General features: G+C 37.0%; 21 protein-coding genes, 2 long non-coding RNA genes, 1 other non-coding gene and 4 pseudogenes across 45 annotated transcripts; 12 read left to right on the top strand and 16 right to left on the bottom strand.

The window, feature by feature from the left end:
* Positions 1 to 8,013: 8,013 nt before the first annotated feature.
* Positions 8,014 to 10,526, bottom strand: LOC121803633. Its single transcript, XR_006051088.1, has 2 exons — positions 10,336 to 10,526; positions 8,014 to 8,378 (listed from the first exon to the last, which is right to left on the bottom strand). It is a non-coding gene; the product is annotated as an uncharacterized LOC121803633 (long non-coding RNA).
* A 4,770-nt stretch (positions 10,527 to 15,296) lies between these two features.
* LOC121802769 (nuclear transcription factor Y subunit B-3-like) lies at positions 15,297 to 16,032 on the top strand. The gene has a single exon (XM_042202461.1). It carries the CDS (start codon positions 15,384 to 15,386, stop codon positions 15,894 to 15,896), a length of 513 nt encoding a protein of 170 aa, XP_042058395.1. The 5' UTR covers positions 15,297 to 15,383; the 3' UTR covers positions 15,897 to 16,032.
* Positions 16,033 to 19,093: 3,061 nt separating this feature from the next.
* Positions 19,094 to 24,557, bottom strand: LOC121804646 (protein DEK-like). Its single transcript, XM_042204275.1, has 12 exons — positions 24,420 to 24,557; positions 23,183 to 24,084; positions 23,033 to 23,066; positions 22,583 to 22,662; positions 22,074 to 22,133; positions 21,864 to 21,974; positions 21,277 to 21,357; positions 21,105 to 21,173; positions 20,223 to 20,661; positions 19,978 to 20,090; positions 19,629 to 19,659; positions 19,094 to 19,521 (listed from the first exon to the last, which is right to left on the bottom strand). Exons 2-12 carry the CDS (start codon positions 24,047 to 24,049, stop codon positions 19,355 to 19,357), a joined length of 2,052 nt encoding a protein of 683 aa, XP_042060209.1. The 5' UTR covers positions 24,050 to 24,084; positions 24,420 to 24,557; the 3' UTR covers positions 19,094 to 19,354.
* A 3,980-nt stretch (positions 24,558 to 28,537) lies between these two features.
* On the bottom strand, positions 28,538 to 29,985 carry LOC121803495. Its single transcript, XR_006051026.1, has 3 exons — positions 29,324 to 29,985; positions 29,035 to 29,237; positions 28,538 to 28,937 (listed from the first exon to the last, which is right to left on the bottom strand). It is a non-coding gene; the product is annotated as an uncharacterized LOC121803495 (long non-coding RNA).
* Positions 29,986 to 33,268: 3,283 nt separating this feature from the next.
* On the top strand, positions 33,269 to 33,937 carry LOC121803805. Its single transcript, XM_042203406.1, has one exon. The coding sequence runs from the start codon at positions 33,269 to 33,271 to the stop codon at positions 33,935 to 33,937; it is 669 nt and encodes a 222-aa protein (XP_042059340.1).
* Positions 33,938 to 41,374: 7,437 nt separating this feature from the next.
* On the top strand, positions 41,375 to 43,517 carry LOC121805492 (two-pore potassium channel 1). Its single transcript, XM_042205367.1, has 3 exons — positions 41,375 to 41,537; positions 41,857 to 42,811; positions 43,164 to 43,517. The coding sequence occupies exons 2-3, from the start codon at positions 41,907 to 41,909 to the stop codon at positions 43,324 to 43,326; spliced, it is 1,068 nt and encodes a 355-aa protein (XP_042061301.1). The 5' UTR covers positions 41,375 to 41,537; positions 41,857 to 41,906; the 3' UTR covers positions 43,327 to 43,517.
* A 5,466-nt stretch (positions 43,518 to 48,983) lies between these two features.
* On the bottom strand, positions 48,984 to 49,427 carry LOC121803804. The gene has a single exon (XM_042203405.1). The coding sequence runs from the start codon at positions 49,425 to 49,427 to the stop codon at positions 48,984 to 48,986; it is 444 nt and encodes a 147-aa protein (XP_042059339.1).
* Positions 49,428 to 63,315: 13,888 nt separating this feature from the next.
* Positions 63,316 to 67,883, top strand: LOC121803313 (mitochondrial import inner membrane translocase subunit TIM50-like). Of its 2 annotated transcripts, none has more exons than XM_042202995.1 (10): positions 63,316 to 63,624; positions 63,790 to 63,878; positions 64,690 to 64,726; positions 64,890 to 64,951; positions 65,055 to 65,168; positions 65,787 to 65,891; positions 66,009 to 66,107; positions 66,720 to 66,876; positions 66,995 to 67,055; positions 67,512 to 67,883. In XM_042202995.1, exons 1-10 carry the CDS (start codon positions 63,360 to 63,362, stop codon positions 67,555 to 67,557), a joined length of 1,035 nt encoding a protein of 344 aa, XP_042058929.1. In that variant the 5' UTR covers positions 63,316 to 63,359; the 3' UTR covers positions 67,558 to 67,883. The 2 variants fall into 2 exon arrangements, with proteins under 2 accessions (XP_042058929.1, XP_042058928.1); XM_042202994.1 differs by having other exon boundaries at positions 63,318 to 63,624; positions 66,953 to 67,055.
* Positions 67,884 to 75,769: 7,886 nt separating this feature from the next.
* Positions 75,770 to 80,953, top strand: LOC121802370. 3 transcript variants are annotated; one of them, XR_006050766.1, is made up of 7 exons: positions 75,770 to 76,141; positions 76,522 to 76,717; positions 77,633 to 78,298; positions 78,402 to 78,443; positions 79,101 to 79,293; positions 79,370 to 79,423; positions 80,393 to 80,953. XR_006050766.1 is itself a non-coding variant. In XM_042202037.1 (6 exons), exons 1-5 carry the CDS (start codon positions 75,984 to 75,986, stop codon positions 79,290 to 79,292), a joined length of 1,254 nt encoding a protein of 417 aa, XP_042057971.1. In that variant the 5' UTR covers positions 75,771 to 75,983; the 3' UTR covers position 79,293; positions 80,393 to 80,953. The 3 variants fall into 3 exon arrangements, 2 of the variants coding, with proteins under 2 accessions (XP_042057971.1, XP_042057972.1); XM_042202037.1 differs by lacking the exon at positions 79,370 to 79,423 and having other exon boundaries at positions 75,771 to 76,141; XM_042202038.1 differs by lacking the exons at positions 78,402 to 78,443; positions 79,370 to 79,423 and having other exon boundaries at positions 75,776 to 76,141.
* Positions 80,954 to 83,504: 2,551 nt separating this feature from the next.
* LOC121803803 lies at positions 83,505 to 86,774 on the top strand (annotated as a pseudogene).
* Positions 86,775 to 89,237: 2,463 nt separating this feature from the next.
* On the top strand, positions 89,238 to 90,549 carry LOC121804641 (serine acetyltransferase 1, chloroplastic-like). The gene has a single exon (XM_042204271.1). The coding sequence runs from the start codon at positions 89,380 to 89,382 to the stop codon at positions 90,349 to 90,351; it is 972 nt and encodes a 323-aa protein (XP_042060205.1). The 5' UTR covers positions 89,238 to 89,379; the 3' UTR covers positions 90,352 to 90,549.
* A 142-nt stretch (positions 90,550 to 90,691) lies between these two features.
* On the bottom strand, positions 90,692 to 92,654 carry LOC121804642 (annotated as a pseudogene).
* Positions 92,655 to 92,772: 118 nt separating this feature from the next.
* On the bottom strand, positions 92,773 to 98,492 carry LOC121804640 (kinesin-like protein KIN-12F). The gene is made up of 15 exons (XM_042204270.1): positions 98,048 to 98,492; positions 97,837 to 97,956; positions 97,614 to 97,697; positions 97,399 to 97,524; positions 97,261 to 97,320; positions 97,116 to 97,169; positions 96,907 to 96,999; positions 96,729 to 96,824; positions 96,412 to 96,560; positions 95,934 to 96,080; positions 95,580 to 95,709; positions 94,547 to 95,482; positions 94,376 to 94,459; positions 94,153 to 94,296; positions 92,773 to 94,084 (listed from the first exon to the last, which is right to left on the bottom strand). Exons 1-15 carry the CDS (start codon positions 98,354 to 98,356, stop codon positions 93,035 to 93,037), a joined length of 3,582 nt encoding a protein of 1,193 aa, XP_042060204.1. The 5' UTR covers positions 98,357 to 98,492; the 3' UTR covers positions 92,773 to 93,034.
* Positions 98,493 to 103,151: 4,659 nt separating this feature from the next.
* Positions 103,152 to 108,143, bottom strand: LOC121804910 (heterogeneous nuclear ribonucleoprotein 1-like). 3 transcript variants are annotated; one of them, XR_006051226.1, is made up of 6 exons: positions 107,841 to 108,143; positions 107,608 to 107,689; positions 107,046 to 107,313; positions 105,529 to 106,720; positions 104,060 to 104,124; positions 103,152 to 103,852 (listed from the first exon to the last, which is right to left on the bottom strand). XR_006051226.1 is itself a non-coding variant. In XM_042204617.1 (5 exons), exons 3-5 carry the CDS (start codon positions 107,265 to 107,267, stop codon positions 103,839 to 103,841), a joined length of 1,428 nt encoding a protein of 475 aa, XP_042060551.1. In that variant the 5' UTR covers positions 107,268 to 107,317; positions 107,608 to 107,689; positions 107,841 to 108,143; the 3' UTR covers positions 103,152 to 103,838. The 3 variants fall into 3 exon arrangements, 2 of the variants coding, with proteins under 2 accessions (XP_042060551.1, XP_042060550.1); XM_042204617.1 differs by lacking the exon at positions 104,060 to 104,124 and having other exon boundaries at positions 107,046 to 107,317; XM_042204616.1 differs by lacking the exon at positions 104,060 to 104,124.
* Positions 108,144 to 111,163: 3,020 nt separating this feature from the next.
* On the bottom strand, positions 111,164 to 113,721 carry LOC121805594 (scarecrow-like protein 21). The gene is made up of 3 exons (XM_042205511.1): positions 113,548 to 113,721; positions 111,652 to 113,443; positions 111,164 to 111,535 (listed from the first exon to the last, which is right to left on the bottom strand). The coding sequence occupies exon 2, from the start codon at positions 113,265 to 113,267 to the stop codon at positions 111,684 to 111,686; it is 1,584 nt and encodes a 527-aa protein (XP_042061445.1). The 5' UTR covers positions 113,268 to 113,443; positions 113,548 to 113,721; the 3' UTR covers positions 111,164 to 111,535; positions 111,652 to 111,683.
* A 1,635-nt stretch (positions 113,722 to 115,356) lies between these two features.
* LOC121803802 lies at positions 115,357 to 115,934 on the top strand. The gene is made up of 2 exons (XM_042203404.1): positions 115,357 to 115,633; positions 115,753 to 115,934. Exons 1-2 carry the CDS (start codon positions 115,357 to 115,359, stop codon positions 115,932 to 115,934), a joined length of 459 nt encoding a protein of 152 aa, XP_042059338.1.
* Positions 115,935 to 119,059: 3,125 nt separating this feature from the next.
* On the top strand, positions 119,060 to 121,766 carry LOC121805123 (mitochondrial import inner membrane translocase subunit TIM22-3-like). Of its 2 annotated transcripts, none has more exons than XM_042204914.1 (5): positions 119,060 to 119,311; positions 120,623 to 120,687; positions 120,798 to 120,870; positions 120,934 to 120,987; positions 121,293 to 121,766. In XM_042204914.1, exons 1-5 carry the CDS (start codon positions 119,155 to 119,157, stop codon positions 121,529 to 121,531), a joined length of 588 nt encoding a protein of 195 aa, XP_042060848.1. In that variant the 5' UTR covers positions 119,060 to 119,154; the 3' UTR covers positions 121,532 to 121,766. The 2 variants fall into 2 exon arrangements, with proteins under 2 accessions (XP_042060848.1, XP_042060849.1); XM_042204915.1 differs by lacking the exon at positions 119,060 to 119,311 and adding an exon at positions 119,341 to 119,997.
* Positions 121,767 to 125,264: 3,498 nt separating this feature from the next.
* LOC121804639 lies at positions 125,265 to 137,967 on the bottom strand. 3 transcript variants are annotated; one of them, XM_042204269.1, is made up of 9 exons: positions 137,707 to 137,967; positions 137,245 to 137,341; positions 130,391 to 130,578; positions 129,804 to 129,922; positions 128,134 to 128,179; positions 126,451 to 126,523; positions 126,226 to 126,283; positions 125,760 to 125,845; positions 125,265 to 125,643 (listed from the first exon to the last, which is right to left on the bottom strand). In XM_042204269.1, exons 3-8 carry the CDS (start codon positions 130,484 to 130,486, stop codon positions 125,782 to 125,784), a joined length of 456 nt encoding a protein of 151 aa, XP_042060203.1. In that variant the 5' UTR covers positions 130,487 to 130,578; positions 137,245 to 137,341; positions 137,707 to 137,967; the 3' UTR covers positions 125,265 to 125,643; positions 125,760 to 125,781. The 3 variants fall into 3 exon arrangements, with proteins under 3 accessions (XP_042060203.1, XP_042060201.1, XP_042060200.1); XM_042204267.1 differs by lacking the exon at positions 137,245 to 137,341; XM_042204266.1 differs by lacking the exons at positions 137,245 to 137,341; positions 137,707 to 137,967 and adding an exon at positions 135,385 to 135,522.
* On the top strand, positions 131,836 to 134,748 carry LOC121804638 (serine/threonine-protein phosphatase 7 long form homolog). The gene is made up of 4 exons (XM_042204265.1): positions 131,836 to 131,952; positions 132,396 to 133,412; positions 133,487 to 133,933; positions 134,014 to 134,748. The coding sequence occupies exons 2-4, from the start codon at positions 133,317 to 133,319 to the stop codon at positions 134,095 to 134,097; spliced, it is 627 nt and encodes a 208-aa protein (XP_042060199.1). The 5' UTR covers positions 131,836 to 131,952; positions 132,396 to 133,316; the 3' UTR covers positions 134,098 to 134,748.
* Positions 137,968 to 141,899: 3,932 nt separating the features above from the next.
* Positions 141,900 to 148,828, top strand: LOC121804635 (putative pentatricopeptide repeat-containing protein At3g28640). Of its 6 annotated transcripts, XM_042204262.1 has the most exons (7): positions 141,900 to 142,176; positions 142,892 to 142,988; positions 144,452 to 146,160; positions 146,727 to 146,893; positions 147,844 to 148,260; positions 148,507 to 148,586; positions 148,689 to 148,828. In XM_042204262.1, exons 3-4 carry the CDS (start codon positions 144,542 to 144,544, stop codon positions 146,734 to 146,736), a joined length of 1,629 nt encoding a protein of 542 aa, XP_042060196.1. In that variant the 5' UTR covers positions 141,900 to 142,176; positions 142,892 to 142,988; positions 144,452 to 144,541; the 3' UTR covers positions 146,737 to 146,893; positions 147,844 to 148,260; positions 148,507 to 148,586; positions 148,689 to 148,828. The 6 variants fall into 6 exon arrangements, with proteins under 6 accessions (XP_042060196.1, XP_042060193.1, XP_042060191.1 ...); XM_042204259.1 differs by lacking the exons at positions 142,892 to 142,988; positions 148,689 to 148,828 and adding an exon at positions 143,507 to 143,545 and having other exon boundaries at positions 148,507 to 148,645; XM_042204257.1 differs by lacking the exon at positions 148,689 to 148,828 and having other exon boundaries at positions 148,507 to 148,645.
* Positions 148,347 to 150,423, bottom strand: LOC121804637 (annotated as a pseudogene).
* Positions 150,424 to 152,959: 2,536 nt separating this feature from the next.
* LOC121804634 (beta-1,2-xylosyltransferase-like) lies at positions 152,960 to 163,967 on the bottom strand. 5 transcript variants are annotated; one of them, XM_042204256.1, is made up of 3 exons: positions 163,827 to 163,953; positions 163,225 to 163,371; positions 152,960 to 153,331 (listed from the first exon to the last, which is right to left on the bottom strand). In XM_042204256.1, the coding sequence occupies exons 1-3, from the start codon at positions 163,884 to 163,886 to the stop codon at positions 153,254 to 153,256; spliced, it is 285 nt and encodes a 94-aa protein (XP_042060190.1). In that variant the 5' UTR covers positions 163,887 to 163,953; the 3' UTR covers positions 152,960 to 153,253. The 5 variants fall into 5 exon arrangements, 1 of the variants encoding a protein (XP_042060190.1); XR_006051183.1 differs by lacking the exon at positions 152,960 to 153,331 and adding an exon at positions 156,768 to 156,896; XR_006051184.1 differs by lacking the exon at positions 152,960 to 153,331 and adding an exon at positions 160,117 to 162,585 and having other exon boundaries at positions 163,225 to 163,374; positions 163,861 to 163,967.
* LOC121804633 lies at positions 153,201 to 157,138 on the top strand. 3 transcript variants are annotated; one of them, XM_042204252.1, is made up of 9 exons: positions 153,201 to 153,340; positions 153,424 to 153,672; positions 153,987 to 154,020; positions 154,190 to 154,367; positions 154,510 to 154,585; positions 154,680 to 154,728; positions 154,802 to 154,927; positions 156,680 to 156,784; positions 156,896 to 157,138. In XM_042204252.1, the coding sequence occupies exons 2-9, from the start codon at positions 153,602 to 153,604 to the stop codon at positions 157,121 to 157,123; spliced, it is 867 nt and encodes a 288-aa protein (XP_042060186.1). In that variant the 5' UTR covers positions 153,201 to 153,340; positions 153,424 to 153,601; the 3' UTR covers positions 157,124 to 157,138. The 3 variants fall into 3 exon arrangements, with proteins under 3 accessions (XP_042060186.1, XP_042060188.1, XP_042060187.1); XM_042204254.1 differs by having other exon boundaries at positions 154,802 to 154,943; positions 156,896 to 157,063; XM_042204253.1 differs by having other exon boundaries at positions 156,680 to 157,063.
* Positions 158,231 to 160,014, bottom strand: LOC121804632 (annotated as a pseudogene).
* A 776-nt stretch (positions 163,968 to 164,743) lies between the features above and the next one.
* On the bottom strand, positions 164,744 to 169,077 carry LOC121802283 (glycerophosphodiester phosphodiesterase GDPDL4-like). Its single transcript, XM_042201916.1, has 9 exons — positions 168,748 to 169,077; positions 168,001 to 168,294; positions 167,638 to 167,753; positions 167,052 to 167,547; positions 166,838 to 166,876; positions 166,424 to 166,708; positions 165,975 to 166,114; positions 165,225 to 165,696; positions 164,744 to 165,141 (listed from the first exon to the last, which is right to left on the bottom strand). Exons 1-9 carry the CDS (start codon positions 168,842 to 168,844, stop codon positions 164,852 to 164,854), a joined length of 2,229 nt encoding a protein of 742 aa, XP_042057850.1. The 5' UTR covers positions 168,845 to 169,077; the 3' UTR covers positions 164,744 to 164,851.
* Positions 169,078 to 182,782: 13,705 nt separating this feature from the next.
* Positions 182,783 to 182,854, bottom strand: TRNAG-UCC. Its single transcript has one exon. It is a non-coding gene; the product is annotated as a tRNA-Gly (tRNA).
* Positions 182,855 to 191,120: 8,266 nt separating this feature from the next.
* Positions 191,121 to 195,777, bottom strand: LOC121801885 (glycerophosphodiester phosphodiesterase GDPDL4-like). Its single transcript, XM_042201338.1, has 9 exons — positions 195,459 to 195,777; positions 194,593 to 194,886; positions 194,065 to 194,180; positions 193,476 to 193,977; positions 193,305 to 193,343; positions 192,904 to 193,188; positions 192,509 to 192,648; positions 191,803 to 192,286; positions 191,121 to 191,542 (listed from the first exon to the last, which is right to left on the bottom strand). The coding sequence occupies exons 1-9, from the start codon at positions 195,559 to 195,561 to the stop codon at positions 191,244 to 191,246; spliced, it is 2,262 nt and encodes a 753-aa protein (XP_042057272.1). The 5' UTR covers positions 195,562 to 195,777; the 3' UTR covers positions 191,121 to 191,243.
* A 1,387-nt stretch (positions 195,778 to 197,164) lies between these two features.
* On the bottom strand, positions 197,165 to 201,314 carry LOC121802962 (formin-like protein 18). Of its 3 annotated transcripts, none has more exons than XM_042202659.1 (6): positions 200,731 to 201,312; positions 199,206 to 199,317; positions 198,961 to 199,132; positions 198,683 to 198,864; positions 197,931 to 198,071; positions 197,165 to 197,435 (listed from the first exon to the last, which is right to left on the bottom strand). In XM_042202659.1, the coding sequence occupies exons 1-5, from the start codon at positions 201,156 to 201,158 to the stop codon at positions 197,934 to 197,936; spliced, it is 1,032 nt and encodes a 343-aa protein (XP_042058593.1). In that variant the 5' UTR covers positions 201,159 to 201,312; the 3' UTR covers positions 197,165 to 197,435; positions 197,931 to 197,933. The 3 variants fall into 3 exon arrangements, 2 of the variants coding, with proteins under 2 accessions (XP_042058593.1, XP_042058594.1); XR_006050881.1 differs by lacking the exon at positions 197,165 to 197,435 and adding an exon at positions 198,177 to 198,346 and having other exon boundaries at positions 197,942 to 198,071; positions 200,731 to 201,314; XM_042202660.1 differs by lacking the exons at positions 197,165 to 197,435; positions 197,931 to 198,071 and adding an exon at positions 198,078 to 198,346 and having other exon boundaries at positions 200,731 to 201,314.
* Between the last annotated feature and the right edge of the window lie 2,324 nt (positions 201,315 to 203,638).

Here is a 203,638-nt window from a genome sequence, read left to right as displayed (position 1 = left end):
TAATGCACACCGACTAATAATGCACCATTATAGTGTAATAATGCAGATTTTCAGTTGAATAATGCACACCGACTAATAATGCATCATTATAGTGTTATAATATATATATATATATATATATATATATATATATATATATATATATATATATATGGGCGCGTTATAATGACAACTCCGATTTGTGTGATAATCCTATAACTAAATCTCCACCACACATTTTAAAAATATGTGGTCTGGATTTAATCTAACAAAACTATCATTTTAGCAAATAAAACTATCATATTTCGGATATATTAAGGGCAAAATTGTCATTTCGTTATAAAATTGGGCGCGTAAGAAGAAAACGTGAATCAAACGCTGCATTCAAATGATAAAATGATAGTTTTGCCGGATAGAATGATACTCTCAGTTGATAAAATGATAGTTTCAGGGGATAAAATGATACCAGGGATATCATTTTATCAACTCAGAGTATCATTCTATTCGGCAAAACTATCATTTTATCAACTCAGAGTATCATTCTATCCGGCAAAACTATCATTTTATCAACTCAGAGTATCATTCTATCCGGCAAAACTATCATTTTATCAACTCAGAATATCATTCTATCCGGCAAAAATATCATTTTATCAACTCAGAGTATCATTCTATCCGGCAAAACTATCATTTTATCAACTCACAGTATCATTCTATCCGGCAAAACTATCATTTTATCAACTCAGAGAATCGAACTGTGAGAGAGTGAAAGAATGGAGCGAAATTCAGAAATTAAATGAGGGAAATGACATATTTACCCTCTGCGCCTTTTTTATGAAGTAAATCTAAGTTTGAATCTCAGCCCCACGATTTTGTCATCCGACGGTTAGATTGGTGCACGTGTCATTTAATAATGCAGATTTTTAGTTGAATAATGCACACCGACTAATAATGCACCATTATAGTGTAATAATGCAGATTTTCAGTTGAATAATGCACACCGACTAATAATGCACCATTATAGTATAATAATACAGATCATCTGGACCGTTGATGAATGAGATCTAACGGCCCATATTAAGAAGAATAAATGATCTAATGGATGAATAGGAGAATAATGTTCCCCCATACATATATATATATATATAGAGTTGTGATCATATGATAACCCTAAATCACGTAATAACCCTATAACTAAATCTGGACCACACGTTTTTAAAATCACGCGGTCTAGATTCAAACTTAGATTTACTTCATAAAAAAAAGGGGTGGGGGTAAATATGTCATTTCGCTCATTTAAATTTCTGAATTTCGCTCCATTCTTTCTCTCTTTCTCAGTTCGATTCTTTCTTATTCTCCGCGATTTGGTTTCAGATTTCCATAATCTCCAGATTTCCATAATCTCCAGATTTCCTTCCGATTATTTCCATAGATTCCAGATTTCCTTCCGATTATTTCAATAGAGATTTCCTTCCGATTATTTCAATAGAGATTTCCTTCCGATTTGGTTCATTATTCAATAATCTCCAGATTTTTATTCATTATCTGTTCAATAGCTGTCAGAATTTGCTTCGATGGAGAACGTAGCAAATAACGAAGGTAACAATCATTTTATTTTATTGATTGTTTTGATTCATGTATTGAATTTGATTTTTGATGAATATTATCTGTCGATTGGTTTATGTTTCTGATGTACTGAAATTCTTATTTAATTAAATTATATTTTACCTTTTTTGTGTTAAGATGATAGTTTTGGCTTATCAATTTTAGGTTTGCATCATAAAATGATAGTTTTGCCGGATACAATGATATTCTGAGTTGATAGTTTTTGGTGTATAAAATGATACTTTCAGCCGATAGAATGATACTTTCAGACTATAGAATGATAGTTTTGACAGTTAGAATGATACTTTCACCCAATAGAATGATAGGTATTTTTGGTGTATAAAATGACATTTTTGTTTAATAAAATGATACTTTTTCCTTAAAAAATGATAAACTAAGCGGATAAAATGACAGTTAGCTTATAAAAATGATAGTTTAGCTGGAGAAATTGCATATAAGCTGATAAAATGATACTTTAACGTGACAAAATGACATAAAACTGATAAAATGATACTTTTGCCCGATAGAATGATACTTTCAGCCTATAGAATGATACTTTTGCCGGGTAGAATGATAGGTATTTTTGGTGTATAAAATGATATTTTTGTTCAATAAAATGATACTTTTACCTTATAAAATGATAATCTAAGCGGATAAAATGACAGTTAGCTTATAAAAATGATAGTTTAGCTGGAGAAATTGCATATAAGCTGATAAAATGATACATTAACGTGACAAAATGACATAAAACTGATAAAATGATACTTTTGCCCGATAAAATGATACTTTCAGCCGATAGAATGATAGTTTTGCTGGGTAGAATTATATGTATATTTGGTGTATAAAATGACATTTTTGTTTAATAAAATGATACTTTTACCTTATAAAATGATAATCTAAGCGGATAAAATGACAGTTAGCTTATAAAAATGATAGTTTAGCTGGAGAAATTGCATAAAAGCTGATAAAATGATACTTTTACGTGACAAAATGACATAAAACTGATAAAATGATACTTTTGCCCGATAGAATGATACTTTCAGCCTATAGAATGATACTTTTAGTCGATAGAATGATAGAATGACAAAATTAACACCACCCCTACGGTACAGTAAACGGGTAAATAAGTAATAGCGTTACATTAAAAGTTAAATTTATTTACAAAAATGTAAACATGACAGGTATACAATGTTGCTGCAAGGAAACCTGATTGGACTCAACCCGAGGTAGAGGAAAAATTCAGCACAGCATTAAATGAATTTGTGTCAAAGATTGAAGATTTCAAATGGGAAAATTATGACATGGTAAGTCATAATGAGATATACATTATAGAACAACGTACTTATATTTTTGAAAATGACATTTGTATATAATGTTTTGAAAATTAGATATTCTTTCCAATATGGGCGCACGATCATTTTTATATCATGTGCTTCAATCTCAAAACTCAAATGCTGGATGTGATTGACAATGCTCTGGTTACGGAAGAGATTGTAAAGCAGAAATATGGAGGTGCACCAACTATTCTGGTATGTTTAGTTAAATGCATTCAATATCATTTAGTACCAAATCATAATATCATTTTTAATCAACCTCGTGTATGTTTTGTGTTATTTGAATAGAAAAATTTCTTCCGAAATTATGTTGGAAATGGTGTTAATCCTACAATCGAGAGTATTGTTAAAACCTCAAAAATCAGACACATGACTCTACCATGGCAGAACGATACAAATAAAGTTGATTGTGAAGTTTATGTGATGCGCCACATGGAGACTTACATGGGTGGTCCAGTTCGTAACTGGAATTCAGGTTTAACAAAGAACGGGACAGAGGCGTTCATAAAACTTCGTGCCAAATATACTGAAGCATTGCTTGTTGGAGAGACTAACAAGAAGGCTTTTCAGACATTTTCAATGATACAACACAAGTTTCAGAATGATAGGAAAAAGGGGGAAATCAATGTTGAAAAGATGATTACAGAATTTGAACCCCGTAAAGATGGGTTGTAGTTGTAATAGTAACTTGTAAGACATTTTGTCACGTTAAAGTATCATTTTATCAGCTTTTATGTCATTTCTTCAGCTTATATATCATTTTATAAAGTTACTATCATTTTATCCGCTTAGAATATCATTTTATCAAGTTAAAGTGTCAGCTTATATAGTTGCAGGGGCTGAAATAATAGTTGCACTTGATAAAATATCATTTTCAGGGGATAAAATGATAGTTTCAGGGTATAAAATGATAGTTTGAGAGGATAAAATGATAGTTTAATCAGGTAAAATGATAGTTAGAATTGATAAAATTATAGTTGCACTTGATAAAATGATAATTTTAGCTTATACATTTTAGGTTTACTGCTTAAAATGATGGTTTTGCTTCGTAGAATGATATTCTGAGTTGATAAAATGATACTTTTGCAGATAGAATGATACTTTAAGTAGATAAAATGATACTTTTGGCTTATAAATGTTAGGTTTGATGCATAAAATGATAGTTTTGCGGCATAGAATGATACTATAAGTTGATAAAATGATACTTTTGCCGATAAAATGATAGTCTGAGTTGATAAAATGATAGTTTTGCTTGATAGAATGATACTCTGAGTAGATAAAATGATACTTTTGGCGATATAATGATAGTTTTGCCGTATAGAATGATACTTTCAGCCGATAGAATGATAGGTATTTTTGGTGTATAAAATGACATTTTTGTTTAATAAAATCATACTTTTACTTGATAAAATGACAATAACCTTATAAAAATGATACTCTGAGTTGATAAAATTATACGTTTACTGCTTTGTAGGTTTGTATATTATGTATTGTGCGGATTATATTACGTTTATTGCATAGAATGATAGTTTTGCCGATAGAATGATACTCTAGGTAGATAAAATGATACTTTTGGCTTATAAATGTTAGGTTTAATGCATAAAATGATAGTTTTGACGAATAGAATGATACTCTGAGTTGATAAAATGATAGTTTTTTTTCCGATAAAATGATAGTCTGAGTTGATAAAATGATAGTTTTGCTTGATAGAATGATACTCTGAGTAGATAAAATGATACTTTTGGCGATAGAATGATAGTTTTGCCGTATAGAATGATATTTTCAGACGATAGAATGGTACTTTCAGCCGATAGGTATTTTTGGTGTATAAAATGACATTTTTGTTTAATAAAATGATACTTTTACCTTATAAAATGATATTCTAAGCTGATAAAATGACAGTAAGCTTATAAAAATGATAGTTTAGCTGGAGAAATTGCATATAAGCTGATAAAATGATACTTTAACGTGGCAAAATGACATAAAAGTGATAAAATGATAGTTTTGTCGTATAGAATGATACTTTCAGACGATAGAATGATACTTTCAGCCGATAGAATGATAGGTATTTTTTGTGTATAAAATGACATTTTTGTTTAATAAAATGATACTTTTACCTTATAAAATGATAATCTAAGCGGATAAAATGACAGTTAGCTTATAAAAATGATAGTTTAGCTGGAGAAATTGCATATAAGCTGAAAAATGATACTTTAACGTGACAAAATGACATAAAACTGATAAAATGATACTTTTGCCCTATAGAATGATACTTTCAGCCTATAGAATGATACTTTTAGCCTATAGAATGATAGTTTTGCCATGTAGAATGATACTTTCAGCCGATAGAATGATAGGTATTTTTGGTGTATAAAATGACATTTTTGTTTAATAAAATGATACTTTTACCTTATAAAATGATAATCTAAGCGGATAAAATGACAGTAAGCTTATAAAAATGATATTTTAGCTGGAGAAATTGCATATAAGCTGATAAAATGATACTTTAACGTGACAAAATGACATAAAACTGATAAAATGATACCTTTTCCCGATAGAATGATACTTCCAGCCTATAGAATGATAGTTTTTCCTGGTAGAATGATACTTTCAGCCGATAGAATGATCGGTATTTTTGGTGTATAAAATGATATTATTGTTTAATAAAATGATACTTTTACCTTATAAAATGATAATCTAAGCGTATAAAATGACAGTTAGCTTATAAAAATGATAGTTTAGCTGGAGAAATTGCATATAAGCTGATAAAATGATACTTTAACGTGACAAAATGACATAAAACTGATAAAATGATACCTTTGTCCGATAGAATGATACTTTCAGTCTATAGAATGATAGTTTTGCCCGGTAGAATGCTAGCTATTTTTTGTGTATAAAATGACATTTTTGTTTAATAAAATGATATTTTTACCTTATAAAATGATAATGTAAGCGGATAAAATAACAGTAAGCTTATAAAAATGATAGTTTAGCTGGAGAAATTGCATATAAGCTGATAAAATTATTCTTTAACGTGACAAAATGACATAAAACTGATAAAATGATAGTTTTGCCGTATAGAATGATACATCAGACGATAGAATGATACTTTCAGCCGATAGAATGATAGGTATTTTTGGTGTATAAAATGACATTTTTGTTTAATAAAATGATACTTTTACCTTATAAAATGATAATCTAAGCGGATAAAATGACAGTTAGCTTATAAAAATGATAGTTTAGCTGGAGAATTTGCATATAAGCTGAAAAATGATACTTTAATTTGACAAAATGACATAAAACTGATAAAATGATACTTTTGCCCGATAGAATGATACTTTCAGCTTATAGAATGATACTTTGAGCCGATAGAATGATACTTTCAGCCGATAGAATTATAGGTATTTTTGGTGTATAAAATGACATTTTTTTTAATAAAATGATACTTTTACCTTATAAAATGATAATCTAAGCGGATAAAATGACAATTAGCTTATAAAAATGATACTCTGAGTTGATAAAATGATATGTTTACTGCTTTGTGATAAAATGATGGGTTTATTTCATAGAATAATAGTTTTGACTGATAAAATGATAAAATTAGCGAAATTCAGAAATTAAATGAGGGAAATTTGTATACCCAAATTTTATAATGAGCGAAATGACATATTTACCCCCGCACTTTTTTTTATGAAGTAAATCTAAGTTTGAATCAAGACCGCGTGATTTTAAAAACGTGTGTTCCAGATTTAGTTATAGGGTTATTACGGAAATTGGGGTTATCATTATAACGCACCCATATAGAGGGGTGCATTATAATGATAACCCCAATTTCCGTAATAACCTTATAACTAAATCTGGACCACACATTTTTAAAATCACGTGGTCTAGATTCAAACTTAGATTTACTTCATAAAAAAAAGCGCGGGGGTAAATATGTCATTTCGCTCATGATAAAATTTACGTATCCAAATTTCGCTCATTTAATTTCTGAATTTCGCTTATTTTATCATTTATCAGTCAGTCAAAAGTATCATTTTATCAACTCAGAGTATCATTCTATCCGGCAAAACTATCATTCTATGCAATAAACCTAACATATATCATTTTATCAGTCAGTCAAAAGTATCATTTTATCAACTCAGAGTATCATTCTATCCGGCAAAACTATCATTCTATAAAATAAACCTATCATTTTATCACAAAGCAGTAAACGTATCATTTTATCAACTCAGAGTATCATTTTTATAAGGTTACTGTCATTTTATCCGCTTAGATTATCATTTTTATAAGGTTACTGTCATTTTATCCGCTTAGATTATCATTTTATTAAACAAAAATGTCATTTTATACACCAAAAATACCTATCATTCTATCGGCTGAAAGTATCATTCTACCCGGCAAAACTATCATTCTATCGGCTGAAAGTATCATTCTATCCGGCAAAACTATCATTTTATCAGTTTTATGTCATTTTGTCACGTTAAAGTATCATTTTATCAGTCAGTCAAAAGTATCATTTTATCAACTCAGAGTATCATTCTATCCGGCAAAACTATCATTCTATGCAATAAACCTAACATATATCATTTTATCATTTTATCAGTCAGTCAAAAGTATCATTTTATCAACTCAGAGTATCATTCTATGCAATAAACCTAACATATATCATTTTATCATTTTATCAGTCAGTCAAAAGTATCATTTTATCAACTCAGAGTATCATTCTATCCGGCAAAACTATCATTCTATGCAATAAACCTAACATATACTCCCTCCGTCCCAGAGTATTAGACTCACTTCTTTTGGGCACAGGAATTTAGGAGGTGGTGTTTAGTGGTGTAAATGAAGTTGGTAATAAAGTAGATTAGGTGATATGTTGTATTTTATTTTTAAATTTAAAATAAATGGAATAATTAATTTTTTGTATGCATGCATTTAGCTTACTGATATTTCAAAGCATATTTCTAATTAACTTTACTCATATTAAAAGTATCCATATTTAATGAATGCTAAATACGACGTCAAGTTCAAATTGAGCATATTTCAAACAATATGTATTGCAAACATTAAAATAATCAATGACTAGGAAAAGATCAAAACAAAATTGAAATTTTGATTCACTTTAATTCACATTTAGCGCCTGATGACATTTTCAAGTTAAAAAAAGTGGCGCCACTTCTGCCACATATGCTACCTGTTCAATTTTTTCAAATTTTCAGTGAAATCACTACAAGTGGCGCCATAGACTAACATAAATACTCCAGTGTGCCATAAATATTCTTACACCTACTTTACATTCACACAACACAAAAGATCCAGAATGCAGCGATCTGCCACAAGTATATGTACAAAGCTTCAGCAACAAATTGTGCAGTTCATCAATGAGAGATGCATAAACGGCAAGCCACCGCGAGGCACGATGAAAGAAGCTAGGGAGAAGTTTAACGTATCAGCTTCTACCTGCACAAGATATTGGTCATCAGCTAAAAAACAAAGAGCAAGAGGAGAAACAATGCAGGTAATCAATCATAGGAAGAACAAACCATGTAGCAGACGTATTCATGTTGATCTTATTTTACTTCAAAGTTTGCACTTCACTAAAAGAGGAAGTATCAGAACATTGGCTGTTGGATTAGGATGCTCTAAGAGTACAGTAGGAAGATGGGTGCAAGCAGGGCTGATTAGAGCTCATACATCAGCCATTAAGCCTGATCTAACAGCCCCCAACAAATTGTTGAGGATGAGATTCACACTAGAGGCTTTAGAATTGGATAGGATTTTAAGGAAACTCAAGTTCAAAGATATGCACAACACAATCCACATTGATGAAAAATGGTTCTATATCACGAAAGGTACACGTAGGTTCTATATGGCACCGGAAGAGGAAGAACCACACAGATCATGCAAAAATAAGCAGTTCATTTCTAAAATCATGTTTATGTGCGCTGTTGCAAGACCATTATTTGGAGGAAACGGAGAGGTTCTGTTTGATGGTAAGATAGGTATTTTTCCATTCATAGAAAGGGTTCCAGCAAAGAGGAATAGCAAAAACAGAAGGGCAGGAACAATAGAAACCAAACCAATCGAAAGCATCACAAAGCAAGTGACAAAGGACTGTGTAATAAATAAGGTATGACCTTCTAAACGGAGTAACTTTGATGTTGCTGTAGTTACATGTTACAGTGATAACGAGTGTTTTTAATGCTTCTAAACTAACTTTATTGCATGCATTGAATGAAGAATTTACAATTCATTTTTTGTATGCATGCATTTAATGTATGCATTCTAGTTACACATTCAACTTATGATGAAAATTTAGTGGATGCAATGCAATTAATGCAAGAATTGAATGCAAAAACAGATTATTCCAGCCATCATGGCAAAATGGCCGGAGGGAGCAAGTAAGCAAATCAATATCCAGCAAGATAATGCAAAGCCACATATTAAGAATGAAGATGTGGATTTTATTGATGCTGCAAATCAGAACGGGTTCAACATGAAGCTGGTGCAACAACCCCCTAACTCCCCAGATACTAATGTGAATGACTTAGGGTGGTTTCGAGCAATACAATCACTTCAGCAACAAACTGCATGCAACACATTGGATGATTTATTGAATGCTGTGGAAAAATCATTTCATGAACTATCTCCTATAAGCCTAGACAATGTTTTCATGTCTCTTCAAGGATGCATGATTGAGATCATGAAGTGTAAGGGGCAGAACAGGTACAAGATTCCCCATATGGGGAAAAATGCTCTAAGAAGATCTGACCAACTGCCTCAGAACTTAGAAGTTCCTACACAGCTAGTTGCAGATTGCATTGCTTATTTAGAAGAACATGGGCATGGGCATAATGAAGGAATAGGAAGGATTGTGCAAGATTTGGGATTGGAACATACTCAGCAATGAGCAGCAACTGCAGTAGCAACTATGCATCTTTTGGGAAGGTAAGGAACTTTGTAAAAAATATTTTGGACATTAATATTTTGGAGATGTGAATCTTATTATGGAGAGATGTTGTAGCAACATGTGAACTTTGTAAACATGTTGTAGGAGCATGTCAATATTTTGTTATTGTAGGTGTAACAAATCTTTTGTGCACAAAGCTTTTGATGAAAAATGATGGTTGTAATACATCCATAAAAAATTCACACACCAACAATTTACACAACCATCACAATTCACACCAACAATAAAAGCATCTTAGTCAGACATTTCAAGGCATATAAACAATACACATAGATATAACAAACACAAACAATTCAACAAATTCAGCAAATTTAACAAAAAATTTCAACAAAATCAGCAAACAAATTCAGCAAATTTAACCAAAAATTTCAGCAAATTTAACAAAAAAATCCAGCAAATTCAGATAGAGAGAAACCAAAACAGAGGAAAGATCTCATCAATTTTAACCTTATTTGAAGCCATAAAAATGCACGGGTGCATATATATCACGTTCGCAAGGATCTTCGCCGGCGGCAGCAGCATCATGGTCAGATATTTGTTGGAACACAGCTTTCAGATCTTTTAATTTCAGCTGACCGCTCTTGAACTTCTTTACGGCAGGGGTGGTGGCGTCGGCAACCGGAGCTTTCTCGGCGGACTCAACAGACGGCACAACGGGGGGGCGGGAGGTTGAAAAACTTTGAGCTTTCCTCTTTCCTTGCACCACGACGAGTGATTTTCCTCCGCCACCGCCACTGCCAGCAGACCACCACGGCGAGCGAGTAAGGGGGCGTCGGGGGTTAACCCACCCATCATCGCTTGGATTAGGCTCACATATTTCGTCGTTGGAAGCCATGGATGCGTGAGTTTGAGAGAAAATTTAGATCTAGGGTCTTTTTTTTGGAAGAGGCGTGGAGAGAGAATGGGGGTTTGAGTCTGGAAGAGAGAGAAGACATAAAAATGAAATGATGTTGGTGGGTTGGGTACCGATTTCCATTCAATTAACATTGGATTAATTAACATTATTTTAATCCTAATTGTAATAAGGGAGTTACTTAAATTCTTTAATTTTTACCATAAATAGAAAGTGGTCAAGTATGTTGGGACACCCCAAAATGGTATACGAGTCTAATACCCTGGGACGGAGGGAGTATCATTTTATCAGTCAGTCAAAAGTATCATTTTATCAACTCAAAGTATCATTCTATCTGGCAAAACTATCATTCTATGCAATAAACCTAACATATATCATTTTATCAGTCAGTCAAAAGTATCATTTTATCAACTCAGAGTATCATTCTATCTGGCAAAACTATCATTCTATGCAATAAACCTAACATATATCATTTTATCATTTTATCAGTCAGTAAAAAAGTATCATTTTATCAACTCAGAGTATCATTCTATCCGGCAAAACTATCATTCTATGCAATAAACCTAACATATATCATTTTATCATTTTACGTGATATTTGGCGAAATTCAGAAATTAAATGAGGGAAATGACATATTATCACTTTATCAACTCAGAGTATCATTCTATCCGGTAAAACTATCATTCTATGCAATAAACCTAACATATATCATTTTATTATTTTACGTGATATTTGGTGAAATTCAGAAATTAAATGAGGGAAATGACATATTTACCCCATGTGCCTTTTTTATGAAGTAAATCTAGGTCTGAATCTCAACCACACGATTAGAAAATATGTGTGGTTCAGATTTGGTTATAGGGTTATTACGTGATTTAGGGGTTATCATATGATCACAACTCTCTTTCTCTCTCTATATATATATATATAGGGGTGCATTATAATGATAACTCCAATTTGTGTGATAACCCTATAACTAAATCTCCACCACACATTTTAAAAATATGTGGTTTGAATTTAATCTAACAAAACTATCATTTTATAAAATAAAACTATCATATTTTGGATATATTAAGGGCAAAATTGTCATTTCGTTATAAAATTAGGCAGGTAAGAAGAAAACGTGAATTAAACACTGTATTCAATTTCTCTCACACTCAAACCCTCCGAATCGCATTTCAAACTCTTGCTTCTTCAGTTTCGAAGGAAAAATCATCCAAATTCTGGAATATGTCGAAGGAAAACGCTCAAGCATCATCGAAGGAAGGCTGGATGAAGTTTATTACTTATTTCACTATTGTTTTTTGCCCGATTTTATCATTTTGCCAGAGATTCTCGTTTTTTAGATTCTATAGTTTTTTAGTGTAGATTTAGAGTTACATATGATAGCATGATGAATTTACTTTGAATTTACTCCATACTTGGTTTTGTATCATCAATTCATACCTTATTCCATGATGAATTATTGTTTTAAATTATAAAATGATAGTTTCAGAGGATAAAATGATAGTTTCAAATGATAAAATGATACCAGGGATAGAAATCAGCTGCTTCTACTAATGTATTGAATTTCATACCAATCATTGGCTTCAAAGCATCATCACAAACAGGAATGTACATACCTACAAATCAGTAAAACTATCATTTTATCAACTCAGAGTATCATTCTCTCCGGCAAAACTATCATTTTATCAACTCAGAGTACCTGCAAAACTATCATTTTATCAACTCAGAGTATCATTCTATCCGGCAAAACAATCATTTTATCAACTCAGAGTATCATTCTATCCGACAAAACTATCATTGTATGCAGTAAACCTAACATTTATACGCCAAAAGTATCATGTTAACACATAATCGGCAATGCATAATATAATTACATAATATCATGAACTGATTTGTTGCCCAGTTTACGAATGCCAAAACCAACTGAACGAGCATAATGTTCATAGAAATCAGCTGCTTCTACTAATATATTGAATTTCATACCAATCATTGGCTTCAAAGCATCATCACAAACATGAATATACATACCTACAAATCAATAAAACTATCATTTTATCAACTCAGAGTATCATTCTATCCTGCAAAACTATCATTTTATCAACTCAGAGTATCATTCTATCCGGTAAAACTATCATTTTATCAACTCAGAGTATCATTCTATCCGGCAAAACTATCATTTTGTCAACTCAGAGTATCATTCTATCCGACAAAACTATCATTTTATCAACTCAGAGTATCATTCTATCAGGCAAAACTATCATTTTATCAACTCAGAGTATCATTGTATGCAGGAATGTACATACCTACAAATCAATAAAACTATCATTTTATCAGCTCAGAGTATAATTCTATCCGGCAAAACTATCATTTTATCAACTCAGAGTATCATTCTATCCGGCAAAACTATCATTTTATCAACTCAGAGTATCATTCTATTCGGCAAAACTATCATTGTATGCAGTAAACCTAACATTTATGTGAGAAATATGGAAGCAAAATCTGGAGATTATGGAATAATGAACCAAATCGGAAGAAAATCTGGAAACAAAATCGATGAGAAGAGGAATATGGAAACAAAATCGCTGAGAAGATGAGAGAATCGAACTGAGAGAGAATGAAAGAATGGAGCGAAATTCAAAAATTAAATGAGAGAAATGACATATTTACCCCATGCGCCTTTTTTATGAAGTAAATCTAGGTCTGAATCTCAACCACAAGATTAGAAAATATGTGTGGTTCATATTTAGTTATAGGGTTATTATCTGATTTGGGGGTTATCATATGATCACAACTATATATATATATATATATATATATATATATATATATATATATATAATTTTTTCTGTTTTTTCATGTAATTTTGGTTTTTTTGGTTTAGTTCGGTTTTTCAGGTTGGTTCGGTTTAGGCAAAAACTGAACCGAAACCCGAATGCTCACCCCTAACTGTTGGTATTGAGTTTGGTTCTTTTCGGGCCGCCAGACTTAGAATCCGGCGTGAACTTTGGGGAATCCTTGATGATTGTCTTACATATCGTAATATTTGAATTCTTAGTTTTCTTTGTCAAAGAACTGTTGGGTTACAAACCTATCCCACATCGGATGAGTGAGGGAAGTTGGAAGGTGTATATAATTCATGTCCAACCCCAATTAGTTCGAGGCCTTTTGGGAGTGATACAAAAACAAATCCGTGCGGGCTTGACCCAAAGCGGACAATATCAAACTAATGTTGCAGTCGACGATCCTAACAAGTGGTATTATATCCCAGGTGGCTATGGGTTGTGCCTGGATGAGCCCCGGTTAGGGTCGGGCCCTGAAGGACTCAGGTTAGAGTCGGGTCCAGGATGACCCAGGGGCCAGGGTTGGAACGACCCATGTTTGTGTCGACTGCGTTCCCGATGTGGTCTCGGTACCTATCCCACATCGGATGAGTGAGGGAAGTTGGAAGGTGTATATAATTCCTGTCCAACCCCAATTAGTAGGAGGCCTTTTGGGAGTGACCCAAAAATAAATTCGTGTGGGCTTGACCCAAAGCGGACAATATCAAACTAATGTTGCAGTCGACGATCCTAACAAGTGGTATCAGAGCTCAGGTGGCTATGGGTTGTGCCTGGATGAGCCCCGGTTAGGGTCGGGCCCTGAAGGACTCGGGTTAGAGTCTGGCCCAGGATGACCCAGGGGCCAGGGTTGGAACGACCCATGTTTGTGTCGACTGCGTTCCCGATGTGGTCTCAGTTTGAGGGGAGGTTTATTGGGTTACAAACCTATCACACATCGGATGAGTGAGGGAAGTTGGAAGGTGTATATAATTCCTGTCCAACCCCAATTAGTTCGAGGTCTTTTGGGAGTGACCCAAAAACAAATCCATGCGGGCTTGACCCAAAACGGACAATATCAAACTAATGTTGCAGTCGACGATTCTAACAAGAACGTCTTGAATGCCTTCTGGTTAATGTCGTCCTAATCATGGTCGCTACCACATGTCTTTAAGACATTTTAGAGCCCACCTACAAATTCGGACACATTTGTGGCAACCAGGGCCCAATGTTTGCGTAGATTATCGCATTCACGTTCCCATACCCATTCGATCCCGATCTTGTTGAATATATGTGTTGGCGACCGGCATCCAGAACCGTCGCACTTTTTGCTAGTTCCATACCACCGGATCCTCAAATATGTCAACGTAGCACCTAACCACCACGACAGTCTCTTCCATAGTTAACTTTTTCCCCAACCATGGGAGACTTTTCAATAATAACTCCAATAAGGTGGTGGTGGTGCATAGAGAAGAGGAACTTAAGAGGGAGAAAGGCCGAGTAGGAAGAGAAATTGACCGACTAAACTAATTACAACAAATTGGTGAGATGAAAGAACACGTTTGTAATTGAACAGTTAAAATCCACATTATATTCCGATCCAAGATTGAATAAAAAAAGGCATGACAGTTTCCTATGAGTTTCTTTATTGTTTTTTTGTATTAATGGTCACAGTATTAATAATAATAAAAAAAAAAAGGAATAAGTTAACAACTTTCTACGTGTTTTTATCATCAAATTTATGCATATTATTCTCCTACTACTCTTGACAAGTTTCGCACAAGCACTTCAAAAACATCTCTCTCAGTCTCACAAAATTAATGGCGGAGTCGGATAACGAATCGGGCGAACAGCGGGATCAGAGCTCGCCACGAGAGCATGACCGGTTCCTCCCGATCGCGAACGTGAGCAGAATCATGAAAAGAGCGCTGCCGGCAAACGCCAAGATATCGAAAGACGCCAAGGAGACCGTGCAGGAGTGCGTGTCGGAGTTCATCAGCTTCATCACGGGAGAAGCCTCGGACAAGTGCCAGCGCGAGAAGCGAAAGACCATCAACGGCGACGATCTGCTCTGGGGCATGACGACCCTGGGATTCGAGAACTACGTGGACCCGCTCAAGGTGTACCTGCACAAGTTCAGAGACGTGGAGGAGGAGAAGAGCTCCATGGCCGGAATTAGAAGAGACAAGGATGCCAGCGAAGCCGACAATATGTTGAATACCTACCACGGGCTGTATGGATTGAAACATCAAGGGCCTGCCTATGGGTATGGCTCCGGTTACCATGTCGGAGCTGGCTCCGGTGGCAGCGGTGGCTCATTGATTAAGGATTAATCAGTTTATTTAAGTATTGATGATTAAGCTAGCTAGGTGCTGTTGGTGATTGGGACTTTGTTATAATTTAGAAATGTTCGAGTCGTGTTTATGTGAAAGTTTAACTTGGAAAAATATTTGTGAGTTGTTTAATTTAGTCGGTCAAATTATTTAGAGATAAATTATGCCACCATGTATATTTTCATTCTAGGCTCCGTTTGATATACGGAATTGGAAGAAATTGAATTCTAATTCAATTTCAAATCCTATGTTTGGTAAAGTGAAGTAATTGATATGAAATTGAATTTAAATAATTTGTGCACACACACTATACACAAAATACACACACTGTACACACACTATACACACTCACACACACTTCACAAAAAAATACACATACTATACACACATAAAACACACACTTCACACACACCGCACACACTACACACATTTCACACACTACACACACTTCTCCTACTACTCAAATTTCATATACTTTCACACTTTACACACATTTTACACATTTCAAGCATCTGATTTTTGGATTTATTTTTTTCAGTTTTAGATTTTATTTTCCGATCTATATCAAAAAACTGAAATATTCTAAAAGTTTAAATTGAACCAAATTGAAATTTTGGTTTGTGAATAGTGTGTGTATTTTGGGTATAGTGTGCATAGTGTGTGTATTTTGTGTTAAATTTGTGTCGTGTGTGTATTTTGTGTGTAGTATGTGTATTTTGTGTATAGTGTATGTAGTGTGTGTGTTTTGTGTAGTGTGTGTATAGTGTGAAATTTGTGTAGTGTGTGTAGTGTGTGAAATGTGTGGAATTTGTTTAGTGTGTGTAGAGTGTGAAATGTGTTTAGTATGTGAAATTTGTGTAGTGTGTGAAATGTGTGTAGTGTGTGAAATTTGTTTAGTGTGTGTAGTGCATGAAATTTGTTTAGTGTGTGTAGTGTGTGTAATGTGGGAAATGTGTGAAATGTTGTAGTGTGTCAAATGTGTGTAATGTGTGAAATTTGTGTAGTATGTGAAATGTGTGTAATGCGGGAAATGTTTGAAATTTGTGTGGTGTGTGTAGTGTGTGAAATGTGTGTAGTGTGTGTAGAGTGTGAAATGTGTGTAGTATGTGATATGTGTGTATAGTGTGTGAAATGTGTGTAGTGTGTGAAATTTGTGTAATGTGTGAAATGTGTGTAATGGTGAAATGTTTGTAGTGTGTGAAATGTGTGTAATGTGTGAAATTTGTGTAGTGTGTGAAATATGTGAAATTTGTGTAGTGTGTGAAATGTGTGTAGTGTGTGTAGTTGTGAAATTTGTGAAATGTGTGTGTGTAGTGTGTGTGAAATTTGTGAAATGTGTGCGTGTGTAGTGTGTGTGAAATTTGTGAAATGTGTGTAGTGGGTAGTGAAGCTATCTAATTTTATGACTATTTGGAATTCCAATTTTCTTCTTTTCATATGGAATTCAAATCATGGAATTGAAAATTTTGGAACTATAATGCAATTCTAGTTCTATACATTTTTTTGTGAAACCAAACAATGGAATAGGAATTGGAGCCTCCAATTCCAATTCCATAGCTCCAATTCCATAGCTCCAATTCACACCCTTTAATGTTTTTTTCTCTTGCCGTAATCTCTATTGTCCTTGTTCGACTATATTGATTAATATGGCCATAGTGACTGCGAATTTTTAATAGCGTAATTCAGTTAATTTTTATTTACATTTCTTCAAAGTAACTAAGTAAACTTGCGACTGTTAATTTGTTATGAGCAATAGAGAGTAATTTAAGGATATAAGCCTGAAAAAATATATTAAAAGCCGTAGTAAGTAAAAAAGTGCTTTAAGCTTGGATTATAAAGTATAATTAACCTAAAATTTCATCATTACTCAAATACATGAGTTGAATATATGTGCATTATATTTGTTTAACGTATAAATTAACAAACAACTCAAAGATTAAACATTAATTAAAATTAGTTAATTACTGGAGTACTACTAGTATATCTTATAGATTGAACTTTGACCATTTGGATACATTTTTACCAAAGATTTTTAAAAAATTATAAAAATAAAATAAATTAATACTGAGAAGATCGATGTTCATGAGTTTAGAGCTGTCGTGGACTGGGAAAGAGGTGAATTTTTATCTAATACTGCAATGAACTTACGTGATACTTTTTTTTTTGGTTAATTATACTATGTTGTTGGTGATTTTATGACCTAAAGTTATGGATTATTTTCAAATATTACTGACCTGTGAAAGAATCTTAAATCTTTCCGATTTTGGTGATCATAGCTCATGTTAAAGTTTAAATCTTTCATAAGTTGACAGTTTAAATATAAATATCCAGGTACGATCTCTTTCCTATTCTAATAGGAGCACTTCTTTCCACTGAAAACCATTCAGAAATCTTGAATGAATCTGGCCATAAAATTTTCAGTTTGTGATGGCCAAGAGGTTACTAGATTTTAGATGCATTTCTTTATTTCCATAAAATAAAGTTTTTCTTTCAAACTCGAATAGTTATTGTCGGCTAGACTTAGTTCATTCCACGCTAAATATGTGATAGGAATCAACCGATTTGCCCGTTGGAGCGTAGTGCAGTTGGCAACGGAGGGACAGATCTTGCTGCAAAGGGATCAACCGATTTTCTTTAGTTAATTATATTAGTATTTAACAACATTTTTGGACGGCGCAATTTGATTAATGGAGTGGGTTGATGAGTGAGAGAATTATTGGTCCACTTGGGTTTGGAGAATCGATGGAGCACCAATGTTGGTGGAAGATATGAATTTATAAAACTAATAAATATAGGTGCAAATGCAATATAGTTCAGTGTTTTAACTGTTGTTGAAAGCAACCAATCCAAAATCAACATCTATCTTAGTGCGTCTCACCAGATGTTCATTCGTCCGACTCCGTTACTATAGCTTCAAACCCGAGGTCTTTGATCTTAGGCATTATCAATTCTACTATTAGGTCAATACATGAACACAACTTAATGGAAATATTCCAAAATTATCCTATTTCTTCTAGCTTAGGTTATTTGAAATCCACACATTATTGTTGAATTTGTAAATCCTGATTTGCAACTCATTGTCTCAGTCTTTTGAAATGATTTTGCCAGAAGAGATGTCCAATGTTTTTGGTGCGGTTGGGTTAGGTTAGGTTAGGTTAACAACAATGAACTAAATAGTAAGAATATAATTAGCTAAGTAGTAGGAATATGATACTAGTATAAATAATCTGAAAAAAAAAAGCTGGCCATCTTTCTGTCCTACTGAATTCGAAAGGGGGAGAATTTATCAATGTTTACATGACAAACTTGACAAGTTAACTCTGAACAACTAAGGAACCTGAGTAAGCAATTAAAAATGCTAGCTAACGTTGATAAATTACAGCTGCCTTTCTTGATAAACAGTAACACTCATACATTACAACAGTACTACAGAAAAAAGGATATTCAGTTAGTGTACACTACGTTGCCTTGACACCTTTACCAGAAGGAGCTTTTTCATCCTTCTCTGCATTTCCTTCATCCTTTTCATCGGCGGCATCCGCATCTGCTAGTTTTGTTAGCTCTTCCTGAATCATCAGCTTTACTGTCGATTTCCTTGCTGCCAGATTGGTATCGAACTCCGTTGCTGAATTGGTCAAAATTTTGTTAGGGATCCTACCATCAACAAATACTTGACAAACCAAAACAATACTGTAATAGTTGGGGAAGGGCTGGGAGGACAGGATAGCTTACCAAGCAACTTCAAAATGTCAGTGAATGTAGCCTGCAAAATAGAGTATATCAGGCACATAAACAAAAAGAAGACTAACCCAACAATAAAGAAAAAAATAGACCGCAATGAACATGTTGACTCAGTAGTGACATTAAAGTGCATTATGCATGCCCAGAGAGAACAGAATAAACTAGAATATGAGACAACTACTTAATCCAAGAGAGAACAGTTGTTGGACATGCACGAGAACAGTTGTTGGACATGCACACGTTTTTAGACTGAACCATGATGCAGATCATGAAAGTGTGGAAACATGTATGCATTTCTAACTTCTTTCATAAGAAAAGGGGGGAAATTTTCAGAACTAACCTTATTGAAATCAACCTTCTGGAGGATCTTACAGATCGAGTTTCTAAGATCATCATCACTTGGCTCTAGTGTCTCCTCCTTGGGTTTCTGTTTTATTTTCAGAACTTTCTTCCCTGTGTTTGAACAAAACAAAATAAGCTTCTGAAAACTGATGCATGTAAAAGGTTTGTGACCATTGTTACAAGGACTCTCAACCTGTGCAACATCAGCACACAACAGATGGAAGGAGAATACTCTAGCCTTACCAGGGCTGTCATTTGATGGCAACTTCTTTGGAATTGATGATATCTTCACTGTTTCATCCTTCTTCTTAACTGAAGACTTCTTTGAACTTGAATCACTATTGCTTTTAGAGCGGTCTGGTGATTTTGCTGGTAATTTCTTGGGTGGTGGGCTGGTCTTCTTAGAGATTGTCACTTTCTTTGTTTCGGGTTTCTCAGAAGAGCCTTTTTTAATAGAAGACTTTGCCGAACCTGCTTTCTTCTTCCCTTTGTCCTCAACTGATTCCTCTTCAGATTCACTTCCTATCTCCTCGCTTGCAGCTTGATCAGACATCTCTTTTGATCCGTCCTGATCACCATTCAAATCTTCACCTTTATCTTGTTCAGATTCATCTTCTGATTCGAGAGAAGCACTCTTTGCCTCCCCACGATTTTTAGAATCACTCTCAACTTTCTTTCGACTCTGAAAATCATATGCACAGAAATTGGTAAGAGGGTAGGTTTATTGAGCATGTACTACCATGATTCCACACATCATGCCCAGCATCATTTTTAACTTGTTTTCCTTCCTCAGTCAATTTAACAGCCTAGTTCAACAGATAAACTAACGTTGGTATTTTTAGTCAGTGTATCATATTTTCTGACTTGAGTCATCAATTCATTAATGAGGTACAGAAACCTAAAACACTATCATGCTGTTACTGCAAAAGAAAAGTAGCCTTGGCCACACACAACCTGATTAACTTCCCACAGTTTGACTTGGCTATAGAAAAAGAGAACTATATGTACAAGACAAAAGTCAGAACCTAGTTTAATCAATATCTACTTTTAAGTTTTGAGGTGCTTAAATTGGGCTAATCAAAGACAAAACCTTTGACAACAAAATTACAATGAGAAAAAAAGTACCTTAACTGAACCTTTAGATGGCGTAGTACTCCTTGAGGCAGGTTTGCTACTCCTCTTTCTCTTTGCTCCCTTAGTTGTAGAAAGCACAACAATGATTTACATATTTAAGTCAGGTTGGGGAAGAAAATAGCATTGACAAAGTAAATTTATGAAAGTTAATAAAGTGACAGACCTGCTCTTTTTCAGCAAGCAAATCAGAGGTTGTAGCATGAGGTTCCATAAAAAAATCCGTCAGCTTTACAATGATATCCTCCTAGAACAATAAACAGTTGAAGATAATCAGGAAAGATTCAGCATGGCCAAATAAATTAGTAATAATTCAACTCAAGGCAGATTGTAAATATGAATTTTATAAAGGTTACTTTCTGCAAAATCACCAACTACAATAATTTGCCAGTTTTGTACAAGTTTTCAATTTTCACATTAATACTTTGATTTTCATGCAATGATCAGATACAATGATAATCTTCTCACAAGATTTGTTGTTGTAATAGCATTATGGCAATGAACTGAAGGTACGTGCATTATTGCAAAAATCAAAAGGACATTGCAAAATTTACAAAGAAATTAAAGCTGGCAGTTTATATGCAATTAACCCAAATAACTGTTCATAGCAAAAACTTAATTCATGTTTCTATTATCTAACAACCAAAATATTTGGATCAAGATACTTTACAAGTTAAAATCAAGCATTCCTGTTAAGAACATTGACATTAGCACTCAAAATGCAAGCAAATAAATTAATATTTACATGCGTACCTTCTTTGCACTAGCCTTTGAAATTGGAACGTCAAGGACATCACAGAACTCTAGAAGTTTCTCCTTGACATACTTGTCAAGTTTTTCTTTGAGTCTGTTCATTTGCTTTTCCTACAAAGTTTTCATTACAAAGTCTAAATGTTTAACCATTAGGAAGTGGAGACAAAAGAGAACTTGCAAATTCAACACTAAGTCAAGAGTTTGTCTGACCTCATTATCATGCCAAACAAATCCTGAAAATCTCGAAATGTTGTTTTTCACTTGAGCAGCCTGGACAAGTCAATTATATGTATAAAGTAAGAATAAGACAAACACTTCCAATGGCAGGAAGAAGAGCTCAGAGTGATGAAAACTGTGGTTGCAGTAAAAACCTACTGCACCTTTATTAGTATTTACCATGGTTTAGGATGTCTTATTCCATCAATAATTTGGAAATTGGTAGAAAACCAAAATCTCATGGTGGTGATGCAGAGGTGTTAATTCATCTCAAATAGTGCTACGGATGAAAAGGCATGCTACCATGGAACATCTAGATAGACTTTGAAATTTATTAAACATGAGTTCTACATTCTAACGGAATTTATGTCCTGGATAAAGCTCATATGATGCCTTAATGTAGTTAGTCTGTAGATATAAAGCATTAGAAGTTTCGTGAGATAAGCACCAGCAAATTAACTAATGCAGAGACCATCTGGAAATAAATAGATAAAATACCTTACCTTTCCTCTCCTACCAAAAAGTATCATATGCAGCATTTTGAAAGTCTCTTCAGTCTTCTTTCTTGACAACTTATACGCCACTGAATGAACATACAAGTCAAGAATATTAACAAATTCATTCATGAAGGTAGAAAGGACGGCCTTTTACGACATATCCTCTAAATATCAAACAGAAATTTACAGGTATGTAATACACATGAGCTTTCAGGAAAAATAAAATTGAACAGCAATATAGCATAGAGAACTTCAAACATTTCGAAGAACAGAAGAAACATAAACACCAAAACCCATACACTCAATAGAAAGCCAGAAAACACATCATATGAGGTCGAATATGGTGTACATTGTACAAAGGAGACAAGTTTAGCAGCGCAGAATTGCAATATATGCACATCATATGAGGTTGAACATGGTGTATGATGAGGCAAAGAAGTCAGTAAAACACCATACCATTTGGAATATCTTTCAGCGCAGTTCCACGACCCTTAAACAAAACAAAAAGGCACACCAAGTTAATACTTAAATTCCAAATAACTAAACTAGAAGCCAAAAAGGAGCTATACCCACAACAAAATAAAAAAACTAAGACTTAGGTTTCACCTTTACAATACGAAAATCCCTAGAGGTGTCCTTCTCAATAGTAGCAACCAACCTTTCTACAGATTTCCTTTCGCGTACAGGACGTTCACTAGAAAAAGCCGAGGGCGTTTTGGGCTCAATTTCCCTTTTCCCTACTGAGGACTTAGGTTCTTTTGTCTTCTTCCGAGCTGGGGTTATCTGCTCCTCCGCCTTTTCAGGTTCCTTTTCCACCTCTGCAAGTTCCTTTTTCGTAGTCTTGTCCCCTCTCCGACCACCAGTTTTCGATCTAGGGCGCTTCCTCGAGCCTTTCGCTTCCTTTACCTCCTCTGTCACTTTTCCCGTATCCTCCTCAGCTTCTTCCTCCATTTTTTCATCCCTAACTTCTTCCTTTCCTCCATCATCTTTAACAGTTTCATGCTTTTCCTCATCAGCTTCAGTCTCTTCTTGCTTATCTTCCTCTTCTTTAGATACATCCTCCTTCTCAACCTTTTCCTCAGTCACTTTTCCCTTATCCTCCTCAGCTTCTTCCTCCATTTTTTCATCCTTAAATTCTTCCCTTCCTCCATCATCTTTGACAGCTTCATGCTTTTCTTCATCCGCTTGAGTCTCTTCTTGCTTCTCCTTTTTTTCAATTCCTTCTTCTTTTGTTACCTTTTCACTCTCTGCCTTCTCCCTGTTGGCCTCTTCTTTATCTACATCCATTTTCTGAGCCTCGGTTTTCTCTTCCTCCTGTTTATCTTCTTCCATTTCTGTCACCCCATCAGGCTGCTCCCATTTCGTATCTTTTCCAGCCTCAGTCTTTCCCCCAACATCGTCCTTTTCATCGACCTCCACTTTCCCATTACCCACAGGCTCGAGCTTTTCCGACACCGCACCTTCCTCACCCATTGCAGCTGGAGTCCCAGCTCCGCAACTTTCCGAACCTTATTGTTTGTCAATCCAATATACAGCCCACCATCAAAATAATGACCAAGCCAATCGAAGTAAAGCAATTTACAAAATTTTGAATTAGCAAAACCGCTTATGAATCAAAGCTTCATGATTATAAAGGCCCTCACAAAGATCTAACTAATAAAAACTCATAAGCAGAAAATCGTAAGATATAGTAATTCACAATTCTCATACAAGAAGACGAAACCCTAAGCTGCGAAGGAATCAAATTCAACTCAATGAAATGTAGCAAAAAAACAACAAACTCAAATTAAGTTCCGCAATTCATTAATTAGATGAGAAGATGAAAAGCTAAAGCATAACTTACAGAAAATGGGAAGTTCAATTTGAAGATGTAGAAGGGAAAAATTAAGTCTTGCAGTTGCAGCTCACTCCCCCCACTGATATTTTTAGAAGAAAAAAATACCTTTGCACACATCCATCCACGCCGCGAATTTATACTGCGGACTTCAAATCCGGATTTTAAACCCAGTTTAACGCCACGATGGATGTGGGATTCAGACACTAGGCGGGATTCTGAAACGGAATGACAGTGGACGGACAAGATCGAACTTCAAGGACGGCTGAGATTTCATATTCTCTTGAAATGATTAAAATGCTGAAATCATTGACTTAACAGAATTAGTTGGGCGCGAATGAGAAAATCATTTGCGTCATCACTTACTCATTTATTATTGTTCATTTCTTATTTTTTATTTAAGGAAAATAATTTTAAGATCAATTTGTCCGCATGCATTTTTAATAAATCCTTATACTTTTATCGAGTATTTAATTTATTTTATTTTATTTTATTGAGTCCTTGTATTTTTAATTTTTATGTCATTGAATTCTTACTAAGTTGTTTTCCTTAATTTTTCAACATTAGGGCATCAGTAGTGGGGCGCCCTAAGGCGCGCCACGTCATCAGTTTTATCCTCCTACCTCCCCACCTGCAGTGGGGCGCCCTAAGGCGCGCCACATCATCATTTTATTGTTTTGTTTAATTAATTTAAATGTTTTCAAATAACAAGTAACGAGTAATTTCCGGGAGGCGGCAACTTCTGCGCCCGCTGCCGGTTCCGCTTCTTTTTGGCTGGGGCGGAAGCGGTCGCGACGAGTTCGGGATAGGCCGCTGCGGCGTCACGGCGGGAGGGAGCGCTTGGTCGGTTTGGAGACGGCTCCATGTCAGACAACCCGTACGATTCTGTACTGAAATCGGGATCGTAATGGGTGTCGGCGTCGAACGAACGATATTAGTCGGGTTCTGTACCCAGCCAACGCGCCTCTCCGCTAAACATAGGACTATTGGGACTTGAATCCATTTCGTAGTAATTATGTAAATGTAATAAGTTTCGAAAGTGAAATCGTGAAATGAAATTACAAATGAACTCTATTTATAAAAAAACGAAACTGCGTGCCATAGTCCGCGCAGCCCACAGTGGGCCGGACGATGGCCTATCGTCCGCGTAGGCAGCAATGGGGCGGACGATGGCGCGGACGATGGGCATCGTCCGCGCTATACTCCGCGCCCTATGACGATCGTCTGCGGCCTATGTCACGCACCCGCAATGGGGCGGACGATGGCGGGCGCGGACGATGCGCGCCATCGGGCGTGCCATCGTCCGCCCCATTGCGGATGGCCTTAGTAAAATTCTATGGTAAAAGTTTTTGCTAAAAAGACTTGGACTCGATTGTTGAAAATCGAGTAAAAGAAGAAAATTTATCATTACAATAAAGAATTAAAGTTAAGCGAAATCCATGAAATACATGTTTATTAACATTAGACTTTGGCATACCAAATGAGCATAAATCGTTGTAGTAATTTCAAATGGAAATTAATCAAAATAAACCAAGTGAAATCGGATTCATTCATTACGTTGAAATCATTCTATGAGATCATCGAGTGCTTGATTGACCTTAAGTAAAGTGTTTCATTTACCAAACCATGAAACCATGGTCAACTAGTGATTCACTCAATGATTACTTTTCATAAATAATGGCTATTCTTGTACATATAACTTTAATTTACGCATTAATTATTCTCACAGCCATTTTACTCGCTCCATCCTTTTATGGTCGTAAAATGCTCAAAACCAAGAATTGATTATTATATTCTATGAAAAATAACAATATAAACTAATACATTATCAAATGAGCACTAAATACTATGTACGTTGATTTTTAAGTGAAAACGTGAATCTTGCCATTACTGTAAGTTTACCACGCGTGATTCATATTAATCAAGAAAACTATATAAATGTATAGAGTATATTAAAATTGCATGTTTTCTGTTTAATTAAAACTCAAGTGTGATCCTCCAATTCCTCTCTTTTAAATACATAATTCCATATATATAATGCAAGTAGCTTTGAGGTAAAGAAATTAAGTTGCAAGCATAAGAAATAAGAAAAGAAAAAAAATAGTGTAGCTATGTAGAATAAATAATCACCACTACAAAAAAATTGCAAAAGTGACGGCGGCCAAAAACTCAATATCTAGTGTCGGATAAATGACAGAAATGCGTCAGTCACTAATTAATGACATATTATTCCGTCATTCATACGAACTTACCACTTGTGTTTTCCATCATTGAGTGGGTTAGTAACCTTAGACGGACAAATCCATCACTACCATTTTTTAGTGACAAGCTAATTATTGACGGCACTACCAATAATTAATCTGTCACTAACCATGTTATATGAAGAAATTTCGCTGATTAGCGACGGATAATTAGCGAATTTTTTGTTGTGCACACGGTACTAAAATAACTCGATCAAGAACATAAAATGAATATATAGTACTCCTATAATAGAATTCATATCATAAATAAGCTCATTCTCAACCCTCTTGCACAACTCACTCACATTATACCTTTCTTTATTGTGGCCTCACACGATTCTCTATAATTAACTGAAGGTAAATTAAAAAAAAAAACCACTTATGACACGTTCATTGAGAGAATCATCTCAATTGAATTAATGTAGCACGTGACCTTCAGGGAGCTTCAACTTTTCAATAACGAGATCGACACCATTTCCGTTCTTGAGATGTAGATTTATAGTTGGGTCATGGACATAATTTGGGGAGAGAGAAAAGGAGAAATTCGATAGTATGTGAGCAAAAAGCAGCTTGAGTTCAACCATGGCTAGGTTTTGTCCTAAGCATATTCTCGAACCAACGCCAAAGGGAGTGAACAGATGTGGAAGTTTGCACGCACTACTTGTGCCATTGGCGAACCTCTATGTCTGGATCTGTGTGTAAACTTGTTGTCATATCCCATATAATAACACCCTTTGGAATACGAATGCTGGCAAATTCAAGGTCGTTTATGGCGTATCTTGACTCTATATGCGCGGAAGTATAGAGCCTTAATGATTCGTAGATCACCATCGTCAACTGTTAATAAAATATCAATTAAAATTTAGTTAACACATGTAAATGTGCATTTCGAATTAGTTTTACGAGAATCTAATCAAACCCTAGTTTTTCACCATGTCTGACTTTCCATTTTTCTAGTTTTGCTTTCATTTTTTTTTTCAATTTTGATTTCTTAAGCTTTACTTCACTTTTATAATTTTAACTAGTGTTGGTTATGGGAGAGTGTTATATTGCTAACTACAATACTTAATTGCTAACTATAATTAAATAATAGCTATTAGATATTCAAATTAAAGGCCTAGATCATCAGTCTCGGAATGTCTATACGATCAACAAAAAACGTCAATAAGGGTATTAAAGTCAATTTACAACAAATTAGTTGTAACTAACTTTTGAAAAATATCACATAACTTTAAAATGCATATAACTTTCTCGATTTAAATTATTTTTTCGCACAACATATATCAAATTAAAGATAATTTTATAAGGATTCTAATGAGATCTCACTTGCATATGTTCCGATGTCAAAATTTAAAAATAAAATTCAAAAATTTTCAATTTTTTCGTATAGCAACAAATGTCAACATAGTATATAAAATATGTCAATATAATACATGAAGAATGTCATTCTTAAAGCGTGTTGACATTTTTAAAACACTATATTGACATTTTCATCCAAAACCCTAATTTGATAGTTTTTTATTATCTTTTTCGATTTAATTAATAAAAGCGAAAATTATACGCGAAAAATTTTGGACCACTAGATTTCTAAAATCTTATGATCTTAAATTAGTTGTAGTTTGCAACTAGAGAGTGAGTTAGCAATTGATCACTCCCCTATACCCAATTAATTAATACTATACATTATCATTATCTTTTAGCATTTAATTAATTTCCTATTTCATGCTAAGAATTGATTGTGGGGATGTATTATTTAATAGTTAGGCTTTATTTTTTTAACATATAAATTTCTAATAATTAATATCAATTGTTTATTACTCATTAATAATATTTATTGTAAGTATTACCGGTGAATTTAATGGTCAAGACTAATAATTGTTCGGACAAAAGATCATAATTACCCAAAGTGAGTATTTGAAAAATGAAGATCGGCATGAATTTTACGTGTTTCAAGTGCCTGATAGAATCGAAATCTGGAACTTTTCCTTTGCAAACTTCAAAAACCTCTTCTCTTACACGATCTTGCCATTCTTTATTCGAAGCTAAGAGCATGAGAATCCAAGAAGCTGCAATCGAAACCGGCTCATATCCAGCTAATAATATGCTTTTGCAATTATCAATAATAAAATCCTCCATTTCGTTTGGGCTGAAACTGCTTTGAAGGATAAATTTCAGCATATTTTCCTCATTCCCAGCTTTATTTTTTTGATCTAGTAATTTCGAGATCAATTCTTTCACATCTTTCCGCAGCTTCCACTCCCTCCTGTTCTGCTTGGTCGGGACATATCTACATCAGCATCAAATTAATAAAAAAAAATACTAGTATGACATTCATTATTAATTCGAAAATATGATAAGTATGATATATATAATATGATATGCACCTCATGCCGGGAATGCCTATGAGGAAACCTTTGTTTAGCGGTGACTTGCACAAGAGCTTGTAGCTTTTCGAAAAGCTGTTCTCCTTCCGCATAGTTGCTTCCAAAACAAACTCTTGCGAATTTTATTAGGTAATTATCAACTTTGATATCTGCTTTACCACCTTCAACATTAGTGCTGATTGTTGAATCGAATTTCTCATTCCCTACAATTAAATTATAATATCATCAATTTTTATGCAACCTTCAAAAAGTAATGTTATTTAAACTATACTAGTAGTAGTATATGTACCTGGATTTTGTTCATGTTGAGCCCAGGAGCCATAACCTTCCTTTCATATGCCCATAATTCTCCAGTTGATGCCGAAACGCCGTTGCCGAGCAATGACTCAAAGGTCTCCCCAGATCAGAGATTTGGAAGCACCCTACTCTTTTATCACATCACATTCATTCACCACTAACACCGGTTTAGTACCCAGTGAAAACGTATACATCTCACCTGCATAAAACAAAATGAATTAGTGGAATATAAGCTTCAATTACTGAAAATAGTAAAAAGTGAAATTACAATAATTAATAAAATAAAAATGACAAAATGAAAAAATTAATGGGAGTGGGAGTAATATTGTCGCCTCCATTTATGGAAAACAGCATGCAACTCAGTTGCAAAGTAGTGAGGATCTTCCACCAGCGTTTTTGGTGTCCGTGTCGGCGGCGTCTTCATCTCCAAGACATTACCGAGCAAGAAATTAGCCGGGGGGCGGCCCTCCTATGCCTTGCTCTCTCAGCAGCCGTCGCGGCGTCGCTACTAAGGCGGTATACAGCCTCAGAAACAGACCAAGGATCACCACTGCAGTAAGAGATACTATGATTTGTAGCATAATGTGTTTTTCCATCGATAGATAGATTGTAAGTATTTGATTTTGAGAGATCGATGTAATATGTATAGCAACATTAAGCTAGCTGGATAGATAGTATGGTAATGTTGTTCCCAATTAAGCAATCTATTTATACACATTGATCTGTCAATCACTGAGGTGTAACAAGTTGGTGGTGGAGCCCATTTGACTCGCCATGCATGGGCTTAAATTTTTTTTTGGAGCAGAATTATGGCTTTGATTGCCCTCTCTTTTTGACAATGAATATATATGTAAAGTAGGGTTAACATGAATGAAAATCATTACATATAAGCAGTTTTAATTTTTTATTCAAGGCTTAAAATGGCAATTTCGTGGATTTACTAGATTACACCTTGTCTAATTACATTACCACCACACAATTTAGAATGTGTGGCTTTTCGGTAACTTGAAAAAATTAAAAGGTACTAATTGGTTTTGGATTCAATTAGCATGTACAATCCCATCAGAAGACAAATATATCACAGTAACATGCATTAATGAAAATACACAATGTATAAAGCCCGTCGAGATTTGCAGAGAAAATATGCAAATAATTACAAGATAAATGTTAAATAAAACTACCTTAATTAATATTCAAGGAAAATCTTATAATTAAGAGTTTAACTTCTGCAATTTTTGTTTGTCTGATATAACTCAAGTGGCAAAATTAGGGAATCTCTAAGAACATCTCCAATCATTTACATTGAACTCAAACTCATTTTAGTATATATGTCACATGAAATAGTGATTTCACTGACTATTTACACTAAATTCAAATTTAAAATAATATAGCTAACCTCCCCATACTAGTAAAATTTAAAGAGAGGACAGGGTATCCAAAATATCTCCAATTATTCGCGTTTGTTTTAAAATGGCCTACACATATAATAATACTAGTATATCTTAATAATAGTATTACATTCCTAAATAATTTATCATAGTCTAAGTGTCTAACATCTGTTAAACATTAACGAACATAACTACGATTATAGCTTGTACATAAGATTAATATATTTAAAAATTAAATTAAAACAACTAAATAATTGGTTGAATACAAACAAAATTTAATACTAGTAAAAAAGAAACTAGCCAAAAAAGGCAACTATAAATCTATAATGCATATTATAATATTCAATTTTAATGACTGAAGTTGAAGTATCCTTTATTTAGAAAGAAGTGGCCAAAATAGATAAGGTATTAGTTGTTACCCGGCCGCTAAAAACTTCCCATAGTAGTCATTCATAGTTAATAATTGTGCGTAGTAATGGCCATTATAGTCGATCGTCAAAAGGAAATGGATGATAAGGGGCCGAATAATAGAGCCGAGGTAGTTGTGACCAATACTAACGAGGCCCAAGATTACGAGTCTGCGGAAGAGAAGATAATGCACTAAGAGCACGCAACGAATTATGGCATGAGTTTTAGAGCATCCACATCCGTGCTCTTGCCAGCGAGCACGGACGTGGGCCCGGCCTCACTTTTTCTGCCTGCTCTTAGGCACGATCACAACTGTGATATCCCTAACCCGAAACATGCATTATTTTGCATATTAGCATATTATATTGTCATTACATATTATATTGTCATTAAATATTATAGAGAAATCAAGCATGCAGCAAAAAGAAAATAATTACCATTGTGAGTAACTCAATTAGTAGAATATATGTACAATTTTGATTCATGGGAGTTCTCAAAATTTAATATGCGTAGATTATGTACAATACAAAATATTCTAAATATTAAAATTGTATATGTTGGTGAAACAAAAGAACGATAATATTGTGTAAAAGTGTGTGCATTAATACGTGTAAGTATAATATACAATTATATTCGTACTGAAACAATAAAGAAACACGTATGGAAGCTATAGTTAGATTTGTGAGTCAGCCTTTTAGATTAAATAATTTTGAATAGTAAAAATATGGGGGCTTTACAAAAAAAATGATACGAAAAAAAGAAGTTTCTATATAGAGGAACAACAAGAAGAAGATGAAACTTAGCTCGTAAGGATTAAGAGGTGTGGATCAAGAATGAAATTTGGGTGTTCAATTTGATTACATGTTATCATCAGACAGGTGTGTATAAATCACACTTTTAGTTTTACATGTGTTATGTGGTTGATTGTTATATGTTGAATTGAAGTGAATTATTGGATTATATACTGTGAAATTGATATGATTATGAATTATTTGATATAGATGGTGGAAAATGATATGGATATGCGATTGGTGCGATGAATATGATGTTGTAAATGAATTATATGATAGAAATATGTAATTGATGTTTTACATATGGCACTGAAAGTACATGAATCATGTGATTAAAGAGGATCTGTGACAGCCTTGTACTGGATCTGAAATATAGAGGGACCTATGAGTCCAGTTACAGAGAGGCCTTCGGGTCAAATACAGAGGACCTATGAGTCCAATTACAGAGGGACCTTCGGGTCAAATACAGAGGGACCTATGAGTCCAAATACAGAGAGACCTCCGAGTCATAGAGGAATCCCGGGCAGATGCCAGGCTTGACTGTTACAGAATAATAAACTGAATAGAGTGGCATATGCATATGAATATGAAATGGCTTGTTTTTAAATTATGTTATATATTGTTTCTGATTATATATATTGATAAAAGAATGTGTTTGATGTTTGTATCATGTGAGATTAAATGTGGAATTTATATATACTGAGCTGTGGCTCATATAAACCACTAAATTTTTCAGGAATAAGATACCAGTAAAGTTTTGACTGACGTGGGTCATAGAAACTCCACATGTTATCAGGTTCGGCGGCTGACGCATATTGGCAATCTTCTCCTCCTCATCATTTTGCATGTAGATAAATGTAAAGTATATAGAGTGGTGAAAGAGTTCCACTACTGTGTAGAATGTTTTAAATATGTACTTGATAAATGTTGAATTTTAAAATTATATAATATGTGTGTTCTATGAATTAGACACGTGTATTGATTACTTTTATGATAAGGGATTTATTTATAGTAAGTGCATACGTCAGAGAGGTTGAGGTCATGACAGTTTAGGTGGTATAAGAGCAGGGATAAGGATCCCGCTGGGACATTGCATCCATGCATTGCATATGATACGTATTGGTTATAAGTTGCATTTGCATTTGAATTATCAGGAATATGGATATTCCTGAACATATGTCGTCGAGGAGAGAAGGGTCAGCCGCCCCGCATAATTCATTAACTGCAGAAACATCTCATACACATGTTGCATCATCTGGGGGTAGCCAGCCAATACATAGGCATGTTGAACAAGAAGTACATGGGCTAGAAATGTGACCAATGGGTAGAAATTTTAAAGAACTACGAAAGATGGGAGCCGTTGACTTTGTTGGGACTACTGATCCTGACGAGGCTGAGATATGGTTGAAGAGAACAGAGCGTGTGTTTAATCAGATGTGTTGCATTGCAGAAGAACGTTTTGATTACGCAGTGTCTCTTCTTCAGGGCGATGCTTACTGTTGGTGGGAGACTGTCCCACGAGCTATGATACATCCTCCAGTACTCAGTTGGGATGACTTTTTGAGAGAGTTTAGTGATAAGTATATGCCACCAGTGTATCGTGATGAGAAGCAAAGAGAGTTTTTGTCCCTTAAACAAGGATCTATGTCAGTTGCAGATTATGAAGTGAAGTTTACTCAGCTTTCTCGTTATGCATCGGCATTGCTACCTACAGAACAAGATAAGTGCAGACGTTTCGAAGAAGGATTGATATATGAGATAAGAAGCAAAATCACACCTTCAGACCTTCGTACTTATAATGATCTACGTGCAGCGGCTATACGAGCAGAGAGACTAGTGAAAGAAAGACATGTGTATATTCAAAGACAAAAGAGGGGACCACAAGAGTATAGGGGTGAATCAAGCTCGAGCATTTCAAAAAGGCCTAGTTCTTTTTCTTCGGCATCGAGTTTCAGTAGAGGAGGTCCATTGGGTCAAAGAGGCGGACGTGCACCACCTTTCAGTTATGAGTGGGAATGAGGATCTGGTATGACAGCACGTGCACGACCTTTATCCGTGCACTGTGGACGACCACATACATGGGAATGTCGAACAATTACAGGAGGTTGTTTTCACTGCGGACAGCAAGGACACTATTATAGGGAATGCCCACTTGGGTCTAATATAATATCAAGTGGAAGAGCAGTGACGGAACCCACAGTACAGAATGTGCGACCTGCAGCATCGAGTGCAAGTATTAATCGAGGTCGTGGAAGAGGACAAACTATGAGTGCACCTATGGGTCGAGGGCGAGGACAGTCAGAGGCACATGGATCTACACCCCAGGGACATGCTCGTGTGTTTGCTATGACACAGGAGGAGGCATCTAGAGCACCAGAGGTCATTACTGGTACACTTTATTTAGTTAATGCTATGATATATACATTGATAGATCCAGGATCTACTCATTCATTTATATCACCTGTCATCACACCACGTATGCATAAAGAACCTGAACCTCTAGATCACAGACTAGGTGTACACACACCCTTGGGTGAAGTTATTTCAGTATATACAGTATATCGAGATTGTGCAGTGAGAATCAATTCAGTAAAACTATTGGCAGATTTGATTCCCTTGTTCATACATGAGTTTGATATTATCTTGGGTATGGATTGGTTGTCACGTCACCGGGCTAAGATAGATTGTTATGCTAAAGAAGTGGTAATAGAGTCACCAGGACGAGATCGAGTGATATTCTACGGCAATCGACAGATTGTTCTCTCTTGTCATATATCTGCTACAACAGCCTTTCAACTGATTCAAAGTGGATGTGAAGCATATCTTGCCCATGTTGTAGATTGTGCTACGGTTGATGATCAAGTTAAAGACATTTCCGTTGTTAAAGAATTTCCTGACGTTTTTCCTGAAGATTTACCTGGATTGCCACCTGATCGAGAAACAGAGTTCACTATTGAGTTGTTACCAGGTACTACACCTATTTCAATTCCTCCTTATCGAATATCGCCGATGGAGTTTCAGGAGTTGAAGAAACAGTTACAAGAGTTGTTAGATAAGGGATTTGTACGACCCAGTGTTTCACCTTGGGGAGCGCCAGTATTGTTTGTGAAAAAGAAAGACGGTACATTGCGACTTTGTATAGACTATCGGAAACTGAATCAAGCAACGGTGAAGAATAAATATCCATTGCCGAGAATAGAAGATTTGTTTGATCAACTTCAGGGTGCACAAGTTTTTTCAAAAATAGATCTCCGATCAGGGTACCATCAGTTGAAGATTGCTAAAGATGATATTCCGAAAACAGCCTTTCAAACTCGATACGGCCATTATGAGTTTTTGGTTATGCCTTTCGGACTGACGAATGCACCTGAAGCTTTTATGGCACTGATGAATAAAGTATTTCAACCATTTCTGGATCAGTTTGTGATTGTTTTTATCGACGACATATTGGTCTACTCGCGAAGCACCGAGGATCATGTTAATCACTTGCAGTCAGTATTACAAGTTCTACGAGATAAACAACTTTATGCAAAGTTGAGTAAATATGAGTTTTGGTTAGATCATGTGGTATGTTTAGGACACGTGGTGTCAGGTCGAGGAATAGAAGTGGATCCACAGAAAGTTGAAGCAATTGTCAACTGGAAAATGCCAACTACAGTCACAGAGGTTCGAAGCTTTCTGGGTATGGCTGGATACTATAGACGTTTTGTGGAATGATTCTCGATTATTGCGGGATCAATGACAAAATTGTTACGAAAGAATACCCCTTTCATATGGAGTGAAGAATGTCAGAAGAGTTTTGATGAGTTGAAGCATCGATTGACTACAACACCCATATTGACTATTCCGACAGGTATAGGAGGATTCGTTGTGTACAGTGATGCTTCTCGGCAGGGACTTGGTTGTGTTTTGATGCAAAATGGAAAGGTTGTTGCTTATGCGTCATGACAGCTAAGAGTACATGAAGTTTCATATCCTGTTCATGATCTAGAATTGGCAACTGTTGTTTTTGCTTTGAAGATTTGGCGTCATCATTTATATGGAGAAACTTTTCGAATCTTGACAGATCACAAGAGTTTAAAATATTTAATGAGTCAGAAGGAGTTGAATATGAGTCAAAGACGGTGGAAGGAGTTGCTTAAAGATTATGATTGTACCATTGAATACCATCCGGGAAAGGCAAACGTTGTTGCAGACGCGTTAAGTCGGAAGTCAAGCAATATGGTAGCACACATGCAGATGACCCCATTATCAGAGTTGATTGATCTTCGAAGTTAGAATGTAAAATTACAGCTAGATACGAGTGAAGGGTTAATAGCGACTCTTGAAATCCGACCAGTGTTGAGACAACGAATTCAAGATGCTCAAATGAAAGATGAAAAGTTTGCAGAGTTTATTAATGAGATACGAAAAGGTAAAGACACACCGTTCATTCTACAAGATGATACATTGATTTAAAGCACTAGACTGTGTATACCAGGTGTCGATAATCAACGACGAGAGATTCTAGATGAGACACATAATGCTTCTTATGCAATGCACCCAGGAACAACAAAGATGTATCATACTATGAGGCAACATTATTGGTGGCCAAAGATGAAGAAAGAAGTGGCAGAATTTGTTTCAAAGTGTTTGACGTGTCAACAGGTAAAAGCAGAACATCAAGCACCTGCCGGTTTATTGAAACCTTTATCTATTCCAGTTTGGAAATGGGAGCGTATCACGATGGATTTTGTAACGAGTTTACCGAGGACACAGAAAGAGAATGATGCTAGTTGGATTATTGTAGACAGATTAACTAAACCAGTACATTTCTTACCTATACGATGGGGTTGTTCGTTAGACCAATTGGCTGAGATGTACGTGAGGGAAGTAGTACGCTTGCATGGTATTCCGATATCCATTGTATCAGACAGAGATCCGCGATTCACATCCCGATTTTGGGAAAGTTTTCAGACAGCCATGGGAACCCGACTACATTTTAGTACTGCTTTTCATCCCCAGACAGATGGTCAGTCAGAAAGAACTATTCAGACATTAGAAGAAATGCTTCGTGCTTGTGTTATTGACTTTCAAGGTTCATGGGATAAGTATATTCCGCTAATGGAGTTTGCTTACAACAACCAATATCACAGCAGTATTGGAATGGCACCGTATGAAGCATTGTATGGCAGAAAATGCAGAAGTTCGGTATATTGGGACAAAGAAGGCTTGGAGATTCTAGAAGGACCGGAAATTATCCAGGAAACTGTTTCTAAGATTGATATCATTAAAAGCAGACTGAAGGCGACACAAGACAGACAGAAGAGTTATTATGATCAGCATCGGAAAGAGATGGAATATGAGGTTGGAGATAAAGTTTTCTTGCGATTCTCACCTTCGAAAGGAGTAATGCGATTTGGACATAAAGGTAAGCTAAGTCCTCGTTATATTGGGTCATATGATATTGTCGAAAGAGTTGGACCGTTAGCGTACAAGTTAGCATTACCTCCAGAGTTAGAGCAGATTCATAATGTTTTTCACGTCAGCATGCTTTGACGTTATCGGTCTGATCCGTCTCATGTTCTGAGAGATCCTGATATACAGATTTCTGGGAATCTGAGTTACATAGAGGAACCAGTTAATATTGTAGACCGACGGGTTAAACAATTACAAAGAAAAGAGATTCCAATGGTAAAAGTTATTTGGCAAAATCACGGAGTCGAAGAAGCGACTTGGGAAACTGAAGAAAAAATGAAAAAGAAATATCCACATCTGTTTACGGGTTAGTGATTTTATTGGATGCATTAACTCATGGGAAAAGCGAATTTTGCGGACAAAATTCTTAAAGAGGGGAAGAATTGTGATATCCCTAACCCGAAACATGCATTATTTTGCATATTAGCATATTATATTGTCATTAAATATTATAGAGAAATCAAGCATGCAGCAAAAAGAAAATAATTACCATTGTGAGTAACTCAATTAGTAGAATATATGTACAATTTTGATTCATGGGAGTTCTCAAAATTTAATATGCGTAGATTATTACAATACAAAATATTCTAAATATTAAAATTGTATATGTTGGTGAAACAAAAGAACGATAATATTGTGTAAAAGTGTGTGCATTAATACGTGTAAGTATAATATACAATTATATTCGTACTGAAACAATAAAGAAACACGTATGGAAGCTATAGTTAGATTTGTGAGTCAGCCTTTTAGATTAAATAATTTTGAATAGTAAAAATATGGGGGCTTTACAAAAAAAAATGATACAAAAAAAAAAGAAGTTTCTATATAGAGGAACAACAAGAAGAAGATGAAACTTAGCTCGTAAGGATTAAGAGGTGTGGATCAAGAATGAAATTTGGGTGTTCAATTTGATTACATGTTATCATCAGACAGGTGTGTATAAATCACACTTTTAGTTTTACATGTGTTATGTGGTTGATTGTTATATGTTGAATTGAAGTGAATTATTGGATTATATACTGTGAAATTGATATGATTATGAATTATTTGATATAGATGGTGGAAAATGATATGGATATGCGATTGGTGCAATGAATATGATGTTGTAAATGAATTATATGATAGAAATATGTAATTGATGTTTTACATATGGCATTGAAAGTACATGAATCATGTGATTAAAGAGGATCTGTGACAGCCTTGTACTGGATCTGAAATATAGAGGGACCTATGAGTCCAGTTACAGAGAGGCCTTCGGGTCAAATACAGAGGACCTATGAGTCCAATTACAGAGGGACCTTCGGGTCAAATACAGAGGGACCTATGAGTCCAAATACAGAGAGACCTCCGGGTCATAGAGGAATCCCGGGCAGATGCCAGGCTTGACTTTTATAGAATAATAAACTGAATAGAGTGGCATATGCATATGAATATGAAATGGCTTGTTTTTAAATTATGTTATATATTGTTTCTGATTATATATATTGATAAAAGAATATGTTTGATGTTTGTATCACGTGAGATTAAATGTGGAATTTATATATACTGAGTTGTGGCTCATATAAACCACTAAATTTTTCAGGAATAAGATAGTAGTAAAGTTTTGACTGACGTGGGTCATAGGAACTCCACATGTTATCAGGTTCGGCGGCTGACGCATATTGGCAACCTTCTCCTCCTCATCATTTTGCATGTAGATAAATGTAAAGTATATAGAGTGGTGAGAGGGTTCCACTACTGTGTAGAATGTTTTTAAATATGTACTTGATAAATGTTGAATTTTAAATTATATAATATGTGTGTTCTATGAATTAGACACGTGTATTGATTACTTTTATGATAAGGGATTTATTTATAGTAAGTGTATACGTCAGAGAGGTTGAGGTCATGACAGTTTAGGTGGTATAAGAGCAGGGATAAGGATCCCGCTGGGACATTGCATCCATGCATTGCATATGATACGTATTGGTTATAAGTTGCATTTGCATTTGAATTATCAGGAACATGGATATTCCTGAACATATGTCGTCGAGGAGAGAAAGGTCAGCCGCCCTGCATAATTCATTAACTGCAGAAACATCTCATACACATGTTGCATCATCTAGGGGTAGCCAGTCAATACATAGGCATGTTGAACAAGAAGTATATGGGCTAGAAATGAGACCAATGGGTAGAAATTTTAAAGAACTACGAAAGAAGTACATGGGCTATGCCGTTGGCCAATCACCGCTTGCCACGTATGTTGCTCGTTGGCACGGACGTGCTCGATGCATCGAGCAGCGCCGTGCCAGTGGCAAGAGCGCATCGGCGGACAGCGGTGCCGCACCGCTGGCACGGACGGACGGACGAGTTGCAGCTCGCCGATGTGGATGCTCTTATACTCTTGTATAAAAAGTGACATTTTTTTCATTTTGGTACACCCATAGAATAATCCATCTCTATTTTTAGTAACTTTATTTTTTAATGAGATGTAACCCATTCTCCACTATATTTCTCATACTTTACCATTTTTGCATTAAAGCTCTCGTCGCCCCCAAAATATCTATTTTTATGAGACAAATGGAGTATTAACTATTAATTCAATACTAGCTACATTAGACATCTGTGGCGATAGATATTTTTGACGATCAATATATGTAGAACGAAAAATATCCTTCAAGCTACTAACCAATACAAGGTTGTGATATATGCGTAACTATTTTCTAGTGTCAAACCGTCTATTCAATAAGGAGTTCATAATTAGATAGTACGAGGTTTATTTTAAGATCATTTATTTCATTAATCTTTTTCTAGAATGAACTAAGATGATCTAAAAATGAACTCCGTGTAAAATAAACTCAAACGGACTAAAAATGAACCTTGTGTTATCTCACAATATTCTAAAATAAACTGAAAAAATACTAAAAAAGTAAAAATGAAGGGTTCCAAGATTCCGCACTAAAAATTAGTTCGACATTGATCATAATCCAACCACTAAAAATTAGTTCGACATTGATCATAATCCAACCAATACGACTAAGCCCTCATAAATTAGGTTCTCGAATCCTTTGGCAGGCCACCTACCTAAAGTTAATTAATTATCTCAATCGATTAACATTGCACACCTCTCGAATCTATTCATACATATATCCAGGGGCGGACCTACATATAAATGGGGTAGGGCTTTAGCCCCTAATGAATCTAATTTTTTTAAAATTTTCTATTATAAAGTTTCAAAATGTATCCATATTTTACACATATTATAGTATAAAAGCCCCTATTGATAATCTAAATTACTTGAAAATTTATTTTTAAATAAAATTTTGAAAATTTAGCCCTTACTCGTATTTATTTCTGCGTCCGCCCCTACATATATCGAGTGATATGAAATCGTAGTCCACCAAAAGCATAGAATAGTTGAAGTAAAATTTGAATTTGAAATAAACAAGAGTATAAATACTTAAAAAATCACAATAGTAATTTATTTTCAAAATATAAAATCCATCAATATTTAGTTCCATAGACTTGGAAACTAAAAACAGCATTCTAAAAGAATAAATAAAAGAAATAATACAATAAAACTCACAAGGTTGAATTGGTTCTTCAATCTTCAATAGCGTTTTTGATTAATCTTCCCAAAAAATCGAGAGCATAAAGGATGGATGAAATATATACTTTTGTCCTATGGTATGGAATTACTGCTCTAATGGGCTGTAAAAGTCAAAAGGAAAAAGTAAAAGGAAATAGTTATTTATATACTCCATATAAAATTAAAGGAAAAATAAAACATCCCACATCAAATTTTCAATCTTATTTTATTTCATTATCGTAACAAATTTTCTAGTATTAAACTGTCAAGAAATGTTTTGGATGAAACCTTATTAGTCAACTCTCAATTTCATAATCTCATTAATTCTTAAACAGACATCAATGTCACATGTGTCATTTAGTATAACTGCCAACGCACGATTTCATTAGATTTCACTAACTAACAACCCTTTGTTTTGACTTTGCCACCACTAACTCCATTATTTATTCAAACGGCAAAAAAAATTAACGAAAAAGAAGAAGATGAAGAACTAACTGTCGGCCGAGGTCGCAGATGTGCATTTCTGAAACAACACAAGATAACAAATTCCACTAATTTCTGGAGACGACGCAACTCAATCACCACACTCTGCTCGTAAGTCGGATTTCCAATTTCTCAAACGCCTCTTCTTTTCTACTTCTTGTTGGCTGCTTGCACTTGAATATAGATCTACTGTTTCTTCCCCTTTGGTTGATTGTTTAGCTAATTTCTTCAATCGGAGTCTATATAAGCCGTAAATTCGTTGAATTGCTCAATTTTAAATTTACTGATCACTAAAGACATCTGAAAATAGCTGATAGATTTGAAATTTGTGATGGGTTCACCAATTTTGGTTGTTGATGGTGAAATATTTTTAAGCTGCTTGATCTTTAATTGATGTTTGAGTTTTGTATCTGACTTTGATTCAACACAGGTTCTCCAGCAATATTTAAACTCTTTAATTCAATAAATTTGATTGTTGGGATGGGCAGTGATGATGAAAAGCCCTTACTAAGAGATCTACTGAGTCCTGCATCTGAAAATGATCAAAAAATTGATCCCAAAAGACGAAGATATCGCCGTTGCAGAAGTGCTCCTTTGGCTGAATTCCTTCCTGGGGAGATCAGCACAACTGCTGATGGGAGTCTTCCAAATTCAGAATCCTCCTTATCTAACATCAATCCCAGTTTCAGAAGGGTGTCTATTTACTTGATTCTGTACCTAGCCATCGGTGCCGTATGCTTTTACCTCGTTCAGGACCAGATCAAGGGAGATAAGGTCGACCGGGTTCTTGATTCTCTTTACTTCTGCATTGTGACCATGACCACTGTTGGATATGGAGACCTTGTTCCCAACAGTGTAGCCTCGAAGCTTCTTGCCTGTGCTTTCGTCTTCTCGGGAATGGTCTTGATTGGCCTGATGGTGAGTAAAGGGGCAGATCACCTTGTCGAAAAGCAGGAGATCTTGCTTATCAAGGCTCTGCATATGAACAGAAAAACTGGCTCGAGTGAGATTCAGAAGGAAATGGAGGACAACAAAGTTCATTATAAGTGTCTTGTGACAATGGCCCTCTTTGTAGTACTCGTTGTAGTTGGCACATTGTTTCTAACTCAAGTTGAGAAACTGGATTGGGTTGATGCATTCTATTGCGTTTGCTCGACTATTACAACTTTGGGTTATGGAGATAAAAGCTTCTCCACCAAGGCAGGACGTGTCTTTGCTATATTTTGGATCTTAACTAGTACTGTTTGTTTGGCACAGTTCTTGTGTTATATTGCTGAGCTTAACACTGAGAGCAGACAGAAAGCACTTGCCAAATTTGTCCTAACCAAGAGGATGACCAATGTTGATTTGGAGGCAGCTGATGTCGATGAAAATGGGATTGTCGGGTCAGTTCTTTACCACTGAGTGATGATTTGTATTATTTCCTTTTCAATTAAAAATATGTATTTGCAGTTGTGTGTTAGGAAGTAGTACAATACTAATTCCTTTTCTGTAAGGAACTCGGAGCATACTAGGTGTAGTTAATGATACTCGGGGATTAACCATCGGCCTTGTAAGTGTAGTTAATGATTCTAAAAAAACATAAAATTTGATAGGCTGATCAGGGGCTTAGCTTAGTCTGTACAAGAAAGGGAATAAGTTTAGTCATTTAATTCGGTAGACAATACACCCGTCTGGAGTTATTCAAGATCCTTATATTGCTCGTTTGATTGAAGTTATGTTGGTGATGCGTTGCAGGGCAGCTGAATTTGTGATATATAAATTAAAAGAGATGGGGAAGATAAATCAAGAAGACATCTCACTTCTGCTGGCTGAGTTCGAATACCTGGATGTTGATCAATCTGGGACTCTCTCCACCTCCGACATAGGTCTTGCCCAATCATGTCAAACCGGACCCTGACTATCCCAATTCTCACTCACATGTACTCCTAAGCTACGGTTCTTCTGCATTTAAGTTTGTATGCTTAAATATATGTTAACACGTTGTTTAGTTCTTTTGCTTGTCGTATACATGTGAATATACAATTTGAACTTCTGCATTTAAGTTTGTATGCTTAAATATATGTTAACACGTCGTTTAGTTCTTTTGCTTGTCGTATACATGTGAATATACAACTTGAAATAGAACTGGATCATAGAACTTGACATTTTTACATCCAAACATATTGAAATAGTTATGGCCTAGTATATTCAATCATCATAAATAAGGGGTGTTGTAATCTTGTGACATCTGACATATTCAAGAAATCACATTTTATTTGTTGATTTTAGTTATATTTTGATTAACTGATCCAGTGATTTGGAACTTTACGATCTAGCATTCAAGGTTGATGAATTGATTGTGATTGGAAACCCCTGTTAACTTTCATTTGAAGTTTTGTTCTCCCCATTTATTTTTTCATTGTGAATGTGGAATGTATTTACACTTCTGTTTTGATTCGAAATACTAATAAGCTATTGTATTGACTCTTAATTACTTCATCGTTTCCTAAAATATAGTTCTAATTTGCTATTTTGGTACACATGAAAATTAGGCATTTTCTAATTTGTTATTTTGGTACATATATGCATACTATCTCCACAACATACTCCCTCCGTTCTACAGTAATAGAGATATTTCATTTTGCGCACTCATTTTGAAAAAATAATTATAAATAGTTAAATTGGAGAAAAAGAAAAGTAAGAGAGAATATTGTAGATAAGACTCTTCTCTACCTTTCTCTTTCTCTTACTTTACTTTCTCTCCACTTTAACTATTTAATAGTATCATTTTTTTAAAACGAGTGCAGAAAATGAAATGCCTCTATTACTGTGGAAGGAATATATATTAGCATGAATCATCAACTTATTTACAATTTATATTAGTATAGTTTACCACTTTATGTTTACTTGAATATTAACCACCAATACAAACCACATATTATGATAATGACGAAACCTAAATTAATAGGTAAGACGTTTTTTCTTTACTGAATTATGTATCATGCTTGGAATTTGAGACGATGGTCGATAAGATTTCCGTTGATCCAATCAAAATATTGACTCTGATTGTATCAACTTTTAATTAATTTTACTAACTTAACTTTTTACTTAAAAACCAAAATTACATATGTTTTCACTGATATTCTGAATAATAATATGAGGATAGTTTTTTTAAAATTTTCACTAAAGTGAGTAGGATTTGCATATCAATCTCATTCGGTAGTGGTGAAACATGTGCATGATCAAGAAGGGGATTTCTTGTCACTTCATAATATAGCTTTGGTCATGTTCTGCATCAGTCACAACATGTTTTATATGTGGCATCTACATTAGAGTCAAATATTTGAAATAAAATGCCATCACCTTGTATTCAACTCATTAGATGTCGTATTGAGTGAATAATATACTTAGGTTTTTTTAGGGGTGTCGAAACGGGTACCCGCGGGTACCCGTACCCGTTTGTAGCCAAAATCTTTGTCCCGTTACCCGACCCGCACAGTGACGGGTACCCGCCTTGTCGGGTACGGGTATCCCGTATCCGACAGGCGGGTACCCGTACCCGACCCGTTTAAAATATATTCATCACGTTGTCCTAAAAATCATTCAGATTCGAATTCGCCCAAACACTTATCCTACCTCATTCAAAACTGAAATTCAAAGTTAGCACCAACAACTTCTCACTAATAATATTACCCAATCAATCAATATATACATAACACCGAGGTTCATAACACATTATAGTTTCCCATGATATATTCTTATATTAACAGAATAGTATCAATTGCGACAACCAACTCACCATGCACCAGCTTGATAAAAAATTAATTTATCAAATACTCATCCAGCACATACGTGTTATAATTCTAAAACTCATCCCCAAATACTTGCCACCTAAATTTATATTTTAATGCATAAAGAGGTTGCATGAAAGAGTATGCAATATTTTGTAAACACAGAACAAAATCTTGTTTCAGTTTTAATAATTTTCAACGCAGTTTCTTAGGAATTGGGGCAGCAATCTGGAAGTTATTGACTTGAGCCCTTACCTTCTTCGCGGCAGGGGTCGGCGGCTGATGTGGGTGGTGGCGGGCGGCGGGTGCGGGTGGCGGCGCGGGTGTGAAGAGTAGACAATTTAGGGTAATGGACGAAAGACTTCAGAATTAATCCTAAAACGTGTATTAATTAAAATTACGGTAATGGACAAAAGACTTAAACGGATATTAATTAAAAATTTTAATACAATATTTATATTTAAATGGGTATATAAGCGGGTATCGGGTATACCCGATACCCGCAAAAACCTGAAACTCAATACCCGTACCCGAACCCGTTCCCGCTTATGTCGGGTAGCGGGTACCCGAAACCCGACGGGTAACGGTCGGGTGTGCGGGTACCCAATACCTGCTACCCATTTCGACACCCCTAGGTTTTTTGTTTATCTTTGTCTGTATTAATTTTCGTATTTATATCTTCACAAGTTAAAATTTAAGTATATGAAAATGATAGGTGGGACCATATTACAAATACATATGTTAGTCCATAAAATAGCATTTTTCCAGCCACGTACCTGCCTGCCTGCCTGCCCTATCAGGATCCTACAACAACCATGTTTATCGGAGCATTCCATATATATTGTGTGTTTATTTTCATACAACCGCACATTGGTTGTTGGTCTCGTTCTTATCTATGAAATGATATACGACTTATAGTCGACATCTTATTTGAACATGTGTTCATCTTGCCTTGATTTTCTCTTACATTACCCATAACCAAAGACAAAATAACTTAGTTTGAATTGATAAGTGATAGAGAAGTTAATGCCTAACACAAATAGTGTCAAGTTCAAGTTGAAGTTCAAATCTAAATAGCATGGGATACTGAATTAAAATTGAGAGTGAAGATTGCAACTATTAGAAAGGGGCACTCATCCCATAAATAATTTTGTAAAAAGAGGATTATTCATACTTATAAAAATAAGATATGATTATTATTAAGTCTATATAGGACAAGATTTAAAGATTTTTAACTCAAACTATACATGACTTTTGCCGCCGTAAAAAGAGGGGTTGTGATTGAAGATACACAATATTTTTTTATTATATGACACAAAATAACGTTAATCATTACTTGATTATGTAGACATATAACATAGTACGGAGTATATACGAGTATACCATTATTATGAATTTGATTTTTAAAACTATTTCATGAGGCTAGTACAGTAACTATAGATATATTAGAAATGAGTCACTCACCCCTTAAACGATCTTATAAGGAGATGGTTATACATACTTATATAGAGGAGCTAGGATCATCACCAAGTCGATGTGAGACAAAATTTAAGATTTTTAACACGCCCCTCTCACGTGTGATAGAAATCCATGGGTTCCATCCTAAAACCAATTGGTGATAGGAGGAGGGGCCCATGAGACTTATATACTAGTTTCAGTTTTATCTTGACACCGATGTGGGACAGTTATATGTTATATTTTTAGTTTCAATTGCCAACACCCTCCCTCAAACCCTTCAAGGTTCACCTTGGAGGGGTTGGACTTTTTTTTCCTAATCGATTGGACAATCAGTCCAATTTTTTTCGATCGGTTGGGACCACTTGACCCAAATTTTCAGCCCAGTTATACTGCTGGGTCAGTCATTTTTTTCAGTTTCAGCCCAGATATACTGCTGGGTCAGTTAAATATGACCCACAATCGGCGACCCGCTCTGATACCATGATAGAAATCCATGGGTTCCATCCTAAAACCAATTGGTGATAGGAGGAGGGGCCCATGAGACTTATATACTAGTTTCAGTTTTCTCTTGACACCGATATGGGACAGTTATATGTTATATTTTTAGTTTCAATTGCCAACACCTGAGCATCTTGAAGATGGTAATCGAGAGGAGCAGATCATATTGGGCGAAAAGGGATTGCACGGTGATGTTGAGAGTAGAAGATGTTCTTATTGATTTCTCTCTTCACAAGGTATTACAGCCCTTTGTTATATAGGGAAAACACATATTCCTAACTATGGAAAAGTATCATAATGTAATCATTCTATTCTAGACTGTTATGTAATTGCATCAATCAATTATCCCATGATTTGCTCTCTTAATGGTAATCAAATATTTGATATTCTTTGACAACGTGTGGGCAGAAATGACACATCGGACTTCCATCACGTGAGTAGGCAAGAGAAGAGATAAAGAAATAAAATCCATCATCGACTTGGGTCCGCTCTGATACCATATTAGAAATGAGTCACTTACCTTTAAAAAGCTTTGTAAGGGAGAGAGTTATCTATAATTATATAGAAAAACTAGGATTATCACCAAGTCGATGTGCGACAAGATTTAAGAGTTTTAATAAGATATTTCACACACCTCATGAACGGTCCAAACGCCAAACCCCTTGCTCTAAATGTCAAACACCATTCTACACAGTACAACTTTAGTTTACATGTGTCCAATTCTGAACTACTCCTCAATCACCACGCCGAATTTAATTTGTTTCTTCTTTTTTCTCATTTTTTATTTCACCTTCAATCTCAATCTCAATCTTAATCTTAATCTTAATCTTAATCTGTATCTGTCCGCATATAAAATAAAAGCATCTCGATCCCTAATCATGGATATATAAACTTTTCCCTTAAAGACAAAAATAAACTTTCAATTACGATAATACATATGGAATCATATACTAATATCTATTTATAATCATTATGTGGACGAACTAATATAGTTATATAGAGATACACGTGTACGCATGATGGTTTCGTTTATCTAATTTCAATTTTATGACACTATTTAGTATTTACGGTACACTTTGCAAGACACGCCATGTGTATTACATATGAAATACAATGATAATAATTAATCCCTTACAATAGGACTTTAGAGAAACAATGTTGTAATTTAAGTGCATTAAAGTAATTGAAATACTACTGGTAGCAAATTGAAAAAAATACGTGTCACTTGTCAGATACTACTACCCTCCTAAATTATTATTCTTCAAGTTCAAGAGTAAATGATATTACTAAGACACATACCTAATTCTTAACACCACATAATGAGAATTGTAGCCACCCTTTTTTGGCTGATTCTAGATTACTAATGTTAGTGTGTCGGTGAATTAATGACTATCATATTTGAATTAATTGGTGTTACTAGTACTTAACTTCATAATTATCTACCGCGACATAAATACAACACAACAAAACACAAATCATTTCATTTTGTATTTGTGTTCCTGCCATGCATCATGTTCAGTAAACACCACAATTTTTGCTGCAAAGGAGTGGTATTAATTTATTTTCTTCTATAATTTTAATTTATTTTCTCACTGTGTCATATTGTGTCACGTCAACACAAACATAATGTCATCGTTGCATTAATTAATTTGGCAAATGGCCATCCCCAATATGTTCCATGGAACAACTAGGATAGAGAAAACATTACATCTGACATTTAGTACTCAAAAATTACAAATTAAATATGCCTCATTTTACAAATATGCACACACCGTATTTCTACTGTTATTCTATTACACTGTACATAAACAAAGAAATACCTTAAAATTTAGTTAACCAAGACTAGTTGTTTTCGTTGATAATCATTAATTTGAAACTCCTCCTTCATCCTCCTAATGAAATCTTCAAATTTCTGGTTCAATTCATCGTTGCTCAGCTTCTCTATTTCATCAACTTCTTCCCCTCCATTACAAACCTCTTGATCTTGATCATCCACATCCTCGAAAAGGCAGCAATCTCGGAGCTCAATCTCATCTAATTCACCATCCACATGTTCTCCTTCATACGGATTAATCGTCTCTTCATCTCCCAAGTTTATATGTTTATCTGAAAGGGTTTCTTCTGCCTCTGTCTCTTCTTCCAGGGCGTTGCCGATTCTCTTGTGCAGCGCGTGCTCGAGATCAGAAGGCGAAGAAGGGCGGACAAAGGCGGAGGTTTTGGCGAGGAAGACGAGGATGCCGTTGCAGATTAGGAAAATGAAGTTCTTGTTCATTGCGATTTTCGTGAGTTGGCAAGTGTTGGTAGAGAAGTAGTGCAAGTTTTGGTAGTAAACTAAAGTTGAGGAGCTCAACAATGAAAGTATCGAAAGAGAGAGTAGTAAGTGTGTGATGGTCTTCTTCCAAGGCAAGAGCCTACTCAAGCGCTTCACCTCTATTTCTTTCATAATATCTCTAGACAACCTTTTCAAATACATGTTGAGAGAGAGAGAGAGAGAGAGAGAGAGAGGTTAGTAAGATTGGAAACCTAATTTGAGAGGTGGTTTCATTTTATAGGAGTTCTGACTAATTAGTAAAAATGTTGATCATCGGCAATTAAGAAACTAGATATGATTAATTTGTGGATAAGGAGTAAACTATGAATTGAATCAGTATTGATCCTTTTAAAAAACACTTCTGGGTAGTAGTAGTACTTTATAAGTTCAATACAACAAGTTTTGTTTCTATATTAATGTATACCACAAAATTTATTAAAATAGAAAATGAAATATGATTGTAGCATTAAGTACAGTAATCATTTATCTGAAGTTTGAACGATTGATATTTATAGGGTATATAAAAGATGGTATATCACATATAAATAAACAATCTGTATATACAAACGTAACTAAGCATGATTTCTAAGTTAAATTATGAAAACTGATTTTTATAAGTACATATATGCTGTAATATAAATTTACAACGTGTGAATTGTGATATCAATAAGATATGGCCACGATTTGATAACACATAGTATTAGATGACGTGGTTAAAACAGTGTGCAATGTACATTTATGATATTGGATGAAGAATTAAGAATTAAGAATTAGTATGATTGAATATTTGAGGTGGAGGACGTGTACAAGTGAAAATGTGGCCGCGTGGATAATTTGTAGGGGCCTCCATTTCAAGTTCCATATACCTTATCACATTTCTAATTTGCATAATTATAACCACTAATAGTATTTTGAAAAAGTAGATAGACCAACACAAGTCCTCAACCATATCACATATCATTTAGCCTAACGAGTCTCATCTTATTAGTAAGATCAAATTTCCATAAATAAAAAAAGTGACAAATTTTTTAAGATAGATCAACATAAAAAAATAAAGTAAGATTATTTATTGTAGATGCAGAGAGTTTTAAGAGCATCCGCAACAGTCATTGTCGGTCACGTCCTGATGGAACAGGAGTCACACGAAGGCACAAAGAGAGGAGGGACATTCTGCCATGCGCTCGGCCCCCGGCCAATCACCGCTCGACGTTACACTCACTTGCGGGCCTGCGAGTGATCGTGATGTTTGGGTATTTTTAGTTATTTGTATACCTGAAAAAATAATTTTAAATTCAAAATTTATAAACTATTCAAATATATACATTATCGAGCGGGATTCTGCCAATTTTTTTTTGTTTTCTTCATTTTTTCAATACTTTTTTATTACTATCTATAAATATCCCATTCAAATCCTAATTTTTTCACACTAAAAAAATCTCTCTTGCACTCAATTTTCTCTATACGTTTATCATATTATTTCTTTATGGCTGATGAAGAAGAATGACTACAATGGTATACCAACCTGTTTCTGGTGGGCTCATTACTTGTGTGCACTTCCGTTTCTGTCGGATTTTCGATGCTCCACCTATCGATACCCCAAGGTATCAACCTTCCATAATTGTCCAACATATCGAATATCACAACGTAGTCGTTATGTGAAGTGTGCTCAATAAAGTCAACACTTAGAAGTTTTTGAGGGAAGGTTTGAAATCAGTGTTTAATCCTGACCATAGATCTTTGAGTGATGGATTAAATTGTAGCCGTTAGATCAACTTTTAGTTGATGAGTGGTTTTCCCCAAATAGCCGAGAAATTAGGGCTCTGTGTAATTGAACATTTTCTCTCTCAGCTCATCAAGCTTCAATAAAAGTTTTTCTCTCAAATTCTCTTCTTGTTTTTGGTTTACTGTTTTTCTTTAACAAATTGGCGCTGTCCGGTGGGAAGCTAGCAATCGGAGAAGAATGTGTTGTGTTTTGGAATCGAATTCACGGAAAATGATGGCTTCAAGATTCGAAGCGAAAAAGTTCACCGGGAAAAACAATTTCGCTCTTTGGCGGATGAAGATGCGCGCGATGCTCATTCAACTAGGGTTATCGGCGGCGCTTGAAGGAGAGAAGGAGTTAGTCGGAGCGGCTGGAGCGACCGGAGTGGCAGGAACATCCGGGGCAGAACTTGATGAGAAAGCACTGGCGAAGCAAGCTGAGATCATGGCTAAAGCTCATAATGTAGTGGTGTTATGCCTTGGTGATAAGGTTCTAAGGGAGGTAGCCAAAGAAACCACGGCGGCCGAAATCCTTACAAAATTGGAAAGTCTGTATCTAACCAAGTCCGTCGCCAATCGATTGTGTATGAAACAACGACTCTACTCATATAAATTATTGGAGGAAAAATGGGTTACTGAGCAGCTGGAGGACTTCAATAAAGCCATAGATGATCTGGAAAATATTGATGTGACGATAGGGGATAAAGATAAGGCAATACTTCTTCTCAATGCTCTACCAAGATCCTATGATCATCTCCGTGATGTGATGATGTATAGGAGAGAAGGAACAATCACTTTCTTGGAAGTACAATCTGCACTCAGAGCCAAGGAGCTGCAAGGTTCTAGTACTAGAAATTCTGATCCTGCATCAGAAAGTTTGAACATAAAGGGATTTAAAGGCAAGAAGGCATTCAAGAAGAAGTTTGATAACCCCAAGTCTGTTGGAAGTGACCAGAAGGAGAGTAGAGTATGTTTTTGGTGCAAGAAACCTGGTCATTTAAAGAAAGACCGTTATGGATGGAAGAAGAAGCAAGCTGCATCTGGAAATCAAGGTGCAAGCACCTCTGATTGCATTGAATTGGCTGATACTGCAGAGGCTCTGAACATAATGGAAACAGTAGATGGGGCCTCTTGGATTATGGATAGTGGTTGCAGTTTTCACATCTGCCCCAACTTGGATTAGTTTGAGGTACTCACTGATTCCTCTGGGACTGTAATTCTGGGAAATAATCAAGTCTGTAATATCAAAGGGGTTGGGTCTATTAGACTAAAATTACAGGATTAGTCTGTGAAAATACTCAATGATATTAGGTATATCCCATAAGTGAAAAGAACTTGATATCATTGGGATCATTGGAGTTGAAGGGTTGCAGCTTTTCTTCCTCTGATGGAAAGATGTTGGTGAAGAAGGGTGGTAATATTGTTATGACAACTGAGAGAAGAGGTAGTCTTTACTATCTTTATGCATCTGTGATCAAGATCCAAAAGGATGAGCTCAACCTAGTGAAATCAGCAAGTATAAAGCTATGGCATGAGAGACTTGGTCATCTAGTAATGGGAAGCATTAGAGAGTTGGTGAAGAAGAAAATTATCTCAGCAAATGATACTCAAGAGGTGCCACCCTGCCAGGATTGCATTCGGGGAAAGGCTAAGAAACTTCCATATCCTACTGGTAAGCACATTTCATCTTCCCACTTAGATTATGTATATAGTGATCTGTGGGGGCCAGCATCAGTAAGTACTATGGGGGAGGGAAGTATTACATGTCACTGTTGATGATTATTCGAGGAAAACTTGGATTTATATCTTGAAAGCGAAGTTAGAGGCTTTTGATAAATTTAGGGAATGGTTTACTGAAGTTGAGTTGGAGAAGGGATGTAAGGTGAAGTGCCTAAGAACTGATAATGGACTTGAGTATTTATCCAGGGAGTTTGATGATTTCTGTAGGAAAAAGAGGATAAAAGGCATAGAACAGTTCCCATGAATCCCCAACAAAATGGAGTGGCTGAGAGAGCCAATAGAACCATTGTTGAGAGGATTAGGTGTATGATCTTCTCTTCAGGGTTGAGTAAAAATTTTGGGGGGAGGCTGCCTCTACTGTTGTGTATCTGTTGAATAAATGCCCCTCATCCAGAATCAATGGTGATACACCTGATTACACGTGGTTCGTAGGACATTCAAACTACTCTGATATTAAAACTTTTGGTTGTAAGGCATTTTCTCATGTGAAGCAAGGAAAGTTAGATCCTAGGGTATTGATGTATATAATGCTAGGATATCAAAAGGGAGTTAAGGGATATAGGCTTTGGTGTATAGAGCCTGGGAACCACAAGATTATAGTTAGCAGGGATGTGATATTTCTGGAAAGTGAAATGTCTTATCTGAATGGGAATGCCTCTGATGGGGTCAGAATCATTGCTGATAATAATAATGATTTTGAGGTGGAGTCAGGGGATAGGGATGATGATGATCAGAGTCCAGATATGCCACAAACTGATACTAGATCTGAGCAATTGGCCCCTGATACAACTGATGATTCTGATGATGGTGCTGGGGAGTCAGAAAATGTAGTTGGGGATCTAAGAAATTGCCAATTGACCAGGGATAGGGCCAGAAGAATATCCAAGCCTCCTAATAGATTTTCTGATTCTGAGATGATCTTCTATGCACTGACTATAGCAGAACAATTAGAGCTTGAGGAGCCACTGACATATAAGGAAGCTATGGAAAACAAAGAGAAAGATAAATGGTTGCAAGCAATGGATGAGGAAATATGCTCTCTGTTAAAGAATAAAACTTAGATCCTTGTTGATAAAGTTGAAGGAAGAAAATTGGTCACTTGCAAGTGGATTTTCAAAAGAAAATTGGAAGTAGATGGTTCTGTCAGATACAAGGCTAGGCTGGTTGCTAGGGGTTTTAGCCAGAAGTATGGGATAGATTACAATGAAGTTTTTCACCTGTTGTGAAGCATAGCACCATTAGAATGCTAATGGCGGTAGTGGCTGAAAGAAACTGGGAGTTGGAACAATTGGGTGTGAAGACAACATTTCTGAATGGGGATTTGGAGGAGATCATCTACATGGCGCAGCCTAAGGGGTTTGTCAAACCTGGAGAGGAGATGAAGGTTTGCAAGCTCACAAAGAGCATTTATGGTCTAAAGCAGGCTAGTAGGCAGTGGCACAAGAAGTTCAATGCTCATATGCTAGCCTGTGGTTTTACAAGGCCGAAATATGATTCTTGTGTGTACTTTAGTTTAAAAAAAAGGTGGAGTTCCTGTGGCTTATCTACTATTATATGTAGATGATATGCTAGTGGCATGATCTTGCATAAAAGAAGTTCAACAAGTCAAGGAAGATATCAAGGCAAGCTTTGACATGAAAGACCTCGGGCCTGCCAAGAGGATACTGGGCATGAGTATAGTCCAAAACAGAAAGCATGTGAGCATATGGTTGGGTCAGTCTGACTATATTGTGAGAATGTTAAATAGGTTCATAGTTGATACTTTGAAAGAAGTTGTTGTTCCAGTGGCACAACATTTTAAGCTATCAGTGGATCAGAAGCCTCAAAATGAAAGGGAAAGAAAGGAAATGGAAGTTATACCATATGCTAACATCATAGGTAGTGTGATGTATGCCATGATTTGTACAAGGTCAGACATTGCACAAGCTGTGAGTTTGACTAGTAGGTTTATGTCTGAACATGGAAAAGAACACTGGTTGGCTCTCAAATGGCTCCTGAGATATTTAAAAGGGGCAGTAAATATGGGGATCTTGTATGGGAGGCAGTAGCTCGAGTGGAGATATGCTGGTAGGTTTTTTCTGATTTAGATTTTGCTGTGAATGTGGATAATAAGAGGTCACAGACAGGCTATGTGTTCACTATGTTTGGCTCAGCAATCAGTTGGAAGTCAAGCCTTCAGAATGTTGTTGCATTGTCAACAACAGAGGCAGAATATCTTGCCTTAGCTGCTGCAGTGAAAGAAAGTTTTTGGCTAAAAGGCCTGACTGGAGAACTTGGGGTGGTGCAGAAGTCTGTGGTTATTGGTTGTGACAGCAGTAGTGCCATATGCCTAGCCAAACACCAAGTCTTCCACGAACGGAGTAAGCAATTGATGTGCGTATGCATTTCATTAGGGAAAAGATAGATGAAGGTGAGGTGGAGGTGTTTAAAGTGGACATTGCAGTTAATCCAGCTGATATGCTCACGAAGGCGCTGCCAAGGGAGAAGCTTGAGTTATGTAGAAAGCCAATCCTCTTACGTGAGATTGTTGTGGACTCTTGAGCAACGTGGAGATTTGTGAAGTGTGCTCAAGAAAGTCAACACTTGGAAGTTTTTGAGGGAAGGTTTTAAATCGGTGTTTAATCCTGACCATAGATCTTTGAGTGATGGATTAAATTGTAGACGTTAGATCAACTTTTAGTTGATGAGTTGTTTTCCCCAAATAGCCAAGAAATTAGGGCTTTGTGTAATTGAAAGTTGTTTTCTCTCTCAGCTCATCAAGCTTCAATAAAAGTTTTTTCTCTCTCAGCTTATCAAGCTTCAATAAAAGTTTTTTCTCTCAAATTCTCTTCTTGTTTTTGGTTTACTGTTTTTCTTGGATCCGATTCATAACACGTTAGACGAAATCTAACTCCCATATGACGTCACGTTTCCTAAGCCTATGAGGAAACAAGGGGATCTCCGATGATTCTTCCTTGGAAACAACCAAAAGGCGAAGGCTTTTTGGGAGAGAGTTGTTGAGTCGTATAACCGGACTCGACGTAATGGGATTCTTATATGCTCCTACACGAAGATTCATGCTCATTTCGATCAAGTGAGCCATGAATCGAGTGAGGTGAATATTTTGAAATCTGCTTCCGAACTTTATCACGCCGACAACAAGAAGCCTTGCAAGTTAGGAAAAAGTTTGTCACTTCGACAAGTGGATGGATGACATAGCTAGAGTGAACATTGAGTTCGGAGCTGAAACACACAAAGCACACCGAAATATTTAACAAACAATGAAGCTATATCCATAGGTGTAAGCGAGTGGGTGAGCCAAGAGCCGTGACACCGTCCGATTGGAAACAAAGGCAGTGAAGAGTAAAGGCAAAGGAACATTTGGTGCCCCTGGAGGTGCGTGGGGGAAAATAGAAGCATCTTGTTTAGAATTTTGCAGAAAGTTATACATACCCCAACAACCACATGTCCATACAACAATTGGAATCACATGGTGGATGATTGTGTTACTCCTATCCAGTTTAATTACGTGATTTGTTATTTTTAGGATTTTAATTATATATATATATTTTTTTTTTAAATTTGCCAAGCTTTTAATTTTGTAATGTTTAATATTTTATTTAGATTTTAATTATATAATATTTTTTAATGAATTGGATATTTTAATTATGTAATTTTCAATTAATTGTGAAATTTTATTAAATGGCATTTTAAGTTAAATAAATTAAACCAAAAATGTGGCTAATGCATTATCAAATGAAGAGATGGTAGATGTAATTGTTTGGTTTGTTAAGTAAGGAATAGTTCACTGAACAAATATGGAAGATTGTTCATTAAAATTATGAATTTGGCCAATATTACTAATGAATTTTAAAATTGATCTTAAATATCATAAACTTATATTTTGTTTTTTTTAAAAAAAATTCATGACAAGTCAATCACTATATCCAACTAATTTAAGTACATTTTTTAAATTTTATGTGGCACTACTAAATTAACGTGCATGGTTTTTACGTTACTTTTTATCCTACTTGTCACGAACTAAACAAGTAGTCCAAAATATCATAAATATTTTACGGGTGTCCACATAGACTAACTTTTTTGCCGAATAATCCCTACATCCCTAATATTTAATTGGTAAAGTAAGAGAGATAAATGAATGAGATCCACTATTTAAATTAGGTTGAAAAATAAATAAAATGTAAAATTTTTGATATTTAAGAATAATTTCGAACTACGTAGAAAATATTAAAATTTGAGAAAAGTTAATGATTTTAGTGCTAATCTATACATATATAAAGGGGGAGTTTTGGGGGTACTTATGGAATTATCTTTAAGCTTAAATATAATTTAAATACTATAATCTAGCCATTTAAGAATAAAAACTATTATATAGATGTTATGAATTTAAATATATATTCATAGTAATAGCCGTTTTAAAAGGCGTCCTATTAATATATATGATTGAAGCTCCTATCAGATTAAATTTAGGGGTTTAATCCTAATGTTAATGCTACAGCCTACAGTTACAAATAATTATTGGTTCCACCATCAACTCAAAATAAAAATTAAAGGAAAGAAACTCCCATTGTCATCACACGATTTAGTATTGCAAAGTGATGAAACATTCATCATCGCTTTAATTTATAATAAATGACAATAACACACACTAAAAATCATTCATTTGAGAAGAATGCCAAACACTACCAAATCTACTATAAATATCAATCCCAAAATGTCATTCTCTAAAAAGGTGCGGATCTATAAATTCCTACAGAAAGAAAAGAAATATTTGATGAGATATTTCGAGTTAATAAATTGCAAAATGGAAAATAGGTAAGAGCATCCGCAATGGGCGGCGATGGCACGCCCGATGGCGCGCATCGTCCGCGCCATCCATCGTCCGCACCCATTACGGGTGCGTGCCATAGGGCGCGGACGATAGTCGCGCCTATACTTCGGTCGCGGAGGATAGCGCGGACGATGGCCATCGTCCGCGCCATCGTCCCCCCCATTGCGGCTGTCGCGGACGATGGCCGCGGACGATGATCATCGTCCGCGCCATCGTCCGCCCCATTGTGGAGGTCGCGGATGATGGCACGCGGTTTTGATTTTCTATTTGAATCTCGTTTCTCATTCAGTTGTGCATACGAACATATCGACTATCTCTTTATATATTCTCTCTACATCCAACCAAAATGAATCTCGGCGACGACACCAATAGTTCTAGTTCGTCTGAATCCGGTGGTTCGCTTGACGAAGCATTAGATGCAGCCGTCGTCGCTGAGTTTGCGTTTTTTTTTTAATTCGCATTGTAATGTATTAATTTTTATTAAATGAAATGAAGTTTTTGAAATTCGTATTTTAATATATTATTTTTTTTTAAATTCGTATGGATTTTGTAAATATTAAAAAAATGATGACGTGGCATGCCTTAGGGCGCCTCACTGCAGGTGGGGAGGTAGGAGGATAAAACTGTTGACGTGGCGCGCCTTAGGGCGCCCCATTGCTAATGCCCTAAAGAAACTTACTCGGCGATGGCATGGCGACGATTCCCCAAAGGCCAAAGCAGACAATGTCAGTACAAGTCAATATAGGAGTGAGACTGTTTGTGGTTGGAGGGTGTGTCTCACGGCTACAGAGAGAGCAAGCGACGTTGGGAGGCAAAGAGAGCGTTGATTGCTAGAACCAATTTTTATGTATTTTGAATGGGTTTTAAATGGATTGATGATAAGCCATCTTATTGTTATTGGCCTTTTGGATAACTACAGCTTGAGCCAGTTTTAGTTGTAATTATTTTTTATTTGTGTTTTTACAATTAATATTGCATCTCTGGTGGGTGTGTTGTGTTTTGTAGGTTTTTATTTTATTTCTCACTTTCTTCTTCTATTTTCAAGTGAAGCTATTTTATTTTGTTGTCTAATTTTTAGGTACATTTATATCCAATATGTTTTATTCACCTAAAAATATTAAACCATTTCATTAACTAATTGCTGAATTAAAAATTAGTCTTATTGACAAATCTAATTTCATGCATTTGAGGATAACGATGACAATTTCGCTTTCACTATAATATGATCAAGAAAATATAATTATATATATGATTCTCTAACGAGAAGAACAATTTAAATGTATGGAAAAATATATTTCTTTAAAATAGAATTATTCACTTTTTATATGCTATTATTATTACAAAATTTAAATTAACTTCATAGATAAAATGTTTTCTTTTATTCAGTTTGTTTAGTGTTTTACTATAGGAAAAAGGGAAACCAATATCGAATTTTTTAAAACAAAAAATAACATAAAATAAGGTAACTTAATTTGAGTATTATGGTAATATTTTAGTAATTAATCATACTCAAATTGTTTTCATACTCATATGATTATTACTTTTATGGTCATAGATATTTTATGCATTTAACGTTATAATTTGTGATTTATTATTCTGTATTGATATTTTGAATATTAGTATAATTTTTTAAAGTTGTAATAGAGACCCAAAAGTATTATAGTCAAAATATATCGGAGTATGTATTTGCGTTATTTAAATGTCAAATTGATTGAGTTTTATGTTTTTTTTTTAATTCTTATACATTTTCTTAATTTTTGATTTTGTACAATGATATCATTTTCCATTTCAATTAATTAATCGATAATTTGAAGTTAGTACCAAAAAAATAAATGAGACCCATATTTCTTATTAACGTTGTTTCACTATTGAAGTACACGTGTTCTTGATTATATATTGTTGTGTTTGTAGTTTTTGCATTAGATATAAAAAATATGTTAATCACTATTTATATAGGTTATATTTAATGAATGATTTTTTTTTATATTCTGACTTTTACGCATAATAATTTCATAATATAATTTTGAAGGAAATACAATGGGTCGTGCATATAATTGCTATAAAATATTGATATGTCTTAGTGAAGAAAGTCAAATGTTTTTCCAATTGTTATGATATATGTTTAGAGTTTAGGGTTTAGGATTTAAATTTTTAAAATGAAAAGGTTTTTAAATCAAATAACATAAATGTTATTGAAATATCAAATGTTAAATATTAGAAGTGATAGTAAATTTATTTAAAAGATTTCTTCAGTTACAATATTATTAGTATTTGATTAAAATGACAAGCCAAAAGCTGAAAATCCCCAATTTAGTAGCATATGAAATGTAAAATTAATTCACACAGATTTTTTTTACATTTAAACGGCATCTTGACCTTCTCAATTCCAATCGTTCTCTTTCATAATTTTCAAAATAAATAATTACACAAGTTATGTAACTGAAGAAATCTTTTAAATAAATTTACTATCACTTCTAATATTTAACGTTTGATATTTCAATAGCCATTTATGTTATTTGATTTAAAAACCTTTTCATTTTAATGCTTGGATGAATGTAAGCAAGATTTTTCTGGTTTACCGTTCACATAGCCCTATTGTAAAGCAATTTCTTGATATGAGCATATAAACAGATTTACAGACAAGATTCAGGTAAAAAACCTCCACTATCAGTAAGGATTATCAAGCAGGCCGACTCAGTGTAAGATATCGAATACAGATCTAAAACCCTCAAAATAGAATAAGTGATCAACAAAGTAAAATTGAACTGAGACGGAGGGAGAATTTTATTGATATTGGGCTCATTTGTTGGTCATGATGAGTATATTTTGAATAAGTGATCAACAATGTAAAATTGAAATGGGGCGGAGGGAGAATTTGTATTGATATTTGGCTCATTTGTTGGTCATGATGAGTATATTTTAAAGTTAAGGGTTTAGGATTTAGGTTTCAAGGTTTGAGTTTTTAGTGTATAGGGTTACTATATTGCAATGAAATAAAGTTCGACTAGAAAGTGTCTCACCAGTGCAATATTAAATTATTGCAACGTAAACTTGCTCTTGCGGTTATAACTCAACGGTTAATTCATATTTTCACATAATTAAAATGCTTTTAATTTTAAGTCTGATATTTAAATGTCAAGACAATTTATTAAAATGTCAACACAAATATGTGTTGAAATTTAAATGTGATCGTATTGACATTTTTAAGAAAAGTTAGCATTTAAACTCACTCTTGTGGCCATGTGGGGTTAATGTGATTGAAAAAGTATAATCCAAAGTAAGAGGATGCCGAATATTCTTTTGTTTATCATTTCACAAATTTTATTTCGCATAATGAAATAAATATTAAGAAATTAAAATGACCCGTGCATTGCACGGGCATGATACTAGTATCCAAATAAATCAACAGAAACGGGATTTTACGCAGTATTTTGTATCCGGCAGACTATTCAGTTTAGCATTCGATTTTCTAAGGCTATCCACAATGGCGCCTAGCGCACCGCCTAGCCGAGCGCCGACGCTAGGCGGTCGCTAGGCGAACCATTGCAGCTTCCGAAAACCACTGAGCGGTTTTTCGGAATTAAAAATCACCTAGCGCTAGGCGGTCGACGGGCGTTGGGCGATGCGCTGGGCGATCCGCTCGGCGCCATTGCAGCGTCGGGATCGCCCAGCGCATCGCCCAGCGTTTTTTTTGTTTTTTTTTTAATTTTCGAGACAGTATATATACGCGATTTGCACTTCATTTTCATTCGCACCACTTGTATTAACGAGTACTCTCTCTATCTTAATTTCTATACAAGATCAACACCGAGAAATGAGTAACGCGGGAGATGGTAGTGGAGGTAGTGGGGGGGACGCTGAGGAGTACGAACGTCGAATGGCCGAAGCGTTTGAGGCATATACCAACCGCGGGATAGACCAATGGATGCAAAGAGCCTTGCAGCCGGCGGTACCTCGACCTCGGCCAGTTGTCCATCGCCGACTAGCGATTGATCGTGATCACGTAGCTGCACATCAGCGCCTATACGAAGACTACTTCGCAGAGGAGCCGCGGTTCAACGCCAACATTTTCAGGCGACGTTTTAGGATGAGCAGAGCCATGTTTATGCGTATTGTTAACACCTTGGAGCAGCGATATCTGTATTTCCGCTTCAGGCACGATGCTGCTGGCAAACCCGGCCACACACCATTCAAAAGTGCACTGCGGCAATCCGGCAGTTGGCTTACGGAGGCGCGGCAGACATGTGGGACGAGTACCTCCACATCGGTGAGACGACTTCCCTGGAATGTTTGAAGTATTTCTGTCAAGCCGTGATTGAAGTATTCGGTGATCAGTATCTCCGAAAGCCTACCCGCGAAGATTGCCGGGATCTGCTGAGGATGCATGGGGAGCAGCATGGGTTCCCGGGAATGTTAGGCAGCATAGATTGTATGCGTTGGGAGTGGAGGAACTGTCCCGCTGCCTGGAAGGGGTTCTACACGACCGGCTACAAGGGAAAGAATCCCACGATGATCCTCGAGGCCGTAGCTGATTACCGGCTGTGGATTTGGCATGCGTATTTTGGGATAGCCGGTTCGAACAACGACCTAAACGTCCTCAACTCGTCGCCCCTATTCAACGAGCAGTGCCAGGGCGTCGGTCCGGCCATCAGTTTTGTCGCCAACGGCAACCGGCATGATATGGGCTACTACTTGGCGGATGGGATATACCCTAGGTGGCCCGTCTTTGTGAAGACGATCCGATGCCCAGGAGATGAGAAGAAGGCCTACTTTGCGGCACGGCAGGAGTCCGCGCGCAAGGACGTGGAGCGCGCATTTGGTGTGCTCCAGGCTCGATGGGCGGCGGTTAGGGGTCCAACGCGTTTGTGGCACGTCGACTGCATTGCTGATATAATGTACGCTTGTATTATCATGCACAACATGATTGTCGAAGATGAAGGTGTACAACTGACGGATTGGGCCAACGACGATAATGAAGCCGGTCCAAGCCACGGCGTGGCCGTCCCCAACGCACGGAGTGGGGTACCTCACGATGAAGCCGGCCTCCTCCAAGCACATGCCGACATGCGCCAAACGGAAGCTCATATTCGACTCCAAAAGGATTTAATTGAAGAGTTATGGGCGCGAAGGACTGCTCGGAGTTAGTTTTTTTTATTTATGTAATTTTGTAAAATGTACTTTTTTTAATGTAATTTTTATTATTAATGTACTTTTTTAAAATTTTAGTACTTTTTAAAATTTATTGTACCTTTTTAATTTATTGTACTTTTTTTTAAAATTAAAATAGTATTATTAATGTTTCCCGTATATATCTCGTAAATTAAATTCCGTATATTGTGTTATTAGTGATGTGGCTATTGATGTGGATGGGCTATTTATGATATGGCTAGGCTATGACTGGGCTATTTCTGATGTTGCAGGAGAATTTTTAGTATTGATGATGTGGCAGGAGGAGTTTGTGGCTGGGCTATCACCACCGTGGATACCCTAAGCAAGGAAAAACCCCACAGCCCGAAACTGCAAAACCCTAGCTGATTCCAACCATCAAATAGTTCTGATCGATGTCTGCAATCTCTCGGAATTGCGCGCGATTAAATCTTATCATTTCGCATTCGCGGAGTAATCGCCCATTTTCCTCCAGCGCCGCCAATGATACCCCAAGAGATTCCCTCATCTCAGCATCGCTCCTCATTGACCAGACGCCGCAGCCTCCGAGCGGTCCGCCGCCGGTAGCCGATGCGCCGAATAGCTCCTGGGCCTTTCTCAAGTACGGTCTTGTTGCTGCCTTGACCGGTGGTGTCGCCACATCTGCCTACGCAACCTATGGTTGGTATCCCTCTTTCGCATTTTAATTGACGATTCAGTTGCTATATTATTGAATTTTGGCTCAGGGTAGGAATTGCATGTCTGCATTTAAAATTTGTATACGAGATACTGTTAAATTGTAGCTCTTACCTTAATTAAATATTACTACTACATGTTTATTTGTAGCCTACACTACCGATGAGATAGATGAGAAGACAAAGAGCTTTCGTGCATCGGCCAAGTACACTGTTGGCGATGATGCAACTTCTCTAGATGTGCGTTTTCTCTCCCCTCTGTGTTTAGCTTTTGCCTATATGTTAGTTCATGTGATTATTGCATTGTAGTTCTTTCTCGCCATCCGGAAAAGCTCTTAAGGAGCATCTGCTCAAATTCATTTTTATTCGCGTATAACTAAAGATATATTTTGTTATTTATGATAAATATAATGGATGGTGATGAGCGTCAATGAGAGTGGAGGAGGCATGTTCTTCCATCAATATTGCCCTATGTGTGTAACATATTCCATTGGTAGTTAGATTATCACATGTTAAGGCGCCAAGGAAGACAAGTCCGGGTCACCTTGTTTCCTGGTTTAATGTTTTCTTGGCACATTGATAATGGCATTCTAAACTACAACATGAGTCTAAACTCTAAAGACTAAAACACGTAGTACTCTTTAAAGTTACTGACTTAATTCTTGTACATATTAGTTTGCATATGTTCTTATAGAAAAAACCTTCTATGATTTATTTAGTTATCAGTAGTATCTAATTAGTGTTGGATATTTTGGAGCCTTGTAATCTATAGTTGCTACTTTATTGTTGATATGCTCTGGTCCAACTACTGATACCCACCCTAGAGCTTGATCAGACAATAAGATATTATGAGATTTGGGGAAATAGCAAGGGTAGCAATTTCCTTGCCCTGAAAACTTACTACTCATGTGCCCATGATATTCTCCTGAGTGCCCTTGGGCTATTTGGATTGTTACTCTTAAAATTGAGATTCACTTTCTTCCTGATATGCTGAAAATCAAGAGGCATGCACTAACAATCTGTCAATCCATGTACCAAATTATTTCTGCAGAAATTTAAAGCTTATCTACATGCTGCAACAATGTCAGGTGAAGTGGTTTTCTTTTGAAGGTCTTCTTTTGTAGTACTATTGTAACTGGATAAGATAGAATAGTTTGTTTCATCTGTTCTTAATCAATTATTTTCGGTACTATTCCTGAAGATTATGTCTTAATTTCACTGGGCGTTTCATTTTGAAATTGTGTATTACAGGTCCTGCTAAATTAGTTGATGTTTACCTTGATTTGAGGAGGTTAGCTGAAGAACACATTAAGGTAATAATTTTAGATTTTCTAGTTTGAGTGCGAGAGATCATTACTTTGTTTGTATCTCTGACCAACTTAAAGATTCTTCGAATGTCTTGTCAATTTGTTTCAGGGTTTCACCGAACCAACATCAGATAAGCTTCTCCCTGATTTGCACCCTTTGGAGCAGCATATTTTTACCCTTGTTCTAGATTTGAATGAGACATTGATATACTCTGATTGGAAGGTAACATCTGTGTGCTTTTTCTTCAACTGTTTTGCTTGATGGTCACATTTATTGCCTCATAGATGAATATGCAGTGATTACATTTTACATTATGTCTAATTATACACTGTTCTTGTCATTAATTTGGTTGCGACGTCACATCCTTAATTTTGTTGTAAGATATGCATATACATGTAGGGAGAGGATCAAATAAACCTTTGTATGATCCACAGTTGTCATAAATAGAATTTTATGTAATGCAAAAACATTAACATCGAATAAGTATTATTGTATTTATAAAAAAAAGCATACATAAAAGAACCATTATTGTATCATTGTATGCATATAGAATCATTAATAAAAGAATCATAATTGTGTGTATAAAGAAATATTGACATAAAAGAAGCAATATTGTATGCATGAAGAAGCATTAATATGCATGTAGAGAAGCATCATTCATAATTCCATTTGGTGGGGGGTGCGGTAGGGAGGGTTTTTACTATAAGTCTATGACCATCCACTATAAGTTTATATAAGCAGACAAAAATATGTCATTGGTTTCAAATTATTTTTCTTGATGAAATTCTGATGGTGTACATATACTAACCACTGCATTTTTTCCTGAATGTGTTTTTGAAGCGTGACCGAGGGTGGAGAACATTTAAGAGGCCTGGTGTTGATGCTTTTCTCGAGTATTTAGCTCAATTTTATGAAATTATAGTATACTCTGACCAACTAAATATGGTAAGCTTTTACTTTTTTTGAGATAAATAAAAGACATTGTTGCTTTCACCTCCTATATATTGCTAACATTTTTTTGTTTTTTTATGGCACTTGTTGCATCTGTCCTCAAAATCACAGTATGTGGATCCTGTTGTTGAAAGATTGGATACAAAGCACTGTATCCGGTATAGGCTTTCAAGGGGTGAAACAAAATATGTTGATGGCAAGCACTATAGGGTACATCTATTCACTTTTACTTTAGATATCTTTTGTAATTTTATTTACACATAATGTTACTGAATAGCCAGACAATTCATTTCCTTCTTGGTTATTATCATGCAACTCTTGGGCAGACTGAGTAACTAGGCAATTCACTTCTTTTTCCTTGTGTCAAATTATTGAGTGTTGGCTTCATTTTTCACCATTTTCCTTCACTCCCTCTTATTCTTGCTGAAAATATTGGCTGCCACTATACATTGTTGAGTTGTTTCTATCAGGCTTGTTGCTAAAGAAGCAAGGAGCATAGAATCAACAATATGATTTGCTGTTTGTAATCCATTAAGATTACATTGTAAGAATACATTATTGATGGGTACTATGTTGCTATATAAGATTTAGAACTGCTACTATTGATTTGTGAAGGCAATTTAGCATCATGAGAACATTGCATCTGAGTTTAATTCTGCTTATGGTGAAGATTTAATGAAAAGAATCCATCTCTCCCTTATTGACAATCTATTTTTTGCTTGCAAGCTTACTTGGTTTTCATTATTTTAGTCGCAATACTCTGGATATTAGTATTTCATAGGTAGAATATTGTTTTTTTTTTCTGACGTAATCTTTCTATAGGACCTATCAATGCTGAATCGGGATCCTGCAAAGGTTATATATATTAGTGGTCATGCACTTGAAAGTAGCCTTCAGCCTGAAAACTCTGTTCAAGTAAAACCGTGGCAAGGAGAACAGGAAGATACTGCACTTGTAGATCTCATTCCATTTCTTGAATGTAAGCATTGAATATACAGTTTTCTATCCATTTTCCACTTCTGTTGGAAAATGTAGTTTAATTTGTTTGAGTTCAGATGTTGCTAAGCACAGACCAGCTGACATCAGAACTGTTCTAGCCTCATACCAAGGGCGTGATGTTGCCAACGAGTTTATTGAGAGATCCAAAGAGCATCAAAGGTCAGTTTTTTTCTTTTTCCCTTCCTTTTTTCCAGAACCAATCAAATTTCCTCCTCTAGTTCTTTTTTCCCCATTTCTTTTTTGGATTGAGGTTGATGTAGGAAGATTGGTAGTCGAGAAATAATAATTTTCCCAAATGAATGTTGCATCCTCTGAAATACTGGTTTATGTTAATATCTCACCACTTTAGGTAGCGATTAGTGAAGTTTAACAGTCATATATGTGTACTGCAGCTTCTATATTCTGCTAATCTCGGTATATATAATGTACAATTACTATTCCTCATTTATTTTCCATTATGACTTTGTTACAAATTACTAGTATATTTTAATTTATTGTATGGGCAAGGTATTTCATGTTGTCATTTCACATTTTGTTGGTGTTCAATGCACTGATGGAAACATGTGCAGTACTACAGTCCTGAATGTCTAATGTGTTTTTATCTTTGAGCTGCAGGCGTATGCAAGGGCAAAAACAACAGGGTCGCTTATGGAAACGATAGATTTTAGCATCTGATTTCTGAGAAATGAAGAGAACGCTCGAATTCTGAATAAGTAAATATTTTTTGAGGTGTTCAACTCTAAACTTGGGTTGACAAAACCAGTTTCTGTCATCGGAATTTTGAAAAATGAAACTAGCGGCATCATATTGTTGAGAAAAGGAAAGATCTTAGAATCAAATTACCATAAATTAGGAGTCAATCACCCAAATCAAGCCTTGTGTAATATTGCTCCTAGAATAGATGATTTGTTTACCATGTACATTGTATTTCTACATCCTATTTAAAGGGAACATTACACCGTGAATAAATCATCAAACACAATACAATTCATTGTCTTCTATTGCTCTTCTCTCCCAATATGCCGTCTGTACCATTAAACATGGTATCAGAGCGGGTTTGGACTCAGATAAGGTTATCATCATCGTCCTTGATACCTTTCTCGGCCCTCTCGTTTTTTGCCTTTCCATTCTCCTTTTTTTCCTGTACCAGTAAAACAACATGTCAGACGAGGATAAAAAATTATTAGAAACTTCAAACCAGTCCATGGCGGACGAATTTGCTCGGCAATTTGCTAATTTCATGCGCAATAGTTTTGCGATGAACCAAAACCAGAACCAAACCAATCCATCAGAACATGTTGATGTGTCATATAAAATAGACACACAGTCACTCCACATTGGCGGAGACAAACTGAACGGAGAGAATTACGCTCTTTGGTCTATACTTATGAAGGCGGCGATAAGCGGTCGGGGAATGGTTTCTCACGTGATCGGAGTGCCTGCTCCCCCACCACGAACAGATCCAGCCTTTGCGCAGTGGCAACAAGCTGACCATTGTGTTTTCACATGGTTAACACAAAATATGGAATCTCGGCTAGTCAGCCGAGTATCACAACATCTGACAGGCAAACATATTTGGGATGCATTGGCTGTCACTTATGGAAGCGGAGGGGATAAAATCCAGGTGTATGATCTCAACTTCAAAGCAAGCATACTGCGACAAGGGAACAAATCATTAGAGGAGACATGGAGCACATTGCAGGAGCTTTGGATCTCAATCGATCAAAAGCAGAACAATCCGATGATATACCCAGAGGACATAGAAATTCATAACAAATTTATACAAGATCAGAGACTCTGCCAATTTGTTTATGCAATTGGCAGTAAGTATGAACCAATCAAGAAGGAAATATTAAAGATGGAGCCACTTCCCTCCTTGGATTATGCATACAACATGGTGATGCGAGAGGCAACAAGATACCAGGTCTTACAAACCAGTAACAATGGCGGCAGTGGGATGCCCACGGAGGGAATCAGTGCTGGACTCGCCGTCTCCGGACAGCAGGGCCACTCCGGCGGCTCTCGGGGCAGTAATCGAGGCGGCGGGAATTGGCGACGAAACAACAACCAACGCGACGATGAAGACAAATATAAACTCGTGTGCTCCTATCGCTAGAGGAAAAAGCACACGAAAGAGTCGTGCTTTGAATTGATTGGCTACCCCGACTGGTGGGAAGAGAAGCATGGGAAGCCGCCGCCGCCTCGAACTCCCTGGAACCGCGGCGGAGGACACGCAGCTGTGGTGACTGGAGAAACCCGAAAAGGAGACCAAAACGTCGCCTCCGAAAACAGCCGAGAGGTCGCAACAAGCCCGATGGTCAACAAACAGGGGCTGCAAATCTCGTCACCGGTGGGAGCGGGAGTATCGTCGGCGATTGGAGTGAGGAACTGATGGTGGAAGAAGCAACTAGGGTTTCAGGTATTGGGGGATTTGGGGGAGGAACCATTGTTAAAGGGCCCCCCAAGTCACAGATTTCCTATAAAATACCCCAAACAAATCCTTTATCACAAAATGTACCCCATCTGCCTGATATTTTTAAAAAAACTCCCCATAACTCTGGAATTTTGCAAAATACACCCCATCCAGTTGGTAAACCTCAATTAGGCCCAAATGTTTCCGCAAATTCTAAATATACCCGTTTTTTTGTGTAAAAATCGTTTTCAGCCACGCGAAAAACTTGGGGGTCACCTGTAAGGTGTCTAGGACTCTCGAGAAAAATGATAAGTGGATATTTGACTGCGGGGCAACCGATACAATTACTTACGATGCCTCATACCTCATTTCACTTGAGAAACCTCATAAGTCTCATATTCAAACTGCCAATGGGGAATTTACAATGGTTGAGGGGGCAGGGACTGTGAATATATCACCTACCCTGCAATTGTCAAACTGTCTTTATATTCGTTCAATGTCTCATAAACTATTGTCCATCAGCCATGTCACAAAGGAGTTAAATTGTACATTACTAATGCAACCACACTTTTGTTTGTTGCAGGATATTCGAACTGGGGAAATAATTGGACGTGGCACTGAACGCGATGGGCTTTATTACGTGGATGAGATAGCTCAAAAAGGGACTGCCATGTTAGCTCATAGGTCAACTGACCGGAAAGCTTGGCTTTGGCATCGGCGCTTGGGTCATCCCTCTATCGGTTACTTAAAATTGTTATTTCCTAGTATTGTTCCTAAACATGAGATGCACTGTGAAACTTGGTTTCTATCCAAAAGTCATCGAAACTCTTATCCTTTGAATAATACCCGTGTTGAATCCTTATTTTCCTTGGTACATTCCGATGTTTGGGGGCCCGCACCAGTTATTGGGGGGCAAGGTCTTCGATATTGCTTAGTTTTTGTAGATGACTGCACCCGCATGACTTGGGTATATTTCATGAAACATAAATCGAAAGTCTTTTCACACTTTACCCATTTTTATAACCTTATCCAAACTCAGTTTCACAAACCCATTCAAGTTCTTCGGTCAGATAATGGTGGGGAGTTCGTTAATTCTAGTATGAAACAATTCTTCCAAAACAAAGGCCTTATACACCAAACCACTTGTGCCCACACTCCTGAACAAAATGGTGTGGCCGAAAGAAAAAACCGATCCCTCCTCGAAATGACTCGTTCCATGCTTATAGAGTCAAAAGCCCCAGAACACTTCTGGCCAGAAGCCATTGCCACCTCAGCTTATCTCTTAAACCGACTGCCCACAAGCATTCTCAACCACAAAACTCCTTTGCAAGTCTTATCCGCCCTCACAAAGATCCCTCCACCCTTGACCCTTGAACCTCGCTTCTTCGGATGCTCTGTTTTCGTCCACATTCCCAAACATGAACGAACTAAATTGTCCCCATGTGCTATTAAATGTGTATTTGTAGGATATGTGGTAAATCAAAAGGGGTATAGGTGTTTTGATCCAAAGTCAAACCGTATGTTTGTCCCAATGAACTGCAACTTTCTTGAATCTGAGTATTTCTTCACTCACCTTAGCGGCCAGGGGGAGAGTAGTACTACTAGGGATAACAATGATACGGGCCCGCTAAGTTGGATCTCAATACCGATGCCAACACCAAACAATCTTCAGGAAAACCCAACAGAGAAAATAATAAGCTTTTCCGCTGAGCAAGTCTCTGGTGTAATAGAGTCTACTGTGGAAGGTGACATCTCCTCGACTGTTTCTCCGCTAAGGATATCCAATGTAAGTACTCTTGTGGATACAGATGATTGTTTGGCTAACACTATGAGTACAGAGGAAATAGAAAATTCAACCGAAGCTGGGGAAGGAGAAATTGATGAGGTCGAGGTCGAAGGAGTTGACCCTGACACTGGGAGATACATACTCCCACCAAGATCAAACAGATGAGTTCCACCAAAAAGGTACACACCGGAGAAAATTGACAGGAAAAAACGCTACTCTATTGTGAACCTAGCAAAAGGCCATTTATCAGAAATGGCACAGGCCTTCGAAAATGCACTGTATGAGGAAGAAGAAATACCACAGACATGGGAAGAAGCTATGAGACACAAACATTGGAAGGAAGGAAGCAATGAAGAAGGAGATAGATGCGCTGATCCGAAACCACACATGGGAGAAGTGTGCTCTGCCAGTAGGGAAGCGACCAGTAGGCTGTCGGTGGGTCTTCACAATCAAAAGAAGACCTGATGGCTCGATAGATAGATACAAGGCACGGCTTGTCGCGAAAGGCTACACTTAGACTTATGGAGTAGACTATTCAGAGACCTTCTCGCCAGTAGCCAAGATGAACATTGTTCGAGTGTTGCTATCTGTTGGTGCTAATAGGGACTGGCCGTTACATCAGTTTGATGTGACGAATGCTTTCCTTCATGGTGAGTTGAAGAAGGAAGAGGAAGTGTATATGGAGGCACCTCCGGGTTTTGCAGGGGAATTCAAGGCAGGTGAAGGTTGTCGATTAAGGAAGACCTTGTACGGATTGAAACAATCCCCAAGGGCGTGGTTTGGAAAATTTGCCGGAGCAATGAGTAGTTATGGATATACACAAAGCAATTCAGACCATACTCTATTTCTGAAGAAGAAGGGTGACAAGATCACATGCTTAATCATTTATGTTGATGACATGATTATTACAGGTGACGACCTAGAAGAGATTGAGGATTTAAAGAAGAATTTATTCCAAGAATTTGAGATGAAGAACTTGGGTGATCTCAAGTATTTTCTGGGGATTGAGGTTCTAAGGTCAACTAAAGGAATCTTTATGCGACAAAGGAAGTATATTTTGGACATCCTCGCGGAAACCGGTCTACTGAAATGTAAACCAGCAGACACTCCTATGGCAGTTAACCATGTCCTACGAATCAGAGAAGAAGTTGAGTTGACTGATCGTAGTCAGTACCATCGACTAGTTGGAAAACTCATATACCTTTCGCACACTAGGCCGGATATAGCTTATGCAGTGGGGATCGTACGTTAGTTCATGCACAAGCCACAGACTGACCACATGGAGGCAGCACTTAGGATTTGTCGATATTTGAAGGGAACCCCGGGACATGGAGTGCTATTCTCCAAGAACGGACATCTTGAGATTCATGGATATACAGATGCTGATTAGGCAAGGAACCCAAATGATAGGAAGTCCACAGCAGGCTACTTTACCTTTGTTGGAGGTAATTTAGTAACGTGGAAGAGTAAGAAGCAGAAGGTGGTGGCTCTCTCGAGTGCTGAAGCAGAATTTCGAGAAATCAAAAGTGGGTTGACTGAGATATTGTGGCTAAGGAGATTGATGAAAGAGATTAATTTCTCTCCTAACAAGTGCCAGTTGTATTGTGATAGCAAGGCCGCCATAAGTATCTCACAAAATCCAGTCCAACATGATCGAACTAAGCATGTAGAGGTAGACAGACATTTCATCAAATAAAACATTGAGAAATGCATTGTTGAGCTACCTTTTGTTCGATCGATCAGAGGATCAACTTGCCGACATTCTAACTAAGGCAGTCAACGTGAGGAACTTCGAAGATGTGCTATCCAAATTGAGTATTGGAGACCCCACCACTCAATTTGAGGGGGAGTGTTGAGAAAAGGAAAGATCTCTTAGAATCAAATCACCATAAATTAGGAGTCAATCACCCAAATCAAGCCCGTGTAAAATTGCTCCTAGAATAGATGATTTGTTTACCATGTACATTGTATTTCTACACCATATTTAAAGGGAACATTACACAGTGAATAAATCATCAAACAAAATACAATTCATTGCCTTCTATTGCTCTTCTCTCCCAATATGCCGTATGTACCATTGAACACATATTTGCTCGCTCATGGGTTTTGTGATGAGGTGGATTATTTCGAAGCCAAATTCTTAGTCCAATTGAAATGGAAGTCATTTAACATTTTAAGCTTACTATTTATTTCATGTACTATTTGCTACTATTTCCTTCCTTGTCTCCTGCTCTAGCTGCAGTTTTTTTGGGTAAATATTTGATTTTGCTCTTCTTGTTCTAGCGTTCTCCTCCCTCCGTCCCACAATAAGAGTTTTGTTTGTCATTTCGGTTCGTCCCACAATAAGAGTCTTATTTCACTTTTAACATAAATTGTAAGGTCTTACATTCCACCAACTTATTCCACTCACATTTTGTTATAAACTAATATATTCCATCCGTCTCCAAAGAATATGCACTTTGGGTTCGACACGGGGTTTAACGCAAAATTGGTAAAGTAAGACAGGGGTAGAGAGCAAAAGTAATTAAAGTATTTTAGTGGGGAATGAGTCTAACCTCATTAAAGAGAAATGAGTTTTCAAAATTGAAAAATGCATATTCTTGTGGGATAGACCGAAAAAGGAAAGAGTGTATATCCTCGAGGGACGGAGGGAGTATATAAGTGGGACTGATATTTTATTAATTTATTCAACTCACTTTTCTTTATATTTCTTAAAACCTGTGCTATAACTAAATAGGACACATGTTCCGTGATAAAGGGAGTAACAAAAATGACTCGGTTTTAGGGTAATAGGGTAGTTGCATAGATGTTAAGGTGGATGGATAATCGTGAGACACTATACAATCCCGATGTTGTATAGAATAGTGACGGTTTGCATACGAAGTTTTTGACAACAAATGTAAAAGATAAGTTGTAACTCTAGTAAAAAAAAAGTGAAAAGGCAAAATATGGTAGGATATGAGATATCTCTATAATAGATGTGTGTCCTAATCTACGATTCCAAACCTAAGTCTTTGGATAAGTAGATTCGTGAAACATATCACAATGTCTTTTTGAGCTATATTATCCATGTAGTATAATTTATTTCGTTCAGTGTCACGTCCAATAATCTCACATGTCTTGATATTCTGCAACAAACAAAAGTGGGGTTGCATCAGCTATGTACAGTTCAATTCTTTAGTGACATGACTATTTGACAAAAGTTTATAAGATAATGATGGTGTTGGGGTTTCGCAGCGGAAAAATGTGACTAAACAAATGGATCCTTTCGGGTCTATTTAGGTGACTATGTGAATTAATTCACTTACGTATAATATTTCAGATTTATGAAGATTCACATAGAATACATAAATTAAATGTGATTTGGTTGAATATATTTTGATTCTCCGAAGGGTAGTAGTGACTAGCAATTTCTCCTTGTGTCGGGTGTGTACTCAACCGCGAATCTTATAACTTATTCCCAATTCACGATTCTCCATGCGTGTGGACAAATTTTAGAGAAAGGCATAGTAGTACTTGACAAATTCGAAGACAAAAGCCCAAATGTTATGAAGAACTTGAAAATTAGATTAAGATCTGCTCAAAAGATAGCTAAACAAAATTCCTCTTCTTCGTCTCCAAGTAGTAGGTGCCGATTTTGGTGGCTAGGGTGAACATTAGAGTGTCCACTATGGGGAGCCCGCGGCTATAGCCGCGGGTTGGGGCGGAGGGCGGGCGGCTATAGTGGGGAAGTTGTCCGGAGGGCGGGCGGACAACATTTGGGGGCGGTAGGGATGGCGGACGCGGGATAGGCGGGGTTGGGGCGAGCCCGCGGCTGGGGAGAATTAGCTGCGCCTATAGGCGCGGCGCCCATAGGGGGCGGACAACCGGCGCGGCGGATTCAATTTCGAATTTTTTTTATTTACCTCTATAAATACCACTCCCCACCACCTATTTTTCACCATTTCACAAAATCCATCCACCCACTATCTACACAACCACTCTCTAAAAATGTACTCATTTTACAGGTTTGCAATACAACGAATATTCGGCCCTAATTACCTCGTTTTCTATTTATTGACACTGCGATTATTTTAATTACAAAATTTGTGGGCTATTGGAGGTGTCCACTATAGTGGCGGAAATATAATTTTGGGGCTGTGGACAACAAAACTGGGGTTATGAACAAAAACTGGAGCGGGGCTATTGGACGTGTCCGCCTTACAGTGGATACCCTTAGAGCCTTAATTTTTCTTTCCAACGGTATTATATATGTCATGATATTTTAGAAAGTAAAGACGGTAGATAGTATTAGTGCTGGGAAATGTAATTCTTTATTTATAGTAATAAGTCAACATCAAATTTTTTACTGCTAATATTTTTTTCTTTATAGATAAGAGGTTTTGATCTATATAAAATTGGATCTAAATATAAAAACGCATAACAATATCATACGTGTGGCATTTTTAGGCCATTGTTAGTTTATTTTTAAGTTAATTTAATAAAGGAGGACCTAAAATGATCTAAAACTAGCATCAATCCTAAATTTTATAAAATGACCTAAAATTGATTAATAGGCCAAGATTCATATGGCTCAAATTTAACTGCATTTCTAGATGTAGATGCATTCGTAGGGGTGAATTTAGACATTTAATCCTAAAGTGGTTACAAAACAACAATGAATTAATTATGGTGTAGTATTGATAGATTGTTGGATACGCTATATAGTAGTAGATCAAATGAGCCACTCGAGAAATTTCGAAATTCGGCCCGCCATTTCCTTTCCTATCGAAATAGAAGGTCACCAGTCACCAAATCGACTGATCGAAACCCTAAAATCAACCTCGTTGCTCGATGAAATTGAGGAAGTCCTATCTGCATTTGAGGTTTGGTTAGAACGTCGACAGCAATGACTTTGGGCGATCTCAACAAAGTATGGGAAATCAAAACCCTAAAGCGGAAACCCAAAGAGGAAGAGGCGCGAAAGATTTTAGACAGAATTGCAAATCAGGTTCAGCCCATCATGCGTAAGCATAATTGGAGGGTCAAAGTGCTCTCTGAATTCTGGTATGGCGGTTTTTGCTGCTTTTCATGCCAACAATTGTCATGATTTTCTCCAATTGTATCGGAAAAGATTGAAATTGATTTCCAAAATTTGATTTTATTTCATGCTCTTTGAGTTCAAAAATGTGTATGTACAAATTAAAGTTGATTTCAAAAAATTTGGTTGATTAGTGCCACTAATGGATTCAAAAACCCTGCTTTACATACTCTTACGAGATATGGATATTCCAAAGTTGGGGCCTTTTGAAATGATATTACATTTTTTTTGAATGAATGTTGGAGGAGCAGTAGGGGATAGAAAGTTATATCAAGATAAATCCTGTCCTTGTTGAGGTACTTTTCTTGAACCATTTAATATTAATGATTGGAAGTGAATTTTTCAGGCCAAAAAATCCGGTACTACTAGGCGTGAATGTAGGACGTGGTATACATGTCAAGCTGAGACTCAGGAGGTCAGACAGAGATGAGGAATTTCTTCCTTACCATGAAGTTCTGGATACAATGCTGCACGAGCTGTGTCACAATGTTCATAGCCCTCATAATGCTAGTTTCTACAAGCTCTGGGATGAGATTAGGAAGGTAAATGGGTTGTACTTAGTTTTATACTTTTATTCTATATCCTGATGCAACTCGCAGAGAGTGTGTATATTAAAGCACAATGTTTGAAGAGCAAGTATGAGCTCTCTATATGGAACTGTGACAATGCTATTTCAATATTCAGGGAAGAGTGTGGCATGGGTTCTTTTGGTCTTCCAATCTAAATATGCAGTTGATAGTCTTATCATTTCTGGTGATTACATAACTGCATTAAATGCAGAAAAAATGAACTGGATTATGATTGATGAGCACATTGAGTCTTATTACTGATATACACCTGGCAACAGTCTCAAGTTCTCTTTGATATTTCAACTATAACCAATAAAACTCAGAAGACCAATGATAACTATGTTGGATAGTGGAAATAGGCTCATATGTCTCTAGTGGGAGCTTAAAGCTAAACTTTTTTTTTATGATTGTGATATGTTGCCACTTTTTATGTTCAGAATCGAATGTATTTCTCCTGCATTAGGTCTTTAAACTTAATCTGCTGAAACATGTATTGAGGCAAAACCCAAAAAGTATATTCACATTTGTTTGTTCAAAGACATTATTGAAACACTCCACAGCTTCAGTAAAAGATAAGATAAGATAATGCTAAGCATTGTAAACTTATGAACCATTGGTGAAGAGTTATGAGTGAGGCATTTTCTTTTCCAAATTCATATTTGATGGTGAATTCATTATAAGACATCAATATAAAGTTCTGAAGCTTTGCCTTATAGTATGTGATTTTCATTCCAGAATCTTCAGTGGTTTTTATGCTTCTTATTTCTTACTTCTATATGTTCTGGCAACTGTTTCTATAAATGATGGTTAATGCTCCCAAACACCTTTTGATTTTATTTGAGTCCCTGGGTTTAAAAGGGTGTTTAATATAATCCTCAATGTCCATAGGAGTGTGAAGACTTAATAAACAACGGGATCAGTGGAACAGGACAAGGATTTGATCTTCCTGGAAGGCGTTTGGGTGGGGCCTCTCATAAACCCCGTCTGTCATCTCTTCGCCAGGTTGCACTTACTGCTGCAGAAAATAGGGTGCGTCTTCAGTCCTTGCTGCCTTCAGGACCTAATAAAATTGGTGGTGATAGCTCTGTTATGTTTGCCCTGAGTCCTGTTCAAGCTGCTGCTATGGCAGCAGAAAGAAGATTGCAGGATAATATATGGTGTGGGTCGGAATTCTATGATTTAACTGGAGATGATGACTGTACTGATTTAATGAAGGATGGTGTTCCAGATAAACCATGCTGTTCTAAAATTTCAAAAACTGCATCTAATGAACATGATATGAATGTAAAATCGCTGAAAAGAAGACGAGAATCGGATGAAGTTTCTTTAGTCCAGTCTGGTGAGGGACAACCAAAGCCCATTTTAATAGACCTGACAAATACAGCTTCAGAAAATCGGTCAACGTGCTATCCAGATAAAATGCATCCTAGTAAAGATTACATTAAATATTCACTTGGAGAAGCTTCAGCGTCATCATCCCTTCCTAGCCATGACCAAATACATGAAACTAGTTCTGGTACATGGCAGTGTACAACATGCACTTTGTTGAATCCAGTGAGTTCAACTTGCTTTTGATATTTTTACTTCCATTTTCATGTTTCTGGTATTGTTCTTCTTATGCTATGTATGTAAGCTAGATAATGGTTTTGATTTGCAGGTTATTCTACTTCTTGCTGATGTTTTCTTTTTAGTTGATTCCGTATGTATTTTCTTCTTTGAACTCTCAGTATTGGACAGACTTGCTGCAGCAGACAACTGGTTAAAAAAATGAATGCTTGTTCTGAACCATGCATATATACATATATTTCTTGATGATACAACAAATACTAGATTTGTGAAATATGCATCAATTATTATATTTGATAAGTTCTTAAGAGGGCATTTATAGTGCTAACTTGAATAGCTTATTCTAATGTTGCATCCTACTTCTACCACATCTTTGTGTTTTTTACTATTGTATTGGAATACTTTGCATAACAAGAGAAAACTTCTGATTAGTATCCCATCTCTTTTAATTCTTATCATGGACAGAGCCAAGCTGTGCTCTCTGCGCCATCCTGGGTACTACTTTAGTGGGTAGCCTTGATGTGATTTGTGCAGCTCATACCGAACAACTATTTAACTATTTCTGGCGGCAGAGAAAACTGCCTGATCTGTCCTTAAGTTCATGGATATTTTTAACTGAAAGGCCTAATATGTCTTCTATAAATGAATTACTTCTAATGCATGCATATATATATCTATCGTTATACTGTATGTGACATGCTTATAAATGTTTTTTTATTAGATTTCAAGTTGACCTCGTTACTTAATGTATTTCTTTCAAGTTCATAATGATTAATGCTTCTAATTGCAGCCGTTGGCCCCAATATGCGGCCTATGCACAGCAGAAAAGCCCAAAAAAGATAAGATGAAAAGTCATAGGTGGTCCTGCAGATTTTGTACTTTGGAAAATGATTTGAATATGGACAAATGTGATGCGTGTGGGTCCTGGAGATATTCTTATGGTCCACCTATTGCTACTTCAGCACCCAATCTTGGAACATGAGGTAGAAATATTACTGCCTAAATATTCTGTTTATTGTTTAATAAATTATGTTTCTTATGCCGTCTTTTCATTTTCAGTGTTTATGTGTCATGTCCCCCTAGTCAGTCATTCTGGTTTCAATTAAAATTAGGGTAAGTTTCTGCATCCTCATATTGTGAGCAGAATCTTACTACATATTACTCATTGCTGGCATAAGCTCTTTAGAACATACTGATGAAGTTTCTCAATTGACTGATACTGTGATGCATAGACATAATGTGATAGAGTGAAGGGATAGAGATTACAAGAAAACAGAGATGATCCAATTGAAATATGTAATGAACTAGGAAAATATAGAAAAATTCCTCCTCTTACAAGTTACAATTACGAGATGCTGCCCCTAAAATTATGATAAGGCTTATAGCGGATGCTATCCAGAATAATACTGCAACTAAAATGATACTAACCCTAACTCACTCATAACCATTTAATGATTTAAAATAAAGTTAAGGTCAAAGTATATAGATTGGAGTACACATGAAAGCCTGATCAATAACAATATTCCAAATTTCCAACCCTAAGTAACTTAACTATATCTAATTAAAGATAACTATAAGTAAACAATAAATAATAGTCTCATAAGCCAGATGGCTTTCAGTTAAAATCTTTCATTCTTATGATACCATGAGAGTCTGCTAATTGTTATTGCTAATACTTTAGATCAATAAATTGCCGTGATATATGCTCCTGTCTATTGCTAATACTTTTTTCTTTTGGTTAGGCATCGGTAATACTTTAGATCAAATTGGGAATACTTGCTAGTTGTTAGTGCATAATTTGACTGCTTTTCCATGTCTAAGATTGGACAAGACTCACATTACATTGAGCCCGATATTGGTTCATTTCTTTTCAAGTCATAAATATATTTCTAAGTATTTATTAAGAATCAGAAAGCCCTGATATTTGGTATTCTTTTTTAGATTTTTCCATTCATTGGAAGTATAATGGGAAACCGAAGCAAAAGTGGGCATTGTTCATATGTTTTTCTTTCAGCATCCTTTTACTATATGTGACTGTCAAGGTTCCATGACAAATTTTGCCTCTGTTTTTGGCCAAACCAGGGATGTAAGTTGTTAACATGCAACCAATCTTGGAAGAACTATGCATCATTATTTATTTCCAGCAATGATATATTGATGCCAAAGTGAATGCGCACTCTATCAGAAAGGGAAAAAAAGTTCAATATAGCTGAGAGTTAAAGAATAGTTGTACATCTGATATTCTAAATTGTGCCTAGTTATGTAAAGTAGAATAATATACTCCATCTAGTTATATAGGCTTTAAATCATTGGAACATGGTCTTGTATGCTCAATCTTAGCCACTGCTTGCCACCGATGAATGTTAAATCAGGATATGAGGTTGTGCTTCCTGGTGAGTGAGTAAGGTCTTTCGACGATGCTGCTCTTCCACATTTCTATCAGCTCCCTTGCCTCGACACATCTACACCCCAAACGACAGAGCCCTTGCCTCGTTACATTGTTGTGTTTCTTTTTCCCTTTGCATTGATAAATGGACAGATGATAATACTTAAATGCAAACCTGGAGCAGGAACTTGTCTGCAGTTGTGCCATTGAAACAATGGAAGTTAATTTAGCAATTTACATATGTTCAGTCTCTTTAATTTGGCGATTCACATATGCTCAGTCCCTTATTGAAAAAATGAATGTGAATGAAGATTCAACGAAGTACGAAATCAAATTCAATTTAATAAGAATGGAATTACAAAGATCAAAATCGAACTAACTTACGGCGGAAGATCAGAACGGCAAAATCAGAATTGAAGAATGAGTCCATTTTACGAAGCCCTAAACTAATCTACGTCATTTACCTCATGAAAAATGACATCGTTTTGTGTAAATCCCGGCGTTTCCATCTTGGAATTTAGACAAGCCACGTCTATTTAATTCTACTGAAAATTTTAGGATCCGACCGGGTCTGTTGGGAAATTAGCACGACCCATAATATAGTTCATGATACTCCCTCCGTCAACTAAATATAGACACAGTTATGAATGACACATGTTTTAATATATAATCGGTAAAGTAATAGAGAGTGGGGGAAAAGATAGTGAAATGTAGACAAAGTTATGAATGACACAGGTTTTAATGTATAATCGGTAAAGTAATAGAGAGTGGGGGGAAAAGATAGTGAAATGAGGCCATCCACAACGCTGTTCCTATACCGTTCCTTAAACCACTATTTGAGGGCCCCACTGTACTTTTTTACTCTATTCCTTAACTAAGGAACGGAACCTACAACCCTCCGTTCCTTAACCGTTCCTTAAATTACTATTCATTCAATTTCATTTTTTTTATTTCCAACCCAATTCAATTTAAATAAACACACTTTAATAAAAAACAAACACACTTTATTAAAAAACACACAACATTAAAAAAAATTCAACTTAAACTTAAAAAAATAAAAAAAGCACACAATTAAAATCCTAAAAAAATAAAAAACAAAAAATTAAACGTGGGAAAATAAAAAAACTACTCCGCCGGCGAATCATCCTCCGGAGGCGGTCGAGGTTTAGGGGGAGGAGGAAGACCAAGTAGTCCTGCCATATGCACAATTCCGTTCCACCAGGCCGTGAATTGGGCATACGAGAAGCGGGAAGTGTCCGCCATTGTGGCGGTTATGTACGCCACCATAAGTGTGTCCGAGCCTCCCCGCGAGCCCGATCCCGAGGCCGACTGGCTTGATTCGCCTCGGCCCTTCCTCGCTCTAGCCGCCTTCGCCGCCTTCGTCCCTTGCGGCCGACGGCGCCCACGGCTGGATCCCCCGTATTCGTCGGGCGTTGGATCCCCCGTACCCCCAAACACCTGCGGTTCACCCTCGCTGGCCTCACCGGTGTCACCAGACGAGTAGTTGCCGCTCGCCGTGTGCTTCGTGCGCTTTGAGGTTGAGCCCGAGCTCGAGCGGACACCGCCGGCCCACCTTTCCTCGTCCTTGACGAGCTGCCAAATATCAACATATTTGAACTGTAGACCGGTGTCCTGGTAGAAGACACGCAAAGCCGCCCTCAGAATGTCGGCGCCCGAAGCTCCGCTTTGCTAGTTCGCCGCTTCGGCCGAGTAGATGCCGCAAAATTTTTTGACCTGTACGTCAACTCGGCCAAAGTGAGCACGGAGCATTGTATATTTGCGCTTCCGGGCCCCTTTCGGCTTAGTCTGGTGGTAGACATCACGGACCTTTTCCCAAAAGCACTTGGCGGCTTGTTGGTTCCCGACGATGGGATCGTACGAGACGGTGAGCCAGGCGGTGTACACCGCCTTAGTTTCTTCGTTGTTGTACGGATGCCGGCCCAGATCCTCCAGTTCCTCCTCCTCCTCCTCGGGTGCCTCAGACGCAGCCCTAGAGCTTCCACCGCCTCGGCCTCCTCCCTGGGTGGGTTCAACGGGGATATCCTCCCGAATCTGGGACAAACCCTGAGAAAGCCGTGAGCCGGGTGGTCGAGCGTAGGCATCCACATCGAAAGTGGGTGGTTGGTACCCACCCGGCGTCGCCGACCCCTGGGTGCCAAGCGTCGACGACCCGGAACCACCAAGTGTGTTGTACATGGTCTCCCAATTGCCGAACGGGTTGAGATCCCACCCACCGGAGCCGCCACCGCCGTAATTCCTGTCGCCGGACATTTTGTGAAGGAGATTGAAATAGAAAATTGGAGAGTAATTGATGTTGATTTAGGAAGAGTAGATGTGTAGTTGTGTGTGAAATGTAATAAATTAGGTGTATTTATAGAATAAGAAAATAAAAATAAAAATTAAAAAAATTAAAAAAAGTTTAAAAAACGGTAATATTACCGTTAAAAATTTTTTTTTAAAAAAAATCAATTTTAAAAAAAAAATTTAATTATTGCGTCATCTGCTGACGTGTCCCACTCGCGGGCCAGCGAGTGGGAAGCACGCACGAAGCGGGGAGCGCCACGTCACCCCAGCGCGTGGCGGCACAAGCCATGCCGCGTTACGTGCCGTCGGCACCCGGCACGGAATGGGAACGGAATGGGAGCGGAATGGTGCGCCGCAACGCGTTCCGCGGCGAAACCGTTCCGGCGGAACGGCACGCGGAACGCCGGCGGCACGCGTTGCGGGTGCTCTGAGTGTTAGTGATTGTGAAATAATTGGTCAATTATTTCTTCGAGACCGCAAGTTTCGTTCTACTGTTCAAAGTTTATGGCGTTGAAGCCTTCTCGAATCACTTCTTCCAGAGTTATGGCTGCTCCTCAAGTGTTGGAATCCAATGCCGCTTCTACTGCTACTGAGGTTTTCTTGTACTGCCGTTTAATCAGCTCAAATTTGTTTTCGTTATCGTGAATGTTGGGATTTACGCACACAAGGCTTTCACACACTCAAGAAGATCACACACACACTCACTGTTGTATGAGATCACACAATGCAGAAACACACACACTCACACTTTGAGTATTGAAGATGATAATCTTGGAGAGAAACTGGAAAACTCTTTATTGATTAAACTACTCTAAACTACATACACGGTGAGCTATTTAAAGCTCTACAATCAAGTAGCAACTGCTACTAACTAACTACAAGAAGAATCAAGAAAGCAAGAAGAATAACCGCTATATCTCAGCTAAATAACTGCTGCTCCAACGGCTAGTTCGGCTAGGTTGCTTCTTCCTTCTCGGTTCAAGACCGAACTCCTTCCTTGGCTCAAGACCGAACTCCTTCCTCGGCTCAAGACCGAACTCCTTCTCGGCTCACAACCGAACTCTTCCTTCTCGGCTAGTTCCAGCTCAAAGCCGAGCTTCCTTCTTCTGCCTTCTTCTTCTCGGCTAGTTCCAGGCTAGTTCCAGCTCGGTAAGCCGAGCTTACCGAACTCTGCCTTCTTCTTCCAACTGAAATGAGCACTCCATTATTACAGTGAATATGTTTTTTTTTTTGGTTCTGTTGTTTGTGGATTTTAGGATGAGTCTCCTTCTGCTTCAGCGTTGGTGCAGATTCGGATAAGGTATTTTCATGTCCTCTTTGTAACTTCACTATTTTTGGTCCTGTTATGAAAATTGTGCCATCTTAAAGAATAGGTAACGCAGATGTAAAGTCTTTTCACATGGTTCAAGTCTTTAACCCAGATTAAAATGAACCCGAGGCATGAGAAGTTGTGAGAATATTGGAAGGAAAGGTTATTACAGTACTGGAGTGTTACTCTTTTACTTTGAGTTATATACTCTGTGAATCAGTTTATGTATTTCAGATTTAATTTTGAGTTTTTGAGCAATTTATTGAGACTCTAGTAATGGCAATAGTGATATCAAGAGGGACATGAAGATAAAGTGTAGGAAGGATGTTTATTACCTGGTATGAATTAAATATAGGGGTTTTTGGAGGAGAAATTTCTATAATGTAATAAGTTCTTCCATCATCACCATGTCCAATTATTGAAGAGGTTCGAAAATTGATAGTTTTGAATCTTTCTTCAAGGATTTTCTAGGATTGAGGCTGGTTGATCATTCAGTTAGATGCTTGAAAATTCGGGAAATTTCAAACAGTTAACCTTAGTATCATTTTCCCTTCTCCTGCAAGTCCAGTACATTAGACTTGAAGCTGACTACAGTTCACGAGTTGTACGGAGTATTAGATTTCCTAGTTGTATATTCGAACAAGAGTATGTATTGTATGGCAATTGTTTGGAGGAATGAAGGTGGTTATTTGACTAAGATCATGTCCCTTATACATACACATGCATTTGAATACTTTTAGCTAGATGGTACTGATTTTTACATATATTTCTGTTGAAGGCGAACAATATTATAAACAGTTTACATTGTGCTGATATTAAAACTAAGCCATCTTTAGGCATATGTATTATTCAGGTTAAAATACTAAGTACTCCGTATAAATTATCCTTCTTCATGGAATTATGGTTATAAATCAAAACTCAAGCTTGGCGTTCAAACACTCTTTTATGTTACTTATCTTGAATATATTAGACCACATTGGATTTTGTAGATATGGTATATATTTCTCCTAACTTTTAGCAGGAATTTGATGTTCTCCTATCTTGTTATATACAGACATTAATTTATACTATGATTATTCTCATGTCCTATCGGCTATCAATCACTTCTGAGAAATAAAAACAAGTTAAATACAAACTCTTCTATATTCCACCAGGGGCTTGGTTTGAAAGATTATCTCATGATTGAATATGTATTATGTTTGGTTCATTAATCTCACAACTTAATCCTAGATGGAAAATTATATGATAATGTGTCATAGCCATCCCCTCCAACTAAAATAATTTCAGAACATAATCATAGATGGATAATCATATGATAATTAGTCATAGCAACCGAACGACACCTAGAAGTATTGGAACAATTGAACTTTATAGTGGTCTTGTCTCTGTTATCAGTCGATATAATTTAACTAATTTATTAATAGAGTTCCTCACAGTTTATTAGAAATGTCTCTAAATCCCAACACACTGTGGACCTTCTTATTAGAATCAAAATTAATGTACCCTGTGTATCAACTTCTGCAGTCCATGCATAAAACACAGGTTTATAGTTTTATATGTAAATTATATCTCCAAAAAGGAGATGTATGAGATGTAAGGCAAAATGGTCACTGCTTTTGCAAGTACAATATAGTCTATCTGACCTCATATGAAAGTCTGGATTCTATGCTTCCTTCAAATTCATTTTTGATGATCCCTTTCCCCATTAGGGATCTTCACTCTGGTCTGAAGATTCTTGGGATTAATGCACTAAGTAGGTTCTTGGTTTTTTTTTTCAGAAACCAGTTTTAGCTGGATAAATATGATTTCTCAAGAATAGCCAAGATTGTTTTGTGAAGGAGACAGCAAGCATGAAAATAACTTTTAATTCTAGGAAATTGGAGAAACACAATGCTAAATTTAATGTAATCTACCTGCCCTGAAATTTTATCTTAGGACTATTTCTTACCCTAACTAATAACATCCTAGCCATAAAAATACGTCCCACACGGGATATGCTCAACTGGTACTTGTTCGAGTGAAGCTTTGGTGGCCTTCAAGTGATGGAGTAGTTGCTAAAAGGGTGTTTTGGTTTCAGGTTGCACCTAAGCAGAAGATTAGAATCAAACTGAGATCATACTGGGTACCCCTGATAGAAGACTCTTGCAAGCAGATAATGGAAGCGGCAAGGACAACGAATGCAAAGACTATGGGTCCAGTGCCTCTACCAACAAAGAGAAGGGTGTACTCTGTTCTCAAATCTCCTCACGTGCACAAAGATGCGAGGTTCCATTTTGAAATTAGAACTCACCAGCGACTCATTGACATCCTTTACCCAACTGCGCAAACAATTGACTCCTTGATGCAGCTCGACTCGACTTGCCTGCCGGTGTTGATGTGGAGGTTAAGCTTTAGATCTCACGGTAATGTAAAATGTGATTTCGTTGTACACATGATATTTATTGGCTTAAGCAGGGAAAGATGAAGACAAAACTACATTTTGTTGTGTGATAGTTGAAATCTATGGCATCTCTTAATGTATATATGTGTGTTCAACCAGTAATTTGAACTTCAAATTTTAGTTATGCATGAACCAACTAGAGTAAGTAATAGTTTCTTGATTATTAATTCTCTCATTTCTATCAGTTGAGCTGCGGATATTTAGAATAAGTCAGAACATGGATTTAATCATGAATCAAATTCAAGAAAGCTAGGATGCATTTAATTCAGACTAAATATCAGTTTATAAGAAAAGCATGTCAGAATATTTAGAATTGAAGCATGGAATATGCAGTAATGAGTGGCAGATTAGCTTCTCATGAAATAAAATAGTGGGAATAATAAACAATGAAAGTGAGAGAATCATGAAAGTAATGTCATGTTGAAGACATGAAATGATTGTTATTATTCAACACAGAATCTGAGCAAAGGTTTTGCAGCTTTGTCCTAGCGGCAAGGAGCTTAGACATTATTACATGAGGTGTCGTGTTCGAGCCCTCTTGACATCAGTTGTAATTTCCTCCTATCTATAGTATAGGAGTTTATTTGTAATTTCCTCCCTTATATAGGAGTTAATTTAAAAAAAACGGTGAAGGTGCGCCGCATGTATTTTAGTGGATCGTAGGTCCCACTCACTTTTAATAATACTATACTCCATTTTTTTACTACTCTTATATTGATATTTTTTATATATCATGCATTATTTAATAGTAGTATGGAGTACTAGAATATAGTAGTATGCGATAAAGTTAAATATGCAATGTAGACTGAGCCTTTCTATTATCATTCGGATATAGGTTTAAAAATGGATTGTCAATTGTGTAGTCAATATAAACCATGTAATATAATTAAATTTAGACTCACCGGTAAATGTGTATTTCAAATGTCAAAAAATGTGTATCGTCTCAACTCTACATAAATGTGTATTTCAAATGTCAAAAAATGTTTATTGTCTCAACTCTACAATTATGTACTCTGCTTCAATTATTTAATTCAACTATGTGCTATCGCAATCAGCCATGTGTAAATCTATCAATTGTGTACCCAATATCAACTGTGCAAATTTTGCCTAATTATTCCAGAATAATAAATACCCTAAAATTAGGTTTCACAATAAAACTAGATAAACCAAAAGTAAATAATTCTGCTGTGATCAATAAATAAATCCAAGAGGTAATAAAAAAACTAGTACTAGCTCATAGGAGGATTTTAATACATTTTCTTTAGATTTGTTAAAATTAGGATTGATTAGTTATCTCAGACAAAAATGTAGCGGAGTACTAAATAAGTAGGGGTAGATAGAATAAAAAAGATGAAGATAGTTAAAGAAGATTGAATCATTGAATATATACCAACATCACGGCCTCATTCCAATCAATTATTTGCCTCTGAATATAATACTCCTACTACTACTCATCTTTTCTAGGCACCTTGAAAGAATATTATATATTCTGTTTTCTTTAATAATACGATCACTGTTTGTATTGTAAAAAAGTAGAAACAAGTCATTTTATTTTTATTTTTATTTTGATCGGTAATTAAATTGTTACTAGTACTAATAAAAATGATACCACTTCACTTAAGCTACAAACTATCAAACAATAATGAAATACTCTCTGCAAAATCAAAATTAATTTTGGACTGATTCCCTTTGTATAGGTTCCACTTTTATATGAAAAGACAAGTGGGTGAAAAAATTATTGGAATATAGAATCCTACTTATATAAATTTATAGTAGTATTGAAATTAAAGTGAAACAAGTTAGCATAATATGTAGTAATCTATTCAGTAAAAATATTAAAAGTTAAATGAGAGCTTTAATAAGAAATGTAATAAAATAGGAAAGTGAGACGTATAATAAGAGTTAACGGGGGTATTTTAATAAGAAATGTCACAAAATAGGAAAGTGAGACGTATAATATTAGTCATTTTTCATTATTTTGATATTATACCCTTCAAATTCAACATATCAATTTATTTATTTTTTCTATCAATAAGAATTCACTTTTGCATTTTAATATGTCTCACGGAGTTCACTTTCATTTTCATTATAAATAGTAAATAGATCTCATATTCTACTAACTATTTCATTCACATTTCATTATAAAACTATATAAAAGCGAGGCTCATACTCCACTAATTTTTTCAACTCACTTTGCTTTACCTTTCTTAAAACTCATGCGAGTCAAATGTGGAGTACTCTCTCCGTCCTTCTATAGCTGAGTCATTTCTTTTTTTGGAAAAAGCAACAAATTTTTTCTCTCTTACTTTATTCTCTCTCTTTGCTATTTTTTTTTAAATCTCATGCCGAAGAGAAACGTCCTTATAGAGGAACGAAGGAGTATTTTCGTTTTAAAATAACTTAACATTGTAATTTTGATATATTAATAATATAAATTCATTTGATTACATTTCACCAGAAATATATAAAAGGAGTAATATACCTTGCTGCCATGAATCTCCATGAACAAAAAGTAGAAGCAAGCTGGTAACCCTAGCATGGCAACATTCCAGACTCACCATATCAATCTTCTTTTTTTTTAACTCCAACTCCAACTATCATTCATTCCCCTGATCCTCTTTAAAGTTTAAATGACTCCCACAAATTACACCTCACAATTACTCCCATCCATGGCTACAAATTTCATTCGACCACCCTTTCTTCTCAAGCAGCCATTACCCTTTAAGTTTAACACCTGCTGCCTCCACTCTTCAACCACCCAAACCCCATCCCGCCCCAATTTACCCATTCCACTCGATTTGTGGCTGCGGATCAAGGACGAGGCCAGGGCCGCCGTCGATCAAGAATCCATTTTGTGCAACTACTACTCCACCTCCATTCTCTCGCATGATTCCATGGACACCGCTCTCGCCAATCACATCTCCATCAAATTGGCCGACTCCACCCTCCCCGTCGCAACCCTCCTCGACCTCTTCATCGGGGTTTTGCGCCAGGATCGCGAAATCATGCGCTCAGTCTGCCACGACTTGCTCGCGGTCAAGGAGAGGGACCCCGCCTGCTTCGCCTACGTCCACTGCTTCTTGAATTTCAAGGGCTTCTTAGCTTGCCAGACTCACAGAATAGGCCACAATCTATGGCGGAACGGCCGCAAAATCTTGGCCCTCTTGATTCAGAACAGAGTCTCCGAGGTTTTCGCGGTGGATATTCATCCCGGGGCGAGAATTGGGCGGGGGATCTTGCTCGATCACGCTACTGGGGTTGTGATTGGGGAAACGGCGGTGATTGGGGATAATGTGTCGATTCTGCATAATGTGACGTTGGGTGGGACCGGGAAGGTCTCGGGCGACCGGCACCCAAAGATTGGGAATGGGGTGCTGATTGGTGCGGGGACTTGTGTTCTTGGCAATGTGAGGATTGAGGATGGGGCTAAGATTGGCGCTGGCTCTGTCGTTCTCAAGCAGGTGCCGGCGAGGACGACGGCCGTTGGGAATCCGGCGAGGTTGATTGGGGGGAAGGAGAATCCGATTATGTTGGATAAGATTCCTAGCTTCACCATGGATCAGACTTCACATATTTCTGATTGGTCTAATTATGTTATTTAGCTTCTTTGTGCTCTCTCTGTGTGTATGTATGTGATTGTGATTGTGATTGTGATTTTGAGATTTGTTTTGTTTATGCTGAAATCATGTGTTTTCCTATTGGCGTAGATGCAAATCTTGAATCCTTTCTTGTTGTTTTGTAACTTTTGTTTTCTTGCTCTGTGATCAATAAGAAAGAAGCAAGTGCCACATATGCTCTGATTTTTTCTTGTGTTGTTAGCTTTTTTGTTTTTTCTCTTATTCTCTTTTGAAGTTGGTTTTTTGGGCTTATGTATCTCTGTATAGTTAGTGAAAAACACTGCATCCCTTTTCCAGCAAACAAGTTCCAATCTTGATTAGTGATTGGTTTGATCTTTATGTTAAATGCATTAACACAAAGGCTGAGTATTGTGTGAAATCATCTTGCCATGGGACATGCCAAGATTTGGATCCAAACTCATTTGTGATATGTGCCATTGAAATATGAATTTTGGATTCTTGACATAAAAATACATTGGGAATCTTGACCTCTATGAGGCTTCCAGCAATCAAGGTTCAATCTTGATTAAATATATATGAACTTGAATTCAAATCTTGATCCATTGCTACATTCAAAGAATTTGGAGGGGTATCTTGACAGTAGGAACGACCATCAAGTCATCTTTCCTTTTAACTGTTACGCCAAATGTCTCTGTCATTGCTAGTTGATGTGGTTTGATTCTGTCGGGCAGATTCCAATCGAAATGATAGAGAAATATCGCCAGTTGAAGCTCGACATTGGTGAGACCAAATGTGATCCCAGGGCATACCCATCTACCTGCGCCGAAAGGAATAAACTCAAAGTTGTTGCCTATAAAGTCGATTGAAGCATCAAGAAACCTCTCCGGTTTAAAGCTATCAGCGTCCTCCCCCCACTGTTTGGGGTCTCTCCCGATCGCCCACGCGTTCACCATGATTCTAGCTTTTAGTGAGATTTGGTATCCGTTGATGTTGCAGATCTGGCTGCACTCTCTGGGGAGTAACAAGGGCAGTGGTGGATGTAACCTAAGTGTCTCCTTAATTACTGTCTTGAGATATTTGAGCTGGTCGAAGTGAGATTCGTCGACACAGCCCTTGTCCTTGAAAACACGTCTCACTTCTTCCTGTGCGTGTTCTAGGACTCGTGTGTCTCTCAGCATCTCAGTCATTGCCCAAACTACTGTTGTCGCTGACGTCTCACTTCCTGCGCTGAAAACGTCCTGTTTCAAACACAATGTTACTAAGCAAGTGGCAATAGAATTCAATAACTGGTTTAGACAATAGAAAGCTTACTAGGGTAACAGCTTTGATGTTGTCAATGGTAAGGGGAAGTTCCTGTCCACTCTCTTGATATCTTAGCAGAACATCAACTAGGTCGTCTTGTCTTGTACTACTACAATTCGTAGTTTTGTCTGCTTTGTGCTGATTAATGATGTTCTCAAGAATCTTGTCTACTTTCGATGCAGCTTCGTCAATCTCCACCTAGTTCTGCTCATCAATTGAAGCAACTTAACACCAGGATACACGTCAGCAAGATCGAAGCCGGATGCCATTTCGATACCTTCTTGAGCTAGCGAAACAAACGCTTCATGCTCCTTGGTTTTCATGCCAAATGCGGCCCTAGAAGTGAGCCCATATGCGGAAGCGTACGCTTTCTCAGTCAGATTAACCGGTGATCCAGTGCACGAAGCTATGGATCGAGCAAGCATCAGAATCTCTTCCTGCCTCAGCGAGTGGAAGGACTGGATGCGCTTAGCACTCAAGAGCTCGAGCGTGCAGATCTTGCGAAGCTCCCTCCAGTAGGGTCCGTATGGCCCGAACGCTATGTCCGTGCAGTCGTACGACATGATCTTGACTGCCAGCAGAGGCGGGCGGGAGGCAAAGATCAGGTCATGCGTTTTCATGACTTGCTTGGCGACATCGGAGGAGGAGACGATGATGGTGGGGACATGGCCTAGCTTGAGATACATGAGTGGACCGAATTTGGTGGATAGGTTTTTGAGAGCAATGTGTGGAAGAGATCCGAAGAGAAGGTGCAAGTTTCCTATAAATGGAAGCTTCCATGGACCTGGAGGGAGAGGAGAGGTAGCAGAATTCTTGTTATGCTTTGATGATTTAGTGAGTGTGAGTAGTAGCAAGATGAAGAGGAAAAAGTAGAGCAAGAATTCAAGCTTCATTGTATTAATTTGGTGATTGCATTTTTTGATTTGGGTGCAATATGTCAATTTATTGCAGTGGAGTTGGTTATGCAGTTGTTCTTCTTGAATAGGCTTGCCTCTTGTTCTAATACAAATTTAAGAATGCAAATTTGATGTATATAATTTTTTTGTTTTTAATATTTACCATTGTACAAACACTCTTTTTTATTTTCAATTTTTTGTCAATTAATGATGACCGATTGACCGGTCTAGTTTTAAAGAGAAATAATAACCAATTAAAAAGTCCACTGAATCCCAAAAAAGGTAATTTAATGAATGAATTACATAAAACTGACCTTTTTTACACTACAAAATTCTGTGGGGTATCATTTTCGCTAACCAATGCCAATTAATTACTTAAAAACATACTGTATATATTTTCAAGCATATGTAACCAACATGGTTCAAATAAGTATGAATCATGTGGCCAAGAACCACACTCAAACAATGACTGCTATAAAAAAAAAGTAAAAAATAAATAAAATAGGGTTTTAAAAGGGCTGTTGATAAATTGGCCCAAACTCAGCCCTCCAAGCCTGATCATCATCACCTGCCATTGTATCATAACAAGGAGTTGGTGCTACCTCATCTGAATCTTGTCTATATATGGGCCCCCTCAAAGCTGCCTCTGGTAGTCTGCTTTCTGCTAGATACTGTTTCATTGTTATCATCTCCATCTTGTGCTTTCTCTTCACCTTCTCCATCTGTTTCCGCAGCTTCTCATTCTCTTCTTCCATCGTCAAGTTCTTCTCCTCTGCTTCAGAAGCTGCTGCTTCTGCTTCTCTCAACCTAACAAGTAGTTCCCCTGCAGCATGCACCGCTTCTGCAGTGTCTTTGAGTTGAATCTTCAGGCTTCGATTCTCCTTCCTCAGCAACTCCCTTTCTCTCTCCCTCTCTACCCTCAGAGCAGAGAGCTCTGCTGAGAGGGCCTTTGCGAAACGAACGCCATGACGACCCTTGCCACCTGCTTTAGTGGCGGCCTTTTTCACCTCCTCTATCCCTTCCATTACTGCCCTATGCTTCTCTGCAACGTCGTTGTACTTTTCTTGCAGGTCGGCATAATGCTCGATCATTCTGGCATGATTGATGACAGATCTTTTGAGGGCGTCATCCAACTCTTCCATGCACTTCTTTTCTGACATTAGTTCCATCTCCGCCTCTTCTGCTCGCTGCCGGTTGGACTCAATTTCGATCCTCAGTTCATCAGTTAGTGAAATCCAATCACTTTCCATTTCCATCCACCTTTGTCTTTCTTTCTCCAGCTCCTCTCCACTGTTAACAAATGCGGAGCTTTTTCTAAGATGGTAGGACTTTGACAAAAGCGATGATCTGAGTATGTCAGATGATCGTCGTGTTGGTGAATCAGTGTAGAGCTGCAGTTTGTTTTTGAGAACTTCGATTTCACTTAGAAGTGCTTCCCTCTCTTCAGAAGTGAATGATTGTTTCGTGCCAAGACTGTAGTTTTCTTGCACTTCTTTAATTTCGCATTTCTCCTTTATGAGTTCTGGTTCTTCATTTTCTTCACTATTCCATGTTAGGAGCTGGAAACCAGAAAAGGTCAGAACAAGTGCAAAAGTAACAGCCACAGAGTGCAGATGAAATTCCTTACCTTATTTGCAGGGTTTCCATGTTCGAATTTATCAGCTTCTTCCTCACTGATTGGTTGGAGATGGTTCTTCAAGTCGGTAAAATTCGTCGAGCTACTGAATATGCTGATAACAGACTGATCGCTTGTGCACTTGCATTGCTCCAACTGCATCATCACACCAGATAATTTACTGGCATTCATGGCTAAATATGTCCAAATTTTGCAACAAATGAAAAATCCTTACCTTCTTGTGTAGAAGCTCAATCTGAGCTGCTTGATCCTTGCAAATAGCACTGAGGTCCTTGTCAGTTAATTCCTTCTCCATATCCTACATCAAGATCACAAATATGGCATTACTTTAAGTACCCATGAAGAAATAGAGTTCGGATATAGATCAAAGCAAGTTCAAACAAACCTTTGAAAAGCAGGCTGCCAGTCCAGTTGAACTTGCTGACTCATCCACCCTCACCAGGCATGTTTTTACGCTATCTCTAGTTCCATTTCCCTCACTTTCGCCTTGACATTTAATGCAAACAAAAGTACCAGATGACTCATCTGTAGGGTGCTTTTCGGGGGAGGCTTGAGCAGCAGAAACATTAGCTAAATGCTCAAATGAGAACGAGACAGATGATCTAGCCGGAGCACAGTTCCTCTGATGAGAGTCTATGATCTGCAAGCCCCTGTGGAGGCTAGCTGCCAGAGACTCCGTAGGGCCTGCAAAGATTCTGCTAGATCTTAAGGAGGATCCAACATTGTCTCCTTGTTGTGACTTCCTCATTACATCCAAATTTTGTCCCACGTCTTCAAGGTGTTTTGATGTGAAGATCAGGCTTTTCTGTTGAGAATTTCTGATCTTAGGTGACTCGGACAAAACAGGATCTTGGAGCAACTGATGACTACTGCTGATTGACAAGTTATTCATTAGTGGAGGAAGATCAATAGCAGCATAATCTTTAGTAATGCTATCATCCTCCACTAATTCAGAGCTGTTTAGGCATTCAACTTCTGTTTGATTTTCACTAGAGTTAATTTCTTCATCTTCACTCTCTTCCGAACAGCTTAGATAATGTTCGCATGTGAATTCGGTCTCACATCCTTCTGCGGAGTATAGGACACTCTCTCCATTCTCAGAGCTACGCAATTTGTCAATGTGAAGCTTTAATTCTTTCACATCTTCCTCGTTGATACATAGATTCTCTTCGGGATCATTCTCTATGCAGGGCAAGATCAGTGAACGATTCAGGCTTTGTCTCAAAAGATTTAAGCTTTGACGTGCATTTCCTCCACTAAAGTAACCAGAATTGCTCTCAAATGATTCAGATGAACTGGACTTGGCTCTCATAAGCTCTTCCTGCATCCAGGAACGACCTTCAGGATTCAGTAGAACAATAAAAGAAAAAAAGCTTATCTAAGCTCTCCTAATTCAGTACAGTATCAACCAACAATACCTTCAACTGACGAATCTGATCGCTCAGGTCATCCACATCATCTTCTGTTATTTCATTCACTATAGGTTCATTCTTCATGAGCCTTGCCCGCAGTCCAAATCTAAGAGTGCGTATACTTTCACTACTACTCCTGTTTTTGTAAGCAGACAATCATAATCGTGATACGGTCAGAGTAAGAATAAGAGACAGCCTAGATTTAGATTATTCTATGTGCTTAAAAGCTGAATAACGTTTCCAGTTAGCTAGAAAGTAAGTAGACTGAAACAATACCACCAACAAGGTATTGTCTATTCTCAAAATCAAAATTTGGAACAAATATTTAATGGATAGAAAATAAATGGACAGAATTATTACTTGTGATCTGGTCTAATGGTGCATATTATAGAAAGTTTGGCATTGCCACCAAATGATTCTTTCAGAAGATGAGTCAGACGAGAACTTCTATATGGAGCTTCATCCAATTTGTCAGGTAGCCTTCCTGCAACTATGTTGACAAGGCGCCTACACCAATTCACAAGAAAGTACCGAATCAGATGCATGCATCAAACACCATTGCAAATGATATTATCCAACCAATAATTAAAATGTTCTCGTTGCTACATAGTATATATCTGTTGCAACTGAAGTTTAGAATAGCTTAGTGATGTTAAATGGCTGGCTCTGTTTATCCAAACTAGAATATACGGAGTATCTTATTTCAACGTCACATCCACAAACATTTAGAAAACCAAATTTAAGTATTTTCAGAAGATCTCAGCTACCGAAAGAAAATGCTTTAACTTGATATAACAATAAACAAAAGTCTAAAACAAGCTCAAAAGATGACGCCTACCCAAGCTGCGACATAGACTTCTTTATGTATTTTCCTTCTTTCACATGCTGCCTACCAGCGTTTTCAGCAACATTTCTCTCAAATCCAGCAAGGTCGACAAGACAGATTCTACTAGTCTTTGAACTACCAAAGCACTTGGATGAGGAATCCTGCATGGTAATTTCTAGCTTACAAGAATGATAAATATAGGAAAAGATTCAGAAAACACGCATAAGGATAACAATCAAGTTTCAACGGCTTGTTTGGATTTGGCTAGAACGTTGACATCGAATATATTGGAGAATGTGTTGTATTGCCGGTTCAATTACTCATTATACCTTGCACCATGATTCAATTATGCATGTGAACATAATGTGGGATCTTGAACTCTTGGAGTTAATTTTTGTTGCTCCAATCTTTCTATTCGATAGGCCCTGCAAGATAAAATATTAGTATTAGAGTAAAACCAGCAGTAAGAAAGTATCTGAGTGATGCAAGGTCAGCCGCCCCTCTTACCTTAATCAGAATCTGAGTGATATCTTCATAGCAGCTAACATACTCTTCAGTCAAATTCTCTACATAAAATCCATTTTTCACATCATCCTTTATCTGCAAATAAGAAAATAAAAACCAGTATGGTGTAAATTGCACGCAAAAAAAGGACATTGGATCAGTAGAACTAATGAAATTTATGCTCTGGTCTGAAAGAAAGAGATAATACTAACCTCCAAATCCCGCTGTGTTGGATCAAGCAGATCACCAATCTTGTTATCATACACCTACAAAAGCAGATAAACTTTAACACTAAGCCATGTAACGAAATAAAAAACTTAGTAGTAGTATTTTTTTTATGCTCTGAGGGAGAACCACCTCAAGGAATGAGCACCGGCACTGATAATTTATCTGTTTGCCATCAACATTCCCTTGTTCCTGAGAAGCATTGACATAGTCAGTCAAATTGTCAAGTTAATATCTCACAATTTAAAAAGATGATGCTGAGTAAACTACCTTTTGAATCTTGGAGAAAAGATCCTGGAAAATGCGAGGGGCGACACCCTGAAGACCACTCACGGATGGGTCATCTACCATCGCACTTTGAGGTCCCCACATTGTGTATGTCTTCCCACTCCCAGTCTAGTATCCAAAAAGCAAAGGACATCTTAAAAGGATATCTCAAAAGTTCAATACTGAAATTCCAATTACAGATTAGGCCAGAAATTTACCTGTCCGTAAGCTATTATTGATGCATTATAACCGCATAATGCATCCTTAACCAAAGGAGCGCCTACTGATTGGTATATGTCCTCCTATAATCACAAATCCACAACTTTATTTAAGCTTAAACTTTTAGAAGCAAGACGAGTTCTTAATCTCCGTTCATGTAATCAGAGTCCAAATGAAAAACGATATAAGCATAGATTTTCCAATGTTATATATATGCCAAACCTGAGTTGCATTTGATTCAAACACCGCATCAAATGTAAATTTCCTTTCATCAACATATAATGAATCCGAAACTTTTCTCAGCATTGCATCTCCAACAGCAGGCATAATTCTCACCGCAACCTATCAAAATACCAAAAATGCAAAAACCTTTAATTTATTAAACCATCTTCGTCTGAAGCAACCAGATAATGATATAGTTGCATCCAAATACCTTGACTGAAGGATCAAAAGCTTTGGGAGCTTTTTGCTCGAGTGTAGATACGGTGAGTTCTTCCTTGCGCGGATTGATTTTGACTTTTGAAGGCGATTTTTTGGGGAACGAAACAGAGGCGGAAAGAGGCGGATCGCGGATGTTGAGGTCCATCGGAGATATGTTTTCGGAGTTGGATCGGAATTTGGAGCGTCGATTCAAAGACGGCTTCTGCTTTGATTTAGTGAGTAAGCTCTTGAACGGAACTGAAGAGGTGATGCTGCCGAAAAATCTGCTGTTCTCGAAGATTTCTGAACTGGACTTCGCCATGATTGGAATCAGTCGAAGGAATAGATAAATTTGAGAAAGATCTGATAAAATTGAAGAAACAAGGGTTGTATATTATCGGCAGCAGTGAGTTGGGGAGGGGGAGAGAGTGAGATGGGTTTTTTATTTGAAATTTAAAATGCTGTGTGAGATAGAGACGTTGTAGCATATATGACCGTTGAACAAGCATCCGAGCGTTTAAAAATTTAAACGAGGTTGTAAAATGACCAATAGAGGCCTGGGATCACATTAAATCATTTCCCATTTACGTACGGCCTCTTTTCATTTGATTATTTTTTATGATTGTAAGTTTGATGTACCTGAAAAAAAAATATACTCTATAGAAAGTCCATCAACTTTACATTTTATATGGAGTATTTTAGATTAGATTTTTATAGTATTTTTTCAATTTTTTTGGACTAAAATGTCATATGAAATGTATTTTGGTATAGCACATTCTAGATAAGTAGTAAATCAGGTATTTAAAGATATAATAAATAGTATCATAATAGATTTATAATTTATAGTATATTTCACCTTAATATAGTTTATAAATTATATCTGGTAAATAATTCCTTTGTGATTAATCATCACATAATTATATTTGTTGAAAGTTAATTTAAATTTATATTTGTTCATTACATCAATTTAATCAATTCGTGAAGTGTTATGAAATATGATTAATTTCTTGAGATGAATAAATATATTATTAATATTTATTACCAACATTTATTTTTTATTTAGCATTGTATATCCACAAGGTGGAGCATCAATTTTTGAAAATATATTTTTCATGCTTTTTTCCCCAATAACTATCAACATAACCTCATAATCTCATTATCATGTGATCATAGTGTCATTATCGTGTCATGTTGTTATTATGTACTTCTCGGTTGATCTGATACAAGGTAATTCTAGATTTGGTTTGATTGGAAATTATTACTATTATTATTTTAATTTCTTACACTTAGAGTTAAAGTTAGATTATTGTTTTCTCACTTTTCATATGTCGATTTCATTCCGGTTTTTTCTTGCCTTCACCCATTGACCTCTTACTACACCGTCGCCGAGTCAATCTCATTCACAATACACCCGAATCATATCGCGTCGTTATTGTGTGGTTGTCGTGTCAGGTTCGTGCCATGTCAATCTGAAAGAATAATGTCGATAACGACTTCATGTCGTGTGGAGGTTATATTCAGGTTTGAATGTAGCACGTTGGATTCGTAATTGGATTGAAAGTTTTCTTAATAGATCGTGTTTGAGTTTGACCTTAATGAGTTGAATCGTTACAAGATTAACAGGATAACAATTCAACCCGCGTAATTTACTAGACTTCAAATTTCATCATGTTTATAAATCAAAATTATATTTTTTTCATTATTAATATCTTGATCTTTCTTGTCATCAATTGACTATTTATTATTATTTTCTTTCACTATATTATTTTCTATTACTTTTTCTTCACTTTAATTATTTAATATTATTTTTTTAAAACAAGGGCAGAAAATGAGACGTCTCAATTAACACGGAACGGAAATATTACTTATTATTTATGTTTGTAATACATTGGATCATTCATCATTGTCATGAATTATCACGATTGTGAAGAACATAAAAAACTACAGTACTACACTACTCGACTTATTTTTGGAAAAGTGGAGCGGAGCTAAATTTATTTTTAGACATAGGACAGAGGTGGGCCACTGAGTTTGATGGCCGTGAAACCGTTTAAGTCCAAATAATCACTGCGGTGGCCCACGTGTCATTAATTGATCCAAGACAGGAATTGTCTGCTTCGATGAATATGCTACTGGTATTTGATACTCCAATAAACATGTCACGCAATAATTTCATAATTTATTGTACCACGTATTTATTACTCCTTTCGTCCTACTCAAGATAACCACATTCTCGGGTAATACAAAATTTTAGAAAATGTTATTAGATGAAATAAAATAAAGAAAAAAAAGGTAGTTGAATACTTTAATAAGAAGAGATGAGAGAGAATGTTATTTCCAATATTGGAAAATGACTATCTTAATTGGGACAAACAAAAAAGAAAATGTGGCCAACTGGCCATCTTGAATGGGATGGGGGAAGAGTATTAATCACTTGCAAAGGAATACATTTATACTAGTAATCAACTTTCTTAGGCGGAGCTCAAAATTATGAAGGTTTTATTATGTTCATTGTTTCCACTAATCTCATATTGCATCTATTTGTATGATGCATACATGACGATAGCGAATATTCTTCTTTTGGCATTAATTTTTTACATCTACAGCATAAATTGTTTATCACAATCAGATTAAATTTGTCCCTTCTATATACCCCACTTGACACTAATTACAAATATAGTAACATTTACTAGTATAAATTAGATAGCCACTTGACACTAATTACAAATATAGTAACATTTACTAGTATAAATTAGATAGGATGACAATATGATACTTCCAACATTCCGCCATCCAACACAATTTGAATTAAGATGTTGATTGATTCATTGTCTTATAGATTAAACATTGAAAGATCAATCACTTCACATTAGATGGATTACAGGATTCGGATTTTTTTTTTTCGAAAGTATCATTATTCAAAATAAATAGATGTACAATTTTATGATCTACTTAAATTTTTAACACCATTATCATTCAAAATATTTCCAAAAAAATACATTGATTTTATTTGATTGAAAATGTTCGCATACACTCCCCTCAAATGAATAGAACATTAAACAAAATCACATACAAAATGTAACTCCCTCCGCTCCAAAAAGTTTGTCACACTTCATTTTTACACTCATTTTGCAAAAATAATAGTAGTAATAATTAGTTAAAGTAGAGAGAGTGATGTGCATTTTTCGAGCTTTTATATCAATGAACTAATAATACACAAGTATATCAAATAGCTCTAAAATTACAACCTTTCTGCAAGAGTACAGAAGTAGTTGTAGTAAAAGAGTGTCGAACCACAGGGAGACATATGATTATTTAACAAGGTTTGACAAGATTAATAAACTAAATTTAAAAACTAAAGTACGAAAATAGAGAAACTCAAGAGATAAAGAACATTGCTCCCAACAACATTCAGATGAATCACTATTGTATTGATTATATATTCAAGTTCATAAGCGCTATTAAGAACGATGATCAATTTTACACTCTAAAAGTACTGAATATACTTAAAGAATTATAGTACTAGTGCTAGCTGAACACATAGCCAAAAGTACGAACTCATTAGACTATTATTCCTGCGGAAGCGCAGTAAGTACTAGACTAACTTCTCAAAGCCAACAAATATTATGGTTAGTTGAACACTTAACACGTAACATCTTCTCATCAAACTAAACTCCCACGGAAGCGGAAGCGTAGTAAGTATTAATTCAACTTTGAAGACTTTTTACACCAATATTCATTTATACATTTTTCTCTGAACAAGGTACAATTCCATAAGTTTTTCATCTATGTTATCATCCAATTTCCAAGTTGAAGAGACATTAGAAAGAGACAAATAATATACTACATTAGATGCATCAAAACATAGCATATATAAAATCCGAACCATAGACGAAAACAAAGCGAATGATTAAATATAGAATCTCTACAATCAATTCATCCAACTAGTGTTAGGAGCAATGAAGAAAAACTAGCCACACATGCTAGAGAAGAAAAACCGTAGAATTAACAGCGTTCTCCAATGGCCGGCGATAGTCCTTCTCCGAGATGTCGGATCCTCCTCCCTTCTCCTTCTTTCCTCAAACTCTCGCCGACTCTCTCACTCAAAAACCGTCACACCACTTTCTCTCAATATTGGTACCTTAAATACTCCCCAAGTGGTACTCACATAACTGCCTTTTCTCTCTCCTTTTCCATGCATGAAACTGCTCCGATAACTGCCCAAAATTGCCGATAGTTGAAGTGCTTCAATTCTATCTCCCTTTTTATCTTTTCTCGCATGAATTGTCTATCAAGAATAAGAGTATTAGTTAGCATAGATAATTTAGCATTAGGCATGCTCACAATTCTTTAATCTTAAAATACATTAGGAACTAAAAATATTAGCTAATCCATATGAATTCATCTTCCTTTTCCGTCTCACATTCCATATATTAGGCTCAAAAATAGGAGAATAAATATCGAACATTTGATTCGCATCAGAGAATAATTAAGAGAGAGAATAGTCAATAGTGTAGTTAAGACTCTTCTTTACATTATTATCTTTTTTACTTTCCTCTCTCCACTTTAACTATTTTATTTGTCCCAATGTAGTTCAATCATTTTTTGTTGCACTCGTTTTTGCAAAAATGATATAATAAATAATTAAAACGGAGAGGGTAATATAACAACTAGAATATTCTAGAAAAGAATTTCTTTATAATTCTCTCTTATTTTACTCTATCACCATTTCAATTATTTATTAGTATCGTTTTTGCAAAACGAGTGCAAAAAGAAACGACCCAACTTCCTTGGGGCGTGTATCATTTTTCTAAAACGAGTTAAAAAAAAGAAATGTGACAAACTTTATAGGACGGAAGTACTTTCTACCTCCGCAAATTCAATTCCACTATCTATTTCGGGACGGGACGGAGCGAGTACTTTCTAGCTTCACAAATTCAATTCCACTATCTATTTCATGACTTTTTTTTCAACAAGAAAAGGAAAAGTAAAGTAAACCCCATTCTTCATTTAAAAGAAATAAATATTAATCCAAGTGCCGCCATTCCTAAATTGCTGTGAAAACTAACTAGCACCAAGCATTAACAAAAACAAGTTCATCAAACCAACTCTCGGAATAAGTAAAATAATGTATAGGTTAACATAAAAGCATTAAGAATACAACATAAGAATTATGAAAAGTAGTGGGAAGTAATACACTAGTTAAACTATTTGATACACAATAAAGTGTGATACAGTAACAGAATCACCTCCACTGAAATGAAATAGTCATACCATTCAATATTTTTTATTGAAGGGAGACCTAAGAGGGTATCCCTGTTATATTTCACGCTAATAAATCAAGCAGAAAAAACTCACATACAGTCTCTCAGTCTGGGCGAGATACAAATCCCAGACGGAGAAGGACAAAAAACTCCGCCAATCTTCAGAGCCGACAAACAGGAAGAAAAATGAATACAAAAATAACTCTCTACCTTTTCAATGGCGTAGCAGTAGAAACCATTTTGTGTTGAAGAGACACACAACAAATAAAACTAGAGGAATGTTCCACAAGTGTATTCTGCAGTCTGATTCACATCTCAACCATCTGATCTTACGAACCTAAGTTATGCTAAAAAACGAACCTCAAACCTTCAGAAATATCCCTTCAGACAGATGCTATGAGCATACACATTCTTTGCTCCAAGACCCTGTTAGCTCCGTATAGTAACATATTTGTCTCTACCAAGCAATGTGAAACCAAATAAACAGTTCACGTGTTCTCTAAGTTTCCTCTCCTATCATCATTTCAGTTTACTCAGTTCCTATGCAGATATTCCTGAAAAGAATCATCAGAGACAAGTTCAGTGATCATATTCAAAGTAATAGGCATTCCATGTAAGAAATATATAAGGTGATGAGTGATGACAGTTTCAAACCATATTTCATGAAATCTTGGATAAAAACAATAGTTCAAACGACCTACACCCCCAAGTTTTAGGAACATATTGCATGAATTTTGACAAGAATAGAGTTTTGTACTAGCCTCTACTTAGAGAAACCACAGCTTAAATCTTGCACAATAATCCTATCCAAACCCCTCCTATAAGCCTGCAAATAACAGAATTATAAGATTAGAAATCTGCTCTTACAACTTCATTCAGGCCGGGCTTGTTAATATTTTGTATGAATACTAAGAAAAGACACTCTAGGTGCATGGTGGACCTTAAGACACATGAAATAACTCATTTATTAGTGTTGCTGCATCTAAAAGTATTCTTTGCCTTATATATCTAAGATAACCAAAACACAAGCATAAATTTTCCATTAGCTGATACTCTTGGGAGGTTGCATTCACTAAATTGATTATGTCAACAATAATTAGTGCAGAAGCAAGTCATTATTTAGATAGATTACTAATGAAAACTTTGCAAAAAATAATTGTCAATAGCGAACAATAGAGTATACACCAAACATGATACGGGAGAGAGAGAGAGAGATGACAGTTTCTTACATTTAGGTAAGTGCCATTATGTAGATCTACATTATTATTTACTAATATGAAAGATTACAGTATTTCAGCTCTAAAGGTACAAAAGTGACATACATTACTGAGTCTTGAGTGAAGGCAAAAGGGATCCTAAGTCGAGGAATCACGGTTAAGTAGGTACAATTCACGTTTGGGAATCCATTAATTTATTCTCCCCATTAATACAGCATGAGCCAAGATAGTTATATATCAACACTTAACAAGAATCTTCTCTAATCACTCTGAACAAGTTCTTCAGACATCAGGATCAGAGGTTTTACAGATGATAAACCAAAAGTAAAAGCCTAATATCCTTCAGCTAAAGAGGCATAACAAAAAAACTAAGATGATGTATGTAGCCAAAATGAATGTAAAAAAGCATCATATCAAAGTGCATCACGTTTATATCAATAAATGTGTCAGTTCCCTTGATTGATAACACCTATAATAGTGACTATTGTACTCAGTAATTATACCATATAATCTAACAACTATTGCTACTGGGTAGTTCGGAAAGCATTTTAATCAGGTCATGTCAGAAGGCCTATGGTGACCTCGAGTAGAAAAATAAAAGTTAGATAATCCACTGAAGCTCATCACATCATTTATTCAGGTGATGGACTAACTTTTACTGGTAAGAACAACCTAGTTCAGTGTCTTACAGCTAAAAATTTGGTAATGCACCACATAATGCATAAACTTTTTCTGCACATAAATTAGGAAGGTTGCTTTTTTTTAGCTTGAAATTTTATTTTCCCCGAATTATGTTAAGCATGAGAAATGACATTAGCTAAACAACAACTTCTTAGCAAGAGTATTATTCTTTGGGACTATGTGACTAATATCTGGAGGATGCATGAAGGGTATATTCCTTACAATCAAATATGTCAGCTTTCCTACAGAAAACCCTAAAACATAGCTATCTGATTTTGCTTCTAAAATAAATTTATTTACTTCTTTGAATGCGATGATGAAACATGTAATACCTCTATTGGATTGTCTATTTGGAATGTCATAGGCCACTCCATAATCCTCAGAATCTTTGTCAGCCACATCTTCAGAATTTCCAAGAGCATAACCAAATGACCCAGAATGATCAAGCTCAGAAGATGTAGTTTGCCAAGTAGGATCACCATAAACAGAGCTACCACGGTAAAAGTCTCCATAGGATCCCTCATAGCCACCACTCGAGACAGAAAATGAAGAAGTGGCTACACCAGTTCCTGTGTTCCTTCCAAACCCTCCTGCTCCAAGAGCATAGCTATTTTCTCCGCCTCTATAACCAACATTACCCCCGCTGAACCCAGAAGAACTTCCCCCAAGTGAGGCAGCATTAGGAGAAGTACCCCAATTTGTTCCATTGTTTCTAAAGACTCCAAAACCACCACCACTTCCAGAACCAAAGTATGAACCAGAGTTGGCATTATTTGCGGCAGCATTAAGGCCACCATTTCCCCAAACATTTCTGGGTGATGAGTTGAGGAAAGAGTCACCACGGCTGCTACTTGCATTGTAACCAATAGGAGTACTATACCTGCTCTGGCTACTTCCAAAGTATGGGTTCAGGACACGGCCAAAACCTACATTGCCGCCAAAGTTAGAGCCCCCACCAAACCCAGCATTCAAACCTTGTTCCATGTTCACTCCCACACCATAAGATGGAGAACCGAAATGAGAAAATCCAGCACGGCCACTAGCCAGAGGACTGTATCTTCCATCCATCCGGACACTATAGCCTCCAAGTGAGCCATATCCTTGTGGGTAGCTATTGAGGAAGTTATTCCCTCTACTAAAACCGTAGTTGTAACCAACTAGTGGGCTCCTGTTGGGCCCAGGAGACAATTCTTTAGGAACTGCTCGCTTGACCTCAACCATCTTTCCATTGAGTTCATGAAAGGTTTTGTGCAACACCCTATCCACTGCATCCTCAGAATCATATGTTATGAAACCAAAACCTCTTGGCCTCTGAGTGTTGTGGTCATACATGACCACAACATCTGTTATGGTCCCAAACTGATCGAAGTAGGTTTTAAAGTCACTCTCAGTGACAGTAGATGCTAATCCTCCTACAAAAATCTTTTTAGTGTGTCCAGGCACTGGTGACCCCTGAATGCTGCTGCTGCTACTTCTATTTATCAAGTGCTGGTCATCCCTTGGAACTGCTTTCTTTGCTTCCACCTGAGTTACAATTACAGAAGGCAATGAATAGACCAAGCAAGAAGACAATGTAGACCAAGTAAAGTAGTGGATTTCCTAGTTAATATGCGGTGTTAAATTTAAAAGTATATTTTGTGGAAGAAGACCCAAGGAAGTCCAGAGAGCATGGCATTTTCTGGTCATCCACTTCTAGCAACTGAAAAGCTTAACAATACAGTTATAATCAGCTGTTTTGACTCAGTTTGCATCACCACAGTTCCTTGTACATAAGAAATAGAATTGACAGTGTGAAATGGAATGTTTTGAATGCATTTTGAACTTTAGAGTATTTATTCATTGAACTTACAGTTCGACCATCAATCATGTGTTTCTCCGCAACCACCCTTTCAGCAACTGCAGGGTCGGCAAAGACTACAAAGCCAAATCCACGAGCACGTCCCGTGGTTCGATCCTTCATGATCACAGCCTCCACCACATTTCCATATGCTCCAAAATACTCTTTAAGACGATCCTCATTAGTGTCCCAAGAAATCCCACCAATAAATAGTTTGCCTTGGTCAGTCTCCATCTTTGCTGCAGATTAACTCACGCTGCTCCTTCACAACCTAGCAAAACTGACTTTCCACAGCATATCAATTTCAAAATCATAAACCAATAAAAAACATCGAGCAAATCTACTAGTATATGCGATCACAAGTTAGTATGAGTAGAATTTCAAACGAATTCTCCGATCCTACCAAATGCACGAATCAACTAAAACATGAGACCGCTAAAGACAAACTGAACAGAACAGATTACAGATTAGAGCCGCATAATCAAGCAAGCACACACACAAAAATCGAAACTTAAATCTTGTAGATCCCAGTGCAAACAAAAACCCAACAATGAAGACACGAAATCATCAATACCTTATTCGAGCAGGAAGCAGTAGCAGTGAGTGATCAAATGCTAAGTGCGAAATGCTGGATTCGATCCAAAATCATCGGATCCCTGATTCATATATTCAGATTCATCACGAAAAGCCTCGAAAATCCATAATTCATGTAGATCGGAGCAGTCCGGCAATCAGAGAAGTAAAAAGAAGCAAAAACACAGAAAAAGATTCAGCAATGTTTATTTATATTTGTCAATAGAGACTCACCAAGTTGAAGGAGGGAAATAGATGGGAAAATTGATGATAACAAGATCTATTGAGAGGAATATACAGAAATGAAAACAGAAGGTATGTTCATCCTCTCCTCTCCAAAGGTTCCTTCTCTTGCTTTATTTCCTTGGTTATTCCACTCCTTTTTAAACAAATTCAAAAGAAATGGAATTCCATTTAACTTACATGGAAGGGGAGATATTCCTTTTATTTATTTATAAAATAATTTTTAGGTAAAGATGAATGAGGATTGTTTAGGCCATCTCTGGTTGAAGAATATCTCAAGGTAGATGACAGCAGACCAGCTCTACCATATCTTTTTTATTTTAAATCTTAATACATACCTCTATTTGCCGTATCTTTTTTTAAATATCTTAATACATACCTCAATTAACATTTTCATTTTAAAAATATTTCTATGATTATCTTATATTCAAACAAGATATTACTAATTTACAGTAATAACTAATAATTTTTTATTACTAATAATTTTCAATTCTGTGTATTAAAATTATGATAAATTTCGGAAAAATGGATTAATTTCGCTGACCTTTTGAAATGAGGGATTAATTTCGATGACGTTCGAAATATGGGTCCGAGGCATGCGCATTTTTCGGAATAAGGGATTTTCGATTTTTTATGCATTTTCTTTTCTTTTTAACGATTATTTCGTTCCTAACAGTTATTAATTGACCAAATTACCCTCCATAAATTTTTAACACAATTTATAAAAAAAATCAGCTTTTCTCCAAACCTTCTTCCGCCCTCCTCCGCTCTCATCCCCAACGTCTTCGTTTTCATCAAAATCAAGCTCATATCTGTGCTCAAATTGTGGCTCGTGATCGTGCTGTTGTTCCCGATATTACTACTACTTGATTGAATGTGATTTTGGGGCTCTATATTTTGATGATCGTGACTTTCCTGATTATGATTACTTCTCAATTCTTTAGAGAAACCCTTGAAATAATTTGACACAATTCCCTTGAAATTCTTTATTAAAGCCCATTTCTTTGATTTGGACTTGTACCTTTGCCGCTGCTGATCTTACTGATTCTCCGAGAGGCTGGGAGGAATCTGCACTCAATTTAGCTGGAGATCGGGCTGGAATTTCTGAGGATCGGGACAGATTTAACGGTGGCGGTTGAGTTTCTGGAGACTGGCTGGAGCGAGATTGAGGAGAAGAAATTGGAGCTCTCAAAGGCAGAAGCTGTCTATTTGAGCTCTCAAAAGTTTGTATATCTATGTATTTTTGGTCCCTCATAGAGACGCTGCCATGGAGGAGAGAACATGGTTATGTCTTTGTATTGATATTTTTAACGTACAAAATTGATATTAGTTATTACTATAAATTAGTTAGTAACGGTATTTTCCATTCATAAGATTCTGCAGTATATGAAAAAATTGGCCTGATATTTTTTATATATATAGAATCAATAATAATTTGTATTTATTCTAACGATGACTAAAATTTGAAAAAGCATAGACAGTAATGCTTAATCAGTAAGACTTTTATGAAATTCAAACTTAAGCAAGATCTTTGAAATATCCAATTCACCACTATACTAGACCATTTCTCTTCAAATTATTTTTAAAAAATTGGAAATTGCAAATGGTGATCCTTTACTATTGCAAATCATCACCTTCTCTATTCAAATTAGTAGTACTAGTATTTTTTTTTTATTTTGTAAAATGCAAATGTTTCTCTTTTACTATTGCAAAGCATCACCTAATTTTTGCTTACACGCTATTGGATACACGGAAAGGTGAAGTAATTAGGAATTTCCAATACCCTCAAATTCATACAACCTTTTAATTGATAAATAAATCTGTTGAAGTATTTTGTCTATAAAGGTTTATGTTAGTACGTATTAATGGTTCTTTTTTCTCTCACTATTGTTTTCCGCAATAAGTTGCATAACACTAGGTTTTTTCTTCTCTACTTACAAGCACACTACGTAAAAAAAATTTTATCATTATATAAAAGAAGTGTTTTAAGAAAATAATACTAGTATGATTGAAATAAAAAATTATGCTATAAGTTATGGAAATCAAAATATAAAGAAAGTCGAATAGAAATTAAAAGAATAATATAAATATAAATTATATATAAAATTAAGTAAAAGATATCAAATTGGTAAATGTCAACGTATCCCATTACATTTTGCTGCTTCTGTTGACTTGGTCAACTTGCTCATGCACTCACATGTAAGCAAGTACCCGGTGCTCATAGTTTTGCAACATTATGCTGAAGTGTTGAGTATTAGCGCTCACATCTAAGAGCACAGCGATGCAAATGCCCTTAGATAATTCACTATGCATATCTCATTGTGGCGTTACATCGGCACCATATAATTATATAGTAATCCGTTCCTGTACTTGTAACTAGTTCTCATTTTTTCACTATTACATGTCTCACTTTTAACTATTGAGCGACTCATCCACCATAAAATTTGATAGCAAGAATAAGCCATGGAGATGGGGATAATCACGCTTCAAGGTTCTTTTGCATCATTTTCAAACTTTTCTTTCTTTCTTTCTTTTTCACTTTTTTATTTGTGACAATACTCACTCTTCTATGACACCAATTTCTATCTGTCCTCTACAACTAGTTGCATCATTTCACACACACACACATGGCTTGTCCTCTATTGCACATACATACATATACAGCCTATTTCTTTCTCTATGGTGTAGTGATTTTTGTGGGTGCGTTTGCTCTTGGTAAACATGGATTTCTCATTAATCGAAACTGAGCTCACAATACAGCTATTATATTTGTGCACCACCCCCAAATTTCACATATCCTTGATTTACATTCACAAAAATGTTACCGCAATTCAATAATTGGAGGATCGTGACTTTAACATATTTCTTTCCAACAATTTTGTCCGAAAATTTAGTTTATTACTGCAAATCAATCACCAAATTTATCATATAAAAATCACAACTTTTTCAAAATTACCATACCCCTAATTTTAAGCTCAATCCTCAAAAACCTATATAGTTAAGCGTAGAAAGTAGAAACACCAAACACTAAACATAAAACACGCAGGTAGATACGATTAGCTCCAACTTTGGAGAGAGATTATAAAAGACAGTTTTTATGCTTCCAAGATTTTGAGATGTCGGAATTAAAGAAACTGAACATCCAACTATGGGGATGAATATCCAAATGAAACATGACTTGGGGAAAAGACTATGCAGATTTTTCCCTAATAAAACTTTACAAAAATGGCATAGAATTTAGAAGATAGACTTTCTTTAAGAAATTATGAAAATAGATAAACACAGAATTTCTTCAGCATCAAGGAAAATCTAAATTCAGCTGAATAATTGATACGGGCTTTGTGAAATATTATACGAAGAAAAATAGCACCTCACTCAGTTTTGTTAATACAGGGAGCTAGCTTAATCCATGATGCTTGCTCTATTAATTCAATTTTTTGTAGACTAAACCCTATTTTATTCACTAGTTTTACTGCACTATTCTCATATCACAACAACATTTCAACATGGATTCTATTCTCAAAAGCCTAAACTAATACAACTATGGGTAGTAAAATTTTCTTTATTGGCATTCACTGAGACATCAAACCGCAATCACCTCCAAACTCGAGGAGCATCCTGGTTGAAGACGACGTCAATCCCATTTCTGTGCGGCTATTGTGCTCTCCATAGCTTCACAGCAACCACTGGGAAAATCAATATCAACATCATTAAAACATATGGAATGCTCTAGACATATGAAAAACCCTTTTTGTCTATTAAAATCAAATTTAAGAAGAAAATATGAGGGTATAGATATTACTTTATATATCAAAATCTTGGCATAATCAAAGACTATATCCAAGCGCTAGAGGCAACTAAATCTCGATTCATCCAGCCAAGGTAGAGACATCCAACTCCCTCTTCAAGAGTATACTTTCTGCTGTAGTTCTCCAACAGATTCTTGATTGTAGCGTTTACAAATGAGCTCAATGGAAACGGGTTGAATCCGGCCATTGAAAGCCGCAGCCTCCACTTTCCAAGAGGCTCGTGACGCTCCACTCTTTCCAGCCCTTCACAAGCTATGATGTTCACAATATCCCGAGCTAGACAATGTTGCTCAACATTGATCCGCTCCTTATGGTCCCTGGATAAGGCCTCATCTATCGACTCGAATATGGCCAGATAGTAGTCGAGTGTCTCAGTGAAACGGAGAAGGAAAGGAGCTGTGTTGGTGTTCGATTCATGCTCAACGAGAGTAACAACCTTGGGGGACAAATTCTTTACCATCCTCAATATCCTATCACGATGATTTTGGACGCCAACACTCTCATCCGGTATGTGGTGCAGCACCATCGCAAAATTCACAGCCAGCGCCTCCCCTGGACGAACCCCAAGGTGCTCACTCTCGATGTCACAACTAGAAATTGCCAAACCACAAAACTCAAATGGGACTCCACATGATTGTGCAAGTCCTGATAGCCTCTGCCCCACAATCTGAAGACCGACCCCTCTTGCATTAGCTGAAAATGAATCATCTATTCCGGTGATGCGGACTTGTGGGGGGCCCCCTGGTCGTGTGGCTAGAGCTTGAATAAGAGTGAACCATTGTGTACCCTGAGTTATCTGAAAATCAACGATATGTATCCGGTTTTCATTCTTCATGGCTTCAGCAATGGCCCCATTTGCTGAAAGATAACCAAACTTAAAATACGGGCAGGCTTCATAAAGTAAGTGCATATACGACAGAAGCTCAGGACTCGAAGGCTCCTTACACCGTAAGGCCTTGTAAATGGAGCTCCCCGAGTTGGCCAATCTGGCAACCAACCCCTCTAACATGTAAGCTCCCAGCCTCTGCAATGGCTCCCCGCTGACCGAAACCATCAACTGCAATTCATACATCAAGAAGTCTCTAGTCACCAGATCATTATCTCCCACAGCTTTTGCACAAGCAACAAGCATCTCCTTCAAGTCCCTCCTACCCACAATCTCCATGGCCGCATGTGATAACACGAACTCAGATGAAAGTTGATTATTATGTGCATCAATGAGAGAATCAGGTGCGAGGCTACGCTGCATAGCAGCTTCTGCTTCTCCTAACTTGTCATTTTTCAGCTCGTCCAAGCAGTCAAGTCCATAAGGGCTGCTCAATGACAAAGGGCAGTTGTTGAAAACATCATTATTTGTGGTATCGGATAGACAATCGGGCTGAGTACCACAGCTTTCATTAGATGAAGAAGCACAGGGTGGGTGGCTGCCACTGGCACTGGCTGAAGATGGTTCAAAGGCACAATTTTGCTCATATGTTTGAACAGAGAATTGTGACAGATGATTGCACACATCAGGATTATTGCAGTTACCAAACTCATAAGATGGATCTAACAAATATGAATCCAGCTCCTCTAGGGCACCAAACTCCTCATAATTCTGAGATGTCATTTTGATTAAAAAAAACAGAACAAATTGATAATTCAATCTTAGATTACACTATTCAGCTCTTTCCTTCTCAAACTCTTTCCATTCTGAACTGTAAAAAAATGAAGCTTTTTTCTCAATCTTCAACAATTTCACCCAATTCTATTCTAGCAAAACAAAGAAGCAGGAGGCACCATGTACTGCTCCAAAAAAACATCAAAAAAAGACAAAGATTAACCTAAGAAGTTCAGAGACAATCCAGCAAACCTAAAAAACATTGATTTGTGTAGATGGTTGGGCGTACCTTTTTTCAATGGGAAACTGTGTGTTTTTGTTTTGTTGTTGCCTGAATTAGCGGCTGAATTTGATTAGTGTGTGAAAAGTGGTGGGTGATGTAGGTAGCTGTGATTCTTGAAATGTGGAATTGTCATCGCCATCCTCATCAATATTCCCATTCTCGGTTACTGTTAAATGCAGCTTCATTGTCGTACCAACGCGTGATATTTTGAATGGTGGGCCCAACCGTTGTCGCACCTATACCAATCAATATATACAGTTTTTCGGTGCTTATCAAATGGTAAACTTGGTTTTTTCATTAAGCCATCCACATAGGACATAGCCTAGCCACAAACTCCTCCTGCCACATCATCAACACTAAAAATCCTCCTGCCACATCATAAATTGCCCAGCCATAGCCTAGCCACATCATAAATAGCCCAGCCACATCAATAGCCACATCACTCAAAATTATATAAAACAAATAATTAACAATCACACAAAATACGCAATTTAATTTACGATACATATACGAGAAAATTCAATAATATTATTAAAATTTAAAAAGTATATTAATTAAAAAAAATTACATAATTAACAAAAAAAACTACTGTCGTGCAGTCCTCAGCTACGTGATCACGATCAATCACCGCTTGGCGGTGTACCACTGGTCGAGGTCGAGGTACCGCCGGCTGCAAGGCCCTCTGCATCCATTGATCAATCTCACGGTTCGTATAGGCCTCTAGCGCTTCGTTCATTATACGCTCCTCCTCAGCATCCCCACCACTCCCACCACTACCATCGGCGTTACTCATTTCTAGGTGTTGATCTTGTACAGAAATTAAGATAGAGAGAGTACTCGTTAATACAAGTGGTGCGAATGAAAATGACGGGCAAGTCGCGTATATATAGTGTTTCGGAAACAAAAAAAATTAAAAATTCATCCGGACGCTGCAATAGCGCCTAGCGGATCGCCTAGCGCCACGGAACCGCCAAGCGCTAGGCGGTTTTTTTTCGCGAAAATCGCTGGGCGGCTGCAATAGACCGCCTAGCGCACCACCTAGCACCGGCGCTCGGCTAGGCGGTGCGCTAGGCGCTATTGTGGATGCTCTTATAAAAACAAAATAATTTATATAATGCCAAACACACACGGATACCACTTTTTGATTTTTATTACAATAAAATCAAACTCACAAGGAGACCGCGCTTACTTTTGTTATCACAATAAAATGATTAAAATCTTAAATCACTGTCATGTTTAGAATGTCTCAATAGCATAGGGACTTGTTAGGGCTTTTTTCTTTCTTTTTTCATTGAAGAAAATTATAATTCGAATTTTATTAGAGAATACTGGCTATGGCACCTAGAGATTAATTATAATTGTTAAAGAAAAAATGCGGAGAACAAATGTAAGTACAACAAAGAATATTGTAAATCGGAAAACCAAGAACATGAAATCCACTTGGTTCAATTATGAGCCTTTGCAAGTAAAATTTCGAGATTTGGCATAAGAGCATCCATAGTGGATGCCTGATCGCATGCCTGATCTCCCGAGATCGGGCTCGGGCGTCCTCGGGCATCCACTGCAAACGCCCGAGCCCGAGTCGCGCGACCGAAAGATCGGTCGTCCCGATCTCGAGCCTGGTCGATCGGGCATCCATTGTAGCGTCGATCCCGATGACGCGTTTTCCCCTTTTTATTTTTATTTTTATTTTCTATCTATAAATATACCTTATTTTCACTCATTTTTCACACATCTCTTAACCCTCACACAACATCTCTTCATTCCAATTTCTCTCTTTCACTCACTTTTTCTCTTTCACCTCACTTTTCCAGTATGGCCGGAGAAGATATAAGTCGGGCTATGGAACGCACAATGTTTGCTTTTGGGAACCAGTTTCTCGCAGGTATTCGTGCAATACAAGGCAAAGAGCTAACCGAAGAGCAGGCCGAAGAGCAGGTCCCGAGGCCCATCCGCCACCGGACATCCGTTCGTCGAGAGCATGGCCTAGCTCATCAACATCTGTTCGAGGACTACTTCGCCGATGAGGACCGACTGTTTTTCGCCGACGGTTTAGGATGTGGCGAGAACTATTTCTTCAGATTGTTCACCCGTTGGAGGCGCGCGACGAGTACTTCCAACATCGGCAAGATGCGGCCCACAGAAGCGGTCTATCCTCGCTCACGAAGTGCACGTTTGCGCTTCGTCAGTTGGCATACGGCACCACGACAGACATGTTCGACGAGTATCTTCACGTCGGGGATACAACTGGCCGGGAGTGTCTGGTAAAATTTTGTGAGGGCGTGATTGACGCCTTCAGCGCCGCATATTTGCTCAAGCCGAATGCCGAAGATTGTCAGTTCCTGATGAGGATGCAGGGTGCACGGCTTTCCTGGAATGTTAGGGAGCATTGACTGTATGCACTAGGAGTGGAAGAATTGTCCGGCAGCGTGGAGAGACCAATTCACCAGTGGGTATAAGGGTACCCACCCGACGATGATCCTTGAAGCCATCGTTGACCACCGTTTTTGGATTTGGCATGCTCACTTTGGCGTGGCGGGGTCAAACAACGACATCAACGTGTTGAACACGTCGAGTCTCTTCACCGAGCAATGCAATGTCAACAGTCCGGTTATCAAGTTCACTGCCAACGAACGACAACATCATATGGGGTACTACTTAGCCGATGGCATATACCCTAGATGGCCAGTTTTCTTGAAGACGATCTCCTGCCCAAGGGATGCGAGGAGAGGCCTTTTTGCACAGCGACAAGAGTCTACACGAAAGGACGTGGAGCGAGGATTCGGTGTGCTTCAAGCACGTTGGGCAATAGTGAAAGACCCGGCTTGGTCCTGGTACATGCATCATATCGCCAATGTCATGTACGGGTGCATCATCTTATACAACATGATTATTCACGATGAAGGCAACAACTGGCGATTGGACCGGCGATGAAGCTGAATCGATCGCAGGTCATGCAACCCCGCCGATCGTTCAAGGTTTACCCTATGGAGTCAGTGAGAGATTACAAGCTCAGGAGACCATGCGCAACCAACAAGCTCATCTTCAACTCATGAACGACATGGTTGAAGAAGTTTGAACATGTAGTGGTCGTTGAAATTGTAAATTTTTTAAAGTTTTTTTGTTGTAATTTTTTTTTAAATTAAGTAATGTATGTTTTTTGCTAGTTCTTTAATTTAGAGTCTAATTTTACTATTTAATAATGTGTAAACATAAAAAAAATATTAAAATTAAAATAAAAAATAAATAATAGATAGGACATCTATTAGGGCTCCACCATTACAGAAAGATAGGGCATACTGATATGTCAACCACTAAGAGGACTGTCGCTAGGGCATCCATAGTTGATGCTCTAATTCTTCCAATTTGACGATGTACTACTACTACATTTCTTTGTTGTAAAGTCAAAAAGAATATAGAAACAGAACTAGTAAGAGCATCTCTAATGGCGGCGTCGGTACCGGCACGCCGGTTTTTCGCGGACGCCGGTGCTGACGCCGAACCATTGCAGCCGGCGTCGGTGAAATCGGCGTCAAAATCGGCGTGCCCACGCCGATTCTTGGGCTGACGCCAATTCTCACGCCGATCCTCACGGCGCCATTGTTGGCCCCGGATCGGCGTCAGACCGGCGTCAAATTTTTTATTTTTTTATTTTTTATTTTTCGAAACACTATATATACGCGCTTTGGACATCATTTTCATTCGCACCACTTGTTTTAACGAGTACTATCTCTATCTTAATTAATTTCTGTACAAGACCAACAACGAGAAATGAGTAATGCCGGTGGTAGTGGTGGTGGCCGTGGTGGGGATGCTGATGAGTATGAGCGTATGATGAACGAAGAGCTAAATACCTATACAAGCCGTGAGGTTGATCGATGGCTGCAGAGTTATATGCAGCCGGCGGTACCTCGCCCACGACCAGTTGTCCACCGTCGAGAAGTGGTTGATCGTGATCATGTAGCTGCACATCAGCGCCTGTTCACAGATTACTTCGCAGAGGAGCCGTGTTTTAACGCCAACCATTTCAGGCGTCATTTTAGGATGAGGCGGGACTTGTTTATGCGTATTGTTAACGCTTTGGAGCATCGATATCTGTATTTCCGCTTCAGGCACGATGCGGCTGGCAGACCCGGCCACACCCCTATTCAAAAGTGCATTGCGGCAATCAGGCAGTTGGCCTACGGGACTTCGGCAGACATGTGGGACGAATACCTCCACATCGGTGAGACGACTGCCATTGAATGTATGAAGTATTTCTGTCAGGGCGTGATTGAAGTATTCGGTGATCAGTATCTCCGAAAGCCTACCCTCGAAGATTGCCGGGATCTGCTGCGGATGCACGGGGATCAGCATAGGTTCCCGGGAATGTTAGACAGCATAGATTGTATGCATTGAGAGTGAAAGAACTGTCCCGCTGCCTGGAAGGGGTTCTACACGACCGGCTACAAGGGAAAGAATCCCACGATGATCCTCGAGGCCGTAGTTGATTACCGGCTGTGGATTTGGCATGCGTATTTTGGGATAACCGGTTCGAACAACGACCTAAACGTCCTCAACTCGTCACCCCTTTTCAACGAGCAGTGCCAGGGCGTCGGTCCAGCCATCAGTTTTGTCGTCAACGGCAACCAGCATGATATGAGCTACTACTTGGCGGATGGGATATACCCTAGGTGGCCCGTCTTTGTGAAGACGATCCGGTGCACATCGGATGCGAAGAAGGCCTACTTTGCGACGCGGCAGGAGTCGGCGCGAAAGGACGTGGAGCGCGCATTTGGTGTGCTTCAGGCTCGATGGGCTACAGTTAAGGGACCAACGCGTTTGTGGAATGTCGACTGCATTGCTGATATAATGTACGCCTGTATTATCATGCACAACATGATTGTCGAAGATGAAGGTGTACAACTGACTAATTGGGCCAACGACGATAATGAAGCAGGTCCAAGCCACGGTGTCGCCACCGCCAACTTACGAGGTGGGGTACCTCACGATGAAGAAGCCCTCCTCCAAGCACATGCCGACATGCGTCAAACGGATGCTCATATTCGACTCAAAAGGATTTAATTGAAGAGTTGTGGGCGCGGATGATTGCAAGACGTTAGTTTTTATTTAAAATTATGTAATTTTTTATTGTACTTTTTAATTTTTGTACTTTTTAAAAAATTAATGTACTTTTTTTTAAATTATTGTACTTTTTAAATTTTAATAGTATTATTCAATTTTCCTGTATTTGTCTCGTAAATTAAATTCTGTATGTTGCTACGATTGTAAATTAAATTATATAATTGTTATTAGTGATGTTGATAGGCTATAAGAGAGCTATTGCATGTTCAGTTGCTTGTCCAGTTGCATGTCCAGATAATGTGACAGGAGGATTTTAGTGCTGATGATGTGGCAGTGACAAGGCTATGGGAGGGCTATTGCATGTCGGAGATGCTTTATGAATAGTCCACATATCAGTTTTTTTTTTCTTTCGTAGGTAAATTGAAAATGTTTTTAAGATTGATTACTCGGGCATGGTAAAAATAAATTAAGTTGGAAATATGAAGCCAACAAACCTGAAAAAATTGGATTAGCCAAATAGGTAGGGTTTTAGTGATTTTCTGGTGAGAGATGTCGACGCCCACCGAGCCTATCAATTCCGATGCCGACCCCAATTCTACCCTCACTCCCGATTCTATTCCCCAACCCAGTCCTCCCGTTGTTTGCCTCCTCAGATTCGCCGGCGACTCCGCCGGCGGTGCTTTCATGGGTTCCATTTTTGGCTATGGTGCTCCCTCTTATCTGCTGTTTTCTGCGTTTTTTTCCCTTTAGTTTCTCTTCATTGCCGACCTGTATGTTTGTTTTGTTTTAGAATTGTTGTTTCGTTTATTGTTTTAGCAATTAATTCGATATCTGTAGTCGCTATTGGCTATGGATTCATGGTTGCTCATAATTCCCTTCGCGATATACATGCTGTTTTTGGTCTGTTAGGTACATACGTATAATTTTGTGGATTTATAATTTAAGACAATTTTGTGAAAGCAGTGTGGTGACGGCTTCGTGTTGGGTTCATTTTGGAATCTTATGGATTTGGTTGTTACCACTATAGCAGTTGGAATTCTCAGTTTGGCAAACAGCCGTGTTAGTATATCATCCTTTAATTTTGTTTTAATCTAGTTTCTTAGATGATTTATAGCATATAGTGATTTAGAATTGTAGATAAGAATCAACTAAGTACTATTGTTAATGTGTACGAAATGATTAGGGAGACTGTGTCTGTCACTTTTGAAAACAAACATCTCAACTCCACCGACTTAGGAATTATCTAGATGGCTTGAATTGCAATACATTAATCAAAGAGGTTTCCAGATTTTGCATCTGCTTGATATTTGATCAAGCAACAAACTATTCCGGAATGCTCCAGCAAGTTTAACACAGTGAGATTTGCCGCCATTGGTTTCCTATGAATGACAGGTTAGCAGTAGTTTTATAAAAAGTATGCCCGAGGCACGGGACTCCACTTAATCAATATTTTAGTTATTCTCTTCTCAAGAAACTTAATTATTCCTTCTTCAGTTCTACCCTTCTCAATTGATTCTTCCTTACTTTTCGATTTCAAATTCTTCGTGAATATTCAATATTGTAGGAAAAAGAAGAACACACATCTGTTAGTGCACCACATTTCACGGGGTACACCCCTTGTACCACTCTCTGGATTTTTACCTAATCGCCTGGTGTGCCCCGCGCTCCTAACAAGTAACAACACTGGTTAGTGCTAGTGCTGTCAGTGAGTGAAGTAAGAGAGGTGGCTGTTAGTGAGAAGTGCAAAAGCACCCTAGTCTAGCTAGTGTGTCTAGGAGCGTGATGTGGGCATATGAGAAAGAAATAAGTAAATGTGTATAGTATAAGATGTTGTATTCTTGATTCTTTGGTGTTTTGTACACCTAATTCAAATTTAAAAGGATCATGTCTTGTTTCTATGGTGCTCTATGGCAACAACTTTAAGTGTTCGTTTGGTGTCTCCGAGAATTTATATTGTTTTGATTTGTAGCTTTGGAAGAGATGAACAAAAAGTTTCATTGAATTATTTGGTTCTCAGGTTCGGGGTTGATTAAGAAGAAGGGTTTAAAAGGATCTCTTGCAGATGCTGGGTCTTCTGCCAAGGTATGGAATAAATAAGTCGAAGACCCTGTCATTTGGTCTCTCTTGTATGGATTATAGTTTTGATATAATCCATTTTTCTGAAATTATTTATTAACACCTCATCCTTTCAGACATTTGCAATTTTATCCGGAGTACACAGTTTGGTCGTCTGCTTTTTGAAGAGATTGCGTGGAAAAGATGACAGTAAGCTCCTAAATTGGTATTGTGTGACACTTTGACTTCGTTATCTCACTTTTTCTTCTACAGTTATAAATGCAGGAGTAGCTGGATGCTGCACTGGTCTTGCTCTAAGCTATCCGGGTAATTTATCACATCTTCCTTATCTTTGGGTGGAGTTTTAAGTTGTGCAGCTTCATATGATGCCTGCCTTGTATGGTAGTACAAACTTTTTTATGCAATGGCTGAACTTTCCACAGACCATTTCTAATGCATTAGAAACTCGAATATGTTTTCCTATGAAATCTGCATTTGAGAACTCACAACTATCTTCCCCTTAATTGGTCAACTCTATATAGATTGTTTTGCAAGTTGTTACATTGACTGTTAGAACCAAGCAGCATATTTTTACAATTGATCATTGATTGATGTTTCTGTTGGATCTTCAGGTGCACCACAGGCTCTCCTTCAAAACTGTCTCACTTTTGGGGCCTTCTCCTTTGTAATTGAAGGTCTCAACCAAAGACAATCAGCAATGGCCATGCCGTTGTCGACTAGCGCAAGGAAGCGACAAGACTATGGGACACTTCCTCCTCTGGCTATTCCCCTGGCCAAGGAACTCAAGGAGTCCTTTTCATCATTTTGCCAGGCTATAGGAAAAGAAGTCGCTGCCCCGCGCCCATGGTAACGCCTTGTAGGGAGTTTTCAAGCAGAAATGTCAATTGCATTCCCATAGTGACCGAGGCTTCAAACTTCACCTTGTCATCTCTAAAGAGCTCAACTAAATGAAGGTTTCGGTTGGTGGTAGATAAAAGCTTTGTTTACTTGCTCAGTAAGACTGCATCACCTACGTTTAAATGCTTGAATATGTACAACAATTTATTTTTACTAGCTAATGAAAATTGTCGCCACGTCTCTGCCAACAGTTTCTTTAATATTGCCCGCGCTTGGTAAAAAACTTTCACACGGTTACACGATTTATCATTTTTTTGAGTTGGAGTGGGTATTTGCTTAAGTGCCCATTCGGTTCCCAAGACAACTCATATCTTCTCCTATAATCTTTCATTTGGTTTACTATTTCAGCCAAATCTCGGCCTGCAACTTTAGATCTCAGCCCTTCTTGGCCCATCTGAGTAGCCGCCTCCTCTTCCTAATCTCATGACTAACCATCAGACCTTACCCCCTCCGACTAATTTGTCGCATCTCACCCCCTTCTCATCCCTCCACTCTAGTCTACAACCGCCGGCTGTGTGGGTTGAGGGAAGCGTTGTGAAGGTGTGGCGACAGCAGCAAAACAGATTATAGATTTCTGAATTATCATCTTTTCCCCACCTATTGACACTTCTTTCTTTAGAGGAGATGGGAAACACACTCAATATCATTTGATTCAATATTTGACCCAACCCATTGTTGTTTGATGTGTTTTGGTAGAGAATGGATAGAGAAAATATGGTGAAAAAACACTAAATATACTCTACCTACGTGATGAAATTATAATTAGATATACTACCTTGGTACTCGAATTGAGATTTGTCCCATTACTTAATAAATAAGATAAGTTATTTAATTTTATGTGAATAAGTTGGCATTATTAATAGGTATTTGGTATGTTAAATTAAGAAAATAAATATTTTAACTCTATATTAGGTTTTGTTTTCAGTTTTGATTGTAATCGTTCGAATGTACCCCTTGTAAATTTCAGGCAATGTGGGAGGGTGAAAAGTTTGAGGCCCATAAAGTAATTTGAGATAACTATCATGATTGGATTTTCAATATAAATGAACTAAACCATCTATTTAGATGGTATATTAACACATCAAAACATGAAATATAAGGCGGGCCAAAAAATACTACCTAAGTGATAATTTATCATTTTAACTCAAACACTAAACAACAAGTAGAACTATAAGAAACGTCATTATTCTAGCGAAACATAAGTACATAACCATCAAATATACCTTTAAATAGGAAAACAATCCATTTCATAGTCAGCAAATGTTGTATAGCATTTTGTGTACTAACATTACTTTTATAATTTTATTAGAACTACATAAATGGTACCCGATCTTTCAGTTTCGCACATAAATGATACCAGCTCTTTATTCTATATCGCTTTTGGTACCTATAAATCATATTTTTGGTACCTGATGCAATTTTCACCCTAAAATACCCTCTAAACAAATTCATTTTTTTCCCTTTGTGTCATAAATGATATTTTAGACATTGACAAAATTAGTACCAAAAGTGATATTATAATATATTCTCTCATTCTCCTCACTCTTTATACTATTATTATTAATCAATATTAATATTATTATTTTAATGTTATAAATTAATTTTTTAATATCATTTAAATATACTTAATCATAATTATAGTTATAATTATATTTAATTATTATAATAATATTATTGTTATGTAGTAAAAACTAGTAATAATTAATAAATAATAATTATTATTTTATATTAAATTAATAACTAATCAATATAGTCTTAATCAAAATTTGAAATTGTGAATTGTATTTGGTAAAAAGTTGAATATTTTTAGTTAGGTGTTTCAACCCTAAAATGAGTATAAATAATTTAATTAAAATATTCAATTAATTTAATTACTTTAAATGATTAATTTAATTAGGTATTTTGTTATTGTTTATATTATGAATGCAGTTATATATATGTGTAAAAAAGAAAAAGAAAAAGAAAAGAAAAAAGAGGAAACTAAATTAAGGAGAAAAAAAGGAAGAAGAAAAGTAAAGCGACGATTTAGGGCAGCGGCTGAAAACCGGCGGGGCGGCGGCGTCTGAAGTCAGGGATGTTCTATTTTGCTCTATTTTTCAGCCGCTGCCGCCCTGCCGGTTTTCAGCCGCTGCCGCCCTGCCGGTTTTCAGCCGCTGCCCTGAATCGTCGCTTTACTCTGTTCGCCTGCGTCCAACACCACACCTCAATTTCAGTGGCTTCAAGCTTGAGGAACCAATTTCTCATATTTGATTTTTTAAAAAAGAAATTGTAAGTTTTCTGCCTCTTTTGTTATTATGTCATCTTCTAAGCACGTGAAATTGATAGGCAGATAAAAGAAATTTCTATATTTGTTTGGAGAGGGGAAGAACCGAACAATGGCCTTTTTATTCTTGTTCTTGATGGATTTTGTCATATTGGTTTGAATTAGCTATAGAATTAGTCCTTGAAGGAAGAACACATTAACAGGTGTGTAAAAACCAATTAAATTGAAATAGGCGTCGGCTGAATAATTTAAGATTATGCTTCAATTGTTTAATTTTTCTTATAGATGAAGCTCGGTCTAAAACCTTGTGATCAAATAGAGAATTTAGTTTCATGTATTTAATTAAGTTTAAAGATACGTGTAAATATGATTTTGGTTAGAACTTAAAAAGTAAGAAGAAATTGAAGCTTGTGTTATGGGATGGAGAAGATGATTGTTGATCTAAATTTTTAAAGTGTGTGAATTAGGAAAAAATGGGGGAATCTGCCTTGCTTGGTTTAAGATTAGACCCAAAATATACACAACTATATTGTGTTTCTGTTGAGCATGAAGTGTTTGAGGGAATTACTCAATGACACAAATATTAACTTGTACTTAGTATTGTTCTTTCCCTATTGTACTGGTCAGATTCAGCCATCCCAATGTGTTGAAAATCCTATTATAAAATATTCTTGACGGCAGAAACTGTCACACAAACTGGCAGGCTGAAATGAAATTGCCATACCTCCCTAATCCCTTAAAAAAAATTAAACTAGACACCAAGAGGTTTCTTGTGGTATAGGGATCGACCCCTAGGTTGCTCTGAGAAAAAGCAGTTTTTTATTTAAAGATAGTGTAATGCAGTGAATTTTAAAAGCTCTAAAAGTTAAAAGAAGAAATAAAGGTATATTAGCTAATAAGAGTAATTTTGGAGAAACTTTTCTATTGTGTAGTTCTAATTTACACATATTTGTAAGTCATGATAAATACCTTAGACGTTTAAAGAATTTACTTATTGCAACACCCTTTGTATTGATAAATTGATATGGGATATGTGGGTGATATTATGAAGGTGAATAAACCACAAAAAGTAGTTGGGGACGAAAATGGTGCGTAACGAAAAGAAATAGTGATTCAAGGCTTTGACTGAAAATGATATTATAAATGGACGGTATGAGATTATGAATATCATGTTTGAAACATGGAGTTAAATATTGATATGAGTAGACGTATCATAATTTGTGTTATTTATGGCAGCATATGGAGGTTGGTCAACAACCGCCGCCATAGGGATATGGCGGTCGACACAGTGGTATTATGGCGGTCGATGCATAGATAAATAAAATAGTAAAATTTACTCCCTCCGTCCCAGTTTAAAAGTCCCATTGAGAATTTAAATACAGATAACAACACCAATAAATTAAACAGCAGTACAATCAAAATGTACCAAACTAAAAAAAGTTTTGAATTAAATATGCAAAACTATTTCAACAGAAATAGCAGTAATAAATCCAATGAGTTTTATACCTATATCAAGAAATTAGAAAAACATTTTAAATTTTCTCTGCACATTAATTACAATAAAACGGATTCGTAATTTAATTTGCAGAAGACCTATATAACAGAACACGAAAAATCAGAAGTAAAGAAAGCAAATTTGAGATATTGAACGAAGAGCAAGATTAAATAGCAGAATAAGCACTGAAATAAGGTAAAAAATCGAATTTCTAAACGATGAAGAAAAAATTACTTTCGCTTCTTCCTCCATGCCTTCTTCTTGCCTCCAGTGGCACGCCTCTTGTGCATAGAATCCCGAGAAATACCTGAACACAAGCAACATCAGTGTCATAAACTCTCGATCGCTTTATTCCAAACAAACAACATCTCCATGAGTTTGTGTGCACAAGCTAGGTATCAGAAGATAAGAAGCAGATTTTACCCATGATTGCTGGTGGATGAGCTCAGATGTGTCCTTCGTAGTACAGGCCGCCGTAGGCAGATATGTAGCTCCGCTCTTCTGAAACCCTAATTATAGATACAAGTTATATATAATAATCCTGGGCCATCGAATTGGGCTTTCTACGCATCACACTCAATTTGATCCAAAGTCCAGTATTCTGGCCTGTGTGCTTGATTATAATACTCCACTACTCTACTCCTAATACCGTAAATAAAAAAGAACTAGTGGTAATAATATGAATAATAATAGTAATAACTAATCCTAATAAATTAATAATAATATTGCCGCTACTATATAGAGGCTTATTATTATTATTATTATTTACTACTGTATATTTGAAGAGCATCAATAAGAACGAACTAGGAAAAGATTGTGTTTGTAATATTTTTTATTTATTTATAAATTGGTAATTTTTCAATCATTTTCTAGATTAAGCCATGGTTACCTGTCTGCATTAATCAACCAGTCAAAGACAAAGTTTTCAAGCCCAATCCAAAGTTTTTCTGTCAAAAGAGGAAGCTCATTAGAAATTTTGAATCTTCTTTTCTCATTAAGGGCGTGGAGGAGGGGAGAGAAGTCCCAGCCAGTGGAAGATAGATTACAAGCATAAATCAGGAATTTTTTTAATGGGTAGCTAAAGATTCAAGGGACCATAACTGCACAAACAAACCTGTAAGTCCTTCTTGTGGACAGCATTCAACAAAGCGAATGCATGCAGAGCAAAGAATACATTCCACTGCAAGCTGTATGATTACACATCATAAGCAAACTAAAGTTATAAGAATTGAGTGTACTATAGAACACTTGAAAATTAAAATCTATCGCTTCAGAAAAAATAAGGTAAAACTAAATTCATTCTCCTGGGACCAGTATATCATTTAAGCCAATCCCACTTAAGCAACAAAACTGTCACGCCCAATCCATATTACTGTCATAGAATGATAGTAATATTTAACTTTTAGTCAATTTGTTCGCATCTTTTAATGGACCCCTGCATGATTTATTTCTTTCTTTCTTTAAGATAATTAATCTATCCAGCATGCATCAAACCAACAATATAATTTGTTAGTAGTTACAACAATAAAAGGTTGCGTTCTCATAATCAACATCATGCGCAGCACACAAGTTTTACAATATGCAGTTACAGGAAAAAATATATACTCTGATGCTTTCTGAAGAGCTCCAAGTTCTTCGCAAGATTATGTTATTTTAGATGTCTTATCAAGATTTTGTTTAGAAGCAACTAAGATATAGAAGCCTAAAAAGACTAGAGCTTGAGAAGTTTAATGCCACATCCTTCACTAAGAAACTTGGTGTGATGATATAGCTAGATACTCGCAAGCTAGGCTATTAAGAAGAGCTCTTTCTACTTTTGTTCTAGTCTAGTAATGGAATTCCATTTTAATGAAGAGGTTTAGATGTATTCCGACTCAGGGAGTGACGCACAACAATTATGCGTCGTTATTAATGAACGACGCACAACCTTTATGCGTCTTTGGTTAATGACGCACAAGGGTTATGCGTCGTTCAAAGACGCATAAGAATTATGCGACCCTAGTGACGCATAACCATTATGCGTCACACTGGTAAGCATTTCTGCCTGTCACCCGAGTGACCCGGGTTCGATCCTCGGCAACGGCGCAATTTTTTAAGTGATTAGTATTTCATAAAAATGAGTTATTCTAAACATTTATTTTTGGCAAATAGATATTACACTTATAAAAGAATTATGTGCCTTTGCCGGGGATCGAACCCAGGTCACCCGGGTGACAGGCGGGAATGTTTACCAGTGTGACACATAAGGGTTATGCGTCATTAGGGTAAGACGCATAATTCTTATGCGTCTTTGAATGACGCATAACCCTTGTGCGTCATTAACCAAAGACGCATAAGGGTTGTGCGTCGTTCATTAATAACGACGCATAACTGTTGTGCGTCACTCCCTGAGTCGGAATACAACTAAACTTCTTCATTAAAATGGAATTCCATTAACATGCATTACCCAAAAAAGAATTGTTCCCTATTAAGAATCAGATGCATGTTCTGGTAGAAATTGTTTGTTCTGTTTCGAGTGCATCACTATGCAATTAATACACTTTCATCACATTGAATCATTCTTTTGTTATTCAGGATCTAATTATTTTTCAAATCCTGCCTTCCACATAGAATCATCTTACCATTTCCTAGAACAGCACCCTGGTATTAGCACAACTCTTCTATAAAAGCTACAAATGAAAGGGAAAAAGGACAAGGAAACAAAAACTAACAAAGATACAAAAACAAGATACAAAAACTACCCTAACAGGGTGTGTAAGAATGTGAAAGTAATTCATAAGAATGAAGAGAGACTAACCTTCCTTTGAAATGTTGAAGCATCATTAGCACCTTTTGGAGATTCACTGCATAATTAACCCAAAAGCCCTTCTTAAATCCAAATGAATATATATTAAGGTCATACGTATATAAAATATATCCCTACTACATAGCACTACTACCTTAGACAATCAAACAATAACCATTCAAAGCCACTATAAGATGGGATTCTTATCATAAATACACCTTTCCAGTCAAGCTTGTGTGTTAATATCTGAAAATGTAATCAAGCCCCTATGATTTCATATCAAATTGAAATTGAGATTTGATCATCAGAAAAAGTGAATATCTATCCTATAATTATGCTGAATAGCTTAGATTATCTAAGGGAAGATTAAAACATTTTTGGTAACCTTAGGGAAGTTACATAATGATCTGGAATATTATCTGGAGAGAAAGCTACAAAGTAATGCAAAGCTGGTACGAGGGAAAGTTTCATCAATCAAGCAATTAAGAGCTTCAGCCAACTCAATAAAGAAGAAAACAAAAGCGGCAATGGCTTATCTAGTTTTTCAACCTAATTGATATCCTTCTCTCACTGCAATAGCTTTACATCCTTCGAGGCTATGGCTGTGATTCCTTATGCCACAGTCTTCTTCTCCCTCCATCCCAAAAAAATAGTCTACTTTTGCCATTTTAGTCTGTCTCCTAAAACTAGACTATTTCTATTTTTAGCAACTTTTTCTTTCTAATGAGGTGGGCCCTTTTTTCCACTAACAATACTCCAATCACTTTTTCTTTCTATCTCCTCCTTAGCCAATTTCGCATTAAAACCTATGTCATTCCCAAATTCTCTATTTTTTATGGGACCGACTCAAAGGGAGTAATTCACAAGGACGGATCAGTTCTTTTATTACATTGAGCAAACTATCAAACACCATTATGCTTGTGTTTGTTAAATTACTATTTTCTAGAGGTGTGCATCTCTCTCTAGTATTTCAAACCTATAGCTTTGGTACTTTCCATATTCACAAAACATATAAATCTTGATTCAAATCAAAGTGCGGAAGGATATTTGGAAGAGTCAATTTTCACGATTGACCATCCAAAACGTCACCCCAAAGAAGCCTTTTGGTGCACAAATCAGTTACTTTGGGTAGCTATCTAACATTGAGCTAAGAATATGTTATTATAGCTGGATAGTATAAATTAGGCAGTACTTGAACACTTCATATCAGCTATAGTAATTCGACAGACATTCAAAAATTCAAATAATAAAAAAACCTTAACTAAAGTACAAGATCACTTATCTAAACTCTAAAGCAGGGGTATTTATAGTCAAGGGCTCATATATTTGCAAGCATACTCTTGTCATAGCCCAACATTGTTCAAGGGCTCCGTTTGCCAGACTGATACAATTTAGAACATCAAGGACAATATTACAACATATTTTAAGTAAGTCCAAATCACAAAGTTGGAGCTTTCTAATGAGTTAGCTCGGAAAGGAAAAAGGTATGTTAACCAGCAAATCAACTACTTATTGATTGACATATTCCTATATCTTATTGATTGTTTGTGGAGTTTATTTGGATTATTATTCAAGAGATAAGATAGCTTAGGACTATGTTACCGATAAATTCATAAAAGGAGTGTTATATGTTGAAGTTGGTTGGCGATTAACAAGAACCAATTTTTCGGAAAAAGAAAAACCTTTCTCTCCATCTTAAAAGAGCCTCGAGTAAAGGTACAGGGTTATGTCGAGCCACCATCGCTAAAGAATCCAATACTTGTTCATAAGCTGGATCTGATGGACGAAGATACTGTCCATCCTGCAAAATTGTTGAGACATAATCATGAGAACTATATAGAGTCAAGAACCGGTGCTATGCACATAAAAGCCTCCCACAATAGTAATTTCATGGATTACTCAACTACCATTAATTTCATACCCAGACAGCCAATAGCCTTTTTAGCTAATTATGTCTTTTTCTCTAGGATTTCTCAACAACTTTTCCTTATGTAAACATAGGTCAGCCTCATCCCTTGCTCTCATGTATTTAGCCAAACAAATATAAGCCTCCGTATACATAGTAAGTATATCATACAAACAATTAATTCTCGATCCTTCATCAATATAAGACATATAGCTAGAACCTAACAGGTTTAAATGGTATCGTGCATCATAATCCAAAATAAACCTTACAACTTGACATAACGAACTACAGAACCATGCTGGAAATTGAAGAGCTCGATCACTATATTATCATAGTATCGTAAACAGACACAGAGAACCTTACCTGAACTTGAGCAGTTTCAATGCGTCGCCTGGCAAGAGGAAGGAACTGCTGCAGCAGCGCATCGACAATCAGCTTTGCCGCACTCCCTGCCTTCATTTCTTCCCTGACTAGAATGCAAAATATAAACAGCTCCCAACTTCACAAATTCATCTTAGCTATATTCATTGTGTTCATCCCCATCAGCGATCCTGATCACATGCAACAGGTCAGAAATCACCGATAAAATATTAAAGCAAGATTCAGCTACAGTATCTAAAAAGGTAAATTTTCTGATTCAAATACTGCTCCTACATTACACAGATTATATGAACGCATATGACAATTTAGTGAAATACTTTACTCTCATAGCTAGAAGCTGCAGTACCCAAGTCTTGTTAATATAGAAGTTTTAGAGTGACATCTAGCAGAGTATAGTAAACATTTGAATAATTTCTTAAATGGGGAAATATTATAAGGTCCAAATGTTGAATTTGATAATCATTTTACAAGTCCATTAAAGTCGACTAAGCTAAAAAAAATATTCCATAAAGCATAAACCAGTTCTTAAGCCCAGTAGCAGTGGTGACAAAACTTATAATAATAATAATGTGTTTCCACCAAATTCCACGTTAAACAACAATGCCAGATTAATGCAAATCTCGGTAAAGGTATTCTCCTAATAGCAAATGAAATTGAGATTAAACTACAAATCAAGATGAAGACCTTAGCATACAAATAAAACATGTGTTAACTGAAATTAAATTAAATTAATATACAAAACAGTTAACGTCATAAATGTCAATAAAGATTTTTCCAAGAAGATCTCCCCCTCTCACCTCACATAAAAAGACCACCTCTCTCACCGCTACTAAACTCTACTATCTTAATTCCAGCATACTTAAACTCACATTCAAAATATTTACAACCAGTATTTTAGTAGTCACTACTAGAAACAAGGAAAATTGAGAATTCGGGTAACTCAATACTTCAATGCCCAGATATGCTCCAGTCTGTGCCGACAATAAACTAAAAATCAAATCTTCATTTACAGCAACTCATTCTGGTGACAGATTGACCGACGCCCCAATTCCCCAAAATCCCAATCTCAAATCCATTACCGGGTAAAGTTCGGGTTATTTCTATTTTTGTTCTAAAATAGAACTTAGCTTCCTCGTTTGTTCTAGCGTTTTTTTTGTTCCGGATTTGGGAGAGACGCATGACCCTCATGCGTCTCTTTTAAATGAGACGCATGACGATTATGCGTCTTTCATAGAGACGCATGAGGGTCATGCGTCTCTATTTTTTTTTTTTGATTTTTTTAACGACGCATGAGGGTCATGCGTCTTAGTGATAGACGCATAACCCTCATGCGTCTCTTTTTTTAAAAAAATATAATAGACGACGCATGAGCGTCATGCGTCTTAGGGAGAGACGCATGAGCCTCATGCGTCTCTATTTCGAATTAAATCAGTTCCGCGAGAGGCAGACAGGCAGAATACACGCGAGAGAGAATTCTGATAGGCGACTTCCGGCGATTCCTTGGCGATTTCTTGGCGAATCCGACGATTTCCTCTCGTTTTCCGGTAAGTTTCATTCAATCCTTCAACATTCCTTATTTGTTGTTTATTTGCATAGTTTGTTTAGATTTCCCCTAATTTTTGTAAATTAGGGTTTATAACAAATTGCTCAATTTTGTCCGATTTTTTGGTGTTTAGTTAATTGTAATGGATTTTAGTGGCTAAATTCATTCTATTGTATAGTTATTCATATATTAGAGATGCTTGGTGTTGTGATTTTGGTTGTTATTGAAGAATAAAGTATAGGTTGAATTGCATATTTTAATTTAACCTTCTAATTTAGTAGCTATATGTAAATTAGGCCTTATAAAGCATGAATGATGTTGAATTGGAGTGAATCAATCATTTGGTTTATGATGTGTTGTTATTTTGAAGATGAATTTGAATGGATATGTAATTTGTGTTGTAAATGTTAGTTTGTAATTGTTGTTTCGTGAATATGTACTTAGATTAGATGGAGACTTCAAGTTCTAGTGGACAATTATTATATGGACCCGAAGACCCGTCCTTGCTAAATTTGCAGAAACATCACATTTCACATAAACTCATGAAAGAGGGCACAACCCAAGTATTTAAAGTCCGAAGGACAGAAAGCAAGACTTGGGACGTCGAAATTCACGAGAATGTTAGATATTGGCTGGACGTCTTTGGTTTCAAAGGCGTGATCGATTGTGGGAAGCCCATGAAGGTGGACAACGAACTGATCACGGCGTTGATTGAGCGTTGGAGACCGGAGACGCACACTTTCCATCTACCGATCGATGAGGCGACGATCACCTTGGAAGATGTGCAAGCCATTTGGGGCTTGAGGGCGGATGGTCGCGTTTTCACAGGGCGTGACTAACATGACAACTTTCCAGACTGGACCAGCAAGTGCCGCGATCTGTTGGGATGGATACCAGATACTTCCACAGAGACAAAGCAAGGCGGTTTGCTGATGACCGCACTGATCAACCAGACAAGGATGCCTCTGGGTGATGACCTACCTATGTACGTATACATCTAAAGGGCACGTATCCATGCCCTAATTTTATTAGGAGGTCTCATTCTACCGGACACCACGGGGTGTAAGGTGCCATTTATGTGGTTGAATGGGCTTGGGGATCCGGAAGAGGTGAAGAATATTAGTTGGGGAAGTGCGGCATTGGCCTACCTTTATCATTATCTGTGCGAGGCTTCCATGGATAAGAGAAAAGAGTTGGGCGGGCCTATGATGCTTCTGCAGCTATGGGCGTGGGAAAGAATGCCCACATTGAGACCTGCGTTCATTGGACCAGTTGTGCACGAGCCATATACACCATGTGGCGCCAGCTATATATCTAAATATTTATTTATTAATTTATATTGGGTTATTTGCTTACATCAATTTTATGTACAGGTGGAAAGGAACAACGCAGATAGGAAATGCTCCTAGACACTCGGTTGAGCATTATCGTGACCAAATATCTGTGATTAGACCTGACCAGGTGAATATTCGGTTTAGACTTCATTTAAGAACTTATTACGGAATTAATGTGACATTTGCATTGATGTTTTGTAGTTTATCTGGACGCCATACGCACATTGCATACTGCCTGACTACTGCAATAATGTGACTGGATGCTCTCTGTGCGAGACCTACTTGGTATGTTGGGCCTATGTCGAGGCCCATGAGCCTGGACGAGTGCGCCGACAGTTCAATCGGTATCAGGATATACCGCAGAATGTAGACAGGATGCTAAGGAACGCCGATCATTTAGGCAAAAATGATCGGCGTGGTAAGAAGGGCAACAACTGGGCAAACACGCATCAGTTCTACATTGGGGAGTGGGACATGAGGTACGAAAGGTTCCAAGCTGCCGAATACGCCGCACCGATGTCCTTGGATATTCCCATGAGCCCGGGTTATATGGCGTGGTATAACAGAATTACCGTGACGTACATGACTCGGCCTGGGGCACGAGCCACTGCTGGGATGAATGAGTCGGCTGCTTCGATGCGACTATTTGTAAGTTTGTTATATTAAACTATATGCTTTCATGTGATATAGATTGTTTCTTATTGATATTGGTATCATTTTTTGTCTAGGTTGAGGCTTTTCAGCAAGTTTTCCATTTAACTACGGAAGACGAAATGGACCCCCCGAGTGCGACAGATTCGAGAAATTGTTAGGACTACCCTCGAACATACCAACAACGGTGATGTCATGGAGTACCCCGCTTCTCAACATCAGGATGTGGTCGTGCCGTATCAAGAAGAAGTAGTTCCACGGCGTCATGGAGCGCGTGGTGTTCGGACTGGGGGACACGGCTACACAAAGCAGTTTAGGATGTCTCAGGCGCCTCCCGATTATGTAGCACCAGAGGCGTAGTATCAAGAGCATGACCCACCCCAGTGGTATTCACACCCGACGCATGAGTCTCAGTCTCAGTGGGACCGTCCACTGCATTCTCCAAGCCATCCTGAGCCCGATTGGAATCGTCGCCCATATTCACAAAGCCAAGACGTGCCGCAATGGAGTGGTGCCCGAGCGTCGGTCGATTCATTCTTCCAGAATTATCAGGTCATGCCTCCTGTACAAGCTGAAGAAGAGGACGATGATGAAGAAGAAGATGACAACATTGTCGAGGCACATGAGGAAGAAGACGTTGTTCATAGCATCCATGTCTAACCTCGTCCAGCTGCGGAGGGTTCATCACGCAGCGGGGTTGGGAAGCTCGTGAGCAAAGTGTACAAGAGTCTATCTTCGAGGAAGAACAAGGGGATTGAACCGGCTAAGTACACTCCGTCGTCGTATAAGTAGCATGAAGAATGAATGTAGAATTGCTCGAATTGATTGAACTGATTGCAACATTGTTGCATATGATATGATATTTGGATATCTATGTTATTGTTTGGTGCTCAAATTCATGTTACTTTTTCTATGTTGGTGAATTAATCATGTTTCTATTCTATTGAAAAGTCTTAATTGAATATTAATAGATTACATACACAAAAGAAAGCTTTTAAAAAAGAGACAGAAAAAATATACTATTAATGAATAACTAAATAGTGTATTAATTATGTGTTATAAATATAATTAACGTATGTAAATATGAAAATACACCGAAAACGCCCGATCGGGCAAAATTAGAAGATGGAATCGCCCGAGCGGGCGAACTCTCTGTACTCTGCCTGCCTGCAAGTTAGAGACGCATGAGCATTATGTGTCTCTACGTAAGACGCATGAGGGTCATGCGTCTCTAACTTGCAGGCAGGCAGAGTACAGAGAGTTCGCCCGCTCGGGCGATTCCATCTTCTAATTTCGCCCGATCGGGCGTTTTCGGTGTATTTTCATATTTACATACGTTTAATTATATTCAGTGGAGTTGAGACAAATAATTTCCATTTTCCAATAGTCCGAAACACAAGTTTAGATTTAATTGGCAGATTTAATTTAGTCAAGATATTTTTCCTCACATGGATCAAACAAAATTTGTGGTGACATATCGGCGGCTTTTTCCATTCATCAGAACGCATAGCCTTTAGGATTCCTTTATGCCTATCCGAAATGATGCACACCTCCCTTTCGTACTTCACCACATGGATTCTGACATGATCCAAAAACCACTCCCAGCTGTCGCCAGTTTCTTCATCGACAACAGCATATGCAACAGACAGACATTTCTTGTTAGCATCAACACCACAAGCAACAAGCAGCTTACCTTTAAATCTTCCTCAAAGGTGAGTCCCGTCTATTGTTAAAACGGGTTGGCACTCCTGGAAAGCATGTATAGCAGGCCCAAGTGCTCAGAACACGTAATAGAAGACTTTAGTACGGCCCTGGCTCAACAACTCGTTATGCCTCCACTCAACGATTGTGCCTGGATTCCTATACTACAGTTCAAGCATGTAGCCTGGCAAATCCCTAAATGACTCCTCCCATCCACCAAATACAATCTCTAAAGCCCTTCTCCGTGCATACCATGCCTTCTTATAACTGATTACCACATGAAATTTGTCATGAACAAAATTTCTTACGGCTGCGGCACTGAACTCGGCATTTTTAAGCAACTGATGTCGAATACACAAAGCAATCATTGGTGATGAAAAGTTAGCATGTCCTCTATCATTACGATGGCCTTCACAACTATGTCGTCCACACCACTTCCTAATCTCCCACATATCATCATGGGTCATGTGTGTAACAGAAACTTTCCACCGACATTCATTCGCTTTTTCAGCGTCGGTCTCGCTGATAATAGCGGTCCCATCTTCTGTCCTCCCTGCTGGATATTTGCACACGGCATGCCACCTTCTTACTTTGCTCTCAACCACCCTAAATTGTAGGTGTTGCCTCAGACTCCACATAGTAATAGCAGTCTTCACATGCAGCTTGCTATCAAATTTTGTTCCCGCATTAATCCGATATGGGTGTTCTTCCTCCCAGTACATGGTACTGCGTTCATTACCAACTTCAGGTACTTCAGAAGGACCACTTGGCAGACTGCGAAAATATTTCAACCCGGTGTGAACGTATTCTGGAAGTGGTTGTTCAGTGTTCACCTTGCACGACGGGTTTATACACTACCTCCTCATCACTAGAGTCAGCACCAGAATCATCACTTAAAATCTCATCAGACGATGATGACGACAATTCTGGATCATCAAGGTCTCTTCGTACAACATGAACATCATCATGCTCTTCTACAGTCTCTTGAGTATTCAATCCAACATCAGCAGCATCTGCAACATCTATTTGCTCATTCATACCGCAATCCATGCTCAAAGGTTCAAACCTCGTAGATGATCCAACACCATGATCAACAATTGGTGGGATGAAGGCATTTCCAACATACGAATACTCAACAAATAATTCAATATGCCGAGTAGAATTTAGAGCCGCATTGAACATATAAAACACACTTTGATCACTGTCAACCGCAGTACATACATAACTCGTACCGGTACCCAAGAAACAATGCCTCCAAGATATTTCGATGAAGTGTTGGTTTGAATCTATTCTTATCTTAACACATATCATTGCAACTAATTCAGATAATGAGACACATGAATCCAATACGATGGAAGCTCTCGCACGAGGAGGATCATAACAAATACCCACTTGAGGAAGTTGATATATTCTACCACCCCAATATAAACTCACGTGTACTTGCATGATTTCTGCAAAAATATATATACAAACCAACAACAATTAAAGACAATTTTTTTCATTAAACCCTAATATAGTAAGTATACAATAGATTTATCAAAAACCCTAATAATATGCAAATAAACAACAAATACGGGAGCAATGCTGAAAGATTGAAGGAAACCTACCGAAATATGAAGGGAATCGCCAAGAAATCGCCAAGGAAATCGCACGTTTTGTCCTCCTCTCTTTCTCTCGCGTATTCTGCCTATTCTGCCTTGGGTACTGATTTAAGCAAGTTAGAGACGCATGAGGGTCATGCGTCTTAGGTATAGACGCATGACGCTCATGCGTCGTCTATTATATTTTAAAAAAACAATAGACGCATGAGGGACATGCGTCTATACCTAAGACGCATGACCCTCATGCGTCGTTAAAAAAAACGAAAAAAAAATAGAGATGCATGACCCTCATGCGTCTCTATAAAAAACGCTAGAACAAACGAGGAATCTAAGTTCTATTTTAGAACAAAAATAGAAAAAACCCGGTAAAGTTCTCGACCCAATAGTCGGCTCTCGAATAGGATGTATCCAACAACATCAAAAAAATAATAACATCAATAACAAGAAGAAGAGCTCTAATTTCCGAACCTCTATCGGAATTCATCCGTCTGAAACCGCGTTCTTCTCGCCGGAAATCAACCCATCAGCACCCAAATCAGCGGACCTAACCCCCATTTTTGAGCTCTCCTTCCCTCAGCCGGGACCTGGCCTAAACCGAACCTTCCCGTCGCCCTGAATTTCTCTCTCTCTGGAGCTCGATATGAGTGAGCAGGAACGAGAATACGAGGAAATTTGGGAGCTCAGGAAATGGGTGTTGCCTGCCAGGTATGATTATGAAATGTGGTAATACACGGAATTGGGGTATTATTTATTGTATTTCGGCTGACCCTTTATACTTTTTCATTTAACTTAATGCAATTATAATAATCTTTTTATATCCTCTTCTCGTTCAAATGGTCAATGCACTAGTTAAATGACTTTGTTTCATTCGTATAAAAAAAATCGAATATTTTATCTCATATTTATAGTACTAACCTTTTATAAATGAGGCACAAGTTATTTTTTCCACAAATTTTCGTACTCCTTTATTTATTAAAAATCATGTTAAGTTTAATTTTAGGATGAAGTTAATACATGTATATGTAATAAAAGGGATTCGTATATTTTGCACTTCCAATTTCACAATATTTCAAAAATTATCATCGATTTATATTTATATTTTGTAAATCTCGGACTTTGAAAAAATGCATTTATTCCACTATCTATTTATCATCATCAGATATCATTTATTTCACTATCTACCTCCCATCATTAGAAAGTTGGCTCACTTCGTCAACATCTCTAATGAATTTTACATGGAATTTTTTCTACCTAAGCGGAAAAAAAAACATTATTTTGATGCTTGTCTGAAACTGAAATTTTGAAAAAAAAAAGATTAAAATAGGTTTTTGAATCTCTCCTACTTTTAGCATGCTCACTCATAATCAATGCTAATGATTGTCGTCGTCGTTGTCCTTGTAATGTTGCAATGAGCCAAGTGGCTATAATCGTGGTCATTGTTCTTATGTTGCAATAGTTTTCGGGTATCGCAAAGTTAAAGATATAGACACATTACATTAAATTATTAAAAATATACAAATTGGTAAGAGGAAAATTTTTTTAAGAGTGATTTGTAAATGTAGAAAAATATTCATGGTGTTGAGAATATTTTAGATAAGAAAGCACTTTTAACCCCGCGTAGATTAGGAACTTTTTAGGATTTTTTTAAGGATCTTGAATATGTGAATTTCAAATTTCAGAAATTATTTGTGTAGTTCACAATTCACTTTTACTTTCTTCATCCCTTAAGAACTCTTTTTGTTCCATTCTAAATAAAACATGCTTATTCGGTTTAAGATTTTATGGAACTTTATTTTGTATATTGACAGTTAGATGGTGAGAGAATAAAGTAGAGATAACCATATTTCTTTTTTAAAAAACGTGTCAATTAGAGTTATACATTTAAAAGTGAAATGTGTACTCCCTTAAAGTGCTACTCCCTCCATTCTACAGGAGTATGCACTTTTGGTTCGACACGAATTTTAATGCACAATTGGTAAATAAGGAGAAAGTTATAGAGAAAGAGTAATTATACTAGTGGAGACTAAGTCTCACCTTATTAGAGACAATAATAGTTCTCAAAATTAAAAAATGCATATTCTTTTGAAAGAGATTAAAAAGGAACAGGTGCGTACTCTTGTGGGATGGAGAGAGTACTTCTAAAAGTGAGACCAAAGGATTACTAAATAGAGAGTTTAGAAATGATACTCCCTCCATTACACAAGACTACAAGAGCATGCATTCTTTCATTTTTCCATCTCATAAGACTATGCACTTTCTAATTTGATAATTTTTTTTCCTCTCTAAGAGCATCCACAATGGATGCCCTAGTGGTTGTCACATCAGCATTTTTTAGTCCGCACATTCTTTCTGCGGTTTCGCCCTAACAATTAAACTCAATTTGCATTTAATTTTTAATTTTACTCCCTCAGTCCCAACTAACTTGAGGCATAATTTTTTGGCACGAAGATTAAGAAATTATATTGAAAAGTAAGAGAGGGTAATAAAGCAGGAAAGATAAAGAGAGAGTAAAGTAGATAATTGAATAAATTAAGAGTGATTGAATGTTTTTTTAAAGGAAATGACTCAACTTGGTTGGGGAATACGACTCAACTTATTTGGGACGGAGGGACTATTGTTTTTTATTTTTGTTTTTAATTGCTAAAATACCAAAATATATTATATTAAACACCACAAATTTTAAAAAACAAGTACATTACTTAATTAAAAAAAAGCTACATCATACTTAGCTAAAAAAACTACATTACTAAATTAATAAAAATCTAACTAGTCATCTAAATCTAACTTCTTGCTCAAATTTTTTATCATCTTCTCAATCCTCTGTCGTTTTTTCGGATCGGTTTCCTGATGAAGGCTCCGCCTCCGCCGCTGCCGCCAAATATCGCCATATCGTCATCGACACTATGCGGGTTTGGAATTGACTCAGATCCATTCTTGAAAGTGTGAAAGTGAGAAAAGAGAAGAGACAGAGAATAGAGTACGGAGTATTGTGTGAAAGTGTGTGAAGAGTTAATGTTTTAAAGAATAACAAAAAAATTGAAAAAGCGTCGAGATCGGGCTCGAGCACGTCCCCTGCAATGGGCGCCCGATGCATCGACCGACTCGTCGGGCGACTGACCCAGACTACCGATATTTCGGTCGTCTCACTTGGGCGCCCGATGTATCGGGCTCCTGCAATGGTCGGACGAGGACGCCTGAGGACGATTTTGCCCGATCGTCTGCCCGATCTCCTCACTATTGTGGATGCTCTAATGAGGTGAGATTCATTCTCTATTTATGATTCTTCAATTATTTTTTCTTTCCATCTTTCTTACTTTGTCAATTATGCATTAAAATTAATATCTAATCAAGAGTGCATACTCTAACGAGCGCAATCTTTTTCTACAAGGAAAGTATTTTAATGGAGTACTAACTATATCTACGAAAAATAGTCTTATTTTTAGAGCAAAAATTTAGTGGTCAAGGCATACCACATGGCAATGTGATGTGGTATGTCCCACTAATAATACTTTGACAAATGGATTTATAGAAGTCCAACTAAATACTTTCATCTTTTTCTAAAAATGGACATTATTATAAAATTCGGAAACTATCCAAAAATTAAGAGTACTTATATTTAATATAATGAATGCATTTATATTTGACCAAAATACTTCCACTATGAACTAGTAAAATTTATTTCGTCCTTTTATATTTCTAATTCTAAAAATAATTTAATAAACAAAATATATGTAGTAATTAACTTATTATATTTTGATTTTTAGAGTTTTTTATGGTATGTCAATGATAATTTAATATAATAAAATTAACTTTTATGTCATTTTCTTATTATTAGCTACTTATATATTTAATATAATTATTCATATAGTCTTTAACAATGGTAAAATAAGTATAAAAATGAAACTATATAATCAATCATAGTTACATACGTTTAATATAATGCTAACAAATTTTGCTTATGATTTAGTTTAAGGTTATGGTAATCATTTGTAATTTTTTGCATACATATAAAACAAGAAATAAAGTAAACAACAAATTTAAGTTATCATTACACTAACTGTGCGAAAAATCACAAATAAAAAATGTAACTATAAATTAAATTATAAATAAAATTCAGTGGCATTACATTAACTATGCGAAATTAGGAATAATTATATAGTTTCATTTTTATATTATTTTACCATTGCACATATATGAATAATTATACTATTAAACATAAAGGTGGCAAATGACCTTAATTTTGTTATATTAAATACTCGTCTGCATTCTTATTGACAACTAATTTGGTAACAAAATATGTAAGTGTGTTATACATGTATTCATTATATAGGTGGTATTAATTTTTGGACTTTCCAAATTTTATAATAATGTCCATTTTTAGAAAAGAATGAAAGTATTTAGTTGGACTTCTATAAATCCATTTGTCAAAGTATTATTAGTGGGACATACCATATCACATTGCCATGTGGTATGCTTTGACCACTAAATTTTTGCTCTTATTTTTAGGTGTTAACTAAAAATAATCTCATTTTTTCTCTTTCTATTTTTTATTCTCTCTCATACATTATTATTTTTTATTAATTTTCTCTCTTATTCTTTTTCATTAAAATTCATATAGTCTATGAATAAAACTATTTTTTCATGAACTGAAAGGAATTTTCTAGGCAAATTTACGAAAAGAAGATCAAGATTCAAGACCAATAGCCAAACGCCAAATCCCTAATATTATTTGTTCACGTCACAGGGCTGCAATTCATCGGACCTCTTGCCACGCAGCTCGTCTTCCCCACTATCCTTCACCGTCCGCCGTAACAACGCTCGTCTCTCCTCATCCCCACCGCCGGTGGGTGAACTTTCTCTTGTAAAGCCAAAGATGTCGTCACTCGCCACTCTCCTTCTCAATTGATTCCCGCAACTCAACAAGGTTTTTGAGAAATTGTGAGAAAATTCTCCTTTCATAGATAAATAATTTGATCATATTTTTACAAGTCTTTTGATTCATTTGACTGAACCGCAATCTCATAAATCCTAAAGTAGATATTGCAAGTGTGGTATTTGTGGTAAATTCGGTGATTAGGGACACCTTGCAACAAACATTTGTTACTTAATCAATAATTTATTTTTCCTTCCATGAGTATACACTCGCAACACACAACACTGCTCCAAAATATTTAGAGGTAATGTTGTTATAAGAGAGAAGAAATGGAAAGGGAGATTAGGCCGAGAAGAAGATTAGGATAAATGAGATTAAGCTCACTGACAGGGAAACCCAACGAGGGGAGAAAAAGAAAATTATAAAATGCATAAATTCTGCATTTTTAATTCTACAAGCATTATAGTTCAAGTTTCTAAGTTTTTTTATTATTCCCAGCACTTATTTTTTTCTCACTGCTGATTAAATAATGCATTATGTGAACATGAGAATAGGTTGTTTTGTTTGAGGTGGCTTTATTGTGAAAAAGTAGATTTGTATGGTTGAAATATGCTATGTGTGAGAAATTCTGCCATGGCATGTAATTTAGGAGTTGGTCATTTTTCCTTATATTCAAGAAGATGAAACTGTGTACATATGAAATAGAAATTGAAATTACAAACAGCATTAAAGCTGCTAACTGTGTGCTCCTGGTTGACTGGCAAATTGGCTCTGATCTAGAATGGCTTCTGAAAAGGATACAGAGAAAGACCAACTCGCTGCTTCTCTAAATGATCTTTTCACCAATGTTTCCGATATGATTAAAGGCGAGCTCCAGGTAATTGGAGACATTAATCTGGCTTTATTTAAATGCTTAAATTTGAAAGAACAGATACTGGTGAGGCCATGCCAAATCTAAACATGGCTGTCCTGAATTTAATCAAGTAGAAACAATTTTGAGATGATGTTGGTAATTGAATGTGTGCTAGACAATCTGACTTTAGTGCCACATCTTTGCATAGGATGTCTAACCCTTTGTTACATGGCTGTTGTTGGTTTCCAACTTTTACTGTATGTTGCTGGTAAGAATAAGCGTGAACTGAATAGACCATCTGACTACTATGCCATAATTTTCTTTGTTCTATTGTTGAAAACTGTTTTGCATCTTGAGATATGAGTACTATCTTCTATCTTGTGATATGTTTGGTTTGAAGAAATTGTTTGCATGGTTGTATAATCCATTGTCTTGTTCTGACTTTAATTCTAGTGATAGGTTTGGTTGATGTGTTTGCCTAACTGTTTGATCCATTTTCTTCTTCTGACTGAATTATGATATTCAATTATCTAATGTGATAGGGAACAAATAATGTACTAGAGCTTTTGGAGAAAATGAATGTAAGAGTGGGGGAAGATTACAAAGGCTTTGGTGATGTGGCCTCAGGATTAAGCCAACCAACCACTAGTTACACTCATCAATGTCGTTGAATGAAATGGGATCAATTTTATCTCTAATATCGTGCCTCTCACACAATATTTTGTTGTATTTAACATACACCAAATCATGCATCTTCTTATTTTCAAACCTATTTCTCTTTTTTTTGAATGAATCTATCACCTTCTTAAATATAGAATTATATTAGTACTGAAAATTCGATATATATTTAAAATACAACTAAATCACTTACTTGCTAAAAAACACTCCAATTGCGCTCACACCCGAAAGCGCTATATGTTAAGCTCATGATCTTGATAGCAAGTCTTTGCAAATTTGGAGCATCATGGTCATACTTCTTCTACCATTGAGTTGCAAAATAGAACAATATAATAGTGGATATTTGATTATCAATTTTAGTAATCTATGTAGCAATATTTATACTTCAATATCAATTTAAAACATATATGCAAAACTAAAAATTGGAATAAATAGTTTCTCACCTGAAGCTAATATTTTTCTGTGTCATACTGCAAATTCGTGGCCAAATAAAGAAGATCACGACGAGGCATTTGATGAGATGGTATTTTACACAAGTAGTGACGACATGTTTGGTCACAAATTTACCGTGCGACATGGGAAAAAATTATCACTAGTGAAAAACTATTTATTTTAATTTTTAATTTTGTATATATGTTTTAAATTTTAATATGACACCGAAGTATAAATATTGCTACATAGATTACCATAATTGATAATCAAATATTCACTATTAAATTATTCTGTTTTGCAGTTCAACTGTATTATGTTTTGTGTTATTGCAATTAGAGCTCTATTGTTTACTGAATTAACTCTAAATCATTGATTAGTTGAAGGAACGGAGGGGAAGGCAATCAGGGGAAATCTTTCAACACGAAAGTCACTAAATTTCTAGAGCATCATCAATTACCGACTTTGGAATGCCATTCAAAAATCTTTTCCCAAATAATCAATTTGTTATTCTTAAGCAACTACAAGAATCATCCCTGCCGCTGCTAAGTCTTCAGAGAAGATTCAGTTGTTCGTCGCAACCTGATTCTTCCAACTGGGTTCAAAGCAACCAATTGTTTCAAAGGCACCCCAGGTTGCAACTTTTCGAGAAAGGATGGATGAAAACACTTCATCATCTCAAGCAATTTGTTGCTTACGTAGTTGTCACGGGTCTTCACCGCAACCCCTTCATCATGAGTCGCATACTCTATTTGAGCTTGGTCGAGTCGGAAGAATGTAACCGTATCGAAAATTCTGAGTTTGGAATTCAGATCTTCAGGAGGATCGAAAGACCCAATATTTTTTCCTGGAATACCTTGATTAGATTCTTCTCCGGGTTAGATCCCATGATTGCTCTGCATTTTTACACGAAAATGGTTAGAGAAAGAATATTCCCCGACACATATACATTCACATTCTTGCTCCAGGCTGGTGGGCCTAGTTTGGATCTGTTTTTTGTGAAACAAGTTCATTGCCATGCTCTGAAATTCGGTTTCAATCACAATTTGTTTGTTCAGAATTCCGTACTCAGTGCCTATGCAATTTGGGACTCGGCAATGGATGCACGGAATGTGTTCGATGAAATGTCAAACAAAGATGTCGTTACATGGACGAGCATGATATCCGGGCTCGTCGCACATTCCAATTACATGGAAGCACTTCGAGTTTTCAAAGATTTGATGGCCGATGACTGCCAACCACATCCAAATGTTGTCACCACCATCTCTGTAATGTCAGCTTGTGGTGGTCTAGGATATGCAAATCTTACTAAATGCTTCCACGCTTTATTAGAGAAGGCTGGATGGATCGAAACTGACGTTTCTATTTCTAATTCTTTGATTGACGCCTATGCAAAATGCGGAGATTTAAGCAACGCAACTAGAGTTTTCGATGAAATTCAAAATGTGAAGAAGGATTTGTTTTCTTGGACGACCGTTATCACAGCATACGGTATGCATGGCCGAGGACTAGATGCACTGTGTGTGTTCTCTCAAATGGATCCACTCCACGGACTTGCACCCGATGCAGTGACCCTTGTCGCGATTCTTTCAGCATGCGCACACTCTGGCCTGCTCGACCAAGGTTTGTGCATTTTTGAGTTGATGTGGAGAAGATACAAAATTAAGCCCGACCTTCGTCACTATGGATGCATTGTTGATCTCTTGGGAAGAGCTGGGATGATTAAACGAGCTTATAGTGTTGTTGAGAGCATGCCGATGGAGCCTAATCTGGCTGTTTTGGGATCTTTACTGAGTAGTTGTAGGCTTCACAATGAGTTGGAGTTTGGTGAAGTAGTTTTAAGAAAGATCGAGCTTTTGAAAGAGAGAGGAGGAGCCTCGGTGCTCATATCTAATATGTATGCTAGTAAGAACGAATGGGATCGAGTGGTTAACGTAAGGAACAAAATGAGAGAGAGAATGAAAGGAAAGGTTCCTGGTAGAAGTTGGATTCAGGTTAAAGATGCCGTTCATGAGTTTGTTGCAAGAAATGATGTTGATCCAAAACTGCACATGGTACTTCGAAGTTTGGAAAAGCTCTCTACACTGTTGTAAGTGTTTTAGTAATGTTCTCAATTTGATTACAATTTTTGTTAAGGCAATAAAACATCTAGTTCAGACAGGCCATTTACCAGCAATTTAGTTTCTGTTGAAATATTTGAGTATAGTGAACCAAATAGTATGCATTATTTCTGTTTTGCTTTCAAGCTGATTGAATGTGTAATTATGTATACCAACTTAATGAAAGGGCAATTTGATAGTTGAATTCATGTTCAAAATTTTAAATTCATGATCACAGTCACAGGTGGAAATCCATTCCAGATTCACTACTTGAATTGTAGTATAACTGTATAAGTATGAAGATAGAAACCATTATTTTCTGTTGTAATTTTTGTTGAGTAGTCGATTTCAAACATGAAGAAAGAAACCGTCTTTTTTCAAGACGAAGCACCTTTATTTCCTTTCTTATTTCCCGTAAAATACTTGTCTGTTACCTTGAGTTACAGACTATTGGGCAAGACTAGAAAAGGTGCAGTAAAAGGAACAGGCAATAACATTACTTCATAACTGTGAATTCTGACAAAACAATGTATTGATTACTTCTCTGTATATATAGATTGAAGTGAAGGGTACTCTGAGACCAGAAAAGATTGATTGCTAGTCTAGTAAAAAAGGAACATGCATTTCAGTTGGCACGCAACCTTTCTGCAGTTTATAATATGTTATCATTGCACAGTCCGCGACCGGAAGCTTCACATTTCTTGTAGGTTCCGATGATCAAAGGTATAATATGTCATCATAGCTCTGAATCTTCAATTGGTGAACAAATGCATATATTTCCCGTAATTGTTAAATTCCTAGCAGAAGGTGTATTTATAATTTTGCATTCTTATATCTGATTTCTTCATATACTTGAATCTGTTATAAATTATTGTATAAATTTGTCTGCTGGATGAAAAATTATTGAAAAATATTTGCACCATTTTACATCCATTTTAAAACGGGATTTTTCCAACTATCTTACTAGCGGTCTGATATCTGCTCGCCGTCCACCTGCCGCATTCTTTACCGGTCTAATTGTCTTTAATTTTGTACAAATATTTGTAAGTTTTTCACCTCTATTTTCTGTATATTCTTTTTTGAAATGTAGTTTTTAGTTTCAGTGTCATTAATTTTGTGAATCATTCTTTTGAATATATCACCTTCACTCTGCCGCTCGACGTCGTCCGCATTCGATTTCAATTTCATTGATTCACCAGAACGTAATTTTCGTTGATCAACTGTTTAGGTGAGCTAGATTTTCCAGATCTGACCGAGGCTGAGAGGGTATTGGCAAATCCCCTGTCTCATTTCTATAAATTAAATGCTTCTTTATTTTTTTGTCAGCCTTTTATCATCAATCTCGTAAATTACCCTAATTTGGTGTATTGTGGTTGTTAGATATCACCAAGTTATTGCGGCATTTTCTGAGTTTTAATTATTGTCGGGCTTTCCATTCTTAATCTTGCAGATATAAGATAGGGAATATGTTAAGGAATCTTTTCAGTAGAGATGACTAGCTTGTTGCTTTCCTTCTGCAATCTACTTGTTATGAGCTGAGTCATTGCTATTGTTGATTTTATTCATTTGCTACTGTTCAATTTCATTGAGAAATCTCTATTGATTTGTAACAGTAATGTGCAAACCCATGAAAGCTGCAAATGTTGAAAATGGGATGAAATATTTGTGTGCAGAGTTAGGTAAAATGGGATAAGCAGCAGGAGGTGGAAGTTGGCATTCATCCCCATTGAAGTAAATCTTCCTTGGAAACACTCATCCCTGTTCGAGTGTAAACAAACATATCCCTGTCCTTCTTCAAGAGTCTCGGATTGAACATTTTCAAACTCCCCGGCTACATGACTAGGTCCTCGTAGAAGATGACTCAAACAAGACATGTGTGAGATGTGCTCACTGTGTGAAGTTCATCTAGTCGAAGTTGGTTATGGCGATCTTAACACGCTGGTAGTCTCTGTAGTTGAGCCAGTGGACGTGTATGAGCCACATGTGTGCGGGACCGTGCATTGTTGATGCATATTGAATTAACGCAAGGGGTTTGACAATTACGACAACACTTTACTAGTTCAAACAGGCGGACGGTTATCCACATTTAGGTATGATAAATCTGTGACCCAAAAGGATTTTAAAAATATATAGTTTACGTACCTTTTTCAGTTGTTGCAATATGGAGTATATACCATAAGATAATAATGTATAGTGTTTTACAATACTATGCACAATATAATATTGCTACAAGTTAGTTTAGAGAAAAGAATGGTGATAAAAAATAGATTCAAATTTGCAGAAAATGGTTAAATAGTAGATGAGCATTTTATGGAGTCAGTAACATCTCTTTTCAGGAGCATCTTCCCGGATTCGTGTTTCTTGAAAAGCCTCCCAACAACTTCGTCCCAGTTGGTCCTCGCGTCTTTACAAACAGGTTTTCCCTTTTCCGAGGAATCTCCTGTGTTGTTGATGCAAGTTTCCAATTTCCCGTCTTGTTCTTCATTGTTCCCATATGATTCTTCGTATGACGTTTCAGCATGAGGTATATTCAAACTTACGGCTCTCTCCAACGCATCCTTGTGCTCCTTTTCTAATGTCAGCTTCCTGTTGAATTTCTGTACCCCTGGCGGAGTAGTTACGGTCTCTGTATTAAGCTCCTGCATATTCTGCATCACGAGAATAGAGAGCGTAGACATCATTAAAATTCGAAACGGAAGTGAAAACGAGAAGAGGATGCAAATGCTTACTTTCAAGGCCTTCTCTGCCTCTTTTTCTATCCAAACAATAGCATGATCAGAAGTAGCGTTGCACGACAAGACGATATGCTCGAATCTTCCATCCACGGGAATAGCTGTTCTAACCTCCGGAGGATATCTTCCACATCTGTTATGGCGAATTGTAGAATTAGTGTCAGATAAATCAATGTAATTGTGCTGAAACAAGTTTTGTTCGTCTATAGCAGTTTACCGGCAAAACTTTCTTTCTACGATATGATACATCCAACCAGGGGCATACAGTCGTCTTTGGTCTTTGAGTTTTCTGCCTTCGGGTATGAACGTATCCCTCAGGCACACGAGAAATAACAAGCAGGGCAAACTGTCCAAAGCATTACGGCCTGGTTTAAATGGTGGTAAATTTCACTCTTTTTAAGAGGCAAAAACCGAATAATATTTCATAATATTAAAGGATTAGTACTAGTTTGCTAGTTCAACACTCACCAGAAAACAGATTTGAAAATGTCTTCTAGTGGAGTTGGTGTTCTTGGCAAGAAATCATCCTGACAATACCAAAATGAGAGCATCAATCCAAAATGTTTTTAGCATATGGAAGATGAGCTATATAGGCGAAATTCTTCCTTGGGTGTATTATAGAAATTAACTTCCCAAATTGGGAAAGAAAAAATTTCAATTCCAGATTTGTGAGAGTACATGTGACGCATAACCGGTATGCGCCACGTGTACTCTTCGCATCCACATTCCGATCTGAGCTACTATGCTCAGATCTTGCAATTGCTTAGCTGCTATGCTTAGACAAACCTGCAACACCACCAGAGTGTATGATATCGGCGTATTTAACGGCAAGGTTGAGCGACATGCACCGGGCAGGGGCTACCGCGTAGCACCTCAACAAGCTCCTTTGAACGCCACCAAGTTGGTCGCCATGGTTGGCGACGATGACTGTCATCAGAGCCGCAACACCTTACCCGAGAGAATGCCCCGCAAACACCATCTTGTACCCCTTCCCATTCTCCTCCCACAGCCTCCTCAGCGTCTCGGACTCTCTTTTCAGCACCCACAACGCGGACTTCAGCAGCCCATTGTGCACGTATCCGCCGTCGAACATCTGCATCTCGAGCCGGTTGTCGAGCAGGTAGTCGCTCTGGCTTGCCAGGTTCAGACCGCGGATGGCCAGGACTATCTCGCGGTTTTCGTGATCCGTGCAAATCAAGTACGGGGCCGCGTGGCCGCGGGTCTGCTCGTAGTGGGTCCGCTTCACGACCCGGTCCGGGTCGACCCAGTGGCCGTCGGGCTGGTAGACGGCGTCACGGCGAGGATGGTGCGGCAGGCGCGGGGGATGGGGTCGAACTCGTCGGGCGTGGCGGGGGGCCACGTGGCGCTGTCGTCGGAGCCGATGTAGGTGCAGCGTTTCCATGCCCAGCACGACCACCCATTCGGCTCCGCAGGAAACAGACATTTGCTCGAACAGGTTGTGTGCAGATGGGGATTTCACGTGGTTTTGATTCCCGGTTTGTGGGTTTAGGGAATCAAGGAATATAAGAGTTGTGCTTGCCTTGACAATTACATCTGCTTTATTTATTCTGTGGACACAAGGGAGGAACAACAAAACAACCAACTTTTAAATGCTCCAACTCCAAGTTGACTTGCTCCTATTAACATAGGCTAGGCTGTTAATGTTAATTGTTAATGGTCATTATTACACACAATTTCATCTATAAAATGTATTACTAGGCTTTTCTATCTCCTAAATTACTCAATGCTTCTTTTTGTAATTTAAAACTGATATATTTATATATAGATCCTCCCACACTAATTGTGATATATGATATGATATTTAACGCATGTGACATGCATTAGTAGTAGTAAATACAAAATATATGATTCAAAAAATATAACAAAAGATCTTACTTCCAATTATAAATGTTATTGCACAACCATTTTTGGAGGTGTGATCTTATATACTCAAAATTTGATTTTTACTAACAAAAAAAAGTACATGTAGAGGAATATAGATAATGAAGATGTAGCTGGAATAACTCAGAGGACCCAATTAAATTGAAAATCCAAAGTGGAAAAATTGGGTGAGAAAATGTGAAAACACAGATAGGCTAGTGGGAATTGGCCCCACTAGACCAGACCACCCTTTAAAAATCTTACATTGTCCAAGTTTTAATGTGTGGCACTCTTGACTGTCCAATTCACACTCAAATTGTGTGCATCTATAGTAAGGGTGTGGTGAGTTCATTTTGGGTCAGCAATGGCTGAATTCAATCATCTGGTGCTGGTGAAGTTCAAAGACGACGTCGTTGTGGACGACGTCTTGCAAGGACTGGAGAAGCTCGTCTCCGAAATGGATACTGTCAAGTCCTTTGTCTGGTTAGTAGTGGAGTAGTAGTTAGTTAACCATATATTTCCATATGATGATTGTAATAAATAAAATTGTTTATGATATTGATATGGGCATGCAGGGGACAAGATAAGGAGCCCTGATGTTCTGAGGCAAGGGTTTACGCACTCGTTCTTGATGACATTCGGAAACAAGGAGGAAGCTTTATAGTATTCACAATCAGACCAAAACATGGAGGTGAAAAAATTGAAAGGCTAGTTTAGAATATCTACACAATCCTCACACGGTTTTTACTCTCTAAGATCACGTCACATTCCACACAATAGTTTCATTAATTAACTTCAATAAATATACACCAAGATTTACCAAGATTTAATTTCATAAACATATCAATTATTGTAAATATTTTAATTTGGACTAAAGTTGTATTTTTGGTCATAAATATATGGTTATTTACAAAGTTGGTACATAATATTTGTTTTTTTTTTAATTTGTGAATCTAAAACAAACAAAAATGTTCCCAGAGTCGGTCCTTTTATTACGGAGCCATCAAATCTTGATGGTCAATGCCAATTAAGCTCCATTTGACTAGATTAGATTGCTAATATGAGGTTTACTACTCAATTACTTATAAATTTTTTAGCTAATTATTTAAAAAAATAGAAATTAATTTATTTGAAAACTAAATAGAAAATAAAAAAAATGCAATACTCATCCCCGGTGATGTCTCACATACTTCTCAGTCCTCAATACTCAATCGTCTCTTTCATCTTCGACACTCACTTCTCACTTTAAAAAAAACAACAAACCCTAGGTTCTCACTTAAAATGAACGATGAACCCTTGCAACGATTCATATTCTACATGATTCATCTTCTCATCTTCCAACGGCAAGCTTTGCGACCTTCGTCTGTCGTATGAGAGGCGGACGAAGTTCAAGCACATCCGTCAACTTCGTTCGACTAAAAATCGAGAAGGTAATCTTGCTTCTGTCATTTTTCACCAACTTCTTTGCCTTAAACTAATTGAAAAATGTATATTGATCTTTCTTTGTGAAATTTTATCAAGGAAATGAAGGACATGAGCTTGTGAATATAAACTTAAGGGATGAGTTTTTATTCATATTACGTTCCGTTCTACATAATTTTGGCCATCAAGTGTGCACTTCATGGATTCAGTGAGTGTGTGTATTGTGTGGTGTGTATGTGTGTGCATAGTGTATGGATTCACTGAGAGTGTGTATTGTGTGTTGTGTATGTGTGTGCATCGTGTATGGATTCAGTGGTGTATTGTGTGTTGTGTATGTGTGTGCATCGTGTATGCATTCAGTGAGTGTACAGTGCGCGCACAATTTTTTTCAAATTCAATATTATATTAACAACTCAATTTTACCGAATAAGTATGTTAGAATTAAATTCAAATTCATTTCTTTCCTATTCGATTTCATGAAATTTTAATTGCGTCCACCAAACGGGCTGAAAATTTTGGATTTTAGATAGCATTTAAATATATGCATCGCATATGATTTTGGTTAAAAGAGTAAAGTCCACTTAGATATTATTTTGATAACTTTTGGTCTCATTATTTTGGTCTAAGATAACCATTTTCTATTCAAATTAACAGTTAAAATATTTGACTAATTTAATAACTTAAGGGATCAAAAAGTATTAAAATAATATGTTAAGGAAAGATCACAAGACCAAATTTTTTTAAAAGATAAATGTAAGGGACAAAATTGGATTTTATTTAAACAAAAATTAAGCTTGTGAAAGTGAGGCAATTAAATTGAGGAATATCTGACCCTGCCCGCCAATCCCCAATTGATTTCTCTCTCTTCCTCTCCACCTACAAGCCCTAGGTTGTTTCCCCTCTTCTTTTTTTCCTACAACAACTCTATTGCCATGGCAGCATTCTAATTGCGGAGTCCTTCACTTGATTTTTAGGATTATGGCTCAATCGGAAACCCTTTCCCCAAATGGCGCGGATGACTTCGACCGCATGCCCCTCAACCATCGCCTCAACTTGCTTTTAGCCACCAATTGCGTCTCCATCGACTCCGAATTGAAATCTCGCCAGCTTCAGCAAAATCCATTCCCTGCAATTCGTAAATCATCATCTCCACACTTACTTATCTTCGCTGCATTTTCCTAAATTTCTGTTGTGATCATAATAATTCAAAACCTGCAGGCCATTCTGGGAGATTTAACCACGAAATCGACTCGGAAAATAAGTGCGTGAAATCAAGTCATGTTACTGCTGGAGTATATGAGAAAGCTGCTTCTGTTGTTGAAATTGGAAGTCCTATCGAAGTGAAGATCGAAGATGGTGAAAACAATGTGATATCAAATCAAATTCTGAAGCCGAAATGAGGCATGAACATTTGGATGAGCTGGATCATGTGGTTCTAAAAGAACGATTAAGGAGGCTGCTAACAAGGTTCGGTTTTTTTCTTTTAAGCTGAGCCCTAGATTGGTCGATTTCCTACTGTATGTATGTAGAACATAATGGGCGAAAAAGAAAAAAGTATATCATGACTATCATTTGGAAGTTTGCAGGGGAGAAAACATGTGTCATGTGTGGTTATGCTACTTTATAGTGTTAGGGATTAAGTCTATGTAACTTTTGGAAGCTTATTCCTTACTAGAACCTAGTATCCAATGTATGTAGAAGATTTATACATCATCTTCATCTTGCAGTTGCATATTATTATTGAAGATTTCTTTTTTTGTCTTCCTTCTGTTCTTCTGCAGTGAATGCTTGGGATTGTCCTCGCCAATGCTGAAGGTGGTCTTCTCGTTATTGAGAATTAGATATGGGACATAATGAGTTGTTCCATATTTCAAATGCTCATTTATTATGATTATTGACAAGGAAGTCATTTAGATTTTAATGTGTTGAATACTATGTTTGAGTTTTATTTTTATGATTTTGTCTAAACATAATCTGTATACAGGCATCTTGCTATCTATCTGGTGATATTCGGATTGTGCAAACTCCGGATATACCTAGCTTAGCAAATGTTAAAGTTGAATCTCCAAATCCTGATGATTTTAAGAGTTCTATTGCAAGTACTGTGGGTCAAATGTCATCTAGTAACTTTGTCCCAGTGAAAGCTGAAGTTCATACTGCTGGTGAGTGGTGATACACTTGTAGATGACTTGGATCATATGTTGTTAAGAGAGAGAATGAAACTGTTGTCATCGAGAAATGCTCCTAGTTTGAACACACCCCAAAGTCCTATATCTATGAGCAAAATGACGCATTCTGCTTCAGGTTGTTGGCTAGATCGATCAAAACCTACCCATTCAGTGAAAATCAACCTCCCAAGGAAAAGGAAAAAAACCGCTATGTATGTTTTTCAGAGCTTTGGATTGAATATATAATCCAGAAATTGTACCCTAGAATAACTTTGGTTTATTTTCTTTCCCTGGTGCTAATTGCAGGGGTTCAATTGAAACTGCTATGGAAGAAGATTCCCCTGGACTATTGCAGGTGGTGCAGGCAGTTATTTGCTTGTTCTCATGCTGAAATTGGGTTTCATGCTGATATGTTTAATCACTGACAGGTATTGATAGATAAAGGTGTTGCAGTTGATGAAATTAAGCTTTATGGTGAACCAGAAAGCAAAGATGCTTTGGATGATTCATTCATGCAAGACAGCTTTGGAGAGCTAGAAGAAGTTATTACAAAGGTTGGACAATTGATTTGTAAGGATCTTTTTCTCTTGATATTTGTTATATTTACATTATGCAGGCTAGCCATAAAAGTTGGCATTTATGGTTATAAAATCCATGAACAACTGTTCCTCATGATATGTCGTTTTTTCTTTTACTTTCATGTAACACATCAACTTTTTCTTAGCTCATTGAACAAAGAACTTCATTGTGGTTTTTAGATATAGAGAAGGCAACGTTGTTGTGTATGATAAGTGCTGAGCTTGAGCTAGGGGCTTTATACGGCATGTTTGGAGGGAGTCGAAGATGTACACTGAATGGTCATGGAATAGTTTTTTGTTGAAAAACATAAGAAACTTGAACCTGTCGAAGTGGTTAATGGAATAATTAAAAGATTACTGCCATCACTTAATGATTGGAGAGAATTGAAGATGTCATTTGTTGAAAGTTTAATTCCAGGTTTATTAGAATACATTTGTGAAAAACTATGAAATTCCCAGTTTCATTGTGGGCTTAAGTGAAGAGTGATTGTTTCATTTGATGCTGGTTAAAGGCATACCTTATGGAGTTCTAGACTCACGTGCTTGCTCAACATTTTCGTACTACAAAATAGGCAGAATTGCAATTTCTATTATTCTGGGCAGCTACCAGTCTATGGAATATTTCTGACTAGTTAGTGCAGTGGACAGTGGTAAGTTAAGACCATGAATTCTTATGTCTAATTTTAATTTAGAGCTGAAATCAATTTTATGATAGGCCACCCGAGGTCATAAAACTTATAATTTCTACAAAACTCCTGTATTATCAGTGTGTGAAAATTTTATGACTGAGTTAGGGCAGTTGTAAATTAAGAGCATGAATTCTTATGTTTTTTAATTTAGAGCTGAAATCAGTTTTAGGATAGGCCACATGAAGTCATAAAGCTTACTATTTCTATTAAAATCATGTATTCTGGCAATAGTTAGTGTTAAAAATTTATCACTGAGTTAGTGCAGTGGTAAATTAAGAGCATGTGTGTTTTTAATTTAGAGCTTAAATCAATTTTTATACCACATGAAACCATGGTGATTCATAAATGTATCATTATTGTCATACTGTTTTGGAATTTGGGTAGCGGTTCGTAGACATTAATCTATGCTTTATAACTACTGGCAAGTTGTTCGAATCAAATGAAACATTTATAGTTTCTAGCACTAGTAGCATGGATTCTTATGTTTTTTTTATTTAGAGCTGAAATTAATTTTTTGATAGGTCACATGAAGTCATAAAGCTTATAATCTCTATAAATTCTTGTATATGGTTGGTGTTTAATAAATGTATTCATAATTGTCGCTATTGGACTTTGGGTAGTGGTTTGTATTACACATTAAAATATGCTTTATAGTTTCTAGCTCTAGTGGCTAGTTGTTTGAATCAAACATATGCTAGACGCGCTGAATAGTGGAGTACTGATTAATAAATTTCCCCGACTCCCTGTCCATCACTGTTGGTGGCTTACTGTAATGATGTGATTTGACTATACCAAATCTGTAATCCTTGTCTGTATACTGAATTATGAATGTATTCTTCCAGCCTCCTAGTATTGCTGCTAAGATCTTCATTCTTTTCTATGGCGGTCATCTATTTTGATTCTGGCTCATAGTTCATCTGTTCATGTATATCTAGTAGCATAGTTGATAAAGATGCAGATTAACCATTAATAATTAGTACAATCAGATTGCATTTTGTGGTATTTTAAATGAAGATCTGATCAGTTTATCAATGGACAGCTTTTCTCCCAGCGGGAATCTTTATTGAAGTATGGTCCAGTGCACTGCTCGAAGGGTGAGAGGGTCAGTTACTGTTTGGAATGTTTGTTCTCACTTGTGGAGCAGGTATTTCTTGCACTTTAATTTGGCTTGTGCTGACCATTAATACAAGACCATGAGAGCACATCATTTTTCTTTTGATTCTGGTGATTACTTGATTGACTCATTGTCTTGCAGGCTCACTATCTACAGCATCGACATTGGCCTGTTGAATGGGGATGGTGCCGCGACCTTCAATCTTTTATCTTTGTCTTTGAAAGGCACAACAGGTGTCACTTGTGCAATTATTATTATTATTATTATTATTATTATTATTATTATTATTATTATTATTATTATTATTATTATCAAAAGCTCGGTAGTCTCATGTGCTTATATATTCTAAAGAATGATTCACAAAATTAATGACACTGAAACTAAAAACTACATTTCAAAAAAGAATAAACAGAAAACAGAGGTGAAAAACTTACAAATATTTTTACAAAATTGAAGACAATTAGCCCGATAAAGAATGAGGCAGGTGGACGGCGAGCAGATATCACACATCTAGTAAGATAGTTGGACAAATCCCCCTTTTAAATGGATGTAAAATGGTGCAAATATTTTTCAATAATTTTTCATCCAGCACACAAATTTATACAACAATTTATAGCTGATTCAAGTATATGAAGAAATCAGATATAAGAATGCAGAATTCATAAATACACCTTATGCAAGGAATTTAACAATTACGGGAAATATATGCATTTGTTCACCAATTGAAGATTCATAGCTATGATAACATATTATACCTTTGATCATCGGAACCTACAAGAAATGTGAAGCTTCCGGTCGCGGACTATGCAATGATAACATATTATAAACTGCAGAAAGGTTGCGGGCCAATTGAAATGCCTGTTCCTTTTTTACTAGACTAGCAATCAATCTTTTCTGGTCTCAGAGTACCCTTCACGTCAATCTATATATACAGAGAAGTCATCAATCCATTGTTTTGTCAGAATTCAGAGTTATGAAGTAATGCTATTGCCTGTTCATTTTACTGCACCTTTTCTAGTCTTGCCTAATAGTCTGTAACTCAAGGTAACAGACAAGTATTTTACGGGAAATAAGAAAGGAAATAAAGGTGCTTGGTCTTGAACAAAGACGGTTTCTTTCTTCATGTTTGAAATCGACTACTCAACAAAAATTACAACAGAAAATAATGGTTTCTATCTTCATACTTATACTACAATTCAAGTAGTGAATTTGGAATGGATTTCCACCTGTGACTGTGATCATGAATTTAAAATTTTGAACATGAATTCAATTATCAAATTGCCATTTCATTAAGTTGGTATACATAATTACACATTCAATCAGCTTAAAAAGCAAAACAGAAAGAATGCATACTATTTGGTTCACTATACTCAAATATTTCAGCAGAAACTAAATTGCTGGTAAATGGCCGGTCTGAACTAGATGTTTTATTGCCTTAACAAAATTATAATCCAATTGAGGACATTACTAAAACACTTACAACAGTGTAGAGAGCTTTTCCAAACTTTGAAGTACCATGTGCAGTTTTGGATCAACATCATTTCTTGCAACAAACTCATGAACTGCATCTTTAACCTGAATCCAACTTCTACCTTGAACCTTTCCTTTCATTCTCTCTCATTTTGTTCCTTACGTTAACCACTCTATCCCATTCGTTCTTACTAGCATACATATTAGATATGAGCACCGAGGCTCCTCCTCTCTCTTTCAAAAGCTCAATCTTTCTTAAAACTGCTTCACCAAACTCCAACTCATTGTGAAGCCTACAACTACTCAGTAAAGATCCCAAAACAACCAGATTAGGCTCCATCGGTATGCTCTCAACAACACTATAAGCTCTTTTAATCATCCCAGCTCTTCCCAAGAGATCAACAATGCATCCATAGTGACGAAGGTCAGGCTTAATTTTGTACCTTCTCCACATCAAGTCAAAAATGCACAAACCTTGGTCGAGCAGGCCAGAGTGTGCACATGATGAAAGAATCGCGACAAGGGTCATTGCATAGGGGGCAAGTCCGTGGAGTGGATCCATTTGAGAGAACACACACAGTGCATCTAGTCCTCGACCATGCATACCGTATGCTGTGATAACGGCCGTCCAAGAATACAAATCCTTCTTCACATTCTGAATTTCATCGAAAACTCTATTTGCGTTGCTTAAATCTCCACATTTTGCATAGGCGTCAATCAGGGAAATAGAATTAGAAACGTCAGTTTCGATCCATCCAGCCTTTTCTAATAAAGCATGGAAGCATTTAGTAAGATTTGCATATCCTAGACCACCACAAGCTGACATTGCAGAGATGATGGTGACAACATTTGGATGTGGTTGGCGGTCATCGGCCATCAAATCTTTTAAAACTCTAAGTGCTTCCATGTAATTGGAATGTGCGACGAGCCCGGATATCATGCTCGTCCATGTAACGACATCTTTGTCCAACATTTCATCGAACACATTCCGTGCATCCATTGCCGAGTCCCGAATTGCATAGGCACTGAGTACGGAATTCTGAACAAACAAATTGTGATTGAAACCGAATTTCAGAGCATGACAATGAACTTGTTTCACAAAAAACAGATCCAAACTAGGCCCACCAGCCTGGAGCAAGAATGTGAATGTATATGTGTCGGGGAATATTCTTTCTCTAACCATTTTCGTGTAAAAATGCAGAGCAATCATGTGATCTAACCCGGAGAAGAATCTAATCAGGGTATTCCAGGAAAAAAATATTGGGTCTTTCGATCCTCCTGAAGATCTGAATTCCAAACTCAGAATTTTCGATACGGTTACATTCTTCCGACTCTCGACCAAGCTCAAATAGAGTATGCGACTCATGATGAAGGGGTTGCGGTGAAGACCCGTTACAAATACTTCAGCAACAAATTGCTTGAGATGATGAAGTGTTTTCATCCATCCTTTCTCGAAAAGTTGCAACCTGGGGTGTCTTTGAAACAATTGGTTGCTTTGAACCCAGTTGGAAGAATCAGGTTGCGACGAACAACTGAATCTTCTCTGAAGACTTAGCAGCGGTAGGGATGATTCTGGTAGTTGCTTAAGAATAACAAATTGATTATTTGTGAAAAGATTTTTGAATGGCATTCCAAAGTCGGTAATTGATGATGCTATATAAATTTAGTGACTTTCGTGTTGAAAGATTTTCCCTGATTGCCTTCACCTCCGTTCCTTCAACTAATCAATGATTTAGAGTTAATTCAGTAAACAATAGAGCTCTAATTGCAATAACACATAACAGAATACAAAATAATCCAAGCCCTAAATTTGAGGTGAATAACAACAAACTAACTTAATAGAGAAGGGAGACTGATGGAGGTGGTGGCTGGCAGGCCACACGCATCGGAGGTCTAATTCTTCAAGTCCAACATAGTCATCGTCATCGCCTTCAAATGCTTCTTCCTCTTCTTCTTGCTCTAATTCTTCTTCATGTATCCTTTCTTGATGTGCTGCGGTCCTTGTGTCTTTCTTAGAACCTCGAACAAAACATTTGAAAAATTCTTTTTTTTTGACCTAGCATATGCTGTAGACTCTCCAATTCCCGAAGCCTCATAAGCAGATTCCCGGTCTAGTGTATCGCCGTCAAAAACCAAAATATTGTCGTGTTTACAACTTCAACATCGTCTAATTCTCCAACTTCTACCTTGTGAAAGATTGTGTGAAAGATTGCATTTTGTTGGAGAATTAAAGAAAAAATCAATCCCATTAGACAATGGGATATTAAAGAAAAAATCAATCTCATTTCACTCAACGACATTGATGAGTGTAACGAATAGTTGGTTGGAGAATTAGACGATGTTAAAGTTGTAAACACGACAATATTTTGGTTTTTGATGGCAGTACACTAGACCGGGAATCTGCTTATGAGGCTTCGGGAATTGGAGAGTGTACAACATATGCTAGGTAAAAAAAAGAGTTTTTCACATCATCTAGTTTTGTTCGAGGTTCTAAGAAAGACACAAAGACCGCAGCACATCAAGAAAGTATACATGAAGAAGAATTAGAGCAAGAAGAAGAGGAAGAAGCATTTGAAGGCGATGAGGATGACTATGTTGCACTTGAAGTGCTGTTACGTATAGATTGCTCGACCTCCGACGCGTGTGGCCTGCCAGCCACCACCTCCATCAGGCTCCCTTCTCTATTCAAGTTAGTTTGTTGTTCTTCACTTCAAATTAGGGCTTGGGTTATTTTGTATTCTGTTTTGTGTTATTGCAATTAGAGCTCTATTGTTTACTGAATTAACTCTAAATCATTGATTAGTTGAAGGAACGGAGGTGAAGGCAATCATGAGAAATCTTTCAACACGAAAGTCACTAAATTTATAGAGTATCATCAATTACCGAATGGGATAGAGTGGTTAACGTAAGGAACAAAATGAGAGAGAAAATGAAAGGAACGGTTCCAGGTAGAAGTTGGATTCAGGTTAAAGATGCAGTTCATGAGTTTGTTGCAAGAAATGATGCTGATCCAAAACTGCACATGGTACTTCGAAGTTTGGGAAAGCTCTCTACACTGTTGTAAGTGTTTTAGTAATGTCCTCAATTTGATTACAATTTTGTTAAGGCAATAAAACATCTAGTTCAGATAGACCATTTACCAGCAATTTAGTTTCTGCTGAAATATTTGAATATAGGGAACCAAATAGTATGCATTCTTTCTGTTTTGCTTTCAAGCTGATTGAATGTGTAATTATGTATACCAACCTTATAATATGGCAATTTGATAGTTGAATTCATGTTCAAAATTTTAAATTCATGATCACAGTCACAGGTGGAAATCCATTCCAGATTCACTACTTGAATTGTAGTATAACTATATAAGTATGAAGATAGAAACCATTATTTTCTGTTGTAATTTTTGTTGAGTAGTCGATTTCAAACATGAAGAAAGAAACCGTCTTTGTTCAAGAACAAGCACCATTATTTCCTTTCTTATTTCCCGTAAAATACTTGTCTGTTACCTTGAGTTACAGACTATTGGGCAAGACTAGAAAAGGTGCAGTAAAACGAACAGGCAATAGTATTACTTCATAACTCTGAATTCTGACAAACAATGGATTGATTACTTCTCTGTATATATAGATTGACGTGAAGGGTACTCTGAGACCAGAAAAGATTGATTGCTAGTCTAGTTAAAAAGGAACAGGCATTTCAATTGGCCCGCAACCTTTCTGCAGTTTATAATATGTTATCATTGCACAGTCCGCGACCGGAAGCTTCACATTTCTTGTAGGTTCCGATGATCAAAGGTATAATATGTTATCATAGGTCTGAATCCTCAATTGGTGAACAAATGCATATATTTCCCGTTATTGTTAAATTCCTAGCATAAGGTGTATTTATGAATTCTGCATTCTTATATCTGATTTCTTCATATACTTGAATCAGCTATAAATTGTTGTATAAATTTGTGTGTTGGATGAAAAATTATTGAAAAATATTTGCACCATTTTACATCCATTTAAAAGGGGGATTTTTCCAACTATCTTACTAGCTGTCTGATATCTGCTCACCGTCCACCTGCCTCATTCTTTACCGGGCTAATTGTCTTCAATTTTGTACAAATATTTGTAGGTTTTTCACCTATGTTTTCTGTTTATTCTTTTTTGAAATGTAGTTTTTAGTTTCAGTGTCATTAATTTTGTGAATCATTCTTTAGAATATATAAGCACATGAGACTACCGAGCTTTTGATAATAATAATAATTGCACAAGTGTCACCTGTTGTGCCTTTCAAAGACGAAGATAAAAGATTGAAGGTCGCGGCACCATCCCCATTCAACAGGCCAATGTCGATGCTGTAGATAGTGAGCCTGCAGGCTAGCCATAAAAGTTGGCATTTATGGTTACAAAATCCATGAACAACTGTTCCTCATGATATGTCATTTTTTCTTTTACTTTCATGTAACACATCAACTTTGTCTTAGCTCATTGAACAAAGAACTTCATTGCGGTTTTTAGACATAGAGAAGAAACATAATATACATGACCTACTTTTAACCACAATGACACCATGGAAATGCTTCCCTGTGCTACTGATCCTCTGTGATTTTTCTTGTCATTTTTACTTCATTAGCAAGTTCAACAAGTGAAATGATCAAATCATTCTACACAACATTCGACCCAACTTCCATGATCAAAACACCATCCATTCAAGAGGCATAGGTGATCACCTGACCTTAATTATCTTTGGACTACTACAGCTCATACTTCACAAGACTGGTTTTCACTAGTTCTTTAGCATGTCTTTTGTATAACGGTAGACAGGAGTGTTTTTCCTTACATTAATAAGATCAAGTATCATAAGTGATATGCTAGATTAACTAGATTTTAAGACACACAATGTAAATTTCCAACATACAAATTACAGAGAAATCAACCTGGTTATGACTCAGAGTGCAGCCGTTTGCTAATGTTCTACAAGTGGGTAAAAAGCTAAATCAAGTCAAGGCAGCATACCTCACAGTGACCATCTACAAACACCAAATGAGGTCGATTAGGCAAGCCAGTGACCCTGGAGGCCACATAAGCACTGTACCACTCAGTAACTGTGTGAAACAAGTTTGCATATTCAAATCGAGTAACTAAAATTGCTGGATCTTCAATCTACTGCAACAATAAGAAGAAAACATCATACAAATGTTTAAATTTCCATGAATACACTTCAGACAAAAAGAAAATATATAGAAACCACATCATTCAGTTACAACTGGAAGCAGTAGAACCAGCAACTTCAATTTTTAGCTAAACATATTACTATAAGAGAATCTTCTAATCAAATTATTCTCAAATACATGTCTCTTTAATGCTTTAATACAAACTCGATCACCAAAACATAGATTAGCTTTAAAATTCAGAACTTATAAATCTCATACAGATTTAAAGCTTACTGTACACTGAAAACCTCACACACAATACATTTCAAAGATTCATTTAATCCAATCAAATTATTGCCAATCAATCATAATTAAACAACTCAATCCAAAATCTCACCGAAATCACATCTAAATAAATAGATTCAAAACTAAAAAATGAAAAGTATCTACAATTCCAACACCAACCTTAGAGCAAACAAATTCATGGGGATCAACTAACCGAGTGGAACGGATCAAGTCGCGCATAGTATGTCTGAGAATTTCACCTTTCTGAAAAACGCCAATAGGAGTGCCGTTTTCAATAAATATTGTATTAAAAAATTAATAGTAAAACGCCTTCTTGGTTGGCGTATTTACTTAATAAAACAGGAATAATAAAGTGGTACATTTTTCTCGAGGGATGGGTGGGTTCCTCATTCAAGCAAATCATATGTTGACACGTCGGATACACTACCATGAATATAGAGGAATTTTTCAGTAAAAAACTCACAAAATACTATAAAGCCTAAAATCTCTATTTAGGTACTCAACACTATAAAATCAGAATGAAATGTAGTGAAGTGTTTAATTATACAGATCTTTTTGTGTGCGCGCAATAAGTTATTAGTCAAAGATCCCTAACTTACTAGATATTATACCATGTGTTTCATCAAGTCATCATTTATTAGTCTATTTATAAGATACTACTCCCTCCGTCCCACTCAAGATGACCACATTCTTGAGTGGCACGGGATTTTAGGAAGTGTTGTTGGGTGGAATAAAGCAGAGAAGAGAAATGTAGTTGAATATTTTAATGAGGAGAGATGAGAGAGTAGGTTATTTCCAAAATTAGAAAGTGGTCATCTTTATTGGGACAAACAAAAAAGGAAATGTGGTCATCTTGAATGAGACGGAGGGAGTAATACATTTCAATGTATTGTTTTAGTAAAATTTTCAAACTAAATTTTCTTTTATCATTATTCGTTATACAGGTATTTAACGCAGAAAGGAACACTAGTTAGTAGCAAATTATACTATTTGTTCATGTCGTGATTTGCAAAGAACAGCGATCCAGATAAAATATTTATTGTGAAAAAATAGCATCTCGGAAACAAAAATGAAAATACCTACAAGAAGGCAATTCCTCAAGCTCAAAATGTATGTAAGTCATAAAAACAACCAAGAATATATAAACATCACAAAATGGTGGCCAACATATTTAACTATCAACATCAGCATAACACAAGAGCTGCATAAAAAACAGAAATGCCACTGAGGATGGCGCTTCCCACCAACGTAGGCTGCCCGTTTGCTGCAACAGGGCCGGGTGCTGTCGTACCAGTGTTGTTAGTCGGTGCCCTGACTGGGGGCAGAGGAGGCTCGATCACACTCTCATCCGTAAGAGTGGGATTCGGAGCCTCTGCCGGAGGCTGACTTCGCTTGTCCATAATTGTAAGAAGGCCGCCAGCCGGGGCTGGTAACATGTATGGTGGGACATCTTCATACCCTAAACACCGGTTTCCTGTATGCCGATAAGAAAAGAGGGGGATAGTTAGATGTGTAAGCAAGCACAACGGAAACCTATACGTTTCGAAACAGACTCACTTTTGTATTTTGCAGCAGTTGCAGGGAAGTCGGTTATGACACCGCTGATTAAATAGCTACTGACGTGAGAGTTAATCTCCATATATGGATCAGAGAAGAAGTCCCATGGCTGAGACACGTACTCGTTTTGGAAAAGATGCACATAAACTGAAAGATTGAAGGCTTGAAGTTTTTGAACTACGGTTGTGACGTGGGTGGTGAAGAGCTTGTCGGTGGGATAGACAGATTCTTTGGAGAGGACCACAGAGCTAGCGAATTTCTTTATCTCTGAAATGGTCGAGTTCAAGATATCACCGACATCCTCGTCAACCAGGTAAACAAGCTCATAGTTACTGCTGCTCTTAAACTTTGACAGTACGGCACTGTCACTGGATCTTATCATAACCTTCTTATTGATCCCGGCTTTGCTTAGCGTATCCAAAACCACGTCGGTCACACCTAAACCTTGGTTTGCAGCCAGATACGCAGCGTTCTGCATGGACAAATACGATAGAACCATGTTCATCATTCACCTTTAATAGAGTAGTTTATGAAGTCTTTGCTAGTTGCTAGTCACTATAGTCTAATACTAAACAAATATGTGGAATGATAATTTCCAATCAAATCAGAAGCATGCTGCATGAATGGGGGTGTATGTATGTATGTATGTATGTATGTATGTATGTATGTATGTAAATTTAAGCATATACACATGTATGAATGTAAATATATTTGGAATAGTGAGAAATGAAGAATATAATTTTAACTCACCTCAATGCTGATTATGACACCACTGACTGCAGATGTATTTGCAACCGTCAAAAAGTCAGATAACTGCATGAAGTTCCCAGCATTTTTGAATTTTGGATTCCGGAACAACTGATATTTCGTATATGGGTTGTAAATAGCAGCTGCATTCAAACAAAAATAACATGTTATTAGTAAATACAGAAAATACCTAGTCTTCAGCAGTCAAATAATCAAATATGCAAGAACCTTATGGATGCTAAATGAAGACTGTATCTGTTAACTTTGAGCTCCACCTGTCTAGGACTCGTGAATATAATCAAGTTCTCAAAGCTGATATCTTCACTCATTAGGAAAAAAACTTTGGTTTCACAAAAATGATGGGTATTGATTTTGAAAAGGGGATGATGAATTTTCGTGTCCTTTTTCATAGTCTTGGCTATATTATTAGGTGTGGAGTATATAACACTTACGTTGTATGGTCTTAATTTCGCTCCATGTGAGATTATAGGCGAAAATTCCTTTTTCTATGCCAAGTTCTGGATTGTCTGTTGCCCTGTTGATGAAGTCGGATTGAGAAACAGTTGTTCTATCCCTGAGGTTGATGGATCCCAAGCAAAAAGGTATTCCGTCATTGGTTATTTGAACAGGACAATCAAGTATATCTGCACCATCTGATACAGCCTTTTCATATGCCTTATCAGTACAACCAGGATAGTCTCCACTCGCTCCCTCGTTTGAGATAACCAAAACATTGGCTGCATTCATGGGAGAAATAGGGACACGTCAGCATCTAACCTCTCAAACTTGGCAACATCATACTCCAAAGAGGTGTATGTATTGCAAGTGAAACTACAAAGAAAATTCATGATAAGAATTCTTCTTACCTTTGACAGAATCGTTTTTGCTCATGTGGGCATAGCAATCTGCAGTAGATTAACAGATTAATCATCATCATGTAAGCATCTATCTGAAAGTGTCAATGCTCTATTGCAAAAGTAAAAAGGTGAACCGAAAAGTGCAAGTTTGTAGCAGGATCTTTAACAGGCTATTCCAATGCCCATTTTCATAGAAAATATAGGTACTAAAGATCTTACTCACCGATAGTTGCTGATGCAGTCACTGGGAAGTCAGAGATTACACCATCGACAGAAAATTTTCCATTGTCAATGAAGGACAGATACTCAGCCACAGGATCATAGCTGTAATTATATGGTAATGTAGCATCATTTACAAAATTATATCCAAAAACTTCTAGACCTGCTGCATGAGCATCATTAACAAGTGATTTGGCTTGCTGTAAATATAAGCTGCTGTCCACAGGTATTATGTAGGTTTTGGGAACAAGAATCCCAGCAGCAAATGTTTTAACTAATGTAAGATTCGTCAGAAGTGAACCATAAGTTTGGTTTGTTGTGGGCTCCACTAGATCAGGCTCCAGAAATTGGAAGACAAGCTTAGTTGTTCTAAACCTTGATGCAATATTCCTCAAGAAGCCAACCTCTGGTGATGAAATATAACTAATAGCAAAGCGTCTGGATGCAGAAACAACGAAGTTCCGCATACTCTGGTTATGTTGGGTGAAGAATGCATCATGCTGCATATGGAGAAAAAAAAAAGACTGGTCAGGGAAAATCAAGTAATAGCTTACAGAGATTCAACATGATCAACAGGAGTTTGTTCGTACCGGTACGCTTAACCACAATCCAGGTGGTTTTATGTTTGTGACCACATCATCTACAGTAAGAATTATATTCTGAGAACTATCATAATTGGGAGACCGAGAATATATCCTCTGTTTAACTGTTACAAGAACAAAAGACTGTCAGTGAAGTTGCAGCAACTACTGATTCTAACTTCCAGAACAAGAACTATGGAGGCATAACTAAAATATGGAATGATAGCTCAATAACATTGAGAGATCATTTGTAAGTGATGCATAGAAAGTACTACTATATGTGATGAGAACCAAAATACTATATGTGATGAGAACCAAAATCTTTATAAGTCAAGGATAAAGCAGAACCGTTTTTGGGATGATCCAACTTACTATTCACGGGTTCTAGATCCTTAAGGGTGAAATCCACAGAAAACCATCCTTGAGTCGAGACACCGTTGACAAGATAGGTCTTGCGCCCCTTTGGATACACTACATCAATGTCGGAAGCATTATCTAGCTTGATATCTGGAAAGCAAATTCCTGCCCCATCCTTAGTAAGCTGAAGATCACACCACACGAGCGTATCTGGCAAGCCAGTCTGCACTGCAAAACTATAGGCGTTCAAACTCGAGTCAGGAAATATCCCTGAAAATCCACCCCTTGCTATCACCAAAGGCTGGTTTCCTGCAAATCAGATAACAGAAAGTAAGTCCTTGACCATACTGAGCATTTTTTGTAATACCAAGAGAGAAAACATAAGCATGTCTTTATGATTTACTAAAAACTATACAAGACAGACATCCACTCAACACCACAAGGATCATAACTCTCTCTACTATAGAAATACGAGATCTTTTCTGTAGCTGCAGTTCGGAAGGCATAAAACATCTTATTTCTTAATTAAACCATTCTCATTCCTATTGAATGAATCAATCAACAAATTAAAGCAAAAATCAAGAGCAATTAGCAGTTCTAAAACACGGACTGAAATGCACATATATAATCAGCTACAAATACAAACATGCATAATCCAATTAACAGTTAACCAAGATTTTCACATTTCCATACGAAAAAAGAGCAATTGAGAAGAAAGGAGCAAAGGTAAAGCTAAGCAAAGAAAAAGGAGATCTTAGTTACCGCTAAGCGTCTGCCACAGAGCGGAGCGGTTTCCAGATCCCTGAGCAGAAACCAATGCGCAAAGCAGGAGAAAACACAAGGGGCAGAGCTTCCACATTGCCGGCGGTAGTTGGTCGCCGGAAAATAGATCGTGCCGCTGCTTTTCACTGACAACTTCCTCGGTAAACGTGAAGCAGAGCAATAATCTCTCGCCTCACTCTGCGCTGGGAGAGACGAAGTAGAGAAAGAGAGAGAGAGAGTTGTGTTGTAGAAATGATTCTCTATTGTTTCATTGAAGAAGGAAGCACGTTCTGGTATCCTTTTTAATGTTGGAGATGCGTTGTTTTAGTTCATTAATTTTATGTTTTACTATTTAATACTACAATCTGTAGAGGTTCAAATCGGCAAATAAAATTAAATTCAATGACTATGAGCATCATCTGATTGAATTTTTTAATTAAATAAAAGGGTTGTTGTAAAATGAACGCGCTCCAGCATTTTCTTTTCTGTTTTCTTTTTATATTTGTCCGATTCCGGCTTCAGCCACGGCTTCTGCGCCGATCTCAAGGATATGAAAAATACGATAATATTTTGGTTACTAAATCAAAGTAAAAGAACAAAATGGAATAATTAATTTTACGTTGGGTGTACTAAAAATCTCTTTATGCTAGACAAAAATATGGGTTGTGCTAGTACTATCAAATTGTCTTATTATCTCTAAAAATAGAAATACATTCTTTTATTGGAAATAATTTAAGGCTTTTATTTTTTCAATTGACTGTAATTGTTGTGATAATAAGTATTGATTTGACTTAGATTATATTTTGGATTGGATTTTTGCCTAATCTGAATCAGTCCGAAAATATGACATTCGATGAAAATTAAATTCAAATACCTTATTATCGAAAACGAAAAATCTGAATTACGACATCCAATCTGAAATTATATTAAAAATATAAAAAAATTAAAATCTAATATTAAAATCTGAAAATCTAATACCACCAAATATCAAATTGCATTAAAAGTGTTCAATACAAATACCAAATTGTCAAATACGGAGTACCATTTTTTTATAACAAATATCCACAATATAACAATACTCTTTAAATCATGCCCCCTAAAACTTCATGTTAATATGCCTTGAATTTGTTTCCTAATTGGGATAGAAATATGTTTCCTAATTGGGATAAGATTATGTTTTCTAATTAGAATAGGATCTCATGTGTGCCTATTTATATGTGAGTAGAGCACATAATTATGAGTTCTTAGATCTGAAATCTGTAACTGCAGTCATAATACAATTTGCTATCCGTTCTTATCCGTGGATGTAGCCAATTGGCGAACCACGTAAATTCTGTGTCTCCTTAGAGCATCCACAATGGGCGGACGATAGGCCGCCCGATGCCTCGGGCGCGCCATCGTCCGCGCCCTATAGATCGTCTGAGGACGATATGCGGAGGATAGGGCATCGTCCGTGCCATCGTCCGCCCAGTGTGGGCGACGCGGACGATGCAACCCATTTTTGTTTTTTTATTCCAATAAAATTATTTATATAAATACCCCCTACCCTACCTTCATTTGTAACCTTTCCATTCACTTTTCCACACTCAAATTACACTATAAAATAGATTCCGATGAATACCCAAGTCCGAATAGTCCGATGTTTGGGGTGGTGCATGTTGGCCGGGTACAGACCCTGACGAATATCGGTCGTTCGACTCCAACACGCAGTACGATCCCGAATTCAGTACGGATTCGTACGGTCTGTCTGACATGGAGCCGTCTCCAACTCACCTCGCCGCGCCGCGCCCTCCGCCGCCGCCAGAAAGAAGCGAAACCAGCACCGGGTGTACAAGGTGCCACCTCCGGAAACGAATGAAGAGTACGCCCCCGGGAGGACGAACTACCAACCGGATGAAACCCTCGTCTTGGCGAGGTGTTAGGTGGATATTTCGGAGGACCCGGTATTCGCGAACAACCAAAAACAGGTTGCGTACTGGGAGCGCATCGCCGAGAGCTACAATGAGGCAAAGCCGCCGAGCGCGTACAAGCGCCATAGGGAGCAGCTCCGCAAGCACTGGGATCAGGTGAAGAAGCAAGTCAACCTGTTCTCGGCGGAGTACGAGAAGTGCTCGAGGGAGCAGGGAAGCGGCGAGAGCTTGAGCGATGTGCGCGATAGAGCGCTGTTGTCGTACCAGTCAATGTACGGCGACTTCAAGCATTTCAACATCTGGGCGCTCTTGAAGGACAAGCAGAAGTTCCAGAGCGGGATTCTGTCATCGGCTGCGCCAAAGAGGACGAGGACCACCGAAACCGGTGCTTACACAAGCAGCGAAAGCGGCACATATCCGGTGGACCTCAACCGGACGATGTACTAGGAGGAGAAGAGTTCTGGCACACCGGTGTCTTCCCGACGTCCCATTGGCGTCAAGGCTGCCAAGAACAAGGGGAATGCGAAGGCGACATCCTCCTCGCAAGCCGCGGCCGCCCCCCATCGCCGATCCCGATCCCGACCCGGCGGCACTTGCCTACGCGGAGTTGGCAGCAGCCGCAAACCGGAAGACGTTGTTGGACACGCACAACGCCCTCATGCAATGTCAGGACCCGACCAAAGCCGAATACCTCCAGGGGATGATCGATGAGCTGCGCCGCAAGTTGGGACTTTGGTAGAGTAGTCAACTTTTTTTCATTTCTAACTCGTGTAAAACTTTTTTTTAATCAATGTAGGATTTGTCGTTTTTAATTAATCGTGGTATTTTTTAATTATTTTGCATTGACATATTTGAAAACATTTAAATTAATTAACAAAACAATAGTGAAACCTATAGGGCGGCCTTTAAGGCGGCTTATAGAGCGCCCCACTGCAGGTGCAAGGGTAGGAGGATAAATTGCTGACGTGGCGGTGCATAGGGCGGGCTTTAGGGCTTCCCTTATGGCGCCCCACTGCTAATGCTATTACGTTATTTCATTTGTCGATTACACAATTACTCTATCATGTCATAACAAACTGGTGTCAGCCTGGTTTTCGGACTAGGGTTTTGAATTCCGCATCTGTTAGGGTTTCTGTGTTAATCGATCAAGATGTCTGCTCTGAACTTGAAGGTCGACAAATTCACCGGGAGAAATAGTTTTGGCTTATAGAAGATCAAGATGCGATCTCTGCTAAAGCAGCAGGGTTTGTGGGCGCCGCTCAAAACAAAGAAGACAATGGAGGATGATGAGGAGTGAACAACCTTAGACGAAAAGGCCCACTCGACCATCATGTTGTGCCTGTCTGAAGATGTTATCATCGAAGTTGCTGATCAGGAGACTGCGGTTGCTCTTTGTACTAAGTTGGAGAGTCTATATATGACGAAGTCTCTAACCAACAAGTTGCTCCTGAAGCAACGTTTGTTTCGATTACGCATGCATGAAGGTATGCCCCTTCGGGATCATCTGGAAAATTTGAACAAAATTTTGCTGGATTTGCGTAATATTGATGTTAAAGTAGAAGATGAGGATGCTGCTTTAATTCTGCTAAATTCTTTGCCTGTGTCGTACGAGAATTTCGTTGAGTCTTTTATGACTGGGAAAGAAACTCTGTATTTGGAGGATGTTCGATCTGCTCTTCACATTAGAGAGGATCGTCAACAGGCAACGAGTTCAGCCACAGAAAATATGGCATCGGGACTATCTGTTACAGGTAAGGGACAGAAAAAATTCGGACAGAAGAAGCAGAACTCCAAAAGTTCAAAAGGTCCTAAAGCCCCTAAGTCTGATGACATTTGCAGATATTGTAAAGAACCAGGGCATTGGAAGGTTAACTGTCCAAAGATAAAGAAGAAATTGGGCAAGAAAGAGGATGCTAACGGTTCTGCGACTTTGGCAGAAGCTGATGATGCAAACTCGGAAGAAGAACTGGCCTTGGTTGCGGATGAACAGTCATACTGTAATGATGTGTAGATTTTAGATTCTGGAGCATCGTATCATCTCTGTCCTCACAGGAAGTATTTCACCACTTATGAGCAGATAGATGGAGACAATGTTACCATGGCCAACAATGCTGTCTGCAAGGTGGTTGGCATCGGCTCAATCAAGATTAGGACGCATGATGGGGTCTTCTGCACCTTGAACGGTGTTAGGCATGTTCCACAAATGACGAAGAATCTGATATCGCTGAGTACTTTTGACAGTAAGGGTCTCAGTTTCAAAGGTGAAGGTGAAGTAATGCGTATTCTGAAAGGTTCGAAGGTGGTTCTGACAGCTCTGAAACAAGGTACCTTGTATGTTCTGAGAGGTTCCATCGTGGAAAATTCTGCTAATATGGTATCATCCGAGGTTGCAACCAAGGATATGACCAAGCTGTGGCATATGAGGCTCGGTCATATGGGAGAACGTGGCATGAGAATCATGTCAAATCGTGATTTTCTTTCTGGGAATAAAGTACAGAAACTTGATTTCTGCGAACATTGTGTATTTGAGAAGCTTCATCGCAACAAGTTTCCAAAGAAGGGTGTTCATCGAACGAAAGGGACACTTGACTACATTCATATGGATTGTTGGGGTCCCTCACGTGTTGAATCTATTGGAGGACACAAGTATTTTGTGTCGATGATTGATGACTACTCGAGGATGACTTGGGTGATTATGATGAAACGTAAAGGTGAAGCATTCAATAAGTTCAAAGAGTGGAAGACTCTGATTGAAAACCAGACAGGGAAGAAGATCAAGCGATTGAGAACAGATAACGGTCTGGAATTTTGTTCGTCTGAGTTCAATGAGTTCTGCAGGAGTGAAGGGATCGTTCGACATCACATCGTTAGACATACACCACAGCAGAATGGTGTGGCAGAACGCATGAATCAGACATTGTTGGAGAGAGCAAGATGCATGCTCTTTCATGCTGGTTTGACTAGGAAGTTTTGGGCAGAGGCAGTAAACACGGCGTGTTATCTGATCAATCGTGGTCCTCATACTGGCATTGACCGTAAGATACCTTACGAGGTATGGTCTAATGATATGCCTGCAGAATATTCTTCGCTTAGAGTTTTTGGTTGTACTGTTTATTATCATGTCAGTAAGGGTAAACTAGAACCGAGAGCTAAGAAGGGTATATTTGTTGGTTATGGGAATGGAGTTAAGGGATACAGAATCTGGTCGCCTTTAGATGATAGAATTATTCTCAGTCGGAATGTGGTGTTTGATGAAAATTCTATGTTTAACTCTACTGTGAAGTCTATTGCTGCAGAAGATTTGGAAGGTGTTGATAAACAGGTGGAGCTGCAAGTCACTCACGATGAGAGTGAATCACAACTCCAAGGTGGAGAAGATCAACACACTACTGCTGAAGCTACTATTGATACTACTAGTTCTGATGTTCATCTAGAAGCTCGTCAGAGAAACATTGCTATTGACAGAGCTAGGAGGACAGGTGTGAAGCCTCCGTTGAAGTACGGCTTTGAGGACATGATGGCATATGCACTACAAGTTGCCAGTGAGCTGGAAGATGAACCATCTACTGAAGAACCATCCACCTATAAGGAAGCTGTTTCGAGCAGTGAGCGTGCTAAATGGATCACTGCAATGGAAGAAGAGATGGAATCACTATGGAAGAATCTGACATGGGAGCTAGTCAAACGGCCTAAGGGGAGAAAGATTGTGACTTGCAAATGGATCTTCAAGAAGAAGGAAGGGACCATAGTAGATTAGGGTAATTAGGCTTTTTAAAATAAATAAATAAACATATAAAAAAATAAATAAATTAACAAATACAAAAATAATATGGGTAAAATATTAAAATCTATCATTAATATTTGAATAAATTACGTAAAAATATCCTAATATATCCCCCAATATTTGTAATAATCTCGTCAATACAGATGAAATTCACACCACCGTTGACTTACTCTGCCGCGCATTACCATAGTGCATGTGGTCGTCTCGCATCACATGCATCCATCTGCTACACCCGCCATTGTAAGGGGAGAGGGACAGGATTGCTGTGAGATGAGAGATCGGGCTCGAGAGGGTTCTGACACCGATTGGAGAGCGCATTGCGTAGGAGAGAGGGTAGGTTAAGAAATTGTATTTTTTTAAAATTTAAATTAATACTCCATTTGTCCCATAAGAATATGCACTCTTTCCTTTTTAGTCAATCGCACAGGAGTATGCACTTTTTACTTTTAAAAATTCTTTTCTCTCTATTTAGGTGTGACACATTCTTCACTAACAATACTTTAATTACTTTTATTCTTTCCATCTATTTATTATTTTACCAATTGTTCATTAAATCCGTGTCCAACCAAAAATGCGAGTATAATTTTTATGAATTTAATAAAATACTTTTATTATTTATAGTGTTATTTGCTTTAATTTTACAACGTGAATGTTAATTAAATTGAAAAATAAATTTAAGTTATTGTACAAGCAAGGTACGAAGAAACGTACTTAAGAGTTGTGGCCAGAAAAAAAATTAAGGAAAATGATAAAATGATAGAGTTAGGATATAATATGAAACAGAATGGGTTTTGGATTATGCAACTATATGAATAATAGGGGGAAATGACTTTTAATTATTGCAACTATGTCAATAGTAGGGGGAATAAACTTTTAATTTTTGAACTAAAAAGAAAAAGATGCATTCAGACATTCAGTCGTTGCCACTCTCAATTGGATTTGCTCACATTTATAAGATTTTGTAGGGGATAAGTTTCATAATTCACATTAATGCACAATGGTCATATTTGAAAAAGGTAACTTAACTTGAGCATCATTAATCCTGGCCCGGAATCAGGCCTCAAGTCTCCTCCACGTCATCATTCCCCTAAATTTGAGTCACAGACCACAACTGCTCTAACCCTGCAGGCCCCAACCCGTGCCGCAACTAATAAATGACATTATTCACAACTTCAACATATTTTACTCGTAAATGCAATACGTTGAACCAATGGCGGATCTAGAAAATGAAATTCGTGGGGTCGAATATAGTAAAGAATATTTTTGTTATCCTTCGACACTGATGGCGTCCTTTTCATTGCTTCCTGCTCTGATGTCGTCTTCATAAATCCTACTTCTTCCGTTCCATAGTAATGGAGACATTTCTTTTAGGCACGAAGATTAAGAAAAATTGTATTAGGTGAGTTAAGTAGATGGGGAATAAAGAGGAAAATTAAAAAGGTAAGAGAGAGTAAAGTAGGTACGGAAAAATGTGTTGACTTTTACTAAAAAGGGAAATGACTTTATTACTATGGAACGTACCAAAATGATAAAATGACTCTATTATTATGGAACGAGGGAGTACTAAAGTAATCAAATCTGCAAATATTATCAACATCTAAACTATTCTTTTCATGTTTAGCGAACTACATGTCTTAAAAATCGCAACTTGCCGTAAATAATATTGTATCCTATTTTTACTTCATTGTTAATGTAAAATCATAAACTCGATAAGAAGTCTGTTTTGAAGGAAGAATAATAAGATGAACAAATATATCAACATTAAAAATTGACATTTGACAATTGTTTAACTAGACAAAAATAATATGAAGCCTCTCGTAATGAATTAAAATTTTATGAAACACAACCTTTTAATATTATGAAATCCTTTTAATAAATAAGATAGATATGTACATAAATAATTATCAATCCATGTATGAAAAAAATAATAATTACTATGATTTATAGGTATTAATATGATACTAGTAGCCAATCACAGTTAATTATTACTTATAAAAAGTTTAATTATTGAGTGAATTATTTGAGATATTACAACAATTTTATTAATTTTGAATTCTACAGTACGTATTTAACAAAAGAGATAATAACAAACTAAAAGTTGGGTCTCACAATGAGTATTTTTCTTTTTCATCTCCTTCCCTCTTCTCACCTGTAACTCCATTTTCACTCTCTGCAACTCAAAATTTTAAATTCTTCGTCTCCATTATTCAAACAACTCCTCTTTGTATATGAATTTCTTATCTCACACTGATATGACCACCAAGAATCATGACTGCACTTTTTCCCACTCCGGTGCACCGTGGGGTCGGCGGCGACTTCAAAGGCCGGAACTAATGGACTCCCCCTTGCCTTAGCTGGCCAGTGGTGGGGTCGGCCGACCCCGCCCGACCCCACCTGGATCCTCCAGTGCGTTGAACAATTCAAGCCGGGAAAATACATTGTTCAGTCAAAAAAAGAAAATTCCTAATCCTAGAAAAAAAAATTACAAATCCTAGAAAAAATATTGAAATAATTTAGAGGATAGAAATGGAGAAATTGGTGAAAGAATATTGAAGAAATGAGTAAAAATAAGTAAAAAAATAGAAAAAAAGAAAAATAATTTTTTTGGGGGTTTGCGGCCTGTCCCAAAGCAATTAACCCTAGGCCGGGCCGGACCCCGGGACCGGCCCAGGCCGAAACTTCCACTCATCCAACGCAACGCCCGGGCCGGGACTCGCTTTTTGCGGCCCGGCCCCAAGCGTTAATGATGCCCTATCACCACTTCCGAAAGTTGAATAAAGTTTTGCCATAAAACCACATCATTCACACTTATTGCAATCTTAACAATACTACCATAAATATAAAGAGTAAAAATAACTTTCTCAGTGCTTCTTGAAGTATTGCTCAAGAGGAGGGCATGAAGCCACATATAGACAATAAAATTCCTTTTACCATTACAAGAAATGAACTATCTTAATTAATTTCGCAGTACTATAACTTTGTTGCCTTGAATCTTTATATCGTTGACTGTGAAACCACTTTCTCCCAACTAAACTCCAAGAGATAAAAATACTAATCACGAAAGAAGCATGTGTAACATAGAGTAATTCTAAATTTAAAATTATTTTAGAGAGTAAAGAATTAAAATTAGAATTATGAATGTCTTAAAATCAAAACTATTAACTCATTTAGTATTAATATATTATATAGTATTAAATTTTAATTTACTGCACATTACAATTAATTGAGCTACGAACACTAATATTTTATAAAATAAAAATAATATTAACTATATATCTTTAAAAATTAGAAAATGAGTGAAGAACATGTGAATATTTTTGACTGAGGTTTGACCTAAAGTTCCAAAAATTAAGAATTTAAAAAAATTAAATACTTTAAAGAAATAAAATAACATAAATTGAAAAATTTTTGGGTACAAAGACATTTTTGGGCTTTCATAAAATTAGAGTATCTTGTAATACTCCCTCCGTCCCTAAAGAGTATGCACTATTTCCTTTTTCGTCCGTCCCCAAAGAGTATGAACGTTCAATTTTGGAAACTCTCTTATCTCTAATGAGGTGGGACTCATTCTCTACTAACAATACTTAAAAAAAAATTCTTCATCTATCTCTCTCTTACTTTACGAATAATACATTAAAACCCGTGCCGAACCTAAGGGTATCCACTATGGGACCGCCGCGCCTATAGCCCCGGCGGGGGCGATCCCGGGGCGGATTATAGTGTAGGCGACGTCTGCCCCGGGGCGGACGGTCATTCGGCGAATCCGGGGCGAGGACGCGCCGACGATAGGCGCACCGGCGGTCCTCGAAATTTGTTTTTTTAAATTACCTCTATAAATACCACTCCTCCACCACCCATTTTTTCACCATTTTCACACACTCTCCCTTCATTAACTATCTACACTTCCACTCTCTAAAAATGCACGGTGGAGACGACGAATCACCCGGCTCGCAGGAATTGGGCTATGACGGCAATCCTTCACAGCCGTCGGGATACGGCGGCTATCCTTCTCAGCCGTCGGGATATGGTGGCTATCATTCTCGGCCGTTAGGATAAGGCGTGTCTCCGTCCCAGCCGTGGATCTGGAGTCAATCTCCACCGCCGTGGGCATCGAGTCCAAACCTTCCTCCATCTCAGTCGTGGAGGTCTTCTCCAACTCCCCCACCATTTCAACGGAATCTGAGTCACTTGGCGTTTGGAGATTACAGACCCAACCTCGACGCGCTTAACCAGCCGCGTCCGAAGTCCTCTTTCCTATCCAGCCAATCTCCTTACACCGAAGCAGATCAAGACGCACTGGATACCATGATGGGGCTGCTCAGTTCCGGCGTCCCGGATACGCCTGCAGCCCGGGTGGAAACGCTCGTTCCGACCCGAAGCAGTGCCGGGGGCGGTGGCGGTGGCTCGAGCAGCGGCGTCGGCAGTGGCGGTGGTGAGGACTCCAAACAAGGCAAGCTCTACACCAAAGCAGAGTCCATTGCCGTGGCGAGGGCGTGGGATGCCATCACATCGGACCCCATAGTGGGCACCGATCAGACCGAGGGGAGCTTTTGGCGGCGCGTCCTGATGGCATACGACGAGTTCAAACCTGCCGGCGCCTGAGAGCGCGACCCAGAACAGATCCGCAAAAAGTGTTCTAGGATTCTGCCGGCTACCAAGCGGTTCGCGTGCATATACCAGAACAACCTTCTCCACGCTGAGAGTGGCCGAAGCGCAACAGACGTGAAGGCCCTGTCGATGGGCCAATACAACACGGAGGGTTGGCCAAAGTTCACAATGTGGGAGGAGTATCTAGTCCTCGCGGATTGTCCGAAATTCAAGGCAATCTGCGCTCAAGAGGTCACTAGAGCTCCCTGGCCGAGCAGAACGACGAGCAAGTTGAAGAGCCCGCCCCTACACACACTCGGTGAGGACGGCCCCCGGGACAACAGGCCTCTATCCGCAGTGCCAGAGGGGCTCGAAGTGCCTCCCGCCTATCGTCGGCAGCGTTTGGATCGCGCATCCCGTAGCCCGCCCCAATCCCACAGCCCATGGTTCCTAGTCCCTACGAGGTCTTGAGGGAGAACCTCGATGTGCGGTTGATGCAACAACTGCAGGACGTCTGCAGCAAATACCTAGCCACCGATGACCCGTACATCAAGAATATATACCAGAAGCTCATCACTCGGATTGAGCGTCGTCTAGGGTTGGCTGATGATGCTCCTGGGGGAACCGCGGCCGGCAGCAGCGAGGGAGGAGAAGGAGGAGGAGGAGAAGAAGAAGAAGAAGAAGACGAGGAAGCTGACTCCGACACCGAGTAGACGGCGGCAGAGTTTTTATTTGTATTTTATTTTAAATATTCGTTATATAATTTTACAATTTTCAATACAACGAATATTCGGTCCCAATTACCTCGTTTCTAATTATTTACATTGCGATGATTTTAATTATACCTGATTGAAACTAAAAACATTTTAAAATGAAAATTGATTATAAAATTTGTTGGCTATTGGAAGTGTCCACCATAGTGGCAGAAACAAATTTTTGAGGCTGTGGACAAAAACTGGGGTGGAGCTATTGGGATGTCCGCCTTATAGTAGACACTCTAAAGTTCATATTCTTTGGGGACTGAGGGAGTATGATATTTTCTCTATTTCTCGGTTATATTATTTTCATATAGTTTGGGTACTTCAAATGAGTAGAGGAGCCAATAATTCTTTTTATTGGGGGTTGCAAGTTTCTGATTAATAATTGTTTAGTTTTTTTTATGGGATCTGAGAGGAACAGATGGAAAGTGAAAATAATTAAATTATGGACAATAGAAACTATCAAACTATAAACACATGTGGAGATAAATTCCATGTGAATTACTTTATTTTTATAAATTGTAAAGATGTAAATAGTGTGTGAAATTTATTACATGGAATTACTAGTCGAGAGAAAATCAACAAAACCTAGAAATGAAAATTAACGATGCTAGTAATATAGTATTTACAAATGTATGGGGTATAAAAATATTTTTTATTCATAGATATGTATAGATTAAAATTTAAAAATGAAAGAAAGCAATGATACTATATAATTATTTTGCATATTTAAGTAAACGAATAATGTTTTATTCTTAGATATAAGTATGATTTAAATTTTTTGAAATGAATTTGAATGAATATAATATTCTAACATAAAGGCAAATTAAACATAAAAGAGAATTATAAAAAGTGATAAAAATATACAATAAATATGCGTACCTGAAGAGTTTCGAAATCAAGATATTTCATAGGATAGACGGATCCGGAAACCAGCTAAGCTAGACACTCTTTACTATATATTTATGTACATTTGTATACATATGTAATATAGGTAAAGTTAAAATGGCCGAGGGGCCCAATAACCCGGCATCATCGTGTCTTTATCACTGTCAAAGGCCATTAGCAATGGGGTGTTATTAGGGGCGCTCTATGCACCGCCACGTCATCATTTTTATCCTCCTACCCTTTCACCTGCAGTGGGACGCCATAAGCATTTTTTTATTTGAATATTTAAATAACTACAAAAATTGAGAAAAAACTTCATTTCATTTATAAAAATTAATACATTACAATACGAATTCAAAAAATACGCAAACTCAGCGACGGCGGTTACGGGCCTACACTTCTTCAATCATGTCGTTCATGAGCTGAGCATGGTCTTGTTGGTTGGGCATTGAGGCCTGTCTAGATAGAACCTCATTGAAGCCCATCGGTAATCCTCTAGCGGGGGGCGCGGTCGCCGTGCTGGAGGAGCTAGATGCACCTTCATCATAGTTTCAGTCGGTGATGCTCCCACCTTCATGCTCGACTATCATGTTGTGCATGATTATGCACGCATACATGACATCGGCGATGACTTCCTTGAACCAGAGACGAGCCGGCCATTTCACTATTGCCCACCGTGTTTGGAGCACACCAAATGCCCGCTCGACATCCTTCCGCGCCGCCTCCTGCTTTTGCGCAAATAAAACCCTCTTCTCACCCATTGGGCAACTGATCGTCTTCAGAAAAAGGCCACCGTAGGTATATGCCATCGGCCAAGTAGTACCCCATGTGGTATTGACGCCTGTTGGCAATGAACTCGATGGCCGGGCCGTTGTCATTGCATTGCTCGGTGAAGAGGGTGGATGAGTTGAGGACGTTAATGTCGTTGTTCGACCCGGCTACGCCGAAGTAAGCATGCCAGATCCAGAGCCGATGGTCAGCGACGGCTTCGAGGATCATCGTCGGGTGGCTGCCCTTGTATCCACTAGTGAATTGGCCTCTCCACGCCGTCGGACAATTCTTTCACTCCCAGTGTATACAGTCAATGCTCCCTAGCATCCCAGGAAAGTCGTGCGCTGTCTCGTGCATCTTCATCAGGCCCTGACAATCAATAGCAGTCGGCTTGCGCAAATATGTGTCGTCGTAGGCCTCCACAACTCCCCTACAGAATCTCTTCAGGCACTCCCGGTCTGTTGTCTCCTCGACGTGGAGGTACTCGTCGAAAATGTCCGTCGTGGTGTCGTAGGCCAACTGACTGAGTACAGCTGTGCACTTTTGCAACGGTGTAAGTCCGGGTCTGCCGACGTCATCTTCCCGATACGTTATGTATTCATCACGAGACTCCAACGTCTGGACAATGCTGAGAAAAAGGTAATGCGGCATTCTAAATCGGCGGTGGAAAACAGTCGGGCACCACCGTGGTTGCTCGGCAAAATAGTCTGCAACTAGACGTTGGTGAGCTGCCGCGTGGTCGCGTCGGACAATCGTCCGACGTTGAATAGGCCTGCGGATCTGCTCCGCCGCCGCTGCCTCCTCGCACTGCATTTCGACTAAGCATTCCGCCATGGCCTCTTCAATGTTTGCATCTAAGGCATCCGAGGTCGGACTATCTTCCTCCGAGGAACTAGTGTCGTCGTCGTGGTTCATTTTGGTATGTGAGAGATGAGAGAAATGAGAGAGGCGAGATGTTCGTATGAACAAGTGAATGAGAAACGAGGTTTAAATAGACAAAATTCGGAAAAAAATAAAAAAAACGCGTGCCATCGTCAGTGGAGCGTACAATGGTTCCCGATGGCGCGGACGATGGCCTATTGTCTGCGCTTCTTCTGCGCCCGAAGCTTAGGGCTTGGGCGTAGGGCGTGCCATCGTACGGGCACCCACAATGGAGCCCGGTGGCGCGCCCGAGGACGATCATTTTGATACATCGAGCGCGCTATCGTCCGCCACTGTGGCTCCGCGGACGATGCGTCATCCGTGCCCGACACTTAGTGCGCGGACGACCTATCGTCCGCCCACTGTGGGCGACGCGGACGATGGAGCGGACGATGCAACTCATTTTCCTTAAAAAATGCGTTTGCCGGGAGTCGAACCCGGGTCTATTGCTTGGAAGGCAATTATCCTAACCATTGGACTACAAACGCTAATTGAGATATTTTGAAAACTAATTATTAAAAATGCTTAGTGCCTTACTAATTATTTGTTAGCTTCGTTAAAGTAGGCCACTAAATAGTTTTAGATTTACACGAATTTATTCGCAATAAGGTTATATTTAATTACTATGATTGGGAAAATGAATAAATAAAATTATGATTAAAAAGTAGAATTCGGTGAAACGAGAATTTGCTTCTTCGGGTTATTAAGATGATTAATTTTATAAATGAAATGAAGGTTTTTCCCAATTTTTGTAGTTATTTAAATATTCAAATAAAAGAAAATGCTTAGGGCGCCCCACTGTAGGTGGAAGGATGGGAGGATAAAATGCTGACGTGGAGGTGCATAGGGCGGGCTTTAGGGCGCCCCACTGTGGATGCTCTTACTTCGCTTCTTTCGGTCACTTTATATCAACTCATATTTTTATATTTCTCTAAAAATTATAGAAAGCAAAAAATTAAAATAAAAAATACTATGAAATTCTTAAATAAACTTCCTTCATCCCATAAAATATGGGTATATGATATGCCACGGGAATTAAGACAAAATTGGTAAAGTAAAAGAGAAGATGAGAAGAGTAGTTAAAAGTAGTGTTAGTGAATAGTGAGACCCTATTATTATTAGTGTTTTAATGGTGGTATAAGTTTAAATAACTTGATGTATATGCGTAACAAATTGAGATAACTTTCCATAAATGGAAATGTTCATATTTTTATGGGACAGACAAAAATGGTGGAATATTAATTATAAAAATTAAAAATATAAATTTAATTGACAAAAATCATCTTTCTTCTATCTTTCACTATTGTTTACATTCTTTATTATTTTCATATTATTAAAGTTTAGTACTACAATATAGTATATTTTAATTTTAACTATCTTATTTCGTTTGAAGTCATTTAAATAACTAAATTTATAATTTTAATTTTTATAATTAATATATTCCTATACATTAATAGGAGGCAAAAAAAGATGCTTCATCTATGGAATACGAGGGAAGTTTATCTAATTAACTCTTAAATGATTTAGTTCATGTTTATCTTACAATAAATATCATTGGTAAGATCATCATTATCAGTATCCAATAAATAATCATAATAAAGTCACTTCGCATGCCAAGCATAACATTAATAAGATCTCGAAATTCAGCGTCTAATATAAGTTGAAATTAAATAACATGTTCATGCAATTGATAGCACATGTATGGTTTGAGCAAATATTCATAATAAGTTAACAACAATCCCAAAATAATAATAATAGTTGATTGCTTAAGTATTCATGATTTTGACCCGATTTTGATAGAGGATTAAATAATCTCAACTGGTTTAGTTCTTTGGATTTAGGTTAGGGTAAAAATTTTAAAAGATCTTATTACAGAATTTAAAAATTAGTCTATTTATTTGAAAGTGTCCCCTTGAATAAGTAGGAGTACTATTAAGTTGAAAGGGTCTTGAATAAGAGTAGAGACATTTGAAAGGGTCTTAAATAAAATTAAATACTACTGTAATTACCTAATTTCAATATTGAAAAACATTAACCGGACATTGCCAATTGCACGATAGTAGGTAATTTCGTAGTTTAGGGTACACACACTACACTTTAAAAAATTGTACTGTAGTAAAATATTTATTAATGCTACTTAGATAGTCAGCGGCTTGAGCTGATAGTGAGCCGCCAAAGCCGGCTCATATACACGACATCTAGCTGGCAACTACAACATGGGTCAGCTCTCTCCAGGCAGTTTCCTACGTGGCGAGATATCATTGGAAGCCGTATGTGACGCTGAAGCCCAACGCGCAAAAAGCCGATCAACGTTTCCCGCGGGTCCCGCAAAAGTAGGCGATGGACCCGACCCGGTTATTGCAGTTTGGATATTTCGGGTCTTTTTTAATAATCAAATGACGGTGTGACTTAATTAATTATGTAGTGCTTGTTTTTTTCCAAATAGGAGTGATCGACCACTTCTATTTGGCAAGATTTTATGACTAATTCACACGACAAATCACATTCATCTGTTAAACTAAGCATATGATGTAGGTATGATATTTGCAATTTATAATTTTTATCATTTAGTTAATTATATCGATAATTAACATATTTGTTATATTTTGAAGTCTAATAACCAACTATTTTGGTTATCTTGTAGTGATGTTTGTTTATTTTCATGCACCAATAATCTCATTCACTTCACAAATATTTTTTGAATAAAAAAATTGGAGACTTAAATGTCATTTTTTAAAGACACGGTAGAATTGGAAAAAATACTCTTTTTGTCCCACAAAGCATGTAACTAGGTTGGATATGAAATTTAATACACAATCAGTAAAGTAAGAAAATATAGTGAAAATAGTACTTCCCCCGTTCCATGTTAATAGAGTCATTTTTATATTTTGGAAAATTTCAAGTTAATTGAGTCATTTTTATTTTTGGCAAAAAAATAATTGTATCTTTTACTTTATTCTTTCTTCGTCTCTCTTACTTTATTTTCTCTTACTTTATTTACCATCCATTTAACACACTATTCTTAAACTATGTGCCGAAATTAGATGCTTCTATTAACAAGTGACGGCGGGAATACTGGTAAAGAGTAATATCCATATTATTAACAGTGTTAAATATTTCCAAAATTAGAGAGAGACAAACTAAAAGGAAAGATTCATACTTGTTTTCTTTGGAGGGATGGAGTAGTATCAAACGCTTATGAAGAAAGAAAAATGAAAATAAATTAGAATAAACGAAATTCAAAAGAATAATTGTGCCTGATTTGGATGTAGAGGAGCTCACATTATTATTAGGTAGCTTGACATAAATTTATTAAAATATATACATGTGAATGTATGTTGTATCCAGCACATTTAATCACTTTGACATTATACAAATTAGAAATGATTTCAGCAATTAACAGTGGCGTCAATATTTTTCATTAGAAGATTGTCAGCTGGCACCAATAATACTCCATTTATTTATAGATAGATAATACCATTTCATCGAAAAATGTTAATGAAAATGTAATGCTATTATATTATTCTGTTTCATAATAAATGTCATTATTTTCTTTTTTATTTATCTCATAATATATTTTACTATTATTTTATTTTTTTATTGAAAAACTTGTTTTTTTTATATAACACAAAACAATGTCTTCTAAAATTTCACATTATTAAGTACTCCCTCTGTACCACTACAAGTGAGGCGTTACTTTCTGGCCGTTGTTTTGCGAAGACGATAATAAATAGTTAAAGTTGAGAGAAAGTAAAGTAAGAGAGAGAATAATATAGTAGAGAATCGTACATACATTATTATCTTATTTACTTTACTTTACTTTATCTCTACTCTAACTATTTATTATTATTTTTGTAAAACAACGTCCGATTTGAAGCGCCTCACTTGTAGCGAGACGGAGGGAGTAGTATACTACTATGTCATTAACAAAGGAAGCACTATGTACTATGTAGCAACTCCACTAGTAAAATAAATGGCATTACTTCCCAGTCAAAAGTATAAACCGAAAAACGACATTGTTAAGTCCAAAAATGTGATATACATACGGCATTGCTTCCCAATTCCCATTGAAGAGTATAAATACAAAAATGGGAATGTGCCATGATTTGCGTCCGATTTTGAACACTTTACATATGCATGTTTGACATGTGTTCAGACTGCATACGAACTCTGACATGATACCCAATTGGTCAACCTTTTGCATGTTGTCAGTCACCAAATTGGAACTCATGATATATGATTAATAAGAGTGACCACAATGTGGCGGCGCGGCAGGGGAGAGAGCGCCGAGAATGCGACGAGGACGGGCGGTGGCGGCGGTTTTCGGCGCACAGCAGCAGTGGCCTAATGCGCGCCACCGGCCACCACAGCAGTGGCGTCCGATTTTTTTATTTTTTTAATTATTTTTGAATAATTATTTTCTTAATTATTTTTGTCTAATTAATTTTATTCTAGTCCAATTAAAATATACCAACAATTGAAAAATAATGTGATTTGTGACTGTGACGTGGCTGTTATTAGGCCGGACAAGTTTTTGTGGCTGTGCTGACTAGGCGGACAAGTTTTTGTGGCTGTGGCGTGACTGTTCTGCCTCTATTGTGGACATTCTAAGAGTAATACTCCATCCCGTCCCATAATAGATGTCACTTTTGTTTTAGTTTATACCACAAAACTATCACATTTCAATTTTAGAAAATGTTTTTATCTTATATTAATATAAATATATTATTTTCTCTCTATACTTAAAACAGAAAACAATATCTCCTAAAATCAAGTGTTATTCCCCAAGTGTATTATCTATTATAGAACGGAGGGGCTAATATTTTCTATGCAAAGATTACACTAGTTGTAGTAGTCCATATTTCTATTTTATACATTAAAATCAGCATTATTATTTTTATTTTTTGAAATTTGTTCATCCACGAACACTGCAATGTTATCCACTTCAGTGTTGCCGTTTTGAAGTTGGGACAAAGACTCAGTCGAGTTGTAGTTCAGCATCGGGTTCTCCGTTCACCCAAATGGAGTGTCAGTGTGCTACATGTCTATCAGATAAGGACTGTAGACAACAGGCCTCGATCCGGATATGTTGGGTGTTGCAGATCCTTGAGTACCCGATGTCGGATAATCTGGCGTCAGCATGCTCCATTGGCTCATGCTCCAGCTCGAGTTGGATGGTGGTTGTTGGTCAGACATATTTGCACAATTGTTAATGAAAACGTGGAGAGAAAATTAGATAGAGAATGAAAATGTTGAGAGTTTGGTGTGATGTTTTTTTTATGAATGAGATATTTATAGATGATTTGAGGATGAATCGGATGATAAAAAAATTTAATGGAAGAAAAACGGTGATAATGGTAACATTTGAGGTAGTGGGATTTTTTTTTTATTTTCGCCGAATTAAAAAAAAAAGAGTGAACTACATAAATGATACATGATCTTTCACTTTCGCACATAAATAGTAACTGATCTTTATTTTGTATCGCTTTTGGTACCTATTAATCACATATTTAGTACCTGATAAGATTTTCACCCCAAAATGCCCTCTAAACAAATGCATTTTTCTGTTTGTGTCATAAAGGATATTTTGGGCATAAACAAAACTAGTACCAAAAGTGATATTATAATATCTTCTTTCATTCTCCTCACTCTTTATAATATTATTATTAATCAATATTAATATTATTATTTTAATGTTATAAATTAATAATTAATTTATTTTTTAATATCATTCAAATATACTTAAATATAATTATATCTATAGTTATATTTAATTATTATAATAATATTATTTTTATAATATAAAAACTAGTACTAATTAATAAATAATTATAGTATAATTATTTAAATTATGAATCATATAATATTATATAATATTAACAATTATTATTATTATTATTATTATTATTATTATATAAATTAAATTAATAACTAATCGATATAGTCTTAATAAAAATTTAAAATTGTGATTTATTTATAAAGAGTTGAATATTTTTAGTTAGGTGTTTCAACCCTAAAATGAGTATAAAATAATTTAATAAATAATATTTAATTACTTTAAATAATTAATTTAATTAGGTGTTTTGTTCTTGATTTATATTACGAATGCAATTAGATGTATGTATAAAACACTAAAAAGAAAGAAGAGAAAAGAAAAAAGGAAACATAAACAAAGGAGAAAAAAAGAAAGAAGAAAAGAAGATAAAATACTAAAAAGAAAGAAGAAAATGAAAAAAAAAGAAAGAAGAAAATGAAGAAAAAAGAAAGAAGAAGAAACTAAAAAAGAAAAAAAGAAATAAGAACGGAAAAAAAATCACATCTTTGGTACTCCTATTTAATTGAAATTTCCAAAAATATCCTCCATAAAAAAATCACATGTTTGGTACCTAGGGTTATTTTTGTCACGGGGTACCAAAAACGATATAAAATAAAGATCATGTACCATTTATGTGCGAAAGTGAAAGATCAGATACCATTTGTGTAGTTCACTCAAAAAAAAATTCGAACGGTCATAATCGACGCCAACTTGCTGGGAGGGGGGAGAGCAGTCACGCCAAGCTCCAGATCGCGCCACGTGGCTCAGGTGTGTCGGACTGCTAGATCGGGCGTGGCCTCCGCAGCAGGCCGCCCTCTGGGATGAACCACATGCAACAGTGACCCGTCCCACCTAGACGGGCCAGCCCTCCCGATCAGGCATTGTTGCGGATGCCTTTAGACCATGTTTATCAGCAACCAATCAGCCCAACCCAACTAACCACTTTTTCAATATTGAATTAATTTCTATCTCCTTTACAACATCTTCCACATTTTCAATATTCATCCAAACTATACCTTTTTTGATGATTTATCAATGACCCTTCAACCACACCATTATATATTTATTTTTATACAAAGTACATTTTTTATAATAATATTAAATATTTTATTATAGCATAATAAATTAAAAAAAAATTATATCAAATAAAAAAGATTGTTATATAAGGAGAAAAGAGAGACTTTTCTTGTGTGCAAAACTATAGCAATTGTGATCTCTATTTATAGAGGATGAAAAGTTATGATTTTGGTATGATCTTTATAATATTTTTAAATGACACAATTTTATTGATTAATAAAAGAAAAAGTGATGAAGACCAAGAGGTTAGTGGCTGCCGTGAATGAGATCTAGGTTGAAGTGAGAGAGAGATTCCCACTTGATTTTTTTTTAGATTAATGAAATGACATGGAGGTCGACTTCCATAACCGATAAATATAGTCTTAGAGCATTTCCAATGGGAGAGGTAAATGGAGAGGTAAAGTGTTATAATTATCATATTTGCCTTTTTTTATGAAAAATCATTCTCTAAGGAAAATGTATTTAAGAAGATATTATACCTTTTTTTTCATTTTAAAGAGGTATCTTTACTTCTCCATTAATGAAAAGCTAAAATCTTACAACTATTATATTTGTCTTCTTCTTATGAAAAATCATTCTCTTAGTGAAAGATATTGAAAAAGGGGAATATTATATATTTTTAAATTTTGGAATGTTTTTGCACTATTTTTTTTTATTTTAGAAAATTATCTAACTTTCTATATACTTCTTTTCTTTGAAGTTTGTTACTTTTTGGAAGAATAGATGATATGCCTTTTATACGCCTTCGCTCCTTGGGATGCTCTTAGCTTTTTAAATATCATTTTTTTTAAAATTTAGTAGTAGAAAAAATATAGTACTCCACTTATGATGGTAGGATAGAATATTTATTTATAAATGTACTATCACGTAGACTTGACGTGAAGCGCACTAACACTGTGCTCGAATATTGCACGGCACCAAGGTAGAGGTATTTGAGAATTTTTGTTTGGGAAGATGGTAGAGTATTTAACTAAGCATATTGATCAACTCCTCCAACTTTGTCATATTTTATTTTGTTTAAAGTCAACGAAGATGGCTAGGTCAATGAACTCATTTCTTCTGCGTTATACGACCTTCCTTGTTCATGTTTATTTTATGTTACGTAACTTCTAGTCGATTCATAACATAATTTTATTATGTGGGTAGATGGGCCACTAGCTTAGCCCAGTTACATATTTTATTATCTTGCCAAATCAATCAACCCAAGACCAATCATCACATAAGAACGTTGTCATACTACCCACGTAGGCAATGATCGCCGCCTTACGTCGAGGCGACGATCAGTGCTTCTCTCTCCTTCTTCCCATTTCCCGATTTTCGCCTCTCCTCTTTCAACATGGCACTCCATTATCCATTGGCAAGGTCGAATGACACTTCTTATAAATGAGTGCGCGATATGAAGACGATGACAAGTCGGGGTGGGGCAAGGGTAGACCCCATAGGAATCAATTGTTACATTTCACACGCATCTACATCGATGTATCAGAAGACCCTATCCTCAGCAACAACAAAATGTTAAGGATGCTTTGGAATGAGTTACTGAGAAGTACAACACGAGCAGTCAGAGAGGAACACCCACTGCGTGATTACGACATGCTACGAAAACACTGGTCCTGGGTATAGAAGGATGTGACCCACTTTCCAACATCATGGTCAACACCCAAAAGGTGTGGCCTAAATGCCATAGTATTTATAATGTCATGCATTTCTTATTAAAAAATAAAAAAATATATAATAATTATTATTTTTATTTTTATTATTGTAAATGTATGAGGAGGGGTATATAGATTGCAAGAATTGTGGCTTTGACACAGGCAGGGGGAATGATCAAATTGAAACATAAAACAAGAATCCCTCCAAAATAACCACAAGAAAATAATCCCTCCATCTCAAAATATTAAAATCTAAACTCGTATTGTCAGCAGTGTTACACAAATAATATAAACATTAAGAAATGGTTGGAAAAATATTTATAACTATCTACATTAGCACAACACAGAAGCTGCAAGAAGAAGAGCAATGGCACAGAGCATGGTGCTTACCGCAAGCGTAGGCTGCCCCCCTTTTGGTGGAACCGGACCTGGCGCAGTCGAACCATCGCCAGCACTTGTGATCGGGAGCCTAGTCAGAGGTAGAGGAGGTTCGACCACACTGTCAGCTGTAAGTACGGGGTTTGGAGCCTCTGCCGGAGGCAAATCTTGCTTTGCCATGATCGCAATAAGACTGCCGGGCATCACCGGAGACATGTACAATGGCATGTTTTTATACGCCAAACACCGATTTCCTGTAGACCAACATTTGAGTGGGAAAATTTACTCAAAATAACCCAAACTATTGGCCTACTTTCTAAAATTTTACTCCCTTGTTCAATTGTTCATGACCTATAACCAACTATTTGGAAGAGTTGAAATATGGTGTAATACTACTTTCTTCATCTCAAGTTACTTGAGTCGTTTCCATTAGAGTGATTTTAAATAATGTTTCCTAGTTGAGAGAGTAAGCACAATAGAGACTACATTTATAAGAATGTAGAAGATGACTCACTTTTGTATTTTGCAGCGGTGGCAGGGAAGTCCGTTATGACACCGTTGATCCCGTAATAAGAGACATGCGAGTTAATCTCCACATATGGATCGGAGAAGAAGTCCCATGGTTGAGACACGAACTCATTCAGGAAAAACTGCACGTAGACGGAGAGATTGTAGGCTTGAAGCTTTGGAACGACGATTGTGTCGTGAGTGACAAAGGCATCATCAGTGGGAAAGACAGATTTCTTGGAGACGACCACAGAGCTCGCAAACTTCTTTATCTCTAGAATCGTTGAGTTCAAGATATCACGCACATCCTCATCAACCAGGTAAACAAGCTCGTATTTACTGCGACTCTTAAACTTAGACAGCACGGCACTGTCACTGGATCTTATCATCACCTTCTTGCCTGTATGATTATTAAAACCCGCCTTGCTTAGAGTATCCAAAACCACGTCGGTCACACCTAAACCTTGTTTCTCAGCCAGATATGCAGCGTTCTGCAAGGCAAGAACAAGAAACATAAACCACCTTATGGAAACACATTTTACATACATGATGATGGACTAGTTCATCACTTGCTAGTTGCAATTCACCACAATGCTTGGTTCAAAGTTAACAAAACGAGAAAGATTTTATTTGAACCGCCCACTCTTTTTGCGTATATGTATATATGTCATGTATTTGACATAGTGTGACATGAATAATATGACATAACACACCTCAATGCTGATTATGACGCCACTGACAGAGGATGTATTTGCAAATGCCAGAAAATCAGACAACTGCATTAATTTCCCATCATTTTTGGCTTTTGGATTTCGAAACATTGAGAATCTTGAATATGGATTGGAGATAGCAGCTGCAATGATTCAAAAATAGCACGTTAAAGCGAATTCCCTACATCTTGAACAGTCAAATAATCAATATGCAACGGAAACGCTGTTACTCAAGGAAGAAGATGATATGAAGGAAATAAAAGGTTTAATCAACTTTTAGGACTTAGGAGGGAGATGTCTCGTGGTTAAGCGTTAGCTCCACCTTGCGAAAATGTTATGTTATATGCATTCTGTAAGCATCAACTTGAAATCTCAAAGAAAATGAGGAAGTAACTTACGCCGCAAGCTCTGAATTTCACTCCATGTCAGATTATAGGCGAAAATTCCCTTTTCTATGCTAAGGTCTGGATTATCTGTTGCCCTGCCAATGTAATCTGATTGAGCCGCAGTTGTTCTATCCCTGAGGTTGATGGATCCCAAGCAAAACAGTATTCCATCATTTGTGATTTGAACGGGGCAATCGAGTATATCTACACCATCCGATACAGCTTTCTGATATGCCCTATCAGTACAACCAGGAAAGTCTCCACTCGCCCCCTCGTTTGAGATAACCAAAACATTTGCTGCATTATGAGATAAAAATAGATTATACAACTCAAACTTTGAAACATCATAGTCCAAACAGGTGAAACTAAAAAGAAAATTTTCCAACTATGTTTGCACATAAATTGTTGCTTACCTTTCACATTGTCATTTTTGCTCATGTGGGCATAGCAATCTGCAAGCAAATAGAAGAGTCGTCAGCATGAATATATTTAGCCAGATGCCGGTTATGACATACTGAAATGGGAAAAATAGAATAAAAAGCTTAATGTACATTTTCCTAGGAGTTACTAAAGAGCCTACTTACCTACACTTGCTGATGCAGTAATCGGAAAGTCAGAGAGCACGCCATCAACAGAAAATTTGGAATTGTCGATGAATGAGAGATACTCGGACACAGGATCGTAGCTGTAGTTATAAGGTAAAATAGCATCATTTGCAAAATTAGACGCAAAAACTTGTAGACCCGCAGCATGAGCATCAAGAACAATAGTAGTGGAATCCTGTAAATACAAGCTGTTGTCTACTGGCAATATGTAGGATTTCGGAATAACAATTCCTGCAGCAAAAGTTTTAATAAATGTAAGATTTGCCAAAAGTACGCCATATGTTTGGTTCGTTGTAGGCTCAACTTCATCAGGACCCAGTAACAGGAACACAAGCTTAGTCGGGCCTCTTCTGAATCTCGATGCAACACTCTTCAAGAAGCCCACCTCTGGTGATGAAATATAACTAACAATGGTCCTTTTAGATACAGAAATAATGAAGCTCCGCATACTCTGATTATGCTGGCTAAAGAATGCATCATGCTGCAAAATGATAAGAACGACAAAATGGCTCATCAGGAATAACAAAATAATAATAGCTTCGGAAATTCAACAAGAATGTGTTCTTACTGGTACACTTAACCACAATCCAGGTGGTCGTATCTGTGTAACCATGTCTTCAATAGTAAGAATTTGATTTGGAGAACTGTCAAAATTGGGAGCCCGGGAATATATCCTTTGTTTCACTGATTCAAGTAGAAAACGAGTCAGTAGCCACAGTTTTGAAGGCCATAACCAAACTTTATAATGATCGCACAATGGCATCAGGATATCATATTTTACCAATAAGTGATGCATAGAAAGGGCATACGATGAGAACCAACCAACATCTTTGATGTCAAAGATTAAGTGGACCCCTTTGGGTTGGCTCTAAATTTAGGGTCTCCAACTAAGATGTGTGGTTAAAATATTAAAGTTTCAACATTTTTTCGGGTTTATCCATAAAAAACTTCCTTTTTTATGGATGAAATTGGTAAGTAAGGTATTCAGATGGCAACTAATAGGGCAAGATGCAGTTCTGGATGCAAAATCCACATCAAAATTGAAACAGATGGAAAATGTACAGCATTAGTTCAGATAAGAGATGATCTAACTCACTATTGATGCGTTCAAGATCCTTAAGGTTGAAATCAAGAGAGAACCATCCTGGAGTGGAGACACCGTTGAGAACATAGGTGTTACGTCTCTTTGGATACACAAGATCAATGTCGGAAGCATTTTCGAGCCTGACATCTGGAAAGCAAATCCCAATTCCATCCTTTGTGAGTTGAACATCACACCACAGAACCAAATCTTGCAACCCAGTCTGCACTGCCGCAAAATATGCATTCAAACTAGAGTCCGGAAATATTCCGGAAAATCCACCTCTTGCTACAACCAAAGGCGCCTTCCCTGCAGTAGCAACTCATTCAACATTTCTGAATGAACATGTAGATATAATAATAGTATGATACAAAAAAAAACTCAACAAAATTGTGGAAAACCAGAAATCAACTTACAAATATAACTTCATAAAAAATCTTTAGAATTAGCAAAAATTTAAGATCCCTACAACTTCAGTTTCAAAATGCTCTTTTTCCCAAGGGGGGCAAAAAAATCGGAAGCATAAAAGTCTAATTTTACTATATTAGCACCACATTTCCTTCATTTGACAATTCTCCTACGCCCAAAAGGGAAGCATAAAAGTGTGTATTGTAGACATTTCTAATCGACAAAAATAGCATTTCATAGTAATTAAATGACAAAACTCCATTTTCAGAAAATAGAAACATACATAAGCTATATCAACATCTCCCCAAAAAAAGCATGTTCAGAAGAATCAACTGACAGCAAACCAATACTACGATATTTCTATTTGTATACAACATTTTAAAATAGTAAAAATCAGAAACTTTTAAGTTAAATTAACAAAAAGAGAAAGACAAGAAGCAAAAGTGAAGGCAAGAAAAAGAAGTGTTTTTTACCGCTAAGCGTCTGCCATTTAGTGGGGAAGTCAGCAGATCCAAGCGAGCAGAAGAGGAGGAACTGGAAACACAAAAGGCTAAGCATCCACATTGTCGGCGGCATCTGTAGCTCAAATGAGCTGCTTCTCTATTTCAGGAGCTCTCTTGGAAAAAGTGAAGGTCAGAAAATAACAATTTTTCTCTCACTTTGTAGTTTGTACTGTCTTCGATTGATTACGAGTGACGGAAGTGTAGAGTAGAGAGATACTTATGAGTTTCTTGAATTTTGCTTATTTTAGCTTGCACGCTCTGCAGCCTTGTCTTTTTGCTTAGATTCGACCTGTATTCTATTTAGTTCATTAATTTCTGTGATTACTTAATAATCATATTGATAACCGGAAATTGAGATTTAATTAAATCATCTAAGTTTCAAATTTTCTATTTTTTTTAAAAAAAAAAGAAGAAGAGAAATTGCGGAGGAGCATCTTTTATTTCTGCGCGTTACAGCACTTTCTCCATTATGATTCTAATAATGAAAAAGTGGCGACATTGCCAATCTCTACCTACCATTTGTAGTGGAGGATTTGCACAAATATTACCCCCATCCGTCAGGTCATTAAGATTCTATTTTATTACTCCTATTTTAGTATATCAGTATATCTTGTCTGATTTATTTTTATATCAATAGGTACAGATTACAGATTTTATTAACTGATTTTCATTATACAATTGTTAAATTAGTAACTTTACTAATTATTTTGCCCACATTTCTTCATCTTATTTAAAAATTCATGCTAGTTTTAAATGGGATACTCCTTAATAACTAATAAGAGACAAAAGAGATTATACTATGCGCATTGCATTTGGCACCCGTCCCGTATAATGGAGAACAACATAGATGAACAAAATAATCAAAAACTGAATATTCAATCCGAATCAAATCAAAATTTAAAATGACTATCGGAAGCAAACAAATACTTGTAGTATCGACACCTTGCAACTTCCCTTAAATATGTAGTAGTAGTAGTAGTGTATGACTATATACATTTTGTAAATGCACGTTTTTTGTTACGCGTTTCTTAAAAGCATGTTCCAATTACACATTTGTAGTGTAGTATAACACTAGTTCCGTTAGAATACGCATTTCCGAAATATATATATTCCGAATTTGTAAATAGGAGGAGTAAGATGCCCATTTAACAAGAAAAAAAGTCATCTCATCACACCATTTCTCACAATTCCACTATTAAAAATCGATATAGCAAATAAGATGCCCATTTAACAAGAAAGCTATCGTATTCGTTATTAATGAATGACTTCAATCAAAATAATTTTCATATGTACAAAATAATCCATTCTCCATGCTTATGCTACACTTAGAATGAATGCAATTGTTTCATTACTATGGTTTTTAAAAATGGAACTAAGCTTTTATATATTAAAATTATATTTTGTTCACAGTTGATAAAACAAAATTATTTTACAAAATCCCAACCGTAATGAATAAATAAAATCGTACATATTTTATTACGCTTAAAAACATTTCCCTTTATAATTATATGCTTTTATACCCTAATCATATAAAATGAATCCAGCGAATTTAAGAGAATTATCATAACATAACATTCCTTTTTCTGAGAAGCACATGTAGCACCGTAGATTTGGAAGTTAGTAAAAGGAGGATGATAAAGAATGAAACCTAGACACCTCTCTTCACGCTTGGAAGGTTCAGTGCTTGACCTACCATATCCATATCCATATCCATATCCATATCACAATATATGTTTATAAAATGTGCAAAGACATGGAACTCCACCATATATGGTGACCAGATGAGTTGAAATTGTATTCATTATTTACCAACGTCGCTCCACAATCATAAGCCTAACCGAATCGAAAAACACAACCCATACAACCTTCTTTACAGGAAGAACCGCATTCGGAGTAGTAGCGCCAGAATACAGTAGTATGTTAGGATTAACATCATCTATCTGCAATCTACAAGAAGACATAATGGGATCATCAGGCATCAACTTTAAGAGCTTGTAACATTCATATTTGAATCATTTTAGTAGCGCAACTGCAACTTTGTAAATATGGGGGAGGGGGGAATAGCACAAAATATCTGGAAAACGAAAGTAGGCGTGGCTTAAACCGGGAAGCAAAAAAGAAAAAGGGAAAGTTTAGAAAGAAGACTCCTTTTTTGTAGTCAGCTAGTTTAGATATGATGAGAAAAGCTGGACTAGAAGTGTGGTCATATAATCGAAGTGCACAAGAAAAAGTAGAGGAACAAATGAGAATTCAGAAGATGGAAAGGAAAGACTGTAGAAAATTCGTGCATAACGTGTAAACATGGAATGTTAAGGACACATTAAAAGAGGCATTTGATTACAATTCCAAAAAGATAGCAGAAAGTTCTGTTCCGATATCTTTAATGATATAAAAATTATGGAGTATGGAGTATAATTTTTATAGTAACAATGGTAGACATACCAGTCAGATCTCTTTGTCATGATTTCTTGAACAGTGCTGTTGTGCCAACATCTCTGGTACCTCCAATGCTGAGAAGCTTTCACAGCCCAGAAGCTCATGTAATTTTTCATCACACAAGATTGCCGTTGAGTTCAAGGGATCCTAGAGCAGCAAAACAGAGAAAGGCACTTCAGGTGGTAAAAAGGAGAACATTTTCTGTGAACGGAATAACAAAAAGGAAAAATAAATGGGAAGAAGAGCTATAACCGATGCAAGGGACTACGGATGCAAGGGACTTCAATTCAATATAGCAAGATTCTGCAATTAACTAGGAGGATCTGATTAAAATAATCACAGAACAAATAGAAAACCACCAGAGCTATAACCGATGCAAGGGACTACGGATGCAAGGGACTTCAATTCAATATAGCAAGATTCTGCAATTAACTAGGAGGATCTGATTAAAATAATCACAGAACAAATAGAAAACCACCAGAGTACCAGAAGATTACTTCTTGTTCCAGCTGACATATCACATTGGATTTCTCCATCTAAAACTCATTTCAAACAGCATTCACTCTGAAGCGAGGGAAATGCCAAGACACGGATAAATTTGAATAGAGTTAGATGTTTAATTTAATTTGCTCCCTCCCAAGATGCAAGCACGAGCCAAAATCTACTCAATGTACATTAAAGGCTAAGTTTCTTATGAGGGGGAGAAATGGCTCTTTGTAATCGAGGAGAGAAATATAACCATTAAGTCAGTGACAAACCTCAAGTTGGTGAGCCTTTATATACTCCCAGATTTGCCTCAACACTTCAGCTTGTGACATCTCCCTCTCCTCAGTTCCAAAGAACCTGGCAAGTGCTTCAGATATTACCACAATTGGAACTGGATCATCAGTTCCTGATCCCACATCAGCCTTCTGTTTTTTAGCATCTTTGGCTATATGTTCTGCAAGAATGAGATGCGTTTTACAAATTTACTATAGCTGGAACAGAAACTATCAGAAAGAACACAGGAGGCATATTCACAATCAGATATCCATACTTGTAGGCTCAATCGCAGTTATATGTTTAGCTAGCAGTTTATTCATCTTGAACATGTCAGTACAGTCAGTCTCAAATACCAAGCGGAGCTCATCGTTGCAAATTATCTTCCTTTTATTGTTTGGGTCTTGAAGATTATGTTTCCTGATGTAAACCCACAACTGTTTCACAATCTGCACAGAATTCTTGTTTCAGGAGGAGTATATTTTTGGAAGATATTAGCAACAAGAACACAGGTTCGTATACCTCAGTTCTCGGCAAGGATGGCTGGCCTACAATGGCTTGAAGCAGTGGAGAAACATTGCATAGTTTGTTCAGACCACCTGGGCCACCTCTTCTTTTTTTCCCTGTCGACGCACTGCATCAAAGTGGAAGAATATGGAGAGTGTTAAGCCAAATGATGAGAGTTGTTAGTGGAGCATTCGCAATTTAAACCTATAAGTTACAACCTCTACTTCCAAGCTTAAGGGTATGATTGAAAATACTAGTGACATTCAATCAGATGATGAACGTCTACTATATAATCATCCCCAAGTTTTTTCATTAATGATAGCATCGATGGATTCCTTTCATGGAAAATATTATATTTGCGGATATTTTTGTTCCTGTGTGGCTATGCCTATGTTTTAGTATCAAATAGTCAAACACTACTCCCTCCGTCCACTAATATAAGGTCATGTTTGATCGGGCACGGGTTTTTAAGAAATGTAGAGGAAAATGAATAGAAAGAGTTAGTTGAATGTGAGTCCATTACCAAAAGTAGTAAAAAAGCATATGGGACAATTATTGGTGGACATACGAAAATGACAAAATGAGACGTTTATTGGTGGACGGAGGTAGTATAATAATTATGATTTAGTAGCATTTATCCAGCATCAACAAAATAACGGCAAAATTCTTCTTTGCGCGACATATGGAAATTAGCTTTCCAAATTGGGAAGCTATTTATAAAAGTCAGGATTTTTAAGAAACGAATAAACCCTAACGCGTCACATTAATTGGAGACACATAAGGGTTATGGTCTCTTAGGTGGATTTGCAGGCGAACTGTTTCCTTTTATTGAAGCAGCGAACGATTTGCAGGCGAATTGTTTCCTCTTAGCGATGGATTTGCAGCAACACGTCGAGGTTTTGACGGCCAAAATAGCTGCGAAATGCCGGAGGGAGGGTGGTCCTCAAGATCCGGGTGAAGGATAATGATGTTTGTGCAGAGAAACGCCGGTGCAAAAGGACGAGGGTGCCGAACTGGCCATGACGCCTATCTTCCTCCCGTAGGTGGACGCATAAGTCTTATTCATCTCCAATTAAGAATTTAAAAAATAAGCTTCTCAATTTGGGAAGCTTATTTCCATGATAACCCAAAAGAAGAATTTCGACCAAAATATCAGATGGGAAAATGTATAGCCGCAACACAAACAGAGATTCAGAAAAAATGACCATGCCTTCAGTTCAGTCCAGTTCAGTAAACAGTGAACCCCACTAAATGCTTGACTGTCTCGGATTACAAAGAAAAATTGATTTTATGTGCTAAATTGATGCTGATTCTACATGCAAGAGAATATCCACACAAAAAAAAACAAAAAAGAATAATTATAGATTCTAAAGCGTTCAGCAAAAGAGAGACGAAGCACACACTCTAAGATAGAGATGAAATAAAAGGAGAAAACAATGATCTCTTTGGTTGGTGAGGAAATGAAGAAAACTTTTCCGAAAGGCAGCCCAAATTTCCACACCAACCAAACAACCATCTTCGCAGAATTTTGGAAACGCACCTCTCTTTAGCAGGGACATCTGCAGTGGCAGTGGTGGGGGCGTTTATCGCCGCCGAGGACGGAGATGGCAGCGGCGGAGGGGGGCGGAAGGTGTAACCCTGAGAGGGTTGATAAACAGCGAAATTCGGCGTTAAATGCGCGGCGGGAGCGGGAGGGGGAGGGGGAGGGAAATTAGGGTTTTGATGCTGGTGGTGATAGTGGGGCATGAAATTGAGAGGGTGAGACTGGAGCATGCGGTGAATCTGGGTGCGAATGAAGTCGATTTTGTGAAACAAATTGACGCCGAGTTTGGATTCAAGCTGCTCGACGACGCCGCTTAAGGTGTTGAAGGAGTTGGTGTCGCGGATGAGAGAGTCCAGCGCCTGTGCGATTTGATTATCCGTGACCGCCATTCCAGCCGGCGGCGCTGCTGGCCCTTTTTCAGTCATAAAATTGCCAATTTTGCTTGTCGCTGCTGCAGTAGCAGAAGTCACTCTCTATACATATATTTGTGTGACCTCTCTCTCTCTCTCTCTCTCTCTCTCTCTCTCTCTCTCTCTCCCACTTCACGCAGGAAACATTTCTCCTTCCTCACCACTCTATGCGACACAATTTATGTGATGGCTCCGATTCACTAATATTCTCTTTTTTTCCTAATACTATTCACTCATTCTAACAAAATTTGTCTCATTTGTGGAAAGACACGACTACGAAATTAATAAAGAAAAAAAATAAGTAAAGTAGGAAAAAAAATATCTCATTTGTAAACGAACACAAATTTTAACAAGAAATTAGTAAAGAAAAGAAAAGTGAAAAATAGATAAAGTAAGAAAGAAAAGGAGAAAAATAGATAATACTAGTATTATATAGATGAACCTTTTATTTTTAGAATTGAGACTATTTTCTATAGACATCCTGAAATAAGAAAATGTGACTATTTACGAATTACGGCACGAAGATTAAGAATAGTGTGTTAAGCAATGGATGGTGAATAAAATAAGAGAATACAGATATACAGGAAGAGATGTGTAGAGAATAAAATAAGAAAGAGTGTCACTTTTTGCTAATAAAAATAACTCAATTATCTTAAAATTTTACAAAATACTAGAACAATGACTCAATTAAAAAGGAATATAGATAGTAGTACTATTTTTTCCGACCCAACCTCATGGATTATTCATACCGTCAAATAAGAATACTTTAATTAATTTATTTCATAATCTTATTTGACCAATTTTATAATAAAAATTAAAATAAATGTTATCAATTATCAAAATTATTAAAAATAAATATATTTATTTAATGAAAGTTGGTTACTCCCTATGCTCCATTTTAATATACCTCAAAATCTAGACATAGATTTTAATACTATATTGATTGTGAATTTATTTAAAAAGTAAAAATGAGTAAGATCCATATTTCTATCTTTTTTAATAAAAAAATTTAAATACTTTCAAAAGGACCTAAATAAAAAGAATATATTGAAATAACGTATTTCAATATATTATCTTCCTTCTTATAAAAACATTCAGAGTTTAAACATTTTCAAAGGGACCTAAGTAAGATAAGATAATGAGTGTATTGAAATAAGATATAAGATGGAGTATTTTATTTAGGTCCCTTAAAAATTATTTTAAGTTGTGAAGTTTTTAAAAGTTTATATGTTTAAAGGGCGAAGAAAGTACAATTATGCGATTTATTTCACTGACTTTCGGGGTTGCTTCAGGTACTAGCTCTTCAGACAATGTGAGAAAAATTTGTCAATGCTTCTGTTGAATATTTGGTGGACTCTCATTTGGGCTGGTTTTAGTCTCTGGCCCATGCATTGCTGATTTGGGCCTGGCCCAAGACTCATGACTTCCACTCCAGATACAGCCACGTGTTCTTCCACTCGGATCATGGCTCTCAGCCGTCGGATTGTAGGGTGTGCTTGTTATGTGTGTGAGTCTCCTGATTCTCTATCTCATTCAATACTCTACACTCTCTCTCTTCGGATATATATCTCTCTCTCTCTCTCAGAGTTCTTCGACTCTTCTTCTTCTTCCCTTCTTCTCCGACGATTCTCTGGTGATTCTGTGTGATCTTGCACGGTTGAAAGTGCTTCAGATCTTGCTACAGTAATAGAGGAAGCAACTATTTCGGTTGCTGGAGTTGGGTGGGAACTAGGGTTTCTGTTTGGAGTGTTTCTGTGCGAGGTTGTTCTCGAACGGTGTAGATCTGAAGTGTAGGAGTCTGTTAGGCTTAGAATCTGGAGTGTGAGGTCAATCACCGGCAGATTCAGTTGTGCTCCTTTGGATCTGTGTTCTGGAGAATAGGCTTGTATCATCGGCGGGTGGCTGAGCCGTTGATTGTTGTTTTCTTTGTGATTTCGTTTGGTATTCTGCCTTTATTGTACCAGATCCGTTTGGATCTATTACCTTGTGATACTAACAAGGTTTTGTTGAGTGTGCAGAGTTATTGATGCTTGTCTTGAATTGATTAAGCACAAGGGCTTAGTCTGTAATAGCTATTGTGTATCTTGACTGTAATAGCTAGATCTTTTGTACATATCAGTCGCTTGGTTGATGGTTTGACTGAGCCATCTTGTAACAAGACCAAAGAGGTCTCGGTAAATAGTGAATCCGGAATTCGTCTGATCCCTACAGTGGTATCAAAGCCACGGGGGGACGATTCCGGCACGCCGAGTCGCATTAAGGAGGTGGGCAAGTGGAACCCTCCCTCGAGTAGGGGGTTTGCTCTGGTAAATTGGCTGTGACTCTCTCTGTTTTCTTGTTTTTCCTGTTTAAAGCCACCCTAGGTTTGGACTTTTGCTGCTGGTAGTAAACCTTGGCAAGGTTTTAGGCTTATCTGTGTTGTTTTCTCTGTGTTTACCTGCTTCCGTGTTTGATTGTTGTTTTATCTGTCTCTCTGACCCCTTATTACCTGGCCA

This window comes from Salvia splendens, chromosome 5, assembly GCF_004379255.2.
Source record: "Salvia splendens isolate huo1 chromosome 5, SspV2, whole genome shotgun sequence".
NCBI lineage: Eukaryota > Viridiplantae > Streptophyta > Magnoliopsida > Lamiales > Lamiaceae > Salvia > Salvia splendens.
Note: the sequence above shows the minus strand (reverse complement) of the source record. Positions and strands in the feature narration are given on the sequence as shown.

What these genes read in the sequence shown, in the direction of transcription:
- LOC121802769 (XM_042202461.1), top strand. Translation starts at nt 15,384, where the DNA reads ATGGCGGAGTCGGATAACGAATCGGGCGAACAGCGGGATCAGAGCTCG.
- LOC121804646 (XM_042204275.1), bottom strand. Translation starts at nt 24,049, where the DNA reads ATGGGTGAGGAAGGTGCGGTGTCGGAAAAGCTCGAGCCTGTGGGTAAT. An exon ending in GGGATTTTCGTATTGTAAAG is followed by an intron (nt 23,067 to 23,182) that starts GTGAAACCTAAG and finishes GTTTTGTTTAAG; the next exon opens with GGTCGTGGAACTGCGCTGAA. An exon ending in GCCATCAAATGACAGCCCTG is followed by an intron (nt 20,091 to 20,222) that starts GTAAGGCTAGAG and finishes GTTCAAACACAG; the next exon opens with GGAAGAAAGTTCTGAAAATA.
- LOC121803805 (XM_042203406.1), top strand. Translation starts at nt 33,269, where the DNA reads ATGGGAGCCGTTGACTTTGTTGGGACTACTGATCCTGACGAGGCTGAG.
- LOC121805492 (XM_042205367.1), top strand. Translation starts at nt 41,907, where the DNA reads ATGGGCAGTGATGATGAAAAGCCCTTACTAAGAGATCTACTGAGTCCT. An exon ending in GATGAAAATGGGATTGTCGG is followed by an intron (nt 42,812 to 43,163) that starts GTCAGTTCTTTA and finishes GATGCGTTGCAG; the next exon opens with GGCAGCTGAATTTGTGATAT.
- LOC121803804 (XM_042203405.1), bottom strand. Translation starts at nt 49,427, where the DNA reads ATGAACAAGAACTTCATTTTCCTAATCTGCAACGGCATCCTCGTCTTC.
- LOC121803313 (XM_042202994.1), top strand. Translation starts at nt 63,360, where the DNA reads ATGTCTGCAATCTCTCGGAATTGCGCGCGATTAAATCTTATCATTTCG. An exon ending in TGATATACTCTGATTGGAAG is followed by an intron (nt 65,169 to 65,786) that starts GTAACATCTGTG and finishes GTGTTTTTGAAG; the next exon opens with CGTGACCGAGGGTGGAGAAC. An exon ending in AGATCCAAAGAGCATCAAAG is followed by an intron (nt 67,056 to 67,511) that starts GTCAGTTTTTTT and finishes TTTGAGCTGCAG; the next exon opens with GCGTATGCAAGGGCAAAAAC.
- LOC121802370 (XM_042202037.1), top strand. Translation starts at nt 75,984, where the DNA reads ATGACTTTGGGCGATCTCAACAAAGTATGGGAAATCAAAACCCTAAAG. An exon ending in CATGCACTTTGTTGAATCCA is followed by an intron (nt 78,299 to 78,401) that starts GTGAGTTCAACT and finishes TTTGATTTGCAG; the next exon opens with GTTATTCTACTTCTTGCTGA. An exon ending in TTTTCTTTTTAGTTGATTCC is followed by an intron (nt 78,444 to 79,100) that starts GTATGTATTTTC and finishes TTCTAATTGCAG; the next exon opens with CCGTTGGCCCCAATATGCGG.
- LOC121804641 (XM_042204271.1), top strand. Translation starts at nt 89,380, where the DNA reads ATGACTCCCACAAATTACACCTCACAATTACTCCCATCCATGGCTACA.
- LOC121804640 (XM_042204270.1), bottom strand. Translation starts at nt 98,356, where the DNA reads ATGGCGAAGTCCAGTTCAGAAATCTTCGAGAACAGCAGATTTTTCGGC. An exon ending in TAATTGAATCATGGTGCAAG is followed by an intron (nt 96,561 to 96,728) that starts GTATAATGAGTA and finishes ATTACCATGCAG; the next exon opens with GATTCCTCATCCAAGTGCTT. An exon ending in ATGGAAACCCTGCAAATAAG is followed by an intron (nt 94,085 to 94,152) that starts GTAAGGAATTTC and finishes TCTGGTTTCCAG; the next exon opens with CTCCTAACATGGAATAGTGA.
- LOC121804910 (XM_042204617.1), bottom strand. Translation starts at nt 107,267, where the DNA reads ATGGAGACTGACCAAGGCAAACTATTTATTGGTGGGATTTCTTGGGAC. An exon ending in ACATGATTGATGGTCGAACT is followed by an intron (nt 106,721 to 107,045) that starts GTAAGTTCAATG and finishes ATTGTAACTCAG; the next exon opens with GTGGAAGCAAAGAAAGCAGT.
- LOC121805594 (XM_042205511.1), bottom strand. Translation starts at nt 113,267, where the DNA reads ATGACATCTCAGAATTATGAGGAGTTTGGTGCCCTAGAGGAGCTGGAT.
- LOC121803802 (XM_042203404.1), top strand. Translation starts at nt 115,357, where the DNA reads ATGGCCGGAGAAGATATAAGTCGGGCTATGGAACGCACAATGTTTGCT. An exon ending in TTTCTTCAGATTGTTCACCC is followed by an intron (nt 115,634 to 115,752) that starts GTTGGAGGCGCG and finishes GCACCACGACAG; the next exon opens with ACATGTTCGACGAGTATCTT.
- LOC121805123 (XM_042204914.1), top strand. Translation starts at nt 119,155, where the DNA reads ATGTCGACGCCCACCGAGCCTATCAATTCCGATGCCGACCCCAATTCT. An exon ending in ATGCTGGGTCTTCTGCCAAG is followed by an intron (nt 120,688 to 120,797) that starts GTATGGAATAAA and finishes TCATCCTTTCAG; the next exon opens with ACATTTGCAATTTTATCCGG. An exon ending in TCTTGCTCTAAGCTATCCGG is followed by an intron (nt 120,988 to 121,292) that starts GTAATTTATCAC and finishes TTGGATCTTCAG; the next exon opens with GTGCACCACAGGCTCTCCTT.
- LOC121804639 (XM_042204269.1), bottom strand. Translation starts at nt 130,486, where the DNA reads ATGAAGGCAGGGAGTGCGGCAAAGCTGATTGTCGATGCGCTGCTGCAG. An exon ending in TCCACAAGAAGGACTTACAG is followed by an intron (nt 126,284 to 126,450) that starts GTTTGTTTGTGC and finishes CTCTTTTGACAG; the next exon opens with AAAAACTTTGGATTGGGCTT. An exon ending in TGGTTGATTAATGCAGACAG is followed by an intron (nt 125,846 to 126,225) that starts GTAACCATGGCT and finishes ATCTATAATTAG; the next exon opens with GGTTTCAGAAGAGCGGAGCT.
- LOC121804638 (XM_042204265.1), top strand. Translation starts at nt 133,317, where the DNA reads ATGTACAGGTGGAAAGGAACAACGCAGATAGGAAATGCTCCTAGACAC. An exon ending in CTGTGATTAGACCTGACCAG is followed by an intron (nt 133,413 to 133,486) that starts GTGAATATTCGG and finishes GATGTTTTGTAG; the next exon opens with TTTATCTGGACGCCATACGC. An exon ending in CTGCTTCGATGCGACTATTT is followed by an intron (nt 133,934 to 134,013) that starts GTAAGTTTGTTA and finishes TTTTTTGTCTAG; the next exon opens with GTTGAGGCTTTTCAGCAAGT.
- LOC121804635 (XM_042204262.1), top strand. Translation starts at nt 144,542, where the DNA reads ATGCCATTCAAAAATCTTTTCCCAAATAATCAATTTGTTATTCTTAAG.
- LOC121804633 (XM_042204252.1), top strand. Translation starts at nt 153,602, where the DNA reads ATGAGGCATGAACATTTGGATGAGCTGGATCATGTGGTTCTAAAAGAA. An exon ending in AAAAGGAAAAAAACCGCTAT is followed by an intron (nt 154,586 to 154,679) that starts GTATGTTTTTCA and finishes TGCTAATTGCAG; the next exon opens with GGGTTCAATTGAAACTGCTA. An exon ending in ATTCCCCTGGACTATTGCAG is followed by an intron (nt 154,729 to 154,801) that starts GTGGTGCAGGCA and finishes AATCACTGACAG; the next exon opens with GTATTGATAGATAAAGGTGT.
- LOC121804634 (XM_042204256.1), bottom strand. Translation starts at nt 163,886, where the DNA reads ATGCGCGACTTGATCCGTTCCACTCGGTTAGTTGATCCCCATGAATTT. An exon ending in ATGAATTTGTTTGCTCTAAG is followed by an intron (nt 163,372 to 163,826) that starts GTTGGTGTTGGA and finishes TTGTTGCAGTAG; the next exon opens with ATTGAAGATCCAGCAATTTT. An exon ending in TTGTAGATGGTCACTGTGAG is followed by an intron (nt 153,332 to 163,224) that starts GTATGCTGCCTT and finishes TACGAATTGCAG; the next exon opens with GGAATGGATTTTGCTGAAGC.
- LOC121802283 (XM_042201916.1), bottom strand. Translation starts at nt 168,844, where the DNA reads ATGTGGAAGCTCTGCCCCTTGTGTTTTCTCCTGCTTTGCGCATTGGTT. An exon ending in CGAAATTAAGACCATACAAC is followed by an intron (nt 166,115 to 166,423) that starts GTAAGTGTTATA and finishes GTTTGAATGCAG; the next exon opens with CTGCTATTTACAACCCATAT. An exon ending in AACTGCTGCAAAATACAAAA is followed by an intron (nt 165,142 to 165,224) that starts GTGAGTCTGTTT and finishes ATCGGCATACAG; the next exon opens with GAAACCGGTGTTTAGGGTAT.
- LOC121801885 (XM_042201338.1), bottom strand. Translation starts at nt 195,561, where the DNA reads ATGCCGCCGACAATGTGGATGCTTAGCCTTTTGTGTTTCCAGTTCCTC. An exon ending in CAAAAATGACAATGTGAAAG is followed by an intron (nt 193,189 to 193,304) that starts GTAAGCAACAAT and finishes CTCATAATGCAG; the next exon opens with CAAATGTTTTGGTTATCTCA. An exon ending in CACCGCTGCAAAATACAAAA is followed by an intron (nt 191,543 to 191,802) that starts GTGAGTCATCTT and finishes GTTGGTCTACAG; the next exon opens with GAAATCGGTGTTTGGCGTAT.
- LOC121802962 (XM_042202659.1), bottom strand. Translation starts at nt 201,158, where the DNA reads ATGACTGAAAAAGGGCCAGCAGCGCCGCCGGCTGGAATGGCGGTCACG. An exon ending in GATGTCCCTGCTAAAGAGAG is followed by an intron (nt 199,318 to 200,730) that starts GTGCGTTTCCAA and finishes ACTTTGATGCAG; the next exon opens with TGCGTCGACAGGGAAAAAAA. An exon ending in CATCCTTGCCGAGAACTGAG is followed by an intron (nt 199,133 to 199,205) that starts GTATACGAACCT and finishes AATTCTGTGCAG; the next exon opens with ATTGTGAAACAGTTGTGGGT.